Source organism: Dermacentor variabilis, chromosome 8 (genome assembly GCF_050947875.1).
Source record: "Dermacentor variabilis isolate Ectoservices chromosome 8, ASM5094787v1, whole genome shotgun sequence".
Classification (NCBI taxonomy): Eukaryota; Metazoa; Arthropoda; class Arachnida; order Ixodida; family Ixodidae; genus Dermacentor; species Dermacentor variabilis.
The window spans coordinates 43964282-44252639 of record NC_134575.1 but is presented as its reverse complement, the minus strand read 5'-3'; the positions used below and the strand labels follow the sequence as shown (position 1 = coordinate 44252639).

General features: G+C 46.7%; 7 protein-coding genes and 1 long non-coding RNA gene across 9 annotated transcripts; 3 read left to right on the top strand and 5 right to left on the bottom strand.

The window, feature by feature from the left end:
- Positions 1 to 12535: 12535 nt before the first annotated feature.
- LOC142591385 (fatty acid synthase-like) lies at positions 12536 to 21305 on the top strand. The gene is made up of 5 exons (XM_075703712.1): positions 12536 to 12889; positions 15849 to 16092; positions 16941 to 17180; positions 20358 to 20663; positions 21244 to 21305. Exons 1-5 carry the CDS (start codon positions 12854 to 12856, stop codon positions 21303 to 21305), a joined length of 888 nt encoding a protein of 295 aa, XP_075559827.1. The 5' UTR covers positions 12536 to 12853.
- Positions 21306 to 50892: 29587 nt separating this feature from the next.
- Positions 50893 to 54250, top strand: LOC142590170 (uncharacterized). Its single transcript, XR_012830052.1, has 3 exons — positions 50893 to 51310; positions 53109 to 53318; positions 54153 to 54250. It is a non-coding gene; the product is annotated as an uncharacterized LOC142590170 (long non-coding RNA).
- Positions 54251 to 70024: 15774 nt separating this feature from the next.
- LOC142591384 (fatty acid synthase-like) lies at positions 70025 to 123545 on the top strand. Its single transcript, XM_075703711.1, has 23 exons — positions 70025 to 70157; positions 77762 to 78088; positions 79798 to 79998; positions 81445 to 81567; positions 82311 to 82544; positions 85773 to 86074; positions 86531 to 86923; positions 91362 to 91551; positions 92839 to 93068; positions 95815 to 96018; positions 97181 to 97384; positions 97959 to 98175; positions 100143 to 100400; positions 101936 to 102109; positions 103095 to 104313; positions 104513 to 104667; positions 108313 to 108642; positions 109493 to 109612; positions 111408 to 111766; positions 114106 to 114459; positions 116109 to 116352; positions 119383 to 119622; positions 123358 to 123545. Exons 1-23 carry the CDS (start codon positions 70025 to 70027, stop codon positions 123543 to 123545), a joined length of 6399 nt encoding a protein of 2132 aa, XP_075559826.1.
- Positions 123546 to 132897: 9352 nt separating this feature from the next.
- On the bottom strand, positions 132898 to 165646 carry LOC142590167 (uncharacterized). The gene is made up of 8 exons (XM_075702062.1): positions 165605 to 165646; positions 160425 to 160632; positions 153075 to 153234; positions 148467 to 148561; positions 146025 to 146169; positions 143207 to 143407; positions 137541 to 137681; positions 132898 to 133515 (listed from the first exon to the last, which is right to left on the bottom strand). The coding sequence occupies exons 1-8, from the start codon at positions 165630 to 165632 to the stop codon at positions 133297 to 133299; spliced, it is 1197 nt and encodes a 398-aa protein (XP_075558177.1). The 5' UTR covers positions 165633 to 165646; the 3' UTR covers positions 132898 to 133296.
- Positions 165647 to 169827: 4181 nt separating this feature from the next.
- LOC142591383 (uncharacterized) lies at positions 169828 to 197280 on the bottom strand. The gene is made up of 5 exons (XM_075703709.1): positions 197244 to 197280; positions 195023 to 195341; positions 191579 to 191599; positions 186695 to 186825; positions 169828 to 170105 (listed from the first exon to the last, which is right to left on the bottom strand). Exons 1-5 carry the CDS (start codon positions 197278 to 197280, stop codon positions 169828 to 169830), a joined length of 786 nt encoding a protein of 261 aa, XP_075559824.1.
- A 26-nt stretch (positions 197281 to 197306) lies between these two features.
- Positions 197307 to 223003, bottom strand: LOC142590165 (uncharacterized). Of its 2 annotated transcripts, XM_075702058.1 has the most exons (3): positions 222788 to 223003; positions 211889 to 213788; positions 197307 to 198422 (listed from the first exon to the last, which is right to left on the bottom strand). In XM_075702058.1, the coding sequence occupies exons 2-3, from the start codon at positions 213781 to 213783 to the stop codon at positions 198140 to 198142; spliced, it is 2178 nt and encodes a 725-aa protein (XP_075558173.1). In that variant the 5' UTR covers positions 213784 to 213788; positions 222788 to 223003; the 3' UTR covers positions 197307 to 198139. The 2 variants fall into 2 exon arrangements, with proteins under 2 accessions (XP_075558173.1, XP_075558174.1); XM_075702059.1 differs by lacking the exon at positions 211889 to 213788.
- Positions 223004 to 232619: 9616 nt separating this feature from the next.
- LOC142590166 (uncharacterized) lies at positions 232620 to 255547 on the bottom strand. The gene is made up of 3 exons (XM_075702061.1): positions 255362 to 255547; positions 243599 to 245492; positions 232620 to 233182 (listed from the first exon to the last, which is right to left on the bottom strand). The coding sequence occupies exons 2-3, from the start codon at positions 245485 to 245487 to the stop codon at positions 232900 to 232902; spliced, it is 2172 nt and encodes a 723-aa protein (XP_075558176.1). The 5' UTR covers positions 245488 to 245492; positions 255362 to 255547; the 3' UTR covers positions 232620 to 232899.
- Positions 255548 to 260749: 5202 nt separating this feature from the next.
- LOC142591382 (uncharacterized) lies at positions 260750 to 268451 on the bottom strand. Its single transcript, XM_075703708.1, has 3 exons — positions 268207 to 268451; positions 266563 to 266691; positions 260750 to 261388 (listed from the first exon to the last, which is right to left on the bottom strand). Exons 1-3 carry the CDS (start codon positions 268449 to 268451, stop codon positions 261106 to 261108), a joined length of 657 nt encoding a protein of 218 aa, XP_075559823.1. The 3' UTR covers positions 260750 to 261105.
- Between the last annotated feature and the right edge of the window lie 19907 nt (positions 268452 to 288358).

Here is a 288358-nt window from a genome sequence, read left to right as displayed (position 1 = left end):
GATATGCTTCCCAGAAGACCAACTACTGTAGTGTGCGCCACCATCTCCTGTCAATAAATGCCATCAGTTCCACATTTGCCCCCTTAAAAATAAATTGGCAGCATCGCACCAAAGGCACAGCATTGACGACGATGGCAGGTTTTGGTGTTCCGCTTGAATTTCTCAGAAAGTATTCAAATCGTAGGCGTCTGAAGACACCGAATATACGTCTGAAGGCACCCCTCTTTCCGCCGGCTTGACTGGGCGCAAATGGCAAAGAATGCTCCGGTATCCAGTAGCCCGAGCTCATGTACCCTATGCATTGCGCCGCAGAATTGTCGGCTGCAGCTCTATCAACACCCCACGAAATAATTGCACGAATGTGCGGGCTAAAATATTTAGGTCGCGAAATGGTCGCTAAACTACTCGCCTCAGCGGAACGCTTCATGTGGGGTGCGCTCGTGCCGTGGGTTCATGCTGGGAGCAGGCGTCGCTAAATATACAGTCAGGCATTGAGGCTCTTGGGTCCCTCTTCCGTTCCGAACGCGCAGCGAAGACGAACAAAGACAGCAGCGAGAGGGCGTTCAACGAGCGCGCTTGCGTTTACGGCGAAGCGTTCGTTGAGAGCGACATTGCATAAGTTCGGCCGTGAAAAGTCGCGAATGGGATTCTCTGGGTCGTCTTCAGACTCGGTGCCTGGAGTTCCTGGAATTTATCGCCAAATGGAACTTTTTACTTACTTACTGCTATCTTTCGCTTGTTCCTGACGATCTGCGTGTCAGTTGCATCATGCGAAAGAACTTTTCCAAGTTAAAGCTGATCAAGACGTCTCTGCGCTCCACCATGAGTGTTGAAATGCTGTCAAACTTGGCGATACTGACCATAGAAAAAGAACACGTAAAAAATATATAATCTTTACTACTGTAATTAATGAGTTTGCAGAAGCGAAGTGTCGGAAAAAGAACTTCTGAAGGAGATGTGTCCTTACCGGTCATTACTTTAGTGCAAAAGGCTCGATGTCCCACCATGATTTGTGCATCGGCAATATGTATACAATGGTCTATTTATCAAGTTTGAATCGTTGTATTCGTTCTTTGTCAGTTTCGCGGTGTTCAATAAATAATATTTCTCCTAGTCCTACCTAACCGTTTCTTTATCATTTTGTTGTTGTGTGACTTCATGTCACAGGTACAGTGTTTGTGTCAGCTACACGGAATGGTATTAAAAAAATATTAATTTTGTAATAATATTTCCCGATATTCTATGACGTTATGTGTCTTCGTGATTACTAGGAACTCGGTAGCGTGAAAAATATGGCAGATAAGTTATAACCATATCCTGAATAATCCTTTCATTAGTACTTATAGAGGAAGCACTTCAATTCGAGAATCGAGGACTCAAAGTCATATTATTAACTCAAGAAAAACTGCTTAAACAAAATCGTTTTGGGTGCTGCAGCCTACAGTACTTTGGGACTGCGAGCGGCGCCCAGTATGGCAGCAGCGACAGAAATATTAAATAGTGGACCAATGACGTTGATCCCTCAATCATCTCCATTGCAAGTGCATACCAACAGTAGTGCAAGCTTTCGCTGGCACGGGCTTCATCACGGCCTTTTTTTTATGGTGACGCCAAGAATCGATGCGAAGCGTGCTCTATTCTGTGCCCAATCTTAGGGTGGTACCGCAGCTCGGATAATCACGTTTGTCCGTATAGCAGCAAATAAAAGCAAGGCTTTATTGATTAGAATAAACAGAACTCGCAGTTGTCATAGCATTGGCGCCCGCGCCGCAGGGAGGCAGGTGGCATTTTCTAATAGGGTGGGGAGGTCAGCGTCACTGACACACAATTTAATTTTCGTTTAGGGCTGCCCACAGCCAAAATACTGCGCGCTATAGTGCCTACGACGATTTTTGTGGAGTTGTTGTAGGGCAAGATATGAATGTCGGGCTTCAATTTTGCAGATGCAATATTGCCGCTAAAATGTGTAATTAAAACTTAATACAGATATTTTTGTTACCGGTGACGTGAGCCATATTTTACACGATGCCGCATTTGTAATGGCTGCCAAGCCTTACAGTCTGACAGACGATGTGCACATGCGCTTATCACAAGTTATCAGTGCAGCACCCTGTGTTATTTGGCGCAGATAAAAAACAGCGTGTATCCCTGCTACATTCGCGATCTCTGGGAAAGAAAGCGGAGGAGAGGGGGACCCGGGGGACGTGCGCGGTATCCAAAGTGGCTGTAGTGGTGCTGAAACCCGGAAATTGTCGACATCCTCGCCTTCCTCGACTACACCCGGGGGGGAGAGGGTGACAGAAGACCTATGGGCCCCGGGTGCAAGTCCACCTAGCTACGCCACTGAAGATGCCGCCGTTCCGTGGGTGGCCTTCAGGCGGCCGGTCGTGGCCACCAGATCATGCCTGGCAGGGACTTCCGCTGCCCAGATCGTTAGCCGTAGCTGGACATCCGGCTCCGAGCTGGCCAAAGCAGCCTCGCACAGCTGCGGACTAGATACATGCCAAGAGGCAGGGGGTGAGTGTTTAGGGCATGAATACAGAATATGAGCATAGTCTGCTCGTGGGTGTCTGCAGAGCGTGCATTCAGGTTAGAAGACAGCGGGGTGAATAAGGGAAAGTCGGGCAGGAGAGAGGAAAGTGTGGGCCTGTAAATGGTGCCACGTCCTCTGTTAGAGCTTAGACAGGGATTTGTGAGGGGGAGGGAGAGATAGGCGAGAGTTGCGGTAATGAAGGGTGATGTCATGGAAGGTGAGCAGGGGGTCATGCGTGTCCATCCCGGTCGGAGGGGTCCAGCTCGGTCTGTCATCTGGCGAGCGATGGAATTTGCCGTCTCGTTGCCAGGGTGCCTCGCGTGAGCCGGAACCCAGAGGAGTTGGATACGACGAGAAGGGGGAGGGCAGTGCTCAAGGATGCTGAGCGCGGCGGAGGAGATGCGACCCTTCGCAAAGTTGTGGACTGCGGCTTTGGAGTCGCTGAGTATGAAACGGGTTGGGGTAGTGGCAATGGCGAGCGCAATAGCTGCTTCCTCTGCGGCAGTGGAGGTGGGGGCAGGTATAGTGGCAACGGTCGGGGGAGAAAGTGTATGGGAAATGGTGGCAAGGGCGTAGGCGGGGTGGTAATTGTATGGCGCCGCATCGACATACACAGCGTTAGACTGTGTGCCGTACTGGCGCCAGAGGGTAGAGGCACGGGCAGTGCGGCGGGCGGCGGGAAGCTCAGGGTGCATGTTCTTGGGAAGAGGGTTAACAGTGAGCATGGAAGATGCAGAGGAGGGTAACGGTTCGGTTACACAGGCAGGGGACACAGGGGTCAAGCGGAGGGAAGAGAGAAGGGCTCTGCCAGATGGGGTGCGAGAAACGCGGTGGAGTTTTGCCGTGCGATGAGCCTCCACAAGCTCTGAAAGAGTATTGTGAACGCCCATTGCCAGCTGACGAGAAGTGGGGGTGTAGGTGGGGAGCGCAAGGGCTGACCTGTAAGCTTGGCGGGTGAGACAGTTCACCTTGTCTTCCTCGGCGCGAGAGAGAAAGAGATAGGGGAGGGAGTAGACAAAGCGGCTGAGAACGAAAGCCTGGACAAGACGATGGAGGTCGTGCTCACGCATGCCGTGGTGCCGGTTAGTGACACGTCGAATAAGTCTGACGGTCTGGTGGACGGTGGTAGTTAGGCGGGAGAAGACGGCAGTGTGTTTGCCGTTGGATTGGAGAAAAAGACCCAGAATGCGGAGGCAGGAGACAGAAGGGACGGGGAGCGGGTCAATAATGATGCTAAGGGTTGGGGAAGAGGGGGGGCGTGCCTCGAGGCGGGAGGAGCAGAAGCTCCGACTTTGACGGGGAGCAGGCCAGCCCGACTGCGCGAGCATGACCGGCAACCACGTCCGCGCCCGCCTGGTGGACGGCCTCCATTTCTCCAATATTTCCGGTGGTTACCCAGAGGGTGATATCATCGGCGTAGAAAGCATGGGACAGGTTGGGAATGGCAGCGAGAGCGTGTGCCATGGCGAAAAGAGTGATGTTGAAGAGAAGGGGGGAGAGGACAGAACCCTGGGGGGTGCCCTGATTTCCAAAAGTGAAATTTGGAGAAGTCAGAGGGCCAAATGAAATCTCAGCGCTGCGACGGGCAAGGAAAGCGGTGATATAACCGTGGATACGAGGAACCACGTTAAGGGTGGAAAGAGCATTTAGGATGGCGGAATGAAGGACGTTGTCAAATGCTTTCGTCATGTCCAGTACCAAGACCGCACGAGTGCGCTTGGCGTGAAGAGGGTGAAGAACTTCTTCGGAGAGCTGGAGCATGACGTCATGGGTAGAAAGGGAAGGGCGAAAGCCAAACATCGAATCGGGGAAAAGGTGGTTGTCTTCTAGAAAGTTCTGCAAGCGGTCGAGAACAACGTGCTCCAAGAGCTTACCGAGACATGAGGTGAGGGAAATAGGGCGGAGATTTTGGATGTCTATTGGTTTGCCAGGTTTGGGGATGAAAGTTACCTTAGCGTGGGTCCACTCGGAAGGCAGAGTGCTTTCATGCCAATGTTTGTTAAAGAGGTCAGTGATGGCCTCGAGGGATGGGGTGTCCAGATTATGGAGGGCCTTGTTAGAGATTTGGTCGGCCCCCGGTGTGGAGGTGGTGCGGAGCTTATGCAGCGCGGCACGAACCTCGCCCATGGTGATATCTGCGTCGAGCGCAGAATCAGGGTTGCCGGTGTAGGAAGGGAGAGAGGAAGGGGGCTGGTGCAGAGATGGCGATCACGAAGAGCAAGAAGAAAGTCGGAATCAGAGAGTGGAGATGAGTGAAGGAGGCACGTCACGTCCCTGCGGTGCGTGGCCTTGGAATGCGACGGGTCATAGAGGACATGTATGAGAACCCACGTATCCTTCACGCCGAGGTTACCGGCCATGCGCTCTCAGGTCTGGCCCCACTGCTGTCTGGTGAGAGAGGAGCAGTGCTCCTCCATGCATGTCCATTGCCAGGCGAGCAAGGCGGAGGCACAGCGAGCGATTGTGTTTCTGGGAAAGCCAGCGGCGATGCAGGGAGTGATACGCCTCCCAGAGGTGCAGGAGGCGACTATCAGCCGTGTAGGAGTGAGGAGGGGCGGGGACGGTGGAGGTAGCAGAGGAAACATCCTGAAGCAAGTTAGTGGTCCACTGAGAAAGGTCTGAGATTGCGGTGGAGGCTCGTTGCCGCGACTGGCGGAAGCGATCCCAGTCCACCACCTGCACCAGACGCTTGCGGGAGGATGATAGGGTGGGAAAGGAGAAAGAGATTGACAGGATATAGTGGTCGCTACCGAGAGGGACCCAGGTGTTCGTCCACGTCGCGTCCGGGATATTTTTGCAGATGGAAAGGTCCGGATTAGTGTTCCGTTGTGCGCTGGAGCCAATGCAGGTGGGTTCCGAGAAATCGTTATGGACGGTCAACTGCTCGTTCTGCAAGAAAGTCCATAGTGCCAGGCCCTTCCTGCAGTTCTTGTTGTAGCCCCAACTTAGGTGATGAGCGTTGAAATCCCCAAGAATTAGGAGCGCGTTCCGGCTCGCGCGTGAGACGGCGTTGCGGAGAAGGAGAAGGAGGAGGAGGGGAGCTGCAGGTGTGCGGGGAGGGCTGTATACATTAAGGGCAAAGAGGCTGACATCTTGCCGCCGCCGAGGAACGAGTTCCAAGAAGTGAGTGCACTCCGGAACGTCGAGCAGATGCTCGATTGCCATGTCGACGCGATGAACTATCGTGGCAACGTTCGCAGGGGAAGGGGAAGCAGGGTGGCAAGCTGTGTAGTCACGTAGTTTTACTGGGGAGAAGGTTTCTTGAAGGGCGATGATAGCGGGGAGGTCGGAGGGAGGAATGTTCTGGAGGTGGAGCTGCAGCGTGTTCCGCTTTGCGTGGAAGCCGCGGCAGTTCCACTGCCAGAAATTAAGGCGCGGGGGGTGTCTGGCCATCTTGAGGCCGGGGTGCCCCTGCTGGTGCAGGGTGTTTGGGAGATGCGGATGAGGGGAGGAGGGATGAGACATTAATGGTCAATTGGGCAAGATCGGCCTCGAAGGAACTCCGGCGGGCCTCAATTTTGGCCATGCGGTTGTTAATTTGAGCCATCCAGCTCTGCGTGTCCGTACGCAGAGCTGTAATGGCGGCCATGATGCGTCGTGCGTGTGCCTCGAGGAACGAGGCCGTGTGGCGGATGACAGCCTCTGTTTCCGGGGTGGGGGTAGGTTCGGTAGAGGAGCGCCTCTTATGTGGAGGCTGCGGGAGGGGGAGGCGGTGGCGGTGGGGTCTGGAGGCGGTGAGGCGGTGGCGGTGGGGTCTGGAGAGCGACGGGTTGTGAGGTTTGGTGACGGTAAGAGGTGGGGAGGTGGGGGCGCGCGAGCAGCGCCTGCAGCTGTTCTTTCAGGAGGGCAGTATCGTTGCTCTGGGCTGCGATTTGAGCTTTGAGCTTTTCTTTTTCGGGGTCGGGTGTGGGAGGCTGCGATCGCCAGCTCACCTGGGAAGCAGTCGATGGGGTGTCTTGCCCCGGTAACGGTGGAAATGAGACCGAGTGGTGGCGGGGGCTGCGGTCCCGGCTTGATCGGGAGCTCGATCGTTGACGGGGGCGCGATGAGCGGGTGTCCTTTGCGGATGGTGTCGACTGCGCTGAGTTGGATGGCGTTGACTTGGGACTGGATGCGAGTCGGGAGGGACTCCCCCGTTCGAAGCAGAGCTTACGCGGGCGGGACCCGTGGCATGTGTGCCGCTGCACAAGATGCACTTAGAAGTGCATTCAGGGGGGTCCCGAGCCGCGTGCACAGCTCCGCAGCGTGGGCAGCGTCCGGACCTGGGCTTGGTACATACGTCGGAGCAGTGACCATGGCTCCAGCAATTAAAACAAGCTTCAGCCTTGGGGCGGAAGGGGTGACAGACGAACAGGCCGCAGTTGAAAACCACGGTGCGAAGGAGTTCTTTCGTGGCGACGAAGGTGATCAGGATGGATCGTGTGCGACCCATCTGCCTTGCGTCGGCGATGGCGTAAGTGCTGCTGGGATTCATAGCCTGCAGATCATCGATTACCTCCTCTTGGTTTTGATTGTCCACGGCGCTGCAAATTATACCGCGGAGGGCGTTGTCAGGTGCGGCCACATAAGCGCGCAGTGGATACAGCTGGGTGGCGAGACGCAACTCAGATGTTCCCACATATTGCCGGGTGCGTTGCTCCGAGGGCGTACTGAGAGTGAAAGAGTTGTTGCATGGGTTTATGCATACGCAGTCCTCGGCATGGGCGTCACCGTACTGAACGCTGGCACTAGAACAGAGTGAGGCAAGGAGGGCCCCGTTGGTGGTTGTGCGGAGGTCGAGGCCACCTCCAGGGTGGAAAATGATCTTGTAGTCTTCCGCTGGGAGCCGAGACAGCGGGACGTGGCGGCGTAAGCGGTGAGACTTCAGCGATGGCGGGGGTGCCATGGCGGGCTTGAGGTGGGCGTTCGTGACTACAACGGCTTTCTTTGGATGGGCCGCACGGTGGGCTTGGAGCATTCTGGACCAGCGAGGGTCGTCATCAAATTCTTGTTGGGAGATGAGTGTACTGTCGACTATGCTTTTCATATCGGCGGCTTCGAGACAACGGCCGCGAGTGCCGGCGCAGCGGACGCCGGTGCGACGCTAGGTGCAGCTGCGCGCTGCGGGCGAGGTGGCGTTGCGCCGAGCGTTGGGCTTAGCTCGGTGGCCCCGTGGCTGGTCAAAGATGAGGCCCTGGTGAAACGTTGGTCGGCGGGTCCGGGCAGATGAGGTGTCAGGAAGGTCCTTACACCTCCGGGTGCTCGGTAGCAGAAACTGGAGAATATCCCGGGCGAGATGCCAAAACCAGGAGCAGAAATCGCGGAGCCCATGCGAGGCACGTCCGAAGAACGCCGGGCATGGGTTGCGTCTCGGAGGCCTGTGAGCGCCCAAAGGTCTACATGATTCTCGTATTAGTTCTGGCAGTATAGAATTTACAAAACTTTATTGCTTTCGCACTGAAGGGGAGTTTTCTCGATTTCCTTATTTTAATGTTAACCACGAAGTACACGACAATTCCGCGAAAGGTCAGGGGGCATACTTACGCCCTGCCCCTACCCCGGAACGTGCGCCCCGGGTTCCATAAGGGCCGCCGGCAGGCCCGCAGTGAAGCCATTTGGCAAGGCTACGGCTCGCGAGTTGGATTAGTTTACACAGACGCAGCGAGACACCCTCGCGGCGGCCTTATGACCGCGGTAGTAGCGGATCACAACAGTCCACTGATAGGACACACAACAATCACGGCTGGCCGCGGGGTGGAAGTGAAGGAAACCGCGATTGCCATGACCCTGCATGCGGAAGCGAATACGGCCATCAGCGATAGCAAGCAGGCAATCGTCTTATTTCGTCCGCGGTAGAATTTCTGAACAGGCATACCGTGGTCCTCACGTGGCGCCCCCTAAGCGGCAGGAAAAACGTCGTGTTGAACCCGGCTCACGCGGCTTTGCCCTGCTGCGTGGCGGCTTATAGTTTGGCTGCAGATCTCACGCCCCGAGCCTCGTACGCGGATGCGGACGGCGTGAGCGAGGAGGAGAGACAGAAGGAACCCTGCGAGACTTATCACGAAATAGCCCATATCATCGCTTGATGCGTCGCGCGCTCCCGCCACCGGCCAAGCAACTCGATGAAACGCAAGCGGTCGCGTTTAGGCGACTCCAGACAAACACATGTCCACAATCAAAGTACATTAACAAAATCACAGGGGACAAGGAAAGCGACCTATTTAGGCTCGGTTCACAAACAGGAACACTCACGTACATAATGTGGGAATGCACCTCGTTCCCGTTATCTCATCCCCCCGTCAGCAGCGAGACTGACTGGACAGCCTGGCTCAGGTCCGGGGACGTCGGCTGACAGCTTGAACTGGTGTATTGAGCGGAGAAGGCCAAGCAGGCCCAGGGCCTTACTTGAGCCCGATCCCTCAGCCACCTCCCCTTTCCCCTTCCCGCTTTCAATAAAGTTTACCACTACCACCCACACCGAGTTAGATATAAGAGGACCTGGTGGCAAGACATATATGTGTTAGTATGTACTACAAATTAGATATTTTTGCAAAACTTGTTGCTGAGCTAGTTGGTTAAGGACTTAAAAGCGTATGTGTCGTTTGTGCATGCGTCGTGTGTTTCATTGATGTCTCAATTCATCCTGGCATGCTTAGTGCCGTAACATTTCTTTTTAGATCTTTTGGCTGCTCACTGGTTGTGGCCTGACGACCTAGCCTCTCAGTGCCCGTAGGATCCCTCAGGCCTGTGTAGTGAGCCCAACGCTTTTGAGTGAGCCCTCCAAGGACTAGATGATAACCTTCCAAACTCTGTTCGACTCTCTATCTACATCCACGACATCTGTATTTGGACTTCTGATGCAACACGGCTGTAGCTTCGCCCTCAGTTTCAAAAGGTGGCCACTTGAACACCATGCTACCTTCGTAAACGAAGACTTGGAAATTTCATGTGAAAAGTGTGTATTGGACGCATTTATCCGAAAGCCAATGACAACATGCGTGATGTCAAGCAACGGACAACTGCTATCGTACAGCAGACATCTCAGGTTCTAAGGAGTCGTGTTTCAGAGACTTGTCTGACGACATGAAAAATCGGCGGACTATTATTTCTCATATGTTCAAATACTTTGCATCAAATTATGGGGGAGGGTGGCAGTGCCCATACAATCTACGTTGCAGCTGTACAGGCCGTCGTTTTTGTTAGATTCTTGGAGTACAGCCTAGCTGTCGTATGCAACACCTGCAAACTTAATCTGCATACAATTCATAGTATTCAAGCCCGAGCTCTTCTTCTATGCCTTGGCAGACCACGCATCGCGTCAACGACTGAAATTACTGCAATTGCTCAAGAGTACACAATCATGACGCACATTGCCGCTGATACAATAGAGAGTTTTAGCGTGTGCGGTATTGCGCTAAATGGAGACGGACTGGGCGTTTTGCCGGATGGGCCTAAGTGCAAGTGTGAGTGTCCTGCCCGGTGGAGCCTCCTTGTGACGCAGAGATCAACCGGACAAACACAGAACTGATGCTGCAGTAAACATGCGTGTTCTACCTTGCTACTGGTATAAACTTTTGGCAGGGGCATAATGGCGAAGGCCATAACGCCGATGACGATAATTTACCCCAGCCACAAAGTAGAACGTGCTTGTTTTTTTGCGATGCTAGCTTTGTGCATGTCTGGTTGAGCTCTGCGACGCCAAGGGGCTGCACCGTGCAGGCTCCTCTACTGCACCTCAACGCACGCCTCCTCCCCCGTTCGGTCCAGGGTGGTGACATTCTGTGAAGGGGTCAGTGCCCAGAACACCACTTCTAAACCATTTTCAATCTCACTTGAGATGGCCGCCACACACTTGAGTGGTCATGTAGCTGTTATACGCCTTGCTAGACTTGTCGTGACTATACTAAAAAATGAATGGTTGGTTCTTGTCATTTGCTCTAATCACTCATCTAATCATTCGCGAAATGCCTGCTCAATTTGTGAAAGATAAAAAGGCTGTCTGTGGGTAGCAAATACTGACCACGGCAATGGGGTGCCACGAGCACCTAGTCCACGAACACCTATTTCTCTCTCCAACTTCATTGCTACGAATGATGAAGCAGATACGCTCGATTGTGCCTTATGGCAGGTGTTTTAGACTCCAGGAAATTAGTAGATGTTTGACAATATTCTTTAGCTCCTGATCTCGCCCTACAGCACTGCAATTTTGTGGACACGTTGTCGAAGGTTTAGGATAAATTCGCTGGAGTTTTCTGGCTCACTAATAAAACTATACATATATATATATATATATATATATATATATATATATATATATATATATATATATATATCATACGAAGGGTATAACATTCAGAAAGGAAGAAAGAAGGCGAACGTTATAGCATCTGCTTTTACTGACGTTGCGGTCGGAGGACCCGCCTTCGTCATAATGTGTGTGCATATATATATATATATATATATATATATATATATATATATATATATATATAGAGAGAGAGAGAGAGAGAGCAAAAAGCTAAACCCAAATTTGTTGCGTAACAGCTGACAAAAACAGCAAAACTGACGTAACTTTTCACAACGCAGCTAATTCATCCACATGCCGCCAACTTTACTTCAACATTACCTTTATTACCCCGATATTGAGCACAATTTTGAGCTCACTGCGACATGTGCTCCTTTCGATAAGTTCAATTGCCCCGCGTATTCATCTCAGTATAGGAACTAGTTCTACTCGCGTTTTGTTTAATATTCCTGGCGTTCTTTTACGCATGAGAGCGCTTGTAGTCACAATAACAGGTCCGGTGCAAAATATGAACGCAGCGGCGATCACTGGCGATCTCTGCGGCAGTCAGAACCCATCTGACTCTATAACTCGCGACTGAACCTAATTTTCAGCACTTTTGCCCATGATCGAGTGCTTTTCACTATGTAGCGAAGAAGACTGGCGCGCCCTATTGACTCACTATCATCACCGGCCCGCCAAAGAAGAGGGGCTGTCGGTGTGTGACGCTCGACTAAGACAGTAGCGTTTCGGAGTGCTCAATAAACCGCGTTACAACTACAAATGTGGCACTACAAATAAGGACCCCATGCCATCCAGCAGTGCTTTGAATGCACTGCTGTTTCGCTTACTTTTTCCTAGCACGAATCGGTTTCCAAATTAATCGTACGTGGTAGCACCGGTTGCCCCCTTCATGCTTATCACCTTAGGATCATTGTAAATGATTAAGCAGACGAAATTTCTCGATCGTCACATGAAAAATACATAGCACTTACATCCAATTTTCCAAGGCAGAAACTCCATGGTAGCTTCGCCACCTGGCACGCTCACTCTCGTTGACAGAGTAGAACATTCCAAAATAGGGCGAAGCAAACTACACGAGAGAAACCTTTCTCTGCAGCTCCTACCTCCACACGGACTTCCTCCAAGTTAAATATCGTTTTTGTTTCGCCTATGACTGCGACTTGCCTCCACGAGGGATTACAATACACTACTTATGATGTGTGTGACCGCGAAGTAAGTACTGAACCTTTATTATGCCACTGTCCCGAATTTCAATCACGAACTCTCTCTTAAACGCATTGTAACGACCAGAGGATCGGCCATAGGCCATTCAGCTGGTACTCGAACGCTGTCCCTATACCTCGTGGGCCCACAGGCTTCGAGTGCACGGATGTTTCTTGAGGGTGACAGGCCTGTGTGACTGCCTCCAAGTTAGTAATTCCGCTGCGTGCGTGAGCTAATTCACCGCGTCTACCCTTCCCCCTCCGCTCTCTCTTTTTTTTGTTCTCCGTTCCCTTTTCCCCAGCGTAGGGTAGCCAACCCGATGCCCTTCTGGTTAAGGTCCCTGTTTTCTCTCTTTCGTCGCTCCTCCACCTCTCTGCTTGTTTTAATACAAATAATGAGTGTTTCATTTGATGTTATAAGCCAAAGTTTTTCGAATGTTAATTACACTTCGTCATGTTTCATTATTCCATCGCAACAGTTTAAACTGTAGTATTCATTAATTCGTGCAGGTGCGACCTGAGGAGGGCTGCTCGAGCCCTGGCGCTAGCCAAGCATTTGCCGTCGAGGCTGTCCCGCGCGTCTATTTGTACGAAAGCAAGGCCTACGTCATCGTTGGAGGCCTGTCCACTTTCGCTCTAGAACTGGCGGAATGGTTGATAGACAGAGGGTGTCCCAAGTTGCTGCTTAACTCTTCATTCGGAGTGAAAGAAACAGGATTCCAGCGTTTCTGCGTTCACAGATGGCTGCGCGCTAGAGCCACGGTGCTCTCCAGTGACAGCGACATATCAACGAAGGAAGGAGCGTCACAGATTTTCCATCAAGCCGCGGCCATGGGGCCCATCGGTGGCATCTATAATCTGCTTGCGGTGAGGCGGCGTCATTTTGGTGCGCCAAGGAGCCTGCACACCACGGTCAGTTAAGAGTAAACTGAAAGGCTGCATGTGATCCTCAAAAAAAAACTGTATTACCCTGAGTCTAATCATTGCGTTCAGCGTTCAGGCCCATGACCAGCTGACCGTCGCAGGGCAAGAAATCGTAGTTCATGTGCAGTACAATTTTCTGGATTGTAGTCCGTTCGTATCTCATTTCTCACGCCAAACTTGGGTTGCTCGTTATGTGCCTCCGTATACGTGTAGATATAGAAATAGATCCTCGTGGTCTATACTCGCATGTGACCACTCTGAGGTTTCCGCCAGGAATCGGGTGGGTCAAAGTAAAATACAAAATAAGACGTCAAAATTTTATAATCGGTAAGTTAGAATAAAACATAAGATAACTGGAGAGCCTGCACGACCTTTAAACAAATGAAGGTTCTACCATTACCATAAAAAAATTAAACAACTCATATCCAGTGTGGGAGGCAGAAAAGGAGGCTTAACATTTTGTATTATGTGGCGCTCTTCAGTGAACCTCTTTCAGGTCAACTTGTGCAGCTGGCTATGTGCCACTCTTCAACTGCAAAAAAGTCTTTAAAATATCTCGTTCTGGACTGATCAGGCACATACATTCAGACAACCTTGTCTGAATATATATTCACAAACGCGTGCACTTCACGGCGAAGGCGCTAGATGGCGCAGCGTATCGAAATATAAGAGTTAGAGAGGAGCTCGCCCGCAGTACACGCTTCAAACGTCACGCGTTTTGGCCATGCACATACGCTGTGTCGCTACATTGCTTCAGCGCTAATCGCATTAGTGTCGTCAGTCGTCCTGAGATGGTTTCTCCTGGAATTGTTTTTTCGCCAGCCCTCTTTCCCGTTGGGTGGTCGCCCTCGCGAATGATGTCTCCAACTTTGAAAATGGATGCCATGAATTCTTACGAAAAGTTTTACTGTGTGCTTTATTTTTGTCGAAACGAGTTCTGATTCTACATCGATGACCGCTAACGGTGCGCATTTTAGTCGTTTTGATGTCCCTCACCATTGCCTGTCGCAAAAATTCGAAAATGCTTCGCGAGTTATTTGTAAAAAATGAAAAGCCGCAGCGCCCCGCGAAGCTTTGGACTCCACGCCCACAGGACGTCAGTATTCTCCCTCACAGTCATTGCAGCAACAGTACAGCAACAAAAGTTCTGCGCTCGAAGAACAAGCTGACTCGCCTCTTCACTGCTCCTTTCAATGAATGACTGATGCGGTGCTCTTGAACTATTAAGGTGATAGTGTCGGAGAAAATCTGGCGTCGGCGTCCAGCGTCCACCGTCGTTTCGTAATTAATCACTAAGTACCACGCATACCCAACCACGCAGGCCCTACTTGTAGCGCAAAGAAATTACAAAAATTATTGAATTTCTCAAAGTTAAATACGTCAGGAAAATCGTAAAGTACGGCTCGCACAAAGCTTGCAGACATGATAGCGTCGCATTGTAGTGTGAACATAAGAGGATACCTAATTCTGTTACGCGCAAACTCAAACACAAACCCCTTTTAACGCAATAGCGTTTTCCAGCTTCCGCTTGAAGTCTGCCTTAGTAGGAGCGGCACGGCTTCCTTGGATCCTTGCACACCATCAAAAACAAAATGAACCACAAAGCTCGCCTTCGTGCATAGTGTTCGCCGCCAGCGTTTTCTGCTAAGCATGCGGTTACATAAGCTGAAGTTACCGAAAAGCGTGAGAAGCACTCAGAAATCTTTGAATGCTGTCTGGCTCCGCTATTAAAGGCGCTGCTTAAGCGTCCTCCAAAATTTTCACAACACAGCGCCGAGGTAAGAAGCAGAAGAAAGGATAGGAAGGAGGAGCAATAAATTGTCGTGTCACACCTGGAGACGTATTCTGAGACGCTCGCTTTCGGCGAGTACACTTTCAGTGAACGATTATTGGCTGGTGGAGCAAACCGCACGAGCTGATTGGCTGGCTGAGTGACGCGTCACGCAGAAGCAATAGTTTGGCCGCAAGTGTTCGTCCGAGTATACGTACCCAGCTGAGCCACTCATAGAAGAAAATAAACCAACAAGCAAACCATCCAATGCTTCCCCACTGTGGAGGCCAACCTTCAGAAACGAAGACGAATCGTACTGCTTTCCTCGTCTCCTGAAAAGGAAAATGCGCACGCGTAATTGGCAAATGTCAATTCCAACGGATGCCTCTTGAAGCATTGTAATAATTACTGCGCACGACAATGCGGCAGCTATAAGGTCACGGCTTAGCAGCACTGGATAAACTGCAACTTTTATATTTCTCCGTCATTCTCGTTGCCATGAAATCTTCCCCACGGTGCCTCGGCACTCACATCGCCTTATTCATTCGGTTTGGCCATTAAGTATGAAGCACCAGAAGTTCTGTATAGAAGTCAACTATAGAGAAGTTTCGTTTTTGCGAAAGCGACGCATTTCGGATAAACAGCGCAAACGACCACGTTGTCACTTCTCTTAATCACGAGCCTTCGCCGATTCTAACAGCACTCTTCACAAAGCGACTTCTTTCAAATTTGGCCTTGTCTTGTAACGTTCCCGGCTCCGATCTTTTACCCCAGCTGAATAGGCCAAGTTTGTTTTGCCCGCACTGAATGCGACAATACTGCCACTTCATTTCCGTGATGTCACACTTTGCGATGTATCTACGCCGTTTGAAATTCTAAATGCGACAATCTCAACCATTCTCACATTACGGAATTTCATCTCTAAAGGAAGGTTAAAGTCAATGTAACCATATTGTTGCCCCTACTCCCGCCGAGGAACTTGTAGTGACGGCGTTATCGTATGGTGGTCGTAGTTAACTTCTTGCCGCTACGCTTCGCAATTATGAAAATATGGCTGAAACGAGAACTTTCGATCTGTGGAACCCTGGTGAGCATGAAGAGGTTAAGTTTCTTTGTTTTTTCGTAATGCAGTTACCACTGGACGCACATATGATGGAACATAATGGCGATGAGCTCGACGTTTTCATCAAGTTGAAGGTTGACGGCACCGGACATTTGGACGAGCTGTCTAGGAAATGTTGCCCACACCTCGACCACTTCCTCGTCTTCTCATCTCTGTGCTCAAGTTGTGGTAGCCCTTGGGAGCCATACAGTAGCTACGCCGACTCTGTCGTCGAACGCATTTGCGAGAACCGAGCCGCGGATGGACTACCCGGTGAGCTGTCTTTTATGGCGACATTTAAGGGGTCACATATTAATACGTAATCTTAGTCTAGAAGCCACAAATGGAAGGACTTGAGACTTTTCGAGCGCATCCTTTGTAGCCGCTCGTTGCTAACATAGACTATAATGCACGTATATAGCCAGAGTGAGCGGGCCTTTCCCTTACCAGCCGACGCAGTAAGAAAGAGAGGTCTAGCTATCAATAAATCTACGATATAAACGACGTGCTTCGTTTACATTTATCAACGAAGTTTGTTTATGAGCGCGCGTTCATATGTGTTCACTGCAATACAGAAAAATACAAAGAAATGGTATTTCCAAACACCTTAAGGTTACTGCGATTCGCGCAAAGTAGCTTGTGACCGGCAGAGCTTTCTGTTGAGCCGGGGAGTTTTCGTATAAGTTTCTGGCAACTTGATGGGAAGCTTTCGTGCTCAGAACAAAGGAGTGAGAGATTTTTCGAGTAGGAATGACTATTCTGTATATTACAAAAAAAAACGAAACAAAAAAACAGCGAGAGTCGTCTTCGTTTTTTTCTTCGTACGTTTCTACGGAGTTGCGTTAATATGAGCCCAACGACATGCTACACAAACATTGTCCAAACTGCCACCCGTAAAAGGCTTTCAAATGTTTGTTTTACTAATTACTAAAAGGCTCGTATTTCTTCGTAAATCTTGCTTACCGATCATCCCTATCTTCCTCCCGATTTCCTGCAAACAAAAACTGGTTCCCACAATTAATTCTCCAAGAAATATCAGGATCGCCAATGTAGAATGTGTTCAAGTAGTTCAGATGTGTAACAGCTTCGTGGTAAAAAATATATTATGTATGTCATTCTAGGACTCGCCATACAGTGGGGCGCCCTCGAAGACAGTAGCCCCACTGACGATACGACCAGCCCCGAGGGGACGTTGGATGGCACACTACCCCCGCGAATCAGCTCCTGCTTGAATGTAATTGAACGGTTCCAGAGCCAAAGCCATCCGGTCGTCTCAAGCGTTGTCAAGACAAACCTGTCTTCGGAGTCCCACAAGACCGCTGATAAGCCGGACCTCGTCTACTCCGTCGCACGCATTTTCGGTATTGCCATAGTGTTTTTGAACTTCGTCTCATTCAACCTGGCGCGCATCTGTTCAAAATTTTCCCGCCTTTAGCACGCGACTCTTCGGGAAAAGAAAGGTTACTTGTAAATTTAGCAGTCGTAACATCAAGATAAGGGAAGATGGCATGCGCCCGTATGTAGTTTACCTCCGTGACTGTTTATGTCAGTCTCAGCGTCCTACACCTGTGTACAAATGCAGAAATCCAATTCGGTAACCGAATGCCTGAATGCATGATTTCTCGGAAATTGCTTTTCTTTTCTTGATGAGGAGGTAAAGAAATTGTAAAACTAACAAAACAATGTGTCTTCGTGCAGAAATCATGGCAGTTCCGAGCAGCAGCCACAACCAATCCGCATCGTTTCGGTACATTGAAGAGAAGGGTTCTACCGGATGTAGGCACCTGCAAGGCATTCAGACAGTCTTAGGCATACATCGCGCTTATTTCAGCCAAGGAAATGTTTATAGTGTGAACATAGCAATCTATACAGGTGTATCTATTATCCAGGAAAAGCTAGACCATGCATAGCTTGTCAAAAAAATAAACTTGCAAGTGCTGTTAAGCGACTGTTATACTATGTTATTGTGAGATCGTGTCATTAGGTGATAAGATGATGATGACATCCGTATGACTTCTCCATCTTTATCTGTGAGATGCGATATTACGGCCCAATGCTGCCGCAAAATTTTCACAACGCTGCCATTAACTTGTCGTACAGCTGTAGCTAATAGCCTCACAACACACTGGCCACGGATATGACTAATAAACACGTTCATATGCATATACGTACATCCTTCACAGATGCCGCATTAAGCCAACGCCATCCCGGCAGCACAATGCAGTGCAGAACATTTCGGGCCAAGGGCTTTAAATGAATTTCATAATGATGGATCTGCTTCAGTAACTGTCACTGCATTCACTAACTATAATGCGTCAAAATGTTTAGAAAGAACAGTGATAGTAATTCCGGCACACGGAGGCCTCGAAAAATCGCGTGAGGTCATAGTAAAATGACCGGTGCCGCATTTCCAGGGCACCGAACGGGCAGTGAGGTAATCAAAGCTAAAGCCAGAATGGTCCAGGTTTTCCAGATTTACCGGCCAACCATGGACAGTTGCCAACCCACGGACCAATCTGGGTTCCAGAGAGTGTACTAATGAGAGCTTGTTTGCGCTTAGTAATTGCGCAAGTTCTCACTTTCCTCAAGCGCAATACACTCTGTATGCTTCCCCGTACTACGCAATATTACTTCGGTGAAGTCATTTGGCAACACATGTAAAATCCTTGTTTATTTCGCAATCCAGCAAGCCTGCCGCATGCACACGCATCGGCCGCTGTTCCTACTGTTACAGGACTTTATACTTCACGCCTGTCGTCTGCACCTTCTTCCCCGCCCCCTTGCGTTCCCCTTGCAACTTGTACCAACTCTAACGACCAGAGGGATGTTTGAAGCTGCACAAAGCTATCGTGTTGAAATTTGGGGTCTTTTGGACTCCTCATCCGGGACTACCCAGTCCTGTGCGACAAGACGCGCAGGTCAACGCTGACTGCCCTGAACCAGCACTTCGGACAGTCCGGAGCAATGCGGAATGACATATCCAAAGAGACCTTCTTTCGTACCTGTCCAGCGTATGTGCTCTAAACTACTTGTAAGGTCTGGGCGATGAACGTCTACGGGCAATTGCTTCACAAAACAGCGAACCGCATGTGTGATATCCAAGATACGTGTGTTCAACAATAACAGGAAGCAATGTGATGCAGATTTTGACCTACCTAGCAGCCGTCGTTAGGAACCGACTTTCACCAGAACAGTAAATTTGCGGCCTATTGGTTGCGCTATTGTCTACGGAGGGGAGGTGCTAAAGCTGCACGGAATGAAGTGAAGAACATGAACATGGGCCTCTTTCTTGTTCATGTTGCTTCTTTCCGTACCGCTTTAGTATTGCTTTTCACACAAAATTCCACCAGCCGGTTTCGCCAAAGTAGTTCTTTTGAAAATGTCTGTAACACGCAGTATTTGAGAATTCACATGTTTCCGTTCGTGTCTGTTACATTCAGCCTTGTTTTCTTTTTTTTTTTGCAGGGCGCAAATGAATATTCCTTTTTCTGCTGTGTCATGCTCAACCCCTCTGTTGATTATAAAAGGGCATGGCTCCCAACATGACCGAAAGCCATGCTTTAATCTTAGAGTCTCTCATCACATCAAAGCGACACACAAAAAGAAACATTTATTGAGACCGGGAATACAAAATGAATCACAATAAAAGTCGTAGTTACAGCAGTTATACTAAGCCGAGCCAAAATATTGTGGAAAGTGAGATGTACCACCAATATGAAAAGATTAATCAAAACTGCCTCCAGGAATATCAGGTGTCCCTCAAGGCACCGTCCTGCCTCCCCCCCCTGTTATTTCTAATATATAATTATGGCTTGCCGCTTATTACAACTAACAATAGACTCTTTGCTCACAACTGCCTACTACACTCCCTAATACCTAGTGAATCTCATGTGATCACACTCCGGAACGTTGCATTCTAATATAGAATAGTATAACAATTGCCTAAAGTCGTTTAACGTGCGTAAAAGCTCGCTAATCTCGTTCAATCATCATCATCATAAATAATCATTCCTGCCTATTACCTTCTTGATTTTCTTATATAGCCATGCAGTGGTCCTTTTCCCTACGCACAACCAAATAATGGAATCGGCTAACAACCCTTCATTGCCATGATGAATTTTTCTTCTCGGTTCGAAACCTCCATTACTGCTTGACCTTGCTCAATGTACACTTTCAACTTTCATCCTCCTTTTAATGTCCTACCATGGGTACAATGAATGAATGAATGAATGAATGAATGAATGAATGAATGAATGAATGAATGAATGAAGGAATGAATGAGAAACAAATAATTCAGCCAATACCCACGACAATAGACTTGATGGCGGCTGCAGTTGCCAAATGGTGCACCACTGCCCAAGCCATGGGGTAGTTTTAGCCTCGGCTTTAACCTGCGATAAGTTGCCTTTTTTCCGCTTTCGTTCCCATTTTCGTATTAATGGTACATTTCAGTTAGGCGTCACAGTTAATTTCTCTTGTACTTTTCATCGCTGCATTGTTTGTTTATTCAGATATTCGTAACTAACATTTCTCCGCAGGATTTCAAGATCCGATGAATTTGGATTCTACGGCGAGCCTGGGCGAGTTGGGAATGAACTCCGCGATGGCCATTGACGTCCAGCAGCTGATTACGAAGGAATGCGGCCTCACCTTGTCTGTAAAAGAGATCCGACAGCTCACCATCGACCACTTGAGAAAGATTGGCGGCTTCAAAAGGGATAGCGCAGCTACCTTCAAACGCACTCCCATGACGAAGGCAGTGGCAGATGGAGTGCCTGCCAGCAGTTTTTCACCAACAAATCAATCAAATTCTGCCCGGCTCTTTTTTCACGTTATCCCACAACGTAATAAAATATTTAGACTTCGTTCATTCTTCCGTCTCTGAACTGATTTACTGGGACAATAACACAGCTTTCCCCGCGGACACTACTTTCTAAAATATTTTCGTGTCGCCGTCCTCGTCCGCGTTGCTTACATGAATATACTCGTTGGTGTACACGCTTCTGCTCCTGTGGGATAGGATGACCGTACCACTGGTGACTCAAATTAACATTAGGGGGCACTGCAAAACATGGCCAGGTCTGGCTACACTGTGCAGCGTCGCGGATTCACGCAAGTCCCCGTGCGCGCTGTCTTTGGTGAAGTTCCTTGCAGTGTGACATTAGTTCCCGCTGTTTTGTAGATGGCGAGCGGTTAATTGAGCCGAATACCTCAGTTTAGTCGGCGCTAGTAGTACAGTGAGTGGTGCGGTTGAAGTGGTCGCGCTGTTTTTGCATACCTCCGGCGTGGCTGCTGACCCACACGAGATTCTAGCGAGAATCACCGACGCATTCCGGAACCTACTGATCGTGGAGGCAAAGTGCCCGTGCGCTGCTGGATTGTCGGAAAAAGTCCGAGCACGGCTGTTCTGGTCCACTGTTACAGTGAGTCACGACATCGACGCTTACGGGAACGAAGAGCCAGCCCTCTGCTTCCAGAGCTTCTGAAGGAGAGCCGCCATAATGTGACTCTGCTCCTATTTCGAACCTTTTCTATTCATTTTATTACGACAGGAACTACATGGACACTCCGAGCGCATTCCTGCCGTCGGTGTCGGCGTGGCTGTGAGGTTCCGTATAAAGTCCAAGGGCGATAGCCGTCACCGCGCGCCCTACGCTCTATGTGCGAGTGAAAGCCTGCGAGGGGAGCCGACCATCGCTGCTCACTACCGCCCGCGCGAAACAGAAGAAAGCGAGGAGGAAGGGCGAAGTCTTCTGTCACGCGCGAGGCACCCAACTTTTCGGGACACCGGAAGTGGGGGAAGGCAGCGGCGTTCTACTCCTTCAGCTACAGCGCACGTGGCGGCTACGCGCGGTCGCACGGCCTTATCTTGAGATCGATCTGCGTTGGGGGCAGTCTAGGTGCGTCGTTGGCTTCTACGTTTGTGTGTGCTGTGTGTTCTCGCCGCTCACTCCGCATCGAAGCAATACAAAGCACAATGGTTACTTCGCTCGCTGCTGCTGCCGCGTTTCCTCACGCCAGCGTTTCGACAGTCAGTTTCCGCGGTGATCGAGTGAGATGTGCTTATGTTTGCTAGTGCGCGTGGCACCATGCTTGTTAATTAAGTTAGTATGCATATGCCTACAAGTTTATACGGCCTATGAAACTACTATCTTTACTCCGCACTGTCCACTATTTTGCTATCGCAATCCACGCTCTGCCTTTCGGGCGAAAGTGCGACTTTTTTATGCAGTTCGATCGTGATTCGTCAATCGCTGAGACCGACACCCAAGGTGCTGTTGACAGCCAGTTGTGGGGAATTTGGATAGAATCGAGGAAAAAATTTTGGTAGCGATCATTACATACTTATGATTACTTTGGCAGTGGCTAATAAAAAGGAGCGCACATTCAGGATGGTTGACTGGGATGCATTTAGGAAAAGAAGAGCGCAGAGAATCGATGATGAAGGAAATGAGTTGACCTTGGAACAGTGGACTAGTCAGCTTAAAAGTGACGTTGAGGCGTCCACTAAAGAGGTTCAGACCGATATTGACACGGAACACATGGATAGTCGCCTGGCACATTTGTTGGAAGCAAAGCAGTCGATGTTAGCGAGATGGAAGGGTCAGAGATTAAATAGAAGGCTTAGAAAGCGTATAGCAGTCGTTAATCAGGAAATTGAAGACCATTGTCGGGTACTGTGCAAGCAGCAATGGGATGAAGTGTGCAATTCTATTGATGGTCGCATTAAGAGGGGAGGCGCATGGAGTTTGCTCAGACATTTACTAGATGAGACAAACACTAAGTCTAATCAGAGGACTGTGTTAGGTAAGCTGGTCCATCAGGCGTGTCGGGACTCCACGGAGCAGGAGTTGCTAAAGGATTTGGCTCAGAGATACCTTCCTTTGGAGACCTGGCACGATACACCTGATGTGGTTTTGGAATATAGTGGAGACGAAAATGCAGCTATGGACGCGGTATTTACTGAAAGTGATATCAGGATGGCGCTGCAGAATCTTAATGGTCGATCGGCATCAGGGCCGGATGGCATTACGAATAAAATGCTACGGAATTTAGACGATGGGTCAATTGAGTTCCTTACGCGGCAGATCAATTGCCTATGGAAGGAAGGCTCTTTCCCGGAAGAGTGGAAACTAGCAACTACTGTTCTGATACCCAAACCGGGCAAGGCCATAGGGCTTGAAAATCTCAGACCCATTTCCCTGACGTCGTGTTTGGGAAAAGTTGCTGAGCATGCCATTTTAAATAGGCTAACGCGTTATGTTGAGGGCAATGGGGTCTTTCCGCATTCGATGATAGGATTTCGGCCCGGCCTCTCGACTCAGGATGCTATGATCAGGATTAAGCATCAGATCCTTGACCGGCGAACAAGGGATACTAAGGCACTAATTGGACTTGATGTAGAAAAAGCTTTCGATAAAATCCGACATTCTTTCATTCTACGGGTGCTATCGGACTTGAATATGGGGCAGCGGCTTTTCAATTTTGTCAAGGCTTTCCTTCAGGATAGAAAGACATGTCTCAGGTTTGGGGAGATAAAATCAGAAGTCGTTAAATTGGGTTGCTGTGGTACTCCGCAGGGATCCGTACTCTCGCCTATGTTATTCAATCTGGCGATGTCGAAGTTGGCTAATAGACTGGACACTGTCCAGGATATTGGCTATTCTATCTACGCGGATGACATTGCTATATGGAGTGTCGGTGGTAGTGATGGAGAGCTTGAGGCTAGGCTGCAGCAGGTGGTAACGCTTACGGAGGAGTACCTGGGTCTCATGGGGCTCAAGTGCTCCACTAAAAAGTCGGAGTTGTTGATCTTCAAATCTAAGAAGCTAGGTCGTAGGCCGAGGGGTTGGGTACCGGAAGTTGAGCCTTGCATTAGAATTCATACTAGGGAAGGGTCGGTGATACCCAAAGTTGAAGCAATCAGGGTCCTGGGTTTTGTACTTGAAGCGAATGGATCGAACATTAGAACCATTCAGCGTATTACCAAGAAAACGGAGGAGGCCATAAGACTTATAAGAAGGATCTCTAATAGGCATAGGGGTTTAGGAGAAGAAGGTGCGATGCGCTTAGTTCACGCATTTATTATGTGTCATTTCTCGTATGTGGCAGCTATGCTAAATTGGAATAGGGGCGAGAAAAATAAATTGGAAGCATTAATCAGAAAAGCCATCAAGGCTGCGCTTGGTCTGCCTATGACTACGTCAAACGATATGTTGTTACGACTGGGTTTGCATAACACTTTAGATGAAATTGCTGAGGCTCAACGTACCGCACAGAGGGAGCGGTTGCTAGGTACACCAGCGGGTAGGTATATATTACAGTCAATTGAAGAATCGGTGGCTGTGTCGCACGATAGGGCGCCCGTACACGAGTTGAACGTGAACCTTATGCCAAATATCATGGTTCGTCCATTTCCGCGGAATGTGCACCCCGTGCACAATGTAGGGAGGCGGGTCGCGAGAGCTAGGGCTTTGTTGCGAGAGGCAAAGGATCAGGAGGAGGAGTCTGCGTTTGTTCACGCCGCATGGATTAATGGTAAAAATGCTTATTCGGTGGTGGTAGTAGATGGCAAAGGGAGTGTTAGAAATGCTGCTTCCATTTATACCAAAGACCCGGGGGTTGCTGAACAGGTGGCTATTGCTCTAGCACTACTTGATTCTAGAAGAGTTTTGGTGTTTAGCGACTCGCGATCTGCGATTACAGCCTTCTCGAGAGGACTTGTTGCGGAACCGGCTAACAGACTGCTGCAGGGTAGGGATATCACTTCGCATACCGTTACTTGGTTCCCGGCGCACATGGGGACAGTGGAGGGAGCCCCGCGTAACCTCAACGAGGTGGCGCACAGGGAGGCACGAGGATTAGTGTGCCGTGTACTCCCTGAAGGGGCTGGATCTCCCGCTCCTGAGTACATGGACCAACTGTTAACCTACAACGAAATCACCAAGCACTATTACTTAGGGCGCAGGGCATTCCCGTTGCCACATCCGAAATTAAGTAGGCCGCAGGCGGTTACATTAAGGCTTCTGCAGACACGGACGTACCCTAACCCGGTCATCATGAATAAAATTAATCCAGACTGCGGGGTTTCAGTCTATTGTAGTAAGTGTGGGGGTTTGCTCGATTTACAACACATGCTGTGGCGCTGCTTGGCGTTGGCCGGTGATGGTTCTCGAGGTGAACAGTGGTGGCAGCGAATGCTGCACAGTGAAGTGCTGGCGGACCAACTCAGGGCTGTCCAGAGGGCCCGTGTGATGGCAGAGGGGCTCGGCCTCTCTGTACCGACGTGGGAGCGGCCCGCATCAGTCCCAGACTGATCCCTCAGGACCTAAATAAAGTTCTTCATACCATACCATACTACACCAACATAGCTCACATTGGACATCCTTGCACACTAAGCGTGCGGCAAGGAATCTAAACGCGAGCTTTGCAATTCGTCATGCAGCCTAATTTAGCTTGGATTGCGAGGGTGTGGCAAATCTTTCTTCCTAGTTTTGCGTTCCTAGAACTTCTGTTTTCTATTTTGCATTCAACATAAGCGCACAATTACTGCTGCTTCGCTTAGCCGTACTTACTGAAGTATGTTGCTCCCTATTTATGTCGTAGAAAGAAACCAGAAAAAGAAATCGAACGACCTGCTTTCCATAAAAAAGCACTTATTCACAACAGGTTTTGGATTCGACTTGTCGTTCATGACCTGATTGTAATTGATTGTTGCCAGGCTCTTTTGCCACCACCATTGGCTGTTGTGTAAACTAGTGAAAGAGAAAAATCTGTTCCAGTGACTCGCTGACTCACCTTTTGCGGGAACCTCAACTTATTTTGCATGTTCCTCAGTAGTTCTATCCTGCAGTTTAAGGGTATGTTCGCCTGTCAACTGCTTATTTCCTTCAGACACTAATATGAGAGATCATTGCTTCAATGTTTACACGTTTTCAAGTGAATGTGGCGCTTACTACCCAAAGAAATAATTCTAGACTGGTAAACGAACATTTAGATCCTGATTATTTCGTTAGTGTGATTGCAAAATAAGCGTTTTTTTCACGAACAGATCTGAATTAACGGTCGAAAACATGAGTGGAAATCACCGATGAGCTAGGAGCATAGCTACATTTGGAAAGATGAATGCTCACAGAGTTCGTGAAGAGCAACTTGTTCAACTTTTCGTCGTATACTGTATGGTCACTCAGAACTGTACATTACATGGCGTACTGATGTGTTATATGCTACCAGATATTCTTGCAAAGTGTTTGTTCTGACCTATGTTGTTTTATAATCACAGCCCATGTAAAGCCAACGCAACTCGCATACGTAAATATGATTGCCGCAATTTGAAGGGTTAGATAACACATGCAATACAAATACAAATACTTTATCTTTTTGCTTTCGTTAGAAAAAGAATGGGGCAGTCGCTAAAACCTACTTTTACAAGCACATTGACGAAACAACGGCCCGTACACTAGCAACAACGTACGGCATATCAAAGAATCAAAGTACATACAAGAAAACCGCGTGCATCTTACTAAATGTGTTTTTTTAACACTAGAAGGAACACACAAAAGGAAAAACACTGACACACAATATCTCTGCGTCTAAATCGTAGCTGCGCGTTCTCTGCTGGGTTACAATGTTATGGTGGTCAATTTCCCGACTACAACTTCTGTATCTAAGTTACGCTTTGTGCGACAAACCCTCTTCCAGATCAGCACTTGGGTACCTGCCGCCTCTCGGCTGCACAGATGCGGCATGTGCATGGGGACACAAAAAAGAAACTTCTGCAAAATATGTGCGCAGCTGTGCCCATCCGGTCATATTTTCACTTGAAGTTGCCTGTTCCTCTACCACAACTTCCCGTGAATGATGCCGCGCATATGTTGCAGGTCCTCCAGAACATTGCCCCAAGTTCTCCTATTGCAGTGTTCAAGCAAGAGTCCACCAGTAACGTATCTGTTAGCCGAACCCTTTTCTATTGAAAGATTCACGAGCGCTTTAGCCGATGTTTTTTTTTTCACATGTAAAGTGCAAATGCGATAGCTGCCACATCTTAGGGCTGAATTTTATTTCTGCATTTTATTCGTCACCTGGTCATGCTTTTATATATCTGTTGATTACCCGCCGTGATTGCTTAGTGGCTATGGTGTTGGGCAGCTGAGCACGAGGTCGCGGGATCGAATCCCGGCCACGGCGGCCGCATTTCGATGGGGGCGAAATGGGAAACAACCGTCTGCATAGATTTAGGTGCACGTTAAAGAACCCCAGGTGGTCGAAATTTCCTGAGACCTCCACAACGGCGTGCTTCATAATCAGAAAGTGGTTTTTGCACGTAAAACCTCATAATTTTAAAGATCTGTTGATTTTTGTTGAAAGAGGCTGCAGCAGTGCAAGCACTTGTAATGTCATAGAGAAGGAAGCAGTCGATAATGCGCATCATCCAGCAAATAGCCAAATTAGTGCAATGGTTGTAGTGTCGTACTGCTGAGCAGAGTTCAGAGCTTTGATTCTTAATGTAGCATTCACTTTTCAATGAAGGTGAAATGCAAAAACCAGCGTTAATTAGGCTCACGTTAAAGAAGAAGGAAGCGGTGGCCGAAACGAATTGTGAGCTATGCATTACAGTGTGTCGTATGGCCTAGGTGTTGCTTTGGGAGCAGAAACATAGTGAATTCAACAACCCGCAATGTGCACTCTAACATTCCGTTGGTGCGCAACGTTCACCGTAGCTATTGATCAATGAAATAGGGACAACTGTTACATAGCAGCACCAATCAAAATCTGCAGCCTAAAGAATGGTTAACAGAATAAATGTATTTCGATGTGAACAAAGAAAAGATGGCCAGCTTGATTAGCCACCTGCTTCACCATGCTTTATGTAAAGTTTTGTTCATAAGAAGTATGTTTGTTGCTCCTCGTGTATGTCTTGTTGGTCTCCAATGTCTTATTTTACCCAAAAGTGGTTTCGCTTATTCAATTCAGGTAATAACCAGAGTGGCAAAAATAAATGTTTTTTTTCCTCTGCATAGCGAAGGCTGGGCAACGCAACCCTTAGGGCTTTATTTTAAAAAACACTCGCATGAGATGCAATATGCCCAGATGTGTTATTTAGGCACATTTCTGCTTCACACAGCTGCATTTTTAGGGTTGTAAAGGCAGCTACTGAACTACTGGCCACATTCATTTACACATATGGATCGGTCATACAATATTAAAGTGATCGATAGTGTTAGTTATTTATTAATTAAGCTTTTGCAGTGGAAGCTGATAGAAGCGTTTTTGTATACAACGTCATCACTTTTATCACGTTACTCCTATCCCCTTGCACGACCGTTACTCTTCAAATATACCAAGGAATTATCCAAGGGAAAATGAGACATCCACCCAATCGTAGCAATTCCTACAAAGGAAACCCATATGGTTTCCTCGAAAGAAAAGCGTCGCAGTTGAAAAAAAAATTGTTGTTTATAAGTTCTGCTGCTGATCTGCTAGCCGCCTGGTTGCTCAGGTGGTATACCAGCAGCCCCGGAAAGGTGGTGGTCCCGGATTCCAGTCCTGGACCAGGACGAATTTTTCTTTAACTGCGAGGCTTTTCTTTCGAAGAACCCGTACGGGAATCCTTTGTAACAATTGCTGCGATTGGGTGGATACCCCATTTTCTATTTATTAATTAATTTGCTCGACCTTACGGGTTCTCGCCGAACTACTGTCAATATACCAAGGAATGAGGGAATAGAATGCGCATACAAAACCTTGACAAGTTGGTGCATGTCGAAAGTCTGAATTTTGTAGGTTTTAGAATGAGACATTTGGCCTCACTAGAGAATATAATCTGAGGGTTTCTTCAAAACCAGTTCAACCAAGCGGAAGCTGTAATATTGCTTTCTTTAGCTCAGATGACGAGACCAGGATGTGTACTCCACCCCTTTTCTCACAATGTAAAGTACAGAAGCCTTTTAACATACAGGAGGATGTACAGGATTCTTCCTGCACTCATGTTCTACTTCTTCCGTTGTTTATGAAGAACTGAAATATCTACAGCTTAACTAAAATTCACAGGCAGCGCTCTTGCTGACTGGAAAATTCGCATACGTATACATGTATTATTTCAGAGTAAATTGTGAATGATTCAGAAGAAAATTACCCTGTGTTAAAACATGGGGACTAACAGAAACCACTATACTATGAATGCATAACGAAAACATTGAAAAAGCTGTAACAGCGTATCTATAAGGCATAAGTGAGTTTATCTTTTCTGTGTGCTTCGTTGAAGTGCCGGTTTTCCAGAATGTTCAACTAAGCTGTAGCTCTTTGTAAATCTCAATGTATTCCAGAACATCATATTGTAATTCTACGAATGGGAGCCAGCGTTGAAGGATTGTTGGAGTGACAGAAGTGCTGTAGAACACAATAGATGCATAGGAAAGTTTTACCACTGCAAAGGAATTGTACGCTGTTTCCAGCTCAAGGGCAACTACACAGGTCTTTACCCTATTGCTTTTATTACGGCTGCTATGGCAGTTATATTTTTTTAGATCACCTGCCATGCTTCCTGCGTAGATGCCATGTGCTGATACCGACTACTTGCGTCATGCATTCCGTTTGTGACTCCGACAGTTGCAATGCGCTAAAGTGAAAATGGAAAAGTCCCCTTGTACATGGGACTTGTATGCAATTTAATAGCCGATGCACATAAAAATTAAGCAGAGCCGTAAAATACTGTGCTTTTGGCGCTTTTCATAGCTCCACTGCAGCTGTGAAACGGGAAATTCCATCACATACAATTTCTCGCTGTCTGTTTTGTTTGTACCTTTAGCATTGCACAGCCTTTGTGGAAAACTGCATTCCGGTCGCTGTTTAGAAGGCCTGAATCATGATGGTGTACTTTTGTAATCTTATGTAGGAGTTGTGTCAAACACTTTTTGTGTCGGAATTTTCAGGTGACTGGCATTTCTCATCACCTGCTCTATAAGGATCCATGCTCAGAACAGTTGCTTGCATGCACGTAAATGATTAAGCAGTAAGCCTCTCCTCTACAGTAAAAAAAAACTTCAATTTATTCATTGAAATAAATGCGTGAGACAAACTGATATCTACCTAGAATGCCAATCTTAATTGCTTGTTTGTCTCCACTAAAGCGGACTCTAGCCGACACTGGTGTATTTCACTCCACAGAAATCCACATATTCTCTTTTTCTTTCGTGGAAATGTCCTCACACGTTAATGCGAAGCGCAGTCCAGGTTCACACCTAATTAAGTATAATTACTTTCGGAGTGCGCGGAAGGCTAGAAATTGGGAGGCAGCAAAAAGGAAGGTCACGGATCATTTTGGCATCCCCCTATTGAAAGCACCTTGATTTCTGTATAGCCTGCTTTAGTTTTTAGAGGTCACCTGTCTGCGGCTTCCCTTGCGATGGCTGGTTGCATTATTGCCTACAACTACACATAACCTACATGAGAGGGCATACAATGGCTAAGTATGTCAGCAGTTACACTTGAACACTGTGAGGTAAGTAAACAAGTCCCCATCTTACGACACTGAGAGTGTTTGCTTTTCTTCTGGGCCTAAATAAGCAGGTGGCAACAACTTTCAGTAATCGCTAACCGATAAATGGCGCTTTCCCCAGCAGTGTAGGCTCTACGCTAGATGTAGTTGGTAACTAAGCAGATGCTGCTGTTAGTTTCATGTTTTCCTGCTGCATTTTCTATATTATAAATTTTGCATAAGTTGCCCTTGAATATTATTTAGTGATATCCATAGCTGGGAGTAGAATTGTGATTTGGTGCGGACTTATTACTCTGCAGTTGCTTTGTTTCTCCTGAACTTGACACAGATCTGAATTTATCTTTACAGCTAAACAAGCCTGCCGTTCCAGCCCAGTTCCTATGTTGGAAATGCTGAGGGTGCGAGCTAATGAACTCAAGCAAAAGACACCATAAGAAATCTTGCATGTGTGTGACTTGCATGGTGGAGAGAGTGCCAGGAGTGAGATTGAATGGTTGACACGAAGAGAGTCGAATTCTCCAGAATGGCACAGATATCGAAAGCACCTCGTAACTGCAAACATTCCTCATGCTTGTATGAGTCGAGCGAATACATTTGTTCGTTCGAAAGGTGCGGCCAACATTCACCCGCTTCTTGTGCTTATCTGGGGAGCAGAACTGTAACAACACCAGAAATGCGTGCCGGGTTTTCAAAGGAAAGTGCAGCATGTGTTTCATGAAAGATGTGGCAAGAAGCAATGGGGCACAGAGTTCAAGTGCGCCAGATAGGGCTCGCTCTGCACGAGGAATTTTCCTTCACACATTGTTCTCCCAATTGTTGCGCAATTTCTTCATGCAAGTGCTGCAAGGGCAAAGAAGTCCTTTTGGAGACTAAATGTCCAACAAAGCTTCAGAACTCGTTTAAGAACTATGATACCTTAGAGTCTAAGTTAGAGTATTGTCGACAACTTAACCAGCACTTGGCTGTGTGCCCTGTAAGGGAGGCCCATTTTTTGTTTAGCGTAGCGAAATTCCATTTTGTTGTGCTGTTGCACACTGCAAGACCTTTGCCATTGAGGAGTTCAAGTATGCGATAATTATCATATTGACACGTGGATTCATTGATCTTTTACGGGTGAACGCTTTTCACTGTCTAACGAATGTTATCGCTCTGCGCGGGACGCGTCCGCGTGTATCGGAAGTTTCTCGAATGTTATCGATGGCCCTCTTCTCACTGAAGCTTGTGTAATCTGATTGCATGCACTACGCCAATGGTGTAGTACTTTAGGGAAGACACGCGGGCACCGTGATTTTCTGGGACTCTGGTACCTTCGATAACTCCTGTGTAAAGGCCGACGCGCTTGACCTGCAGATCTGATTTTCCACGATTGAAGACTGTGTTCGCCGCTATTGTTGTGATTTAAGTGTAGCCTGTTTTTGGGAGCACAGGTTCGCCCAATAAATCACTAGTTTCGCCATGCACGGTTTAGCTGCTTTCTTCACCGTCCCTATCACGCGCCAATATACGAGCAACGAGTGATGTCAGAGCACCTCTTGAGGGTAAGCCACTGATCGCATTTCGATGAGGGCGAAATGCGAAAACATCCGTGTACTTAGATTTAGGTCAGTAAAGTGGAAAGTTGGGCTAGTTGGTGACTAATCATCATACCTTGCTGGTGAAGCAGCGCACTGACACGGACAGAGTGAAGACACACAAGAAAATACGACACTCGCTGCACTCGCAACTGAAGTCCTCAAGGCCATCCTAGGCCTAGGCCTAGAAAAGGCATTTGATAACATACGGCACTCCTTCATTCTACAAATCTCAGCACTAGTACTTGGTCAACGTCTCCATGACTACATCCGTGACTTCCTGAGGGGACGGCAGGCCTCGCTCCGGTTCGGGTCCCTGCAGTCGGAGCCAGTCGTACTGGGCGACAGGGATACTCCGCAGGGATCGGTGATATCCCCTACCCTCTTCCACCTGGTCATGATAGGTCTGTCCAGGCAAATGACTCGAATCGAGAACCTCCAACATGCTATTTATGCAGGTGACGTGACCATTGGGGTGGCAAAGAGGAGCGTAAAGACAAATCGCGCACACTTTACAAAATGAGATTTGGACCACTGAGGAATACCTCAAACCAACCGGCCTGCGGTACTCGCCTAGCAAGTCTGAGCTGCTGTTATATCGACCCAAGAGACGAGGGCTCAAACCGAAGGGATGGGACACAGGCGCCGACCCATGCGTCAGCCTGTACACCGCTGAAGGCAACACGATTCCGGTGGTCGGCCACATCAAGATGTTGGCCATGACAATGTGGGCGAACGGATCGAACACCATCGCAGTCGCTAAGCTCACCACGAAAGCCGAGAACGCCACACGCCTACTGAGCCGAGTGACCAACCGACATCATGGGCTCAAGGAGGACAGCCTGCTTAGACTGGCACAGGCCTTCGTAATCAGTCACTTCGTGTACATCACGGCCATGCACAATTGGTCCAAAGTGGAGAGAGATAACACGAAACGCTCCTGCGTGAGGTCGCCAAGAGAGCCATGGGTCTACCCATGCACACGAGCACGGAGGCACTGGACGCATTAGACGTGCACAGGAGGCACAGGAACGGGCACAGATGACCAGGCGGTCCGGTACACCGGCGGGCAGGTGGATCCTGCGAGAAATCGGCGTCGCACATCGGGAGATCGAGTGTAACAGCCACAGGCTAAAACCCGACCAGGGGAAAAAGATCAGGGCAGCCACTCAGCCCACGAATATCAACCCCGATCACAACATCTACAGAAGACTTGCTCGAGCCAAAGCACTCCTCCTACAGACAGCCGCCTCCGGGAAAGCATGCTGTTTTACAGACGCAGCCAAATATCCTGGCAGACGAGCCTATGTAGCAGCGGTGGTCAACAAAGATGGCACGGTCATCAACGCCTGCACGGTCTTCGCTGATAGTGCTGAGGTGGCCGAGCAGGCGGCCCTCAGCCTTGCACTCCTAGAAGACGGTAAAAGCTTGGTATACTACGACTCCAAGAGGGCAATTGTGTCTTTTGGAACAATGAGCATATCCCCGACCATCGGCAGAATAGTTGGTACTCATCACATCACCCCACACTACATCAATTGGTTCCCGGCCCACATGGAACCATTGGAGGGACCGCTCCCTAACCTCTACGAAGCGGCACACGAGGCCGCGCGAGACCTAACTCACCGTGCGAGCCCGGACTCCCACTCGGCAGGATGCGCCAGCGAGCGCGACCGCCTCGTCACTTAAACGATCTCACCCAGCATTATAAGTTAGTCAAGAGATCCATGCCGCTACCGCACAAAGCACTCAATAAAGCACAAGAAGTCACGTACAGGCGGTTTCAGACGGGCACCTAAAAATGTCCGGCATTCCTGCACAAAATCCTTCCGGACGCGGACACTCACAATGCGTGTCGCTACTGTAAGCGTATAGCTAGCCTTGCTCACATGCTCTGGGGTTGCCCCCTGGCGCCGGGGGTCAGAACCACCAAGGAAGAGTGGGTCAGACCTCTACGCAGCTCGGACCTTGAAGCACAGCTCTGAGCTGTCCATCGGGCCCATGATGCGTCGGAGGGGCATGGCCCCTCTCTCCCGACGTGGGAGCGGCCCGCTGTGCATTAATCGCGTACACCGATGGACCTCAAGAAAGTTATTGTACCATCCATCTTCGTTTATAGTTGAAACTAATCCCTAAAGGTGTCCAAAGGCTAACCGATCAAGGCGCCCTCTTCGCCTATATGTCAAAGAAGAAAAAAGCGCTTATAACGTCACTACGTTTTACAAAATGCTTTTGATGGGTCGCATGAAGCAATGTTTGAATACGTAACTCCTGCAATTCCTCTTTTTTATTTTCATTGAGCGTTAGAAGTGCTCAAGGGTAGACTAAACAATGATCATCAAGCCTCGTTGCTTTCTGCCACTCAGGCAGGCGTAACTGACGGTCGCGTGACTTCCCCGTTGGTGATGAAGGTTAAGACGGCCGCCCCACACTCAAAATTGTATCCATCTCAAAACTGATGATTGCGTTCGCGATCATCTCATGCCCCCCATTTCCCTCCACACATTTTTATCGCGAATTTAATCGGTACGTTCTAATATTATTTGTTTAATTTCCAAATCCACGCCTACGTCCCTTTCAGCTTGCACCAACTCATCCACCTTTCATGGCAGGATTTCTTAACAAATATCCCGCACAGTGTCCCTCACTGAAACCAATGCTGCGCGAAATCAATGGCTGCGCTAAAGCAGCTGCCCTGCGATCTACCCTTTCGTACTGCATTGCACCACTGTCGTTCAAGTAAAAATCAATTTCGAGCATTGCCTAAGAATAGATTGGTTCTGTTTTAGGACAATTGCACAATTGCATGTTTTGTGTGCGTGTATACAGGCCCAAAAGTCCTTTATGGGTCTTACGTAACATCGTAGGTGATAACTGACAAATCTAGTCCACTTGGTACTAATGCAGGCTCTAAATCCTTGCTCCGGGGTGCGTGTCCAGGCTGCGCAAATATTAGGCCTTGTCTGAGACAGTAGTGTTCCTAAGTGTTTGTACATAATCTCGCTGCGCGCTTATACGTAGGCATGTTCGAGTATTCTCTTAAAAGTACGAGCATCTACTTACGCATACAAATATAACATTTGCATTTTTTCCAAGTCGTAATTGTTTTTCTTATCCTAAACATTGTGTCTGGTCATTGCAATGTTTCTGCAGTTCTAAGTAAAATTGCGAACCCCAAATAGTCTCTGATGCTATCTAAGGGCCATGTAAGAAAAAAAAAGATAACAAGGCATAAACAACAAGAAAAAAGCGAAATGAAAGAAGGAACTGCACTTTAACACCTAGACTACTGTACTACCCGAAGTAAGTACAGTGGTCATGCCAACTTCAAGTGCCGAGATACAGGGGGAAAGTACTCGTATTGTACGCGGGACGTTACGGTACAAAAAAAGTCTCAGGTGGTATAACTGGGCGCCAGCTGTTCGCTCAAGCTCTAAGATGTGTTATGGCTGACCATGTATCGAAAAAGAAAGAACAGATTGCTGATCTCTTGCACTGCTTGAAAACAAATGACGTCATCGCCCTGCTGCACCAAACCTTGTCAGTTGCGAAACCCGCACTAAACCCCTTCTTCCTAAACGTCGACTCATTGGTGAACAGCGTGAAAGTTTGCTGACGTTCGCTTCATTAATGAACAACAAACATAAATTGAAAACGCCACTTTCCCGACGGCAACAAAGTGCGGTTTAAGCATGCACTGCAAGCAAGGCCTAATATATATAATGTGCCAATATTCGAAACCTTGTAATTACAAATCCAATATTGAATCCTCAAATAATATAAGAAATTTATCAAAAGCGAATATTCCTTAAACAGCTTTCCAATATATCGATTCATCAACTGTGTGCAGTCAATTGTAAAAATGGAAGAAAATGCTGCAAATATTATTTGACCATGGTTGATATAAAATACCCGAAGTTACGCGTACAGAGAAAGGCTGCGTCGTCCTAGGAGCCGGCAGCTTCGTATATACCAAAGTACGACGATTTCAAACTTAGCTCAGGTACGGCAGTCGTCCATTAGCTTGCTGGTGCATGCTATTTATCGATAATGTCATCTGCGTTTTCCTCAAAATAAGTTTGACTTTCTTGGTTAAGCGTGCTATATTGTGCAGTGCAAAGGCACGAACTTGCAAATGTTGCAAATTTTCGGATGCACACATTGCCTTATCTTATTGATAAAAATGGTCTGTCATTATTCGAGAACTATTCGAGAAGTATTGTTTAATTCATTTAATTGAATTTGTGTCTAGAACTATTTGATTCATATGGATTAACTTTGGTTATGTACAAGTTCATTTCATCTAAAACGTGAGCCCGGGAATAGCATACGCAAGAAAAATGGGTTTGCTTTGCAGCAGAGTGCAAACAAAACTACGCAGAGCTCGAAGTATATAAGATTGTCTTGGAAAAGTACTTGCATATATTCAGAACACGTATCGGAAAACTATTTTTGACTGTTGTGAAAGAGATGGCTAAGACGAACTTATTCATTGTTAAGTTGGTTCTTACTTAAAGCAATGTTTAACTGAAGCTCTAACACGACGGGCACCGGAAAGGTAGCGTTTGACCTGTCGGCTATCTAGTGTCCGTCGTCCTAACGTTCCGGATATTCCTTCATTCAAAATCCAATGATAAGTAAATTCGGGTTTCGCTAATATGAGTCATAAATAATTATCAACGTCAACTGAAGCAATGTTTTCAAAGGTTCAGGACTGGTAATCGTGCAACTATCATATAATCAGCCTTTAAGTAGCGCTTCGCCCACGACATGTACAACCCGCTGGTTAGCGGATGTGACGTAAGACCGGCGTAAGATCTAACGTAAGCAAGCCGCGGCCAGGCTGCTGGCAGCGCCTAATCTTGAAGATCATACGAGAGTTGCGCCTTCTCAGTAAGCGTCACGACTGCAACGGTGGAGGGGGGGCAGTTTCGGTATCAAGAACGTCTGCTTTTGCCAGTCTTCTATGTACCATCAACTCGTCTTTGGGATAAATGCTTTCATGGGGGAAAAATTTTTCCCCTGAAAGTCCGTCGTATACCTCTCATATTGCCATACAGGCAATATGTCTTAATAGAAATTTGTGTGCTGCTTCTCCGTGGCATAAATTTGTCCACGTATTGACTTTTGATGCGTGTTCACTGGTAAAAGTGTACATGTATACGTAGTTGCTACACACACCCTCTGGCATTCTCCATGTCATCGTGCGAGCGTTGACAGCACGGAATCTTGGCGCCTTATAATGGCAACTGCGGCGAGATGGGAAGTAGTATGCGAGAGCACACAAATCAGACGCCACTGGCAGCGTGGCCGGCTATCTCTGTATGTTCTGTCTGATGCTGCCAGAACTTTAGATATGTTGTAGCTGCATTAGTAGTCATTACTTTGCTGGATTGTCGAAAAAATGCAGCCACGATAAGTGTTAAGTAGAACACCAGTTCAACACGCCGCATATATTCAGGGCGTATTTATCGAAAGTGTTATAAGGCGCGAGATGGCCGTCGAATGGGTATGATTTGCGTACTAGATGGCTTCATTTCTTGCATTTCAAACATGATCCCCCCCCCCGGATTGTTGCTTGAAAGCTTAACCTCTGAACTGCCGGTGAATCGGTGAATAGTGAACTCGTCATGACAAAGATTGCAATACCCTCTAATATTCACACATAAATGAATTATACCCCCCCTCCTTTTACTATTTTACAATTTCGCCAAGAGCAGCAAAACCACTATATTGGTTTCTGTTACAATGCAGTTAAAAAAACAAGTGGCAAAGTAAATGTTAATTTTAACGGTCGGCACTTTTCATCAACTTTCCAATTTTTATATGGCAGTGAAGAAGTAAATTTCTGAATTTTTGGTTAATTACGTGTTTCAAGAGTGGAATAGCTCGCGCGCGTAATGTCCACGCAGCACAAAAACAAGCATCTCACGCATAACTCACATATGTCTCTGTATGCCATCACCGCTCACCAGTGAGCGGTGATGGCATTTTTATTTTTCATGTTTATTCTTTATGTTGTATTTGTGCGTTTTTATGTCGTTTTAGCTCTATTTCTTTATTCTATATAACACCTTGTATCAGACAAGATTTAAGTTGGCAGTAAGCGCTTGTCCTCGTTTTTCCCTAAATCCCCTGTCCTGCTTCGCGTTGCACAACAGTCTCATGGAAAAACCCCATACCCAAACCATCGCCCTTCTATGTTACCTCTCATTTCAGCCGTTTTGCCAACGTCAAAAATTCAAGATGTTTACTTGCCAAGTTGTATTTTGCCCATTTAGTATGCTACAATCTAGTCCATGTTTACTGATAAACAAAAGTTCCAGTTCTAGTGCGTTAGCAAATTGGCGTGCAGTTATACAAAGTAAGCATAGTACTTTTATCAGCCTGTAAACGTAACTAGACGATTTATCAACTTGCAAACGTAACTAAATGAGCAAGCGCAGTGTAATGCGAGCACAAGGAAACATCAACACATCTCACTCGATGACCGCGGAAACTCGCTGTCAAGACGCTCGAGTGAGGAAACGCGGCAGTAGCAACGAGCGAATTGACTTTCACGCTCCCTCTCGCATCAACGAGAACAAAGCAGCGAAAACACATCGCATGGAAGAATCTGTCCCCTTCGCAGAAGGCTTTCAAGATACAGCAGCCCGGGCGAGTGTGCGCGGCCGCCCACGCCGCCAGGTGTAGAACGCCCCCCCCCCCTCCTCTCTACCCTGGCCCCGCAGTCTTGCGCGCGACGGAAGAAGGCGCGCTTCCCCCACACTTACCTCCCTTTCGTGCGTGAGATTGAGCAGCGATCGCCGGCTCACCTCCACGCGCTTTCACTCGCACATGCAGCATAAGGCCATTTATCATAAGGCGACCATTTTATCACCCTTGTACTTTATACGGAAACTCACGGTGGCTGCGACGACGACGGCGGAAATGCCCTTGCAGTGTCCGTATAGTTGCTATTGCAATAGAGACATCTATACGCCAGCGTCCGCTCTCAAAATCCATAGCATCACGCGTCAGTTGGTGCCGGAACTTCAAGGGAGCGTAGCCACCTGTGTTTCGCACGTTTTAGCGTCTCCTCTAGCTTACCGCTCGTCGTTTCGCGGTAAGAGTAGCTTTTCTTGGCATCGAAGGAGGGCAATTTACCAACGTAGTTCAAATATTTTACAGCACAGCTGTATACCTCAACCGTCCAAGGAACTGTTCGTGTTGTGGTAAGCAAAAAACTCCCCATACGTGGACCGATCCCGGAGATAGTGCAATGGCGGACCGACCCGCGCCGGAGCTGAAGCAGCAGTTAAGCACTCCGTATGCGTGGCTCGATCCCGAAGATAGTGCAATGCCGGGCCGACCCGCGGCGGAGATGAAGCAGGCGTTAAGCATTCCCATACGTCGGCCGATACCGAAGATAGTGCGATGCCAGCCCGACCCCGGTGGAGGTGAAGCAGGCGTTAAACACTCCCTGTACGTGGGCCGATCCCGAAGTTAGTGCAATACCGGCCGATCCGCGGTGGAGGTGAAGCCGGCGTTAAGCCCTCCCATACGTGGGCCGATCCTGAAGATAGTGCAATGCCGGGCCGAGCCGCGGTGGAGGTGCCGTTCGCCATTAAGGGGGCCACATACACAGCTTCGCTGCTCATCCTTCTTCACAGAGTGGAAGGACACTGAGAATTTTTCTTTCTTTTTACTGTTCTTTTGGGCGCTAATATAAACTGCATGAATTATCTAGCTCTCCTACGACACCGTTCCCCGGAGGGGTGTCTGCGTAAACAGGCGTTTGGTGTGTTGCGACACCACGTACCCAAGCACACGAGGGTTGGACCCTCCCGCCAGTGGCCATACGCGGCTGAGCCGTGTCCGGGGAGAGGGGGATTCTGGGGCTGGGCCGAGGCCAGGTGTTCGTTCCCTTAAGGCTTCCGGACGGAGGCAACACACCTCTCTCGCGTCAGGTTCACGTAGGCGGCACATCCAGACTGAACCACCCGGAGGAAATCGGTAGTCGTTTCTTTTTCCTATCCCGCTCTTCAATCTTTTTTCTGTCCTATCTTCTTTCTTTTACTGTCCTATCATCCCTTCTCTTCCGTCACTTCCTAATTTTCCTAGGTGGCTTGGGTCAACCTTGTGTATGTGCCCTCCCTTGGTTATGATATATTGCCATCTAAGAGTCCTTGGGCATCGCCTGTCATGTTGGTGAAAAGGAAGGACGGTAGCCTGCGCTTCTGCGTCGACTATCGAAAACTCAACCAGCTCAAAAAGAAAGACGTTTATCCGCTGCCGCGTATCGACGATTCACTGGACAGGCTACGAAACGCACGTTACTTTTCGTCGATGGACTTGAAAAGCGGCTACTGGCAAATAGACGTTGATGAGACAGACCGTGAGAAGATCGCTTTTATGACGCCCGACGGACTTTATGAATTTCAGGTGCTCCCCTTCGGTTTGTGTTCTGCGCCAGCAACGTTTCAGCGACTAATGGACACGGTAATCTCAGGCCTCAAATGGCAAACCTGTCTGGTGTACCTCGACGACGTGATTGTTTTCTCCGTCACGTTCTAGGAACACTTACGGAGACTAAACACGTTCTTTGAAGCAATACGCTCAGCTGGTCTAACTTTGAAACCTGAAAGTGCCATTTTGGCTTTGAAGAACTTCAATTTCTCGGTCACGTTGTAAGTCATGAAGGTGTCCGACCTGACCCTGATAAAATCTCTGCCGTTGCTACTTTCCCAACGCCATCAGATAAAAAGGCCGTGCGACGTTTTCTGGGCCTTTGCGCCTACTACCGACGCTTTATTGCGCACTTTTCGCGCATCGCATGGCCATTAACGAATCTAGCCAGAGAAGATGTCCCCTTCGTATGGGGTGACGACCAGCAACGGGCATTTCACGACCTACGGCAACGGCTGCAGACGCCTCCCGTGCTCGCACACTTTGATGACGACGCTCCTACGATTCTTCATACCGACGCTAGTAATGTCGGCCTTGGCGCAGTGCTTGTACAGCGCCAGGACGGCGCCGAAAGAGTGATTGCTTACGCCAGCAGGACGCTATCAAGGATGGAGGCAAACTACTCCACTACAGAAAAAGAATGTCTCGCACTGGTGTGGGCCGTCCTGAAGTTTCGGCCATATTTGTATGATCGGTGTTTCACCGTTGTCAGTGATCATCATGCACTTTGCTGGCTGACTAATTTAAAAGATCCAGCTGGTCGGCTAGCGCGCCGAAGTCTTCGTCTCCAAGAGTTCGGCTTCACGGTTGTCTACAGATCAGGGAAACGACACACCGACGCCGACTGCCTTTCTCAGTCTCCTGTTCAGACTGCAGTGCACGACTATGATGACACGGCTTTTCTAGGCGTGCTAGATACTGTCGCCGTTTCACGCCACCAACGCGAGGATAGAGAACTGATTTCTCTTTTTGATTACTTAGAGGGAAGAACAGGCAGCGTGCCGAGGTTATTCGCCAGAGGGCTGCCTTCATTCTGCTTACGCCACGACGTTCTGTATAAAAAGAACTTTTCACTTAGTGGCAGCAGCTACCTACTCGTCATTCCCGCATCTCTTCGCTATGAAGTCCTAGATGCCTGTCACAACGAGCCGACCGCTGGTCACTCGGGCTACACTCGGACATTGGCAAGAGTTAGGCTAAAGTACTATTGGCCGAGACTTGCGTCGACCATGAAACATTACACACAGACATGCCTGGATTGCCAGCGCGGCAAGTCCAGGTGCGGGTCTGGACTCCGATTCGTCGGCGGGGGCTGTCTGAAAAGCTCCTGCGAAGGTACTTCGGCCCGTACACAGTTCTGCGCCGCATCAGCGATGTTCATTATGAAGTTGTCCCCGACAGCCATAACTGCTCCAAACGCCGGCGGCATCTGCCCTAGGTTGTGCATGTGCTTCGTATGAAGCCATACATTTCCTCATGACCTCAACTTGGCAACGTTTGTGCACAGCCTTCGGACGTTGGTGCATCGGGACGATGCCTCTTTTTTCAAAGGAGGGGGAGGGGGGGCAAATGCCACATCCTATATGGTCGCCGCGGGTATGTGCCAGGCAATGAGAACGACGCTGAAGTAGCACGCGAGTGGAAAAACAGAGACGACAACGACGTCGCGTTGACTGCTCTGTTAAAATGCTTCCATACGTCCTCTACGCCGGCGTTCCCGTGTTCTACTAGGCTGCGACAATACTAGGTTATAGCAGCAATGTATGGTTGGCGCCTGCAACCTTACGCGTTAAGCATTGCAGCGTCCCCAAGTTGGGCTCCATGGTGGGTGGCCGCCATTGCTGGCGAAAAAACCAAAGTACTATGGGAACACCAGCATTTCCCCGCATCTTCACCCTCAAAAGAGGGGACGCACCGATGAGCATGTTTCAATGCTCATCGGTGCTCATCGAAGACATGTTTCAATCCCCCAAAAGAGGCGTATCCGAAATTCCATGTTGTGCACAGTGAAAACTCTGAAAAACAGGACAGATTCATTTCTGCGTTTATAATTGTAAAATATTTGCCCGACGCCATAGGGTCAGGTTATCAAATCATGAAAATGGCTAGTGGAGGCCTTCTTCTTGAGATCCCTCAGAAACATCGGTACGAGAAGCTAGGCAGCCTTGTGACATTTGGTAACATACCAGTTTCTGTTAAACCACACCGATGAATGAATAGCTCACGTGGGGTTGTGTCAGAGGCAGACCTCCTAGAATTGTCAGAAGCTGAAATCCTCGAAAGCTGGAAAGGTAAAAATCTCACCAATGCATAACGTATTATCATTAGACGGGACAACACAGAAATCCCCACCAAACATCGCATCCTAACATGTGCATCTAGCCTTGTGCCAGAAGCCATTGAAACAGGATACATTAGGTTAAATATCGGACCACATATCCCAAACTCTAGATGGTGCTTCCAATGCCAAAGATTCGGCCGTGGCTCGCAGACCTGTCGTGGTCAAATAACCTGCACAAAGTCCAGGGCCGCGCCCCTGCTACAACTGTAGTGCCAGACCTCACTGTGTGAACTGCAGTGGTGACCACCCAGTTCACTTACGTTCCTGTCCGAACTGGAAGAAAGAAAAAGAAATAATCGCCCTAAAAGTCAAAAAAAAATATTTCTTTTAAGGAAGCCCGTAAGAGGTGCTCACCTTTCCGAAGCACACCATATACTGATGCGGCGCGTCGGGGGGCAAAGTCGCAGTGGCCACCGCCAAGTACCCAGCCCGCGTGCAGTGAACTACGACTTATGGCTCCTGACCCCGGGATGAAAGTAGTTTAGCCTACTCCACCCAACCAGCAAACAGGCCAGGCTACCCTAGGGTTGCCGGCACCGTGAAATGCCTTTGCGGCAACCTGTGCGTCGCGTAACCATACCGCAGGGCCGCCAGCAGCCCCCAAGGTGGGCGCAGTCAAAGCTGCCTACTCGACCCCTCCTGGCGCTGGCCACAGCCGGCGCAGCTCAGACACAAAGGCAGCCCCATCGACCTCTGGGCTGGTGGGCTCAGGGATCTCGTACTCCGAGGCGAGACTCTCTCGGGGAACTTTCCACTCGAAAGAGCGCGTGTCCGGCCCCTCACAAGAGGCAATGGACACTGCGCCTATCCTGATGGCGAACCAAGCGCCTAAGGAGCGGCGAGGCTCCGTCGACTGCTCCACAAAGGCCGAAACCCGCGTTACAGGGCCCCGAAAGAACTCTGTAATCTAAGGCAACACTTCTGCTTTTGTACACGCAGCACCAATTTACTATCCGTATAGATACACAAATTTTTACGATGGAACGTCAGAAGTCTTCTTAGAAACCTCGATGATGTGCAAGAACTTATCCACGAATACAATCCAAAAGTGCTGTGTGTACAGGAAACGCAGTTAAAATAGAAACATACAAAGTTTCTCCCACAGTATGTTAGGTTTAGTAAAGATCTGGATGATGCTCTCGCATCATCAGGCAGTGTTGCCATTATAATTCATAAAAGCATAGCGTGTCAACGTTTAGAGCTACGCCCCCTTACGCCCCTTGAAGTAGTGGCGGTTCGAGTTGTTCCCCTAAACTCATCACCATTTGCTCGCTTTACATACCCTCACATTACCAATTAAAGAAACATGACTTTCTTTCATTTATTGATGAATGGTCAGAATCTTATGTCTTTCTTGGCGATTTCAATGCACACATCAGCCTGTAGGGCGAGTCTCGTATAGATGCGCGAAGTCGTCTCGTTGAACAGTGTATTTTCTCCGCTGGTGCGTGTCTGCTGAATAAGAAGGAACCCGCATACTACTGCCTCGCAAACAGAACATTTTTTTCAATCGATCTTCACACAGTTTACCCGTCTATATTACCTGTACTTGAATGGTAAGTTACCAAAACCCCTTACAGGAGCGACCACTTCCCCATACTGCTGAGAACATCCAAAGAAAACGAATATCCACCACAGGCTCCTCGGTGGAAGCTTGATATAGCCGATTGGGAGAAATTAGGAACTCTTACTAGTATCTCATGGGCTGAGATGTCTTCTTTAGGAATTGATGCTGCTGTGGAGTATTTTACAGCCCTAATAATAGATGCTGCTTCTATATGCACATCTGAAGTGAGTTCTGTGGCATGCAAACGGCGTGTCCCGTGGTTGAACGAAGAGTGTAGGAACGCTCATACGAAACAGAACAAAGCGTGGATGTTGCTACGCGCTTCTCCCACTGCGGAGAATCTTATTAACTTTAAGAATCTAAAGTCGCACGGCAGGAGGATGCGCCGACAGGCAAGAGGAGAGAGTTGGTAGAAGTTTTTATTGAGTATCAACTCGTATACAGACGAGGCCAAAGTCTGGAAGAGGGTTAAAAAGGTAAGAGGGCGACAAACATATTCAATTCCTTTGGCAAACGCACAGGGCGATACCTTGCAGAACCAGGCAGACTCACTTGGGGAACATTTTGAGAGCGTTCCAAGCTCAACCCTCTATTCACAATCCTTTATCAATTATAAACAAATAGAAGAATACAAGTCATTCATACATAAAAGCCGACAGAATGAACCGTATAACCGTCCTTGTAGTATCGCCGAGGGGAGAGCTGCCTTGATCGCATGCAAGAGCTCTGCACGGGATCTGACAGAGTCATGTATAAAATGATGAAAAACTTGCACACTGGCACACAAGTTACACTACTCGCACTTTTCAACACTATTTGGGCTTTCGGATGCAAAGAAGTCATTCTGGTCCCTGTTTTGAACCCGGGCAAAGACGCTTGCTTTGTGGCAAGTTATCGCCCGATAGCTCTCACAAGTTGCCCTTGTAAGGTAATTGAAAAAAATGATTAATCGGCGACTAATCCATTTCCTAGAACCGAGCAAAATGCTTGAACTTTATCAGTGTGGCGTCACAGAATAGCGGTCCACAACCGATCATCCTGTACGTATTGAAGGTAATATTCGTGACGCATTTGTACACAAACAGTTTTTCTTATCCATATTCCTCGATAACGAGAAGGCGCACGACACAACGTGGCGCTATGGAATCTTGAGAAACGTGTCGAAAATGGGCATCCGTGGCAATATGCTAAACCTAATAGAAAGTTATTTGTCCAATCGTACATTCCTGGTAAAAATCTGCAATGTACTGTGACGTCTATTTATACAGGAAACTGGTGTACCCCAGGGAGGCGTGCTCAGCTGCACACTCTTTATCGTTAAGCTGACCACACTTCATATTTCATTACCACCGGCTATATTTTATTCCGTCTACGTGGGCGTCATTCAAATAGGTTTGAAATCCTGTAACCTCGCAGTATCCGAAAGTCAGGTACAGCATGCCTGGAATAAGGTGTCCAAGTGAGCCAACAAAAATGAATTTAAAATCAACCCTCACAAAAGTTCTTGTGTTCTGTTCACAACAAAGAGAGGCCTGGTTCCAGATTCTTGTGTAGAACTGTGTGCACAACAAATGCCTGTCAACAAAGAGCGAAAATTTGTAGATATAATACTTGACTATAGCCTCACTTTCATTCCACACCTTAAGTATTTTAAAGAAAAACGTCTAAACACAATGAAATTACTAAAACTTCTATCCCGCACTACATGGGATAGTGACAGGAAATGTTTAATGAATCTTCACATGAGCCTAATTCAGTCACGATTGGGCTATGGTGCCGTCGTATATCACTCTGCCGCCTCGAGTGCGCTGAAGATGCTAGATCCTGTCCACCATCTAGGTATCCACTTAGCCACTGGCGCTTTCAGGACAAGCCCGATTGAAAGCTTGTACGCAGAATCAAATTAGTGGTCACTCCACTTGCTGCCAACATACATCTGCCTCACATATTTTCTCAGAATACACTACAATCATGAACTTACGCGTTTTAATACCGTTACCAATGTGACCTGTGCTACACTTTTCCACAATCGACCGTCTATAAGACAGCCTTTCTCGCTGCGTGTGAAGGAGCTTAGAGATGAAATGCCTGTACCACTCCTCGAGCATGGCTTAATGCATCCGACCAAGCTGCTACCTCCTTGGGAGTGGCAGGTGGTAGAATGCGACACATCCTTTCTAGAAGTTACAAAGCACGCTCCAGAAGTCGAGATCGAAATGGACTTCCTGGAACTTCAGTACAAGCACTCGTGCACAGAGTATACACAGACACTTCAAAGTCACATGCCGTGTTGTCCTACGCAGCCGTGAGTCCATCCTTCTCGGAATCCGATGTACTGCATCCGGAAACAAGTATATTTACGGCCGAGGCCTACGCGCTATTGTCGGCTGCGAAGAATATAAGGAAATCAAGACTCCATACAGCAGGTATATATACAGACTCCCTAAGCGTCGTGAAGGCCTTGATGTCACTCTGTAGGCATAAAAATCCAGTACTTACTGAACTCTATTCCTACCTGTGTAAAGCTTATCTATCTAATCAGCACATCATTATATGCTGGGTGCCTGGCCCCATAGGGGCATCGAGGGCAACTTCGAAACCTCCGGCAACGCATGCGGGATGCAGAAACAAATAAGCTGTGGGTGATAAAGCCACAGTTAGGTTTTTGGGTCTCCGCAACAAAATCACGGCGAACAGATGTCCTATTCTGTCGTGTCAGAGTAGGACACACATTGACCACTCATAATTTTCTATTCACTGGAAATGAACCTCCAACCTGCGGTAGATGTGGGGAGACCCATACAAAAATGCTTCCTTACTTTCCTTAGAACTTTTATCAACATCCTATCAACTTTAGTAACATCCTATTGACTTTTACTTTTTAGTAACGTTTGTCAAAAGAAAGTTGGTTACTTCTTTTCTAACTTCAGTATGTAAAAAGAAAGTTACTAGAAAGTTAAGACACACTATTTTAACTTTTTAGAAACACGATTCAATAGGAAGTCAATAAAAATAATTATGTTCTTAAAGTAGATAACCCAAGTTACAAAACATGCATGAATATTATTCAATAAGGTTATAATTATTCAGTGAACATGGCTGGTGCAAGACAGTCTTGTTTCATGGGCAGGTGTAAATTTCCACAATTTTCAATCAACTTTCTAGTAACACTGGTTACTAGAAAGTTGTTAAGAATGATTTAGTGAAAAATGAACATATAACAGCATCTGAACTATAAATGAATATGCAAAGACTGGCTGCTTTAGAAAAAAATGTTTTTTTGCACAGTAACTGTTTTCCTAATTTTTAATCGACTTCCTAGTAACAGATGATAGTAGAAAGTTCATAGAAAAAAATTGCTTCTAATACCGGACGCTAAGAGGAAATATGGTCTCACCAATTCAAGATGAGGGCACGTATTCTCGAAAACACGACAGGTAGTGCCATGGGAAGCGTGTATATGAGCGGTGATCATGAATTTGTGCTCAGTAGGTGTCAAAGAAGCCCGTAGGCCATGCACCATATCACTAGACGGAGCTGCACGGACGGCGCGCTGATCGTCTCGTGTTCGCCAACTAAAGCGGGAGACACACAGTCCGATTCGGTGTCCGATCCGGCGTCCGACGCGCCGAAACTGCAGCCCGAATCGAGGTGCTTTGCCGTGCCGAAGCGCCGGCTCGGACGTCCGGCGTGCGACAAACCGGGCAGATTTTCATCGTCCGACGTGTCCGACAACTGCACCGTCGTCTCTGACGTTCCCTCCACGGAGGCGGTGCTGGCTCGCCGGTTTCTCGCAGTTATTCTTTTTCCTTGCCTGCTGCAGTTTGTTTCTGACATGAAATAGTTACCAGTTCAGTAAAATTATCTCGAACGTGTGCCTGTTATGCAAACCAGCGCCTTGTACACTAGCACTAAGCTACTGGTGAGATCGGGAGCCGCGACGCGAGGGCATTTCGCGAGCAGACATCACACACCGACCGTCTGAGCGAGGCCGCTCGCTTCGCTTGCACGTTTGCCCTTCGCAACGACTGCGTCGAGTAAACTAATTGTATTTAATTAGGGCCGACCTAAGTGTACAGTGTTAATTGTTTTGGCAAAAATAAGCACTCTTCGACGAGCTCGGGCCGGATCGCAAGCGCCGTCGGCTGCAACGTCCGCCTAGCTATGCCTACCGGCCCTATCGCTGGCTTTAGCGGAGCCGTCAGTGGACAACGCGCCGTCGTGAAGTGTTCTGTCGCTCACAGGGGCATAATTTTATCGACAGCGTTCGCGTAAAGCGAAGCAGTGTTGTGCAGAGTTGTTTCTATTGCGTTTCTCGACCTGGATATGAACTCAAGCTGGGGAGCTGGATGTGGGCGGAGCTTACGCGCCGCTCATGCCGTAGCATGCAGCGCCGCACGTCGGATCGGACACCGAATCGTACCGCGTGTGTCTGTATAGCTCGCTCAAGGTTCGGCTGAAGTCCCCGTATGTTCTTTATAAATAAGGAAGCCTACCTAGGCACTGTAAACACAACGATTGGGGCCTAAATACCTCTTCGCCTCCCACTACGGCTTCCTTTGAGTTACAAAGTCTGATCTCGAAGGCCGTGCTTTTGCAACCTGCATGCACCTGAAGCAATTGCGAATCTTGAAGGCAACATCCGCTTAGCTTTTATTATATATACGTTTCCTTAAACTTCGTATCACAAAGTACAAAGTACACACTTTTGGACCAAAGAAATCTATTAAAGGACGGTAACACTGAACTTAGCGTCACACATTACTTCCCCCCTCTCCTTTGGCTTCTGGATTGGATTGGCGCGGCTCGCTACGTGCTTGCGCGCGCTTTTCCGAGCGCAGATTGATGCGCGCCTGGTTTCTGCACTAGGTGTTTACACCATCACTTTTTCGAGCGCAGATTGGTGTGCGTCTGGTTTTTGCACTAGGCTTTTATACGATCGCTTGTCGCTGCTTTCCTTTTCTCTGGTTTGATTGAACACATCGCTCGCTGCTCGCGCTTATATATAAGAAAACGCTGCGCCGCTGGCGTACCGTGTACGTGAGCGCGCAGCAATGCCGGGAAACATTCATACAAAAGCAAAGGGTGAGAACACTGCGCTTTGTTTTTCATTACTTTGTCATGTACCTTCACACTGGGTAGCGCCGAGCGATCGCTTCTAACAAACGCAGAAATGAGTCTTTGCAGCGCGTGTGGCCATTAATTGACTACCCAACCAGTGGCGTAGCTAGGTCGTCTGGCACCCGGGGCCCTTAGCTCTTCTGTCACCCCCCCCCCCCCCGGTTGTAGTCGAGGAAGGCGAGGATATCGACAATTTTCGGGTGTTTTCAGACGTATATGACACCCCCCCCCCTACTGGCCCCGTGCACCCGGGGCCCACGGCCCCCCGGCCCCCCGGCCCCCCCTGTTGCTACGCCACTGTACCCAACACAGCCATGTGAGGTGCGACTCCAGGCGGAGAGGAGGTGGCGCTTCACTTTCTGCATGCCAATAACTTTCCATTTTTTTGCGTGTGAACGCCCGTGATCGGGTCCACAAATTTCATGCTGTCTGGTTTAGTTTCCCATTGCAGATTGAGGCTCACTCCGTTAGCATCCACTAAGTTCGGGATGCAGTTGTATGCGGCCCATTCAATCGAGGCCGCCTGATGACGGGCGACAAGGTTCCGCCGAGCCGGCAAAATCACGGCGGCATTGCAGACCTTGGACCATGGGTATTCGGCATGACCTGCGTGACCACCGGGCAGTTCCGACTATTCAAGGTCGACAGACGAGACGCGGCGACGGTAGGCCCCATTATTGCAGCCAACGTTGAACCGGGAATTTCGCTTGCCGCGAAGGAGGCGTTCATCAATATGCATAATCCTTCGGGGCCACCGAGTGGGTGTCGCGCCAGCAGCTCGTCCCGCACGACCTCATGAGCTATCGCGGGCATTCACACGCAAAAACTAGCAAGTTAATAAACTGAAGCGCCACCTCCTCTCCGCCGGCTGCAGGGTAACTGCACCGCTGCTGGAGTCGCACCTCACATGGCTGTGGTGGGAGTCAATTAATGGCCAGACGCGCTGCAAAGACTCATTTCTGCGTTTGTTAGAAGCGATCGCTCGGTGCTACCCAGTGGTAAGGTACATGACAAAGTAATGGAAAACAAGGCGCAGTTTTCTGGCGCGCTTACATACACGGTACGCCCACGGCGCAGCACTTCCTTATATATAAGTGTGAGCAGCGAGCGATGTGTTCGAAGACCAGCGCAAAAAAAAAAAAAAAGCAGGCGCACACCAAGTATGCGCGCCTGCACCAAGCCGCACCGAATCAAGCCAGAGAAAAGGAAAGCAGCGACAAGCGATCGTATAAAAGCGCAGTGCACAAACCAGACGCACACCAATCTGCGCTCGAAAAAGCGACTGTATAAAAGCCTAGTGCTAACACCAGGCGCACATCAATCTGCGCTCAGAAAAGCGCGCGTAAGCACGTAGCGAGCCGCGCCAATCCAATCCAGAAGCCAGAGAAAGGGGGGAAATAATGTGTGACACTAAGTTCAGTGTTACCTTAAAGGACTCTATCAAATGTTATTAGGAAAAAACACGCAATTTTTTCATTAAAGATACATTTTTCTAAAAAACCGCAGAGTGGCGCTACTGCAGTATCTGTTTGGTCGACACACCACGTTGGTTGTAGTGAATGCTCCGTGCTGTGAGGTGGTATTTGAGTTATATTTTAGAAGTGCCTAGACAAAACGTGCTCCTTGTCGTGTGCAGTAACCATCCCAAACCCTCCGGACTCGTGTAACGCCATTAGTTCGCCGTGTGTTTCGAGCGATCCACCAGTGTCGTCAGTGAGTGCCCTAGTACAGCGCCCGTCCGAGCTGCCTTTGTTCTGCCGAGCTGCCTGCCCGCGCTCTCGTGAAAAGTCTGGTACTGGGGCTTCGAATTGTAGTGTTTGCAAGACTGTTGAAGGTTGTGCTTTTGTGGAGCTAGAGTTCATCGGAAGTTCTACAGTGCTTGCGCCAGAGAAACGTCGGTGCCTCTGTACCTGTTAGACGAAGGAGCGTTTGCCAAGTCTTGAAAGGTAAGCAAGTTTGGCGCTTGCGCGCATTCTTGAAGCTTATGATTTACGTAATGAGCGTTGTGTAACTAGCTAGAGCAAAGCGCTTTCCTATCGTATGTTAGCCATGTTGCTGTGCACATTTAGCAAGCAATTTCACGAAAGCTTCCTCTGATGTTACAGCGTACTTGCATTCTGCTACCCGCCTTGATTGCTATGCCTGAATGGGCACACAATTATGAAAACACATTGAAAGTTAGTGTTCGTTCGGTAGTTTCCTGGCAAGAAGTTATTCGCTATATAGGCATTCCCGCAAGTACAGTACATGTGTAATGTATGCATCGATGTATCATGGGCTTCGCGCGTTGACACACGATTGCTATGTTTGACGCTTAAGCAGATAGAAGCTTGTATGAAGATTTTTGTATGTATATAGTTCGGTTTCGAGGTCCGCGTCGCGAGAACCTGTGTGTATTGTTTATGTTCTTGAGTGCCTTCGCGTATTTGTCTTCTATGTTACAGAGCGGATATAGGCCGATATTACAATAACGAGGTGCATTTTTAATCTAGACATTTCAATCAGACGCCGGCCTTTAAGAAAGACAGACCAACCAAATCTTAATAACGAGATGTCAGCTCTTGCAATCGTAGGTTACGGCAGTGCGTAATAATTTAAAGACTGCGATTTTGTAGCGATACTTACCCCTCGATTCTATATCACTCTTCTCGCCCACCGCTAACGGCCGGCAGCAGCAGTACATAGCACGGGCCGGGGCGTCGGTCAGCCCACTAACGAATAGCGACAAGGAATACCATCGCTACAAAATCGCGGTCTTTAAATCATTACGCAAATTTCGTGCGCAATGAGATGTTATAAACAGACCTTGCATGTACATGAAAAAAAGGTTTACAACAGAGATGACATATATGCATGGGCACATATATGTGTCAATAAAATACTCGAGCGTCTTTCTGCCAACAGAAAAAGAAGTTATGTCTCCTCCAGGGCATGGCTGCTTGTACTAATGAACCTCTAAGGGAAGGTTTTCTCTAATCCCTATTTTTGATATCTAAATGCTTATGTGGCATGTACAAACTGCTTGCATCAATTTCTCATTGGGATGAGCTGTCTAAAATTTAATTTTCAGTAATAATTGCAATAATTAACTCCTTTCACCTGTCTTCTAATGACTAAAGTTCTATGCTTCTACCTTGACAAACCTTTTGTGAAATTAGTTTGATGAGGCCCAATATACAGGGCTTTCTAAATTGAAGGTATTAGTACCTATTAAAGACTATGCTAATTATGAAAATGCTGCTTGTGTATGTGGTTTATTCACTCTGTCAGACAAAATCTTTACACCCAAGTGCAGTCAGTAAATTGAAAACTGCATGTCTGCAAGGGGAAGTCAGAATTGTATTTGAAGACAATTGCATCTTGTTTGATAGTTCTCGAGCACTTGTGCGTCACTAATCGAGCACGGATTGGCCCAATACTCGATGAGGCTTGAAGCTTTCAATGTCTGCTAATCACTAAAACAGCACCAGATCTCACTCTGTGTCAAGGGGTGGCACACATTTGCTTAGTTCTAGGCAGATGCATGTCTTTCTTTCGCATTGAAGTTCCCAATACTTTCTAGTCTTACGTGAAAGTACACAGCTCAGTACAATGCATGTATGGTATACGTAAGGCTGCTTTGTTCTTTAAACCGAATCAACGAGAAGCAGCGACTTCCGTTTTTGCAAACCTTACCCTACTTCCTAACCATTCCTTCATCAAACGTGTATAAAATGAATCTGTGGTTGTTGTATTCTTTCACAGGTAGACATCGGTGACGGTGTATACGTTGAAAAGGGCATGCTGAAGAGGCTGTGCCTGGATGCTAACAACTCAGGCTTTCACTTCGCGGAGGGCCTCCTTAAAGCTCCTTTCTCAATAGAAGACGTTGAAGGGAGGTCCTTCTTTGGGCGGCTGTCAAATGCCTTCCACAGAAGGATCCGTTGGATTCCAAGAAGGTCAACACCATAGTAGGTATGTGTGTCACAAAGAAGCATCTTAATATTCTTTGTGCAGTTTTCAACAAAACTCCTTTCATGGCAATTTCAGTGCTATCTTAGGGTATACTCCTTTCCTTCCTGCTAAAATAGCTATTAACCTGATTATAATAGCATATTATAATGCAAGCTTTGCCACCATAACTAGAAAATTGTCATTACTGTTGGCATATGTATTTTTGTGATAGAGGCCCTGGTCATATGAATGCACTGATAATATATTATCCTGTCTTGTGGAAAGCTAACATGTTTAGTAACAAGCTCACTTTGACAATGTCTGCCTGCACAGCAAAGGCATTTTCTAATCTTGCTGTAGAATGTCCGTAATGCCTGTTCAACTGCTTACATGTTGCTTGTATCATTTCATGGTTCTTAAGTGCAACACAAAAGTCAACTCTTCTATGTACCTGTGCCCAAGCAAAGCTGCAGCACAGTTATGACTGGCACCTTGCCTTTCCTAAGATAATTCACACATGAAACTTCCATGTACTGGTCACAATACCAATATCGAAGTTCATTAAACTGAAGTTGATTTACAGCTTTTGTTTGTAGATGACAATTGGTATGATAGAGTTTATGTGTCGTGCATCTGTTGGTGTTATGCACATCCATCACGCTCCCAGCTTTAATGCACTAATTCAGTCATTTCATGCATTTTTAGGACTTTGCACAAAACAGGTAGAGATGTTTAGAGCTCACAGGGTTGAAAGCTTGTCTCTTGTGCACTTCCTTTTTAAGCAACAGATGCATGGTGCGTTGCAATGTCACTGGAGCAAAACTAATATATTGCCTTTTTTCTTCTCTTTTCTAGACTACACAACGCAACATTTCAGCCTACTTCCAGGGCAGCTGGAGAACTCGTCCTCCTTACTAGCCTGGGGATATTAAATGGATGTGTTCAAGCACAAATGGAAACCTGTCTTCTTCTGTTGCATGCCACACCTAGCCACTTGGCAATCACTATTCGCCGCAGACAGATAGTTGACAGGATGTTACTAGCAAGTCGTTAGGATATATAAAGGTGGTTAATAAATAGTCGCTGCATAGTTTTTAGGAAGCAAACAAAAATTTTATTCAGAGATAATGAAAGCTTATTTTTGCAATATATAATTGCAAAAGTAATTACCTCTGAATAAATTTTTTATGTACTTCCTAAAAACTGTGAAGCGACTATTTATTAACCACCTTTATACATCCTAACGACTTCCTAGTAACATCCTGTCAACTATCTGTGGCGAATAGTCGACAGGATGTTACTAGCAAGTTGTTAGGATGTATAAAGGTGGTCAATAAATAGTCGCTTCACAGTTGACACTTTCTAACGACATAAGATAATAAGCAGTCGGTAAGAATTCTATCGACATTTTATATCTATACTTTCAATTCAATATCGGTGGCCAATAGTCGGTAGGAGGTTACTAGGAAGTTGTTACGGTGTCTAAAGACGGTTTATAGAATGTCGATAGGTTCTAGTAACATTTGTCTAAAGACGGTTTATAAAATGTTACTAAAAATTTTTGTAAGGGGATGCTGACCGTCCCCCACGTCCTGCTGGAGTGTCAGGAGGCCGAAGCTGAGAGAAAGAAACACTTTCCTCTTGCACACCGCCATTGTGTCCCTCTTCACCCGGCTACGTTTCTTGGTCAATAACCGCTCTTTAAGACTAAAACAGTCCTCGGTTTTTTGAATGATGTTATTCTACATGTTATAAGTCCATTACATTTGTAGCGCATCCTCTTCGAGAGGATACCACTGTGATAATTGTTTTGTATAGCACATGCCTCCAGGCCTTTGTGTTTCAAGGGCTCTAACGATACAGTAGTGCTCTAGCCAATTTTAGCACCTGACATCTTTTGTGTATAGTAGCATTTTTTCGCAATGCATTTTCAGGGTGTCTACCAAGTTGACATTTCCAAATTCCCTGAGTTTTTCAGGTTTTCCCTGAGTGCCTTTGCGAAATTCCCTGAGTGATGCAGAACTATGTTTTATGTCAAGACAGGCTGCAACCCTATCGCCCGATGCTGTCACTCTTTAGTAAGCATATGAAAATTTTTTTAAAAGAACCGACTTAATCCAATTTGAATACTAAGGAGTAGTGTTTATGTTATTCAAAAAAAGAATACAAGGGAGAGGTTAGTAAAATGCACAGCAAATAAGATTTCTTCGAAAGAAATTGCAAATCGAGTCAGACATTCTCAAATACAAATAAAAAATAGGTGCATACAGAAGCAAATATTTCCGAGTCTGAGCTATTTATACTAATTGATTGCAAGCTCAGTGGTATGAGGCCCTAATTTTGTCACAATTAAGAGTTTCTCTCAACAGCTCGTAAGTCAACTTTAACTGTCCTGACATATACTCTCAGCCCGCGCACGACGCCTCAGTGTTGTGTTTCACTGCTTTAAAGAGTTTATTTTGTTCTGTATGAGGCGCACCTGCATCTCGGCGTCAGCCAAGTGTTTTTTGAGCTCAGACTCCTTCAAAGAAGCGCCCGCATACTTCATTCCTCAATGCGTTGGTCCTTTCTGTTCTCGTGCTCCTTTTGTCGCGCGCTCGCACTACAGGCCATTTGAAGCATACTCGTGGTCAGTTTACAGAAAAAGGTGCAATTTTCCGGACCCCCTAGGGGCCGCGATAACTTCCGAAAAATCAGGCAGTCCGAAAAAAATGCATGTCTTTTACTGCTCTTAAGGGCTCAAATCGACGCAAGCACGTCTGGAAAAGCTCTGAATGCTTGTCAGTACACTTATTAGGCATACCGGTGCTCCTACTGCTACAGTAGAGCGCTGGTGCACGCGTGTAAAATTAAGGAATACATACTGTGTCCCGTGACAATTGCCCCTTCCTACGCTTGTTAAGCTTCACCGCAATACTTTTGCTAATGCTTCACCGCGTTACACGACTGTACTGAGGCGAAATTAACTTTCAGGAACCAGCATTATGGAATGCGTCGTGCTTTCTGAGCTTCGAAGCCAAAATTATTGCCGACAGCGGAGAAATGAACAAACACGGCACCGAACGGTATGAAGCTTAATAGCGAACGTCGTGGCTACGGCTGCTAGCGGATCTGCGTGCGATAGCGCCGGTTCGAGGCGGCGAGGTAATCAAAATGGCAGCGGTCGTGGCTTTGATTAATGCCTTTTGGACCTGCGGTTATGCGGAACGTCCGGAAAATTGGACGGCAAAGAGCTCTTGCATCCGAAATTTCAGACGTTCTGATACATTGACTCTATGGGGTACGTGGTGTGTGGTGGTGCCGCGAAGCCATCCAAATGATCGAGAATCCGGAAAGTCGGTCCTTGACTCTACACTGGCAACTCCTCCAGCCGACTACAGGGCGTCAAAGACGATTCGCTACGATTCCGCTCTGTTACTCGAGCCAGCATTACCGCGACTTTCGACCTTTTCAATAAAATAACAGCTAATTTTCCATGATAGAGGCACAAATTCCCTCAGTTTTCCCTGAGTTTTTCCAGACTACTAAAAATCCCTGAGAATTCCCGGTTTTCCCGGTTGGTAGACACCCTGATTTTATTCATCATAGTACACGTCATTTGGCATCGCCATAATCTTATTGCGTATGCATTTTACGCGCTTTAGAGCGACTATTTTTAAGGCCCCTTTACAGCCACGTCGCATCAATTTCACAGAATTCATATCTACACTGAGAACTCCTTACAACGGACATGGTGCTCTTTGATCATACCTGGCGCTTGCGCCAATAAACACCACACATTCATTAATAGGACACCGTTAATACATGCTTTTAACGTTGTCCAATACTTTTAATCACACTGCACAGCTTCGCTGCAGGAGCTTGCGGAGCAATCGTACGAACCGTGCGAACACGAATGCGAAGATAAACTCCGTGAATTACCTAGCTCGCTTGAGACAGCGTTAAGATATGCTTTCGACGTTGTCGAGCATTTCCACTCACAGTAACCGTTTCGCTGTAAACGCTTTCACAGTAACTGTAAAAGTAACGTGAATATTTAGCAACATATTTATTCTATATAGGTAGAAGCTGTCCAAAGCCTTATAAATGCAGCTTAATTTTGTTATTCCTCCCTAAGAAGCTCTTCCTTCCACTACCAGCATCTGCGAAAGTTAAGCGAAAATATGAAATAATAAAAATCGAAACACGCCCGCAGCAGCAACGCGGCGACAAGCTTTTCGTATACTGAAAGAGTTAACAAGTCAAAAGGCAGGAGTAATTTAAGGGTGTATGGTAGGCTAAATAAAAAAAATCGATATTTTTTATTTCATTACTAAAGAATTATGCACAGCGTGCGGAGTGAGACCATGCAGTGGTGAGCGCGCGGGATCACTCGAAGTCATTTAAGAATGATGCCAAAAACCGCGCCTTCTGGTGTTCAAGGGCTTGCTTACATATAGTTTTCCATCATTCTTTTTCTGCGTGTATGTATATATGGCTAAATTGGTTAAACATGTTCAATTTATGCCATTTTCATAAATTGCGGTTGTAAATTTGCTCAGCAGAGATGCTTTTGTCGCGCATTCCTGAGGCGTAGCCGTTTGTTTTTGTTGTGAGCAAACATAAACTTGCGTTTTTTAAAAAAAAACGCAATTCTGAAATTTTTCGAAGCTGAATGTACGTTTTCTGGAAAACTATCCGACCGAGTACACTGAAATTTGGTCAGATCATAGTAAAATCCTTTAGAAACAGTCTGAACGTAAAACATTGAGGAACTGTCTGCGTTATAATCATGAAAAAGAATTGGAAAGCCTCTCTTACCTTACGTGAAAAGTGAGCTCAATATTTCTTTTCTTGAGAGATGAATGTAGGAACTTATTTCTTGGAGGTTCGAGTCAAAGCCACTATGGTGTAGAATTATTGCGCAATATTTCACGTTCATACCTTTCTTTTGTTTCACAGAAAAGGTACATTTAATAAAAGCAAGAAATGCTGCAGTGTAAAAGTTGCACAGAGTGAAGGCCAAAAGCATTCTTATTCAACACGCAAAATTTCCCAATACAATATCGAACAGTTTTTGAGATACAAAGCGTAGACCAAGATTACCCATTTACTCTACCATACCCCCGTAAAAGAAACTTCAGATGTGAGCGACAGAAGCCCGGCAATGAGAAACTGGAGGAGAGGGGAAGGACTTTGCCATTGCCAGAGAGAGAGGGGAGAGCGGGCGCTCAGGCCACTGAGCTCCCCGCCCCCCTCCGCGCCATAGAAGGCGCCTGTGGCACAGGCCCTGCCTTTGTTTAGCATAAGGAAACCATGATTCACAGATACATAACATTCATGGAGTTGATTTTTTTTTCTTCTTACTTACATGGCGCGTGTACAAGATCCAGTAAGAAGAAATAAAAATGGAATGGAAATCGCGGATGACTTATGTTAGTCATGAACATGTACTGCTTCGCATGTGCCATTCTCCTTTTGGTTTTGGTTTCTTTTCTAGCAGGGCCGCACAGATAACACCGGCCAGGCTCGCGTCCTCAGATGAACAACGTGGCAGTCCATGCTCACGCACATGCGAGCTATCCCCGACCACGCCACCTCCCGCCGTTAGGATGCGCCGACATTCCGAGTGGTCGACGCCCGTACGGCGCCATAAAAATTTAGGCACGCTGTTGTAGTAAAATACGCAGTCGATGAGTCATCACCATGCAGACTTCTACAGTGCGACATCAACGTGGCATCTGCGAAAGCAGACGACGGGCGCGTACGTGATAACGCGAACTTTATTTTTCTTTTCGTCGTTAGCTGTGCACGTGCGTTCCGGTCGGCGTCATAGAATTATTATTTCTCAAATAATTCACTGAGTTCGCCGAAGGCAAGTAACAACAAATAATCTGCAAGTGTCGTCGTACGCTACGTCCGGTCTTTGCACAGTCAGCGTAAATTGAAATGCGAACAAGTCCAGAGTGCTTAGGGTGCGTCATTTAATATTCAGCGCATTGAGCCCACGCGACGAATTGCGCATTATACTTCAAAGGGCCCTCATTTACATTAAACACAAGTGTTTTGGGATTGTGGGAAACGTGGCGGATAAGAACGGTACGATGCTCTGGAACGCTTGAATAAGTAATTTTCTATAAAGCCTCTAAGTAACCAACCTGCATTTAAAGACTTATCACTTGTCATTCACAACATCAATATCCTTCCTACGTCAACTAAACCTAAGCAACGTCCTTCATGTAGTTCTCGCGAGGAGACTATAAAGGTAACGCGTGAAAATTGGGAGAAAAGGAAGTATTCAGTGACAGTTCTCATAGCACACAATTAACTAGCACACTTGAAACTTTTGGTGCACGGCACAATATAATTACCCCCATTTCCCGCAAATTTAAAAATTCTGTGATATTTTTGTCTCCTCAAGGAAGCGGGGCAACATTGTAAGCATTTCATATAACTTCTCTAAGCAAGGTCGACTACAGGAGTTGAGCCATTTTCACTTAACCCCTACTTACGACAAACACCTCAGAGTTTGCCTGCATATCACCCCTAACACTTCCGATTTTAGCTCAAAATGCCAACTTAGCGAGTGATCAAGTTCCATTCGGAACACCGTGAAAGGAGGCCTATAATGTTTTGGGGGCCTTCTGGTAGCACTAACAGCTTCGCTGCAAAACTAAATCCTTTGCCTGCTCCATGTTCACATTGTCAACTCTGTGGGGATCAGCCCTCCCGCCCGTTCTACCCCTGCGATGAGGTTTCGTTGAGAAAGTAAAAAGTAAAAAAAAAAATTGGCGAGTTCGGTATGGAAGCATGGCTATATTCGGAGTGCGAACTACTGGGACAAAAGCTAAGGCACAAGAAAAGACAGGACGCGGCGCTACTTGCAAATGAATGTTTATTGGAAAGGTTATAGACTTTAAAAACGTGACATGACCTACGTCATGAAACGTCATAAAAGGAGCAGGTGAAAAAAACCATGACTTTTAACCTGTGTTAGCAAGCCGAAAACTGCCACGTATTAGGTCGCGTCAAGAAAATATATTTCACTGTCATGAAGCGCTATAGAAGGATGACTGACACAGCCTGCCCCTTTTTTCTTTATCTCGCGGGCTTGTACAATTTCTCTCGTTGTTCTATCTTTGTGCTTATACTGGACTGTTCTATTTCCGAATTAGGGTGTGAATTTACCTCTTGAATTGTATTCTCTTACGTGAATGCGTGTGCGCGATCCCATTCTTGGAATTCGAATGCTCCTTTCGCCTAGTGTTAAGACAACGACCAGTTTGGCCCACGTACGTTTTCCACCACGACAAAGGCAGTGAAAACACCACGGAATATGAGCATGAAATAAAATTGTTTTCAGGATTAACGCTGCAACCACACATATTGCTTGCATCTGTAGTGCAGCTGCTCGATCTTTCACTGCGTCTGCGCACGGCTGAGCTGAGCAAGTGGCGGATAGCTTGTGTTTCACCCGAAACTCAACATTCAGCTGCTGCATTACAGTGTTATTCCGTAGGTACAGAACGCGAGTCAAGAGTATACAGAGCTATCGCTGTAAGATGAAACAGTGGGCATCACTTGCCATATGCAATTAAAGAGGCGCTTAGATGAATGCAAAATTCCGCTTGGAAGCAGTTGCTCTAAACTTTCGCTTGGAAGTCTAGAGCAACTCTTGAAGCAGGGCCAGATCTGGGCTGAGGCTAAAACAACGCAAGCTTGTCCCTCATTACTAGAAACCACAACTTTAGGTAAAAATTCTTTTTTTTCGTCCGTACGACGCATATTTACAATTACACCAGCCGTCGTTGCGCAGTGGCTACGGTGTTGGGCTGCTGAGCCCAACACCGTAGCCACTGCGGGATCGAACCCCCCCCCCCCCCCCACGGCGGCCGCATTTCGATGGGGGCGAAATGCGAAAACACCCGTGTACTTCGATTTAAACGCACGTTAAAGAACCCCAGTTGGTCGAACTTTCCGGAGTCAATCACGACGGCGTGCATCATAATCAGAAACTGGTTTTAGCACGTAAAACCCCATAAAATATGCAATTAATAACTGTCGGTCTGCAAGCATTCTATAGGCACCTTCGTCGTGCCAGTAAATTTCTATTTTAAGGTTAGTGCCTATGTGGAATTCCCTGAAAGGCAAAATGCCCATTACCTGTGTTTTGTTTTACCCTGATTTTGTTTACGACTTTATAGCCCACTGCAGAACTTGGCTTAAGGCAGCCAATTATTATCGCAAATACTTTGACGGTGACAAGGCTGTTATCTACAACTCAGCTGTAGACTAGACCGTCGTAGTGAGAGGGGCTTCAAACTGCGTACACTCTGACACACTTGAAAGTGACTTATCGCATATGTGGGCTCACTTCATTAAACAGCGTCGCAATTAAACTTGAATGCTCGTGTGCAACTTTGACCCGTAGTGTGAGGCCTGTTTTACATGTTCAACAAATGTTCACAAACATCCCTAATGGACCTGTTGTTAAAATAGTTCGCTCAAAACATCAATCTGTGATGGAAAGCCGTCTCTCATTTTCGATGTTGAAAGAACAGTCAAAGTTCCTGACCGCCGAACATACCACCCTACCAGAGGACTCTTCATCATTCAAAGAGCCTAGGTGTAAGTATTTGTGCGTAACTTAGGTGAATGTTGAGCGTTTCTTTTCTGCACACAAACTGTGGTGTCATGCGAAGCGCGAGTGACGTTATACTGACAGCGCATAGCTCGTCGCTACATAAGCGCTGTGAGCAGGGCGCTCCGTTTTTTTTTTTTTTTGGCTCAGCACTCACGTGCTAATAACGCGTTACGTTGGTCGTCACATAGGCTCTGCCACGTCGCTCACGGCTACAACACAAACTAATATACAATATAAAAAGGCTCGTTATGAACGCCGAACACTCTTTACATGTTCTCTGATTGTCACTGCATTCAAAACTTTTCCCATGGCGCCTTGGCACACCCAATTTCAGAAAAATGTTGTAGCCTATGCATCTAGCCTCCTTCCGTTTTATTGCTAAAATGCAAGTAATTTCACAATGCACGGCTTTACTGCGCTTTTTTTTTCTTTGAAAATCATAAATTATCGCCCTATGCAAAGCGGGAGCTCTCATTGTTGAACGTTTGCAAGCCTACAGAACGGACGCGCCTCTTACGGGAGCAAGAAACAACAATTAAATTGCCACGACATCAGCGTAAACTGATTCATATGTCATTAAAACGGGCTATGTATGCCTGCCTCCAACATGACCATAAAGCAAAGACATCTATAGAAGTGTTAAGAAAGTTCAAAGTCAAATCGATAACGGGCTAATGGATTCTATGCGCCCACCTAGACCTTTTTTATATCTTCAGATTCGCTTATTTATTGTGCACTAGCTATCAATGAACTTGACTTTGACTTTGTGCGTTGTTATTCCAGCCAACCGTGCTGCAGTTATTACAGCCCCCGAACGTTTTCCGTACATCCACCTCAAAGCACAGCTGCCCGCATTGCAAACAGTTAAGCTACAGTGCCATGCGTCCCACGTAAAACTGTGCAAATTTTTTTTAAATATACGTTAGTGCCACGTTGCTGGAAGTCAAGAATATTTTGAATTTCGCTTATCTATATATTTAGAAATTAATAATTATTAGGATTCGTCAAATACTCTATTCAAAAAGAAGTTTCAATGAGAAAATTTTAGACCATCCTGAAAACCTCCCACTTCAGCTTACTGCGGGTCTATACGTGTCAGTGCAGCAGCGGAGAGAGGGCAGCATTTTATTCTTACGCGATATGAGCGCAAGGACGCGCAGTTTGATCTCACCGTGAATAATTCCATAGTCGGCAAGCAAGCGTTCCTCCAGATGTTACTTAAGAGTGAATAAAGCAATACTTCCCATCATACAGATACATCATTTAGGTCTTTTCACAGGTGCATTTGTTCTAATGCTGCTTCATATATAGCCTTGTATGGAGGGTACGTATGATATGTAAGTAACCGTATCACTATTATTAAGAAACGCTTCTGATAGGACTAACTATTTCTCACAGTTTCTCTCCCACATTTCTTCGCCTTCATCGGAAACAAACGGGTGGTATGATATATAGGTAGTTTACTCCTGCATAAAACAAGAATTCGGCAGAACCGATCCTATGATGACTGCCGACGGTAAAGCGTTTAGTATTGAATCGATATAGTGACAAAACGTACAGCCACCATATAAAAAACGAGTTCTGCATGAGGCGTGTACAGCAGCGGGAGGATGGATGGATGGATGGATGGATGGATGGATGGATGGATGGATGGATGGATGGATGGATGGATGGATGGATGGATGGATGGATGGATGGACGGACGGACGGACGGACGGACGGATGGACGGACGGACGGATGGATGGATGGATGGATGGATGGATGGACGGACGGACGGACGGACGGACGGACGGGCGGACGGACGGACGGACGGACGGACGGACGGACGGATTTTATGAGCGTCCCCTTTGCAACAGAGCAGTGGGTTGCGCCACCAAGCTCTTGCTATTATACTGCCTCATGTCCTGCCTAGGTTAAACAATAAAAAAACAGTATGAACTCCCAAAACCAAATTTTATGATCCCCTATTGCGAACTTTGCTTTTACACGTCTCCTTTTTTGTCGTTTCCCTACTTTTCTTCCAACAATCGTCCAAGCGCCTCTTACTAATCCCTATTGCGGACATGTTTACTTTTCCACTGCTCTCGCTGAACCTAAAGGCTTCAAGGAGGGCAGTGGTGCCTAAATCGGCCATTGGGTAAACGTCTTCACATTCTAATAAAATATGCTCCATAGTTTCCCTAGCTTTACCGCAGCAAGCACATGCTTCTTCTTCCTTCTTATATCTCGCTTTATAGGTGCGTCTTCTAAGGCGTCCCGATCCTGCTTCGAAAAGTAATGAGCTTCCCTTTGAGTTATCATAAATTGTTTCTTTCCTGATTTCGCTTTTTCCTCCTAAGTAGTTACTCATGGCAGGTTTCTTTTCCACTTCCGCCACCCATGAGATTATTTCAGTCTCTGACTTTCCGCTTGACGTTCTTTGTTGCTGTATTGCCCACCCTACAGGCCGCATACTTGCTGGTAAGCTTCCGAGTCCTTTTCCTCTAGTGTGATTCAATGTTTTCCTGTGCAGATACATCAACATTCACCCAGCCCATTTACTTTCTTCCATATTCCTCGGTCGTTCTTCATACTCAGTTTTACTGCGAGCTTCCCTCACTTCAAGACTAGTCCAGCCCGTATCACCCTGCACAGCTTGATTTGTAGACTTCCCGTGAACGCCCAATGCGAGGCGACCCATTTATCTTTGGTTCCCATCGAGTCCTGATCGTACCCATGATTTCAAGCAAACAAACGCATTTCCAAAAGTAAGTCCCAGAACCATTACACCTTTCCACATTCTTCGGAGCACCTCGTACCTATTGTATCCCCATGGCGCTGTTTGCTTCATTATAGCTGCATTTCGCTTTCCCTTCACTGTTATTGTTTTTTCTTTGTTCCTATACATCTATTGCCTTCGTTAATCCATATACCAAGGCATTTATATTCTGTTAACCGAGGTATTTCCTGACCCTGTATCGCCACTGTCTGTTCACTGTTTTCAGTGAATACCCATAACACCTAATTTTCTAACACTAAATTCGAAACCTAAATTGTTGCCTTCCTGTCGAAAGATATTAGTTAGACCTTGCGAATCACTTTGCTTGTTAGCTAGCAACACAATGTCGGCCGCATAAAATAAACCTGGAAGCTGCTGCTCTACTGCTGTACCCACATGTTTGTATGAGAGATTAAACCCGATATTACTTCCTTCTAGCACCCTCTCCATCCTCAGGCGCGTCAGACGTTTTTGGAAACACTCAGAGAAAATGATCACATCATCCAGGTATACATGACAGCTTTGCCACTACAAGCCAGCGAGAACGGCACCTATCGATCGCTGGAAAGCGGCTGGAGCAGAACAGAGGCCGAAAGAAAGAATTCGGAATTCGCAGAGGCCATCGGCAGTTGCAAACGCAGTATATTCTCGGTCTCGCTCATGAACCTCAACCTACCAATAGCGACGTCTTAAGTCAAGGAATGACAAATACTTAGCGCGCCTCTACCTATCGAGATTAGTCGACACTTGCAGTAGTTAAATGACATTCTTGTGATGCCGTTGAGCTTCCTGTAATCGACACAGACGCGCAGTGTTCCGTCTTTCTACTCAGCTAGAACAACTGATAATGACCACCGACTGCTGGTTCTTGGATGAGGACCTCGTCGAGCATCTCCATCAGTGGTGCCTGGATGGTTGCGTGTTTTTTAGCGGAAGCGCGCTAAGGCTTCTTTCAAATAGCGCCAGCCTCATGGTTGGTAATAGTTTATTGTCTAGCAAGGTGCATTTTCGAACTTGAGAGGAAGAGGCGTAGTGAAACTGAAGTTCCATCAGAAGGTGGCGAAGTGCAACCTTCCCTTCGTCCCAAACCTTCGAGTTCACGTCGATGCGGTTGAAAGAGTGTCATCGTATAGTGTGTCCTCCTGATACGAAGCATTTGGTAACGTCGGTTGTGGGATGGTCCCTAGGCTGCGGCACTGCTGCGAAAAACGTACACACCAGGAACACACACCAGGAACACCCACCAGGAACCTGCAGAAGGCTTCGTGCGGCACATGGAACTCGCGGCAGTAAAAGCTAGACGTTGCTTTCGGCGATAGCGTTGCCGTCTTGCAGTCCTTCGCACGGGACCTCACCAAGGACAGTGTCGCAAGGGGCGGTCGCGTTACGCTATCGCGGAGATACGCAGCACAGCTCCACACCTACCGTCGTCGTCTCGCTCTGTGGTTCGTTGTGTTGAGAAGGTCGCAATGCTTTCCAGGAGATTTATAACTGCGCCGTATTCACGAACAAAGTCCATACCGAGAATAAGCTGACGAGGACAGTTGCGGAGGACGAGGCAGGTGACCACAAATTTCGACGCACGAATTTTGATTCTGGTGGTTCAGCATCCCGGTCGGATAACAGCGTGTCTGCCAGCCGCACTAATTCGTGTACCATTCCAAGTCGTTTTCACCTTAAAAAGGACCACTGCCTGTTTTTTGGCTTATACTAGAATAATACGCAGCCGCACCCGCTAAAGCTGTGACCTGAAGACCATTTCCCAACACAGGTACGTCAAGCCAGGCCCTCTCACAAAGTTCAAATATGGTGGCCCGTCTTTGTCACAGCAGTCAAGCGGGAATACGGTGTCTTCATTACGGGTACATACTGCTGTCTTCATTGAAAGTTTGCCATTTCGTGCACGCGGGAATCGGAAGTCGCCCTTGCGTCGAGCTTCAGCAACTTTGCCGAGAGAGGCGTCCGCCTTCAGTTTTTCCGACGAGGGCGTCGCCTCGAAACATGGCTGAATGGATCGCCATACCAGCAAAGATCTGCTCCTTCGCGACACGCATAAGGTGGTGCAGCTTTTTCTCATCTGACAGGGCAGGACCCACTCGCTTTAAGAGGCGTGTGATGTCTTCGCCGTACATCGGAACGGTCTCATTTGACATTTCAACACGAGAAAGGAGCCTACAGTCAACTTGTTTGCGGCTATCAGTGCTTGTGTATTAGTCGAGTAGCCGACGCGGAAATTCATGGCAGAATGTTAGGAAGCTTTACGTATTTTGGAACAACCAGTTGCGGGCGCCATTCCCTAAGCTGAAGTAGACGTTGTGGAGCTATGTGGCGTCGTCCCAGTGATTGAGATCAGCGACCTGTTCAAACTAACTTAGCCAATCTTACACATCTTCACATATTTCTCTCAAAAAGAGGTATTCAGCGTCAGCCGCTTCAGAAGGGTACAGAAGGTCTGCGTGGGGCCTTCCATGGCGGCGTGAGTTCATGTCGTAGTCGCTGCTTTGGTAGGTAGCTCCGATTCTGGCAGCAGGCCTGGTTCTCTCAGGTTTATTCGATGCACTGGGGATGTGCACAGGCACCGGCCACGCATTTCGGCTGCCGGACTTGGTCTGATGCATGGAATACATTGTTGTAGGCAGCACCTCCGCGAATTTGTCAAGTAGGCGGATGACAAAGGGTCAGCCTTGGGACCAGGCGATGGAGCGTGCGTCCACTCCTCTACTACGCCGTCTCCTAAACGCCACTTTATGACCAGCCCCTGGTGGCGATATGGACACGTTGTACACATGATTTGTAGTCAAGTGTCACTTTGAGAGATTTCGTAGCGTATACCGGGACAAGCCTAGGTCCTCACAGAACCAGTCGTAACTTTTTTTTCTTTCTCAGCACTCAAATAAATCAGTTGTCACAAATCAGTTGTTCCCGCCAAACTATTGCCACCGACAACCTCGTTCCGTCACTCACTAGCCAGTGTCATATATACAATTGTTCGCTTTGCACAAACTTGTTGGTCTACGTCATTACGCTTTGCACAACCCCTAACGACACTGGCTCCCCAGCTACGCGCGAACTGTTTTCCACACATTGAATGTCACGGTGCCCAGGACCTGCATTCATCATTTGTTGTGCAGTACAGAATGCATCCCTATCGCACGCACATGCACGCACGCACGCACACACGCCTCCGACCAAGCGGCTTACTGACTGATTTACTTTACCGATCGATCTGTAATCGCATTACTTATAAAGAAAGTAGCCCTAAAGAAACGGGTAGGCGCGCATATTGCAGGTTTCAAATCCCAAGTTGGCCTAGAACGAAGATCGTTTAGTCATGTCGAAGCAATGTTGAAAACCATGCTAAACGGTTCGATGTTACTGACTGGCTTACGTCAAGCAAGTGTTCTTGTGCCAATGACTTTATTTCCGCTGTTCTGTCTTTTTTTTTCTATAAGTTCTCCCACAAACGGTATAATAAAGAGCATCCGCTATGATAACGAAGTATTTGACCTCATAAATTACAGAAAAGGCCTAAAGCGAGTCATTGGGAAAAAACATATGTATCTCGTGGGTTGAATGTCACTACAGCTAGAGAGCGCTCGCAAAGAGCCAGCGCATGTCGATTAAACGTCAGAGGCGCGAACCTATAAAGCAGCGGTGATATTTGTAGCCACATATCTCGCGGACTGCAGCAGCCCCGAGAGCAGCGACTAACCTTCGTTGCCACAGGATACTGCGTATCACAACGCTTCCGCCTAAAAGTATTGTTTTTGTATTTCGACTGTGCAATACATTTTGGGTAGGCCTTTCTATTTTGGATAGTAGGCGAAGCATCGAGGGCGCATTTAGAAGAAGAAATGTTTTCACGAATATTTTTCTAGTAGCATCGTATTTTATCCAGGCAGTGCGTGCGATTGACCCCTTTTTCCGAAGGTTCAGTTTGCATTTAGCATTTAGAGATGCATTTAGAGATGCATATGCATTTTAGAGGTGGAGAGCCCTTGATACCATATTCAACGTGCCCATGAATACGTCTTGTGGTGCCTGAGGGAGAAAAAAAAGACCGCAGTAGGCTTCTGCTTGCCAAGTTCAGGCAGCATTGCAACTTTCGCTAACTTTCGAAAGAGTGTCCATGAGCCCTCTCATTCACCAACATCTATCTATAGCAAATTGTTGCTATGACTGGGGCTTGCAAACAACATTGTTTGCTCAAATGACACGGATAGAAGTAGCTTTCGCAGCTAGTTCTAATTACCAACTCATTTGTTTGAAACTTGCAAAGCAAATTGCTTGGTAAGTTAGCATGGCTATACGTGTTTCTATTCAGTTTTCATCACCGCATGCTTTGCTGGCAAACTAAAACAAATGCCATTTTTTTTTAAAGTGTCATGTTTTTCATACGTGTTGCAGCAAGTTCTCATGACCACATGGACTGATTAGGTTATATACTTTTTGCACTCAGTTCTCATCACCGAATGCTTTCTTGTGAGCTTGTTTAACACTGTTTCTCAAAGCGGCATGGTTACAGGTGCATTTTACAGTGACTTCTCCGTAATTATTTATTTGTTGCAAACGTAAAAGCGTGCTGCTATTAAAGCGGAATCGTTAGATGTAGAGTTTACAGTCAGTCCTGATTGCAGACTGCTTTTTTACCGACTAGGAAAAACCATCGTTTGCTAAGTGGCATCGTCAGGCGTAGTTGTCGCGCTTCGTTTTCAACACTCTCTGGATTGTTGCAATTCTAAAAAAGCGCGAATTGTTTACTGAGGTGCCGCATTTGTGCTACAATAGCCACGTGTCTACGACCATGAACAATTTAAACTGTTCGTCACGTTGCTTCAATTAAAGACTGCGTGCCTCTTCCAAAGCTAAAAATTACACTAGATCATCGAGTGGCAGTTCCTTAGGTTCATGTTGCGTCATGGATTGTGAGGTCACCCAGTGGCGGTTGAAATGTGCTTCACATTGGTGCTTCGCTTGGCCAGGTTATGATAGAAAGGTTTCCTGCAAAGTGGTGCTGAATATATAAACACCCATGGAAAACACGTAGGTAAAGCACAAACGTTAGGCGCCGCATGCAGCCTTCTTCAAGCCAGAGAAGTGTTCTTCGCTCACTGCTTCTGGTTAAAATTTGTAGAAAATAGAATGCTATATTCGCCAGAGTGGTCTAAGACTCTGTAGTGGTTAGAGCAAAAGAACAAACATAACCAGGGTCGATTTTGTCTCCGTAGACTGAAGACGGCCTCTGAAACCAAGCTGGCAATTCTTCATAGTACAATAGTCAAATGTGGTGTTCGGAAAGATTGCGCATTCTTATGAGTCTTCTTTCTTTCCGCTCAGAGGAAACCATGACGAAAGAGGACATTATCGTCACCGGCATCTCCGGACGATACCCGCAAGCAGACAGCTTTTCGGAGTTCAAGCAGAAGCTCTTCGGGGGCGTTGACCTCATCACGGATGACGAGGCTCGATGGCCACGAGGTAGGCGTAGGCGAACACTTGGGAAAGTGAAAGTAAACCTGCATTCCTCGCAGTGTTTCAATCTTGCCTGCCGTCAACAACTACGGCGAAGCTTAGTATTCTCTCGCAGACTGTGCGTGCTTCTCCATAATAGAAGAGTAAGCGAAGGATGTATTGACGGCTGTTTAATTGAACGCACAAATGTGACCAAGTGTTGTAGTTTCGGACGATTTTCTTTTCGCGTTTTCCCTTGTTTTCGCGACCGACTCACGTGCTGTCGCCGCGGCGTTGTCACCAATACCAGCAGCTCGTCCGACGAAAGCGATCAAATGTCTACAATCGAGCGAAATTAATCGCTACACAATGTGGCCCTCTAATGTCTTTTGCACTCGCTTATGTAATAGAGCTGAACATATGCATCGTACATTATACGTTGTGTCCAATAGTATACCTTGGAAAGGGACCGAAATATGCCCACAAATTGATCATAACGACTTCGAGTGACAGAATAAGCACGTCATGTGATGCATGAACATGATAAGAGGTATTGTTGTGCACTAGATGCTACTTCGCCAAGGTGCCGTTTTCGACAACGAAGGATAAGCGTAGTGTGGTTCAAGTAGAATTTTAGTAGAAGTAGTACAAGTAGTAGTAGTAGAAGTAGATGTAGTGCAAGTACGTATACGCGAATGCATTTATTCATAAAATGTGAACAGAGGATATTAAAAAGGTCAGCCACCATCTATCGACCTATAGCAGAGCGTCATCCACCATCCTGCCGAAGTTATGGAAAAACAAAACGGCGCGCTCGACAGCATAACTGCACGAATACCTGCTGCTTTCATTCTTGTTCTATTGTGACCTTACGCTGCCGTTCGCTGCAATACGCGAAGCGAGAGGTTCATGGCACCACCGAGAACCACCTAGGCTTCTTTCGTATTGGCAGTGGGTGTAACAAAATTAGCGAATCGAATAAAAGCCGCATAGTAGATGCAGATTTAGAGCCTAGATGTTAGTGGCACATAACGACTCTGGGAGATTGGCCAAGAATCGAGTAGTTCAATATAACAATAAGAAAAAGTAATTATAAAGTAATCTAAACAAATTTGGTGACAAGGTATATGGGAAATAATAGATTGTAGCTTATGATTTTAATGGAATGAAGGGATAAATGAAAACAAAAGTACAGCTAATCTAATGGATCCTGTCGAAATATAACGAAGCCGCAAATTCCTATTTCATAGTCGACATTTTTGTGACTTTGCAATAAAATCGTGAATGCCATCGCCAACGTTCCTGTCACTGTGCGCAAGGGTCGAGGCTTCAAAAGATAGTAAATTTTGAACATTTCAGTGTAATTGAAGAAGGCGGCATGGTGCTTCTAATGTTCTTTTTCGCAGTTCAGAATGTCTTTGACAGTCAATGGGAAAATGGTGTATTGTTTCATGATCTCCGCCAAAGGGGCAGTTTGCCGAATGAACCAGACTAGCTCTGTGTAGGCAAAAATTTAGAAATGGAATTCGGCAGCGCCGTTATGTGATTGCGTCTTCAAGTGCTCGCGTTTGACAGAGTTTTCTATTCCAATAATGCGACTAGTGCTCAATAAATTTAAGGAGTTTGTTAAAGAAGAGGAGGTCATTCACGCGGCCTGATTTGCCCCCGTAAACAAGGCCCAATTACGAAAGCTGGTAGCGGTAGAATTTCAATGACTGGGCCATTCAGAGACGCATTCGCCAACAAATCTGCCATTTCGTTTAGAAACAGGCACTGATGTCCTGGTACCCAAACCAATCTCATCAAAGCTAAATGCGGGGACACTAAACAGTGGAGAGCACAGGCGTTATTTTGCTCCTCGTTTCTTTGTGGCTGTGTGTTTGCTAGGACGTGCATTAGAAGCAACACCCTCCCTTACCAAGAATTTTTTAAAGTTATGAAGCGTGGGGGGGAGGGGGCTGCTCATGTCAGCATGATTTCTAAGAATGTTCAAGGGCGACGATTACTTTGGGCGCTTGCATTCGTAAACACGTAGGGCTGTTCACCCTATATTTGAGAAGGACTATTTTGAGAATTTTCGTGCGATGGCACTACACTTTTATATAACACACAGAGATTTCTTAGTCGTTTAGGCGTTGTAGCGGGAAAAAAAATAATTTCGCAATCAACATTGAACACACCTCATGGGTTGCAGTGGCACACATTTTGCTCTAAATATTTTGCACACCAAGTAGAAATGAAGGAAACTTCCGAAAAGTCAGCACGATGCTCACAGAAATTGTATTTTGTGTCGTAATAGAGAAAGAATTCAAGAGAGAAAGAAATAAAAGAAGAAAGCGTTTCGAAGGGTTAACAGAAGCATGCAGATGGGGAATTTTTAATGTTATTTGTACGCTGAAAATTTTAGATAGCTCAGCGACGCCCACCCAAAGCAGGTTCTCTTACACAAAACACGCGCGCAATAGAGAGAACGCGAAACACTCCATGCCGTGCAAAAATTAGATGCTTGCGGTGGCAAATGTCCGACAACGGTGCACACAACAAATTCTTGACCGTTGACTTGCCGACCATGTTAGTCCTACATTTTCGACTGCGCATGCGTGTGCCGCCTCACCTCCACAATTTCAGTCCGGACGCTCGCAGCGAGAACCTAATGGCGAACGCAGCAAATACCGTTGCTCATTGGTGGTGAGGATGAGGAGACAGTTATGCTGTCCGGTTATTGTGCTTGAGGCATACCTAACCTTGCGTCATCCAGCCTCTAGTGTGCTTGGTATCCGCTTTTATTAAACACATTCTAAGGAAAGAACGCATTCCACAACTTGCTACTACATTCATTTTATCGAAATATCGTGTTGGTCTTGTCTATAAGATTCCCATCAAGCTACAAATTAAAGAACTGGACAAACATAAATCCAGGCAAAGTTATTTCTAACACAGCACATTAGCTCTGCTACGCTATAAATGTTGCTCTCCTAATTCTAAAATATATCCGCGCTTAAGCCATTCAACTTCTGCGGGCATTCATTCTCTGAAAGCCAAGGTAGAATTATAATGGCTTTTCAAAATAGTAGTAAACAGCAGAATTACCTTAAAAAATTATGGGGTTTAATGTGCCAAAACCACTTTCTCATTATGAGGCACGCCGTAGTGGAGGACTCCGGAAATTTCGACCACCTGGGGTTCTTTAACATGCATCTAAATCTAAGTACACGGGTGTTTTCGCCCCCATGGAAATGCGGCCGCCGTGGCCGGGGTTCGATCCCGCGACCTCGTGCTCAGCAGCCCAACACCATAGCCACTGAGCAACCACGTCAGGTAGAATCACCTTCTACCACGTTGTATATTGTTCTATAATTTCTACACAGCCAAATTTATGTTTAACCTTCTCTCTTTGGGCAGTGAAGCTGTCGGCAATTTTTGCGAATAACAGTAAAATTAATTACGTAGACAAACACCGAGTAAGCCGACTCAAATCCCCGATGAATGTAAACGATATGGACGTGGTGCATATCACGTGGTGCACCTGGTGCGGACATTTGAAACTAGTGATAAGAATAAAATGACAAATTACCATCCAATATCTTTGACATCTATCACTTGATGGCTGTTTGAACGCATTTTGTCATCTCAAATTACCGAATATACGGTCGACAACAAAATTCTATTTTCAAACCAACAAGGCTTTCAAATGGGACGCTCTTGTGAGAGACAGTTTTTCAAGTTAACTACCGAAATTCAATTAACAAGCTTAAGACAGCTGACATAAGGAAGTATAATATGGATAGAATTGGACATGCCCTCAGGAACGGATGAAGCCTAAAGGCAGTGAAGAAGAAACTAGGAACAGGCAAGAATAAGATGTATGTGTTAAAAGACAAAGCCGGCAATATCATTGCTAATATGGATGAGATAGTTCAAGTGGCTGATGAGTTCTATAGAGATTTATACAGTACCAGTGGCACCCACGACCATAATGGAAGAGAGAATACTCTAGAGGAATTTGAAATCCCCCAAATAACACCGGAAGAAGTGAAGAAAACCTTGGGAGCTATACAAAGGGGGAACGCAGCTTGGGAGGATCAGGTAACAGCAGATTTTTTGAAGGATGGTGGGCAGATTGTTCTAGAAGAACTGGCCACTCTGTATATGCAACGCCTGATGACTTCGAGCGTACAGGAATTTTGGAAGAACGCTAACATAATCCTATTCCATAAGAAAGGGGACGCCAGACTTGAAAAATTATACACCGCTCAGCTTACTGTCCGTAGCCTACAATGTATTTACTAAGGTAATAGCAAATGGAATCAGGAACACCTTAGACTTCTGTCAACAAAAGGACCAGGCAGGATACAGTAAAGGCTACTCAACAATAAACCATATTCATACTATCAATCAGGTGATAGAGAAATGTGCGGAATATAACGAACCCTTATATATAGCTTTCATTGATTACGAGAAAGCGCTTGATTCAGTCGAAACCTCAGCAGTAATGCAGGCACTACGGAATTAGGTTATAGACGAGCCATATGTAAAGATACTGAAAGATATCTGTAGAGGCTCCACAGCCACCGTAGTCCTCCCTAAAGACAGCAACAAAATCCCAATAAAGAAAGGCGTCAGACAGGGAGATACGATCTCTCCAATGCTATTCCCAGTCTGTTTACAGGAGGTATTCAGAGACCTGGATTGGGAAGAACTGGGGATAAGAGTTAATGAATAATACCTTAGTAACTTGCGATTCGCTGATGATATTGCCTTGCTTAGCAACTCAGGGGACCAACTGCAATGCATGCTCACTGACCTGGAGAGGCAAAGCAGAAGGGTACGCCTAAAAATTAATCTGCAGAAAACTAAAGTAACGTTTAACAGTTTCGGAAGAGAACAGCAGGATACAATAGGTAACGAGGCACTGGAAGTGGTAAGGGAATACATCTACTTAGGGCAGGTAGTGACCACGGATCCGGATCACGAGACTGAAATAATCAGAAGAATAAGAATATGCTGGGGTGCCTTTGGCAGGCATTCTCAAATCATGAACAGCAGGTTGCCGCTATCCCTCAAGAGAAAAATATGTAATAGCTGTGTCTTACCAGTACTCGCGCATGGGGCAGAAACCTGGAGGCTTACGGAAAGGGTTCTACTTAAATTGAGGACGACGCAACGAGCTATGGAAAGAAGAATGATGGGTGTAACGTTAAGGGATAAGAAAAGAGCAGGTTGGGTGAGGGAACAAACGCGAGTTAATGAAATCTTAGTTGAAATCAAGAAAATGAAATGGACATGGGCAGGACATGTAATGAGGAGGGAAGATAACCGATGGTCATTAAGGGTTAGGGACTGGATTCCAAGGGAAGGGAAGCGTAGCAGGGGGCGGCTGAAAGTTAGGGGTTCAGTTCAGTTTATTTTCCTTAAAGACCCCCGATTGCAGGGGTATTACATAAGGGGTGGGTACAAGATTCGAATTAACACTAGTTCAAGTAAAGTTCAAGTTCAAGCACGCATATATATACACATACCATAGTATACATAATCAAGTATATTCCCAAATGTATTTACACATATCAAAGCCTATATATGTAGACCAACATACACGTATGTAAATACAAACCACACATATAAGGAAAAATCATGTAGGGGTGCGAATGAGATTAAGTTTGCAGGGACAACATGGCCACAATTAGTACATGACCGGGGTAGTTGGAGAAGTATGGGAGAGGCCTTTGCCCTACAATGGGCGTAGCCATGATGATGATGATGATGATGATGACCGAAATTCACACCATCCTGCATGAACACAAACTGATGCAGCGTTCATTGACTTCGAAAAAGCCTTCAACAGGGTCGGCCATAAACATTCCATATATAAAATGAGCCTTCTTCAAATAGAAAATAAAATAATTGATTGGGTTAAATACTAGTTACGTAATAGTCGCCAAGCGGTATTGGTTGAAAGCGTTGTGCCGACTTCGAGCCTGTCACGTCAGCTGTACCCCAGGGCTCAGTATTGGGGACAACGTTGTTCTTAGTCTTTATAAACGATGTTCCCACTGGTACAAATTCAAAAATTTGTCTGTTTGCTGAAGACTGCTTTATTTATCGTAATGATACGGACCATAGCAACTGCGAAGAATTAGATAATGACTTGTGGAAATTAAATGAGGGGTGCCATGAGTGGCAGATGAACATTTTCATTAAGAAAATAAAAGTGTAGAGGTTCACTACTTCTAATAATATTGCGTCGCACACTTATACAATAAATAATGAGGTAATTGAGCCAGTTGAGTCATTTAAATATTTAGGTGTTCATTTAACTTCTAATCTGACTTCGAACACACATATTGACTGGCTATTGGGAAAATGAAATCAGACTCTTGTCTTCTTCCAACGCACGCTTAGCCGAACTAATGAGGACACAAAACTTCTGCCTAAAACTCAAGAGTTGGATCCAAACTTGAACACCGTTCCGTCATTTGGAACCCTCATCAAAGCATACCTTATCAAGAGATTTGAATCATTACAAAACAAAGCTGCGAGGTTCATCGTGTCGGATTAGTTTTCCCATTCAAGTGTATCTGAAATCAAAGACAGCCTCGACCTTGCAACACTAGACAGAAGTAAGAAGGCGCCCCTTTTAATATTCTTCCACAAGATATATCACAACCCTACACCTTACGCTACCTCAATAATAACGACGCAGCTGCAACGTTTCCACGCTTGGACTGCTCTTTTAGAAAGATCTTGATGAGGGCTAGTTAGTTCATACTTAGAACTGAGGTGAAACAGCGCGAAAAAGACGAGGAAACAAGGAAACGCTTGTATGTGGTATTTGTTTCCTTGTGTCCTCGTCTTTTTTGCGTTGTTTCACCTCAGCTCTTTTAGAGCTCGTCAACCACTAGCGCACAACTGCCTACTTCGCTTTTAATTTCTGCATTTGGCAATCCAGGAGTGGAACCGGTTGCCGAGATGCGTAGCTGAAGAAGAAAGTGCTGATAAATTTCCAGGAGCAATAAATTAATTCTTATCGCTTACCAAAAGCCACTGACATAAACACAAAAATGTTCGGTAATTTTCACACCTGCAAATGGCATGTCGTCTTCTAGCTTTATAACGGTGTTCTTCATTTCTTTTGTTATGAGGTACCAAATAAATCATCCCACGCTTCAGTTTCTGCATGCCCAAATTGCTTTATTGCTCTCTGTAAACAATTTTTTCCTCTTTTTACGTATTGCCACCTTTGCGCACAGATTGCGTGTATACTTCTTTATGTGAGACTGTTTATGCAAGTGTTATTAGCACGGCTATTTTCTTTCTTGTAGCAACAGAACTGCTTGTTGGCCTATTTGGTGCTTGCTAAAAGACGTGTTTTTTTCCGCAATTTAACACACAAAAAAGGAAGGCAAATCAAGACTACACAGGGCGTCTTTATGTGTCTTCCTTTTGTGTGTGTTAAATTGCGGCAAAAAGCATGTCTTTTAAACGTACCTTTCTTTGTTTTTTGCATGTCACCTTTTGTGTTCAACGCACTAAATATGTCTCCCCTCGCCTAGGTAATGCCCGTAGAGCCTTTAGGATAATTAAAAAAATTAAAAAGTTTCCTTTCGTAATGCGCGCAACTTGCCCCCTTGCAGGTTTCCTCGGAGTGCCCGAGAGAATGGGAACCATCAAAGACTTGTCGCGCTTCGACGCAAGCTTCTTCGGAGTGCCGCCTAAGCAAGTGCAGCTCATGGACCCTCAGCTGCGTCTTCTTTTAGAAACTTCGTACGAAGCCATCGTAGATGCCGGCTACGACCCGGCGACGTTGCGAGGACGGAAGATTGGCGTCTTCGTAGGCTGCGGACTGTCCGAGACGTTGACTGCATTTGGCGGTGACTCGGCCACGATCGACGGTTACATAGTGACCGGAGCAGCGCTGCATATGTTCTCGAATCGGGTCTCCTACTGCCTCGACTTTTGCGGTATGGGACTGCCGTAGAAAGCACAGATCAACTTAGTTTCCTTGTGTCGCGCGTATTGGTTTGATTTATTAGTCATATACGTGGGGCCCTAATGTACTGTATATTATATTAGCCGTGTATTCGCCATATTATTCGCTGTAATATATTTGTCATAGTCAGAGCAATATCTTATGCAGAGATTGATTGATTGATTGATTGATTGATTGATTGATTGATTGATTGATTGAGTGAGTGAGTGAGTGAGTGAGTGAGTGAGTGAGTGAGTGAGTGAGTGAGTGAGTGAGTGAGTGAGTGAGTGAGTGAGTGAGTGAGTGAGTGAGTGAGTGAGTGAGTGACCGAAAAACTGAGTGTCTAACTTGCTGAATAGAAGCGGCAAAACCGAAATTTTTGGACAAGAAACACGACGCCGACTTCTTAAATAAATAAAGACAACAGCCAGGAGTGAAATTAAACTTTTAGAAAAAGATGCTTCAAAACATTATGTGTAAAAGTGAACAAGCAAGAGCATCGACTAATAAATGATTCCACAGCCGTAAAAGAATAGTAGGCGAACAGTCTAAATAGTACCGTCACCTTCTTGGTCAAATTCTGTCCCACGGCAGCAAGTCACCCCCCTTGAAAGCCGATCATTTCCGATCGTGGATATGCGGTGACACACCGAAGATACAAAGCTCAACGTTGCTACCTATTGCCTCACTCTCCATGTAGCTGCTACGAAAACAATAACGATTCCGAAATTCCTGCACCAACAGACAAATCTCACGGTGAAGGCGCTTCATGCAACAAACAATAGCAGAGGGAGGGGGCCGCGTTCTACTTCGGTCGCCCGGGCAGCCGCGCGCTTCCGCCCTGGCCGCGCTATCTTGAAAGCCAACTGCGACGGAGACAGTCCGCCTCGCGCTGTCTCTTCGCGGCTTACTTCGTGTTGGGAGGCGAGATGCAGCACGAAGGTCAATTCGCTCGTTGCTGCTGCCGCGGTTCCTCGCTCCAGTGTTTAGATAGCGAGCTCCCACGGTCACCGAGTGAAATGTGTTGATGCTTGCTGCTGCACGCGTGGCAACATGCTTGTTAATTTAGTTAGTATGCTCAGGGCTACAAGTTTATGCAGCTGATAAACTTCGTATAGCTGTCCACTGATTTGCTATTGCAATCGGCGCTGCGCCTTTCGGGCAAAACTGCGACTTTTTCCTTGTGAAGACGCATATTCGCTGTCTTGATATCACCCAAATAAACCACTGTCCCTATTATTTCCCCGCCACCACCACCGACATATTTGCCAGCACTCTAGTGCCGTCGTCGTCGCAGCCATCGTGTCGACACACTTTATTCCATATAGCTGGGCAACCTTGCGCAGGACTCCGAAGTTGTGCGCAACGTCTGGTCATTGAGAGAAGGCAGGGAAGTAATTAACTGCCGTTGCGTTGAATAACAGGACTGGAACAACTGATGTTTCAGCCGGGAGGCCAACATTATGGCAATACCACTTGTCTTCGCCATGTGACAAAGGCAAGTCTATTTTTTCGAAGCAATGGCTAAAGTCTGAAGTGACATCGCTTGTTTCATTAAACGTTGAATGCTTCTAGCCTCCATTATCTGGTGAGCATCTGTCTCGTACAGACTCCTGCGGCATTAAATGAGTTTGCACCTGAAGAAATCACTGAAGACTGGTGATTTTTTGATAAAACCTCTCCTCTCTTTTTCTAAACCAGGACCAAGCTTCACGATCGACTCGGCATCCTCCTCGACCATGACAGCATTGAGCGCAGCGCTGCAGTCGCTTCGCTGTGGTGAATGCGAGGCGGCCATCGTTGGGGGCTCCAACGTCACGCTCAATCCGCTATCCACGCTGAGCGAGTTTCGATTTGGCATGCTGTCACGAGATGGAAAAAGCAAGACATTCAACGCCACCGGTGAGCTTTCGCCTTTTTTGTATTAATTGGGCTTACTCCACGGGTCTCGTTCTTTGTCATTCGGGGCCTCGATAGCCTCTGTTCTAAATCTTGCCGTAGACATCAGAACATAGAGCAAGACGGACAGCGGACCTGTTATGTCTTACTCCAGTTCTGACAAAGGCAGGAAAAACGGCAGCTTCCCGAAGGCAAAGTCGATGTCGAGAACGATGGTGGCTACTGTGATGTCCATATCTTACGAAGCCCTCAAAGACAGCTTCGTGAAGAGAGCATCGAATTAAACAAAGATGCAGATTACTGCGCTAACAAAACAAGATGGCATGTGAGCAGCCTGTCACGAAGCTCGGTAAAAAGTTTTTTTCCGCACACAAGAAACTGTACTCGAGCTTTCTCTTGCACGTAATGAAGCCACCTTGAGCTTTCTCGGGTTCTGACGAACAAAGTGTTGAAATATCCTGGTAATAACTTCCTCTAGCTGTGTTCTTCCTTTCCTTCTTTCTTTCTTTCTTTAATCGACGCGCGGCGGCGTAAAGTCGCAGCAGCTGTCTTCATTTGGTAATTAAGAAGCTGTAGCTGGTCATTCTTTGGACTTCTTGGGACGATGGCGGAAATGCACCTGGAGTGTCCATATAATATGGCAATAAAACCAACGAGAAACGTCGGCCGTACTTCCTTAAAAACATTACCGGTTCCGTTTAACGTACCTCTAAACGAAGTAGGAGGGACACGTCCGACGTACCTCTAGCCACAGCCTTACAGTTTAAGTGCACATGCTTTAGGGCATATAGCAAGATTTCTCGCATGAATTACTTACTTTCTTATGCTCATGTCGCCAAGACACATGTCTGAATAGAAGAAGCTTGGGCACTGTATAGCGGGATCGGTCACGCTAGGCTGGATTACCAATCACCACGGGTCTTAGAATGGTATCTTGCACTGTGTTTTCGAATGTGTACTTTTTCTTTCTACAGCTTGGCCACCGTTAGCCGAGACACACGGTGTATGTCTAGAACATACTATCCGTCAGCCTTCTCATCTGACGTCTAATCTTGGGCAAAAGGGTCTTACTTATATTACTTATTACTTAATATTTCTGATTGGCGGATAGGATTGTCCGCGCATCGCATAGGATACTAATTGGCGGATGAGCTCTAAGGGCGAGCTGTAGAATTATAATTTTTCGGTTTCTGCTCAAGACCCGCGCCAAAGTCAAACGTCGCGGACGGGCTTCGAAGCACTTTACTTCACCTAATCGTGTGCGGAATACAGCACGTGGTTCAGTCGTTTATTGTGATGCGTGGGCGCACACTCTACTGGTGCGTACTTGCCATTTACCTTGTGGTGACTAATATTTTTTTTTCCTTTCGCGCGTCTGAGCTGCACGCACAAACACAAGCCGTTCTCTTCTAAACAGATCTTTAAATCACCATGCATCTTTTTGTGCAGCGGACGGTTACGTCAGAAGCGAAACCATAGGGGCCATGTTTCTTCAGCCGGCTTCCGAAGCACTGAGGTTCTATGCCAAGTTGATTAACGTCAGGGGCAACGCCGACGGCTACAAGGTTGAAGGTGAGGCGAAATTTTTTTGTTTGGTTCTTTGTTGAACCATCATTTTCCTTTAGCCTGCCATTCCGGCACTTCAATTAAGGCTAGAAATAAAATCACGTATGCTGCCTCTAGCTACGTTTCTTCATAGTCTCTACGTCTGATATCTTCAATGACTCCGAAATATTTTCTTCCGTATGGTTGTGATCAAGTAACATCGGCCACTTCAGTTGCTCCCTTCATATATATATATATATATATATATGTAACAACTAACGGACAGGCAAAATTTCAGGCGATTTACAGCATGCAGTTTGATAACTTTGACTCTTCGTGCCCGACTACACATTATTCTGCCACCGAATGGAACCGTAAGAGCTCTGTTTTGCTTTGATACGTCAAAACCGAAACTAGCAAAACCTAGTTGATCCAGTAACCGTCGACGACGCTTATATCACGGTGCCGAAACTCATAGCTAAATTCACGTCCTAATGCTATGTAGCATACGAACATATGTAACATTATCAAGAGGTTGTGTGTGATATGAGGCCGCACCTCTGACCATCTTACTCAGTAAACGGAACTCCCCGAACAGGAGCATATTCAATCGGTCCCTTAAGGTTCCGTTTAAGAAGATTCTACACTATATACCGAATGAAGCGGTGTAGTCTGTGCATCACAATTGACGCTATTCCGAAGATACTTTAACGATGCTCACGGGGGGCGATGGGAATATGTAGCATCTAATCGCTGTGTGCGTGTCGCAGGAATCACCGTTCCGTCGAGCAGGAGGCAGGAGGAGCTTCTTCGCGAAGTGTACGCCGGCGCCGGCGTCGACCCACTGACGGTCACCTACGTCGAAGCCCACGGCACCGGAACGAAGGTGGGAGACCCTCAGGAGATGGCGGCGCTCAGCAGATTCTTCTGTGTTCCGGAGCGGAAGAGGCCCCTGAAAATTGGCGCAGTCAAGAGCAACGCGGGCCACGCCGAAGCCGCCTCCTGTAAGACAGCATTTCTTTATAAAATATTCAGTACGTGCTCTTCACGTTACACACCCGCGACGACACCTCGCTTTGAGCAGTGGAAACGAATCTACAAGGTCATCAAGGGGAGTACGGTAGCGCGATTAAAAGACGGGGCAAAAGAAGACACATAGCGGCACACACAGCCCGTCCCGTCTGCTAATCGCGCTGCCGTACTCCCCTTGAAGATGCATTACCAACAAGCCCACATTGCAACCCTCGAAGGTCATGCCTTAGTCGTACTAGGAGCATACACACGCGTGCAGATTACAAACCGTCGATACCTTTGGGGACCTTGTGGTGAAGTTGTAAGAGTAAATGCTATTTTTTTATTGTCATTAGCATTTTGAGGTGTGGGGAGATTTACCCACTGCCCTTTTTTGTTTGTAGCCAACCAGTTTGAGGCCAGCTTAGGTCACTGGGCATCTGCCACTGGGTGTGGCCTCTGCTAATGTGAAAAATATTTCTTTGGACGTTGATGCTGCGTGCCGAGAAATCGATCGCACGGCCTATATACTTAGACAATCTTGCCTGAATATACCAAGCACACGCGCAAAGCGTGGACTTCGAGGCGGCACCGCTAGATGGCACAGCATGTCCCGAAAGAAGCGCGAGAGAGGAGCCCGGCTACAGTGCACGCCTTTTACATGACGCGTTTCAGCGATGAGAATGCGGTGTGCCGGTACCTTGCTTCTGTGGTAATCTCATTATTGTTAGCACTCATTCTGGGATGGCTGCTGTCGGAATATTGACGTATAGGTGGCTTTCACAAACATAGATGTGTCCCTACTTGAGCATTCCAAATGTTTCGTGGTCTTATGTTTTCGCCACGATGCTCGCTAGAGTAATGTAGAATGGCTAAGGTATCCGCATCTGTTCTATGAGAATTGCACACAGAGAATGCGTAACAGTATTCTATTTAGGCATTCATATGGAAAGGTACGATTACACATTAGAGACACATTTGCAGTACTGCGATATTGACGCTGCATGAAGCTGATCATCCCATTACCACAGACCACACATTAAGGGAACGTTATTCTGGCGAGACTTGAGGTTAATCAGTTGCCATACATACGTCTCAACCACTATAGCACGCAACCAAGATAGCTCTCGTCCCAAACAGTGCAAGTCTCAGCACGTGAGCAACTGTGATCTAGCAAGTGCCTCAGCATTGAGCCAGCGTTTCGTCAAGTAGCAGCGGGAGGCACAGTCCTGAAGATAACAAGTCCGCTTGTGGAATTGTAGGCACGAAAACTTCCATTGTTCGCCAGTTTGCTTTGTCTCCCTCGTCACGTTACCTACTCTTCGTCAGGGTAACGGGCAATGCGAATGACAGGGACAAATAAAGAATCACGCAGGGAGAGTGCTGGCCCAATTTTCCATTCTTTTGACAACCTTTCTCGTTGCAATCTCTTGATATTTATATAATGATAGTGGCCACAAATTTTGGTTATGTCTGATTTCATTTATTTGCAACGTCTTCCCGAACGACGACTAATTCTTCCTGAACTGCAGAACTTTCTTTCTGAGAAACCCGTTTAGGTTTCCTTTGGAATTTGGTGCTACATTCGCGTGAATGTCCATTTTTCCTTTTATGCAGCGTGTTTATTTTAAAAATTTTATCGGCTGCCTTAAGCACTAGAGGCATGTGAAAATTCAGTTACCTCGACGTATTTCAATTCCTGTGTATGTACAGGTCTTTCAGTTACGTGTGCACAAGTAGAGCTGTAATGATTTGCATGCCATTCCGATGTATTTTTTCAATCTGCTCTCCTTCTATTGATGTCAGGCTGTGGTAGCTGTAACCGTACATTACACTTGAAGTGATGACTGCTTCAACAATTTCCCTGGTTTCCCGTTGTTTCTTGCCCAATTTCATTGCTGTAATACTTCAAATTAGGTGACGGGTACGCTTGCATTCTTTCGTTATTTTAGAGATCCATATCGTTTCTGTTCCGTCTTGATCGACGAATGCTCTAATATACCCGATGGGTGGGGGGCGGGGGGGGGGGCGCCGCGCAGTCGCCAGGTTCCCTAGTTGCAGGACGAAGCTTCCCATGATATTCATGTGAAAAAGCCCGCCAAGTGCTGTATAAGTGCTATGAACGAAAGGAACGTATAAACAAGAAATGCTGTTGTTAACTGCAAAGAACACCGTTCCGAGAAAGCACGTCCAAAGCTCCTTCATCATCTGTCAGAATTAGTCATCTTCACATTATCCATTTACACGCTCAAGTGATATGTGCACCTAAGGTAAGCTTTTAGGAGTTTTTCTTGCTTGGGATGAAAATCAGCAGATCCTGACATGTCCATCAGCGATAGATAAGTATACATATGCTGCTTAAACTTCGCAGGAATAGCGTAAATGCTTGAGAGGACTACATAATTGGGTGCTAAGTTGGAAAAGGTGCTAATTAATTGCTGATTTATGAAGTTCCGTTGGTATGGTGGGCAGGGACAATAGCGGCCGCTGTACGACCTTGTCAAATATTCCCGCGGTCTGTATGGAAACGTCTTCCGCGCATCAGGGATATTTGTCAATAGCGCCGCATGAGCTAAACATTTCATTTGGAAGTTTTGGCCGGCTTCAAGTTTTTACGGCTCGCCTTTCAGCCCACGCTATTCTTCAAAACTTCGCCTTAATGTGCTTTTCAACCGCGATGATGAAAACTGCGGCTGATTCGTAGTTGCACTGACCTGGTAATACTTGCACCTTTGACCTCCTTCAATTTCGCAATTACGAGTTGTGGCCTGTAGTTAAAGGTATTTTCATCATCACTAAACTTATGGGTATGCTCTATCATGCAAGTAATGATCATCCACTCAAGTAACTCGAGTAAAATGTTGCAATTCCTTTATCTGGCGCATGGAATCTTTGAAAAATTGCTGCAGCCTGACAAAACATTAGTTATATACGAACCCCTGTCCCAACCCGACCACCGCCACACAAACCCTCAGAAGAACGAAAAAAAATTATTTTATATGAACACGAAGTGCACCTCTGCCTGTAATTCACAAATTGGTTTTGAAAGCCATTCATGGTGCAATTTCGGTTTTTCTTGCTTATACCCTTGCGTCACATTAGTGTGTCATAACTATTTTATCTCATCTCTCTTTCAACTATATTTTAACTCTCTTCACGTCCCGAGAAAACGCTACCTAGCCGGTTCATGCTAACTGTCTTTTTTTATTTGTTGTTCGCAGCAATCTCCACGATTTCCAAGGTGATCATCCTCATGGAGAGCGGCATGATCCCGGCAAACTTGCACTTCAAGGATCCTAACCCAAGCATTTCGTGTCTTCACGACGGAAGCACCGAGGTGATCTCCAAGCTGACGCCCTTCGAGGGCGGCCCAGTTGGCATCAATGCGTTCGGATTTGGTGGGACCAACGTTCACGCCATTCTGGAGTCAAACCCGGGACCACACGTGGACACCATGCCCCGGGAAAAGCCTGAGCTTCCCAGGCTCGTTCTCATGGCTGGAAGGAGTGAAGAGTCACTGAGAGTGGGTTTTACTCGTACTCTGGTTTTGTGGTCTGGCCGGAAAACCTCTTTTCTTTTCCTGCGCATTAGAAACTAATATCTACGCTCCGCGACACCGGCATTATGGAAGTATAACCAACTGCCAAAAATCGGAACGTTTCTTCCATATATCACGTCGTTTCCCTGTTCCTTGTTAGCCATTGTGAGAAGGTTGAAAAAGAGAAATTTCGATGGCAAAGTGACGGCGCACGGCAGTTTTCATAAATTCTGTTGTAACTGACGAGTCATTGCAATGCCTTCTTGATCACAGTTTTGCTGTGACGTTACATCCACGGGTGGATGTGGCACGGACCCCAATGCATGCGCGACTACAAAGAATAAGCATGAGAACATCACCATAGCATACCCTCCGTTCACATTACAGAAGACTTGTGTAGGGGCGTCGTGCCTAACATTTCTTACTCTATTTGTATGACAGAAAACTCTGGACAGGCTCGAGGCCGAGGGACCCTACCCTGATTCCGCGTACGCCCTCTTGAACCGAGTAGGGCAGCCCGGCGTAAAGCAGTTCCCGTTCCGTGGCTACGCCTTGATTCCCGTGGACGGCTCACAGAAGGCCGTCACCAAGGTCGTCGAGGAGGTCCTCCCAGCAAAGAGACCACTGTGGTTTGTATTCACCGGCATGGGCTGCCAGTGGAATGGCATGGCAAGACAAATGATGCAGTTCGACGTGTTCGCCCGCTCCATCCACACATCGCACGACCTGCTGGCGAGGAACTTCGGCCTCGACCTCGTCGACCTCGTGACCAACGTCGAACCGCGAGGCCCGGAGACCGTCGCGAACGTCCTTGTGTCCATCGTAGCAATTCAGGTGAGTTTGAGAGCTTTCGACGTATTGCGTGCACTTCGACGTAATCAACATGTGACGCATCAAGAACACCTATAAATTTGCGTTCAAAAGGCCATACTGGGTGAGAAGTAATGTGGAATGCAACATCATTCTACGTGACGGCATTTTCAGCGGAAAAGCGCACCCTGGTACCGTGGGTAGGTGTATAGTCATCGTCGCTGTTTAATACTGACCTGCGTTAAATAAAATCCGTGGTATTATACCTACGCGACAGCAAACATCATAATTATGCTCTACGGTGCACTCTGTACGTGAAAAAACTGAAAGTTCCTTGAATGCATTCCCAAATTCTGGTTTGAATAAGGGATGTGGTAATTTTTATCCAAAATCTGCGATGACTCGTGATTGCCTGAGGATCTTCTGTGTGAGACTTAGTCGTCGCCAAAGGAATGACGCTCAATGTACGTTCACTCGAGCACTGTGCTCATGCGAACGTGGAGGTTGCAAAAAAACTTAAGAAATCGCAGATTTCTTTTTTTTTTAATTATTGCAACACTGCGTTATCTTCAGTTCCTATTTTGCTTTCTTGTGTCTGGTATGTTTTTTTATACCTCTATAACTCAGTATGTTTAGCACCTGTCTCTTTTGCACTATGCACGAAGACAATGTTATAGTGGTCCGTTCCCAGGTTTATTTTTTATTTTTCTCCGCTGATATTCAGTGTTTTAATGCGAAACATTCCTTGCCTCATTTTTTTTACTTTGCAGTAGGTGTTTAGGGTCCTTTCTCGCCTAGCTTTTAAGAAATAACGTGCTTCAGATGTAGAATCACACCTCTGCCGTCGATGACAGGATCCGGGTGCTCTAACCATTAAGCCACGATCGCATGCATACATTAGGAGAGTCGACATTCGGGCAAGTTTGTACTGGCTGAGCGTCTTGAAGGGACAGCGCAAGATGACAAAAAACAGAGAGCACTGCCTCAGCGCGGTTTTTTGTCTTTCCTGCTTTCTGTATTTTTCTTCTTGTGCTGCCCCGTCAGGACATGCATGCTTTTCTCGTTCCAAAGCCAGTCAGGTCTTTGAAGATGATTATTCAAATGAACCACTGTCATGGCTCGCACAATATAATTACTCTGCACGTGCAACCCGTGCAACTTTGTCTCCTTTCCTTGTGACAGCTCGCGCTTTGAATCGAAGTGTTAGGCAACGCTATCTCCTGGACCCGCCCACCTTATCCAGTACATTTCTGGTAGCAGCTTAAGCTACGTAGAAACTGCGATGTTGTACAAACTTTAGGATCGCCCAAGGCAGTCAAGTTTTAACATTTCTTCATCTAAGTACAAACGCCTCCATAGTTTGAACACACATGACATGAAACGGTCATAAATACGTTCGAGTGTTTAACCCGTATACGCTGACGACGCCACCATCGGTGTTTCTGTCGCTTGCGCTCGTCTCACGATGGTAATAATGATGACCATTATGATCACATTGAGCCATGTTCCGCAAGGACTCCTTACCGCGACTTTTTGGAAAGCTTCGTCGTGGCTACCTCGCTGTAACCTTGATACATTGTTGCAGAAATCCGGATGAAAACTTGTTAAAGAAAATTCACGAACGCTTCCTGTGATCGCCTTGAAAAGTCCCAGTGATTGCGCAAGCCGGAAACAGTTGTCGAGCTATTGCTATTTAATTTTTAGCAAACAAGACAAGTAAGTCTGTAAGACCACTGCGAGGTTTCCGTTATAAAGGGCAAGGTTTTAGCAGGTGCGTAGCGGATGTCCTGCTGAAATATTTCCAACTTTCATCGTTAGTGCTATGAGGAAGCTGCTGGAGAACTCGCGAAAGAACGTCCTAGCTGAAGGTTGGAGACGACGGAGTAGTTCCCACAGCACACTAGATGCAATCTCGCTTAGACTAGGAAAGATTTCGCGGTTATTACACACAGTGGAAACCGTCTTCAGCAGAGTACGCATCTGAAAGGAAGGAAACGGGCATCGTCCATGCTGACTCTTTACAGTGCATTAATACGCCAAGAAATGTGTATTCCGCGTCGATCTTACACGGAATTTCCCATACGTCAGAATAGCGACTTTAAAGACTTTTGGCTAGAGGACTTCGCATATGTCTAGGAGTGCCAACAGCGACTTCTAGCTGTCTTGTAATAGCTGAGGCTCGCCAATACCTCTTTCCCGCCGTGGGAACTACAAACATTATTTCCCTCTTCAAACACAGCATAAAAGCCACCCATTGACTCTAGACATAATGAAACGAGATAGAAGTTATGCTCATAAAGAAATTCGAGAAAATCATCATATATTGCCATGAAATGAATTTTGGAATTCAGACGTGGAATATCCTGCATTGCTGCTTACACTTCAAAAAATGTAATTGTCAGTAGACGGAACATTCAGAAAAAGAGGCATGTTCATTCAAGCTGCTCTACAGCTAGCACTTGACCAGATATATATGCGGTATTCAGGATACAGACACGTCTATAGAGATGGGTCCAGTAGAGCAATCTCTTCAACTTGAGCATTCATTATACCTCACCTCAATAAACGAGAATCCTTTAAGTTATCTCGTGCGACTTAGTCCACAACGGCTGAACTATTCGCAATCCTCTGCGCGACAAAATTTATAACGTCAGTAAGAGATGCGCAAAAATAGGTCATTTTCAGCGATTCACAAGCGGCTCTAACATACTCTGCGGCACAAAAGGAAAAAACAACCAGTGAAAGCATAATATACGAAACACTTAAAGACGTCGCAAAGCAAGCCAAGCGAAGCATGAAATAGCATTCCAGTGGATACCAGGGCATTGTAACATTCCTGGCAACACAGCAGCCGATGAAGCAGCACGACAAGCACGCCTCAAAGATGATGTGATTGCGCTTCCAGTATCCAAGAATGCATTACACTGCATTATAAGTACAACGTCTTTCAAAATTTGTAGAAATACATGGTATGACCAGAATTCTAAGAGCTGGGATTTGTATCATATTGACCCGCTTATAGAAATCAAATATTTATTTTCATTAGACAGATGTATGGAAATCCTTATTCATCGATCAAAGTTAGATACCGCCTACACAAAACATTCCTTACATAGAATCGGCCATGCGAAAACCCCCGAATGTAATTGTGGATCTGTAGATGAAGGTGTACATCACCTCATTCTAGATTCCCCACATCATGACACACCAATACGCCGACTTAAATCAACCCTAATTGCATTAAACCGCAGACTTTGCAGATTAAGGAAACTTTTGGGTCCTTGGCCAACAACGGCCTTGCGGAAGAGCGCTTGAAAAGCATTAAAACATTTATCGAAGAGAGCGGCGCAGTTGCCGTTTTTAACGGTTTTACTGCTCCTTTCATTTCAATGTCGCTGTATATATGTAAGTGTTTGTCAATTATGTTGACTCTTCTGTTATGACTTTATGTGATGATGCATTGGCACGATATACAGGTTGTTTCAGCGAACACTTTCAAAATTTTTTAACGGTTGCTTGTGGCAGGTAGCTCATTTCTAGTTGATGAGCTGGTCCACTTGAAGCGGCGGACACAACTTGCACAAAAATTGAAATGTAAGATCGACTAATTAACAATAATTGACTAAATAACCTTTTAGCTCATTGTCTCATGACCCATATTGCAATTTACAAATTCTAGCCGTGAAGTTCGTAAGGCGGATTCACTTGGAACGAATTCTCAGTACGACACCAGTTACGAGATAGAAATTCCCGAAATTTAGGGAGAAATGCATTTGCATTCCCGTTACTTGTGTTCTTTAGTGCATGAAACGACGTTTTGTTGACAAATTAACTGATACGCCAGTGCATTGCTCCGCAAAGTTCGGGAATTTATATATCGAAATTGGTGTCACTTTGAAAATTCGTTCGAAGTGGATCTGCCTTGCGAACTCCATGGCTATAATTTGTAAATTGCAATATGAACCATCACATATTTGTTTAAAAATTCGTGAATTTTTATTAATTATTCGATTTTGCATGTCAATTTTTTGTACAAGTATAGACCGCCGCTTCGAGTAGACAAGCTCATGAACTAAAATTGTCATATCTGCCACAGGCAACATTTAAATATTTTTGAAAGTGTTCGCTGAAACACCCCGTATGTACCACCCGCTGACTAAGGACTGTTTTATTAGGCGGCATCATCATTTGTATTTTCGACTCTCCTACAGAACTCTGGGGTCATTTAACTTGTATATTGTATGTACCATTTACTTCTTAAGTCGTAGTGTTACTGTGAAAACGTTGCTTGACAATGTCTGGTGCTTGCATGAAAAGGGTATTTGATGTGTAATCTCGAACCCCGTATGTTGTAGGCTAGACCCATTCCAGAGCTATGTAGTAGCCGGCGCCTTCAGATGGCGTCAACATCTCCATATAGGACATCAATATTTAAAACGGGTGGTTCACGATGTGACCACAGGTGGCGCTCGTCGACGTGATTTACGCTCTCGGACTTCGACCCGACGGGATCGTGGGTCACTCGCTGGGAGAGATCGCGAGTGGGTACGCCGACGGGGGCCTCACCGCTGAGCAGGCGATGCTGTGCGCCTACTGGCGTGGCCGATGCACCGACGTAGGGAATCTCCCAAGAGGAGCCATGGCCGCTGTCGGTAAGCATTGGGGTCCGTATTCACAAAGTGGCCTGCAGCCTAGAGGAACTTGTAAAAACCGGCAATGCTGCAGTGTGGATTCTAAAAATGATGATCGTGGCCGTGGTGTTCACACAAGGGAGCTGGTTCGGCGCGCGCTTGATCGACAACGAACGCTTGACCCCAGTTTGATCATGTGTTTCAGACGAAGGCGATTAGCACCCGTACGTTGGCTTTCGAAGGAGTAGAGGTAAAACACGAAAGGAAAAGGACAGAGAAGGGTGATAAATCACACTGTCAAATGGACAAAATAAGATTTATCCGGGAAATAGCGCGGTGTGTAAGCTCGTTTCCAGAGACTGGACTGGATAAAAGCTATAAATATCCTATGCGCTAACTTTCCACGTAAGTACGCAAAAGACACACAAAATTTCACTAAGAAGCAACATGAAAAAGGTGATCGAATTGTTCCAAGTCTCAGCAGTGCCGACAGCGACGCCGCGAGTGCTCCATGGTAAAGTATATCATTGCAGGCCACCTAACGGCCAGCTCTACGTCGTGGACATCCCTTATATTATTGATAAATACGAACGAGAACAGGAAGCTTAATTTGCAGATTGTCAATGCAAGAAATTTTTATTAGCTTTGTTCCACTGAAGGGGAAAGGCTCGAGCCCACCGATTTGTGCGAGCCATTACACATCCAGGCATTCATATTTTTAACCAAAGGCACCGATAACCGGAAAATTCCAAATGTGCGAGGAATCAAAATTGTGCGCAGGCAATAAAACGAGATAAGTTCTAATACTCTGGACAGACTTATTTACGATGTCCTGAGCGGTAAAAATTTTTCATACATCGCTCTTCAATACACCACTCATTTGGAATTAAGGGTTCTTCAAAAACTCGGTTAAGCAACTGAGCGATTTCGCATAATCGTTTTACTAATTCGTGACACTTGGTCTTTCGTACATTCTAATAGACGCAGTTTACAGAGCTTCGATGCGTGGTTATGATGTGCAGTAACAGATGGTATTTTGTTACTTCAGTTTTCTCCAAAATTTCCCACTTTCATTACATTTCATGCTCTTCATCTGATATAGTTCGTCGTGCCTGCCTACCATTCTTGGGTTTAAAGAAACTTCATTCAGCCCGGTTCAAGAGTTGCTTCCAAAAAAGATAGTTTGTGCATTTTGCGTCCATTTGGAACGGAAAATTAGTGTTAGTCCCGCCATCTAAGGCATCTTCTTATCGGCAGCCATCACCTATAGCCGATGACGGTGAATTCCACGTGAGTCTCTCTACGCAGGGTTGACATGGGAAGAAGCGAAAAGGCGTGGCCGCAACGGTGTGGAAGCTGCGTGCCACAACGCCGAGGATTCCGTGACCGTGTCCGGACCGGAGGACGCCATTTTCGACCTGGTGAAGGAGCTGCAACAAGAGAAATTGTTCGCTCGCGTTGTGAACACCATGAATGTGGCCTTCCACAGCACTCAGATGCGGCGCGTAGGACCTGCGCTGCTGAAAGAATACAACCAGGTGAGCGATGAACGAGCAGTGCCCAAGGCAGCTGCCGTTAGAATACACAGTAAACGGAGTTCTAATACGGACAAAGCATGTGTCGTGCTCTTGACCAATGGCCGCTGCCGTGGAGTTTCCTGCAAAATAAAGACACGCTACAACAGAGAACTTTTGCGCAAGTGTGTAAGCGTGCTGCGAATGCGACCTGCTTACCAGCAAGGGAATGGTGAATATTAGGTAAAGTTGCGTAAACTTTGTTATTCTCGCTTCAAACGGATTTACGATTTCGCGATGTGAGGGTTACCAACAAGATGTAGCGTCATACATTGAACAATTTACAACACTTTTTTAATGTGCGTATGACCTAATGAATGCCTTATACTTGGTACCCAAAGTCGTACAATATATTTATCATATTCCACGCCTCCTTGGCCCAGTATGGCCTGCGTATTGTGAAATACATAAAGAAACTTAATAAATAAATTCTTATTGCTTTTCCTTCCTAAATTGCCATGAAATCATGCATTTCTACATCGCATAATTTCTATTTCCCCAAAACAAATCTGACAACTTTCTTTTGTAACATCTCTATCTTTTGTACATCCGGTTTACTTTGCGCATCCCAAATCCCAGAAGCATATTCTATTTTAGATCTGACATGGCTATTGTATACCAGTAAACTGACCTTTGTTGTTTTCCATAAGATGAAACCACATTAAGTATGAACATTTCGATAACTAACCTTGATATCAAGTGTTTTCTCCAAGTGGTCGATACCTGATATGTAATCACTACACTCCCAATTCCTAGCATTGGTCACATTACGCTGAGTGCACTTCACGCCACGGTTATATGACCAAGAGAAAGATAACAAATGATGATCCGAAACAACCGCCTCAACAGCAACAACCCCATTGGAAACGGCGTCAATGACAAAAAAAAAATGAGTTCGAAAAGTGCACACTCTAGTGTATTCCCATTTAATTTGTCCAACGTTCAAAGCTAGCCTAATAGTAAGCAGAATTACAGGTGCATTTGACCGATTAGCCGTACACCAAATGTATCCAGTCAATCGAGGGCAAGCTAAAATTTTCTATTATTACAATATTTCTTTTGTACTGTTCAACCTAATGATCACACAGTCTAGGAAGAAATGGCCTTTCAGTATCTGGTACACCGTAAGTAGACCAGAGTACATACGATAAATCTTTCATTGAAGTATTTAGAAATAATCATAATATTCTATTTGTTGCACCACGTCACGTTTGTTTCTAAAAATCACGTGAGCCAAGATCGTGCCGATAGATGCAGGGACCAGGTTGAACAATTTCATGATCACCGATGTTTCAGTTCAGCCAGGTTTCGGTTAAAGCCACTAAGCGATGGTTGTAGCCCACTAAAATCATTTGAAATTTACCTATTTCATTTATAGTTCTCCTAGATTTGAGAGAAAGGATTCACATGTGAGTATCAGATATTTGTCAACGTCAAATACACATCACATTTGTGCGATAGCTTCCAATAAACGTGAAATACGCAATTTTCAAGAAAGCAACCTTACTCTCATAATACCCATGTCTGGTAGCTGGAGAAGCTCAAACCCAGGGTGGCCTCAAAAATTTCTTTGTACAAGCCAAATGGCTGCCGCAGCGAAGGTGCTTTTAATTGTCAAGACGAGCCAGTCATCCTGTCTTTCCGGAGACCAAAATGGCGTTTTGTCGACACATGTTTTATTGGCGACTGCAATAACCTTTTCTTCACGGCAGGATTATAGATCTGATAATTGACATTTCTGTTAGACCTCCTGTCAGGAAAATAAGAACCATTCGACACATTTGTGTCCTGAAATAAGGCAAGAATTCATGTTGTTACCACAAAGATATTTCTGTTCTAGTTTTCGAATAAGGGATGTGTTTAAGCCTGACAATGTAGTCTCGGATCGCAAAGAGTTTTATGCCATGCTTAGCAGAGCTAACTCCTTGCTCATGTATACCCATCAGAGGGTAGTAACGCTAAATCTTAGATTTCTTAAACATAGTCCTTTTTGTTTCGAAACACCAGTATGCCTTCTGATGTGCAGCTTTGGTGAACTGATTCAGCATTTCAAATTCGTTATGTCCGTAATTGATTCATCTAACCTGCAGCGGGAGGATCGCGCATCCTGCCGCTGGGCACGGCAATGCCTTTGTTCCGACGCCGATTGTTTCGAAAGATGTACGTAAGTCGTAAACGACGCGATCAAATAACACTGCTGATCTCGCAAGTGCGTTTCTAACGCACTATCAGTTCTCAGGTTATCTGTCATAAACGCAGCGTTTTCAGCTCGATTCTATTGTTATCAAGCTGAAAGCTCGAATTTATATCAGATTGGAGGTCCAGATTGCGGCACAACTTCCATTCGGATTTTGAATAAAGAAATTTAACATATGTGAAAGTGAGCGATCGGAACAAATGTAAAGCAGGAAGGTTAACCAGAATATGTTTGGTTCTCGCGTTTCCTCCGCGGTACGGGAGTGTGATGGACTATTTCATTGCTGTGTCATACATTCTCAAATGCTTGCACAAATTTGCTTCTCTTGAGCACGTAATGTTTTGCCCAGTAACTCCAGTTGATGTGCAGCGCCCGCCATGCGCATTTCGTGTTCCCGTCTGTTTGGTCTGGCGCAGTGCATTGCAACAACGTTTCATCATGCCAGCAATCAACGCCACCAGCATTCATCAATAGGATCAACCAGCCTTTCTTTTTCTCGTGTGATCGAAACAGGTGGTGCTGGAGCCAAAGCCCCGAGGAAAGAACTGGGTGAGCTCCTCCCTTCCCGAGAGCCGCTGGAAGGAGCCCCTCGCTCAGCACTGCTCGGCCGAGTACTTCGTCAACAACCTCGTCTCACCCGTGCTCTTCTGCGAGGCCCTCCGACACGTGCCTAAAGACGCCATAGTGGTGGAGATCGCACCTCACTGTCTTCTGCTGGTAAGAACGAGTATCAGCAGATTTTCTTGAATAGAGCTTCAATTACACTCACAGGCGCCATAGCCGCTTGTGAAAAGTTTACGCTGCGTAACGCATGAGAAGAATCCCAGACAACTCCGTAGCCTTGTCCCTTAGCCTGCAGCGTTATTTTGTGTGTGTACTAGCGCACAGACACGAAATCCTTCATTCCTTCTTTCTTCTTTGTGTGTGTGTGTGTGGGGGGGGGGGGGAAGAGGCAGTGCAATGAGTAAATTTGTTCGAAATGCACAATTTTCATGAAAACACCCCCCGAAACTGTTGACGCCAGCTGCTCTGCAGCATATTATTCCCGGAGATAGTTTTGATGGGTTTATCTCTGTTTACAAGTCATCGCTCGGCGAAAGGGGCTCTTGCTGTGTAGAATCATGACCAACACTGCTGTCATTCGATACACAGAGACACTTGCATCGTATCAGATTACGGGAATGGTGTTTACAAACTCGATACAACATTACTCTGGAATGCGCGTTGCCGCAACCAATGCGGTTTCAATTCACGACCGGCTACGAGGCCGGTATGACGAATGTACCACCATTTGAACCATTCTCTCTGTTGCCACGTCGCTTTCCTGGTGCAATTTCCCTGGCAATAAAATCAGTTTACCACCAGCGTCCATGCTGTCCTGTTGTAATTTCGAAACATCTGGTTTCCTTTTTTCTCATTAAACGCTGGAAACTCCTGCAATGTCATTGAGTCATCCCCACATGATGCGAAGGAAGCTGTTTTCGAACTGCGATCCATGGCCTGCAGGCTCGCGAAACGACGCAGGATAAACTGCGCAGAATTATTTGGCTTCAGTAGCCAATCGTAAGCCTGATAGGCAAGCCTACGTGTTCGCACTGCTAGCGTTTCCTTCCTGCCTTCCCCTTTCTTTCTTCTGTTCCTCGCCTGCCTTAACCGCCCTTTCACGATGTACGGTAGCAAACCGGATGCGCGTCGGGTTGATCTCTCCTGCGCTCCTCTCCCTGTTCGCTTCTCAAACATTTCTGTACGAATTTCAAAGCAAAACTGAATACCGACGGCCTCCAGGAACTCCGCGAATGTCGTTAAAGCAGCCAACTGTCTGCAGTCGATTCTACGCCGTGCACTGGGCCCTGGCGCCTCCTGCGTTGGCCTGATGAAGAGAGACACGGACAACCACTCCTTCTTCTTGGGTTCCCTGGGCAAGCTCCATACTCTGGGAGTGCAGATGGACCCATCGGCACTCTATCCACCCGTCCCGTGGCCAGTGCCACGCGGCACTCCGAATATTGGCCACCTGGTGAGTTGGGACCACACGCAGCAGTGGGCCGTCGCATCGTGGAAAGACGTTCCTACCCTCGTAGAGGTGAGTCAGCATTTACGCCACAATGTTTTCCTCGGCGCACAACAGCACGAATAATTTATCAATGTTCCGAATAGCTAGATTGAGCAGGACGCCATATTCAATGACTTTCTGTGCCATGAATAGGGCGACCAAACGAACTGATGCGAACAAGCTGGTGTACGTCTGAAAAAAAAAGAACACAAGTAAGGTAGGCGGATTTTGCACTGGTACCCCAAGTACTTCCTCCAAATATGGTTTTATAGGTGTACTGCTTATTATAATCACACACAGAACTTCCACGTTACCTTTTCGGTTTTAACACTTTGCCGAAGTGTGTGAATGTTCTGGCCATTTGTACTGACTGAAATGTGTCGTTAGCAATAAATCGCGACTGAAATCTCCTATTTGCTGCTGTTGTGCGTATCTTGTGCTTTAGAAGAGGGTTACAAGTCTGAACAAATGATCCAATACGTCGAGTAACTTTAGCTCGCAGTGAAATGCACCGTGAATTAAACTTCACACTTCAAGCTCTTCAAACTTTGAACGTGCAGTACGGCGATTACTACGTGGTAACGAGTCGCTCTGTCATGCACAGGGAAAGGACGATATTGTGAATATTGACATCAGCGGAAACGAGTACGAAGCCTACCTGGCTGGGCATCGGCTCCATGGCGAGGCGACGTTCCCTGTGGGTGGTCACCTGGTGCTCGCGTGGAAGTCTCTGAGTAGGCGTCGCGGCAAGGTTATCGAAGAGGTGCCCGTCATCTTCGAGAACGTCAAACTGCACAAGAACATTGTCCTGCCTGAAACGAGTATGTAGTCAGATAGAGAGAAAGTTGTGCGTACTATTAGATACGGCGAACATAGAAATCTTGCGGCCAGCTTTCGCAAAATCGCGTACGTATCCGGCCCGCCTATGCTATCCTGTGGTTGCAGAGAGAGAACGGCAGACATTGCCCTGCGATAAAACTGAAACCTCTGCCTACTCAATGCTGGCTTTACTGCTTCATTTAACGCACCACCACTTTAGTGAACGTGTCACAACGGTCGACGGGATGCCCGACATGTGGCGTTTACATACTGAAGCAGCATATATTTCTTTCCCTGTTCTCAAGATGTCTGCAGGCAATGGTTAATGTGTGTGTTATTAGGGAGTGGCTACATTCATTTTAGGAAAACAAGGCGACTTTAAGTAGATGTACGTAGTAGCTGGAGTAGGTGTAAAGTTATAAGAGTGAATCATCCTCTCCAAGCTCTCAGTCTTAATATGGCAGACGATAGTGAACTAATAGCAGAGGATACGAAAGCTAAGGTTTTGCTTTGTTAGAACTTTCTGGCTGAACCTCCGTTCTAATGTGTCGCCTTGACTAATTTCGAAGCGCTTGCGGGCAACTTCCTAGATTGGTTGGCTTGTTCTAAACAAACAGAACCTAACTCTTTATCAATGAGCTGCTACCAAGTAGCGAAAAAACTGTGCCATGATCAATGACGTCGCACTGAGCTAGTGCCTGAACTCGCGGCTGGTGTCGCCCCCTGTGCTTTGTTCTTGCCTCTTTTCTGCCTCCCCAATCCTCCTCTCTCTGTCACACTGGCGCTTTTGGTACTGCCAGAAGCATCGTACTGTATTCCGGCCCAGCCTAACATGGCTACGGATCAGTTAGTTCATTGACCGAGAGCAGGCCTAACGTGCCTGAAAGGGCGATGAGGACGACGACTGTACAATCTGGCGCGGGCTGTTCGCTCTCGGCAGTGTTACGTGTATAGTCGCTTGTGAATATGCCTGCATATAATCGTTCTCGTGCCCGTTTGCACGTAACACCATTCCAGTTAAGCGTCCCATTTAAAGGTCTACTGGCTCAAATATATTAAAAGTCACAAACAATTTACCACACGAGCCTAGGCCGTAAGACAATGACCTCACAAACTGTGAATGTTCGGAAGCACTTTACAAGATATGTTAATTTCATACCGAAGTCTGTCGCGAAATGGTAGAACTGGCGTCACTGATATTGCTGTGATGTCGCAATGAGCGCTGCGAAATTTGCTGACGTTGTGTAATAATAATGCTTAAATATCAAGACGTTGGACACCAAAAAAATAGATCACCAATAGGGCAGCACGCTTTCCTTCCGACTACATTCGTGTGTGACGCTGAACTTTGTAGTATTCTTTATGCCTTGCAGAATATCCTCCGGAACAGTGGAGAAGGAAATGAAAGATGAAAAGCACGATCGATCGCAAGAACGGCACGAGTCAGTGCATAATGTCCTATCCCCCGAACGTGCGGCCAAACCGTAACTATGTCGTAAAAAATATAGTAAAAACTCAACCGGCGCAGTGGCTAAGGCGTTACACAAAGTTACACGTTCGATTGCCGGTTTCTGCATTACGATGGGGGCGGGATGCATGCGCATCTCACGTTTGACTTGTTTCACTTACACGTTAAAAACCTTACGCGGTCAAAATTAACCCACACCCATCCACTAGAGCATCCCTCATAACTCGCTGCCCAGCTTCGCGACGTTAAACCCTAGTGTACTGTTTTTTTTTTAATAGTAAACTATACTTAGGCCTCACTGAAGCTTCAAAACGTTCCCACTGTAATTTGGAAGATCCGGACTCCCACATAACACAACGATGTGACGAGTCGGTGATCTCACGCGAGCCTTCCTTTGACCAGCAGTTATGCCCAGGTTCAAAGGTCATTCTAGTGTGTGCGCGGAAGATACACTGCTCTTCGTTGAAAGCATTAACGAGAATGTCTCGCGCATGTGACCAGGTACCCTGCGCCTTGTCGTGACCATCATGTACTCCTCCGGCGAGTTCGAGGTGTGCGAAGAAGGCGGCGCAGTGGCGGCAAGCGGTTCCGTTCGCGTTGCCGAAGGTGGATCCTCGGCGATCGACACGGACCTGCCGATGACCTGTGCCGAGAGCACAGCCTACGAGCTAGACGCTGAGGACATATACAAGGAGCTCGCCGTGCGCGGTTACGACTACCAAGGCGCCTTCCGAGGCATCACGCAGGCAGGCATACAAGGTGAGACATTCATTTCTGGTTTGTGCGAAGCACAGCGTTGTTTGCTCCCACCCTGGTCTATGGAGCAAAAAGAAGCGAGCTCGCGCCCATGTGGAAATAACGGAGAAACAAGAACGTGATGCCAGCAATTTCGATAAGATCGCAACAGCTACGCAAATGCTGCTTGCACACAGGCGGCTTATGCGCCTTGGCGCATACCAGTTTCGCGAATGAGAAGAATACATAATTGACGAGAGTCTGCTAATTGGGTTTTGGTAATTTGAGCGACTAGGGTGCGCGTTTTTATTATACACCCGACGACAGTCCCATTCGAAACCAAACTCATTTTCTTACACTTCTAAAACGTTCTCTGCGGTACATATAATCAAGTTTAGCGCTCAGTACGGTAATTTCGCATTGGGAGGTGCCAATCTCTAGTCGTAGAGGAACCCCTTTATGACGTAGCTCATTATGAAAAAATGGCGGATGCCAGTCTTATTTCTCCCAGCCTACATCATGGGTGGAGCTGTAATCAGTTCCGCACGGATTCTAGACTGGCCTGCTTTGTGGAATGAGTTACGTCACCTGCGGGGCTCGTCTTCTTATTGGGACTTCCGCCTATGAATGCCAAATTAGCGTACTCAGAATGAAATTCTATGATTAATATCTCGAAACGCATGCTCTCTTTAAAAATCAAGCAAAACGAAGTGGGCTTCGACTACGATTGTCTAAAAAATTTTATATCAACACATACTGTAGCCGCGAAATAAAAGAAGTTCACATGTTTCTGTCGTACTCTTCTTCGCGATATTTGTGACCGCCAAAGCGGATAAACCACCTATGGCATGAAGTATTGTGTAGCTGGCTTGGCGCTTTTATTAACATATTTCAATGTTTAACTTTGAAGGTGCTGTATGTTCGTGACATTGTTATATGCGCTACGACTACCCCATTATGTTTAGTTCCTACAAGTATTTGCACTACAAAGTGCCTCAATTTTTTTATGGCTCCTGATGTGAATAAAGTCGCGTTTTTATATCAACACGATTCTGTGTTGTGTTTACCAAAAGCCCCAGTATGGAGCGCGTCTACTATGCGTTCACGAAGTACATCCAACTTTGTGCCCGGGAAAGTAGTTCTGAACCGTCGCCCAACGAAATGTGTTGGATAAGTGTTCGTATTCTTGGTTTTCGAATAAGTTATATCATAGTTAAAATTGCCGCAGATCTGGGGCTGTCGTTACCAGTGCTTCCCTCCTCTGTTTTCACCTATCTGGCCCTGTTTTCGCCAACAGAGACAGCTATGCTACACGCTGTGTTCTCAGGAGTACTCCGTGCAACGCACGCGGAAGACGAGAGTCACAAATGCAGTATACAAATGTGTACATCTTCGTGCGTTCGTCTTGCTCTGCAAGAGACTCTGCAAGAGACTGCAAGGCTGTCATCACGGAAGACTGCTCAATATTCTCGAAAGAATAGGAATAAGTTTCGACATGTTTTAAGGCTTCTTGTACTCTGTGGTAAATAACACTAGCTTCGTTATTTGTTTCTGGCCAGAGCCGCGCGGAAAGCTCCAATGGAAGGAGAACTGGGTGACCTTCGTCGACAGCATGATCCAGTACATCATGTTCAAAAGCCCTGCTCGAGTACACCGCATGCCTGCCAGCATTGAATTTTGTCGCTTCGACCCCTACGTTCACGCTGAAGTGATCAAGAAGGCCGGTGACACAGGTGAGCATTACTTTCAGAAATACCGCATATAAGCAGGACGGTGGCAAAACGTAACAGTGTGCTTAACTGAAAGAAAATAGTGATTATCGATGACATGCTTACTGTCACATATATAAGCAGAAGGAGACAAAGTGAAGTTTTAGGAAAAGGCCCGAGCTATAGTTGTGCACTAAGCTACTATTCTGAACACGAAAAGCCGACGAAAAAGAATGACAAAAGATGATCGCGAAAATTGGAACCAGGGACATTTATATGCAATAAACGTGTACCTCGTTTGTTTTCTCAAAATGTCGAGCAAAATCAAAAGGTGTTTCCATCAGTGAAAAGCGTGCCAGTTGTAAGCGCTACGGAGGTGATTCGCAAATGCGTTTGCGGAACGACTGATCAGCTATGCGCTTGCGTACTTGCCGTTTCACGCCGAAATGGGCTGCATATTCGAAGGCGCCATATTGCTGCAGAATAAAAATCAGGATTTCTTCGGACACTATGCTCTAGGCGCTTTTAATTCAAGAGTGCAACGAACATGCATAACGTCTACACACAAAAGGTGCTGCGATCAAACAGGTGCAATAATGATGTTGCCTTTTTTTTTCGTTCGACACTTTCCAGCCTAAAGGTGCTTATAGCTTAACTTTTAGCAATTTAAGTAACCTACAAAACAGGTTAAGATAAGCATAGATGATTCTGCTACACATCCTAACAACGCGCGAAATCAGCGCAAATGTAAATATGTATTGTCGAAGTGAATATTCATCAGCATACTTAAGTAAACAAATACGATTCTGTCGTATAGTTAGGCAGTAGCGGCTTTTCATGTCCACGAAATTGAAATTAAATATGACTGAACGTACGGTTTTATCCAAAGCCGAGTTCAGCAACTAACCACTGTCTCTCGATATCCCTCACATAGGCGACGCCAAAATTATAAACAATTTTTCAAGTGCACATTTTTGAGCTATCCTCCTCACTTTCCCCTTTTTCACAGGTGTGGAAGTCATCTGCAATAAGATCACAGACGCTTGCCGCGCTGGAGGTGTCGTCATACGAGGTATAAAGACCAACACCATCGACTGCGGGGCCGAACAACAGACGCCGCTCGTCGAAGAGTATCGCTTCGTGCCCTACCTGGACGACAAAGAAAGCAAGGATAAAAGAGGGTCTATCACACGTGAATACGTTGAAGTCTGCAGCAACGTTGTGAGGCGGGCTCTTAAAAACTTTTCCGAGAGCAACTCCTCTCTTCGTGACGCTATGAGCGCCATCCGTAACGTTCCCGAGCACGTTGTCAGCCAGTATCTTAACGAGTCTGATAAGAATCATGCCCTCCTGCGTTTTCTTGACACTATCCGTGAGCAAGTAGATTGCAATGACAGTTCCGTTGCAGCGTATATCAAGTCAGCTCTGCCTACACACAAGGAAGACTTGGAAACCGATGTACTCAACACCGCACTTTTTGAGGAAGATCCTCTCAGATTCCTTCTTGACACGGTGGTCGAAAATACCAACCCGAAGAAGCTCCGAGTACTGGAATTTGCTGCTCAAGGGAGCGACTGCCTGTTGGCCTCCTGGGTGGCAACGTACCTTTCCAAGTTCAATTTGTTGCCCACTATCGAATACACAATAGCACATTCGTCTCCAGAGAGACTGTCGGGAAAAATCCCTCAAGGTTGCTCAGTAGTGTCACTGGGCTCGGCAGCATCCAGGAAGAAGCTTCCTGAAGTGGACTTGATTGTGGCCCGAAGCGCCACATGGTCATCTGGAGAAACCAAGAACCTCGCCGATGAAGTGTCTTCCATTTGCAGGGAAAACGGTTTCGTTCTGCTTGCCCAACGCACAGCACTGACACCTGCGGAATTGCTGCTCGGTGAAATCGGGGGCGTCGAGCTAGAAGTAACCCCTGCCGACGAGGTGGAAGCACAGTTTTTGAAGCGTGGGCTACGCCTGGTGGCTTTCAAGTCCAACAACGTGTCTGCCCTCTATCTGTTCAGGAAGCGTTCTGTGCCCGTTGAACAGACGAAGCAGGAAATATTCCAGGTTAACAGCAAACGTAGTGACTTGGTCGATTTGGTAAAGAAGAAGGTCCTTGACTACGAGTGGAAGCCCCAAGGAGAGAACATGTGGCTGCTCGCGGAGGAGACTGGAGCAAGCGGCATTGTTGGTTTGACGAACTGCCTCCGACACGAGTCCGGTGGGAGTCATATAAGGTGAGAAATGATCTCACGGATCGAATATGTTGTATTTTTTTTAGTCTTCGAGGTCGTATTCTTTATAATGACCGAACGTACATCGTTTATCATAAAGTGAGCCTAATATGACTTTCGTGCCTCAGTCTTTGACGGTTCTAGCTATATATTACGGCGCTAATGAGTTCACCACTCGTCTATGTGATTTCATTAAACGCAGATGTGTGTTCGATGCTGGTTCCACCGAGACGAACGCGGTGGCTGACTTCAACCCGGGAAATCCAAAATACCAGAGCGTGGTAGAAAATGACCTCGTCATGAACGTTTACCGAAATGGCCAGTGGGGCTCCTACCGGCATGTCGTCGCAAAATCATGTGAGTTCTTGCCTCTCCCATGCTTTTTAGCTTCACAGGATCCCATGTGAAGATTCATGGCGGTTTTTCATTCTCGTTTTCTTCAATTTTTCTATCAGAATTTTTAAATTCAGTCATTTTCTTCCAATTACCTCTCATTTTGATCAACCATTCCGGAGAAGTGTAGAAGACAAAAGCCATCTATTTAAGTGCTCCTGGGGTATGTTCAACCAAAGAAGCACAAAAAGTTTTACCAAAATCTTTATCACATACAAGCTCGCAATAGATAGGTACAACGAAATGATTTATTCAGCAGTAAACACCTCATATTCACTGAAAAGCAAAAAACACAGCAGGGAAGCCTGTGAAATGTTCGAAAATGCAAAACATCTTCAAGTTATAAAGACAACAAATAAATGAAAATAAAATAAGAACCAACAAAATACGTATGCCCATTCACTGGTTAAGAAATATTGCGAAAATGACAACAGCTTTCATGGGTACTACACATGCTGATATCAAAGTCAGCAATGATTCTGCCGTTGAGCAGCATAGACTAGTAATGTTTGAGCGTCTATGATCGAAAATTTGTAAGTGGTGTACGAGTGTCGGAAATATAACAGCCGGCTTTAAGGGCAGTATGGTGTGTTAAGAGCTGCAGCCAGCGTTCAAGTGCATGAAGAGCAAGTACGGTTACATCACGCAGCAACGAGACGTTGTGTCCGAACCCACGATCGTAATGAAAAGCGAAAGCTCGGTATAGTAGGAGACACTCAAATTACCAGGGAAATGTACCCAATATAAGCCTGTATAAGGGGTGGGAACTGAATCATCGGAACAAACGCCGCCGTATTTTGCCAGTGCACGCTGAAATTACGGGTGCTATGGACCATTCGAGGTGGCCATAGATATTTCACGTCCAGAAAGCGCTACTGAGAACCCTGCGTTACTGCGTGAGCTTATGTGGCGGCACCCTGTGGTCTGCAGGAAGCATGGGTAGCGCGCTCTCGCTTCTAAAATTAAATAAAATGATACACTACAGTTGCCTACATACGCTGCTACCTCAGGTTTACCGTGTTACAGCCAAACACAGACAACGTCCATCGCTGACGAGGAAGTCCAAGTGTCAGCAAAAATGCTGTTTTAGTCGCAACTCAGTTTGATCTATTAGTTCACCCAAGATACGTTTTTAACGGGGGAGAGAACAGACGCTAAGCTAATCGAGACACACCACTAGCACTGACTACATTTTTACTCGCGAATATGCATAAGCCTTGGCTGCAGCTCTTCCCGAAGGCGCCTGCTGTGATCGTCGATTCAGAAATCTTGCAACTTCAGTGATTTCTTCAGAAGCTTCGTCACTTTGCAACATAATATTTCGTACTACTATTCCTGCCATACCAGGTTCAGCAACAGTGCGTCAAATTAGTTGCCAATCTAAGACATTCTAAGCTAACCTAACATCGCCGCCCCCTTTCCACTAGACACTAAACCCAAAAACACTGGCTTAGTGGTCATTATGCTTTCTCAACTTGTTTGGTTTGGTCTGTCTGCTATTTCTGTATTAAATATTTTGTGTTGCGCTTGCTCTTATAGTTCATTAAAAGTGTATGCCCACTATGAAGATTGCACAAAATCTGAGAGGGAATGGGAAAAGGCATTTCACCGTTTCTAAAAAGCAATTGAAACATTTGAAAAGGTCATTCTATCCTCTTAACTTGTTTAGATTGATATGTCTGCTATTTCTTTATTAAATATTTTGTGTTGCTCTTGCTTTGACTTTTCTGTAAAAATTGCACTTACCCGCTATGGAGATTGCACAAAAGCTGAAAAGGAATAAGAAATGTTTCTTTTTCTTTTCTGTGCCTCTGCCGCTGCCCAAGTCCGTTTTGATAATATCTATAGAGCAATGGAAATACTTGAAAAGATATCAAAAATGGCAAATTACAATAAACAATGCAGCAAGGAATGTGCCTTTAAATTGTATTTTAGGGCAGTTCCTAAACCAATGGAAATTCTTGAGCCACAGAGTAAACAGCCCTATAGCGAAGTGTTAAATAGTACGCTTCCAAAGATGGACAGAGCTAAAGAAAATATCTCCTGAGGGAGGTGGAACGCTGTTTCTAAGATGAATTTTGCTTTAAACTTAAAGAAATTTGCAGTGAGTGCGCTTTTGCTTGCGTTTTTGTTCCATGAACGCCGACATTAGTGGAGACTGCGAGGAAGAACACAGAGTTTGCAGTCCTGAACTTTGGGAAACGGGGTGAACTCTCCAGTCTCGATTGGTACGAATCCCCGGTGCCTTACGCTTCTCTGCCCATCACCAAGACTGCAACTGCACCAATATTGTGCGATGTCCACTTCGCTGCGGTCAACAGTCGAGACGTCACATTCGCCAGTGTCCCGCCAGAAGCCTTTGTAGGTGAGTCCATTTAGAATTAGCATATATGGTTCCACGGAGAACCAATATGCGCTTTCGTTTTGCACACCCGCTCTTCAATTCATCGAGTGCCGTCACATAGCTCAAGAGGTAACCATGGAACGCAGAGAATTGTGAACTAAGGAATAGATGATCAAAGTGACCTTCCATTGGGCCAGAAAAAGCGTGTCGACCACGCAGATGTATTTGGTGCCAGGACTACATCAGTTATGTGAAAGTGACGTGAGGCTTTCCCTCAGCTACAATGCCTTATTTTGATGAAAAGGTTGTGTACTTCCCCGCCGCTTGATCTGCTTTCTGTCAACAGCTTTTTTTCTGTGGTCAACAAGCACAGTTGCCGTCAGAAGCTGTGCCTTGCGAAGAAAAACAACGGCAACTTTCCCTAGCTAGCACTTACCGTTGAATGTGGCCATGTAAGGAAACAACGCCGCGTGCAAATTACAAGAAAAGTAGGGTGGCACATAACGAACTTGCACCTTACATATCCTTATGACGCGCAAGAAATGTGCAACACTAATGAAGACCGGGCGGGCACGAGCTGCAGCTGTGAGAATGGTTTCGTTTATTCCCACGCCTTCCTCGTTTGTTATATTTTCTTTTGCCACTGTATTTTCGTGGTAACAAATTTTAAAGAATCAATTGACTCGCCCATCACCCTGTTGGTCTTAGAGGGACAGTCTTATCACCTCAACTGACTAGCTGGCCTGCCTCCTAGCGAACATCGTCGAAAAAATGCCTTAACCTTGTGTGTTCCGACCCACAGTTGTGGCCCAGTGGCTATCACGTTTCGAGACTGGCCGCGACACCGAAGGTTTGACTCCCGGCCACTGCGGCCGAATTTCAGTGGGGGCGAACCCAAAGAATGCTCGTGTGCTTCATATAGATGCACATGAAAGATCCCCGGAATGCCTGCCACTAAGGGTCTCTCGTATTGCCCTGTGCATTTCTAGGCGCTAAATTCAAAAATTTGAAAATATTGTTTTTCGAAGGAAAGTACCGGTGTCATTCATGCAAATGTATTTCTTCTTAACAAACTACGAAATCCCGCATAGCGAGGGTGTAAGGTACTCAGCACGTACGTTTCCCGTTTAACCTGCACATATAAATTTGTTTTCTTCATTTTAACGCGTAAGTGCTTGGAATCTTGGCAACATTTCGCAATAAAGCCCCATGGCCGCAGTCACCGGCAGGAACCAGCCAACATCATGCTAATTCTGCTGGTACAGGTGACTTGGCAAATGCGGAGTCCATTCTCGGACAAGAGTTTTCTGGAACGGACCAAGCAGGACGTCGCGTCATGGGCCTCGTGCCAAGCCAGGCGTTGGCTACCGCGGTTGCGGCAGACCCCGACCTTCTGTGGGAAGTTCCTGATGCGTGGACTCTGACGGAAGCGTCAACCGTTCCTTTGTCTTACTCATCCGCTTACTATGCCCTGTTGGTGCGGGGAAACATGCGGCCGGGCGAATCTGTGCTCGTCCAATACGGCAGTGGATGCGTTGGGCAGGCTGCAATCGCCATCGCTCTATCCATGGGGTGCACCGTCTTCGCAACTGTCGGTAAGCCCACGCAGCATGGCAGGACTCTGTAAACTATACCAATCACTCGCCGTGGTTGCTCAGTGGCTATGGTGTTGGGCTGCTGCTCACTAGGTCGCGGGATCGAATCCCGGCCGCGGTGGCCGCATTTCGATGGAGGCGAAATGTGAAAACACCCATGTACATCAATTTAGGTGGACATTAGATAATCCCAGGTGGACGATATTTCCGCAGTCGAAATTTCCGGCGTGTCTCCTAATCAGAAAGTGGTTTTGGCACGTAGAACCCCATAATTTAAGAACACTATAGCAATGGCTACAATTTTGCAAAGAAAAAGCTCGATATTCCGTAGCACTGATTTGAAAGAGAAGCACAAGCCAATAAGTCATCCATTTGCACAGTTTTTGCAATTTTGACCGAACGAGTCCGATAAAAGTACCAACCTGTTGTCATTATGCGACATGAGTTTATGGAAGCTGACTATACAATACAATAATAATGTAAAACAAGAGCAGTTGTATGTCAGTTCATACTGTATTAACGCAATCCCGTTACTATGAGTAAAAAAGAAAAAAAAAGCAGGTACGCATCCTTTATCCTTTACAACAATTCCAAAGTGGCAGCCTCCCGCAGAAAACCTCTCGCACGGTGACGTCTAGGGGACTGTAGCTTACTGCAATCAGCAACAAAATATCAAAAGTGCTATTTTTCATTTTCATATTGCTCAGCGCTTCCCATCTGCTGGTGTACCACGTAGTGAAAACAAAGTTCTGTTTCGTCCTGCTTAGGCAAAGTGTGCTGCTTATATAAGCTGGAAGAGCTTTCATGTTCGTGGCTTGAACTGGTTTTACCATCTTCTCGTCGCGAACAGGTTCAACAAAAGAGCGGCACTTCATCAAAAACCGCTTCCCGCAGCTTCAAGACAGGCACATCATAAACTACAACAGCCTTTGCTTAGAAGAACACATCCTTGAACTGACGAAAGATAAAGGTGAGTGGCAGAACGTCGTGGCTGATGGAAATCACGCTTCTGAACACACATAATACACGCATCGGACATTTCAAAAGCGTTCAATGGCAATATATGTCATCCTCCTATTCTGCTGAATTTTGCTAAGAGATGACTTATCGCGTTATAGGACCATTTCTTAAACATATCTTGTCTTGGTGAATGTACCTGCTAGAATTCCAAAAACGTTCATAGATGTCGACCATATAAGAGATAATGAAATTAGTTGTGATCAGTGCTTCCATAGGCACCACCCCGGCGCCGAAATTGTTATGTCGCGTCAAGCTTTTCTAAAAATTCGTCCTAATCACCCGGAATGATGAAGTTCAAATCTCGGTAATTCCGTCAAAAACGATTTCAAAAGTGAATCTGGACGTTATTTTGATCAGTGCATTGAAGTAGTGCAGCGACGCACCATATTCCCACCAGCAAAACGCTTCCTGCACGGGGCCTGTATGCAGCCGGGCCCGTGCGTCGCCCTCATCTCAGAACATGATGCGCCATCTAACGGGACGGCTGCGAAATCTGTGCGTGGCGCATGCATGAATATATATATATATATATATATATAGCTAGCTTAGACTGAACGTATATGACACGGATTCAATTACGCCCTGCCCCAGAGAAATTTTAAAGGATATCTTAGTCATCGAACCGCAGATACGCATAGCGCAACCAAGTGACAAACGTTGGCGCCATTATGTTCGTTGATCGGTGGTGCATACCACGGGACAAAATTGAGTGAGTGAGTGAGTGAGTGAGTGAGTGAACATTTACTGGGTCCAGCAAAACGCGATGAAACGCGCACCAGGCACACACGTGTGAGGCCCAAGTTGGCCTGACGATTGGTTTCCAACCACGTTTCAGCACCCAAGCAAACTGATGGTCTACGATAATATAGATAGATAGATAGATAGATAGATAGATAGATAGATAGATAGATAGATAGATAGATAGATAGATAGATAGATAGATAGATAGATAGATAGATAGATAGATAGGTAGATAGATAGATAGATAGATAGATAGATAGATAGATAGATAGATAGATAGATAGATAGATAGATAGATAGATAGATAGATAGATAGATAGATAGATAGATAGATAGATAGATAGATAGATAGATAGATAAATAAATAGATAGATAGATACATGCTGTTAACTGCGCAAATTATCCTGAGAATGCTAATCCCAGTGAAAAGCTACAATCTCTAAGGGCATTGACGGTCATCATATCAATGTGAACAAAAACCGAAAGCAGGGTTACAAAGAAATCGTGACCTCCGTTATGCTTCAAGCTTTCCACCTGCCCTCTTTTGCGTAGGAACAGGAAACCAAATTCACCGTTATTCTGCCGCGCATTAGTCGTTTGTGCGAAGAACTATTACGGCGCCTTGTCATTCAGTAGCCATGTCCACTGCCACAGTGCTCTGTCTTAAGATACTTCTTCAATTTCTGCATATTTTCTTCGCTACTGTTCTTGTCCTTGTACTAATGTGGCGCAGTATTCTGTCTCGCTTTATTCTCTCTCACTGCATTTCGCCCCTTTCCTCTGTACGCGATTTCTCAGTTTCATTTTGCTCGTATTGAGCGTCGATTCATTTGCTGCTCCCTGTATGTTATTCAGCTTTAATTTCAACTTTAGGTTTTCGTTAACGTTCCGTGAACATCTTAGCTGTCATCCAGAAGTCCTATTGTTTGTTTGTTTTATTTCCAACTGTCCTTTATATTCACTATTTTCAGCACCTTCATATTTTTGTTTCGTTCGTTCTTTAGGTGTGGATCTAGTGTTCGACACTCTTCACGGTGCAAGCAATAAAGCCATCGCTCACTGTCTGACGTCGAACGGCCGACACCTCGTTACTGATGCCGTTGGCACAACCTCGCATCGTCCACGCGAAGAACTCTCCCCGAAGCGCAATATGGTCACCGTCAGCGCCGTTCCTTCAGATTTCCTGTCCTTGAACGACACCAGCGCAGCTGATGACAAGCGGCGAGTCGCCGAACTACTGCGTGGAGGAATCGCATCGGGCGCCGTGAGGCCCCTGCCTGCCACAGTGTTTCCGCGATCTCAGGTTATGGATGCATTCACACTGGCAGCCTCCGAAGCCAACGCCGGTAAAGTTGTACTTCAGGTAATTGGATTTCAAGTCCTCCTCCTGCATATCACAGTCTCCTCGCGGTTCAACATGGACGCGTGGCGAAACAGGACGCCCGCGGTATCACCTGCTAAACGCGTAGCTATCTCCGGTACTTTCTACACTTAGAAGAATCTAATAATTTCATTTTCCTTCATAGGGAAGAAAAATCGGCAGAACCCACGCGACTACGAATGTTGACGTTACTGCGCCCACCAGCGGAAAACTTTCAACCAGATTTTTTTTATTCTTTGGACAGCGCCACATACCCAGTTGCGCACCCCCAGTGTCCCAAATTCACACTAAGCAGGCTTAGTGAAGTGTGGCGCAAATGTCTTTCTCGATATCCACTGATCCATGTTGGGGTGAACAGGTTAATGGAAGAGCGTTTTTTAGTTTTTCACGACAAATAAAAGTGAATCAAAATCGCAACGGAAACCCTTCGCAGAAGATGCACTGAAAGCCTGACTTCAGCGACAAAAGCAGAAGTGGAACCAATGTACTTTGTCTCTAATGTAAAATGTGTGGACGTTGCCCAAGTTGATTTCTATGAAAATATGTAAGCTGATTTTTTTTTTTGTGTGTACACTGCGGGAATATTCGGGATAGACTCCATACGTTAGGCCAACATCTCTAGAAGATGGACTATTATTCTTATTATCATGATATGATTATGCCTGTGATGAATGTCATAACACTAACGTGCGACTGTGACTGCGGACCTCCCTCTTAATGTGTTGCTGTGCACCGTGCAAGAGGTACCACTGAACACTTCGCCTAATGTTAGTGCCACCTAGCTCCGGCACCCATCTGGTCACAAGTGTCACTGACGAGTGAGACCTCAACGTCGAAGTTATCGGCTGCAACGGGAGCTGCTCGTATGTGTTTCAGTGACATTGTCGTGCTTCTTCTTCGTCTCCTTTTTCTTTTGCTTTCGGACATCCCTCCAGTATTTTTTTTCCACACGCGCTGAACACAAATAGTCAGAAACGCATGCTGGATTACGCCTAGTTGCATCTTGCCGTAGCAGGCTGGCAAACTGAATAATAATAGACCAGAAGACGCGCTTGAAAACAATTGGTCAGAAATTATTGGAGGATGGTTGTCAATGTTATGAGGCAGCTTTAGCTCGGGCCCAACTCTGATGCCACCACTTCGTGCATTTGTACAACGCAGAAATTCTTTTATGAAACAGGCCCTGGATCAATTAGAACGAAATTTGTTGCGTTTGAGAAAGTTTGATACGAGTAAATGTACCAGAAAATATTTTGAACTGTGGCCTAAAATGATTTACGATCATTCTCGGCAATCCCTAAGTTTTAAAATATAGAAGCACCAAATTTGCAGATTTATATCGGCCGGTCAAAAAAATATAGATGTGGCAGTTCTGTAACCTACGTGTTAAGTCAGCTAAAGTGGCCAAGTTTGGTATATACATATACAACTTCCGCAAGTCTGTATGAATGCTCGCAAAGGTTTTCCGAAAATCCTACTCACCTGTTAGTGGTGTGTTTCAGAGCCATGCATAATATATCAATTTTGTCCGTTTAAAATGTATTAATAGGCGCAGTTTACAGATCGGGTGGTGTCGTTTTTTTTTTTTTCATTGCCGAGCGACAGAGTTGCAAACGAACGTTTTGTTTAATTGTATTTATTTAATTTTCCAAAATTCTTTCTTTGAAGAAAGGGAGGCTTAAACAAAAGAATCACGCTAGGTGCAGCCATTGTACACCTTTGTTTAAATTAAACGAACCTCATCACATTCGTTTCAGTTGTTGTCGAGAAAAATAAATTTCTTCCTTCCCATGCATTCATACAGGAGCCTCCGAGCTGAAGCTTCCTCCTAAGCGATAGCTCCCCTGTAGACATGCTGAGACATTGCTGCTGCGGACTTTTATTAGTTAGCTGCATAAATGTTGCCATGCGCGGTATGTAGGGTGCGGGCAGTGTGGAGGTGGCGTGCCTGCAAGAGCGGCCGACGTTACGAACTAGATTCAAGCTATTACGAAGGTTCACAGGTAGTGCACTGGTGTCAGGACCGGGCAGCCTAGTCACAACCTTTGTTCGCACTCTCTGCGCGATTGGCCCAGCTTTGATTACATTGTCTCCAGCATCGGCACAGCTTACATGACCATGCCGGTGATAATGCGGTCCAAGAAAAAGGGGGGAAACCGCCAAAGAAATCAATGCTTTCAAAATTTGGCCTCCGACCTTTCGGCAACAAACTTTGTGCATCACCCTGAACAGTCTGGTAGTCCTTCCTGACTCTCCTACCTCTGTCTCTCTCTCTCTCTTGCTATCTTTCTCAAAATCAGATGTGTGGCTAATTCGTGCAGGTGCGACCAGACAAATGCCAGGAAGCCAAGGAAGGCCGTCAACCCTTCACTGTAGAAGCCATCGCCCGCACATATTTCTACAGGCACAAGGCTTACGTCATCGTCGGAGATTTGAACACCTTCGCTCTGGAGTTTGTGGACTGGATGGTCAGTCGAGGCTGCCGCCATATTCTTCTCACCGCAAGTCACGGAACGTTTACGGGGTACCAACGTCTCTGCCTGCATCGGTGGCAGACAGCCGGCGCCTCGGTAGTCGTCAGCGAAGCCGCCGTGTCGACAACGCGCGGTGCTTTGCAGATTATCAAGGAAGCCGAAGCAATGGGTCCCATCGGCGGCATCTTCAACGTTTCTGTGGTGAGCCAGAATCATTTTTGGCAGCCTACGCCATCCGGTGCAGATGGCAATTTTTGCCGCAGTATCTTCGTTCTGCTCTTAAATCCTTCTGCACTGCAAAAGCCGGAAGGCTGCGTTACGTAGAAACGCGGGTATAAGTGTGTTCAAAGAAGTAAAGAATCAGCTCTTTCGCTTCGAAATTGTTACAACGGTAGTCCTGGGCACAGCGAGCAGGTGTTGCCTGAAGATCTATGGATGATATAATCCGCGCGGTCATCGTTTTCACGATGCGTACTTTCCGCGCTGTAGGACGTAAAGATGACCCATTGTAATATCGTCCGAACATACAATGCCCGGCTAGTAAGCCACTCGTCTGTCCCAGAAAGGCCGAGCGGCCGCTTACCCACCGCCGCAGCTGAGCAGCTTAATACGTCCTCAACGCCGAGCACCAGGCCACGGATTCGGTTCTGAGCCTGACGCCCACATTTTGGTGTAGCGGCATTCAGAAATGTTCGCGCATTTGTTGATATTTGCATTTACAGGAAAGAACACCCGGTAGCCAAAATTAACGCGGACCCCGGTACTACGACGTATCTCATAGCAGGCCTGTTTTTTCAGTATTTATGTTTGTGTCTATTTTTATACAAAATGTTCTACGAACGCCTGCTTTGGCGAGAATGGAGTGGACATTGGGTTGGATTCAATGGCAACAGAGCTTTTGTCCCTGCCAGAGTCATCCATGATCACCAGGAGCGAGGGGTGCCTGTGATTTACTTGAACCAAAATTGGTAATTAAGAAACCCAGATACGTTCCCAATTGCTATCCCTGCGTAAAATTCCTCACAAACGAACGAAACACAGCGCACAACGTAGGAAGACGTGGCGCACAGCGCAACGTAAGAGAGTCTGTAGCAAGAAGTAGCGGGTCAAATCGAGGCGACGACCACCGACTCAGAGCTTTTCGAAGAAAGCGAGCGTGTAATATCCGTTCTGTTATCAAGTCATCTCCAGCATTAAAAAATACAATCGGTTGGGGAAGACAATAGTGTCGTGGAATTGATTTTTTCTTATATCTGCGTCAAGCGAAGAACATGTATGGGACGCTACGAAGAATCAACCATCGCTACACAGAATTACATCAGATATGATGCAGCTCAATTTGAAAGTTTACTCGGCAAATGAGAGGCAAAGCATGTGAAACAATCGTTCGAAACGTGCCTTTCCAGAGTGAGTTTCAGAAATATTTCAGTTGATCTTAAGAAATGTTTACACTAGGAGGTCCCATGGGTTAAGAACCGCAAGAACCGCATTCAATCGCTCAATTCTTGGGCATATTTAAATGGTTCAAAAAAGACGCCAAATGATGAAAGCTCGGCCATGACGGAATCGTTCCTAATATCACTATAGTGCCCTTACATGAAGGGAGGCCTTCTGATTTCAATACTAATCACTTGATTTAGGCGCTTTCATTGTCGCTACTCCTGCTGCATTATACACACTCATCATAGAAAATTGTCGCGATAATTCATTCATATCTCAGGAGGCCGACGGCTATCTTTCCAATGTGTCAAAGCCTTCTTTGTTCATAACGTCGCCTCTGAAATGGTTGTTTTGTGCCATGCATTGGAGGATTGGAGGAGTAATCACGAAAAACTTCGTTTTCCGTACAGTGCCATGAAGACAGCTGGGTAGCCGATCACGCGAATGAGGTGTACCAAACCGACTACAAGGCCAAAGCCGAGGGCATGCGGCATCTGGACGAGCATTCTCGAAAATTATGCCCCCAACTCGACCACTTTGTCATCTTCTCTTCAGTTTGTTCTGGTCGCGGGACATCGGGGAGGACGCTATCCGGTTACGTCGACTCCACGTTGGAGCGGTTGTGTGAACGCCGTGTGGCGGACGGGCTTCCCGGTAAGTCGACCCCGTCTTATGATGTTTAAAGAAACCCAATTTAGTGGTTGAAGTATGCAAGAAAATTCGTTCCATGTGTCAAGTGTTTGACGCCGCTTAGAGAAAAAAATGACATCAATGTGATAAATAAGTATGTCTAGTTTCATGGTGCGACAAATGCTAGGAATTAACTTCCACAGAACGACTGAATACACGCGATTCTTGCTTGAAAAAATGGCTGTGTGACGTGTTTTGTTTATGCGCCCAGCCTTACTCAGTGCGGTTTTTCAACCGACGTTCGCGATTCTAATTTGAAGACCGGAGGTGCTGCAAGTCGAATGAGCAACTACATTTCGTAATTAGCTTTTAGGATACCATTTGAAGCGAAAGACGGCAAATAAATTCATATTTGTATTGCGCCTGACCGACAAAAATCACTCGTTTCGTACGGTATCCAAAAGAGATTGACTTCTAATATTCTAGATGTGAAGCAGCATACAGGTGCTACATCCTCTTTTACAGCCCGGAAGTGTAAGTTCGCGCGTTCTGTGGCTCCGGATTTACTATTTAACTCAGTGTATTCTTGAAGACAAGCAGTGGTTATAACACCGATTGTGATTGAAGCCGGGTTGTGCCACAAAACAGTGCTTTGAACCTTTTTAGATTTCTATGTCGGGATGTTCAACTACGATATCTATCGCGCATGTCTGTTAGATATCAATATACCTTGATTACATGTGTCTTGTTTGCCTCACACAAGGTTTAGCAGCCTTCTTATCAGCGTTCTTATAGCTGAGGCCAGCGAACAATCTGTTAATGCTGGACTTGTCAATGAAGCTCTACAAAATTGAGCCAGGCCAAAAACACAACACGATATTCATCTCTTACAGACTTTTCTCCTTAAAATGACTGTTCTAATATGTAACGCATTGCGCTCTCATCAGCAGTTCAATATTTCTGGAACATCTCACCATACTTCTTGCTACTCTGGCTGTTCAAGGGATTCATAAATGAATGACCCATCCACAAGAAAATAAATTCTTGGGCCTGTTGCACATGCGTCAATAGTAAGACAGCAACGCCTCTGTATTTTCTTTTTGATCTAGAGCAGAGAGTCTCTCCACGTCTGTCGTTTACGTCCCAACGCAAAATGAAAGCATGACTCAACGTTTCTCGTGCGAGACGTCACCTACCTCAGCAGAACTGTTTGGGATCCTTCGGTCGGCAAAATATATATCGGATGACAAATCACGTAACAGTTTGCATAATGTATTTTCACTGAAAAACAGCATTGAAGCCATTGAGTGACTATTGCTTTTATGCTGATTCCTGCTAGCTGTCTCAAGCAAACTGACTATGGTTTCATTTCCCAGCCATTGAGTTCATTTTCAGCGGATTCATAGTAACAGTGCTACAACTGTCAAATGGGTAGCTTACCGACTGGCACCTGATGCTCACTTCTTGACTGTGATTAGTCTGATGATTCAATGAATCTCGTTGAATTTAACGCCAAAAACTCTCTACAGGCCCTCGAGATGTGACGCTCTTAAAGAGACTGTCGCAAGAAATGGTTCAATTAGAAAACTAAGATATCATTGCTATATTCATTAGGCCCAACTCTACACTTTTCTGTCAACGTCAAAGTGGACCGTATCTTAAATGTCCTCCTGCGCCTTTTGGGACTGAACGTGCCTTACATACCTCACTTTTTGAGCTGCGTGGATACCAAGAGCTGCGTGGAGACCTGCGTGGATTCCACCCTTCTGTGACATGCCAGACGCTTCTGTGCACCAATTTCTCCTAGACTGTCCAAAATATCAACAGTGAATTGGTTTTCAGGCTAAGTGAAGTTACTTGGACCCGCGTAACTTTTGCACTACAACGTCCCTTCTCATTTCCCGCTAAACATACTGACGCGCCTACAAGATTTCTTTATACACCACTATCTATTTAATTCGGCTTCTTTTGTAGATTCTTAACTTTGTGTTTATTAGGTGCTTGATGTCGGGACTACCTGAATATGGCATTTGTGTGTTACGGCGGGTATTGTAGCAGATTTATTACATAGTGGAACCTAAATGTTTTTACCCAACGCTGATGCATATGAATCACTTCTCTTGCCTAGTTTTTATTTTGTCTGTGTACATTTGCTTTGTTTTTGTAGACTTAGTACGTTTGTCATTGCGGTATGCGTGTGCGTATTTATCAATGTAAGGGCAGCCAAAATTTCGCAACTGAGGATGAATAGGATACCCAGTATTAATCTAGTCTCTCTTACCACCTGTGTGCAGTCATTAAACAACAAAACCTGAAACCATTTTTCTCTGTTTGCTAGACGCCAGGCCACCTTTCCAAGTTGCTGTTTGAATGCACGATCGCGTGGCTTCGGCAAGGAATGTAGGTTAAGGGTATGGCCTAACGACTCAAATAGCCTTTTCTGTCTTAGTGAAAAAGACAAGCTTACCAACTTTACCTAAACATTAGGCTCGAATATTTTGTGGCAGAAAATTTTCATGGTTCCGTACATGCGGTCTCTTATTGTGAAATCGATGTCTAGCTCAATGTAAGCAATTTTTCTTACGCATAGCTAGTCTTTATAAATTTCTAGCAGCTGATACGCGGCAAGTGTTTCTGCTGCATTCGGACTTTGGTACAAAGTAAGTGCCCATCAGCCCCAAGTGAGACGTCTCGTCGCGCTTATTAAGCTTCGCCTTGAATACGAGATGCACCGTGGTGCGCGGCATTCTCTGTATAATTTGCCCAATTTGTTTGTCTTTTGTTGTTGTTTCTTCAAAAAAATATCAGGGAAGGAAATGCGGACATTTTGAGAATTTGCAAATATTCGCCAAACCACGTCGTGCTAATATTCTGGAATAGTAATAGATGCGTAAAGGCGCATTTTCTCATTCAGCCATAATATAGAAACGAAGTCATCACCACTTGAGTGTCGCTGCTAAAGCACAAGAGCCACTCGGGCAGCGTATGATGTGACGCGTGAAAAGGCAAGGCTTATTTTCCCTCTCTTGCTGTCTACTCAATTATCCTTTTTAGGAGTGGCCATCCAGTGGGGCGCCATCGATGAGGCTGGCCTCGCCCGCGAAGCCCAGACCCAGCAAGTGGAATCCGAGGCAACACAGCCCCAGCATATAAGGTCTGCCTTGGAGGTCGTCGAGAAGTTCCTCAACCAAAACCACCCCGTAGTCTCCAGCTTGGTCAAGGCTGAAGTTACTTCAAGTTCAGAGAAGAAACCAGAAAAGAACCCCCTGGTTGACTCGGTGGCGCGAATTCTCGGTGAGAGGCTTCAACCTCTATGCTTTCTTCGACTGCAATATACAAAAAAAAAGATGGTATCGCTGCATATGGCGTGTTTGCGCTCATTACGAAGATCATGGCCAGTCATCGCTAAATGCCTCCGTTAGCGAACTTCGAAGTTGAAAGGGGCCCCCAGCGTAACCCAGTTCATAAATATGAAGGACAGTCATTCAGCCTAAAATAATCACACAAAGATATTAAAGAAGCCGATAACAGTGTCACAAAGAAAGATTTGCTGTTGAAGAAGAAGTTGTCTTCATGCAGGTAATGCACTCGAGACCAATATCTCTGTAGTGGTTGTTCGACCACCTGAACGAACCAGGAGGCTTGTGCATGGCAGCGCGGCGTTAAAATAATGCATAACTCGATGCTCATTGAATGTAACAAATTGTGTTTGGGGCGGAAGTAATCACATGAACCTTGCGCGTTTCCACAGAATTCATTGTCATAACTCCATTTTCCTTTAGTTTTTTTTTTTTGCACTCGATACAATCATTCACTGTATTGGGTAACCGTTTGTGAAATCAAGAAGGACGTATCATGACGTAGAATTCAAGAGCGAAAACCATGCGAGGGGCCGGGAAGGTAATCAGATGCACGTTTGATGTGTTACCCTGGACGAGGGCAAAGGGTCGGTGTGTAGAGAGGGAAGGAAGAGTATTAGCCACAGTTGCGCGCCCACGCAAGGGTTCACACATAGTCTATAAGCAGTAGCGCGAACTAGTTGACTTGAGGAACTCCAATGACATGCCTTTTTGTTGCTGACCAAACGACGCACACTACCATAGGCAAAGCGCCTTCAGTTCTGAAGATGGTCTCGAAGGGTGAATTCTAAGTTATTCATAAACACCGGGGACAAGTTAACAAGCAAGCGTGTGTAGTGTAGCGTAATCTTCGGAGCAGAAAAGTTCGCGCACGACATGTGAGCGTACCTATAAATGGCGAGTGCCACCAACGACTAGCGGTGAACACTTTACACGGCACATTGCAGCGTTGCTCCCCGAGCCATTCAAGAAATATGGCGTCCCCTGCACCATCATTTTCTACAGAACGACATGCACCCTATTCTTGCTATGACATGATTTCAATGACTGTCCACTGGATTCAGTTGAAGGAAAACCTCAGGGAATGAAACATTGAATGAAACATTTTCACAGAGAATCTTAATGCTAAGTAAAAAATGACTTTTCCGCGAAAGAGATTTGTTCAACTTCTTTAATTGCATCTCGTCGAATGGATTTCACTTGTTGCTGTTCATTAATAGGCTGGTTGCATATGGCGCTTTTCGAAGGAGCTTCAAGCAGCCAGGCTTCTGGCTACCATAAACATAATCTCAAACTTCCCCCGCAGAATTCCGGTACACTACCTTGACCCGCGCATAGCTAACAGTACTAATTGTTGAATGCTCCCGATAACATTAAGATTTACATATAGGTCAGTGTGTTATACTCACAGGGCGCTAAACGAACAAGCTATTATACTTTTTCTGAAAACATATATACACTAGATAGGGGCTTGTCGGTCACGTTGATGCGGACAAGCTAGTGCCAAAATCGAACAACACGAGATGTCATCTAACAATAGGGTACGACAGAAAAATACCGTAAATATGAACAGAGTGTCACACGGATGACGAGATGAGAAAAGGCACGAGAGAGAGAGAGAGATAGAGAGAGAAAACATTTATTTGGACCCTCGAGGTCATTGCTCTTGAGGTCGAGTGGGTGGTGTCCTCATTCCAGGGCTCCACTGGCAATGTATTCTCGACGTACTTGCTGGACGAGAGCATCTTGTCCCGCCAGGGTATCGCTGGTCAGCTGTACCTCCCATCGCTCAAATGACGTGCTAGGCGTCTTTAAGTGTTGAGGTTTGGCCCCGCAAACCCCACGAGATGTGAAACAGTGTAGGGCGTGTGTCGCCGCACCAGGGGCAGATGCCGCGATATGTATGTGGGAACATTTTACTGTATTTGTGTAAGTTTGGAAATGTGTTGGTCTGAATAAGTCTGAGAGCTACTGCCTCTTCAGTGCTGAGCTTTCTGTGAGGGGGAAGATAAATGCTGGGGTTGAGTCGCTGGATCTCGAGTCGGTCGCAGTAGTTAGATGGCAGGGGCACGAAGGTAAAGGGTGGGGATTGATGAAATGATTGGTCTTGCCCCGCTCGGCTGATTAGCGCTCGAGCTAGGGCGTTCGCCCTTTCGTTCCCCTCCAGACCCGCGTGGCCCGGCGTCTACGCTATTTGATGGGATTCTTGCAGCCTCGGGCAAGAAAAGCACGAAAATTGCCGTATGAATCAATACCATTTCCTTTTTGTTTCCGTCTAGCACCGTAATAATATTTCGGCTTTCTAATATATATTCCAATATATATAGAGAAAACTTCGCAAATTCAAAACAACATACGACAGCTGCCGTGCAATACCGTAGCGCAATAAATAACTAACGAAGAAATTCGTCTGCGCCGCATATGAGAAGAGGATTCTCTGGTACTTTTCTATTGGGGTATATACATTTCGATATCTCGCTGCGCTCTTTAATTGTAATATCACTCATGATTCGCTTTGTCACTACGAGCTACAGATACTCGGAAAAGCATAGGACAAGTCAAAACGATGCACCAGAACCCAGCGCTGCACCCACAGATAAATGTTTATGCAGAAGACAAACTACCCAAAAAATATTGCAAGAGATTATCAGCCGCCCCGAACATCATTTAACATTTAAAACTAGTGGTTGGTGAAGAAGAAGGAAAGGTTGAGGAAGCTCTATATTATGGCCAACTCTAATTTCCCGTTTCGAATAAACGTGAAACGCGGAATGCTTTCATTGGACAGCTGATGAACGTATATTAATGTTTTTCAACGCAATAATAGAAAAAGCTGAGATCCACCAATCTGAGAAGTTTGATCGAGTACCTGGCAGTTTTTACAAAATTCCATGTTATTTGTAAGATAAAACAAGTGAAGCATAGAGTACACATTTGAAACAAGAAAAACAGGTATCACAATATTGTAGATATATGAGTGGCACTCCTTACGCAAACTTTTCGCAATGTCTATAAAGACTTTTCAGAACTACTCTCAAATTAACATTATAGTTCACTGGAGTCCCCATACATCATTTTTTCTGGTTTAGGTGTCTATCTCATTAGGTGTAGCTTAAACAACTGTGATATAGTTTCTTCCCCAAGTTACGTAGTTGTGTCACTGATGCTACATCGTTCCAATTTTTTTTCCTGGAAAATTACTTTTGCAAACAACCGAAAACATTCATGGTCAAATCATAAATTGGCTCTGTACCAATGGTAGGTTTTACCTCTCGTTATATGCAACAAACATTATCACATTTGCTACAGTAGATTGTGAGTGTAAGGATTACTCATTTCCCTTGTGTTCATACAGGAGCTCCTGTAGTAAAGCTTCTTCCTAAACCAGACACACTCTTCCGTGTGCAAGGATGCCAAATAGTGATATTCCTGTTTTTTATTGCTATAGAAGATTGCCTCACACACTGCAGCAGTCGTGTTTTTATAAATATTTCTCATATATAGCTCTGCACTGGACAAGAACTTCAATTTGGCAAAGAGGACCGTCGTTCATGCACTCGAGTTCCCCGAATGCACTGTTACTGTAAAGGCGCACTTCAGTTTCATTCGTCGCGATTTTTAACCACATTGTTCGCACATTGAATTTCTTCATCCCACGACATTCCCGCAGGCTTTCAAGATTCGACGAAGCTGAACCATAACACCAACCTCGGCGAGTTGGGCTTAGACTCTGTGATGGGCGTCCAGGCACTAACAGTCATCGAGAAATACACCGGCCTGGCCCTGTCCGTGCAAGGAATACGCACGCTGACCCTCAATGGATTGCGAGAGATGAGCAAAGAACCACGTGCAAATTAATGTTCACGTGAATCCGACTTTTTATTTTTTCATCCTTTCTTTGGAGAGTGAGATGAGTTGACTCAGCATTCTTTTCTGCGCAACCGCGGTGGAATTCATAAAATGTTAAAATAAAATGTGTGAAAACAGTTGCTGCAATCCTTTTCTCGGCTTAGCTTTACAGCAGTTGCCGTCAAGCGTACAGGTAATTTACTGTTCGTTTAAATGTCGCAGTTATCATTTTGTTTTGCCTCACATCATAATTGCGTTTTCTTGCCACGAAAGTTCACCAGGAAAGAACACTTTCTCGCTCTCTCCACAAAACAGGACGTCATCCAGTGGGCTCGATGACTCACCTAATCGTGTCATCGCGTCATCTTACAGTTATCGTCGTTGGCGCGGTCACCTCGCCGTTGCCTAACACAACGACGTGTGCGGCGGTTTTATATAGGGCCGCGTTTTCCTGCACCACGTGTCACATGCACTCGCCCACAAACTACAGCGTGGCACGGGAGCGCGTGGCTTCGCTCCAGTGAGCGATGGAAGCGAAGGAGCGAAATGGAAGCGCAATGAGAGCGCACTTAAGCAAATCTGAGCAGTGCGGCACTTATATGACCAGAACCTTGGTGATAGATATTTCAAAGGCTCAGCCTCCGTGGTTAACGTTACCAGGTATTCAAAGGCCACTACAGAGAAAAGTAATTGAACCTGTACTAGTAAACCGCATGTCAGCAATACCAAAATAGTAACTTTTATACCGTGAGGGAAGGCGTAATAGGCCAGCGACGGCCCAAAATTGAGACGCCGTCTTGAAGTTTCCGCACCACTCGCAGTGACGTCATACATTTTGATGACGTTTGTTCGCGCATAGGTTTTCCTTTATTGGTGAAGATGGACACAATTATTATAAACGAGCCAAACGCCAAGAGTTCAAATTTGCAAGTTTCAGTAGCCTTTAGTGAGCCAGGCCGGCCTCAATGTGAAAAAGCAGTTTGACGTCTATGTCGTCACGCTGGCGTACTGCGGCTGAGGTTCTCGAACCAAATTTAGGAAATTGAAATTTGGGCTTCATCCGTCCTTTTAATAATCGACGTATTACCGCAAAATTAAGAAAAATTGAGTTGTGAAATCTCATTGTTTTCTGTACAAACTGATTTATTGCTTCTTTAGTGTCCTTTTAAGCAGCTCACGGCAACTTTTACGGGGAGTTATTACGGAATACATTCGTTCAGAAAGGCATAACAATGCCACTTTCGCAGAGCTACTCAGAGGTATGTGTGAGGGCCACCACATACAAACTGCCAGGTAAGTCAGGAAATAATGCACAGAACGGATGCAGGTTCACGGAGTACTGAATAAGGGATACCCTCCATTTACCACTGTTCCTCACACTCGACGATTACAGTATAGCAAAACAACTTGATCATAGTAGATTGGGTTTTGGGTTATCCCTGTATCGGTGAGCTGCTGGAGCTAAAGCGGGTGCTTCAGCTAATGTATGCGAATGATGCCTAGCGTTTTACCGAATAAGATCTTTTCAGAAACCATCTCCCGATGACTTTCGAAATTACTTCGATTACCATTGAAACACTATAGCAACACACCGTATTTCCACTGCCGAAACTCGTCATATATGAGACATGTACTTGAGCACTCTGCGGGCCAGTTTTCTTGGCTCGGGCCCGGTCTGAGCCTGAAAGTGTCATGAGCTGGCCGACCGAGATAGGCCCTGTGGTCTGAAACCTGGCCCATACCCGTCCCGGGCTCGAAATATTTGGTTTGGACCCTGTTCCGCCTGTTAGCTCAGGAGTCCAAGTGAACCATGGTCCAGTCCGAAGGCAAAGGTTACTATGCTTTTGCGCACAACACTAGGCATTTCATTTGGTTGTTTATTAACGAATCACCATTGCACAATGCTAATGTTTCAGCGCATAAATATTGTGGGAAAGTACCGATAATGACGTTGTCGTTTTTGTACAGCTAAGCCAGTAGACGATTCGATATTGTACCAGGCATAAATGTCGCGTTAACTCCTGATTATCCGCAAGTAAAAATAAACATGTACTTGAGAAGTGCTCTTCCATTTTTCTATTCAATTTGCTTTTTTCCGCGGCTTCAAGATGGTCAGATATTGCTCCCGACAATAATAATTTCTCAAATATTTTTGTGGGTGTCAGTTTCCCAGAACATGCTTCTATTATTCGCTAGCTTAAAAACTGCGTATACATTTCATTCATATGTCCCTTCACAGGGGACTGGCAATCACATGCTCTTTAATGTTTGCAAATTTCTCAACAATGGCCGGAAACGCATTCCGCCTGCGATGCAGAAACTTCGGTTCTGGAAGGTTCGGCAGTTGCCATGTGTTCTTCAGTGTGTGTTCGTTTCGTATCTTAACGCGGGTCCGTATGGTTTGGGTCTTGTGGATCTTTTGTTTAGGTTTACGTTTTTTAGCGAACCTGATATGCTTATGCGATTTTCCCATGCATGTGCGCATCATGGGTAGAGTCAACTTCTTCCACCGAGGCATTCGTAACACAAGATTTGACGATCAGTAAGTGCTTCCGCTTTGATCAGACTTTGTTGACGACGACGTAGATTCCAGCCATTTGTGAGGTAATTAATTTTACATCTACGCCACCCCTCTAAGGTCTGAATTGTACGCGAAGCCAGGGCCACAAGTGATTTACATTGCGTTGAAACGAGAACATTTCTGCATCCTTTCTCGATAACTTATAGAAGTGCATAACTACGCTCTGATGAGGTCATTCTTTAACCTTTCAATGGTTTCCATGTCATTGTGGTTTACACGGAGATCAGCTCGGCTGACGAGAAGGCAAAGATGACCCACAAAGAAATATATAACGCAAGTGTCCATTCTAGTTTCTCAGCCAGACGCTAATGCTTCGCATACGCGATTGCACACAAATACTGGCCCATCTCAGCCAGACACTAGTGCTCTGTATATGCTATATTGTACATAAATCCTGGCACGTATTCGACGCAGCTGTCTCCATGGTGTGCACTCATACATCTCCACTCCACTGACTTTACCGCCACCATCAAAAGAAGTAACACAAGCCTGCTGCACTGGTTGCAACGAGATGTGGCATTAACTCTATGCTCCGTGCACTTTATCAGCGGTGTGCGCCGTGTGGAGATCGAGCAGAGGGATGTATGTGAGACTGCAGAACACTTGCACACCTGCGCGCAATGTGCTGTGCAAGAACCCCCCAATATCTGCCAGAACATATTTTCTAGTACACTCGTGAACATTCAACTGAGAAGGTACTGTTATGAACATGGTCGGACCCTTGCCCTCGGCATGATATTCTAAGCACTCGTCACATTCTTGCAAAAGGCTATTCTGGATTTAAGTCATTCAAGGGTCTTCCCTATTTAAGTTCAGCCAGCACAATTTTTGTTCACATCAATGACACTTACCTCTCTACTTTTATTCCATATTCACTTCTCCTACACAAAGTAACAGATCAGTAATTTAGTTCAGGCCGACTTGTCAGCTTTTCTAAGGTAATAAATGTCTCTTTTTCTGAATTATTTTTGTGGATTATTGGATACTTGCCTCTAATGTACCCTGCCTTCCATTTTATCTTTAGTTCATAAACAACCAGCAAAAGAAGTGCAGCTGCCGACCGAAGAATATACGGGAGCTCTGAAGCATGCTAGAACCAGCGCCAATGTGCCGTAGACTGATCACAGTTCCTTCGATTGTATGACGACTCTTGCACCAGCGAGGATAGATGGACACGTCAGTGCCTAAACCGTGTCGCACGCACGCGTGTAACACACGAAATTATTCACCTCCCACTGCCCGTTACGCCACCTGGTAACACGTAGCGGAAACCACAGCAAAGTTATATCAATGTCCACCTAAATAGGTTGAAGAGCTTTGAACGAAAAGCGTGCCAAAACCTATCGCCAGAGATATCATACAGCGCTGCACGATTGAAGCGCGACCAGATGATGGGAGGACAAACTCAAACTAGACAATCAATATGACAAAAATATTTAATTAACACACTATCATACGAGTAACTGTTACGTTTGAAATAGTTTCGCTGTAGTGAAACAATAAATGTTAACTTTCTTTTTCTATTTCACCATTTATGAGTTCGTTCTTACTGACCCCTACCAACCCGTGTTTCTGGATCAGGACTTGGCAAGACTGCGCAAACCAGCTATTACGTCGCGCGGAACGGCGCTGCTCACTTGAACGCGACGGTTTCATCCGAGCTTTTCTTTTTTATTATTTCCTTGCGTTTTTGTTGAAAGTGCGGCGTGCGCTTCTCTTGAAATTTTGCCTCGCCTAGCGCACAGCATTCATTTGCGAAAGATGCGAGTGGAGGCCTTTTGTTATCGTGCAAGTTCACGCTGCGGCATCCGACGCGCTGTGTCTCGTCGCGACGACAACTTCGGAACGCTACCCGAAGAAACTTCGTGCTATGTTTGGTCCCTCTCCGTAACAAAGGCTCTGGGTGTGCGACGAGCATCAAAATAAGTAAGTCGAATGTTTTCTAAATGAAAATGTGGCACAATCTTGTCTGATAACTATTGGATATGAAGACATGGTGTTGCGCGGAATTGCGAATGATTCTTTGAAAAGGCTTCGCGTATGTTGCTATACATTATGACTGCGGGCTGACCATAGTACTATCCATACACTGAAACATGTTTTGTTTGGCTAACTACATTGGTTGCATTATTCTAGACGAATAAAAGCGAAGTTGCTTTTGAAACCATTCTATTCGTTCACCTTCTTTAAGGAACCTACGGGAGCAATTGTCGTCACTAACAGCCTAATTATGTTCACGTTAACACATTCGCCACTCCTATAGTTCAATGACACGCTGCCGCTTCAGATGAGGTGAGTCCCAACTCTTCTCAGCTTCAAAACAAAAATAACTGTTAGCGTAGCTGTTGAAATGCCGGACGCTAAGAAATTCAAACATTTTCGTGAAGCAGCGTAACATCTTGGCGTCACTGTTATTTCCGGTTGTGACTTCACTTTCTATTTTTTTATTTTATTTTATTTTAATTCTTTGCTTGCTGTTAGTTGTCCCCCAGATACGTAAATGGCCTCGGTTGCAACGAGCCACTATTTTCTTGAAATTCGGACTTCTATGGAAGCTTCGCTACCAGTTTACATATACCTTGGGTATACCGCCAGCTACCTTGCAAAACGCTTCGCATAACAGTTATTCCCGTATAGTAGGTTGGAACTGCATAACTATTTCCTGGACAATATTCTCCGCCCACATTTCCACCTAGCATTTTCCTTTTCTAAAGTATCTTGTGTGATGTCCTGTGCAGTTCAATGCGCATCCTAGTTCTAGAGACGACGTCAGGCGAGGGCAGTTCAAGTGTTATAAATTAATTCGAATTTGTAATTTTATTGTAGTTCGCATTTTGATACCGTGTGTGTGTGTGTGTGTGTGTGTGCGTGTGTGTGTGTGTGTGTGTGTGTGTGTGTGTGTGTGTGTGTGTGTGTGTGTGTGTGTGTGTGTGTGTGTGTGTGTGTGTGTGTGTGTGTGTGTGTGTGTGTGTGTGTGTGTGTGTGTGTGTGTGTGTGTGTGTGTGTGTGTGTGTGTGTGTGTGTGTGTGTGTGTGTGTGTGTGTGTGTGTGTGTGCGCGCGTGTGCGTGCGTGCGTGCGTGCGCGCGCGCGCGTTGGTGAGACCATGCAGGTGTTGGGGAGCATCTGCGTAGGGCTTTATTTCCAGCGAGAGCCTGCTTACCACTCTATCTATCAATTAGTGACAGGTGGGACTATTTGAATTAAAAGCAAACTCTGCGGTTTTACATGCTAAATCTATGATCCGATTATTAAGCACGCGAGAGCAGGGGACTGCGGATGAATGTTGACCATAATGCAAAAAAGGGGTAAGGCGTGCCGACACGCCCACAAGAGACGATAAGTGGACAACACGAACGCCGACCAAGGCCGATCCAAATAGGTCGCAAAGCTTCGGGCGAAAAGCGGTTCAGTACAAATTCTCACCGACATCAGCAAGGGGGCTTATGGGAGCAGCGATTGAAGCGCGACTAGGTTTGGAGGGAACAAACATTGGGAAAGAAAAAAGCGTTTTTTAATTCAAGCGAGACATGGTTAGATTCAGTCAACGAAAATAAAATTCCTGGTCAATTTTATATATTCTTGAAGAGTTCAGATAATACAAGTTTATTTAATTTTATTTTTATTAATAAATGCATTTCTTTTCAGCGCCCATCGTTGCAGGGGGCGTTGACGCCACTATCACTCGCAATGCACGTCTTGAAATGAGCAAGAAGGCGCGCTCGTAAAGTTGAGCTGTTGAAATACGCCCCCCTCACGCGTTGTGCTTTTTTGCTTGTCGAAATTTGTGTGAACTTGGTGACGTGGGTAGCTTCATCGCGTCTTAATCTGTTCAGTCAAAAGTAGTGAGTTACGACCGCCAGAGAATTGTGTATTGTTTTCGTGCGACTGCGCCGGCCGACGGGCGTGGCGTCCGACGATAGGATCAGCACTCCACACCTAAAGCTTTCGTCGGCCTGCAAAGAAAGTATGTTCTGTGCATGGGTGCGATTTGGACAACCGCACGGCTGGCCTTTTCCTGCATCGTTTTCCGCGATGAAAGCTCGAAACGCCGATCAAGTCGAATGGCGGGGCATTTGAATATATAGCTCCAAAAGCAGGCCAACAAAACAAATTTCGCGCCTTCAAAAACAAAATGACGTCACTTCTGCTTTTAACGGATATGGCATCACATTATTTTTTCTTCAGCCGGAAGTGTTCCCACCACATACAGATGGCGCTAAGCCCCATGAACCCCCGATGGACCGCCATGTTTTGAACGTATGGGTTCCTATGGAAGCTTCGCTACCAGGTGTATTTACCTTGCGCCGACTATAAACTTTGGCCACCTGTTTTTCTTTCTTTTAGCGCGCACCCAATGCAAGGTACATTGGAAGTTTTGCATTTCACTGTCATCAATACGCAACAACCGCGGCCGCGATTTGATACCGCGACTTCGTGCTTAGCTGCGGAACGCCAAAGAGACTAGGACAACTAAGCCTTGCCGTTCTTCATCTGCAGAAAGCTTTCGACAGGTTTGGTGCCACGAATAGAACTCATGAACTGACTTTTATTTTTCATTCTTGCAAAGAAGGCATCAGAATCGGTGCCTTTGCATGACTTAGACACCTAATTAACAAGGTAACTAGCGTAAAAAAGCCCTGCGCTCGTTTGAACCCTGTGAAAATCCGCGTAATGGACGGCTCTCTCAATACACTACGCTGTTCTGTAGCTACGTAATGCCGAGCCGACCATGATTCAGCGGTGATAAGCAGATCACAACCTCATGGATAGAGAAGATGAAGCACATCTGATCCTCATTCGTGACACAGTAGGTTTCTCTTGTCCTCACGCTCTGCAGGAAATTGATAAATGCATGCACTCACCACCGTTATTGTCACCGCAAGAAAATTTACAGTGTGTCGGAACAGACAGTGGAACAGGCAGACACTGAAGATCAGTTTGGACAGAGCATTGACCGCGGCACAGCTTCGAACTTCGGCCGGTGTCCAGGACTCGAGTCGAGCAGCATCCCGGAGTTCGGCCGGAAAACGAGATAAGCTGCTTGTTTTGGGCAAACCATACTTGTGTTATCTCAAGGAACTGTATGCAATGCAGCGAGCACGCATGGTGCTATTGCTATAGGTCGCGCTACAGGTAAAGGTGAAAGTGGTGGCGTGCTTCTACAAGGAGAGGGAAACGCGCGCAGGTACGTTGTGCTCGTTTGAAAATGGCTGATCGTTTACCACGCTCTTCCCTCACTTTTCTTCTTCTTGCGAAGACCACACGACAAAAATAACCACCAGTTTGTGACGGTTGCGTTGGCCTGGCATCCACTACTCTGTGCTTCGTTATGCCGCTGCTTGTGGGAGTTGCCAAGGCCGCAAGCGCTCTTGAGCGCTGCCTGCCGGCCAGCTACAACCTATCGATATCCCTGCAGAATCATTCTTTCGCGCGGGCGCTTCGACTTCTCTGCCCTTTTCCCTTACTTCGCCTCGGGAAATAAATGAGTTGCGGTCGCTACAAATTACGCCACCCGATTCGATACAAGCAGAGAATTGCGGACATCCTGTTTTACAAATGTCGCTGATTGTCAGCTCTACGACGTCATTCTCTATCATGGCACGCCAAAGCAGCGCCTTACCGAACGCGGCAGATACTTCCTGTCAAGGGTGATAGATAGTATACTCCGTGCCGGCTCCGCTCAACATCCGCACTGCAGTCAGTGTACAGGGGCATGTGGTTCCGTCAAGCCGTCGTTTTCGACAGCTTTTACTGCTTACTGCTTGTCCCCAGTGTCTGGTACCTGGCATATGATTCAATAGACATTACTATTAATATTATTATCATCATTATTAAGCGCAAATGTAACCGGCCAGCTCTTGAAATCGGAGGTATTTGTCTGAGGCATCCAAGCAAGCGAACGAGGAAGGCGCCTGGAGGTGAAGAACATCGCGAGCCCGGGATAGTACGAACGAGAACGCTCAGATCGCGACAAAGTACCTTAGAAGAATCTGTAGGTAGCCTTGAACTTAGTGGAGATGGAGAAACGAGGCCAAGCATCGCGGAGAAGGAAGGCAGGCGGATGAGCGCTGGGTTCACCTCCTGTGGGAGTTGCAACCAATTTTCTTTGCGATGCGTACGTGCTGGGTTCGTCTCGTGGTAACGTCGTCCTTGGACGCCGTACTCTGCGTGCGCGGGTGAAATCGTGCCACAGTGCGCCGACGATGGCGACTCAATGTCGCGTGCGCATGGGAAGGAAGCGCGCCGTATTCCGCCGCGCGCATTTCACTATGGCATCGGGGAGGGGACAGAGCGCAGGAATTGTACATCGGCCGCGCGCGAGAGCGCGCGATTTATCTTGAAAGCGACCTGCTTCGAGGGGGCAGAGTTTAGGTGGGTCGATAGGGCGTGCGCTGCGTTCTCGCCGTTGAATTTGCATTGAAGCGATAGGGAGGTCACTTCGCTCGCTGCTGCTGCCGCGATTCCTCATGGCAGCGTTTTGACAGCGAGTGTCCGCAGTTCTCGATTGCGGACCCTGGCTGTTTGCCTGTGCGCACTGACACCACGATAGGTGTTTGAACAGTAAGCAAATGTTTACAACGGGGCGTTCTACTCCGGCGGCTGCTGCGTGTGGCGTGGACGCGCGAGCGCTTTATTGAATACGATCTGTGATGCGGACAGTGTACGCGTCTAGGCACGCCGAGGGCAACCATGCGCAACCATGCGCTTGCGCGTCACCCACGTTGACAAAGTTAAACGCTATTCTAAGTTTTTGTTATTATTGTTGTTGTGCTGTTTATTCGGCTATCGAGCGAGTTGTTTCAATTGCAACAACTTATACAATGGTCAAAAACACTGAACAAAAAGCCGCATAGTGCCTACCAAAATTTGGCTGATATTACGGTAAATCACCAAGACACTCCCTCTGTACTATTACTAATTTTTTTTTTTTGGTCGACGGAAGACGCGCACATCTATCGTATATATATTTGTCAGGAATTCAACGAACCACGCCAGGCAAGTACGTGTTAACTTATCGTTTGTAGTTCTCTTTTTTTTTTCATATGCTGAAACAGGACATTTACAAACCATTTTCGTGCACTTTTTTTTTTCAATTCGAAATTCAAGTTCCGCCTGCGTAAAGCCAAAGCAACCACTCCTGCAAGGGCGGCATCGTCGTTGCACCAGAGGCCCCAAGGCTACGGCTTCACCTTCAAGCAGAAGTAGAGGTCGCTCGAGTCCCAGTATTCATCGGTCAGAAACTTGGAAACGGCGCGCACCATTCTGACCCGCTCGTACGGCGGGCTCTTCCAGTTGGGCAAGTCGCACGGCTCCTCGTCCCATGCCAACTCGCTGATGCCGAAATCGATCAATTGGGTTAGGGGATCGTAGGTGTGATTCACGAACACTTGGCAAATCTGAAACGCAAGGAGAGGGCGCCACACAATAAAAATAAACACAAAGGACACGGTCATGTCGCAGTGTGAGAATAGGTTTGGGCGCTTCTGTTGAGTTCTTTCACGTCTGTGAGCGTTGGTTTGTCTCGTCGCTGCCGCCTTGAACTTGAGACCGTGCGAATGTTTTTAACTGGCACGACAGCGAGCTCGAACAACAACTGCGACGACAGAAGCCGTAGTTGAACACTGTGAAATTAATGTGACAACCCGTGGGGGCATGGGAGTATCTGAGACGAGAGTTTTTTAAAAGCTATAGTTACGAAAGTTTGTTCCCTACGGGCTTCGTTTCGTCCGTAAGCTCTTTCGCACAGTTGTCCTGCCGCCTGTCTGCGTGTCATCACTTCGACGTGTCACACAAAGTTGCCAAAGAAAGACATTGATTTCGTACCACGGAAGATTCGGTCTCATGCCTTAGGAATGAGGGTGTTAGACATTGGACAAACCAGCTTCCTTAAGCTTGCAAAAAAGTATTGCTCTGAAGCAAACCATTGCACATTGTCTTTGCTTTTTTTTCTTTCACCAAAGAGAAGAGTAATGAGCTAGTAAATGAGGCGTATTTGTTTGTCCGTTCGTGCACACATGGTGCACATCTGCCCATCCGAAGACATCGCGGTAACCACAGCTCAGAGTCGGTGGGGTATACCGGGTCTGTACAGAGCAATTCGCACGAGCTGAAGAAACAGGAGGCACCGACACCAGGTGCCCCAAGCACCAAGATGGAGGGCAGAACCGGTGTGGTGAGGAGAAGTTGGTGAGGAGCGCTTTTGCTCTTAATTTGTAATACCGCCTCACAAGGGGAACTTGATAACACTCATTGAAGACGCAGAGACTGCGCATTCGCGCCGCCTGACGGTACGCAAGAGAACGAAGCCTGCTATAAACAAAGTACAGGAATCGGAATGGTCGTTGCTTCTTTTTTCCTTTTTCTTCTTTTTTTTTTGTATGCCTATGCTGCTCTGCTACAATGTGATTGTTATGCACATCGGTTCACTGAGAACCGCGAACTGGGGCCCTATCACGTAACGCTATTCCAATGTGCTTTTATTCCAATCTCCTGACGTCAAATTCACGTAACCGCCAGCGCAAGCATCGGGCGGTGACCCGCAGCGTTGTCTGAACAGCCCAATCAAACGCCCTCCTTGCTTGTAGGAGGTCAGTTTTGTTTTCTGTCAAAACAAATAGCACTGGCTACATTCAGCGCTTTTTCTTGTCTACTTGGCTGACATGAGGGGAGGAGCACGTTCAAGTGGAAAGTGAATCGATGGGGCCGGGCCAGGGCTGTGAAAATCGATAACCGGACGTGGAGGGTGGTGCCGGCGTCTGCGATTGGTTCGCTTCCCTTGCTAGATTGCGATGGCTGGTCGAAAATCGCGGCGGCGTGCATAGAAAATTTATGGATGCCGCCAAAATGGGTCCTCAGCAATTACAATGAAGAGTTGACAGAACGATGTCGTATACGTACAGAAAGGGCTAAAGTGCGTTATACTGCCAAGCAAAAATCTTTATTATACGCAAATAAATTCATGGTCTCCGGGAGACGCTAGTCGCGAGTGCCTGAGCGATCGGCATGCAGCCATCTTCTTTCCCTTTCGGAAAGTGAAAGTATCCGGCTATTCAGAGAAGTATTCAGTTTTGTTGAGCATATTAATCCATCTATACGTCATTTAACGCGGTGAGTTTTCGCGGTCTTGTGACGTCGCGTGACGGACAGGTGAAGTGGGCGCAGCCCAAGAACTTTTCACCAATAGCATAGTGGTAATGGCGAAAAGGCGTCGCATCAGAAGTGATCCTTTGGTTTTTGTCCAGCCTGTTCATGCATAATCAGAGCGTACACGTCATATCAGATGGTGAGATATCGCTCTACCGCTCTTTTTATGACATTGCATGAAGAAAGCCGAAGTGGTTGTGGCTGAAACTGTTTTAAGCAATTGCGGAGGGCTGATTGCAGAATTGGAATAGAAAACTTTGGGATAGATTTACGTTATAACGCCCTTGATGGGCAAACACATCTTACGATTACTCCTAAGCACCTTTAAGAAGTATCTACGTTACGAAACCTCGAGTGTTCTAATCAAAGCATCAAAAAACACTAAAGACCCGCCGTGGTTTCTCAGTCACTATGGTGTTGGGCTGCTGAGCACGAGGTCGCAAGATCGAATCCCGGCCACATTTCGATGGGCCGCATTTAGATGGGGACGAAATGCGAAAACACCCGTGTACTGCAGGTGCACGTTAAAGAACCCCACGTGGAGGAAATTTCCGGAGCCCTCCACTACAGCGTGCCTCATAATCAGAAAGTGGTTTTGGCACGCAAAACCCATGATTGTTTTTAATAACATTAAAGTTAGCCCACCTACCCTATTTTGAGGCGAACGGGGAATGGTCTCTTCTAAAAGTAAGCAGTGATCCTGTTCACTCGAACTTCTGACAAGCACAACGAGAATTAACCGTTTTAGGCCGCTTTCGCATACAAGTTTCGACTACTGACGTCATCTCAATCTCCTTCTAAGGCGTCGTCCCTTCTGGGTCACCATTGCAGACCAAACGACGAGATTAAGAGTCACGTGACTGCTTCAGACCTCTGCTGGGATGTACTGCAAGAATCAGCAATCGGTATCGTCATTTATTTTTACCTCCCACATATGCTTGTGCTACAACATGCGAATGGCTTGCCCAGAAAAGGGAGTAGCATTGTCATCATTATCATTCCCATTAGCCTATATTTCTGTCCCCAGCAGAACGAAGGCTTCGATCTTCTCTCAATCATCTCCATTTATATCCCTCTCTAGGGTCAGGAGCTTCTGTCCCATTCCTACAAATTTTCTACTGATTATCACCTCACCGTGTCCTTTACCACCCTCGACTTCATTTTCCATTCATTGGCACAGATTCTGATAAAAAAAAAACCACCTCTTACTTTGCTACACCGATTACATGACCTGTCGAACTTCCTGGACTTAATCTCAACAAGGATATGAGTCATGCTACTAAGCTCTGTATCCACGCCGGTCTCTCTTAATGTCTTAAAAAGACCCTAAAGTGAAAAAGTATTTTATCTACACACTAAACGACCCTTCCGAAATACAAGAAAAGCCATTCTGGCTGCGAAGGCAGACGTCGTGAACTTCTACGGCGCCTGCTCGAGGTGTAACTTGCACTTCAGTTTTCATCCTTAAAGCTCGACCGCATCATTTTCCAAGAGCTAGACATTGAACTTAACAAGTTTCCAGGACATTTACCAAGCCACAAGGAGCCTAAACGAGCAGATACTTCAAACTTCTTCACGTCGCGCTGAAGTAACGTCACCTGGAATTTGGCGCGAAAATCGAGAAATGAAACTTTGCCCTTCCTGGTTTTCTTCTTATAATCGACTTGCCTTCTGCGAAATAAAAAAAAATGAAGTTTCAAAAGTAAACTTACAAGGCTGACTGCAACTGTTGTAGTGTTTGTTTTTTGTGTCTCTTTGGCGATACGCCCACTACATTTCGTAGCATAGCTCGGTGCGTGTTCCTTGATTTATTCTCAAGCTTTTTCGTTATTCTCTAAGCTTCCGCATTGTGGGTCAGTGCTAGCGCGCACTGTAAAAGCGCGCGTATCGTTGCATCGTCAATTGAGCAGTCGTTGCTTCTGACTACACTAAAAAAGGCCTACTGGAAGATATCACAATATTGCGTCGCGTCGGCGATTCGACGGGCGAAGCGCTCATGACATCAACTGAGTTTTCGGATATTGTACATTGATTCCCTTTTGTGTTTTCCTTTGCCTGGTTGATTGCCTGCTTGCTTGCTTGTCTATTTATTCTTCGTTCGTTTCTTTAAATGTTTGCTTCTTCGCGTGTTACGTTGTTCGTGTTTCTTTCTTTGCTTGCTTGCTTTTCTTGTTTGTTTGTTTGCTTGGTTTTTTTGTTCGTTTGTTTGACTGCCTTCTTTGAAGTGCCGTGCTACGCGTACATCCGTTGTTCGAGTTGCCCCGAGCGGAATGCATACCTTGTAGCGCAACGTCTCGGCTGTATCAAAGGCCATCGACGTCTCCACGTTTTGAGACTTGTTAAACGCGAGCCACGTCAGGGCATTCTCTTGGTACTGCAAGTTTGCTCTGTATGCCTCGTATCCTTTTCCAGAGCACATCTGCAAAACCAAAACGTTAAAAAGTTTTTCAAGTAACTGGTAAATCTAATTTTAATTCTGTTCCCCTGCCTAGAATCGTGCATGTCTTGGTTACAGCTAACCCGTGAAATAAGAATAACATAAACATTCGCTCTTCCTTTTTAAATTTTTTGAATGATTTACGAAGCCAAGAAAAGCACAGAGTTAAAACATTTCTAGTCTAAATGTATACATAACAATATATAGGCTTCGGTTTTTGACCTACAGTGTGGTAAATGTTTCTGATCTACAGTTTGCTAACTGTTTTCTTTTTCCTATGAGTAAAGTACCTTACGAGAAAAAGGAATGATCCTCGAAGTTGACACGGTGTGAGCTTGGAGGTGTTTGAAATTTACTGTAATTTTCAAAAGCGAGCTGCGAAGACTTCAGAAGTAAAGAAGTACGTTGTACTTCTATCTTTCCACCTGCCCTGTTCGTAGCACGTTTCTGCGAGTTTATTAGTTTACTATTCAGTAACATGAAAGCTTACCCTCTAGTAGAACCTTCATCCTCGCTGCTGCAAACCTACTCGCAGCTAGGTTAAGCCTCGAGAAGTTATCAAAGGGGTAACAATTGGACGGCTTTTGCCATCAATACGGTTAGCACAAAACACGTCAAATTTACGACTTTATAATTGTTAACCTGTATACTGAGCAGCTGTAATTGCGCACAAAGCATGCTAGCGCTGCATGCGCGCAGTCGGCGTCAAAAGTTTACGTACCACGAGAAAGGGACGAAACGTTCACATTACGAGCAGTTTGTGACCTCAGCCACAAAAACTGTGGATCGTTAAGTAGTTCCCCCATGTCACTCCAATATATTAGGGGTGTGCGAGTGAGGGAACAAACGTTCAACAATCTGAGTCAGTACAGGGAGAGTGCTTTTTTTCTCGCACAAGACGGGCGGCCGCCCTCTATCCAGGTAGTCATTAGCATTTGCTGCGTCCCTGGCCTGGTTCACCAGCTTGCGCTGGTCCTGGTAGTCTCGGGCCGCGGGCATGGGGATCCCGCAGTTATTCGCGGTCCTCTTCCATGCGCTTCTCTTTGGTTCTTCCTACTCTGTCTTCATTTCCTTGGTTGTCGGCGTGCGTGCGTGAATAGCAGTTTCTTTGAGACCGAATACAATGCAAATGGAACAATGCCGGGATCCTCCTGTCCATCAAAAGTTCAGCGCACGCCCTGCGCCCTTCGAAATGTCAATCTTTCCATAGATAGCAGCGAGAACACAGTGCGCGCATAGGATTGACGGCATTATGCAAAAGGCCAATGATACTCAACAAAAAGACGACTAAAGACTTGGTATCGAGTTTAACTGCGAGTCGTACCCGTAGTCGAGCAATACGTGATCATTTTTTAGCTTTCCGGAATTTCAAAAGAAAACTCAAGTGGCCTTCCACTCTGTGAAGAAGGATGACCAGCGAAACTGCGTTGTCTAGGTCTCTTAAGTCTGACTGCACCTCCGCCGCGGGTCGGCTCGGCATTGCACTATCTTCGGGATCGGCCCACGTATGGGGAGTTTTGTGTCTACACACGGACACGATCCTGCGGGAACTAGCCGTTAATGGCTTCGCTGTAATAGCCTGTTGCCCAGATAACTTAATTCTACTCCTTGAGCCGAATTATCCATGGCGGCGCACATTACTAGTACGAGAAAACGAAACACGTATTTAACTAATTTAAAGAAATACTAATTGACTTCTTTACTAAAAACTTTACGGCAGACATTGAAGTTTGAGGATTGTAGCCGGTGATCTTGTAAGGTGCATCCACTTGTAATTAACTTCCAGAATGACACCACTTTGGAGATGTGCGCCATCATACTCGCCGTAGAAACGTACTGTTGCTCCGATTACTTATTTAATAAAACGCACTTTTGTGCGTTGAAGCACAATAGTAACTGGAGCGCCGATAGATTTCATCGGACTTTTTGGCAAATATCTCGAAACTGGTGTCATCCAGGAAATGCATTTCAAGTGCAAGCTTGCACTTGAAAGCAAGCTCCCAAGCTATATGTAAATTCCAATACGTGGCGTAAATTAATTATTTATTGTGATAACTACTGATTTTCTCTTGATTAGTTGACTATGTGCTTCCATTTCTCTTTCTAGAAATTCCTGCCTCTTCGAATAATCCAACTCGGGGATAAGAAATATCCTATATGTCACAGGATATTTTATTATATGTCACAGGATATTATTATGTCACAGGAAACTTAAACTGATCTCCCCGTATACATACCTGTGGCATACCCCAGGTATGCACACGGTGGATCAGGTCCACCAAAGCAGTATGATAAGGATATGTCAGAACGCAGCAGTAATCAAGCAAAGCACTCTGAGGCTGCAAATAATACATGTGGTGCGTGGAAATTGGAAAAGCGAATTTTTGTCTGCTTTGACGTTAAAAAAAATGCAGTTCTGTGCTTTCAATCAAAACTCTTATCAGGGTTGAATATTAAACAGAGGTCGATGGGCCAACTAGATATTGGGGTGAGGAATTTCAAGGTTACATATGTTCGGCTTCTTTTGAAGTCAGAGAAGAGATCAGCAAAATTAGTTGTGAAGAAAGACTAAAAAAGATGGAAGGAAAACTGACAAATAAAGGATACAAATACTTGTTTCTCAACAGCGTGGACGCGGATTTGAGAGACCGGTCCAGAAAGCTGACAATCAAGTACAGGATAATTCAAAATCTAATAGACAGCCAGGAGCCGTAAAAAGAAAGCGAGAGTAACAGAGACGTTAAATTTTACACAAAGGGTGGAAACGAGAGAGCGTGTAGGTTGAAAAAAAACAGCAAGAAAGACATCAGGCGCGAAAATGTGTATGATAACCCAAAGCGAGGTTTTTGCTATCTGAGGCCCGATCTGGCTACCTGAGGAGAAGCATGTGGGTGCGATATGGTGCCACAGGATCAGGCGTGTGTGTGCTGCAACAGAAAAAAAGCCCGAACTCGACTCGTCACGTTGTATTATTCCCCGAGCGAGACCCGTAGGAATGTCCACCTTCCAGAAGCGTTGTGATTAAGAAAAAACTGAAAAGATAAAGTTGTCAGCTGTCGAGATAAGAGATGTTAAGATCATTGGTGAAAAAAAATTCGCCGACGATTACAATACTCCCTAACGCGTAATTTTAGCGCAGCTCTATAGGTGTTTTCATTTCGCGATATATTGGATGGCGCAGACAAGGGGCCCTACAACGTAAAACTATTCCAATGTGCTTTTATTCCAATCTCTCGACGTCAAATTTGCGTAACCGCCGAAGCAAGCATCGGGCAGTAACCTGAATAGTTGTCTGAACAGACCGACAAAACGCTTTCCTCGTTCATAGGAGGTCACTTTTGTTTGCTTGAAAAATGAATAACATTGCCTACACTGAGCGGCTTATCTTATTTAATTGGCTGACAAGAGGCGAAGAGCACGCTCAAGTGGAGAGGGATTCGATGGGGCCGAGCCACTGCACTGAACATGTATCACCGGATGAAGGGGATGGTGCCGGCGTCTGCGATTGGTCCGGTTTCCCTTAGTTAGCTTGCGGTGGCTGGTCGAAAAGCGCGGCGGCATGCAACGGAAGCTTAAGAATGACGCTAAAACGGATCCTCAGCAAAGAATAGCTGGCAGAACGGGGTCGTAAACGTGCCGAAAGCGCTCGAAAACGTTACACGGCCACGCTTAAAGTTTTATTGCACGCTAATAAACCCATGCTGTCCGGCAGGTTCGATTAGCCAGTGCCTGAGCGATTGGCGGCTGCCATCTTTTATTCCTTTCGGAACGGGGCAGCCTGTGGCTATTCAGAAGAAAATTCCATTTTGTTGGGCATATTAATGCATCTTTAACGCGTACACGTCACTTTGATGCGATGAGTAATTGCGGTTTTGTGGCGTCGCGTGACAGGCAGGTGAAGTGGGTGACGCCCGAAAACTTTTGGCCAATACCCGAGGGCTAATGGCGAAAAGGTGTCGAATCAGAAATAACCGTTATTCTTTTGTTCGACCAAATCAAGCATAATCAGTGTGTGCGCGTCATATCAACTGGGGAGCTATCGCGGTTTTTTTGACGTCGCGTGACAGACAGGTGAAGTGAGGGTGGTCCAAAAAGTTTTTGACCAATCGCGGAGGGCTGATTGCATAATTGGAATAGAAAGGTTCGGAATACCTTTACGTTATAGCGCCTAAGCTGTCTTATGCGGCTCGTCGCAAACGGAGCGAAGTGTAGCGCGACTGCCTCGCTAATCGTGACGAGTGGCGTGATTCACAACAGCCGCCGCAAAAAGGCATCCGTTCATGCAGCTCTTTGTTTCCATACAGCCCCCGCGCCCTACTCTGGCTCCATCTCGTTGCAATCGTCGCCGCAAAGTCGGTCCTGCGTGGCTTTTCTTCTCACGCTTTCGCCATACCCTCCTCCTCCGCTCTCCGCCTCATGGTTCCGCCGCACCATCCTTCTGCGCTTCCGGCTCGCCTGTGTTCATTCTCCCGCTGCATTACGCGTTCGCTCTCATCCTTCGCTGTGCTCGTTCGCTCAGTTACAAGGTAGGATGCGTACGCTCGCCCCAGGAACGGCCGCCTAAAAGCCGCGCTCTAAAAAATAACAGGGAAGAGATTATCAGAACAGGAGTCATTTGCGAGCGTAGACATATGTACAATGATGATAGAGGCTTTAAATACGAAAGATCGAGAGCAGATGGGGAAAAGGCTGGATGGCGACAGTGCATAGTAAATCCTGCTTCGATCAAGCAGGCTGGGCGACTGCTTCTAGCCGCTCCGTTTCAAAGAGAATGCCAATCCGCGACAATGGTTGTAGGTTGCGGGGTGCGTTCGTTGCCCGAGTCCCACAGCGAGTGTCACGTTGAGGTGTGCCGTTTCGTCTTGCCGGATCATCACAGCTCCGTAACTACAGACTTCCGCAGTCCTTGGGTACCGAGTGATGGTGGGAGTAGCTTGCCTTCGTGGACTAAGCGACCGGAGAAAAACGCGCTGGGTGAGCAGCTCCTATCATGTGGTCTCCACCACACTGTCCCCATTCCGTCGTCGTCGCTGGTCATGACGCACGTCGTCGTTGCGGCGTCGTCATATCCGTCGTGGTCATTCCATCGCCCCGACACCTCCTGGTCGTGCCGTCGCAGTCGTAATGCGCTGCCGTGCCGTCTGCTAAAACATGTCCGCAATAGCTTGTGCCGCCATCGTCGAACACCGTGGCCGACGCCGGCACCGTACCTCACAGGTATTGCTAGCGTGTCTACTTTGTCCGAGCTATCGCTGCAATATTCCAGTTGTGCTTGCCGACTAGCTCAAAGGCAAGCCTTGATGAGCGTCCACTTTATTTGTGCAGTCCGCGTAAGTTATATTCCGTTATCTTGACAAATATTCTGTTTCTGCAAACGAACAAATATTTTTTTATTCCTTTCTTGCGCAAATGACTTAAGCAACGCTGATTTACGGCGTGCATGAGAGGTGCAGGAATACGCGAAAGCCGCGAATGACGTTCCGCGTGTACTGCACTTTTCAACTCACCGCTTTTGGGTTTGTGAAGTGATCAAACCAAGAGCCGTACACGTTAACGGCCGGTTGGTAGATGGCGTAGCGGCCGGCTTTTGGGTTTCGGATGTCCGGATATTGCATCTGTGCCTTTGTCCCCGCCATCGTGACCACCAAGGAAATCGGTCTATTCACGCCGTAGTTAATCAAGGTTAGGGCGACCGCCATGGCGTCAGGCTGCGCGGAGAAAAAAGAAAATTGCGAGAAGAAGAAAGGCTAGATTAACGAGTACTGGCTTGCGTCTTTCAGGTTGTAAGAGAACATCCAACACGCGCTTCCAGTGCTCGTTAGAGAAATGGCATTTTGTCCAGTGTAATGCGTAGATAACGCCGTAATAGAGCTCCTGCCATCGTCGACGTTATCTTTGGGTCAGTAACAGTTAAGTCGCAGAAAGTCGCGACTCAAGGCAGCGATACATAAAGGTAAAAACATGGGACGACGTTGTCCTAAAGAATATTATGCAGGCCGGAGACACAGTACCTTTCTGGAAAGTATTAACTAAACGCTCAGCCGCAGTGGTTGCTTAGTCGCTATGGTGTAGGGCTGCTAAGCACGAAGTCGCGGGATAGTATCTCTGCCACGGCGGCCGCGTTTCGATCGGCGAGAAATGCGGAAACACCCGTGTACTTTGATTTAGGTGCACGTTAAAGAACCCCTGGTGGCCGACATTTCCGGAGTCCCCCACTACGGCGTGCGTCATTATCAGAAAGTGGTTTTGGCACGTAATGCCCCATAATTTAATTTACCTAAATGCGCTACAACTACAAGACATGCGTAGAAGCGTCTATATTGTCACTCTCAACAATGCCCAACTTATCAAAATGTCATCCGGCGCAGAAGTCACAACTGTAACGCTATGCTGGGTTCACGTTTTAACGCTGACACAAGAGGTCGATGGCCATGCTAGAAGATATGTATTCGATGGAAGAATGTGGAGCAACGCTGCTATAAAGAGGTTTCAAATAAACCTCCTTGGCGTAGAAAGAAGTATACGGCGCCACAGACAATAGTTTAATTAACGGCTTGACTGCAATTCACCCGTTTCGTTTCTGCGTCTCTGGTTTGATGAAAATCGGAGCGGGCGCGGCCGTGCTGTGACACCACCACGAATGATAGAACGTGTCCAACGCGCGGTAGTGAGTTGTGCTTAATGTCTGGAATGTTTTCTGACGCTTGTGAGAAACATATTGTGTGCCACACGCCAAATTACGCAACAAGGAAAAGAAAAACAGGAAAATGATGAAATGTAGAAAAAGGATTATGCTTACACCGAATACACGGCCCGCACAATCCGCATTTCGCTGCACCGCAGTTTCGTAAACGTGCGACAGGAGTTGAGAGTTTTCAGCGAGAGCTCAAATGGCAGCAGCACCGGGTGTATGACAGACACGAACGCGCTATAGGAAATGCTTTCAATCGCAGCGTTATTCAAACAGTCCTTAGTTATTTTTTTTTTTCTCTCACGAGCGCGGAACACTATAGAATGATGTGTTTTGTACCCAACTTCGTAAAAGCAGCCGTCAATTCGCCTACGTGTCTTTTTGATCATGCTGCTTCCGGGTCTGTTTAATGAGTGTCACCGCCTGGAACCTGCATACAGAAGCTTCATATTCTTTTCTAAGCACAACATTCCGCTGCGCAGTGTATGCTGGCGCAAAAATGTTTCCTGTTCCGTCCCAATGCCAATCGGTGAGCGAGGTAGCAACAATTTGCCTTGCACCTTTAGCTCATCAGATGCTGTTCTAACAAGATGTGCCGAGGAGACAAGACGTGACACAGCGCAGGGAACCACCTCTGCTCGGCAAGAACAGCGCCCATGGCAGAAACCAGGCGTCCCGTAATGCTGGCGCGATTAGGAACGCCGCCAGCGGCGTTACCCTCATCGCACATCGACTTTACGCGGGACGAGTCCGACGGGAAATCGTCAGCGTTTGCTAGCGCACAATGAAAAAAAGAATTAATAGATTTAGACTCGTGTTTAAGGTGTGCACTCTAAACTACGTCCTTAAATAGGAATAAGGGTGTAACTCTGTCTATAAGTCACAGCATTACACCTTTGTTGATTAAGAGTGTAAATCTGCTTTCCATCACTCGCCCCCCACGTCGAAAAGGGTGTATTGGTGCGAACTATAGACACGATTACACACCTGTATCGACTTTTAAGGGTGTAAGTCATGTTATAGCGTGTTCCGCTGAGACAAGTGTACGCACCTAGTTTCTTCGCAAGAAGGAAAATGGAGCGAGCGAACAGCACTCGTGCCAAGTAGTTACTCTGTCCTGAGTCGTTACAACGCAAACCTATTCCAAAACAGATTTTTTTTTATTTGAAATCCACCTCTATACCCCTAGGTGACTGGCCGAGATTTCTGAGGCCGCGCCCATTCTCGCCTGTCTCTCGAGCGACATCAGGAAACAAAAAAAAAAAAACGACACGTCAAAACGACGTTTACGCACACATTATGCTCAGTTAAGCGGAAACGAACTCGGCAATATTGTGGAATAAGCGGCGGCAAGCACCGTTCCGTTCGGAATAGAAAATGGCTGCCTTCTTGTCGGTGTTATAGCGGCAACGGCTCAGCAGCTTGGGCGTCGGTGAAAGGAGCCTGGGGACGAGTTTGACATGCGAGACGGCCTGTTTACGATAACACATTGTCTAGTGCTCCCAGTGCTACCCGGAGCCGCGGAATGCGCTAAAACATGGTTATTTTTCATTCCTTAAAAGGTGTATACAAAAAAACAAACAATGCAAAAGCTGATTACCGCAAAATGTCCGCGCAAGGTGCGTACCGCTTACCATAGTGTTTCCGTAGTTCGCCTGATACCAGAAATCAACCGGCCGGTAGAAGATGTTCGGGGGTAGCAGCACTTGTTTTTTCACCTCAGGTCCCGGAAAGTAATCGTGCGCCGTCACAACGATTAAGTCGGGCATCAGCGTATTCCTGCGGAGAGAACGCGATCAAGAGCTGAGCGGGTGAAAAATGCAAGCCACGCTGTTTTCTTCATTTGACCGAATGACGAAGCAATTAGAGCGGATTGGGAAATCCAACCACTACGAACCGACCGTGGTCACACAAAAATCTGGAGCAGTGCTTAAGGGCTTGCACGTTATACATAGGTAACTGCAATGCAAGCTTTGCTTAAAAACGCTCAGGCTTCTGAAGCAATAGCCACTCCCGGGGCCTTCGCTGAGGCATCACGCGCATTAGTTGCTAGGCTTTAACGGAGTTGCCACGGAGTCAAAGCTTTAGCACACGGCGATGCTCCCATATTGAAAATCCCGTTATCGGACGCTTGATGACTGGATGCAGGCCATGCTATGCAGGCCTCTACACATACCGACAGGAAAACATAGACCAAAATGCCCGAATTTAAACGTTTAATTTCATGAACGTATGCCAACACGTCTCCGTTCCGGAATCAGACACGGTACAAACAAAAAAAAATTCTTCTGGCCCTGAAGGTCTTCCGGCGCACGCGCACTCCAGCGTCAATCGAACCCAGTTTGAGGCCATTGGTGAAACATTTCCTGCGATTGTCTGGACCCTCGCAACGCCAGTGTCTCTCTTGGGGGTGCTTGGTTTTCGCGCATCTTTCGCTCTTTTCCACAACAGCGTCGTCGTCTCTGTGCGACGGCTTTCCGTCAGAGGTGCAGCGAGGTCGAGGTCGCGGGACATTCCCGCGCTGCCGCTGTAGCAACGAGGCAGTTGTAATGTTACACGACCTGTTTTTCTCGCCGCGCGAAATCCATAAATAGTACTCGTTCTTTTTTAATGCGAAAGCACCGTGTGCTCCATTACGCGAATGCCCGGCGTCTTCGTCGCCGGCGTGACCGAGCGGTGGAGCCGAAAGCGGTCGACGGCGCAAAGAGTAGAAAGGAAAACACGCCAGAAGTGCTCGGATTGGCATCAATTTTCTCGGCGAGGTTTCTGTAAACTAACTAAATTAATGTCTTTCAAAAAAAAAAATTGAAAGCGTGCTCGCCTCGCGCCCCGATTGCGGAAATCGCCTCGCGGTTCTGGCTGACTAAAGGCGTGGCCTAGTGCGTGCGTCATTGGACACGTGACGGCGCAGCCCAATGGGTAGGAGGTGGCGCCAGGTCATGAATGTATACAATGAGCGCGCTGCCTCCCAGGTGTTGCTTGCTCTTCGGATTTCATCGGTCGGGATTCGCTATGACCAGCAAACCTCGGTAACCGACCCTGCCAAAGCGACTATAATGCTTTCGCATTCCCATACGTAAGCATTCTTATGTGTTTGTGCCGATTTCTTTTCTTTGTTGCTTATTTGGCTTCACGTGCAGACGCACAAAATATGACATACTAAAAAAATTAGAAGAAAAGATAGCTAGCTTAAAGGAAGAAATAATACGACAGTAATTAATTAACTATTATTACTGTAATTTTAGGAAGAACCAGAAAGAATAAATGCTACGTCCTTGGGGAAACTTGGGCGCATGGTAAAGGCTTGCCTCCCCATCCCCTTTCCGCCGGTTGTTCTCAATAAACCACGATTGTTCTCTCATGGCATCTGTCAAAGGATCGCTGATACCTGGTCCATTTTCCGTGATATTATGGCAATAATTACAGAGTATAGAGCTAAACCCAGGCCACAACACAAGACGCAGAAATTCGTTACCGTAATATTTTCTAGGGCTGGTCGGTTTACACTTACAGCAATCGCATAGTTTTATACGGAAGGTTACCCCAATGAAGCGAATGCGTATGTCAGCAGTGAGGGCCGCCTCCTAGCTGGACAAAGACGCCACGTTTCTATTTCCTTTATCCCCTCTGTCAATGAACAAATTAGAAATCCTTCCTGCTGCCCAGCGCTATATTGCACTCTGAAACTTCCGGTGAATAACAGGAATTTGCGACGGAGCTCTTGAAGGCAGTATAACTGCATTGCCCCGAGCCGCTGGGGAGAACGAGGTTTTCCTCTATCGTGAATCGAGAATAACTCCCTGAAAAGGGAGTCAAACAGGAGATAATTAGCTGCTGCCTTCTAAAGGAGGCTGCAGCATGCTGCTACTTTTGGCGTTTTTTTTTTCTGCCAGAAACGCACGATATACACGCGATTCTTAAGACTAATTATCCAGGCAAACTGGCCGGATGCGTTTCCTTTAATGAAGTGGCGGCGTAGAAACGGCTGTGGTCGAGACGTCGTCTCTGTCTTTCTCTCCCTTTCTGTCTTCTCAATGTGCAGAAAGAACGCTTAGCAGGCAGCGCTGGAAACTTACCTGCACATGTCTATGAAATAATCCACGTTCTTCTTGCTGTCGAGCTCGACCTTGTACACAATCTTTGCTGTCGGCCAGAACATATCCCGGATTTTCTGGAAACGAGTGACAAAAGAAAAGGTGGATACGATCACGCACATGCTTAAACTGTCATTCTTGTTACGGTTACTTTAAAGACTCCTACGCGATTGTAGAGACATTCTTAAACCACCGAACCGAGAGCCCGAAAAAAAAATGTTGGCAGGCGATTCAAACTCCAGTTGAAGTAGACGAAGGGCGGTCTTCTTGCGCGTGTTGGGAGCCAGAATGGGCCGCACCCATTGCGCGCACGGCAATCTGTCGCGTGACGCCTCACGTCAGGAGTGTATATGCTGAGCTTCGAACTGCGTCAATTCTTTTTGCTGCATCAGGGTCGGCCTTCGTTTTTAGACTGCACTGTTTCCGGGATCGGCTCGCAATAGAGGCTGGAAACATATCCGATGAGGAGGAGGAGAAATGAATTTTACCGAATGCGAGCGGACGGAAGATTTGGTCGTGCCCAAGTGGGCGGCTTCCTCACTCCACAGGACGCCATTGGCCCTCGCAGCCCGTCCGGCCCTGTTTAGCAGACGCGATTGGACCTCGGGGCTTGAGCTGGCCAGCTGGTCCACCCACACGCCCCGCGCTTGGTTGGGAAATCGGGTGCGCATGGTGTTTTTCTCGCCTTCCCGTATCACATAGTAGAAGGTGTTGGGCACTTCATAGTCTTTGCATTTGGAGTCGTAGTTGGTTGTGCATATAATGTAAAATAATGTACCGTGTGAAAAAGTCTTTGTCTGCAATTGTCCAAGCGTGACTCCGTCTTGTTTGGATACATCAGAGTGTAGGGGAGGGTAGATTCTCCTTCCTACTCTGTACTGTGCTAAAATGCCCGTGTATTTCTTTGAAACACTTTATCCTCTATTCTATCTCCTGGAGCGCGGATCTGACACGTAAAAGCAGGGGCTAACTCGGCTAGAACGCCCTTGGCTCCAACATAGTCGTAAGAAGAATTGCTCAAAGAATGTACCCTATTTCTGTATTCTCCTATACTCTGATTCGGTCGGGAAAAGCTACGAAGGCTTATCGTCCCCGCTCGCATTCGCAACCAAAAAAGTTTACCGCACCCCTATGCAAGAAAGAAATATGCGTCACGGGATTCCATGTAAGGTTAATTCTTTAGTTATGTGTCGTAAAGTAAGATATTGCTAATTGTCACACGCAAGACGTCGCAGATCGGAGGTTATCTACACCCAATGAGGTGGGAGCCACATGTTTCTGTGACCAGCTACCGCATAGCAGCGCTTTCGTGCTAGCGACGAAAACAGTAGCAGCGCGCCCTGCATGGAATCACAGTGGTGCGCGGATAATGCCCGATTTGAAGTAACCCAACGACCACAAGTTCTGGTGGTAATATATGAGGTAGTTATTTTTTAAAAGAAGAACAAATCGTCGCCGATTGTAAGAACAACTGTGCCTCCGAACGGGCCCAGTGAGACTTCTATAATATACCATGTAGATGTAAAGAATGTCTCTTCTCCTTGAGTCGGGTGTGCCTGTACTCAAGGTATGCGGACCACCGAGCACCGGATTTCCACGAAAGTATTCACTCCGTTTCAATTATACCGTTCAGTGACCACGCAAAGACAGCCAGCTGCAAATTTCAGAGCCGACAAATTTGTCAAAGAAGGAAAGAATAAAAATTTTAAAAAACTTAAATTATGGGGTTTTACGTGCCAAAACCACTTTCTGATTATGAGGCACGCCGTAGTGGAGGCCTCCGGAAATTTCGACTACCTGGGGTTCTTAAACGTGCACCTAAATCTAAGTACACGGGTGTTTTCGCATTTCGCCCCCATCGAAATGCGGCCGCCATGGCCGGGATTCGAACCCGCGACCTCGTGCTCAAGGAAGGAAAGAATGTCGTCTTCGTCTGCACGAAATGCATTCTACTGAAGGTATCTCATTAAACAGCTCTTCGTAGCGAGGTTAGCCAAGGAACGTTATTAAAGCCAAGTCGCTTTTTCACTCCAGAGAAGGTGTTTTATGACCAAGATCGGGCAGCACAACCTGAAAAAAAAATGTGAGGACTGTCCTCATGTAAGTGAGAGAAGAAGTTTCAATATCGAATGCGGTCCGTAGGGTCAAAGTTGCGGCCGCCGGCATATGTGACAATTTGAAGGGTGAAGAAGGCGGTTAACGTAAGACGAGTGATAGATTTCAGGAACTTGTGTACGAAGGTACCGGTAGCACTGGGTACCACGTGTCACCATGCAACACCTTGTCTGAACCACACTAGGCACCATCGAGTCAATTTGAACTCTTGGCGACACCACGATCGCACATATAACCGCCTGGAAGGTCTGCCTAATACAAGTTTTAAAGCTCACTTTCATGGGTCCTGGTGAATGCCAACCTACCCATATAGTACACTGGTTACCCCGTTGCCTCTTACGTTCAACTTTGGTGGGCATTAATTCATGTTCAGTCGAACCGCCAGTCTGCGTGACATGACCGACATAACAATGCTTTAGTTCAATTTGCTTTGCTTCGAAGCAAGGACCGGGTTTGATCTTACGTAGAGACATATGACTTGTTCGTTTGACAGTCAACGGAATTTGCTATGGACTATACGCATGGATTCTATGCCAGCACCACAGCTCTAACAAATCAAGATTCTCTTCTATTTCCGCAAGCTCCTCAACTTCGCTCATAGTATTTATGCACCGTGGAAGATGCGGAACTTCAGGAACGTGAAGTGGAAAGTGCAGTTGTTGAAAACAACAAAGATTTCTACTGGGAAAATTAATAAACTGCGAGATGGTCGCCATGCAAGGTATGGCGAAGACCTTGTAAGAAAGAATTATTTTTGTTATTGTTTGTTTGTTTTTTGCGAAGGCATCCATTTCATCTACATGCAGGAATCAAATGCATGTTGTGTCGACAACGAGATACAAGTGGCACGTTTTTGAGTAGGTCCACTAAGAAGGGTAGCTCAATTTCTTAGCATCACGTTTGGTGTTAAAGGAAAAAGCAGAGGTCGTGTTAAATAAAGCAATTATCAGAAGCATAACACCAACTAATTTCAGCCTACGGCACTTCTACATTACAACTCAGCTCATAGCATTTACCGATGAAAAAAAATTTAGCTAGGTCCGAGCACACCGCGTATGATTTGCGTTATGGATGGCTTCGTATGTGCAAGCTGATCCCCGACTCGCGTTTGATAATCAACTAACGTGTTCCGTGAGATGCCGACAGTATCCTTCCGAGACCTGAATACAGTTAAAAGACATAATTGCTTTTCTATGCGCTTGCTATTATCTACAGGTTAGTGAAATAACACGCCATCTTTATGTTCAAATGCTACGGCGCTATGCTGAAATCAGCATAGTATACAGGATGATGTTGAAATCAGCATCATCTTGTATAAGTAGAAAACCCAGCCCTCTAAACGTAACCCTCTAAACCTAAACCATGTCACATGCAGTTTATGAAAATGGGTCTCAAGAGAATACGTTATTTTAATGCCTTAGCAATTACATGGACACTCAAGGTGAATTTCCGGCATCATTGTCGCCGTCGCCGCGACACCCCATAAGAAGTCCGCTGCGCGATGAGATTGCGGTCGCGCGTCGTAAGCTGCAGCGCAAGGGAACGCATGCGAGGATGTGCCGAGAAAGATGGTGGTTTGGCGCGGCGGCGTCTTCTCGCGCGCGTAAGTGGGGGGAGCGCGGAGATGTGCGCGCGCCAGGAGAGGGGGGGGGGGGGGGGGGAGTGCGGGCGTCTCTACTTCTACTCCGGCCGTGGCTGCACATTACGCAGCTGTGGGCGTCCGCGCGCGTCTAATCTTGGCGGTATTCTGCCGTGGGATTGGAAGGCTAGCGGATCCAAGATAGCTCACGACTTGAATTCTAGGGGTTTGCCTGCCAAAAACAACGATTTGATTATGAGGCACGCCGTAGCGGGCGAGGGGAGGGGGGGGGGGGGCGTTCCGGTTTAATTTTGACCCCCAGGGGATCCTTAACGTTCCCCCAATGCACGGCACTCTGGCGGTTTTGCATTTCACCCCCATCGAAGTGCGGCCCTGCCGCGGCCGGGATTGAATGCCGCGACCTCTTGCTTAGCAGCGCAACACCGCAGCCGCTAAGCCACCGCAGCGGGTGACTTCGTGCACGCTGTTTTATCACTCGCCAAGTTAGCAATCGAGAGGCAGCACGAAGGGCAATTCGCTTGCCGCCGATAAGCCACTCTTCATCCCGCCAGCGTCCCGACAGCGAACATCCGCGGTCGTCGCGTGAGATGTGTATCACGTTTGCCTGTGCGCGCGCGACACCATGCTTGCAATTTAGTTAGCAAGCGAATGTTATTAGCGGCTCATATAGCAGATAAAGCTGCTAACCTTACTTCGCATAGCTATTTCTTAATTTGAGATCGCAATCAACTCTTCGCCTTTCGGGTGAAACTACGATGTTTCTTTTTTTTTCAAATAGCACTCGGAAGATGTTAAAACACCGTGAAGCAAGGAGCGAGCAAGTCGACAGAATATGTCTCATTTTGTGCGCCTTGACCTAATCGATGCGTGCTCACCTTCACGTAGACGAACGGTGCGTTCACGTCCACAGAGCCCAGAGTTGGACTCCGCCACAATTCCTTCAAAATGCCGATGCCGTAGTAATGTAACGGCACCTTTCCCAGCAACTGAAAGAACTTCTGATTGGCGATGTCCGGGAAGACCTCGTCATAATCCCTGTATTAAGCAACAAGAAAATTGGTCTGAATTTGCGGGAGGGACGCAGAGCTACGTTGCCATGTCTGTTTTATTACGTATTTATTTCACAATACTGCAGGCCAGATTGGTCCAAGCAAAATTTCATTATAATACTCAATATATAAATAAAGCGCGAGTGCCAGGCATACAGCCTTGATAAAAAAAATTAAGAAATATGAGCATTCACACTCACACAGGGTTATATCGCTGTACCAATAAAAATAAAAATTGAAGCGACATATGTAATAACATTTCATTTTGAGTTGAACATGTGTAACATATGTTCAACGTATGTAACGAGATACGTTCAAATGCCTTCAGAACATCAGTGTCTTCAAAAACAGCTTTAGGAAGGGCGTTCCAGTCGTAAATCGTCCGTGGGAAAAAGGCCTGTTCAAATGCATCTTCGAGTACTCAAGGTTTGGTCATATGAGGGTATGGGCATGCCTAGTGTAGCTTTTATTATATTATGCCAATACACCATGCGTGCATATTGTCTGCGCATATGTAGCGTTGGAATATTGGAATTATAACGCACCAGCTTAGTAGGGGTTATTTCTGTTGCATTTCCCATAAGTAAATCTGACAGCTTTCTATTGGAACATCACTAGCTTTCGTATATTCCCGTTGGTTTGAGCACCCCAAAACACGGAAGCGCATGCTATTTCAGGCCAAACATATGTATTATGTTGCAATAATCTGAGCTTAGTACGTTTGCTAACTTCCTCCTTTAAAAAAAAAACAAGGTCCTCATAAGAGATGCACCAATATACAGAAAAAATTCTCACCAGAAAAGTGACCGTAACGTCTAAATACTCGTATTCAGTTAGGTGTACTACTTCTTGATTGTAAAGTGTATAAGCATAACTAATGGGTTGCACGTTGCGTGGGATTCTTAGTAAGACTTTTTTTTTCACGTTAACATCCATGTCGAATGTTCGACATCGCTGCTCAATCTTGAACAACTTCTTCCCGAATGTGGCCATTTCCAAAAAAGTTTTATAAGCATGGAGAAAGACACAAATTCAATTAGGTCATTTACATACAGTAAAAATAGCAAATTCCCCAGTACACTGCTCTGTGGCACACCAGAAGAGAGAGAGAGGATATCGGACGCCTGATCATCCACCACACCAAAATGACTTCAATTTCGCAAGTGCGCTTCCACTGACTTCCCTATGTAGCCAGGAAGTCCCATGGATTCTTGTTTATGCAAGGGTTTGCGATGCGATACTTCGTCACATGCTTTGGCAAAGTCGATACAAACGCTTCTGTTCGCCTTGAGCGATCTAACACCAGTAAACAAATCACGCAGAGTGGTACCTAGCTGATTGGTCGATTTTCTCGGGGTGAAAACACGTAGAAATGTGCACAGAACGTTTCTGTTAGACAAAGACCTAACAGAAGCAGCTAGGATGTGCTCCGTAAGTTTCGAACAAGCTGAAGCAATCGACACAGGCCTATAATTCGTTAATATTAGCTTATCACTTTTCTTGTGTATTGGCACAGCGCATGCCGCTTTCCAATCTGCGGGAAGTTGACTATTGTTTAATGAGAACCGAAACATATTTGACATATAGTCTGCGACATGTGCTGCAAAGCGTTTCAAGAATGCATTCGGAATTCCACCCGTGCCCGGTCGGTTAACTTACGCAGCATGGGCAGAATCCCGTCAGTTGTTCTCAGTGCTACTATACCCGAGTTTGAAAATTCCTGCGCGGCATTGGTGTCCTTAGAAGAAAGAACACTATGCAAAAACATACTAAATGCGCGCGCTGTATCTGCTGCACGTGTTACAAGCTGATAGTTAAATTTAACTTTTCCAGTACTTTCCTTTGTGTGCCCAAGATAACGCTAGAATTTTGACGCATCCCTTTTTTTAGGAATTCAGGAAGTGTATATTTTAAATAACGACACTTAACCTACTGCAGGATGGTTACCAAATTATTTTTCTGTTCAATTCCATGAAAGCGTTCCCGCACATGTTCTTCTTTGTCATTTGTTTGAAGTTACCTCTGAGATATTATTTCACAGCTAACCCACCAGTCATGTATGCGGTGCAATGGCTCCCTAACCAAGCATCAAGGAACTGGGGGCGCTATAACGTAAAGCTATTCCAAACTTTTCCATTCCAATCCTGCAATCAGCCCTTCACAATAGGCCAAAGAATTTTTTTGGCGGCCTCCTACTTCGCCTGTCTGTCACGCGACATCACGAAAACCGCGATACCTCCCCATCTGACATGGCATGTGCACACTAATTGTGCATGATCAGCCGGAAAAAAAAGAAAAGTTATTTGTGATTCACCGCTTTTCTTTGTCATTAGCCCTCTGCTATTGGTCAAAGTGTTCGGGCTGCGCCCACTTCGCCTGTCTGTCATGCGACGTCACAAGACGGCGAAAACTTATCGCATCAAAATGACGTCTAGGCGTTAAAGATGCATTAATAGGTCGAACAAAACTGAATTTTTCTCTGAATAGCCGGAGACTGCCCCGTTCCAAAAGAAATAGAAGATGGCTGCCCGTCGATCGCTCAGGCACTTGCTACTCGCACTTGCCGGAAAGCGTGGATTTATCTGCGTATAAAAAAAAAACTTTTTGCGTGGCAATATAACGAGCCTTTCTGTCACGTATACGACATCGCTCTGGCAGCTCTCCCCTTTGTTGAGGATCAGTTTTAGCGGCATTTTGAACCTTTCGTTGCACGCCCCGTGATTTTCGACCAGCCACCGCAAGATAACTAAGGGGAAGCGGGCCAATCGCAGACGCCGGCAGACCCTCCTCGTCCGGCTATCTGTTCTCACAGCGCTGGATGAGCCCCATCAAAGCCATGTCCACTTGAGCGTACTTGTCGCCTCTTGTCAGCCAATTGGATAAGAAAAACCACCCAACGTAGGCGAAGTTATTCGTTTTTAAAGCGAGCAAAAGTGACCTCCTATAAACCCGGAGAGCGTTTGATCCGGCTGTTCAGACAACGCTGTGTGTCAGCGCCCGATGCTTGCGTAGGCGGTTGCGTAAATTTGACGTCAGGACATTGGAATAGTTTTACGTTATATAGCCTTAGCCCAAGAGCAATTTAATTTGACTACGTTACTGTCACGGTTCGCGTGGGGCATCGTAGCAAAACACTGCAATTCGTTTCGTGCACTGGAGGCAACGCTGCGCAGTCTAAAGGGACTCTGCTCACTATTAGCCTCCGCAACCAAAAAGTAGTGCGTCCCGTGCAAAAGATACTAGGTATGCGCCGTGTGGTTAAAAGTAAAATTAAGTCTCGTCCTTCGGCGTCGCAAAACATGACGCATTTATTACATGAAATGCATAGGAGATCTAAACCTGTTCGCCTCACCGTGCGAGAACAGTAACACGTTTCTGCGTGCAGCAGCCCCAGCGCGTCATTTGCGCCGCGGCGAAGACAATTGGACGTCGCCTACTAAAAGCAAAAATCTGCCCCAGTATTGCGCGATTTGACGTAAACTTTCGTCCACAAGCAGTAACAGGATTATATGATGCAGCTATCTTGCAGGAAACGTTACGGGACGAGAAAGAGCGCGCTTCAAAGCGCGCGTAGTGATACATTATACGGCCTCACAACTTTGCGCAGCTTCCGAAGAGTTACCTGCTGCGTATAAAACTGGGTATAACGGCAGTGAGTTCGTACAGCATCGCTCGAAATGTCTCGCATTTCTGCGAAGTAAAATGCGCTTGATATTATCCAGCAATATAGTATCAAAGCTCACCATCCCACATAGATTTAACACTGTTACACCCATAAGACGAGATGCTGCCGCTTACGTCGCTCTACTACTGGCTGCTTTCGTACAGAAAGGATTCTCAAATGCTGCAAAATAGCGCTCTCTTCTATACACCACGGCGGTTTAAGCGCGAACTAAGTATGCATTGCTCACGCTATGTTATTTGCATGCACTACGCTGCCTATATTGCCTCGAACTTGTCTTGGCTATGGCCTTCACCTACCTGCATTGCCTTCAATTGCCCTGCATTACCTTCCTGTCTGTGACCATGTGCTTAACCGCTACTATAAGCTGTTGCAAAAATTCGGCCTTTCTTTTTTTTTTACTGATGGAATTGCATGCGGTGTAAGTTAATTTGCGAATGGAAAAAAGGGGTACTAGAGGAGGCACCATAGAACAAGACCCAGATACCCGGTGGCTATATTCAAATGTCGTCATATGCGTTTACATACGAACATACAGGTTTCATTATAGGAACTCATATGATCTATAGCATGGTCACGGGCAATGGCTATCTAAGAGGCAGTGTTTCTATTGGGCGTTGAAACCGTACACAGGGCCTTTTTTTTCCTTCGCGTAGTAATTTTCAATGAAGAACGAGTCCCTCGCAATCAGTGTCCTTCGTAACAATTGCTGCGATTGGGTGGATGTCTCATTTGTCCCTTAATTAACTGGCGTCCTTCGGAATAGCGGTGTTTTCTTTTTTTCATCCTTAAGATAGCTATATCGATGTCTCACGGGACACACAAACTTTCAAAATATTACGCGGAAAGCAGTGACCAATCCCGGAGAAGAATACCGGAGGGGGAACGCCCACACGTGGATTCGTGGTGCAGGATTGGCTCGCAGCCTGTGCCTGAGAGCCTAACACGAAGTCCTTCTGAGGGTATCCCGAGACGATACCTGAAACTCGCACGGGTGTTGTGTTCCGGAGAGGTATGCCAGATATTCAGGTAGGTTCAGTGGCATATGACTTGTGCAAGACATTTGAATACTAGTATAAACACATCATTAGGCCTAAAGCCCAGGGTAGCTACTTTAAACGTGACGTCGGTGATACATAGAGCAGTAGTGCATGTGGGCGGAGTAAAGTGATATATTTAGGAAGCTACAGAATTGGTTCCAGACAAGGGAATACAGCAATACACTTTGAGGAATATATATATTTGTACTGTAGTTGAGTACTATATAGTAAAGAGATTTCTATGGCTGAGAGTATACATTCACGGACAGCTTTTCTAAATATTAGGCGAGCTTACGGCAACGTAGACAAGTAATTGCTATTGGAATACACTTAAGTAGGATAGCAAAAACAACAACTGGGTGGGGCTGCTGATGAAGATATGCCGGGACAAGCGAGTACAAAATGACCGGATAGGCCATAAATTGAAGAACACTAGTGAAAATTTAACAATAACCGGAGAAAGAATTCCCTCTGTCTTCAGTGTTGCTCACGCGCTATGTTAAACAGAAAGACGACTGGAAAGCTATGGATTAGGTTTTCACCGATCCTACAACCACAATTAAGAAGGGGTGCAACAGAGGGACCCTGGAGTGATGTATGTGGAGAGAATACAAGAGAGTTACAGGGCCTTGCAAGTGCGGGCGGTCACGAAACAAATATCTAGGCCCTAATTTTATCACGGAGAAGTGCGGTACCTGCATAATGTTGACGACCTTGTGCGGCAGTCGGTGGGCGCTTGCTTTCCACCACCGTTGTGAGGGATAGATACGGGCAGCATTTACAGTAGACAGTTGCCTGCTCCACTACGTGATTATGCTCCTTGCACCCATGGCTCCAAAGTTCCCTAACTGAAATTCGAAACGCTCTCCTGCAGCAGCACACTGCTGTTCGAGCAGTGCGTCTTCGTGGGCAGTTCCGGCCACAATGTGCACACAAGATTTCGACATTCAATACTGTGCTCCACGCAACGCAAGCTTCAATTTTCAAATAGGCCGCCTCGAGGCCCTGCTGGCCACTCTTTTGTATTCCACACTAATTATAGCAGTCATGTGCAGCAGCTTTGATCCGTAAGTCACACAGTCGCACTTTAAGTAAAGTGTATACAGCGCACGCATGGCTAGTTATCCGTCTTCAATTCTCAAGGTATGTAGAACGGCGTCGTAACGATCGCCAAAATCGTGCATGCGACGGCAGTTAGGTTGAAGCCAAGGACGTTACGCTGGTTAAAGGTGGCTGCTACGATTAAGCCGATCCGATCGTGTGCGGCCGAGTATGGTAGCGCGATGATGATTTGTTTTTTGTCAACATCTCGGGCGCATTTTCTTTTTCCAGATGCAAGCCATAGATAGCTTTGCTGCAAAAGAAACGCGCGACTGAACTGTGCCAATTTCCGTACCTCAAAAGCGTCGACACGGACTCGAGCAAGAGGTCAAGAAAGTTGGCAACGAAGCACAGGGCATCTGGAAGCCTAACTATAGACAACCAGGAGTCGTCAAAAAGAAATCGAAAGAACTAGACACGGTGAAGTGGATTCAGAGGAGAAAAACGTGAAAGACCACAAAGGCTTACAAAAATGGCAAGTAAGAAATCGAATCAAGAATTTGGCGCTCTTTGGCCAGAATTGGCCTTTGTGCCATTAAGCCCAATCACCATCGAATCAGGAAACCGGTAGAATTAGAATAAGACAAAGGACAGTGTATTGCTATATGAGGCTAAAGCTAGTTGTCGGACAACAAAAGCATACTGGAGTTAAATATCTGCAACATGATTTGCGTATGTGCCTGCTGCAGCATGAGTCAGTCCGCTAACGACTGAGCGCATCGCGATGGAATGACAAGATATTCACCTAGCAAGACCAGCGGAGAACGTCTACCTTCCAGAAGCGCTGGACTTCAATTCGGATTGAAGCATTAACTTGCCTGCCGTCGAGCCATGTTGGAGACGTTTAGAGTAACAGTGAAAAAAAAAGAGAGAAAACGGAGTGGGAGGAGGGGGGGGAGAGAAAAGGCTGATAGAAGCAGAGCCGTCAGAAGCATAGGCGGCTGTACAATATCGAGGTAGATGTCTCAATGAAAAAAAGAAAATGTTATGAAGAGGGGGACAAAATGATAGACGGACATAGATGTAGTAAAATATGAGTAGCTCAAGCAGAGTAACTGTATTTGCCACCGCCCCATTTCCAAGGAGATTCTAATCATCATCATGATCATCATCATCATCATTATGAGGGATTGAAGATTATAGCTGCACTATCCCTCATGATCATTAACTATCCTGCACAATTATCCGGAGACGAGTTCCCGTGAGAAGAATATGTACCGGCGCGGAATCAGCTCTAGTAAAAAAAAAAAGATGGGGAAATTGTAATAGGGTAATTGCACACTCGCTATGCCAACGGGCGGAAACATACTATAGCAAACGTAACATACGAAAATGCGCCAAAATGTTGCTTACATTACGCAGGTGACGAAGCCAAATTTCGTCTTGTGGTATTTTGAGGGTATGTCGAACAGCCACTTGTCATTCCAGGCAATATTTTCCTGTTCATCTGCCAAAGCGCCGTAACACTCTATACCAATCAGTACCACGTCGCACAAGTCATCCGGCATTTCAAAGTCGGCACTTAGCTGTTCTGGCACAGTGTAGCACACGAATAATTTAGCTGCAAAAACAAAAAAGCAAACAAAAAAGAACGAAAGGAACGCGCTAAAATTGATACACCAGTATTTTACAACAGTAAAAACAGCAAACGAACAATCCCTTGAACAACTGCTTAAAGGATCACACAGCTGCCTTGAAAGGGCAGCAGCCTTTTCAACTTATCTTCGCGTTGTATACGTAAAGTGCAAACCACATGCAAGTTGCCGCTATAACGAATGGTGTCGTCAAGGCACAAAAAGAAGACTGCGTGTGATATCGCCAAAAATTTCCTCCGTTCATAGAGCAGCCCTGAAACACTTTCCGAACGAAACATAGAATGGTTGTTAAAGTACGTCGGCCAACGAATCTCATGCCGCAAAAAAAAAGAAAGTTTCGAATTTTTCAAATACAGGTGAAGTTATCGCACCGATACCTGGTTCTCCATATCTGTTCATCCCCACTAGCACGATGGTACCTACACAGGGGATAAGCCAAAAAGGCAAAGCCCTGGCCAAAGTTGAGTGTCGCGCCCGATGTCGAAGAACATGAAAATGGACATGGAGCCAGGTTAAGCAGAGCTTCAAACACGATCACGGATGCTTCTTTTCAAAGGCAGTTGCGCCGGATAGAACGCTGCAATTTGAAGAGCGGCGTTAAGCGTGTAATGGAGAAACGCATTCCTCGTCATTATCCTCTGCTTGTACGCACACTTGCACTCACAGTGTGTTCGTAAAAGATATACGGATCCCACGCACTGTATGGATCGGTATAAACGAAGCTTTCTATGGTGTTTGCTTTCGTTGACGGTAATTGGCGGTGACGTTGACGGCGAATGTGTCATACTTATTCAGCGTTTAGCCGAACACCAGAGTGCTGAGTTGGTGTTAAACGTTACCTTGCGTGTAACACTGCGGTTTGTCTGCGTAGCACACAGAGCGCACAGGGAGACGTGTTTGCTTGAGGTACTGTTGGGCGCCATCGATCAGAGTCACTGAGGGTTCAGCATTATCATTGCCTCACATGGCAAATCGCACCGTGGCAGAAGCTTTAAACTTTATTTTAATTATGGGGCTGCACGTGCCAAAACCACGATCGGATTATGAGGCACGCCATACTGGCAAACTCCGAGTTTAACTTTGACACCCTGGTGTTCTTTAACGTGTACCTAAATCTAAGTGCCCTAGAGTACTTGTATTTCGCGCCAGTCGAAATCCGGCCGCCACGGTGGGGATCGAACCCGCGACTTGGAGCAATGCCATGGCCAAGAAGCTACCGCGGCGGGCACAGAACTGCTGACTTGACGCGCAACCACTTCCGTAGTGTCGCGTAGAGCCAAAAGTGTTTTAATGCGGCTTTGACTCTGCATGGCCTCCGTCGGTTGTCCGCTTCGCAAATTTGCAGTGGTTTTCATTTTTCAGAAAGTGCGGAAGCGTACAGTACCGCAACCGCTGTTTCCTTGCCTTCTCGCGTCATCTTTTACCTCTTTCGCGCTCTCCCTCTGTAGGGGAACTACGAGAGTGGCCAGACCGTTATTCACTCGTTTCGCGACTCCGTCGGTTCTCCCCATTCTCTGCCTCCTCTCCCATCTCCTCAGTAGAGCTTTATCTACGTCCCCTCTGGACTTGCACGGTAGTAGAAAGGTAAGCCCTGTGGTTTTCACAATGCTTTTCAATGGAAGTCACGGATACCTACAGCTGTCGAGAAGTTAAGCCGACACCCAAGGAGCTCCAGAAGGCGTTGTACACATGCGCAAGTTTCTTGCGCTGACTTTCCTCTTTGCCACGATCCTGCCGCATACACGCGCTCTGAACGGCGCGGCGTGCAAGACAACAGCAGCAGCAGCAGCAGCGCAAAAGTCGAAAGATGAGGCAAAGAGAGCTTCGCTTCAGAAAGAGCCTACACGAATGAATTATGGCGATTGCTACACTGGAGCCGAATTACACCTTAAAGCATGCAACTAATGTTGCAACTACCAAAGCATGCAACTAACTAAAGCCTGCAACAGGACTAATGTTGAGCATCTCCCAAGGAAGACGCATTCCTGACCTTTGTCCAAGCTGGTAAACAAGTTTTCAGATACAGCGAAAAGGAAACTTCTCCCTGAGCAATGACAATCTGCTTTCTTTTTTTCACGGTGCGACGGCGCATGCGCCCTGCCCTAGCGGATTAGTCGCGAAACGTTTTGAAAGGGTCGCGCGCGCGGCGGTGTAACATGATCTCGCGGAAGTCCCCCGAAAAAGGCAAAAAAAAAAGAACGCTAGGATGCAGCTGCTGCAAACATTTCTGTCGTGTGCGGCGTTGAAACTCCGCTGGCAGTTCGACGTCGCTGAGGAAGACGTACGTAGCGTAGTCAACTCCACATTAAAACAAAAAGCGGCTAGGACTTCGTCCGGATCACAGACCAGTCGGGACTCCACCGCGAGCCACGTAGTTACCGCGTTTCACTGATGGCTCGCAAATGTTTAAAAAAAAGGAAATCCCTGCGTTACGCATGGGCGACGCTTAAATCTGTACGTCACGTTGCTGACGAAGTCGTCTTGCAGCGTCGGCCTTCATTTGCTTGCGGTGGTAGCGACAAGACGCTCACGCCAACGAATGGCCGACAGTTCAGCAGAGTGTGTCGCTGAGACAATTTTATCATACCAGGCAGCCGACATGCATGCGTTGCCGCACTGTAACGCGCTTTCTTGTCGACGGCGCCGATAAAATGAGCGTACCAATCATCGTTAAACCGAACCCCGCGCGACCAGCCGTCGATGCGGCAACGTGGTATGTATGTATGTATGTATGTATGTATGTATGTATGTATGTATGTATGTATGTATGTATGTATGTATGTATGTATGTATGTATGTATGTATGTATGTATGTATGTACGCATGTATGTATGTATGTATGTATGTATGTACGCATGTATGTATGTATGTATGTATGTATGTATGTATGTACGCATGTATGTATGTATGTATGTATGTATGTACGCATGTATGTATGTATGTATGTATGTATGTATGTACGCATGTATGTACGCATGTATGTACGCATGTATGTATGTGTGTATGTATGTGTGTATGTATGTGTGTACGCATGTATGTACGCATGTATGTATGCATGCATGTATGTATGTGTGTACGCATGTACGCATGTATGTATGCATGCATGCATGTATGTATGTATGTATGTATGCATGCATGCATGTGTGTATGTATGCGTGCATGTATGTATGTATGTATGTATGTATGTATGTATGTATGTATGTATGTATGTATGTATGTATGTATGTATGTATGTATGTATGTATGTATGTATGTATTCACGTACGTATGTATGCACGTATGTATGTATGCACGTATGTAGGCATGTATGTAAGGACAACTTGGTTGCCGTATCGCTTCACGAAATATTTGGGCTTTGGAGCGATGTAATCTGTGCAACGCGTACTGCTCGAGATCATCGCGTTCGTGGTACACAGCGCTTGTAGATATAGTTAATCGCGCTCAAAATGAGTCAAAACATGCCTCCAGCTTTGCAATGAGCAGGCTGCAACTCTCTCAAGCCGTGCACATTAGGTGTGAACCAATGTTGATCCTGTTCAGCGAAGGCTAAGACCTGGCGCCGTCGAGTTCGTGCGCCCGCTACCGGCCGACCTTAACTGTAAAGTACGCAGTTATGACTAAAGGAAACTGCTTTCATAGTTCAGTTCTGCCATTAGCGATCTGAAATCAACTACTCTTCATTTCGCACGGCGCATACGCACGGCAAGCGGCGACACAGCTCTGTGCCAACATCTGTACGTCGCCGTTCCCGTAAGCTGCCGGTCGCATTCGCTACGTAGACGGGTGGGCCTCTACGTGTCGTCATGCTGACGCATTTCTAAATTCAAGAGATGCACTGTTTGCCTATGCATCAAACAGGAAACAAGAGACGGTGTTTTCGGTATGCCGCAGCGGACACAACTGCCTCCCTCAGTTACCAACAGTGTGGGCGATGGCCTTCGCGTTTTCGCGAGAGAACAACACGGCCTATAAATGAGCGATTATGCGAGCACCTTTTCTCTCTAATAGTGATCTATCTTACGCGCAAACTGTAAATGACATCAAGTTGAAAGAAAGGCCAAAATTGGTAATAAATTAACAGCCCATAATATATGCATCTAGACTACAGGTTCCGTTGTTAAAGCGGCCCGGCCGCTCATGTTGACTCGTCTCGGCGTGGAACAACGAGGCTCATATGCGCACGTATGTGTGTCTTTGCTACTTTGCAGCCTTATTTCATATCAGCGATGCACCTTTTCCCCGAATGTGTAACGCTAACAACGACTTGCGGCTGTAGATGTCGACGTAAACAAAGTGCATCAGTTTGGTAAATCCGACGCGGCAGCCCGCGCTCGATGACTTCTTGAATGTGCGAAATGTGTAAAAAACGTTTGAAAAAGAACACAAAAAACGAGAGTGTCCGCACACGAAACTCAGCGTGCCTCTATCGGCCGCATTGTTTGCACAACAGCGCACTCAGGGCTTGCTCAATCATGCAGCAGTCGGTGAGTGCTACATGGCTTCCAGGAAACGACATGCTGCCCCGGAAAAGTCAATAAGAATTATTCGCCATGCACGGAACTCACAACGGACGCGCACTGAACATGGGCTCTGGTACAGAAATCAAACGGCGAAAAAGCCCCGGCACCCTTCAAAAACGTTTCCATCACAGTGCGGCAGAGGGCAGCACAGGAAAATGAAAGTAAAAGGGTTATTGTCCCCAAGAATCGCACTTGCACCCCTAGATACACAGATCTATCAAGCGTAATGTTCAAGGTGTCCCAATGAAGAAAAATCCCGATAGTCGCGTTCTGGCTTGCGCACGTGTTTCTATTCACGGCGTGAGAAAAAGAGCCCGGATCATAGGCAACTATCGTTGTCTTGAATGTTGGAACACAGTGGTGGCAGGGCGCGTTACAACGAAGAGCACTAGAGATTTTTGTTCTAAGTCACACTCACGTTGACGGCTTCGTCCCGGGTTCGGCATTTTGGTCCGTTCTGTGGTAGCTGCACAGAAGAAGCGCGCACTGTATACATGAATATTCCAGACTTATTAGAAAAAGAAGAAACGCAAAGGAATATCTCGACACCACGACCACCGTCATCAGAAGGGCAGTGCAGGATTAAGGTGTAGCTCTCTTCCATTCACTCCTACAGCACTAAAACAGAATCAAACAAGCGGCGCCTCAAAAGTACAGAAATGACTTCGACAAGTAACGACTCTCCACACACCAACGAACTCCACAACACGCAACGCCACTACCATAAGGCGCCGAGCCTGAACACACAGTCTCCGCGAAGCACGATCGACCATATGGCAGAAAAATATGACTCCCCGAAATGCACACACACACACACACTGTGGTGAATACACGCACATTTAATCTTGTCCAGGTAATGCATGCATTCACTCCAATGTATCAGTAAGACACCGCTGACTTACCTAACACAGGTCAACGCGGCTTCGTTTACGAGGTTTACCACGTCTCTTCGATTCATCGTACTAAAGGAAACGGACCGATACTAAATAAGTAAATAAATTGCTAAATAAATACTAAATAAATTGCTAGGGGATGAGGCTGCAACATTTATGGCGTCACGTCTTATTTAGTATAATAATAATAATTAGTATAATAATAAATTATTATTATTATACTAAATAACACGTGACGCCATAAATGTTGCAGCCTCATCCCCTAGCAACCCAGGAAGGGCAATCGATCCATTAGTCAATCAATCCATCCATCTACTCATCTAGTCACACGTAGCTTGTATCGGTTGAATCAAGCCCGTGTCTGGCAAAATTCCCAACCTCTGCTCCCTAGATAATCATCTGCCGTCCTTTATTTAGTTTAGCGTCTCTTGTAGCGCACATGCTAGACAATGTCCAGCCACAGGCTCACTCTGTGTGACATCGCATGGGAGCAAGTGTCGACGGGTACAAGCGCACCAGACAGGCGATACGCCGGTGCGCTCGAAGTGCAATGTGCGGTCACCGATGTCACTCACGCACTTTCTGCTACGGTCTACTGTCGTACCGCAAGTCAATGCGCCTGAGACGACTGTGTGCGGGGTCAGTTCTAGTTGCCTTGCGACAGTGGCAGACGACGAGGCACAAGGGCGAAGAGCGCGTGCGAAACCTACTACGTGTGTTTCCCAGCCACTCGCCAGAGTTCTCTGCCTGAGTCTAGTGGCGACCCGCTCCCACGGTCACAGAAGTTGCGACTGAGCAGGTCTATGTGCCTTACGCAAGCCGTGCAACTCAACTTCCGGCATGTATGCGAAGCTGTATAACGTCATGAACCTCTGTTTCCTCTCTGATCCAAACCACCGCATTTGCAGTACCACAATGTCACGCCTACAAATTCATAAATGAAATTCTACTTAGTCAAATTTTATTGCCCACCTTTCCCCGCGATCCATGCCGAACTTAGCTCATCGTGGCTGCTGGCATGTCGCCGAGTAGCTCATACATAGTACAAAGCCATTGCGCATCTTATGCTGGAGAACAGCCCGAAGCTCTAATTATTACGCCGTGATCGCTCTTGTACTTCTTAGCACGCGTACGAAGAATAAAAAAGCAGCGCGACTAAACGCGCATCACTCTTTTCGAAAGTAATTTGACCGCTTTCTTACAGGCTTGGAAAATTACAGCACGCAGAACTCATCCCAAGATGACTGTCCACGGTAATGCGGCTGGCATTTGAATGATGCAGCGACACATCGTTTTTCTGAAACAAATTTGTCTCATGTATGTGATGCTCATTCTGCGGCTTCCGTTGCTTCGGCATTATGCGGCATGCTGCTGTATCATCGCACTTTGCTATTGCACGCGCTTTCCATCGTCGCCCATGAGCATGACGGCGTGATGACCACTGCATGACGCCGACGTAGTGACAACGATATAATGCTGAAGCAATTACGCTGATGTGCCAAAGGCATGGCGATAATGAAGTGATGATTCTTAAATGCTGACGACGGTAAACGACGACAGTGCGGCGGCAACGACACGATGATAATGGCATTACGACGAGTGCATAACGACGGTGCTGGAATGAGGAAACTCACGACCACGACGGCAAGGCGATGATGTTATGACAACGAATACTTGATAGCGAATGTTTGACGACGACGCACTGATTAAAATGGCACGATGATGATTCCGATAGATGATACAATGATTACGATAGAATGACAAAGAAGGAAATGCGTTGACGAATTGAAGAAGGCAATATGACGACAACGGCATGATGAGTTGGATGACGAAGTTAGATTTACAATGGAGCGACCGTATATCGCCATCACGACGACGGTAGGACGAAGAATGAATGACGGTGACATAATCACGGCGATGGAATTACAAGATACGAGGACAATAGGATCGTGACGAGTGTAGGAGGACATTGGCCTGACAACTACATCACGAAGTCTGTATGAGGACGATGACGTGACGACGACGGCATGGCGAAAGTCAGATAACGAAGCTGAAGTGACAACAATGGCACAACCACGATGGCATGGCGATGTTGGTGTGACAACAGATGCATGACGGCGGCTGTCTGACGACTAAGAAATAACGACCATGGAATGATAACGGCTGCATAACCACGACTGAATGACGACCTAGTGATTACGGTAGAATGACAGAGGAAGATTGACATCGATGCAGCAACAAAGGCGGTATGATGAAGACAGCATGACAATAGAGGGACGTTACGAAATGAAGACGATGGTAGATCAATAGTGTGACGACGACGGCAAAATGACAAATCTGTGACGGCGGCTCTGTGATGATGAGGGTATGACGAGAGTCAGATGATGACGACGTTAGAATGACAACAATCGAACGACTGCGACGGCGTCACGTCGACGGTATGACAACGAATTCATGACCACTGCAGGAAGACGATGGCATCACAGCGTTATGAGGACGTACGATGACGTTAGGCGTATAAGAATGGCGTAGCAACGACTGTATCATGAAACCTTTACGACGGTGATGGTGTGACCACGACGGCATGACGGGAGTCGGATGACAAAGCTGCAATGCTGACGATGGAACGACCACAACGGCATTACGACAACGAGCACATGCCCAGAGGCTGAAGCTGGTAGACGAATTGGTCACTTGGTCGGCGTAGGAGGATAGACAGATGTGCTCAAAACGGTCGAAGTATGTAAAAATGGTAATCGCACTTAAAAACTATGTAGCTCGTATTGTGAAACAGAAAGCTGGATAAGAAATTGTTCAGGGTGGTCGACAATTTTCTCATTCCCACTTTTGCTCTGAATGTGTTCGAGCAATGGAACAATTAGTAGGAAGTAATTAGGTAATTAGGCGAAATAGAAGAACGGTCTGCCTTTCTCCAAGCGGCGGCAAACAACACTAAATAGCGCTTGCACACTTAAATTTAGGCACGAGTCACGTGGGACTGCTAGTACATTCACACACGTGATTTTTATAATCGCGAAGAAAAAGAGAGGTAAATGAGAAGAAAATCCTGATGGTCGTCGAATTCGTCCACTTAAGGTGATCCGCATTCCGGGGGCATGCGGACTTACTTGCTATCACGATATTTCTGCTTCCTATTTTATTTCTCTCTTTTTCTTTGCGATTATACAATTCATCTGTGTGCATACATTATACTCCCAGGAAAAAAAATGAAGGACCCTTAAGCTTCGACTTTAAGAGTGCAGCGCGATAGCATTCAAAGATCCCCGACTGCTTCTCCTGCTTCCGGGGAATTGCAGCTTATACGTAGCCGCAGTGTTTACCGGGAACCGCTGGTGGCAAAATCGATGCACGCAGGCGAGCTTTCTCGTGAAAATGCGGGCTCTTGCGTGGGCCTATTTTTTGTGATTGTTCGGCACTTTCGATATTTCAGTCAGAGAACACAAACGGCATGAGCTGTCGGCGCTGTCGGTTTCATCGCATTTGTTTGTGGGCTGCCATTCTCACAGTTCCGAGGAATAAATTTGTAAAGAACGTAACGTTTCAGCAATTTTACAGATAGAACAACAACTTTAGTGCCGTATAAAATGTCCGTGGTTCGAGATGATTTTCTCAGCCGCGGACGCCAGCACCTACGCTTACACCAGATTTTCTGCGACATGGGGCCTTAAAGCTATCGCGTAAAAAAAAAAACAGAAAAACAAAGAAGGGAGCCACCAGGTTAAGCCCGTTAACCAGCGGCAGCACAAGACGCACTCGGTTCTGGGTTCTCGGTGGTCGCAGAGGGCTGGTCTTCGGAGCGGACGGCTGTGACCGTGGCACCGCCAGACTTTTGCTGTCCCGTGATGATGTTGCCCTGTTCATCTGTCTTCGGAGATGGCGCCACTGTGACCACAGTGGCGCTTGTGTTCTTCTTGCGGAAGTGGGTACCGCTCGGCCCAGATGGCGCTGACGGACCGGGGGAACCGTCTCCTCCAGAAGCGGGGGTTGCGTCATCGGCCCTCTCGGCTGCGCGCGTTGGACAACAGGGAGGATAAAGATGTGAGGTTGTGGCGTGGCACAGACGGCAGAGTTGTTACCCGTAAAAGTTTTTCGCAGTGAAACTGTAAGGGCGCGACTGCAGCAGCGCTCGAAAACGTCACTTGCGCGTTTATCTCAATGTCCTGAAAGAAGTGGGTCACTGACCCACTTTCAGAGGCATGCAGAGTATTTGGAGGGGGGGAGGGGGGAGGCACCCTAGGGCCGATGTGAAGTATTTAAGTGTGCGGATTACTCATGGGGCATGTGAAAATTGCTAACGCCTCATTCTTTGGCCTCTTTAGGAGCGTTACGTGCATTATGCGCCCCATTCATGGAAAAACCAAAGGGGACAGAATTTTTATACTTATTTATGTTACTATTTGTTTTATATTATAGTTTTTTTTATATTTTATGAATTGTGGTACATCTCTATCGAATGGGGACCGGGGGTGGGGGTGCGTGGTCTATGTGATGGGTGACGTACCCCGAAAATGGTAAAGTGCCTAGTGTAGTCATGTGTTCTCGTTTTAAATAGTGAATATTCGTTTTTCCCCTATTTTCACGCACTGTAATATGGGATGCTCATAGTAAGCTGTAAAGCGCACGACTTGCCTTGTTAATTAACGGTCTTCTCGGTCAGCTAAACGGGCCAGGATGTTTATTTCGTCGATAGAGGTAGCATGTTGGTGGCGTACTATGTAGAGTTAAATGTATAGCTTAATTACAGCTTTTGAAGAAAATACTTAAGCAAGCTCTCGCGAGGTTGCGTACATTTCGTATATTGCAAACAACGGGGGGAAATTTGCCGGACGTTTTGGAAGAACTGGACCTGCCATAAAGTTCACATCCGGATAAAATACGGTGCACTTTAAGGCGTTATGTACGGGAAAAGCTTCAAAAGCATCTGTTCATGGCGGGTTTTGCCAAAAATTTGTCAGGGAGGTGCTCGAGAAATGCGCTTTGTGGCCTTTATCTATTAGGAATCTAGACATTACGCCGCTTTAATATTCGGCGAAAATGTATGACATGGTGGCGGCAATATATTACAGAAGTTTAACGTTTCTGGCTTAATTATGAGCGTTGTAGATAACACTGAATACTTCTTTTTCGCCTTCATGCGTAATACTAGGCGCCTCCTAGGTTACCTCGGTGTCGTGAAGGAATTGGGAGCGACACCGACTTAATTTGTGCGAATGAGGGGCGCGTTATGTCTATTATGGATGCAAAGCTTAACGTTCGTGAATTGACATTCCTTACGAATTTAATCAAACGTTGCATGCATATTTACCTAATGTGTTGTGATAACGGTATGTGACACTGCGTTTAATGCTGCCCTAAGTAGGCCACTAGTGATAACCGGAAACAACTTCGCAGTCCGTTTTCACAAAGCCAATTGCCAGTTTTTGATGCAACTGTTCGAATGTAACGGAACGGCTTCACCTTAAATTGAGTTGTGGCACTAACAAGACTGCTCGAGTCTCGAGTTCATTTTCTAATGCGTTAGCCTTCTTTTGATACTTCAAGCACTTTCCTGGGGCTACCTAGTTATGCGTCTATGTTTGTATTTTTGTATACAACCGTTTTCCGACCCACCTGGGTCAACTGGGTAGTCTGTGATCGAATACATCACTCTAAAAACTAGGAAGGGTTTCGCAGGAGTGAAGCGGCCGGTTCACTCTTCAAAGCGTCGTTTTACTCTCGCAAAATGTCGAGGAGAGTGAAATGCATTGTTCACTCTGTCACCAAGGAGGGAGTGAAATGTGTTTTTCACTCTCCCCTTCAGAGAGAGAGAGTAGAACTACTCTTGCGGCAATAGAGAACAAAACGTAGCGTAATCTTCTGCTTCAACTGTAGGTGGCTGGCCCCGAACATGGCAATGTATCATTCATGCACGCTGAGCAAAGAACACATCGTTTTGCTTCTTAGATGATGATGCTGTGTGGTGTTTTGTGGCGCAAGGGCCAGGTTTGGCCAAACAGCGCCATGACAAGTGGTAATGTTAACGATGTATTATGGAAGATGTGACTTGGCTGTAAAGTGGCCTAAAAATAGTCGCTGTAAAGTGCGTAAAATCTACGTGCTATAAGATTATGGCGATGAGTAATGACGAATACTATGAACATTAAAATCCATCGTAAAAGAATAATGCATTGTTTAAAATATGCGAGATGTTAAATTGCTTACAGCACTACCGCCTCGCCAGAGCCCTTGAACCACAAGGGCCTAGAGGCATGTGCTATTCAAAATAATTATCGCAGCGGCATCCTCTGAAGAGAGGAAGCGCTACGAACGTGTTGGGCTAATAATATGCAACACAACATCTTTCAAAAAACCTAGGACGGCGTTGGTGTCAAAGAGTGGTTCTGGGCCAAGTAACATAACAGGATGAAGGGGGATGTGGTGCCGGTATGCTAAGAGAAAATGTTTTTTTCTTTCGGAATCGGCTTCCCGACACTCCAGTAGGACGTGGAGGACGGTCAGCCTCTCCCCGCATCTACCACAGGTTGGAGGCTCGTTTCCCGTGTGTAAGAAGTTATGTGTGCCAAAAGTGTGTCCTATTCTTAGACGGCAGAATAGGACATCTGTCCGGCGGGATTTTGTTACAGGAGGCCAGAAACCTAATTGTGGCTTTATTACATGCAGTTGCTTCTAAGAGAACAGGCCGCCGCAGTTCAAAGGAACGCGTAGCGAGCGCTCTACTTTTTCACTCGGATTTGCTCCACCGCGTGCGCGCGCTCAAGATCGCGTAACAACACAGCACCGGAGAAAGGTGATCCGTACAGCGAGCTGCACCGCCGCCGCGAAGGCCAGCCAACGGAGATCGTATGTTAGCCATCTCGCGTTGCTACGAATACACGACAGTCGTTCGTCATGCCTTGGATATAGCAGCAAATCCTCCACGGTAAGTGAATTCTAACTTAGGTGCACATTCTCCGTATATGTCATGCTATCGCCAGGAAGTCGTCGCTGCGCTTAGCCGACGCGATTGACAAAGGACTAGGCATACGCGCTGTGTCTCTACATGTCAATCGAAAAAGCCAGTCGTCGCGATAACTGCATGTGATTTTATCACGTTGCCGTTGTCAGTAAGAGCTTTAAAGATCGCAAACGCTGCCAGAACTATGGTATGTTCAATAAGACGCCAGGCGAGAGGACGCTTAAAATGGTTCGTTCACCAGCCCGTGATTCCGAGCCTATGCGGAGCGTGATTAGCGTGCGTTTTGTGTGTTTGAATTTATTCAGTTTAGCAGTCTACTGTGTACGGAACGCTGTTCAACTAAGGAATCGCATAACAGAAGGCGTCATTTTGCTGGCAGCATGCTTTTTTTATAAATAAACCGCGCGCTTGACGGTGTCTCGCGCAGGGGGAATCTGCGACCACTGAAGTTACGTGCAGCACCAGTGCTAGTTAGAAACTTTGCCGCAGGCATTCAGCTGCATGCTGCAAGAGGTCAGTTGGGCGCGTTATCTTGAACTTACTGAAAACGCATGGGGAATCCATGTTTTATGCTGAAAAGAGTATGAACCCCATATAAGCGATCTTGCGCGCGGCAGCTACAAGCGACGCGATGGAGATGGCTGTCGCGTTCGCTCGTCGCCTACAAGTCGTACTCCGTGCGAGCGACGATATTGAGCGACGCCTCCCCGGTGTTGCCGGCATGAGGGCTGCAATCACGCGTGACGCGTGCTTTAGTAATTTACGTTGATGTATTTTACTAAAAAAGTAGCGTAAAATATTTCCGGAGGTCTTGCCGTTGGTTCTTATCCTTGCACGTATAAAAATTGAATCATTTGCTCGTTCCGCGCTACAATCGGTAGTATTTGAGCGATGGACATCTAGTTCCGGCTTCGTGCTATTAGCTAGTCGCTCATAGCACTTTCGGGCGACGAGCGATGATTTCTAGATTTCCAGAACCGAGCCATCTGTTCAAGCGACGGCCAGTTTTGTCGCTCGTCGCCGTCGCGCACTAAATCGCTCTCACAGTGTTTATCCCTAAGACTGGACTGTTTTTGCTCATGTATTGAAATGGTGTGATTATAGGTAGGTCTGGTTTTGTCTCCTGTTGCGGTTTTCGTGCATGGTGCGAAACTGAAAGGATGCTTATGTCTACGAACTCGGTGAATTGTCGAGCAGCTAGTTATGCATCGGCATCGAATATAACGGCTGCTGTGTGGAATTACAATTGCAAGGGCGCTTTGCATACGCTTATTGTTTTGGACATGCCTGTGCATTTGCTAATATGAGTTGGCGTGTCAGAGTTATGTCATATGAATAGCTAAATCAGCCTTCCTTTGGGGGTTACAAGCGTAATGTGTGCATTTTGCTATTGCATGGCAGATCAAAATGTGTTTATCGCTTGAATATTTTTAGTAGAGAAATAAAATATCAAAATAAAATGTTGCTTTAATTCCGTGTTACCAGTCTGTCGTACACAGAACAATAGGTTGGTGTAATAAACCAACTGCGGTTTAACTGCAACATTTACATGCCTTCAAGAATCTAAAATGCTAGATTTCAAAGTGCAGCAGTAGTCGGGTCTGTCAAAAATGAACTCCATTGTGCACCTCATACATGAAAATAAGTTCATGCCTTTTAGTAAGCTTAGATGCAGGCCGCAGTGAACTTTCTTGTTAGTATTGAAATGTGGGTAAGCTTGCCATAACAAGCCTCGTTGCCCTTTTTTATAGGCACATCCATATATCCATTGAACTGAAGGACAATATTTTCATCCCTACTGAGCATCATGTTTGCAGCTATAATCCTCAAATTATGGCTTCAGCAGTGGCACAACCAGGGATGGTGCGGGGGGCACACTGGGCACGTGCTTAGGATGTGTCACAAATGGTGTTTGCGATACACCAGGCTCATGACAGACCTATGATGTCTGAAAATGACCAATATTCTATTCATTAGCAGGAGTATTCTAACATTCGTGCCGAACGAGGATGAACTGTCCGTTATTTCTTTTTTGTGTAAATCTAAAATTGAAGTTAATTTAGCAGTTGACTGTTGCAGTCATTTGGATATTTTGCATGCATTTCACTAAAAAGACTAAGAGCTAAGACTTTCTTTTATTGCCATGGCCTTGACTGTCTTGATGTTGTTTTGCACCTGCCCTTGTGTTGACTTTTGCAAATGATATTTTTCAGGCACCCGCTTTACATAACTCAAGAAGGCAGCTGCAAGGACACGAGGATGTGAAAGAGCCAGTGCAGCGCGACTTCACGTAGTGCAGAGGAGCCAATGCCAAAAAATCAAAATACATTGCCATGCAATTTGGACAAGAAAACTAGTATGTGGGTATATTGGGTGTGCCATTTGACCAAATGTAACCAAAATCAAGATACAGTATGTTACACCAAGATGAAAATTCTCACGTGCTCCAGGCAGTCATCTTAACATGGTATATTTATGTAATGTCTCCGTTTGGAAAGTCAAATCAAGTATGTTCTCTGGAGACAAACACATAGCAGCAAGTGTCATTGAATAGTTAGAAATGTGTTTTAAAAAAGCTGATTAGTTCTGAGAAGTGACTGCTTTTTGTCTTGCCTCTCAACAGATACATCCATGTGATAAAAAAATAGTGGTACAGTGAAATTGCATATTTGCTTAGTGACATGATACATACTTGCAATGAGCACGGTGCCTGTGTTTACTATAAAAAGCAACAGCCCATGCTTGGTTAGGTTAGGTCCACTACAACATGCAGGCATGTGTGATTGGCGCTTTTTTTATTTCTGTGTCGTAAGGTTTATTGACGTGCATATAAGTGCAATGGCACGCAGTATGGCTAGTACAAAAAAAGGGGGGGGGGCAGATATATGTAGCTCACTGTACACGACACAAGGCAAAGGAAATCCGTGTTCAGCAACCATGTTAAATGCCATGTACGTAAATTTTACAACGCTACTCATTCGAAGCGCGCACAGGTGCATACTGAAGAAAAGTTTTCCAGGGTACATAATTTAGTGCGTAATTTACACTAATTTTGCTCTAACCACAAGACATAATAATTTGAATATACTGCACGGAAAAACCTAGAGCGAATTAAATTGTGTGTCAGCTTCGTGTGTATACATATAGTCTTTCCTATGCATTAGGTTTTTCGCGTAATGCATTACCAGTTGACAGCCTATCTTATGTGTACTCTGTTTACATTACAGTTGTTTATTAGTTTACTCATTTGTTTTGCAACTTATGAAATGCCGGTGTATATATATTTTCAACATTTGACATAACCCTGTATGTTTTGTAGGGACAACCCAGGACGTGCATTTCTCAGCACCCAGTCAACTGCCAGAAGTGACTTGAACACAGGCCACCAGTAAGTGGACATCAGTTGCAATTTCACATTATGCAGTTGGCTGCTGCCTTGTACTGAGGCTTTTTTTTTAATCAGATGGTGGTGTCGTTCTAATGTACATTTTGACCACAAAGGTGCGATCATGTCTCACAGAGGCATATATGGTTGCTATTCTCTGCGAGGGACGTGTTCTCGTGTTCGTGAAGCATTTGTGTTTGGCAGTATTGTCGCCCAATGAGTCAGATATAAACACTGTAACTCGCCACTGCTGGGAAGTAGTTGCGAGAAACACAATATATTATGCCGCTGTAAAGTTATTTCATTAATTTGAGGGAAAATTTTGCAGCAGGAAAAAAGATTGCTCTTCCAGGTAACCATGTCTTTTTCTCACAAGTTATTTAACCAAACCGTGGATGCGTGAAATTCATGACTTATGAATAGATTTTAATTCATCCTTTAGTAATGCTTCTAAAAGAGACTAGAAATAGCATGTGACTACCTCTCCAATCAGCAGATCATACACTTACAGTCATAAGTGGTAGTTCCATGCAGTCTCGCACTCTATATAACCTTTCCTTTCAGCAGCATTGGAACTGGCGGCTGTGTTTTCAGAAGGAGGAGTGCACTTGGCACTGTATATGTATGTGTGAATTCGGTTTTCTTTGTATGTGTCGGCTCACTGACACAAACAGTGCAAAAATCAGTTGTACCATGAGGCTGATGACGCCTTCTGCTGCTAGAAATGCGGCACTTCATATTTTATAGTACTGCATGACATTTAAATCAAAGCTAGCACATAAGATGATTAAGAAAACTAACCGCTGTTATAGCTGTTTTCCTCAAAGAAAGCTTGTCCTTTATGGACTGTGTTAATCTGACCTCTCCACCGATGTTTCAGTAGTATTATCCCTTAGTGAGTGAGAGATTGGGGGCAATTAATCGTGTTAGTCTTTAAGTGGTGTCCTAATTATGTGTATTTGTTCCAACAAAGTTGTCTAGATTACTTTATTGTGTAGTGTAAAGCTTATGAAACCATCAGCAACTAGTGAGTTGCTAACATGCATATGCATTTGTCACTATACAGGTGGCACTCGGCTGTACCACTGCAGTGCTGCGGAAATTGCCAGCACCAGCGGCTTTGCAACAGCTGTTTCACAGCATGTCGGTATGTGCCAATCTATAGTTTTGTTGGGATGAGTTAGTATTATAGACCACTGCTACTCTGTATTGTGACAGATCCATATAATAAGTGATGTAATTGGCACAGCGAAAACATGTGAATGTTTTACTATGCTACATAAAAAGGCTCTCCTTTTCGTCACTGGAGCAGGGGAGAAGAGCATGCAGGCACTCCTGAATGTACATATATTTCAAAATATGAGAGAGACATATATATACATTATATATATATATATATATATACATTATATATATATATATATATATATATATATATATATATATATATACATTATATATATATATATATATATATATATATATATATATATATATATATATATATATACACACATACAATTAAACTAAAATCAGGGACATTCGATCTTTCATTTTGAATTGACTTGTACAGCGCAAAAATACAACACAGACCACAGAGAAGCCCGCATGTTAACAGGTATGATACACACAATAATTCAACAGATTTGAAACTTCAGGTGTGCTATTTTTAGCAAGGGGGAAGGGAAAGGGGATAAAACCAGAAAAAAGAGTGGAGTGGAAAATAAAGGAATCGTGCCAAAAAGCATGAGAAACATTGTGCAGCCAGGATCGCCAGCAGGACATCTAAAAAGCACTGATAAAATTACATACAGGGCAACCTTACGTATTGTTTGTTTCAATCAACTCAGATCACATGCAGCCATTACTGCACTCAAGTTGTTTCCTTATGTCATGAGGGAATGATGCGGGCCCAAAAAACTGTTTAGAGCTGAAGGATTATGTTCCATGCTTGCCTCATTACCTGCTTTTTATCATATTATTATCAGCTGCTTATGTTAGGGACAAAAAGTAAGAGTACGAGCTTTTTCCTAATTCGCCATTCCACACAGCATGTCTTTGTGACTATATGTACATGCCGATGATCCATAGATGAAAAATATTCAGTACAGTAGAATCTCATTACAAGATACACTTGGTTGTAAGAGACATCTGAAAATGGTTTGGTTGGCTTGCCACATTAACAACACTGTACACAAGAGTCACCTTTGTTACTAACGACTTTTTAAGTATTGACTACTTCGAAGGGACACAACCCAGACACATTCACTTCATGCACCTTGTGTGCTCCGAAGGGCGTAAAGATCACGCAATCCTCACACAGGTCAAGTGCGCATGTCTCTTTAGCATGAACTAGAAAAGGAGGGCAACGAGGACAGTGCAGGGCAGAAAGTGTCGACAGTTGAAGCTGACGAGCGTCTAAGAGCCCCTCAAAGGCACTGCGAGCAACAAGGCTTGCAAAGTGAAGTGTTTAACTTCCAGAAGTTAGGGAGGAAGCTAACACAATCTATAGTCACTAAAAAGCTGTGAATGTCTTCTTTAAAGGACCCCTAAACCACCGAGGTTGAAATTTAGTTGCGGTGTTGCAGTTGTACATGTTAAGGCAACGAACACGTAGCCACGAGAATTTTTCAAAACGGTGCAGTAATAGTGGAGCTACGTGTTTGATTATCGAAAAGTAGTCCCCGCTCATTTTACTCTTTCATCTGGTACACGCCATCTGGACAGTATCGTCTTTTCCTCGCCTAGTACACCTCCAAATGTTACGGGACAGGCCATCACCAACAAGCTCTGTTGCTGCCGCGCAGGCCCATCGTCCTGCGAGGGGTGGCGCTAATGACCTCGCCAATACAATGGAACTGTATGGTGACTCTAGTTGAAGAGCCTGATAGGGAGACCCTTCTGTTGGCGTTTCTGTTCTTTGCCCCCATTGGCTACCCACAGTGGCATCGCGAGCAACACGACGAGGAAGAAGGAGTGTGTATTTGCTTGCAGGCCTTGCCGGCAGTCGTACACTTTCGTTCGACCAATCGACAGCACCGGAAACTGGTGACATCATCAGAGACAGCCTGATGATGTCAGGACAAACTGAGGGTGCAGGATAGGTCGAGAGAGGCGCGCGGGGTCGTTTTCTTCATATTGTGGTGCTCCCACAATGCTATGCACTGTGGCGTTAGGCATCGTCAATTGTGACGGCATTCTGATCATGATGCGCGTGTTTGCTTTAAATGTTCAAAAAATGTCAAGGAGTGGTTTAGGGGCCCTTTAAGCCACCCTGAGCAATTATTCCTTCAGATATATCTAAACATACTTGAGTGATGATGCATAATAAAGTGATCTAGTCTGGCTCCTCAGTGTTTTAAAATTTTTGGTTTCGAGAAACATGTTTCCCATGCCTCTTGAGTATCTCTTCTAATGAGGCTTAACTGTAATGTACACACACAATTGTGTAACTCCTCCTGCAAGTATTATTCATTAAGCCTGGTCACTGATGTGCAAACCTTGTGGTTAAGTTTTGATGTCCGTATTTTTAGAGCTGTTTATTAATTCAGGCTGTTCTTATTGGTTCTTCGATGCAGGAGACAATGCCTACGAAATTATTGGCCCTGATGACGAGAGCCCTCAAGGGGCAAACGACATCTCTGTTGCAGAAGTCAGCCCGATACCACCTGAAGTTACCATTACAGGTGGCACGGCAGCAATAGATACAGAGACGGCCATGTCTACTGCAGCTGCAACAGTGTACGAGGCAAGCAGCAGTGTGTCAGCATCAGCAGCAGTGTCAGAAGGAACCGCACCAGGCTTGGTAGAGCAACATGTGTGCTATCACTGTGACTTTTTTAGTAGTGCATACAACTCATTTGCTCAACATACAAAAGCTTTTCACCACGACTGTGAGCCAGTGTTCTTATGCAGCAAGTGCAAGACTAAGTTAGTTGTTATAACACAGTACAAGCATCACTTTAAAATATGCAAACATACTACAGTTGTTGCCTCCCCAGCCAGCCCACATAGCGACAACGTGGACACATGGTGGGACACACCTCTTCCCCATTAGAAGATAGTAGAGACTGTCAGTGTTGCTAGATTAACTCGTCTTTGTAGGCAACTAGAAGGACAACACAGGTGTCATAAGATTGTTGTTTATGTTGTTGTTGTTGAAGAGGTAAAAAAGAAGTTTGATACAGCTGAAGTGCCAACTGATATTGAGCAAATCAAAAACAACCACCTGAGAAAGCAACACTCGAAATTTGGGTATCTATGTGCCGCCAACTCTGGTAAAGATGGCATAGGACAGAAGTGTGATGAAAATCACACAGACACTGCTGTTCCATCACTGGTCACAATGAGCACTGACTTGTAGGGCAAGAGAGTCAACTGAAACGAACATTATGGCATAGTGTCATGCTCCCATGTGACCACTTTCCATGTTATTTTGCATGATACAGCTCAACCTCCAGAAACGAGACTGCAACTTGTCTGTAAGAAGCTTTCACAAAAAATTATTCACAACACTATTAACACAGCAGTATCTTCTTTTTTTGTGGGTTCGAGGTTCCCGGGTGTCCATTAATGCAAAAATTGTGGAAAAAAAGAACATGTGTCGTACTTACACCTTTTTAACAAGTACGAGGGGGACAGAACTTTTCTAGTCATGCATCTTCATCATACTATCAAGTTTTTAAATGCCTTTTATAATTATTGTTACCAGTTATATCTGAGTGCATTGTATGCATTTAGCAGGTGTAAAATCAGGTCAGTTGGATCAGATGCCTTATCTGCAAGAGAGCCCTATATTCAAGAAATTTGAATTAAAATAGGTACGTTATAGATGCAGTCTTTCAGCACTTTATTGCGTGTGGTTTAAGCATTGCTCAATACTTTTGTGGATGGCAGTTTCAACCGGCACAGCACTGCGCTTTGTCACGGTCACGTGTCTTCAAAGTGGTGTTTACCATTTGTGTTGATCTGTTTGTGTATTCATAGAGCAAGTTTTTAATTTATTTTTTCCGCATTCTTGTGCTTGCATTAAGCTTGTATAAGGCAGTTACAAAATGGGCGCCACTATAACGAACTTTTCTGTTGAGCTTACACTTGCAAATAATAGTGTTCAGATGGCCGCACTTCCATGTAGGTGCACCGATAGCTTTGGGTATGTTCTCATGTTTGTATAAATCTTATATAAGCTAGTTACAAATTGTATGTCACTAAGCATTGTGATATTCTTTAAAGAACTGCTTGGTTGGTTGTACACTTGTGAATTAGTATTGAGGCGGTGGTATTTCCATGTAGGCGCACTGCTAGCTTTCTGTGTGCTCACGTGTTTGTATTAAGCTTTTACAAGGGAGTTACAGCATGTACGTCACTAAACGCTGTGATATTTTTAAAGAACTGCTTTGTTGGTTTTACACCTGTGAGTAATAGTACTCGGGTGGCACTAGTCGTGTGTAGGTACACAGGGACCATTTGTATACATTATGCTCATGTAAAGCAGTTACAAAGTGTATGTCACTAATCACTGTGATATTTGTTGAAGAATTGCTGTGATGGTTTTATACATGTGAATAATAGTGGTCAGGACACAGTACTTGCGATGTATAGTTGAATTTATACAGTGCCAAGACATGGGCTGTATACGTACCAAAAGAAATGTATGTCATTATATTGTGATTATTACTGTTTGGATTTTATTAAACTCTAATAACATTTTTTCTTGTATCTATTGAGGTATGGCAATTTGTCATACAACCAAACTGAGGACCTGAACTTGTGCATACAAATAAACAGCTAATTTAAGAGTATACTGCTCATATTCTGCGAAACCAGTTTAACAAATCTTGTACTACACTGCTGGAAAAATGACAGAGCTGACAGGGATGTACAGAAAGAGTTCTGCACTGGCTGAAGGACTGCCCCACACTGGAGTTGGTAATGTTGCGTTTATTGGAGTAGAACAGTAAGTGCACTTCTATTAAAAATGGGACAGTCAATGCAGAAACATAAGGCAGACGAGCAGATGTGGCACATTTTTTTCAGGGCCCTCCATGCCTACTACTGCATTTCTAATCTTCCTGTGCTCTTCGTATAAGCCCCTGTTCAGCCAAGGTTTTTACTCCATGACAGTTGTTCTACTGGGTTCGTAGCAATATTGAAGAAAAAAATGCAATGGTTTTCAAGAACTTTCGAGACCCTGACACAGTAACTTCAAGGACCTCGTGCGATTTTTTTAGTAGTTTGGATCGGCAATAACTTGTTCAACAACATCGTTAACTTTAATGCAAACAAAAGAAAACAAAACAAATCGCATTTCACTGATTTCAAACATTTGAAAGACTGCTAATTTGCCTTTCACACTAAACGCACACAAGGAAGCATTTCAAAAACGCTCAAAGTTTTTCTGCAATAGCACAATTAACTACTTGGGCCTGCAACATTTGCAGTTTTTGAATACTGTCTGGTTTGACAGTGTATGTGATGTCATCTGTTGCATCAGCTTTTCACCACCAAATAAGCAAGTCGTTTGTAATTTCCTTTTATTTTGTCTATAGCTCTCGATTTACTCATCACGGCTTTTCTTTGAATGCCTCAACTGTTGAGCTTCCTGCTTCTGCTCCTCCAAGTACATTTGTCGCCGGTTCCGTGTGCCTAAAACTGGTATCTGCAGCTCCTTTGTAATTTCAACTTTAAGGATTTCGCTTTCTTTCTATTGCCTCCACAGACAATTCTCTGTGACATGCGAAGAGTGTCACAGAAGGGAAAAAAAAACGCTTGGCAATGTCTGCTAAGTCTAGCCAAGTGTACAAATTTAAGGACTTTCCAGTACTTCTAAAAATTCCAGCGTTTTCAATGCCTTGAAAATGGCATTTTAGAAAAAGGGTTTTCACGGATCGCTAAAAACCCGGGATTCTAGCACCTAAATAATTTTACAAGCTTATTTTGGCGTGGAGTTTGGAAATTCACGCTTTTTAGCTAACGCTGCACTATCTCTGTACATGGAAGCCACGAGAGCGCAACCATTTTGGAGTAAAGCAAAACACTGAAAGCTTTTAATACCACTCTTTGTCTATGGAGCTTCGTATTGCCTAGTTAAGTTTACGAATGTGCGTGGTTTTGGTGGGCGTTTCTTCGACATTTTCTGTGAGATGTAGATGGCTAACCCCCATATTCAGAAATGTATCTTAATACAAAGCTCATGCTTGACTTTATATAAACGACGCCTGGTGCGAACGTCCCCTAGACGCTCACTGCCTTCTTTTTGGTGCGTTCACGGCTTGCGTCATTTAGATCAAGTCAAGCATGGGCTTCAAGTTATGATGCATTTCTGAATATGAGGGTAAGCGTGCGCAATTCCGGGAAACGCATTGTGCCATTGACACTGAGAGGAAACGGGGAAAACAAAGTTAACGCCCTATGCTAACTTTCGCGTACCTGTGGTGTGCGTGTATTGGGGAAGAAGGAACAGCGCAAACACCAGGACGAAAAAAAAGCATCAACCACACCAGTGCTTCGTGGTGTGGTCCATGTTTTTGCGTCGTCCTTGCGTTGTGCTGTTTCTTCTAAAATGCTCAACCAACTAGCCGACAAGTCCATCCTGTGCATATATATAGAACACACGTATGAATGTAGATGGTCTTCGAAGCTTTTAGAACGAGCACTGCCACAGGATACGAGGAGTGCACGCGTAACAAGTGGACACATTAGTCATTTAAACATGCGTGCCAATGCATGTGACGCGGCTATCGGCATAAGCAGTCTCCAAATGCTGGAATGCATGCTCTTCAAAACGCTAACGATCCGCTGCTAATGCAGGACAACAGCTCACAGCGGACTGAACCGAACTCTAAACTAATGCACTTGAAAAGAACGCCTACACGGCAGCGTGAGGCACGTCGAAATGCCTGGTACTGGCGTCGCAGTTAACCACATACGAATGGAACTGGCGGAAAAAATAAACAGACATGCTCACCAGTATATGCGCGACTTAAATTCACATACGTGGATGGTTGGCACGATACTTTGTATCCGCGTATTTTCGGGGAACATATAATGCATGGACTGGAAAAGCACTCGATCGTGAGCTGAACGGCACATTTGTTATTTTCCTGGGGTGACGACAAGTCGTGAATAGTTCTCACGTCGTCGTCTACGTTGTATTCCTTCGTTAGTCGTAGCAAGGAATGGAAATGATGCAAACGCAAACGTATTCCAGTACACAACAGCACAGCACACGGCAGAGAAACTCCACCCACCACAGCCGATTCCTCAAATACATTTGTTATATATATAACCTCTAAAACAACACGACTGAGCGTGGTGGCTCTGTGGTGTAATGGTTAGGATGTGTGCTTTGAGTTGTATAGATGCGAGTGTACGCGGGTTCGAATCCACGTGATGTATAGAGCAATGTGGTTCTCCATAACTATGTGATTCCCTCGGCTATTGTGTTCTAATTAGACTATGTGTCTCCTGATTGTGAAATGTGCGAAGATAATTGCGGATTAAATGTTAATTAGCTTTTTTTTCTCCGCAGTGGCGTTCGCGACGCATACGCATAGGCCGATTCCGAGCAGTCACGCCTCATGGTAGGCAGCAAATAGCCAGGAAAAATTACTTTAAAATCCTGCATAACTTTGCTCACGCCTATTCTGTAGGCCGCTTGGAATTGGGCTACTGACTCTGAGGAGCCGCCTAGGGAACGGTATATCAGCGACCCTAATTTGATCTGATTTCCTGCCTGCATGCGTGGCCAGGACTTCGCTAAGAGGGTATTGGGAAGAGTACTAGCACTCTGTTTGGGGGAGTGGAAGTACTCGGTCTGGTGGAGTGCCATTACCCCCGCGGTGAGAGTATTAGCACTCTGCGGAAGAGTACTAGCACTCCCTGTGGGAAGAGTATTATCACTCTGCGGAAGAGTACTATCAATTCCTGGCGGTGGAGTAACAAAACTCTGTCAACAGGAGTTGACCTACTCTCTCTCAAAGAGGGTCGATCTACTCTCGAAAAGAGAGTGAAATATGGGACAAGCCGCTACTCCCTCAAAGAGAGTGCCCGGCACTCCCTTTGTTTTTAGAGTGATGGGGCATCTGGCTGCTTTCCTGAGGTAACAGGATTCGAATCCAGCGACCGGACCAGCACGCGTCACTGAACATGTGGCAACCTTGAATAAGAATTTCGAACTTGCTTTCGCCGTTGTGCATCCCTCTTTCTATGTCATAATCATCCTTCATCGCACCTTTACGTTCCCGTTCCCCCTCCCCCTGTGCAGAGTAGCAGGCTAGAGCGCGTTCAGGCCGACCTCTCTGCCTTCTTTCAAATAAATTCTCTCTCTCTTTCACGCCGACATGGGTCGCTGTAGATGCGGGACTGGGTAAGCATCGCTGCTCGAAGAAACTGTTTGAAGTCGACTTGGAGCACTGAGTGTGTGTCGCTCGGTCTGTGCTGGTCTCCAGTCAACCTCCTTGATGCCTACTTGGATAAGTAGACATGTGAAACTGCGAATGTGCCACTGGGAATGTGCCATTGGGAAGGTGCCAGTGGGAATGTGCTCTCTATAATGACGAGAAATATCCCTTAAATTCATCCGATGTGGAGCGGAATCGAGCCCAGGTCACAAGCATAGCTCAACAGCAACCCGACACAATAGCAGGATGCGCCACAATTGATTTAATGCTATATTGATTCAATGGTAAACATAATAATGTGGGCAGTCATCGTCAGACGACTGTAGCCCGAAGGGCTAACCATTCGAGCATGTACCACTCTGTGAGCCAGATAGGCGTTGAAAGGTTAGCTTCAAACATACATATGATACATGGGTACAAACGTAGAAGCATATATACGCCCCAGAAAGTGCGTGAGGCACCCTAACAATGCCAACGCATTAAAACCACTCGACCCAACGTACGGTTAGTCGTGTCGCGAACCGCGTCCAGCAAGTTCTTAGCAATTTCTGTTCGCCTCGACCATAGCTAACAAATGTTACGTACAGGTCAATTTTCGCGGGCACTTTCTTAGCGACATTTACGAAAGTCAACGAATGCGCAACGAATGCGTGTGCGCACGCGTCTTGCACACATTTCCTGCATACATTCCACTTTTCTAGCTCTTCTTGGTAGCTTTAACCCCCTCGGCAATATCTGACTACGCTCCTTGCCTATCGCTCTATGTGTCAATTTTTTCGAGACGTCCGTAACGACATTCGTGAGAAATCGTTGGCAACACTGTTCTGCTTCCGCTGATGGGCTACACACTCACCTGATCCGACGTCGCGCGAGAAAATCAAGATGGAGGCGGAAACCAGCACGAGCAGAACGAACAGGCAGAACATGGCTATGAGCCAGCTGCCTCCGCTGTCACTCCCAGATTGCGCACCAGCGGTCGTGTCCCTGCGCATGACCGCGCATCGAATTGACTCCTGCAGCTGATTTACTATACGGATGGCGCACCCGTGGTCAAATACATAACGGATCATGTTTTCTTCAAAAAAAATTATTTCATGGTTACTGAGAGTGGCAGCATGAAACAGACTGTATGACGCACTAGGATGATTCCCCGGCAAGTCCGAACTCCGAACTAAAGTTTCGTGTTACCATATAGACTCGTGTAAGGGCCGCACCCCCAACTTTGCAGCCCGAAATGCGGAGTAAAAAAGTTTGCAACGTAGAAACAATGGCGTTCGATATCCTCATGTCGCACGCGCGCATCGGCGAATTTTCGTAATAGGCGTACTTCTGGGTGCCCCTACTGGATGGCGAGAGTCGGGTTGTGCGCAAGATCTGGGGTGTGGTCAAATCGCCGGCTCCGGCACCATTTTGACCAAAAGGTGCGGTCCCGCGCAAGGGCCGCACCTCATCAAAATTGTGTAAAAAAGGTGCGGCGCTTACACGAGTCTATACCGTACATGCAAGCGCACCCAGGAAATTCGGGGTTTTCTTCACAGATTAATTGGTCCGCACAACTTTGATCATTCGTGTACGTGAGCGTGCCTTCACTTCTGTGTGGAATGTTGGCACAAAAACAAGGAAAGCCTATAAGATGGGCGCCAAACACATAATGATGAAAAGGAACTATGGCAGGCAGGACGGGATTGCTGGGGCTGGCGTGTGTCTGGGCCGAAGGCGATGGCCTTACGGCGTCTCTCTTGCGAAAGAGTTCACCTTGGTTTCCCTTTTGAGCCTGTGCCCTGTATCGTGTATCGTGGTGCATATGTGTACATTGGTCCCTAACAAGCATTTGGCAAAGTACCTAGCAGTTATCTACCGGCAATACTGTATTACACCTGTGAAACCTCACAAAATGAAAAGAAAAACTTAGCCAAATATGATTGTTTGCCGATAAGCCTTAATCGTTGCGCATTTATTCGCGTGCTAAGTGATCTGCGCACATTTCCTTCAGGGTGCATGGTTCTGCCACATTGGTCGTTTCTTGCCAACGCACGTTTTCTTCCTCGCCACGTGCGAGCACGGCCGCCCGCGCGTTACGACCGCGACCGTTCCATCTCCTTCAAGAGCACGTAGCGCTAAGAAATGCTTAGCCACATTAGAACCTACCGCTACATGGTCCCGTGCCGAGCCGACTTTGGTGGCCGGTTAGTTTTATCATGCTTCGCTCCATTCCAGTTTACGTTCCTTCCTCCAGGGAGCCGAAATTATTATACTCCACCCGAAAATCCAAAATCATTAATGGCGCTCAGAGACGCAATCGCACACTGCTGTCTTTTGCAGTAACTGAAGTCTTTTGCAGTAACCCCATTTTGTTACTCTGAAAGACCCTTTGCTGAAAGGAGTTGCGCCGATGGCACACGGCACCGCACTAACTTTCTTAGGTGGTTTCTCAGATGAAAGCGCCGCAAGAAAAAAAGCGCTAGTTGTTAAAGCAGCAAGAGAGAAGACATCTTTAAAAAACTGCGTATTTGGATTGCATTTAGCTACTGTAGGAACCAAAAACATTTTTTTTGTTGATGATGGCTTATAATGCGCATATTAGTTTATTTGTTTCGCGTTTTTGCGCTCTTAGCAGCAATTTAAGTTAGTCTAGCAACTATGTACCACCAGTGTTTCGCTATGCTACAGTGTATTAGAATAGATTTAGTCTGGTGCTGGCCACGTTTCTGTGGTCCTTTTTCACGTCTTTTTGTTTCTTCCTTCGTGCGTGCAGGCGTAGCGCATTTTATTCGATGTGTTATTCTCGCAATTGTGATCGCGTTACAGAACTGCGCACTTGCATCGTGGTTCGGCGAATACGCGAGCGATGAAGCAAGAGTTGACGTACCTCTGACGCTTGTCGCTCTCGGATCTCTTGACTATGAGATAAACGCAGGCAAGGCGAAAGTGGGAAAACATCAAATGTCCACTCATCATGAGCATGCTTCATGTTGGCTGCTTCGGCAGTGTCCACTCGAGCCGCCTACCGCGGAAGGTGGGCCTACATGCGCAACGAACGGTGGTTTCACGATGCCAACACACCAAAGACGCATTAGGAAATGACACTGCCGGAGTTCATAATGGCGGTACTAGGCACTAGCGACGTGATGCGAGCGTTTGAGAGCATAGCAAGAGCAAATCTTCACTGTTCGACAGATCGCATTACCGCTAAAAATTAACGTATTCTCGCGAGGCAGTACTTACGGGGCGTCGCAGTTTTGTGGCAGGTTCCCTTCTCTTAAAGAGTTCTTTGTGCACGCTGTTTTTCGAGAGTAACTCCTTTTCCGCTCGAAAAGCAAATGCGCGATCTCCTTTCCCGAAAAGTAACTTTGCCTTAAGGGAGATACTCCTTTATCGTGTGTCACTGCGCTTGAACGCCTTTCCGGTAGATGTCCACTTACCTGAAGGACTTTAGAGTGCCCGTGTGTCAGGGCTATAAGATGCATCAGAAAGACTGGCCGACGTTTCTACAGGAGGACCTATCTCCATCAAAGGCGCAGTGTAGTATATTATACAGAGGGTGGGTAGGAGGAGGGGGTGTTCAATAATTTACGCACCTCAGCTAGAAAGAAATAGATTTTTGGGCAAGACGATCATGGTTCTTTCTTGTTATCATCGCTTGAAAACTTCACATACTTCATACATATTTTTTCGCATGTGCAGTGACTGTAACCTTCCCGAAAAAAAAAGTATTTTTGACCACCAACCAAATCATCCCCGCTTCATCGACGACTTCGTCAATTGAAAGCAGACCTCTGTGCATGGAGGGTTTATTGGAAAAGTTGGAACAGAAAATTAACAGAAGGAGTTAGGTGAGGTCAACGTGCGCGGATACCCTCTTGTGATCGATGACACATGGATCACTTAATTGAACTGGCGTGAGGTGGCCCGCTCTCGTTAAGCAAGAAGCTTCTGTCGGTTTTTCTTTTCACAAGTTTTTGTTTATCACCGAAGTTGTGGAAACGGCCAATTTACCAGCTATTCTGTATTGCCTAATCTGCCTGTCTTCCAAAATGAAACTTGCTGGCACGTTTTCTGAATACCAAAAGATACCCCTCGTACCAGTTTCTTTTTTCTTAGCTTGTTGGTGCTCGCTTGCTACAGAGTACAAGCCGTCATAAGTTCACCGGAGGAAATATATAATACCTTTTTTTTCATGCATCATTCCTGTCCTATTTGATATCATCATCTGTGCAATACAGCAATCTCTAAGTGTGCATATTGTTTCGAGTATTCCGCGTATTTTTTTTTTTGTTAAGTCCATTCATTGCGTTCGCAACATCATCTTTGAGCAATTGGGCGCATAAAAAAATTGTCACAGATATTAAACTTCAAGAGTACTTACTTATCCTGAACTGTGAGATAAAAAAAAATGCAACAGAGTTTCAGGTGAGTCATGAACGGGCTGTTCCCTATACACAGGAATCAGATCGTTGTAAGCGCGGCAGTTTTAAAGGGCCAAAAATCTCGCTTAGAATTTGCACCGAAAGGAAATGACTACAACTTTGGTGATAAGTTATTACAGCCTGATTTCTTCGGATGGATGTTTCCGCGTACCGTAAGTCTGAAAGGACCTGGGAAGTACGAATATTCGAAACTTTCCAACAATGAATGGAATGGTGTGCTATTCGATTCGGTCATCTTCGAATTGAATAGTCACTATTCGCAAATGCGGATATTTTCAAATACTTTTCGAATAACTCAAAATGTCAACCGCATCCAACTGAACATGAAATCGGAGCAAAATAACGGTAACTTTTCACCACCGCGGACATAGCATGGACATACAACATGAACAGTCGCGTAGTAGAGCAGGATATGTCGATCACTTAGTCATTTTTTACAGGCTACATATAGAGCGATCATTCGCACTCAGTGAACAGTTCTGTGCACGTGAAGAAACTGCTTGTCTGATCTTAATGCTCCTTTTCTGCTCTTAATAAACAACGCTTCACAAATGTGATAACAGCTGTTGCGTATTCGGAAACTATTTGATATTCGATTCGATTCGCTTCTGGCGTAAGTTGATTCGTTTAAATTCGGTATCAAAAATCGCTATTCGCACGCCCCTGCGAAGAATCCAAAATTTTATGTAGTACACAGTGGCAAAATTTATTAAGCGCAAAGTTCCTTCTGCCAGCAAAAGTAATTGCAAAACGCCGATCAATAAGTTATCCCAACATGCCAGAGACACAACGAACCTCACCGATAACGGAAGAATACTTACTTCCGCTGGGCTCCACTGAAACATAGCAAATTATAACCATGTGAGGCGAACAGACACCGTAAAGACATGTGGAATGCGCGGGGGAAATTGACTGCCTTTTCTCAACTAAACCGCAGATTTAGTGACCGAGCTCGGCGACTGATCGGTCAGCCTTGCGAAATTTTCGATCATTCCTTGAATAGAGTTCTATCTTTTCGTCGTCGTTATTCGGCTGGCGCTGCATAAGGAAATCAGCCCGACCTTGCTGCAATGCCCCGACTAATATGGCGCCTATAGGTCTCGGCACGATAACCACTCAAGGGCGAGTGCTACCCGACCGCTTGTTCTACTCCCCCCGTCGGCAGAGAACGAGAGTACGCCATACCACTCGTTCTTGTTATCTTTAATCTCATCTGATGCCACCATATCTAGCCGAGCTAGAGGAATGAACTATACATTTACATTCAGCGTAGCTTTTTTTTTTTTTTTGTAACGTGCGAGGCGACTTACGTTGGGAAACTTCCGAGACCTCTGAAAAAGGAAGAGAAAGAAATAGAGAAAAACAGTAATGTGGACACTTGGATGAGTTTGTGACTAATCACCATACCGTGTGCGTGAAGCGGTGCACGATGACACAAGGACGAGTGTTGTGTTTACTTTTGTCTCTCCGTTTTGTCCTGGTCACTGGGCGCTGCTTCATGCACACGCTATGATGAAGAAGAAATTAACTTATTAACGCTCAAAAAAGATATACAACGTTCTAAATCTAATAGAGCGATAAGGTTGAGGCAGCACAAGTATGGTTAGGTCGTCCATGTTCAGCAACTGGTAGGAAGTTACGTCCGCTACTATGGTGTGATAACTATTCTTCAAGTCCGGAGCAAGTAATTATGACTAACAATGAGAGCAACCCCAGGACGACACTACGCTGATGTGGAGTAACTAGGGACGATACTTTAATGGGTGATCACTTTCGGGGACCACCCGCCCTGGTGGTCCTAATCAGTACGGCATTGCGCTGCTAAACCCGAGGGCGTTGTATCGGATTGTATCGGATCCCGGCCGCGGCAGCCGAAATTCAATGACGGTGAAATGTAAAAAGGAAAAAAAAACCGGCTGTGTGTCACGAATTCGGTGCCCGTTACAGAACCCCAGGTGACCAAAAAAATCAATCCGGAGTGCCTCACTAAGGCATGACTTAGAATCGTATCACGATTTTGGGACTGAAAGACCGCCAATTTATTTATTTTTTAATTTTCTGGCATAGTTTCGTTATCGCCAGCCTTCGTGTGACCAAGCGGGACGTGTCAGCTTCTGCTCGCGACAGCGCACCTGGCCATACGCCGAGAGCGCTGTCTTGGCACCACAGCGTCAGGAACGCTGTCGCCCGTCGACGCTGAAGCTGAAGTGGTTCTTTGAAGTAGTGCTATGCCGAATACGCCCATTGGGCACACGCACCTCACACACAATTATTCACTCACGAAAGAAGACTCCCCAACATATGAGAAACGCGAAGAACCACTAAAAGTTATGCATACATCACTGACATATGTACACACATTGAAATACACAGACGAAACCTTTTGCACAACTTACATCAACTACGCATACCTTTACACGATGCTTTAATTTTAGGTGATGATCCCCTAGCCTCATTATCTGACGGGCGTAAATTTCTAGACGACACTGAATTTTTTACATCAAGTACAGATTATTAACGCATGCTTTTCCTTCCTAAACTGAATTTTAATGCACGTCGTGTTTGGCGCAGCATAGCCTTAGCCGCTTTTGCGCCAATAAATCACATTTAACTAACTAACTAGCTGAAGCGTGCGGTGATAACCGCGCGAAATCTCGCGAACGTGAAACAATCTCGGAAAGGGTCGTCCCACAGTTACCGCCCCGGGTTGCGTTCAACGAAAAATGTAAATATACGTGCGTCATCGGCCCATTCGGTAAGCTCGGGTACCCGGGGGAAATATTACGCCAGCTCGCTGCCTGTAAATAGATACTAAAGAGAAAGCCGCAGATTGTTTGGAATGGCACAGTACCCTTTCAAAATTATATTCGTTAATATTAGACTGATTATTAGGTGAGTAAGCGAATGTCAACGTTCAGTGGTCTTCTTTCTTCTTTTTCAATTCGTGCCTAAGCTTTAGCATGGGTACGTCATTTGACGTTACAACTTTTAAAACAGTTCCTTTTTTCGCACTTATCCATCGCTTGCTCTCTGAAGGTTCGTGAAGCTTGCGAAGTTCAATATCCTACCTCATTTAGAATGCAATGTAGTCCATTTTTAGCGATAAACAATTGATTTGGCCTTAACGGACGCCTTCGAAATCTATGGCGTCGCGGTGATTTCTTGCGGTAACCTTAAAAGGACACTAAAGAGAAGAAATTAAACAATTTCAAGTGATAAGGTATCCTTTCAAAAAGCCATCTTAAGAAGTTTCGTCGCGTGACTAAATATCAGAGGAGAAAATGAAGATAAAGGTTCTATTTTCTTTTTTTTTTAATCCCGCGCAGAAACCTCAGCGTCGGTGCGTCATTGTGACGTCACGGTCGTTGTAAGCGGAGTGACCGTCCACCAGACTTGTGAAGTTCAGTCACTCGCACATTTGCAATACATTGTGGCGGATACTTACCAACAAAAAAAAAACTGGGCACGAGCAGTCCAAATGCATGGCATCGCGGCTTGCTGGTGTGGGAACTTCAAGACGATATTGCCACCAGTATACCTTTGTTGTGCTTTTTGTCGGCTTAATTGCCAAGCATCTCACGGTAAGCGTTGACCTTGTTAGTATTGTGCATGAAAACGTAGTTCACTAAGTCGGTGTCATGTTCCGTATGCACATTTACGTATATGCCTGCCACGTGTTTACCAACGCCGCATATGCAAAGTAGATGCTCTGCCATTCAACCGACAAAGTTGCGAAAACCAGTCGTAACTTTCTTGACTTATTCCTGAGTATTCTTTTTTTCTGGCGCGCAAACAAGGGACCGTGAAACATTTCATTTCGTCGCGCAAGCCTCTTATCCTAAATCTTCTCGGACTACTTGAGACTGCGAAACAATATTACTGCTAACAATCTGAAAATCATGCAATTTCGCTGACACCGCTGTTAATGCGCCGCTTATAGCAGCACCTGTGCGACGCCGTTACTGACCTTACACGGCGTATTCAAGCCGTCTGGCGTTTAAGGGTGCCGATAAATCTCTTAGCGCGCCCGCGTAGAATTAAAACTAACACCTTCCGAAAAGGTTAAGCGGAACGCTAAACAATGGCTATTTCTGTCAGTGTTTTCGGGCGAAACTGCTAGTTTCCGCGGTATTTCTGGCCTGCAAAGCCTCTTCGCATCGGAAGCGTGGCTTTTAGGGTGTTGTAGACAGGTAATTCACAAATGCGGGTGAAATCATTTTTTTTTTCTCTGTCTCTTTAGCGTCCCTTTACACATGGTGGTGGGGAAGGTATGAAAGGCACAGTTCGCAATAAAGCTGGATAAATAGTTTTCGCTATCCTTTACGTTTCGTCCGCATACTTCAGTGCTGGCATTCTGCATGCATATTGCATGCATGCAGAATGCATACTGTGCTTTAATATATATATATATATACACGGTACTCTCTTCTTTTTAAACGTACCGGTAAGCTAATGATCGTTAGAGTGCCGGTCACGCGCGCTCCTGTCCATGTTGCACTCGTCTGTCCATTATCACTGTGGCAGACCCGGGCGACTACTGGATCTCGGTAAACGTGCTTATAGTTCACTGCTGGAAACGACTGACAGACAATCGCGAACCCTGGTTCCCCTTGCCACGCCACCAGTGTATAACGGTCTGCACCGGGCGGCCGTCTCGCTGAGGTTCGCCCACCGGGCTGTAACTGCGGAGAGACCACACCACTCCGAGGACCACACCAGCAAAGACGGGAGGACGACGTCCGTCGGCGGCTTACCGGCCATGTTGACGAGAGCTGGGAGCGCAGGCGGGACCGTCCACTCTTGCAAGCGGAAGATACCCCCCGAGTCGTCGCAGAGCTCTCAACGAGCAAATAAGGGTTCCCGAGAAGGGGACACTGGATGCGTCCGCGTACGCCCACGGGGGGGGCAGGCAGTGTGCCGATTCGTGGTGAGGGCCCGAGCGATCACCCCGTGTGTGCCACAGAAGGCAAGCACGCCCACTGGACAGCCCGAAAGGAAGACGCGGCCAAGCAACGTCGAAGACAGAGAAGCTATAGACTGAATCAGAGAGAGCGAGAGACGGGTGCACGAGACCTCATTATGCGCGAAGCGCGACAGATCATGGTGATGATGATATATCATTCGAAATTGGCGCAAACCCACTGTGAGGTGAAGACGGAAAACTACGTGGCGTTACCAGGACAACTAAGGGAACCTAGAAACGAAAAAAGGTGTGTTTTAAATATCGCGTTTAATCGCTCGTACAAACAGGCGGGTGCATAGTAGAGCCGCAACTTCAAATTTTGTTTTATGCGGACCATATTGTGTTACTAGCTGGCAAGCAAAACATATGCAACGTCTCCCTAATATCTGTGGACAGGAAGGCGAGAATTTAGACCTGAAATTTACCGTTAAAATTCGGGCGTTGTCGTATTCTATGAGCATTCAACAGTGTCAATACAGGGCAGTAAATACCTCGCTTAGAAGAATATAAATACCTTTATGTGTGGACAAACGAAGGCAATAGATAAATGGAAACACATAAAAGAACAACAGCAAAGGGGAACAGAAATGCAACCATAATGAAACACAGAGTGCTATGGGAATACTATAGGTACAAGGTGCTCCAGGGTATGCGCAAAAGTGTAATGGTTCCACGACTTACATTTGGAAATGTGGTTGTTTCCTTGAAGTCAGGGGTACAAGCAGCACTCGATGGTAACCAGAGGTCAGTGGGACGCCTCGCATTGGGTGCTCACGGGAAGACTACAAGTGAAGCTGTGCAGGGTGATATGGGCTGGACATGTCTTGAAGGGAGCTCAGAGCAAAACTAATTATGAAGAACGACTGAGGTACCAGCGACTGCGCCGCATTTCGATGGGAGCGAAATGCGATAACACCCGTGTACTTCGATTTAGGTGCTCGGTAAAGAAACCCTCGTTGTCAAAATTTCCGTAGTCCCCTTTACGTCGAGCCTGATTAGAAAGTGGCTTTGGCATGTAAAACATCATAATTTAATTTTCTTATTTAACGATTCAGGAATATGGAGGAAAGTAAATGGGCTCGGTGAGTATTCAGATCTTTGTACAGAAGGAACACTGATTCACTGTGGGGGAAGAGAACTAGCAAGGTTGCCAGCAAGTATGCAACCGGTACTTTTCGGAACGAGATCAGGATGCCTTCGAAGAGCACTTATAAAGCGAGATACAACAAGGAAGAAGCATGTGCTTGCAGCGCTAAAGCTAGGGAAACGATGCAGCATATTTTATCCAAATGTGAAATTATCTGCCCAGCAGTCGATTTAGGGAGCTCCGGCCTCCTTGAGCCCCTCGAGTTGAGCGAGAGCAGAGAGAAAGTAAACGTGTCCGCAATACAAATTATTAAGAGGGGATCGGGAGACTGGTGGAAATAGGCAAACGACGAACAACGGAGCCGTACAAAAACGATGTTCCCATCAAGGGTTCAGAAAGTTTGGTGGCGGGGATTCTTCTTGGGCTTTCTTTTTCTTTCCTTTTCTTTCTCTAACATACGTAGGACGTTAGGCAACATAATAATCACAGCCTGGTGGCGAAACCCACCACCTCATTCCAAAGCGGACGCTTCCATCCGAGCGCGAAAGGCGTCCCGCTGTAGTACACGTCCCATACATACCTTGTTACGATGATGGCAATAGTTTTTGTGGCTTTTTGATTGAACTCTATCGCCTTACTGCCGAAAGACCTCGAGGGATGAGTTCATGGGCATTTAGCAACTTAATTCGCACGAATTCTTCATACGAAAAACAAGATCAAAGTTACATTCCGCGCAGTGAACAAGAAACAATTTATGAGACATTTTACATGAAATAACGCATTTTTGTAAAAGGACGGGTTGCAGCAAGAGGGTTTCTCGCATTGCAGTAATGTGGCAATCTGGGCATACCTGAAAGACGCATTCATCGCTAACCCAGCACAGGAATCTACAATCCTCTGCCAACGAGGACGGTTGAGAATTTACTGTTGGAGGAAGTGCCGAATGGTAAAACAACTACCATTGTGTCACATCATCTTTTAATGCGTTTACTGGTTGTGCCCATTGGCTTTGACAATTGTTGAACAAAACAAAATATACCATTGTTACACTTGCTTTACAATAACCAGAAAATTGATTTTCTTGCTTGCGATTTAATGATCAAGACGAACAGATGGCCTCTGCTACAGCCACATCTTCTGCGACTGCAATGCACTTACAACTTAGGCTTCTGCACCACACCAAATATTACAGAATTGCTGTTACTCACTGTGAAGATACGTGCGATGGCAAAATAATTTATTCCGCATCGTGCATGCTCTAATTTGTCTAATCCACCAAATGAGGCATGACAAGTTTCAAATCACTGGTTCCTTAACCTCCAGCTTTTTTTCCTAAGCCAAAGTTGAACCCTCACATTCTCGTATGTGGCAACTTCCTTTAAAGCACATCTTGGTGTACCTACACCCTGCATGTCGTACTACTTGCGCAGAAGAATGCGGCGTGAACATTTCTGCAACGAAATGTCTGTTTATTGGAAGCAAAAAAGTACGCGATAACTTCAGCCCTTCGGGAGCTGAGTACCATCCAAGTTCCCATGGTAACCAAAAGTATAAATCTGGTGAAGATAATGGCATATTTACTAGGCCTCACATTCAACGCAGTTTTCGCCGGAACTACCGCAAAGGATAACAATTAAAACAAAAATGAACGTGGAATTCTTCCTAAGTATACACGGGGCTTACACCCATCCCACGTTCTGAGTATAATGTATCGAACAACGCACACCGTCCTCCACAGAAAGAACATGTGCCACGGTTGTCGATCTTTCACACCGTGGCTCAGGTGGCAAACAAAAGTGCCAGCAGGTCCGGCGGAAACGTTCAGTCAAACGCTACGTCGTCCAGCTGCAGGTAGCGCCTCACGTGACACCAGCACTCGCTGTTGAGGTCGTCCAGCTGGGCGCGTCCGTCCTCGCGCGGCCGACACGTGACCCGCTGTTTGACGACACCGGCCAGTCGCATGAACTCGTGCAGACCTTCGATGCTGCGAAACCGTTGTCGCACCATGCGAGCTGCCTCGTCCTCGTCTATGGACAGCACTTCCACAAGCTCGGCCATCAGCGCCGGATGACGCGACACCCGGTCCAGAGCAGCGGCGCTGAGCCTGCATTCGGGAGAGAACTTCATTGAATTTAGCCGCATGGGCAGTGTCGGCTTCCTGGTAATATGAATTTTTTTTTACAACAATATAATGGTTTTTCTGAAAAGCTAACAGAGCTGGTTCAAGACGGGAAATGAACCACTTTAGGAAATGCGGTTTCAGCCACCTTCTCTGTTCAACTATTTCATTCTTCCTTCGGTCGACAGGCACTATGTGTGCGGAGACCACTTTATGTTACCATAAACGCACACATTCAAGAAAGGGATTTTGCTTATGCAGCTCTTACCCGCTAAACAGTCTCGGCACGGTATGTTTGAAACAAAAATGTCTGTAGAGCGCGCCTGTCTATGTTGGTAACATGCCCAACTTCTCTACCAATCGCCGAATATGACAGCAAGATATCGGCGCTGTTAACATAACGGCGGAGTCGCTTTCAGTGAGCATGGAAGACGCTCACACAGAGTAAGCATAATGCGATCAGACACTTGCTTTCATTGTTTTCCGTGCTACAAAAAACTATTTTGCCACGTTCTTCGGCTGGCGCGTTCTCCTTTATATCTTACGAGTACCTTATTAACCACGTCAAAATTCATATATACAATCAATACAGTAGCGGCTTTGATGTTGCACAGCTAAGCATGACGTCGCGGTATCAAATCCCGGCCTCGGTAGCCGCCTTTCAATCCGGGCGAAATGCAAGGAAACGCCAATATCCCATGCATTGGGAACCTTAAAGATCTCCTGGTGGTCCAGGGAGAGAGAACACATTTATTTCAGCCATCGAGGTCGTTGCTCTTGAGCTAGAGTGGTGTCCTTATTTCAGGACTCCACTGGCCATGGCTGCTCGAAATTAATCCGGGTCCCACACTATGGCGTGGCTCGTAATCAAATCGTGATTTTGGCCAGTAAACCCCCCTAATTCTTAGAATCAAAATTATTGGGGGCCGAGACGTTAAACTACCCACGCTTCACCTCTGACATTGTGCCAATTTACATTGAATGTGAATTCGGTATCACGTACCATGTGGGACATTGGGAAATATTGAGAATAACAGCAGCGTAATGCTTTCAGGCACTTGTTAAAATTTTGTTTCCTAAATACTGTTTTTATCTACACACATTTAACACTGCACTTGAATTGACTATACTGTTCGCCCTTCCTTATATTAAATCTGCTCTCGGTACGAGTTATTGTTCACCCAGGCAGGCGTTCGAGCTGAATTCCTCACAGTTCGTATAAAAAAGAAAAGAAAAAAAAACTTCCTGAGCGTTTCCATATGCGTAATATAATGCCCGCCTGTAATAAACAAACTTCGAACTTACTATAATGCATGAACATGGGGTGAAAATGACGGTTCAGTGATTATTTTCATAAATCGTAATTGTTCAAAGGACGTTACATTACACATAACATGCCCCACAGTTTCAAAAGTTTCAAAAACAGCGAGACGAAAACTTCTTTCGGGACATTCGGAAACAGTGGATAAGAAACGGCTGTATAATCCTTGCAAAACTGTACTTTTCAGTTTCAATTCACGGTGTATTCAGTGAATTTTGAGTTTAAAAATTAATTCATGATGAATTTCACATAAGTACTCTCGGTAGAGATTTAATTGACTAACGTTGGGAAAGCGTTGACTGACTCCAGTTAAGACAACGTCGATTGGGCCACACCGAATAAACGTTTGGTTGACCAGTTATCGAACCCAAAATGTGAAAAATCCATCCAAAATTATTCGATTCGCTAATCTCTGATTCAAAGGCATAAATTATTATGAGGCATTATATTATTACGGATGTAGAATTGATTTATTTGCAGTGAAAAGGGTAGAAAAGAAATGGGTCGGTCCGAAACAGCCGATCGTCCCAAAAACCTCGCGCTGCTTCTTCCTTCCCTTCCACGTTCCTCCGGTGCGGCGTTACAATATTAACAGGGTTGTGTGCTAAGGAAAGGAAACCACACAAGCATGCTGTTAAGATTTCTTAAGTGCGTAGAATATAGACGGTCCCACTGGCACTATACACTTTAGGTCGAAACACCATGGAGGTCGGTTGAAAGGTGTAGATAGCGCGATCAGCGTTTGTATTTGAATACGCCAAGCGTATCTTTTCTGTGATGTTCTTTTTTACAATGTATTCGTATGTAAAAAACATATTGTGACCCGAGGCTACAAAGTGACCCCTGGCCGGCTCATAATGCGAATGTCAAAAAAGAAACGCTGCTGAAATTTTTTTGGGAGGCTATTGCAACGTTAGGAAACTTACCCTAATTATTGTCGAAGCTAGTATACATCACGGTTACTCCCTTAATAGAGGAAGCCTTCCTGTTCTTTTTAGTGAGGCTGGCTTACAAGTACATTTTGACTGCTTCACGACGTGTAAAAATGACATCCAAAAAGAAAGTTTCAATGAAAACATGGTGACCAATGAGTTTTACTGCATTAGCAATTATAAGGCAGCCCAGATGAATTTTGCCGTCGCCGTCGCCATGATGTTCCGCATAAAGTGAAAGCACGCGAATGGAGCCGACGATGTCGGCTAATTAAGCCCGAGACACATGGTGCGATTTTTGGTGCGATCCGTGGTACGACCATTCGCATCGGCGGCCGCACTCAACAGAATCCCCCGCATGCAGCGCCGAGTCGCACGCCGCGCATGCGACCAACTTGCCGAGTATCGACGTGCGACCGCCGCGTCGGTCGGACGAGCGCAGCCAATGACAGCGCCGGTAGCGTGAACGTCATGGCCACGTGGTAGACTCGGCGGGGCGGGGCAGGAGAGCGAGCGCCATGCCGCCACGTTCACGCCTGTGTTTTCCTTTTCTTCTCCCTGGTCGAAATGCTGGCCTCTTTCGCCGCTGAAGGCGGCACATAAATGGGCTACAATTTGTTTCTGACACGAAATAACTTATAGAATAAAGTGACCTCGGAAGTGTGCATGTTAGAAAACGTTGCGCGAAATAGGAAACCGTTGGCGCGAGCTCGACTCGGAAGCGGTCAGCGCGGACGCGCATCAATCGACTATACGAAGCCGCTCGCCTGGCTGGCGTGTTGGCTCATCGCTTCCAACGGCGTTGATAGTGCTGGTGAATCTAGGCGCTTTATTACGACTTGCGGCCGCACAACAAGGACTGTCGGCACCGGATAGCCGGTTGGCGAGCTAGGCCTGTACCGTCTCCCAGCGATCGAAAGCCCGCCTGGCTTGCTCGTTCGCTTCCGCCGGCGTCGGCGAAATCAATTGTATTGCAATTTCTCGATAAAATCAAATGTACTGCAACTTTCTGCGCGCCGCTGATAGGTTTAGCACTTTTGCTACCACGGTCGCGCGACTGAAATGTCTAACAGCGAGCGACTACCCCAAAATAGTCGCTCTTCGGGAAAAGCGACCATTTCCGACTGGTCCCTTTGCGACCAACTTCGTCGCGCGACTGCTGTCAGTCGCCGGTGTGAACAAACCTCACGACGGATCGCAGGCAAAATCGCACCATGTCTCTCGCGCGCCGCATTCAGTCGCGCGAAAAACGTGGGTGGGTGGGTGGGAGGGAGGGAGGGAGGGGTACTGCGCTGCGCTGCGCTCGGGCAGCAACTGCGTATTTCGCGACCGAGCGCAAGGGGAACTGACGATCGCGGCTCAATCTCGCGCGCGATAGGCGCAATCGTTCTCCTGCAACGGCTCGCCTAGTTAAACTACGGACTTCAACATTTCCGTACGTCGACCGTATAACTGCGCCGCCACTCTCTGCAAATATACCGAACCGAAGAATCGCTACCACCTTTAGTTCTCGCAAGGCAACCGGGAAACATTGCAAGCCTTTCGTATACCGCCCCTTTAAGAGGTAAAAACATGCCTTGAGAAATTTTCGGTTAGTTCCAAATTGAAACACACACAAACAACAAATTTTCCTCCCGCATCGTTTGTTATTCGCCCCAAATTTATGCGAAGTAGAAACTTCGTGGTTTACCTAGCTCTGAAGGGACACCATGAAAACCCGTTCAGATTTTTGAGCACATCTAGCCGCATCTTGCAGTTTCATTGTAACCCGCCGCGGTGGCTTTTAAGCAGGTGTCTCGCTGCTAAGCACGATGTCGCGGGATCGAATCATGAGCACATTTAGATGGGGACGAAATGCAGAAAGCCCCATATATATATATATAAAGCAAGCGTCACTTGTTGCCCATTCTACCGCGCACAACAAAGAAACCTGAGTAAACGCGTACCTAGTTAAAACGATATTATGGAAAATACGAAGTCACACAGACACGCACACAGTATATTAGCAACTAGTGGCTATCGGAATCCCACGACACCACCTTTTGGATGTACAGCTACCACAGAAATTTGATTGCAGTTCCACTTTTAGCACTAAAAATGACCCACTTCTTGAAGGCTAGCACAACCATCGTCTGCGGAAGGGCATTCCACGCACCACTGACCCACCTTGCGATGTCTCCGAGCACCGCTTCCTGAAGACGACGCGTTCGATGGCAGTGTGGCTGGCTACATTGTGTGGAGCTTTTTTTTTTCTCGTAAGAATCGCTTTCATTTTTTTTATTTTGAGTAGAATTACCGTTGTAACGCGCATGCCAATTTCAAAGCACCTTTTATTCTTAAAAAAGTGCGCGTGAGAATTGTCCGAGTACGCTGGGTGGAACATATGTACTCCCAGCAAAGAATGCTTTATATGCTGAATTCATCAAGACCAAAGTTCGAGAAGTTTTCCGCCGTTTTAAAAAAAATTCGAATCTTCTACATAAGGACATAAAACAGGCGTGGCGCGAACATTGTTTCAATGCATTTAGTTCTTCGAGTTCATCTTCGGATGTTACGTGGAAAAACCTGCAATCTCTGTTAAATTACTATGTTCCTGCTGAACAGATACATAGTGTGAAAATAAATGGTATTGAGGTAAAGCACAAAGCACTTGCAGATGCTTTTAACAAACATTTTGTTAACATTGGGGCCGATTGCGCACCGATCAATGATCTTGAATTCAGTTCTCGTAATTCCAGTTCTATATCTTTTTATCCAGTACATGAGGGGGAAATAACTATTACAATTCTCAGCCTAAAAACACCCCGCAGGGGCGTCTGCGTCAGCAGGCGTTTGGTGTGCGGCGACACCACGTACCCGAGCACACGAGGATTGGACCCTCCCGCGTGTAGCCGTGTCCGGGGAAAGGGGGATCCTGGAGGTTGAACCGATGCCGGGTGTTCGGACCTTTAAGCCCCCCCCCCCCCCCGGCGGAGGCAACACACCTCTTTGGCCTCTGCTTCACGTAGACGGCACCCCCGGACTGACCCACCCGGGGGAAATCGGCAGTCGCCTGTTCCTGTCTCTCCCTCCTGAAACATTCGTCTTTCCCTTCCACTTTTAGTACTTTCCTGTCTCCTTCTCTCTTCTATTTACTTCCTTCTTCTTGGTGGCAAGGGTTAACCCTGTGTGGCTACCCAACCTTGGGTACACCATATTTGGTTATAGTGGCGGCGTACGACTGGCGTCGTCCAGACTTGTATGCAAGCTCTGCCGCGTCCCCTCGTTGGGCTCCGTGGTGGGCGGTCGGCGCTGTTGCCGAATTTTTATATATTTTCATGGAAACTGCTTTCCCCAAACTTCCTGATCGCCCTCAGAAACGAGGGCGCACCGAAGATGTCACTATCAAAGTAAAAGAAAACATATCATTCAAAGAGGCACGCAGGCGGGTTGCATACCTTCCTAAGGCCAGCTTTGCCGAAGTGGCGCGTCAGGGGGCTGCGTCACAACGGCCTCCGGCGGCTGTCTGACCCACAAGCCGTGAGTCGGCAGTTACGCCATCTGCCCCCGCGGCGGTTGCAGCTAACGCTGCTCCGTCAACCCAGCAGACGGGGCCACCGACCCCGAAGGTGGGCGCAGCCGAGGCTGACCCAACCTCCCCAGCCCCTTCCAGCGCTGGCCACAGCCGGCGCAGCCAAATCCCTCAGGGAGCCCCATCGACCTCCGGGCTGGTGGGCGCAGGGGTCTTGCCCTCCAAGGCGGGACCCTCCCTGACAACATCTCGCTCGCAAGAGCACGTGTCCGGCGCCTCACTAGAGGCAATGGACACTACACCTACCCTCAAGGCGCACCAAGCGCCTAAGGAGCGGCGAGGCTCCCTCGAACGCTTCAGAAAAAGCAAAACCCCGGTTACAGGGCCTCGAAAGAGCTCTGTAATCTAAGGCACCACTTCCGTTTCCGTAAACACAGCACCAATTTACTTTAAAAATGGATACACAAATAATTCAGTAGAACGTCCGAGGTCTTCTTAGAAACCTTGATGATTTGCAAGAACTCATCCACAAACATAATCCAAAAGTGCTGTGTTTACAGGAAACACACTTAAAATCCAAACACACAAACTTTCTCCGTATGTATGTTACGTTTCGCAAAGATCGCGATGATGCCGTCGCATCATCGGGTGGTGTTGCAATTCTCTCTCATAAAAGTATAGCATGTCAACCTTTACAGCTACGAACGCCCCTTGAAGCAGTGGCGGTGCGAGTTGTTCTGCTAAACAAACTCATCACTATTTGCTCGCTTTATATACCCCCACATTACAAATTAACTAAACATGAATTTCAATCCTTTATAGATGAATTGCCAGAACCTTATCTGGTTCTTGGCGACTTCAATGCACACAACTACCTGTGGGGCGACCCTCGTATAGATGCGCGAGGACGTCTTGTTGAACAGTTCGTTTTCTCCTCTGGTGCTTGCCTTCTGAATAAGAAGGAAGCGACATACTATTCTCTTGCAAACAGAACATTTTCTTCAATAGATCTCAGTTTAGGCTCCCCGTCACTACTGTCTGAACTTGAATGGGAAGTTAACGACAATCCTTACGGGAGCGACCACTTCCCTATACTACTACGAACATATAATAATAATATTTGGGGTTTTACGAGCCAAAACCACTTTCTGATTATGAGGCACGCCGTAGTGGAGGACTCCGGAAATTCTGACCACCTGGGGTTCTTTAACGTGCACCTAAATCTAAGCACACGGGTGTTTTCGCATTTCGCCCCCATCGAAATGCGGCCGCCGTAGCCGGGATTCGATCCCGCGACTAAGAACATATAAAGAAAACGAATGTCTACCACAGGCTCCTAGGTGGAAAATCGATACAGCCAACTGCGAGAAATTCCGAACCTTAACTAGCATATCATGGGATGACATGTCCTCGTTACAAATTGATGCTGCTGTGGATTACCTTACAGCTTTCATTATAGATGCCGCATCTAAATGCATACGTGAAGTGGCTCGGCATTCAAACGGCATGTCCCGTGGTGGAACGATGAATGTAGAGTCGCACGTAGGAATCAAAACAAAGCGTGGGGGTTGCTACGCGCTTCGCCCACTGAAGAGAATCTTGTTAACTTTAAGAAAGTTAAGTCTCAAGGCAGGAGAACCCGCCGACAGGCCAGAAGAGAGACTTGGCAAAAGTTTTTATCAAACATCAACTCGTTTACAGATGAGGCGAAAGTCTCGAACCGCGTAAATAGAATTAGAGGGAGACAAACATATTCACTCCCTCTGGTAAACACACAGGGTGATACGCTGCCACATCAGGCAGACTCACTTGGGGAGCACTTTGAGAGTGTGTCAAGTTCAAAACATTATTCGAAATCCTTTCTGAAATATAAGCAAATAGAAGAATGTAAGCCACTCAAAAGAAAATGTCTACGGAATGAATCCTACAACCGCCCTTTCAGTATTGCCGAGTTGAGAGCTGCCTTGAGCTCATGCAAGAGCTCTGCACCCGGATCTGACCGAATCATGTATGAAATGCTCAAAAACTTACACAATGACATGCAAGTTACACTATTCACACTTTTCAACACCATCTGGGATGCAGGGTAGCTTCCAACCGCATGGAAGGGAGCCATGGTGGTCCCTGTTTTGAAACAAGGCAAAGACCCTTCCTCAGTGGCAAGTTACCGCCCGATAGCCCTCACAAGTTGGCTTTGTAAGGGATTTGAAAAAATGATTAATCGGCGACTCATCCATTTCCTTGAAATGAGCAAAATGCTTGATCCTTATCAGTGCGGCTTCCGAGAAGGGCGGTCCACAACCGATCATCTCGTACGTGTTGAACCAAATATTCGGGACGCATTAATACAAAAACAGTTCTTCCTATCGATATGTCTCGATATGGAAAAGGCGTATGACACAACGTGGCGTTACGGAATGTTAAAAGACCTGTCAGAAATGGGCATCCACGGTAAAATGCTTAACATAATAGAAAGCTATCTGTCCAATCGTACCTTCCGGGTAAAAGTCGGCAATGCACTCTCACGTCCTTTTACGCAAGAAACGGGTGTAGCCCAAGGAGGCGTGCTCAGCTGCACGCTCTTTATCGTGAAGATGAACACGCTTCGTGCTTCATTACCACCGGCCATCTTTTACTCTGTCTACGTGGACGACATTCAAATAGCTTTCAAATCTTGTAACCTCGCAGTCTGAGAGAGACAGGTACAGCATAGCCTGAACAAAGTGTCAATGTGGGCAGACAGGAATGGATTTAAGATCAATCCTAACAAAAGCTCTTGTGTTCTTTTTACAAGAAAGAGAGGACTTATCCCAGATCCTTGCATAGAACTGCGTGGACAACAGATACCTGTAAACAAAGAACACAAATTTTTAGGTGTCATACTTGACTACAGACTTACTTTCGTCCCCTACATTAAACATCTTAAAGAAAAATGTCTAAAAACAATGAACATAATGAAACTTCTATCCCAGACTACGTGGGGTAGTGACAGGAAGTGCCTAATGAATCTCTATAAGAGCCTCATCCGGTCACGATTAGATTATGGTGCCGTGGTATATAACTCTGCCGCCCCGAGCGCGCTAAAGATGCTAGACCCTGTTCACCATCTAGGTATCCGCTTAGCCACGGGCGCTTTCAGAACAAGCCCGATTGAAAGCTTATATGCCGAATCGAATGAATGGTCTCTCCACCTACAGAGATCATACATTAGCTTTACATATTTCCTTAAAGTACGCTCCAATCCTGAACATCCACGTTTTCATACCGTTACCGATATGACGTACGCTACACTTTTCAGCAATCGCCCCTCCATAAGACAGCCTTTCTCGCTGCGTGTGAGGGAGCTTAGCGATGAAATGCATGTCCCACTCCTCGAGCATCGCTTAATGCACCTAACCAAGCTCTTACCTCCTTGGGAGTGGCAGGTGATACAATGTGACATATCCTTTATAAAAGTTACAAAGCACGCTCCTGAGGCTGAAATCAGAATGCATTTCCTAGAACTGCAGTACAAACACTCCTGCGCAGAGTTCTACACAGACGCTTCGAAGTCAAATGCCGGGGTATCCAATGCAGCCGTCGGCCCATCCTTCTCGGAATCCGATGTACTGCATCCGGAAACAAGCATCTTTACGGCCGAGGCGTACGCATTGCTCTCTGCTGTGAAGCATATAAGAAGATCAAAACTTCCAAAAGCAGCGATCTATACAGACTCTCTAAGCGTCGTGAAGGCCCTAATGTCACTCTACAAACATAAAAATCCCGTATTCAATGAACTGTATTCGGTATTGTGTAAAGCGTACTCATCTAACCAGAATATCATAATATGCTGGGTCCCTGGCCATAGGGGAATCGAAGGTAACGTTCTGGCGGACGAGATGGCCACGTCAATCATATCGCAAGCTGTTAACCCTACCGCTGATGTGCCTGTCACAGATCTGAGGCCTTTCTTACGAAATAAACTGCGACATCACTGGCAGTGCACGTGGGACGCGCAAACAAATAACAAACTGCACGTTATAAAGCCCCAGTTAGGTTTTTGGCCCTCCCCAACAAAATCTCGGCGAACAGATGTCGTATTCTGTCGCCTCAGAATAGGACACACATTTGGCACCCATAGTTATCTGCTTACTGAAAGTGAACCTCCAACCTGTGGTAGGTGCGGTGAGAGGCTTATCGTCCTCCACGTGCTCCTCGAGTGTCGGGAAGCCGAAACGGAGAGAAAGAAACATTTTCCGCTTGCTTACCATTATAACATCCCTCTACACCCGGCTACGTTTCTCGGTAAGGAACCGCTTTTTGACAACAGGGCAGTCCTCAACTTTTTAAACGATGTAGTCCTACATGTAATAAGACCATTAAACTCGTAGCGCATCCTCTTTCCAGAGGATGCCGCTGTGATAGTTGTTTTATATAGCACATGCCTCCAGGCCCCTGTGTCGCAAGGGCTCTAACGAGGCCATGGTGCTCTAGTTAATTTTAGAAACTCATGCAATTTTTAATATCGTATCATTATTTTGAAATGCACCTCAATGATCATAGTACGCGTCATTTGTCATCGCCACAATTTTATTACACGTGCATTTTACGCACTTTACAGCGACCATATTTTAGGCCCCTTTACAGCCACGTCACATCAACTCCATAGAACCCATCACTCCACTGCGAAATCATTAACACTTGCATGGCGCTCTTTGGCCATACCTGGCCCTTGCACCATCAAAAAAAAAAGCCTAAAAACAGTAGTGCCAGGGACACTGCCGGCCTTCAAATTAAACCTATAAAATACGTTTCTGATCTTATATCTCAGTGCGTTAGTTATATCTTTAACCTCTGTTTAAACCAAAGTACCTTTCCTCATTGGATGCAGATAGCACGCCTTATTGCACTTTTTAAGAAAGGTGATAAGAACGATTTGGGAAATTACCGACCATTATCAAAGCTTCCTGTGTTTTCAAAGGTTTTCGAAAAAGTAATATTAAGGCGGCCAACTGAATTTGACCAAAAATATAAGCTGCTAACCGACGGTCAGTACGGTTTCCGTAAGGGCATGGGCACTGAACTCGCTTTGCTAGCACAAAAGGAACACCCACTACAGCATTTGGAGGAAAGCAAACTTGTTCTAGGCATCGTCATTGATATACCAAAGGCATTTGATTGCCAATAATCACAATCTTCTCATTCAAAAACTTGAACGCTATGGCTTTCGTGGCAATGTCGCATCTCTTATACGTTACCTATAATACCGCCGACAAATAGTTGTCATAAATGGCTATCACTCAGACCCACCACCCATCTCTTCAGGCGTCCCACAGGGTAGCATTCCAGGGCCTTTTTTATTTAATACGTCTGTGAATGACATTGTTAAAATTAATGAAAGTGTGAAATTTATCATGTACGCTGACGACACCAGCACTTTGATAGGTGGTAAAGATAGTGATCACCTTGTCGACGACGCTAATTTTACGTTAGCAAAATTAGATGAATGGACACGTAGAAATAGCCTCCGGATTAACGAGAATAAAACAAAAGCTGTAATATTTCGAACTAAAAACAAACATATATCAATCAGCAAATACTTATTTCATTAAATGCAACACCTATTGAGATTACTTCCAGTATTAAAACATTAGGTGTCACTTTTCATGAGCATATGTCATGGGATGCTCATGTGGATAGCCTGGCAATTAAACTTGCAGAAGTAATAGGTTTAACATACAGAATTCGCCATATACTTACAGCGAGAATTATAATGTTAATCTATGATTCATTGTTTTCCAGCAGAATAAACTACTGCCATCTAATACGGTCTGACAAAACGCAGGGAAACTTAAAGGGACACTAAAGGCAAATACTAAGTAAAGATAAAGTGATAGATTAGTGCTCGAGAATCTTTAAGGCATCAATGTTGTCGCGAACAGAGCCTTAAAAATCGAGAAATCGACGTAAATGCAGGACATCATTAGAGACTCCCCGGGGACATTCAAGCACTTGCCCGATGGCGAAAGCACTCCTCAGTTAAATTCTGTCACTAGTACTCGACCACTCGTTGCAAAAAAACATCCTTGTGTTATAAGATCACATAAAATGCTACTTGTCCAGTTCCATTTCGTGTTTAGAAAAAAGAATTAATTTAAATTACCGTTGACATCGACGCGGGCGGTCGAAAGGTTTCGTTTTCATCCGACTCTGCGCCGCCCACACTTTCGCGTTTCAGTACTTTCCTGATCGCGTAGTGCCGCAGTGGTTTTGCTGCCCCGCAAAACTTGCACAAATTGCAAGCATCAGACAATTCGATTTCCATGTCATGTCGCGGGATGCCCGAACGGTCTACGCCACTTCACCAAAGAGCAGCTGCAACGGCGAATCCGCCGCTCTGTCTTGGCTCGGTGCCGCCGTCTGTCGGGTGCTGTCTTACTCACCAACAGCAGCAAAGGGCGGTGATGGCGTATGCAACGTCACCGCTCCCCGGGTTGGGTGGCGGGAGATTTGAATTTCGGAAAAGCTATTCGAACCCATCAGGTACAATTTTCCCGTAAACTAAGCCTTTTCTTGGCACGAAACAAGCGTTGCGATGTTTCTGGAAAGGTATTTCAACAGTCCACGTCGACTTAGTATTTGCCTTTAGTGTCCCTTTAAACAGGCTTCATAGGTTGCAGAAAAAGTTTCTTAGAACTGTTGAGGGCTTGCCCTATTACGCTCACACACAGCATCTTTTTGACAAGTGCAACGTAATCCCAGTTGCCAAATTGTTCGACTACATTTTAGGCGAAGCATTTAAAAACAAAAAAGTAACTATCTTCTTTTTACAACGTTTAGCCAACCTACAGGAAAACACGTCTGCCCGCCTGACACGTAAGCCTATGCCCTGGAAAGTGAGAACTTATAAAACAGCGTATCGTCTACACACACTACAGAACAAATTACCCAGGTTACTTAATAGATTAAATAATGAACGCGTTAAACATGAAGATATAACATTAAAAAAACTTACAGTACTTGAACAAATTCTAGGCCGTTAACTTTCCTAACTTTTCGCTTCTGCAAACCACATTTTTCTCTACCCCGTTATTCCCAACAGTGTAGATGGTGAGGGACTGGTTCTTCCTTCCCTTCTTTCCATCCACAATACGTGCTCTATCTGTTTTGCTTCTCTTTACCATCTTTGTATATCTCTTACTGTTATGTCTTGCGGATAAGTGAAACTGCATTTATGTTGCTTCTTTTGTGACTCCTCCGTCGTTGTTTGTTTTTATTACATGAGTGGACTTGTAATTTGTATTTCCATCTTGTCTTATTTCATCACAATTTGCGTACGTTACATTGTACGCTCGGGAAGTGTAATTTCAAACGTGACCATGTATTATATGCCTTTTTTTTTCGTTATAGAACTGCTACGTGTACGTGTGGGGGGCCTGAGGCTCTGTCAAGCTGCCATTCATGACAGCTTTTACTGCAGGTCTGCTGTGTCGTGTGTTCTTACGGGACACAAGACATTATTATTATTATTAATCACTCGCACTGTAAAACGTAAATTGAAAAGAAAGACAAAATAATGAACAAATGCAGAATAATGCGCTACCAGTTTCCATTATTTAGCCCTCTTTGATAAAGCTACGTCTGTGTAGAGCTTAAGAATTCTCACAGGCGTGACCAGTCTAAAAATAATGAAGGGCGGCGTCCTTACCTGTCACATCGTGCGTGGTTGAGCAACTGCGCAGCTCGGGCGACGAGGCCAGAGTTTCGTCGCGATGTGTCGCGCACGGCGAACCAGTCTGCCGCCAAGTGAAATTCTCTCCAATGTTTCATGGTGATGCTGCAGAGCGTGTAGTTATTCAAGATATCTGCGCGTAGACGGCGAAGGAAGGCGCGTAATGCGCATGGATCAAACGACATCAAGATGAGCTTTCGGATAGTCTGGCTTCGCATTACCGCGTCACCAACCAGTTCGACATTCTGGTGTCTCCCAAATGGAACATCAATGCTGAGCTGGGCAATGCTCTTGTTGAGCAGAAGCGATCTCGAAAGTGCTGGCCACCAATCGATTAATTCACGCTCACCAATTAGCATGGTGACGTGCAATTTTCGGAGTGTCGTCGTCATTGCTATGTATTCACACAGAGCAGAAAAAATTTTACGGTCCAGCATCAAAAGTGTCAGGCTTAACTCTTTCAAGCGCGAAAACGTGGACAGCTGTTGAAAAAGCGGCAACGTTGTTGTTGTACCCCAGCCCGTTACGTCTATCTGAAGTTCGCAAAAATATTTGCCATAAGGAACAAAGAACTCGTCGGCAACGCAGGGCCCTTTGGAACCTTTGAAGAAAACCTTTTCTTCAGCGCCGCTTTGTTGAAGGGCTTTGACGACTCCAGACAAAAGACGGCTTTCTCTTTCTCCAACTTCGATGGTAGCCATCTTCAGGCTTGTGTGTCCTGACAAAACACGGAAAAAAGGTGCCCAGTGCTCAGTACTCCAGATGCTAAAATTCAAAGTCAGATAATGTAACGTGCTGTTACGCGCAATGGCATCTTGAAGGGCAGTGGTGTTGGGCGGCATTGTGAGATATACCAGGCCCTCCATAGAAGTGTCATGCATGTAGTAGCGCGGTGACACATGAAATCTTCGCAAAACTCTGTTTTCAGCCAGCACTTTCGATGCCAACTCAACGCTTTCCAAATCCAACGTAACCTTGACAGCTTGCAAGCTCGACACTGACTGGTTCTTCAGCATACCTTTGAGAATCCACCTCCAGCAATCGTCCGAACAGCAATCGCAACTAGAGACCACCTTCAAATTTTCTAGCGGCACATCGCCGGTCAGAAATTCAACAAACAAAGCCGGGTCAGCGCGTATTACGGCAACGCTTAACGACAAATCACGCAGTGTCGAGTTCGTCCTCAGTGCTGTCAAGAACTGCTGCGCTAGCGTGCTTTCTATGTGTTCTACGAAGGACCAGTCGAGTACAGTCAACGTAGTTGTGCTTCGAAGAATAGCAGAAAGGCTGCGTGGACAGAATGAGTAACGCGAGGCATCAAGTTCCTCCAGGCATTTCAAGGAAGAAATGACGTTGGAAAGCTTTTCTATTTTTTCGGATACGGATCGGACGGCCAAGCTAAAATGAACACTGACCGCTTTCAATGAAGAATTTCCGTGAAGTGTATTGCAAAGCACCGGGAAGCACAGACGAGCGGCTTCACTAAATTCGATCATGTGCCCAATTTGAATTCGTGCCACGCAGTGATGAATACTAAGAAGCCAGTACAGGACAGTGGCTGCTTGACGTAGTCGTCCTTCCCTAGGTCCGGGAAGGCAATTATTGTTGATTTGCAGCAGGCCGAGTTGCCTGCCGGTTTCTGGTAGTTCGCGTAGCTCCAGATGTAGCTGGCACAGGAACTCATTCCATACGGTAAGATTAGAAACAATCTGACACGCTCTGTCTTCAGCAGCCGTGCAAGGCATGCGATAGTCTATGAGCTTTCCTGAAAAAAAGCCTCTGGCGCCTTCCAGGTTAGCCAGCAAGTTACTGACGTCCGCAGCTCCAACAGGTCTCGAGGCGTCTATCACAGGATTCGTGGGGTTCGCCATTTTGCCTGCACGAATAAAATAACCTTTTTAGGGGATTAACCTGCTGCAAAGCATTGTACAGTATAGCGGCTTCTCATTGTGTTTGCGAGCTAAGCATTGTTGCTTGTGTTTCGTTAGTTTGGAGGCCATGGTGCTGCCTACCAGTGGCTATTCTACAGCATCAGGTAGAAGCAACGCTCACTTTCTTTGCTCGAGCCATGTTTGCAGTCCCAGAGCAGGAGCAGAGTAGAGCAACGCATGCGTCTGGCCGGAGCCGGGCCCGCTTTATGAAGCCCGAGTTCTGCCCGGGCCCGGGAAACCAAGATCGGGCCAGGCCTGGGCGTATATGACCTAGCCCAGCCTGAGTCCGACCCGGGCCCATGCTACCGAGCATAGGTGTTCACTGTTCAGCTTAGCCAGGTGAGCCTCACCTTCTCGGCGCGTATCAGCTACAGTGCCTAAGCAATAAAAGACCGAAATCTTTGTTTCTCCCATGGGAAGAGAGAGAGGGAGGAAAGGGCAAAGGAAAGACAGGGAGATTCACCAGAGATTATCTCCGGTTGGCTAACCTGTACCGGGGCAAAGGGGTGTGATACGTGAGAGAGAGAAAATAATTTTAAAAAGCCATACACACACACACACGTGCACATGATACAGAACTGTTTCTGTGGGCACTGTCAGCCAGTCTGCGAAGGCGTTTATAGTGTTACGCAGTGTCACTGTCCAATCCTACGTCACACAGTGTGCGGTCACAATTTGTCACAAAGTCCCGTGTCTTTTAAGTAACCCAGCAGGGCCTTCATAGCGGATCGCGCAGATGTCCGCGTAGGCCAATTTCCAAGGATCTTCTTTTCCGTTAGTGGGCGCTTGTCCAGTTGGTCTAGGCTGGCTGAGAGGGCTGCGCTTTGCGGGTTGAAAGGAGGGCACTCACAAAGAAGGTGTGCGATTGTTTCGTTGCACCCACAGAAGTCACAAAGTGGGCTGTTGGCCGTTCCGATAAGAAAGCAGTACGCATTTGCAAACATTACTCCATGCCATAGACGGACTAGAAGGGTACAGTTACGTCGCGGAAGGTCGGGCAGATTACGGAGCTGTAAATTAGGGTCCAGGATATGAAGGTGTGCACTTTTGAATTCATATGAATACCATTGAGCTAATGTTAATTCACGCGTAAATGCGGAAATTATTTTCGCTGCGTTGGCTCTCGACAGAGGAACGGCAACGCAGTTGACGCCGTCATGGGCAGTACGGGCAGCTGCGTCCGCTCGATAATTGACATGCCACAGTGACTAGGCGACCACTGATATATCGTTTCCTTCGTCAACTATACGATGGTGGACTACTCTGATCTGTGGGACGAGCTGCTCATGTCAGCCGTGGCGCATTGTGCTGAGTGATCCAGCTGGCCCATTGCCTGAGCTGTTATATTTCTGCTGGTGTGCATGCATTTACCTTGATCGTACAATTTGGTCCTATGCAGTAATTTAGAATGCGAATATATATATATATATATATATATATATATATATATATATATATATATTGTGCTGTAAAATAGGGAGCTGTGGGGCTGTGGCTAGGAGAGAGACAACGACAACGACAAAGAACAACCTTGTTTCGGTGCTCAGTCGGCTACACTACCTCAAGCTGCTCCAACGTTCTAGTCGCGAACGCTTACTGCTCAAAGTGCTTCGCGACATTTGGTGGAGGTGCTGGACTTATTGCCAACCTGGAACTCCGAAGCCGGACGATCCCTGTCACATCTCCCATGCCTCAGGAGACTAGTCCTACCGCGCCACCCATGGCACCGCCTCCAGCCGTCTGTCCTGGTGCGCCACGCCAACGGGATCCTCCCATATTCAATGGCACTGACGATCATGACGTAGAGGACTGGCTGTCATCATACAACCGAGTGAGTGCCCACAACAGATGGTCTGAAGCTGACAAGCTTGGCTAAGTCCCATTCTACCTTTCCTTTTCTACTTCTACTCCTTGCAGTTCAGAAATTTTCGACAGAATCAAGCAATTTGTACGAGAAGAAGTGGCGCGCCAACTCTCTCTTCTGCCAGTCGCTCCAGCCTCAGAGCCGCGCTTGTCTCCAGATCTACGTCCCATGATACAAGAACAAGTCGCTAACGCAGTAGCACTTGCTCATCAACCGCCTCCTACGCCTGTGCCACTTACGTACGCTGCCGTTGTCGCTAATCCAAGGCCTCCTTCTGCAGGTAATCAATCCAGACTTACCAGCGCATTTCCTTCACCTCCGCAAGCAGCTGCAACATGTTCTCCTGCCCCCTCCCCCCCCCCCCCCCCAAGCAGCTACTGGCCGCCACAGCAGCCCGTGCGCCCACCTCGCCAATATTTCCAACAGTCTCCGCCCGCTGTTCTCAATCCATGGCGCACCCATGACAATCGGCCTATCTGTTATTCGTGCGGCCTACCTGGGCACGTAGCACGGCTTTGCCGCCGGCGTGGATGGCATCCTTCGGATTCTCCGAGGGCACAAAGTAACGGTTTCGACTCTCCGTCCCGTTCTGCTACTGCCGCTCAGCCCTTCGAAGCCTCGTCTCCTCTTTCCCGACCCGTCAATACCCGTCGGTCTCCGTCTCCCCGTCGGCGTTCTCTGTCGCCGCTTATCCGTCGTCCTGAAGCTATCCGAGAGGAAAACTAAGGACCGCAGTTCCGGAGGCAGGAACTGCGATCTCAGCGAACTCCTCAAGACCTCATTTATTTCCTGCGAACGTCCTTGAAGTTTATGCAGAAGACATTGCCGTTCATGCGCTTGTAGACACGGGAGCAGCAATATCAGTGATTTCGGACAAACTTCGTCTTACCCTTAGAAAAGTCGCGACGACTTATTCAGCCATTTCATTACGTACAGCAAGCGCTGCGCCGATTGAACCCTTAGGGAAGTGTACCGTGCGTGTTGTTATAAGCGGCGCTTTATACCATGTTGAGTTCGTTGTTCTGCCTCGCTGCTCCCATGCCATGATTTTAGGATGGGACTTTCTCTCCTCTCATCATGCCGTTATAGATTGTGCCCGTGCTGAACTCGCGCTGTCGCTATTCGGCACCAACGTTTTTGAAGATACTGATGACACTTCCGGTCGTGTGTTCGTCACCGCCGACACCGAGATTCCTCCATACTCTGCCGCACTTGTACCAGTTTTCTGCGTTGGGTTTTCCGACTCCACAGTTCTTTTCACGCCGTCTAAGCTTGTTGCTCGCCGCCATCCTTTCTTGCTTCCTTTTGCCCTTCTCGCCATTCGACAAGGCTCGAGCGCGCTTTATGTATCGAACCTGTTTCCTTGCCCTGCTAGGCTGCTCCACAATGAGTGTCTTGGTTATGCCGACGAAATCGAACCAAGCTTCCTTTACGATGTGCCTGACGACCCGATTTCTCCTCCGGTTGACGCTCTGGCCCTTCAAGTTTCTCCTCCCACGCAGCCGTGTGACCCAACATTTTACCAGAGTATTGATCCCAACCTCACTCCAGCGCAGCACGCCCAGATCGTCCATCTTCTAGACCACTTTCGCACGTCATTCGACCTACAACAATCTCGCTTATGCCGTACTTCCACTGTTGTCCATCACATCGACACCGGCAACCATGCGCCTTTACGCCACAGGCCGTATCGTGTATCCGCCACGGAGTGTAGCGTGATCGCTGAGCAAGTTGCATACATGCTCCAACGCGGTGTCATACAACCTTCGCACAGTCCCTGGGCTTCTCCTGTAGTGCTGGTAAAAAAGAAAGATGGCACAATTCGCTTTTGCGTGGACTACCGGCGACTTAAGATCACACGCAAGGACGTTTATCCGCTACCCCGTATTGGACGACGCGCTAGACTGCCTCCAAGGCGCTGAATTGTACTTATCCTTAGACTTACGATCCGGGTACTGGCAAGTGCCAGTGGCTGAGTCAGACCGTCCGAAAACGGCCTTCATCACACCTGACGGTTCATTTGAATTCAACGTGATGCCATTTGGCCTGTGTAATGCGCCTGCCACATTTGAAAGAATGATGGACAACGTCTTACGCGGCCTCAAATGGCAGACATGCCTGTGTTATCTGGACGACATCGTTATCTTTTCACCGGACTTTCCTTCCCACTTACTTCGACTTGAACGCGTCCTAAAGTGCATCGCCGATGCTGGCCTCCAGCTTAACTTGAAGAAGTGTCACTTCGCTGCCCGGCAGCTGGTCATCCTCGGCCATGTCGTGTCGAAAGAAGGTGTACTCCCTGATCCGGCGAAACTACAAGCTGTTGCCCAGTTTCCCCGACCAACGACTTTGAAAGAACTGCGCAGCTTCATTGGATTAGCGTCATACTTTCGCCGTTTCATCCGCAATTTTGCCACTATAATAGCACCTTTAACGCAGCTTCTTCATGGTGGCCACAACCTTTCAACCTGGTCACCGGATTGCGATGCCGCCTTAACAAAGCTGCGTCGTCTCTTGACGTCACCACCAATCCTGCGCCATTTCGACCCCAGTGCTCCAACTGAAATACACACCGATGCCAGTGGCGTTGGCCTTGGGGCCGTTCTCGCTCAGAGAAAGGCTGGCTTCGATGAGTACGTCGTTGCCTTCGCCAGTCGTGCACTCACTAAACCTGAATCGAACTATTCTGTCACAGAAAAGGAATGCCTCGCTATAATTTGGGCCATAACCAAATTCCGTCCGTATTTTTATGGCCGCCGGTTTGACGTCATAACTGATCACCATTCGCTGTGCTGGCTGTCGTCCTTAAAAGAACCGTCCGGTCGTCTTGCTCGATGGGCCCTTCGACTGCAGGAGTACGACATTCGCGTGCTGTATCGTTCTGGCCGAAAACATTCGGATGCGGATGCCTTGTCTCGTTCGCCACTAACAGACGAGGCTAGCTTCCCGAAGGCCTCATTGTCAGAGTCTTCCCTTGCTGCCACGGACATTCTTCTGGAGCAGAAGAAAGACCCATGGATTGTGTCCATGCTGCGTTTTTTCCCCAGCCCATCGACACCCACTAACAATCGCGCATTACGTCGCCAAGAACATCACTTCTCCATTCGCGACGGGCTCCTGTACTGTCGCAACTACCTTCCGGACGGCCGCAAATGGTTGCTTGTCATGCCGCGACACCTGCGTTCGGATATTTATGCACCGTTCCACGACGATCCCCAGTGCGCGCATGCAGGGGTACTGAAGACATACGCGCGTCTGCGTCTTCGTTACTACTGGCGGGGGATGTATCGATTCATCCATCATTATATCCGCTCCTGTCTGGTTTGCCAACGCCGTAAAGATCCCCCTCGTCGTTCAACCGCCCCATTGCAGCCTTTGCCTTGCCCAGCACGTGCTTTTGATCGAGTAGGCATCGATATTTATGGACCTCTACCAACCACATCAGATGGCAATCGCTGGGTAATCGTGGCCATCGACCATCTTACGCGCTATGCGGAAACTTCCCCTTTGTCCAGCGCTTCTGCACGTGACGTCGCCTGGTTTCTCCTGCGCAACATCATCCTTCGCCACGGAGCTCCCAGGGAATTACTCAGTGACAGAGGCCGCGTCTTCCTCTCCGACGTCATCGAGGCTCTCCTCAAAGAATGCCGCATCATTCATCGCACCACTACTGCGTATCATCCGCAGACTAATGGCATGACCGAGCGCTTTAATCGCACTCTTGGTGACATGCTGGCCATGTACGTTGCATCCGACCAAACCAAATGGGACCATGTTCTACCTTTTCTGACCTACGCTTACAACACCGCCACGCAGACTACCACGGTATTTTCGCCCTTCTTTCTCCTGTACGGACGCGAACCTTTTTCCACAATGGATACTATCCTTCCGTACCGTCCTGACTCCACGGAAACAACTACCCTATCCGAAGCTGCTGCACACGCAGAAGAGTGTCGCAAGCTTTCCCGTATATTTACGTCAGAAGACCAGCAACGCCAGAAGCATCATCGAGAAAGTTCCAATGCTCCTATCCTATGTTCCTGGCTCGCTAGTGTGGCTTTGGGTTCCAGCCTCTACCACTGGAATGTCACCGAAACTCGCGTCGAAGTACCAAGGCCCATACCGCGTGATCAAACAAACGTCTCCAGTCAACTATATTGTGGAACCCCTCGAGCTACCTTTGGATCATCGCCGTCGTGGACGCGAAATTGTGTATGCCCAGCGTCTCAAGCCCTACTATGATCCGCCTGTGCTGTCCGACCCGTAGGTCGCCGGGACGGCTTCCTTTTCCGCGAGGGAGATAACTGTACTGTAATATAGGGAGCAGCGGGGCTGTGGCTAGGAGAGAGACAACGACGACGAGAAAGAACAATCTTGTTTCGGTGCTCAGTCGACTACACTACCTCTCGCTGCTCCAACGTTCTAGTCGCGAACGCTTACTGCTCAAAGTGCTTCGCGACAATATATATATAAACTTGTGCTTGTTTTCAAGCAGAAGTTACTCGCTTGAGAGCGTCGGGCTATCCTGACGGATTACTCGTCTCAGCAGCCGAGGCAATCCGCAGAAAAAGAAAACCTAACAGCCAAGCGAAGGTCACCGAAGAGCAGTCAACAGAAAACGACCGTAAGGTCGCGGTGATTCCCTAGAAGCATCAAATCGCTCATCGTCTTTTAAAAAATGGGTGAGCGGGTTGGCGTCCGTGTTGTGTTTTCTGCTCCACACAAGCTTTGTTCGTTATCAAGGAAAATCATCCTATCAAGAAAGGAAAGGCCCGAAGTCGGGCACCGCAACCGTTACGTGGATTGTGTGTAGGGGGCTGTGTACCGAATCCCCTTGAAATGCCGCGCGTGCTACGTAGGTCAGACAGGCAGGTGTCTGGACGATCGTCTGCGTGAACATGCGATTATGAATGGAAAAGAATGCTTCTTAGTCCTGCATTGTAGCGCATGCGGTTGCACCGCTCTGTTTGAAAAAAAACAGAAGTAATCTTCACACACAGGGATGATCGAACTCGCATCATCATTGAATCGGCTAGCGTGGCAAGTGAAGAATGCATCTGCGTGAGCAAGCCATCCCTGGCCTTATCACGAAGACAGCATTCTTAAACAAGGGCAGTGCGAACAGTGAGCGGTAATGGCATCTCCATAATGTTATCTTTGTTTTTCTTGGTTTGTTCATCTGCATTGTTTCATTCTTACATATATATTTTTATGTGGCTTTCCTTCTGTTTCTTTATACATAACACCTTGCACCAGGCAATAAAGCTTGTCGGCAGTAAAAGCTAGTCCTCGGTTTTCTTAAGACTCTCTATCCCTGCTTCGCGCTGTACCACACAAACTAATATGGAAAACCAACTAGCCCAAACTATCACACTTCTTCGCTGAAACAAAACGTGTTCTTCCGTGGAGCTACTTTGTCACGCTTGCAAAGCCTCATTGGCCACGGATGATAGGCACCAAATCTCTTCGAATTATTAGAAGTCTCTTTTAAACAACTTGCACAAAAGTTGTGTTACACTGCTTCGTTCTGCCAAGCAACCGCTTGGCACTTTGTTTACCACTGCCGAGACACGGGCAAGACCTTGGGCCGCTCCGGCCGCGATGACTCGGGTGACCGTATCCGGCAAGCTGAACCCAAGCAGAGCCGCGCAGCGTGAAGTGCTCAGCGACTCACGCAAGCCCGAACACCAGCTGCCACCACGCAGTACGCTTCGTACAGCGAAACGAGTAGCTCTAAAGGATACGGAGAACTTACAAAAATATGTAAGCCGGCTTACCGGCAAGACTCATTCTCGGCCAAAAAACATCAGTCTACTGACTACAATATTTTCCAGTGAGACCCTCCAGGAAGGAAGCGCGAGCACAAAACCACGCCCGGCCAGGAAATCACAAAGTCGCAGAGCACGCAGTCCTGCGCGGCCGTTACAGTCTTTGACGCAGCAGTACCGCCGTCCCCACGCTTTCCTTCCCGGGCAGTTTTCGATGTCTTGCAAATCTGCCATCGTAAAACAGCGGTATGAGAACGTTTACCTGCAGGACGGTGGCGCACGTAAGTTTCGAATCAGACGCGGTCGTAACTACAACACGTGCGCCAGCTGGATTCGACGCCGTCGACTGAAGTTGGATCAGTGCCCGCGTTGCCCTTTCGACGCTACAGGTGGCGCGGCCGTCGCCGGGAAACTCCTCTGTCAGGAGCGTATAGACCAAGCGACCACGGCGGGTCTATACTTCTTACCCTCTTTTTTTTTTCGTGTGAGAGCCTGCGATGGGGGGGTCCACAAAGTTGTTGAAGCCATCGCTCGGCGCTACTCAGAGTAAAGGTAAATCATGAAGTAAAGGAAAAGTAAAGCGTAGTTCCCTGTCGCTTGGCCTGTATGTTTTCCGGCATTCCTGCGTGCTTACATACACGGTGAGGCCACCGCAAAAAGCACGTGTGCGCAAGCCGACGCCTTTTAGCTCGAGCAGCAAGCGACTTCTCGAAAGGCCAGTGCGAAAAGCAGGCGCACGCCTATCTGCGCTCTGAAATGCGAGCGCAAGAACATAGCGAGCCGCCTAAATCCAATACAGAAGTCACAGGTGGAGGGGGGCGCGGTGCCGCCAATTTCTGACACTAAATTCAGTCTTACCTCATTCCTTCATTGTCATCACCTGGTACTTCAAATGCCTTCTATACTATAATCATTCCCCTCTTCCTCTAAACGATGCAGTATTCATTTTCATCGTTTACTTTTAGCCTTCCCCGGTATACAGGCGCCATAATATTATCCACTAGTTCGGGACCACCGCTCTAACTATACTCGTACAGTGCTACGGTACCTGTCACACGCCTTCAAAACTGTCTTCCACAAATGACGCATACGACCGCTATTGCGCGCCGGAACAAAAATGCAGAAACAGTTTTACAGCAGGGTTCCTAAATGATTAACGAATAAACCGTGCGCAACCCCCATCGCGTGTCGCAGAATCAATCGCCTAATTTGAAACAGGCGGATCGTTACGTGAACTACGAGAGCGCTGAGACGACAGGATTTCGAGGAATATCGCTATATGAGAGGGTGCGAGAAAACGTTTATTACTCACATGAAGGCCAGCAGTCTGCAAAGAATGAAACGCTTGCGCCTCCGTGAAACACACCAAGGTCACGCTCGCCGCCAGCGGAACGCGCTCTCTCATCCGGGACACTGTGGCAGAACGGCGGCGGTCTGGCGCCGATGTCCCGGGGACGCAGACACGGAGACGCCGGCGAACCTGGGAGGTGAAACAGAACACTGCGAAGCCAGCGCTACCGAAAATATGAAACGGCGCGTCGAACCAGCTCCCTGTGCCTAACCGCCTTTGGATAGCGCCGCGCCATGTTTGTTCTATCGGGCGCAGTCGTGTACTGATGTTGGTGCTTGCTGGACAGCTTTCTTCGGCGTGTCTTCGGTTAGGCTTGTGTGTGCGGGTTGTGTAGGCGTATTTGTGCATGTTGTCTGTTTGTAGTGTTTGCGTGTTTGTGTTGTACTCGTGGGTGTGCGAGTTTGTGTACGTGTGCGTGCGTCTGTTGTGCGTCCGGGCGTGTGTGTGTGTGTGTGCGCGCGCGCGCGCGCGCGCGAGAGGGAGAGAGAGAGTTCATGTGCGTTTATGGTCTACGTCTGTGCTTGAGCCTGCATGTACTTATGTGCGCATGACTGTGCGTGTCTGTGGCGTATACGTGTGTTCGTTTATGTTTGTAGTGTGCCCGTGTTTTTGTGTATCTGCGTTTGTTTGTGTGTGCCTGCGTGTATGTGTGAGAGCGTGTTTGTAGTTTGTGTGTGCGTATATGTTTTCGCGTAAGCGCAGGTGTGTATGCGCGCATGTGTATGGGCGTCTGTCTGCTCGTACTTGTGAGAATGCGTGCGTTTGTGTATCTGTACGTCCGTATTTGCGTGTCAACGTGTTCGTGAGCGCGCGCATGTGTCTGTGCGTACGTATGTATTCCAAATGTCTGTAGTGCTTTAGATTCTTCTCAAAATTCGTGCAGTGTTTGCCAAAAAAACAATTTTTTTAGGTTTCCATATATTTATAGGCACCCGGTCCTGGAAAAAAATACCTTCGTTTAATAAATGAATAATCTTTTGTCTCCAGTCTTTATTGAGAATACATTACGAAACCGAACACTTGCTCTTACAAAATTCTGACGCGCGCGTCACTTCCACAAGGCAAATCTGGGCGATTTCGAGAAAATCACGACTGTTCTCGTATGCGCTCCAAGGCAGTGCAGCGGAGGTAAGAACCAATATGGCACCGGCGGAGAACCGTGTCCCCATCCTGAAAACTGGGTTCGGTATCGAGGCACCCTAGCTTTTCCTAGTGTTCGGATATGTGACCCCAAAGGGAGCAGAGGTGCGCACACCTTTTCCTTTAGATGCTCGCGCCGCTGCCCGGCGAGAACAGTCACGTGGTGTTAAATGACGTCAGTTGTTCCGACGCGCTGCAGAGTAGACAACTTCAGGGACGCGACGCCGGCTTGTCGGCACCTTCAATGTCATGAACTTCGCAATCCCTTGCTTCCGTATCGCACGTGACATGACATAAATAACATGCACGCATGACATTTTTTTAATGCCCGATTTAATGCATCCGGGCATACAGGGTTATGGGATGAGATAGGGGTGATTAAATGAATGAAAAAATATTTGGGGATCGAATAAAGTCCAGGAGGGATCGAAGATGTTGTCCCTGCGTCCCAAGCAGCGTAATAGCTAGGACATATATGGCATGGCATACGTATGTGTAACTCAGGTATGATGAGGAACAAAGCATGAAAGCATTCTTTTCAAATTTAACCTAACGACATTTAGTGTGCGCATCACAGCTGACAACCAAATACAATCATATAGCGCTGATACAGCTTCTGAAACGTTTTCGCGCGATCATCTTGTCACGTAGTCTAAGCATAATAGTTACATTTAAATATGCATAATGAAGCCTCAGACGCAGCACGGTACGCAATCGCGGTGTTTTAGGTAGAATCAACTTAGCATAACGGGACTAACTGTATTCTCACCATGCCAACTATCTGTCAGCTGTGCGCACGTTTCCCAATCAGCGTCGTGCAGACACCTAGGGAGAGCACCACGACTTCGTAAACGCCCGCAAAGCTGGTCGGAGACTGCAGCGACAGGTTTAAATGTCTGTTGTGTAAACCTTCGCAGCTAAAAACAGACGGCGCGCTGCAAAAGCGCAGGCAAATTCATGTTCAGGAATTAATATGCAGAACTGATACTTCTTTTTCCAGATTTCCTGTCTCTTCTTGGAGACACCTTGTAGCACAATTTTCCCAGTATGTTTCATTATATTTTCTCATTGCAAGCCGCATTTTGTAGCCGAAGGTGAGCGGAGGTACAGCCACGCCCGACGCCATGTTGTCTTCAAGAATGCATTTCCCTTTCCTATTTCAACACCGCCATCAACGCAATCTTCCGCTGCGCTTTTGCAGCGGACCGTAGTTCACGACACCGCCGCTGCTGCGCTCATTTCAGTTTTACACTGGAGTTTACAGGTATTTTGTTTACAGTATTGTTTACAGGTATTGCAAGCATAGAGCTACTATACTGACTCTAGAGGACAAGCTACCGATAGGGCCCATGCATTGAAATCGGGAACCGCACGAGCGCCGCCATGTTGCTACGCGCCGAGGTTGCCAGCTCCTGAGACGCTTGCTAGACTTGGTGACAGTAGTCAGTTTTAATCCGGCAACAGTAGCAGCGTAGCAGCTCGGCGTCTCGCTTGTAGTGCTTGTAGTGTCATGATGTGTGCGTGCAGCCGTGTGTTTCGGCTTTATAAGTTGGTTCTTTATTCTATGTTGCGGGACGGTGTGGGTGTGGTCCATGTTGGCCGTACAGGTGGCAGTTATGCAACCGAGGGATGATCCTGTTGAAGTTTCCGGCGGTACGCGGTTTTCAGCGGTCACGCCTGTTGCAGGAGTGTCACTCGACGAGGTTACGAGCTCGAAGCTGTGGTCAGATTCCTCGTTGGCGTTCCGTAATTCTCTTCGCACGGGCGCGGTATGTTGCAAAAGCCGCTTTCGCGATCTATCGTCGCGACGCTAGATCGGGTTTTTTTTATTATAAGTACTGATCCAGCTGTAGGGCACATGTAACCGACAAACGGAAGTCTCAGGAGAGCACCTGAGATTATAATAAAGTAGGCGGCGGAGGAACCCCAGGGCAGCCAAGGGACAGTGGGGGGATCAAAGCTCGAAGCAGAACGGTACGTAGGTTGGGGCCGCCGAGGCAGGTGTGTGCCAGGCAGTGTTCGAACGGACAGCTCCCCTGGCACGCGCAGCAGTGCCTCGCAAGGTCGAGATACTTTAAAGGCACCTGCGCCCATGATCTTTCTTTTGCCTCGGTGCAGTGAGCACGATTAACAAGAATAATATGGAGGGAATCAGGTGCAGTCGCGAATGCGTCATGACAAATGTAGCTCGCGTCGCCTGGCGTGTGTAGTAATATCAGAGTTGGTTGTATGAACTTTATGCATAATACGCTTTGTTACGGTACCTTAACGGAATGGTTCTAGAGGACGGTGTTGGTACATTTTTTCGTACCGCCCTAATCCTATACCCCGCACTACAAACACACACACATATCCCCTTTTTTATGTATGCATAAAATTCCTTGCCATGACGGATCATAGCCTCCTTTATTTTTGAAAAATAGAGGAGGCTATGGACCGATTGACCAGTTCAAGTTGTCAACTTGTCAGTAACCGTCATAGGAATCACTGTAATAAACACAATTCCACGATCGGATTGTTTACTTTCATTTTTTTGTTGTAACACTGAGGACTACATAGAACTTTATTTTGTATATGTGAGAGAAGTATGTGGATATCACGAGCTTAAGCCAATGTGCGATACACAGACAAAGCAGCTGCTACAACATGAACTGCATTGAGGGCCACACAACCCGTACGTAATTAAAGGTGCAAAATATAGGGGGAAGCTTCAAAATACGCTCTGTAGCACTGCAAAGTATAACATATATTGTATGTGTACAATAAATGTTCAAAAAAACAATGCATCAATGTCCCATTTGCCTTCAAGTTTATTATCAAGTTCAAGTTTACTGAAGTTTATTATGAGCATATGTACAACAGGAATCTACTGACACACCCGCAGTCAAGGTGGCTGTTTGAGGTGTGCTGGCTGCCTCAGTGTAAGAAAAGAAATTGGGTGAATGTCGACACCAGTGCCACTGCTTCTTGCCTCTGACCTGCACGTACCTCCGTGGCACCTTTGTGCACAAGTGTGCTGGCTTGGCGAGGCACAGGAGTCATCCGAGAGAAAGAGTATCGTTTACATGGAGAAGTGGCTCTTCACGTTGCCTGTCGCTTTCCCTCAAATGTTTCCTTGGCGACTAGGGTGACACACCCGCAGGCAAGGTGGCTGTTCGAGGTGTGCTGGCTGCCTAAACGAAAGAAAAAGCAAGAAATTTGATGAATGTCGATACCAGTGCTATTGCTTCTTGCCTCTTACCTGCATTTGCCTCCACGGCCTCTTGGCTTGAGGAGTCTGTATGAGGGAGATGCTGTTGCTAGGCGTAGGCATTGTCTAAGCAAAAAGAAAAGGCCATTCAAATGGGGAATTATGGAAATAAATGCAGTTATGTCTGCTTCTTGCACTCTTCTTGCCTAAAAGTTTTCAAACATAGTGTCCAGTATGCACCAGCACTTTGACTGCTTCTGCTTTTCACCTGCAGGTGTTGCTGCGAGATCCTTAGTATGGCTGCGTGCAGCATTGTAACACTTGGTGGAGGCATTTGAAGTGGTAGCCAAAAATATAAAGAATCATCCTTGTCTGCACGAATGCTTTCAATTTCTAAATGCAGTGGTAACTATCATTATTAGTGCAAGGCCCCCCATATCTATGCGGCAAGTGCCATAGCTCGAAACTGAATTTTTCCTTTAGTGTTTCACAAGGCATCTGATATGTCCACATTAGATGTGATGTGTTTGTTTTTATTTACCCCAGTCTGGAGAGAGCATCATTAAATTGTTTTTTTATTTTGGCGTGTCTTATTTTTTTGGTTTATTTCTGAATTTATCAAGCAGCAGTCTCACGATGCTAAAGTGACTTATGTAATGGCAATCAGCTTTTGTTTTGCAGAAAACGCATTTCCTGACCCATTGTTTGACATCCCCTCACTCGCATAATTTTGCAGAGTATTCTACCTATATTGACTTGCTTGACCTCCACTAAAGAGTCTTGCATTTTCAAATACGACTCTTTCCTTAAAATCATTCGACACTTCTCATAATTTCTGTACCTTGGGCTTCTGATACTCTGCATTCACCATTTTTGCTTGTTTCTGACTAGAAATGTCTTCTTCAATTTAGAGCTTAAATTTTACCTTTGGAACACAAGGAAGGGCTTCCCATTGCATATCTGCATAAAAGGGAAACATGTTTCATTAAACATTTGCAAAATCCAATTGAAGATTGATGAATGCAGCTTGCAGTGTGATTTGACTGAATGAGTCATAAAAGTAACTAATCTCACTTGGTAAAAAAAGCACATATTAGTGTGACGTACAAGATACGTTACACTAACGTGGTGGGTTCTCTTGCTTATACAGCAAAATAATCGGTGCGCGAGAAAAAAATTATTTTTGCATACCCCTTGTACACACTGATTTAAGGAAAATGAGCTGGAGCTGTCCACATGATGTACTTATTTTACCTGCGAGTATGGTCAACAAAAATGTGTCCCAGCCGCTTAGTGGTATTCGGGATTATGTCAGTATTGCATATGTGCCTGTTGTCTAAAATAATTGAATTTTGAAAATGCTCGCAGGGATCTGATGTGCATATCTGCAGTTTATGGATACATGTAAAATACTCAGCATCAAGTGCAAGTGAACGGTCCCACAGGCCCGGCTCAATCATGCAAATAGATTCGCTGCACAAATTTGTGACCAGAAAAGATATTCAACATGAAATGGCATGCAAGGAAGTGTTGAAATTATTGCACAGTTAATAAAACGCCTACGCTATTAATATGTGGGTTGATGCACTCGTTATGCTAAACGGAGGTGAGGCGTGCAGACAGGACACAAAAGTAGAGTATTTACAAGCAAACAACACGACCGCCGGCCACTTCTCTACTCTTGTGTCCTGTCTGCACGCCTCACCTCTGTTTTGCATAATGAATCCTTACCAACTAGCTCAGCTTTCTGTCGTTCTAAGTCTCGATGCACTCGATTTCGTCCGCATTAGGCACTCGCCTCTTGATTACTTCGTGGCACAGAAATACTCGGCATCAGGTTGTTTTTCTGCTGTGGCCTTTGTAGAAGCATGATTGTTCAAAGTGCAACAATTAAACAGATTCTTTGAGTTGCTTGTGGCTTCGCCAGTACAATTCCGGTGCGCTGGTCCGCCTGTCCAGCCATTTCCTACTGAAGGGAAACCTGCAAATAAAAACACCGCTCCGCATGCAGAAAAATGCTCTACTGCGACGCTTCTCAAACGATTGTGATGCACCACAAGAGTTGCCTACTCGCGTGATATTCTCAACAAGGAGATACATTCGTTTACTTACATGTGAAGGTATATGCCAGAGCACTTCGGGGCTTCGGTGGCACATAAGGCACGAGTTTGCCGTAGCGTCCGATGTCCACGCGCGATCGCATGTCAAACCTAAACTGTACGAAACTACTGCGCATCCAAAAAACTGATTCGAAACCGAAATTCGCGTCATCCTTTATTGCATGAATGCGTACATCGTGATTTACATAAGTCACGGACTTAGCGATCGCTTTCTGTAAACTTAATATTAACGCACCACCTTCATAAAGCCATCAGGTATGCGTTTTTAGATGACAAAGCATAAGGTGAGCTGTACTTCTTTTCAGCTCTTTCAATAGTAATTGCGCTGGCCACATTGACCAGTAGCAACAGGGCGGCGCCCTAGAGGTTCCCACTTTTCCGGCCCCGCTTTTCCTCTAGAGTTGTTCTACTAACTCTATGATTGCAAGGTCGATCCAAATAGGTCGCGAAGCTTCGGGCGAAGAGCGGTTCAGAAGCAAATTGTCACCATCAGCAAGGATTCTTATGGGAGCAGCGATTGAAGCGCGATATTTGAGGAGTCAACATTGAGAAATTAAAAAAAACTTTTTTCTCACTATAACACGTCAGTTCCATTCGCTCAACCAAAATAAAATGCCTAATCGATTTTATATAGGCCTCGGGAGATATGAAAAGACAACTCTGTTTTACTTTATCATTACCAATACGTTTTTTTGGCACCCACCTTAACAGGGGCCGATGACGCCGCCATCACTTGCAATCCAATGCAGCTCTTGAAGTGTGCAGAAAGGTGCCTTCGTCAAGTTGACCGGTTACGATACGCCCCCATCATATGTTGCGTTGTTTTTCTTGTTGACGTTTATTTGAATTTGATGGCGCGTGTAGTTTCATCGTTTCTTAACCTGTTCAGTCAAATCTAGTGTTCAACGCCCCCATCATATGTTGCGTTGTTTTGCTTGTTGACGTTCATTTGAATTTGATGGCGCGGGTAGTTTCATCGTTTCTTAACCTGTTCAGTCAAATCTAGTGTTCAACGACCGTGAGATAATTTAATACTTTAGCCGTTTTCGTGCGGCTGCGCTGGCCTAGGCGCTCGGCGTCCGAACATGGGAGCAGCAGTCTACACCCGAAGCTTTCGTCGGCCTCCAAAAAAAAGTATGTCCTGCGCAGGGGTGGGATTTCTACACCCGTACGGCTGGCAGTTTGCTGCATCCCTTTCCGCGCTGAAAGCGGGAAACTCCTATGAAGTCGAATGGCACACGTGAGGCGTGATATTAATTACATGCACGCCATCACATTGAATGCATCATATAGGTAACAGGAATTACAGACGTCATTCATATGGTCACATGACGTGAGCGACATGTCATGGCGTTTACGATCACAAGCGCACACCCAGGGCTCAAACTAACGATGCAGGATATATGAACGAGGTGCTTAAATAACATGAGAAAAGAAAGGCATGTCATGTTCCTGTTGCTCACCAAAGTAATTGGATGTCTTTTTATGTTAACAAATTCACATCAGATAGTCATGCATGACGTCATACCACATCGTGAATGCTTCGTTATTGTCAGGTTATGCATGCATCTCATACATATCTTGATATGCTTGTAAAAAAAAGACCACGTCATCACGACGGCGCACGAAACTAGATAATGACACTCATGACAGTAATATGGCGTCATCCCATGCAGTCATGCATAACAGAAATAAATCGAGCTAGAGGCGACTTAGTGAAGTACTACTAGGGAACCACAACGGCATAGTGCGTGTGTGTGTGTATATATATATATATATATATATATATATATATATATATATATAATGGTGCCTAGACTAGGGCAAAGATTTCCTCACAGTGATATAGTACGGAGGCGCAATCGTATAGACGTTCCAGTTCGGCTCCTGCGCGCACGACTGCAACGAAATGCCGTAAGTATGCGCAATTCTGCTCCCGTTTGGGAGCGTGCACAAGTGAAAGTTTGCGCATTCCAGTCCTATTGGTGCCCCTGTACACGCACGCAAAGGGAGCAGCGTGACTTCGCAGTAGTCGCACTATGCGGCCGTGCCACTAGATGGCGCAGCGTGACCGCAAAACGCGAGACACCGGCTGCCGCGAGGCGCGTTTCTCGGCGTTCCCACGCACTGGCGCAACATGCATTCCGGAGATCACGCGCTTCTTTCGCGGCGGCGCCACTAGATGGCGTCACGTGTTTTAAAGGAAGCGTGAAAGGAACCTGTAGTCTAAGTCTCGTACATACCTCGCTTCTACGTTGGCAATACGTTGTATCGCTATACACATAAAAGTCTAACGCATTACTGTCGAGTCATCCTTCAATGGCTTCTGCCTCAACTTTGGCAATTTTATTCTCATGAATTATTTGTAGAATAAACTTGATCTAAGTTACATTCTGTGCAGCAAAGAAAACAAGCAATTTAAGATATTTTACATGAAATGAAGCATCTTTAGAAAAGGACTGACACATATGGCTTGCAGCAAGTGGCTGTCTCAAATTTCAGTAAGGTGGAAATCCGGGCATACTTCGAAGACGCATTCGTCAGTAGAACAGCATGGGAAGCCGCAATCCTGGGGCAACGAGGACGGTTGTGGAATTACTGTTGGAAGAAGTGTCGAATGTAAAACAGCTACCGTACTGTCACGTCATTTTTACTGCGTTTACTGGCTCCCATGCGCTTCGCAGTTCATGAAAAAAATACCGTAGTTACACTTGTTTTAATCTAACCAGAAAATTGATTTTCTTGCTTGACCCGCCGTTGCTAGTTGCTATGGTGTTAGGCTGCAGAGCACAAAATCGCGGGATCGAATCCCTGCCACGGCGGCCGAATTTCGATGGGGGTGAAGTGCGCGACCACCAGTGTACGTAGATTTAGGTGCACGTTAAAGAACCCCATAATTTTTTTTTCTTGTTGGCGGTTTAATGATCAAGACGAACAGATGGCCTCTGCTACAGCACATCTTCTGCGACTGCGATGCAATTACAACTTAGGTTTCTGCACCACAACTCCAAATATTACAGAAGTGCTGTTACTCGATTTGAAGATACGTCCCATGGCAAAATAATTTATTCCTGATTAATCTATCCAATGAGGAATGACGTTTCAAATCACTGCATCCTTAACCTCCACCTTACCTCTTGAGTCGAAGTTAACACCCACATTTTCGCATTGTGGCTCCTTCCTTTAAAGCACATCTGGGTGCAATCCTACACGCTGCATGTCGTACTACTTGCGTAGAAGAAAGCGGCGCGAACATTTCTGGAACGAAATTTCTCTTTATTGGAAGCAAAAAAAGTACACGATAACATCAGGCCTTCGGGAGGTGATGCAAGTTCCCACGGTAACCAAAAGTATAACTCGGCTCACAATAAAGGAATATTTGCTAAGCCTCACATTAAACGAAGTTTTCGCCGGAACTACCGCAAAGGATAACAACTAAAACAAAAATGAACGTGGAATTCTTGCCAAGAATACACGGGGCTTGCACCCATCCCACATTCTGAGTATAATGAATCGAACAACGCACACCGTCCTCCACAGAAAGAACATACGCCAACTTTGGCGATCTTTCACACCGTGGCTCAAGTGGCAACCAAAAGTGCCTGCAGATCCGGTGGCAACGTTCAGTCAGACGCTACGTCGTCCAGCTGCAGGTAGCGCCTCACGTGACACCAGCACTCGCTGTTGAGGTCATCCAGCTGCGTGCGTCCGTCCTCGCGCGGCTGACACGTGACCCGCTGCTTGACGACACCGGCCAGTCGCATGAATTCGTGCAGACCTTCGATGCTGCGAAACCCTCGCCGCACCATGAGAGCTGCCTCGTCCTCGCCTATGGACAGCACTTCCGAAAGTTCGGCCACCAGCGCCGGATGACGGGACACTCGGTCCAGACCAGCGGCGCAGAGCCTGCAGTCGGGAGAAAAGCGGGATTTAATATTGAGCCCCACGGGCAGTATTGGCTTCCCCGTAACACTAACAATTCAGATGACAATGTAATGGTGTTTCTGAAAAGCCAACGGAGCTGGTTTAACACGCGAAACAAACCATTTTAGCAGATAGCCTTATAGCCACCTTCTCCGCTCAATTATTTTTCCTCCTTCAGTTGACACAAGGCAGAAAAGCGACGAAGGCACTATATGTGCGTACGTCTCTTTTATGTTACCATAAACTCATTCAAGAAAGGGATTCCGCTTCTACAGCTTTTACAGACTACGCACTCTTGGCCCAGAACATTACAAACAAAACTGTCTGTAGGCCGCCCCTCTTTATGTCGGTCACATGTCCAACTTCTCTGCCAATCGCTGAATATGACAGCAAGATATCGGCGCTGTTAACGTGACAACAGAGTCGCTTCCAGTGAGGTTGGAGGAAGCTCACACAGACTAAGCGAAATCACAATGGAAACGTCCTTTTATTGTTTTCCGAGCTACAAAAAAAAAATTTGCAACATTCTTCGGTTCGCGCATACTGCTCCTAGCTCTTACGAGTACCTTCTTAACCACGTCAAAATTCATACAATCAATACAATAGCGGCTGTGGTGTTGCACAGCTAAGCACGAGGTCATGGTATCACATCCCGGCGTCGGTGGCCGCCTTTCGTTCGGGGCGAAATGCAAGAAAACGCCCGCATCCCATGCATTGGGGACATTAAAGATCTCCTGGTGGTCAAGAGAGAGCAAAAAAAAAAAAAACATTTATTTCAACCATCGAGGTCGTTGTTCTTGAGGTCGAGTGGATGGCGTCATCATTTCAGGACTCCACTGGCCACGGCTGCTCGAAGTTTATCCGGGGCCCCACACTATGGCGTTGCTCGTAATCAAATTGTGACTTTGTCCTCTAAAACCCCAGAATTCAAGTTTAGTTAAAAATTCATTCATTGTTGCACGAAAGAACGTCAGGCGCCGTGCTCAGTTTTGTTCCGTGTGGTTCTTCAATGACCGGTCCTCTTCGCCATGTCCATCATGACGATTGGCCTGGCATCTGCTTTTTTGGAACCTTTCGACCGCAACAAACTTCTTTTAAGCATACACGGGCCCAGTTTTCCGGGCAACCAGTGATTATGTACGTTATCAGGAACAAGAGGTAGTAGTATCTGGAAAGATTTGCAGAGAAGTAACGTGCCGTGTTGAGAAGTAGGAAGCATTCTTAGGTGCGCCTACGCCCTTACACACGTTCTAACAGCGCTTGATTGGGCGTATGGGAGCGTGACAGCTTTTTAGTCGAGAGGGCACGGGTGTTCGTATTCGGTAGTCAGCCTCTGAAAGCCCTACATTCGTATAAGGCGACAAAACATGATGGAGCGGGGGCGCCGATATGACGGACATCAGAATACTAATAAGAATGCGCTAGATTATTTTGCTAGGTGATCAAGATTTCGAAAGTCAGGGGCGGAGAGTATATTGAGAAATACAAAGAGGAAGATCCGAGTTTCCGCGTTCTATAGACCGCTACCCTGCAACGCGGACAGAAATTATGAGCGACAGAGGGTCAGAAGAAGACGGCCACGTGAAATTTGAAGCGAGGACGCCGGCGATCAACGCAGTTGCATAACAGCCCCTTGATTTTAGACCTGCATCGTGCATAAATTGTAGCATATGACAGGCATTTCAGCATATCTGCAGCTGCAATGAGGTCAGAAAACAGCGATCCCCGATAATGGTCTGGCGTTCATGTTTGCCACACAAGATTCACAGTTCCACTTAGTATGTTAGATCCTATAACTAAACTACGCCATTTGAAAGGTTACCTGCATACAACGCAATCAACCACTTGTTCAAGAAATCTTTAGCTAAGGTTGTCTTAGCTAAACACAGTTTCAACTGTCCATCGCCTATTACCTGCCTCCTAGAGACAGAAAAAGTAAGGATAATGAAAAGGAAGGCAATCAGACGACCGTCCGGTTTGCTACCTTACACTAGTAGAAGGGAAAGAGGTACAGAAAATGGAAAGAGGGAGAGAGTGAACAGTGCGTGTGCACACTGCAGCAAAGCGCTGTGAACCCAAAGTCCAAGCAAGTGCCCCGCAGATACATTAGGCTGCCGTAATTCTGCCGTCTCAAGTTTGTCTCGGTGCTTCTTAACAGCTAGTGATGCGTGCTGGTCTCCTGGCATGACCCAGGTGCCAGTGGTTGTTAGCAGCACGTCGCAGTACGTGGCAAACATCGTGACACCCGTGTGCCTAGATTTAGGTTCACGTTAAAGAGTCCCAGGTGGTCGAAATTTCCGGAGTCCTCCACTACGGCGTGCCTCATAATCAGAAAGTGGTTTTGGCACGTAAAACCCGATAATTTATTTATTTAATGAGGCCAGAGACGTTAAACCGTTCCAACGTTTCACCTCCGACATTGTGCCCGTTTCCATTGAATGTGAAATTGGTATCAGGTAGCGCGTTGGACATTGGGAAATATTGAAGATAACAGCAGTGTAACGCTTTCACGCAGTTGTTAAAATTTTGTTTCCAAAATGCTGTAGTTTATCTAAGCGTGTACAACATTGCATATGAATTGGCTGTAGTGCTGACCCTTTCTTATAGGAAATCTGTTCTCGGTACGAATTATTGTTTACCCAGGAAGGCGTTCGAGCTGAATGCCTCACCGTTCGTAAAAAGAAATAAAACTTGGAATCTTCCTAAGCGTTTGCTTATGCGTAATATACTGCATGGCTGTAATAAACAAACACACTTCGAATTTATCCCGGATAATGTATGAACGCTAGAAGAAAATAACAGTTCAGTAATTATTTGCAAGAATGGTAATTATTCAAATATCATTACGTTTAACAAAACATGCCCCGACAGTTTCAACAAATATGAACTAACGCTACCAGTTGCACTTTTTGTTTAGGTGTTCATTTATTGCACGAGCCATGAAAATTAATTAGCTGAGCTAGGGCACGCTTGGCGCACAAGCATGTAGTCCCTCGTGTATTCGAGACAACAAAAATAATTGTTTTCCATGCATTACACTAAAAAGAACGGTTATGTAACAAACTAGGTAAGCGATGAACGAAGGCGCGATGTAACGACTAGGTTTGTCTTCTTGAGCGCTCAAATGCATCGTGTTAACACTAATGTACATTGGAAAGTGAAAGTCAATAGCTGAGAAAAGAGAAACGGGCTGACGTGTAAATACGCAACCCAATAAACAAAAATTTTCGCTAACAGTTAATTTTCAACGAGACAGGTTTTCTCGTAGTCACATGGCTGATTTTAATCCACACAGAATGGGTAAGTGTTGCTTAAAGACGTATTCAGTTTTCTCACTCACATGTCTGCCAACTGTACACACGTTGGAAGCCGTTTAACTTCCATCAACGAGAACGGATTATTGTTTCGCTCATTCAAGCCAACTTATACTCCGGGCACTAAAATTGGAGGACGCTTAAGCTTCGCCTTCAAGAGCGGAACGCGACAGCGTTCCCGTCGACCCGCCAAGGGGTGGAAGACAATGGGCTACGGCGCAGCGACTACGCGCCCCGCATCGGACGCGGTGAGCGTCGAGCAACGCAGCGTTTGGCGCGACAACGAAATGTGCGCCTGAGCAAGCGACGCACGCCTGAGCCTTAGAAACAGCTCGTTTCTAAGGCAACACCGCGTTCACTAGAGGCGCTTTTGTACCGCTTTGAAGCATCGAACTATTGAGTCCACTTCCGGCCACCGCAGTGAACGGACGCGGAATGTCTTGCTCCCCAGGGGCGGTTACAGCGGCCCTTGGCCGCGGTTCCCGGTCAACGGAAAAGCCTTCTCCGGACTACCAGATGATTCTACCACAACTTCCTTCAGGTGCTAGTGTTTTGAACACTATTTTTATCCACGGCGAAGTTAAAGCACGGCCTTACCGTGTTGACCACTTCAGAGACGCGCTTTCAAGACTGATGCTGCTGCCGGAAGTGGTGGCCCTCGGGGCTTATCAGATGAATCATGTGTGGGCCGTAACTTTTTCGAACGAGGCGGCAAAAAAGAAGATACTTGACGCTGAAGCATTTCTTGTTAAAGAACAACGATGCGTGGTCATTGACCCGTGCAATCAGGGTGTCAGGCTCAAGCTCTTCTGGCTGCTGCACGGTGTTCCCGATGAAGACGTCCGAACAGCGTTGGCACCGTTCGGGAGAGTGACCGAAGTGACGAGGGAGAAGTGGAAAGTACAAGGCTGCAACGACAAAGGAACCACGACACGGTCTGTGGTCCTTAAACTCAAGCCCGGAATGACAGCGGACGACCTACCACATCAGCTTCGGGTCGCGGAAGACCTGGCTCTCGTCATTGTCCCGGGCAGAGCACCCCTCTGCCTCCGGTGCCGTGGCACCGGACACATTAGACGAGAATGCCGGGTTCCACGCTGTGGGCTGTGTCGTCGCTTCGGCCACGACGAGACCCAGTGCGTGAGAACGTACTGGGTCTCGTTGCTGGTCCAGGCAGGAGCGAAGACACATCGGAGCTCCTTATGGATCAAGAGGATGCCGAGGAGGCCGCTAAGGAAGCAGCTCAAGGGGCGGATGCTCAGTCTACATCTCTGGAAATGAAGACCGAAAAGGTGAACTCGGAGGGGACTGATAAGGGCAACGTGCCCGATTCTGCGCCTCCACCTGCCAAGGTTCAAGTCAAGGAAAGTGGTGTTGAGGCGACGAGTGCGTCTTCTACTATCCAAGCAACCCCAACCACCGCGGTTGACGAGACAGTCAGCATCTCCGAGAGCATGGACATGACTTCCAACGCTAAGGGTGCCGGAAAGCGGTTGCGCGACGATGTTGAGGACCGCAGCCGAGACACCGACGGCGCGGGTACCGAAAGACCGGCACAGAAAACCCAGACAGGCCGAAGGTCGACGTTGAAGGTCAAACTCAACGTGCCGTCAGACAGACGGCTGCTACACGGGCCACCTCCGCCTTAGCGGAGGTAGTGTCCCGGAAAGAACTTCCAAAACCCGATCTTTGATCGGGAACGGGCCTGCGACTACGTGGGTTGGCAGTCGTCGGCTCGAAAGGGAGGGCCATGTTCAACGAGCATCACTGCATACCAGAGTCCGTATGTTTCCTTAGAAAAATTGTGTAGGGGCGTACCCTAAATCTAACTAAAACAATGGCAGACGCTATTAACCTCACCAGTCCGCTTCGTTTGGCGACATTAAACGTCAGAGGGTTGTCGCAGAGGCGAAGACAGTGTCAGATAAGTCGCATGTTACTAGAAAAAGACATTGATTTGATGGCTGTCCAAGAAACAAAAATTGAATCTGAAGAAAAAACGGCTCGATTGGTTGAAATTTTCAGAAATAAGTACAATGTATGCGTTTGCCACGCGAGTGGTACTTCTGGGGGCTGCCTTTTGTTTATTAGAAATAGCATTGGGATAATAGAGCAACAAGTTACTTCATGTGAAGGGGGGCGTTTGCTTATTTGCGATTTTTCTTTTTCTGGATTGCTGTGGCGGGCGGTTTGTGTATACGCCCCTAATAATGCTAGAGAACGTGAACAATTTTTCGTTTATCTGAGGTCTTTCTTGCGGGGTGAAAGACACGTTCTAATGTTTGGCGACTTCAATTGTATATGCCGGCCGATAGATCGATCGAAAAAGCAACTTAGCCAAGATAAAAGTGCCGCACTTCTGCATGAAATTTTGTGTGATGTTGATCTAGAGGATGTTGGGAGTGTTCTTGGTTCTTACAGTCATGTGCAATATACGCATTTTCAAGGAGATAGCCACTCAAGGTTAGACCGCATCTATGTTCCTGTTCATTTAGTTCCGCTACTTTCTGAATATGGTGTAGAATGTATCAGTTTCACTGATCATTGTTTGGTAACGGTTACGATAGGTATGAAAAAGAAAGAACAGGAATTTAATTGGCACCTATGGAAACTTAACGACAACCTTATGCAAGATGAAGTATTTCTTAAAAGAATAAAAGAGAAATTAGACGCTATTCTCCTTGAGGATGCAAAAAATGTTGTAGAAGCTTGGGAGATGTTCAAAACCGAAGCGAAAACAATTGCTTTAGAGAGAGCATGCGTGTTGCGGCAGAAACAAAAGCAAGAAGAAGAGCAACTACAATGCACGTTAGCATACCTGTTGAACATGGAAAGCGGCGGGGCTGGTATATTTGCACATGATATTAAAGAACTTAAAGTGAAACTTGAAGTGATTGATGAAGAGAGATATCGTGGCGCGGTTTTAAGAGCACGCGCTGAACGTGTATGGCTGGGTGAAACGCCCACCAAGCGAGCTTTAAGTGAAGAGAAGAGGTACGCTATGACCAAGGAAGTAAAAGAAATCGTTTATCAAGGGCAGCTTACAAATGACGGGGAAATGATAGAACGTGCTTTCGTTGACTACTATAGCACGCTGCTAAGCAAGAGGACAAGCGAGATCTCTGCGTTTAAGAGTGAATATTTACCTCTTATGCCGAAAATTGATGGTGAACTTAAGGATGCCCTTGAGAGGCCGATTTCTGTAGCAGAAATTGAAAAGGCTATAGATGACCTTAGTGTAAGGAAATCGCCTGGACCGGACGGACTTGGGGCAGCAATATATAAAATTTTCAAGGTTGAAATGGCTGAGGCTCTGCACCGCGTCATAACCAAGTGTTACGAACAAAAATGGACGCCTCCTTCTTTCCGACAGACACACGTAGTACTGATACCTAAATCAACAGACCACATTAAACTTCAATCCGTAGAGGCCTACCGGCCAATAAGCTTAGCAAATATTGATTATAAAGTATTTATGAAGGTGCTCGCCCATCGCCTTCAAAGTGTAGTCAAATCCCTAGTAGGTACACATCAGACATGCGGTATAAAAGGCAGGACTATATTCACAAATATACATATAGCGCGAAGCATACTTGAATGTTGCGATACGATGGGAGATCATGTAGCTATGCTACAACTAGATTTGGCCAAAGCTTTTGACAGGGTGTCCCACGAAATCCTGCTTATGCTTCTTGATTATGTTAATGTCGGATCAGTCATTTTGGACGGGGTAAAAATGATGTATGATGGTTGTACCACAAACTTAATTATTAACAACAAACTGAGCAGGCGGATTGCAGTAATGTCTAGCATAAAGCAAGGCTGTCCGACCTCGGCCTTGCTCTTTGCACTTTATTTAGAACCTTTCTGTTTAAAGTTACTACATAGCCATAATATTCGCGGGTACACATTCCTTGGTAGAGAAATAAATGCTTTAGCTTATGCCGACGACATAGCAGTGTTCTGTCGCGATAAACAGAGCATTGCAGAAGCTGTGAGAGAAGCCCAAGCTTCTTGCAATGCTTCCGGTAGTGCCATAAGTTGGTCAAAATGTTTAGGGCTTTGGCACGGGAATTGGTCAGATGCACCAGAAGTCTTTTGCAAAATGCAGTGGAGTGTATTACCCGGCACTTATCTTGGGGTTCCGCTCAGTGCCTACCGTGAGCCAATCGAATACTGGACGAGCGAGAGAGACAGAATGAAAGAGCAAACTAACAAATGGGGAGGCCACAACTTTTCGATGTTTGCTAGGGCCAAAGTATGTAATATCTTTTTAGTAGCTAAAGTGTTCTACGTCCTGCAGGTGCTATGCATGAGCCGATCTTCAATTCAAAAAATACACAGAGTGTTTGCAGAGTTTATTTGGGGTTCGGTGTGGGAACGCACGAGCAGAAGTAATTTGTTTCACACATTGCGCAATAGGGGACTTGGTTTAACGCATTTGTTTTTTAAGCAACTTGTATCGAGATTTGTTTTCTTCCGCGACCAAAGCGATGGGTTTCTGCGGACGGTAATCTAAGTGAGATTGCGCGATGCTTTGCCCGATTTTGTTGTATCGTCGCACGCAATCAAACCGATGGCACTAAAGGGCTATCTGCGTGAAGTTTCCATGGCGATACGTCTTCTAAACGCTCGTTTTTCGAAAGACTACTTGTTTGCAGTCTCACGAAAACAATTGTATAAGGATCTTGTTGAAGTGTTTGTACCTACACCAGTGTATCGTTCTATGTATTACTTAGGGCCTGAACGAGATGTTTTCAAGCGAGTCAATAATATGCCTGTACGAGCTAACACAAAATCATTCTTTTTCAAACTGCATACCGGCACACTGCCTGTTAAGCCATGGCTAAGAAGCAAGGGCTTGTTTGTCCCATGGTCAGACAACTGTCTTATATGTAACAAGGAAGAAACTGTCGAACATATTTTTCTTGACTGCCACGATGCCCGCTTTCTTTGGGACATCCTGCAAAGAACATTAAAAAAGGAGTTTCCTATCACTGCGTTCGGAATAAGGTTTTTGCCATGTGCTGAACCTGACGGTGTGCCGGTGGACATGTTGATGCTATTGTGTATGCAAGGTGTGTGGCAAACTCGTATGGCTGTACGCAATGCTGATGTTGATGCAAGGTCAGCAATGTATTATTTTACTGAGAGCGTTAATTATACAAGCGAAGTGTTGAAACTGCTGAGTGTTCCGCCAAATTGGCTTTCAGTGTTGGACAGTTTGGCTTCGATGAAGCCATTTTATCATGACACGTCAGTCTTAGTAACGACTAGACGTTTTAACATTCGGTTTTATTTGACAATATTTGTATGTACTTGCCAAGCCGGTAATAAAGAAAAAAACTTGTGGCTCAGTGGTAACGTCTCCGTCTCACACTCCGGAGACCCTGGTTCGATTCCCACCCAGCCCGTCTTGGAAGTTGCTTTTTATTTATGAAGTGCCTGCCGTGATTTATCGCTCACGGCCAACGCCGCGGACGCCGACACCGACGACACCGGCTTTTCTGCGACACGAGCTCCTTAACGCTATCGCGTTAAAACGCGTTTGAGATATCAAGTCGAGTCGTGCTTTCTAGATTCTGCAAGCGATCGAATATTCACAGAACAAACGCGCGTGCATATCACGGTAGTGTGAATGGCAACGCACGAGCGGGTGACCTTGGCAGGGGACGTTAACTTTTGAGGGTTCAAATAACAATATATCCTTGAATATTCACGACACGTTGACCCTTTCTTTAGCGCAATAGCGTTTAGAGGCTCGTTTCGTAGAAAATCCAGTGTCGGCATTGTCGGCTTCGGTTGGCCGTGAATTCAACTTTCCGATAAAGGCAATTAACCGACGATAACCTGAAAATAAAATTGCGGGCTAGGAATTTGACCCCAGGAACTATAGGTTACGAGACCAGCACGTTAACCCATTCGGCCACCGTAGGTCGATGGTGCGAACGCTCTTAAACGCGTTTATATATGAAAAGGAGAGTTCGAACGCGGGACAAGCGCTTGCCTTCGACGCTGCGTCCACTTCCACTTCGATGGATGGATGGATGAAAAAGGTTTATTCAACGGATTGAGCGTTTGCAGGCCAAACATGGCCCTTTACATAGGTGGAGTCCTTAGTCTGGGACCCGACTGGACGAAGCTGCTACCCGCGCCCGTTGGACTAGAGCCCTTTGGGACTCCAGCGCCGAGCAATTGAGTAGGGCTGCCTCCCATACACCCCACTTCGATAGGGTCCCGCCAACAGTAGCCTCCCATGATTTCCGATGCGAACTTAGGACGCTTACGCTATCGCGTTCCACTCCTAACGGAATTTTAACGTCTTCAATTGTTGCGCTAGCTGTGATATATCCACCCCCGTTCATATTCATGTCTACTCACGCTCACTACTTCACCTTTGTACTCACGTCTACTCACCAGACTCACCTCAACTCGCAAGCACTCACTCACATTCACACTCACCAACACTCACTAGCTCACGTTCACGCTCGCCTCCACTCACACACATTCACACTCAACTACACTCACTCACAAGCACTTTCCACGTTCACACTCACTTCCACTCGCACTCACAGGCATTCCTGAAGTTGACAGTCGCCTCCACTCACACCCACAGCACTCAGTCACGTTCACACTCACCTCCACTCACACTCACTAGCACTTACTCGCACTCACCTCCACTCACCTCCGCTCACACTCACAAGCACTCACTCGCACTGACGCCTTTGAAATGAGTGCGAGTTAGTGTGAGTAAGTGCACTCATGAGTGATTGTGCCGACCTATGCCTATAGGCAGAGGCACACAGCTTCTTGCAGTCATGGCAGTAGCGGCATAAGTCTTTTGCTTGATCTGCTGTTGTGCCTGCGATAAGTGACCAACTCGCCCAAGAACTCGTTATACTGAAGTATACAGCTTCACTGTAGAACTTAACTTGAATACAGAGACAAAATAATGAAGACAAATGAAAAGCGCCCCTCTGTTCCATTATATAGCCCTCGTTGACAAGTTACATCTGTGCAGCACTAAAAAACGCTGGAAGACCTAACTAGCCTGAACATAATGAAGAAAGGGCACCGTCCTTACCTGTCACACCGTGCGTGATTCAGGAACTTCGCTGCTCGGGCTACGAAGCCAGAGTTTCGCCGCGATGCGCCCCACACGGCGAACCAGTCCGCCTCATAATTAGGCGTCAAACCATGGTAATTGGCGACCTTGCACAGCGTGTAGTTGTTCAAGATATCTGCGCGTAGACCACGAAGGAAGGCGTACAATGCGACATCATGAAAATGCATCAAGGTGAGCTTTCTGATGGTCTGGCTTCGCATTACCGCGTCACCGAGCAGTTCGATGTTCTGGCTGCACTCCACATAAACACCAATGCCAAGATCATCAATGCTCTTATTGACTAGAAGCGATCTCGAAAGCGCTGGGCACCACTCGATTAATTCAGGCGCAAAGATTCCCATGGCTAAGTCTAGGTACAGCATTCGGAGGGTCGACGTCATTGCTATATATTCGGAAATGACATAAAAAATTACGCTGTCCCAGGTGCGAAGGGTCAGCCTTAATTCTTTCAAGCGGGTAAACGTGGACAACTGCTGCAAGAGAGGCAACATTCTGTTTTTTGCCCGGTCCGATACCTCTAGGCTAAGTTTGCAAAAATGCTTGCAATCAGGAGCAGTCAACTCGTCAGCGATGCTGAGAACTTTGAAGAGAATCTTCTCTTCAACACCGCTTTCTTGAAGAGCTCTGACGACGTCAGGCAAAAGACGGTATTCTTTTTCTTCAACTTCGATGGTCACCATCTTGAGGCTAGTGTGTTTTGACAAAACATGGAAGAAAGGCCCCCAGTGCTCAGCACACAAGATGCTGAAATTCAAGGTCAGATAATGTAAGGTGTTGTTACGCGCAATGGCGTCTTGTAAGGCAGTAGTATTGGGCGGCATATTAAAGCATAATTTGCCCTCGGCAGCTACGTTCACCCCGGCAGTGCATGTTGACAGCCGAAACCTTCTCAAAACTCTGTTTTCAGCCAGCACTTTCGATGCCATCTCAATGCTCTCGAAATCCAAAGTGATATTCTCGACTTCCAAGCTCGAGACTGACCGGTTCTTCACCATACCTTTCAAAGTCCATATTAACGACTTGTCAGGTGAGCCCCAGCGGTCAGAGACCACTCTCAAATTTTGTAGCCGGGTGTCACCGGTCAGAAATTCAAAAAATAAAGCCGGATCAACGCTTATTACGGCTAAACTTAACGACAAATCACGCAGTGTCGAATTCGTTCTCAGTACTCTCAATAACAGCCGCGCTACCGTGCTTTCTATGCGTTCAACGGAGGAGCATTTGAGTACTGTCAACGGTGTTGTGCTTCGAAGAATTGCAGCGATGCTGGGCGAACACAATGAGGAATAAGGACACGGGAGCTCGATTTCCTCTAGGCATTTCAGAGACAAAATGATCTTGTATAGCTTTTCTATTTCCTCGGATTTCAATTTCACGAGAAAGCAAGCTTCAAGAACGACGGACTTCAGTGAAGAATTTCTGTCGAGGGTGTTGCAAAGCACCGGGAAGCACAAGTCGGCCATTTCTTCGGAAGTGACCATGTTCCCAATCTGTATTCGTGCGACGCAGCGATGGGTACTAAGAAGCCAGTACAGGACCGAGGCTGCTTGACATAGTCGGGCTTTCATAGGCACGGAACAAGGAGGGCTGTAGAAAACATCCATCAGACCCAGTTGCCTTCCGGTTTCTGGCAGCTCGCGCAGCTCCAGCTGAAGCGGGCACAGGAACTCGTTCCATACGCTAAGGTTGGCAACAATCTGACAGGTTCTGTCTTCAGAAGCAGTGCACGGCATGCAGTAATCGATTAGCTTCCCGGAGAAAAAGCCCCTGGCCCCTTCCAAGTCAGCGAGCAAGTTCCTGATATCCGCAACTCCAACAAAACTTGAAGCACTCCTGGGGTTCGCCATTTTGTCTGCGCAAAAAAAAAAAAGAAGGACGCTTTTTTAGGGAATTATCATGGTGCGAAGCATTATACAGGTTGTTCGACCAAACTTTAGCCAGAGATTAAAAATATGAGAGTGCCACGTAGCCAAGTGACGTTGTTTGCCGTGGCTTGGAGATAGTTTATTTTTGGTCATCCCGCCTAATTACATTAGTCTTAATTCATCAACTTCTCAAATATTATAGTTAGATAAAAAGTGTCAATGAGTCAATTTTACAGCAACATGAGAAACTCCCGATGCAGCTTTCTGTTTTTCTATACGTGCTGCATAAAAGTATTTTTCCCAGCGCGAAAGAAGCCCGCGCATACACGCAAAGTGCCTCGCAACTGCCAGTCGCGCAGCAATCCTGCGCGTTTACAAGTTAAGCGCTCTTACTTGTCCTCCGTTAGTTTAGGGTGGTGCTACCTGCCTCTTGCTGTTCAGGCGCATAATGCAGAAGCAACTCTCACTCTACTTAGTCGAGGCTTGTTTGCAGTCCGAGTGCATAGCAGCTGTGGAGCGTCGGGCAGGCGCCCGGTGGCCAATCACTGCACTTATGAGCGCGTACCGCCGCCCCTGTAGCCCATGAAGGGGAAGGAGCTTCGCACATTAGTTGCCGGTGATGTGGCTTTCCTGAACAGAGGCCTGCTACTTATTGTACGGTGACATGACTCACCTTAAATGCGGCGCTACTACACAGACAATGCAGATTAACTATTATCAAACTTCTAGGTAAGCTTATGGCTTCACACTCCTCAGAAAACGAAGAAATAGATTTATTGTAAATTTCATTACTCAACTACTGCGTATATTATCCTGACGTTATTAGGTCTAGTTTAAGACTGCACCATATCTTAGCGGGATTAGTAAGCAGAAAGTTGCTGAGAGCTTCCTAAATAAAAATTATAAATTCTTGGGTTCTACGTGCCAAAAACACGATCTGATTGCGAGACACGTCGAAATAGGGGACTTCGGATTTATTTTCACCACCTGCGATTCTTTAACGCGCACCCAAATTCACGCTACATGGACGTCTTCTTATTTTCATGCTTTGGTCTACCCCCTTTTTGCCATTAGAACTCCGCTATTGGTCAAAAGCTTTCAAGCTGCCCACACTTCACCTGTCTGTCACTTGAGATCACAAAACCGCGACAACTCCCCTTGTCAAGGCGACGTATCGGCATTCAAGATGCATTAATGTGCTGAACGAAACAGAATTTCTTTTTTTTTTTCGGAACACCCGCAGACTGCCCCATTCTAAAGAGAACAGAAGACGTCTTCTTACGGATCGATCGTTTTGGCACTGGCTGTCTAATGAGCCGCTAGGGAGAACGGATTTATTTGAATGTAATATAAATTTTTACGTGGCAGTGTAACGTTGCCGAGACCTTTCGGCACATACACATCACTCTGCCAGCTTTTCTTCCCCGAGCACTCAATTCAGCGACATTTTTAAGCTTCCGTTGGACGCCACCGCGATTTTAAACCAGCCATCGCGAGCTAAGCAAGCTGAACCTGGCCAATCCAGGACGCCGGCACCACACACATTATCCAATGGTGTACTTTCACTGCCTCTCTCGGCCCCTGCAAATCGCTCTCCATTCCTGCGTGCTCCTGGATTCTTACCAGCCCATTCGATAAGAAAAGCCAGTCAAAGTAAGCAGTGCTGTTCGCGTTGAAATCAAACACGGTTGACCTCCCATAAACGAGCAGAGCGTTCGATTGAGCGGTTCAAAAACGCTGCGGGTCACAAATCGAGGCTTACGTCCGCGGTTACGTAAATTTGACGTCAGAATATTCGAATAAAAAACAGACAGGTATAGTTTTACGTTATAGGGACCCAGCGTTCGAAACGAATCCTATTTGACGCTTACACTGTCATTGGGTATGTGGCACTGGGTATGTGGCACTCGGCCTGTGCCGGTCTTCAATGACCTCTTAGACAACTTGGTCTACTGAGTGTGTGCCAGTACGTATGTACCGCGGATCTTCAATGCAGGTCTTTGACGCCAACTTGAGTAACTGAAGAACAGTCATTACATACGAGCCGTTGTTCAATGGCAAAAAAAAAATCGAACCAGCGCCACGCGCGGACCCCGCGGTGGTGCCACCAGATGGAGCAGCGTGTGCTGCGGGGAGCGTAAGAAAGGAGTGCGCTTGCCAGACACTTCGACGTGGCAAATTCGGTATGTCGTTACATGGCTTCAATTCTAATCGCTTTGCTGTCGCAATTCATCGTGAGATAGGTCCTGCCGGAATTTTCCTTAAAACCTGAAATTCATAAGCACGGGAAACTTACCGCATAGTCAATAGCACAGTTCTTTTTTACGGCGGAGCTCTGCAAGGCTAGTGCACACCGTCTCCTGATGTGCGTGTGCAAAAGCTTTCATAACGTGAAACGCGTTTACTGAGGTACGCAACTGTAGGGGATATAACTCCATATGCCAACGACGATATGATCTCTCCTACTTCCCGTTGCGGGAGGTTGTGCGTCAAAAGGACGCCGATTACTCGGCAATCTTCTGGAAAATCGGGGACGGGAGGGCCTTCTAACCGGAAGAGGTGCGTGTCATCCAGAGTCAGTTCGTCAGTGCCGAACGACGCTTGGCCGCTGCGCCCGGTGCTGTGCGACTCTTCTACTCCAACAAGGACGTCGATGCTTTCAACATCGATGTTGCCCTACAGGGTGTGGGAGACGTACACGAGGCTACAGCAGTTCATGTGTACCTCGGATGCCGGTCGGACGAAGAGCATGTTCACGCACAGGCCATGGTGGCCGCTATGACGCATGTCGAACTAGGCAATTTGCCCCATACGATACTGCTTGCTCGGGGCAAGCCCCACATGATTGCGTTCAACGTCGACGCGAAGGACGCACTCGTGAACGGTGCCGTCGGTGTGCAGGGAAGTCAACGAGTGCAGGGAAGGCAACGCGCGCGATGCTGTGAAATTTGCTGTGCCACATACTGGCCGTCTCGCTCGTATCAAAGCCAAGCCCCTCCCACATGCTGCTCGCAGACGGGGGATCAAGATCATCACCGATTGGATGCCCATCGAGTTGCGTACCTTCACCTTCACCCTGCAAAGAAAGACTGGACTGAGTTGCCGACGAAGGCAGTTTCCGATGGGTCAAGCTAGTGCGGTCAAAATCCACAAATCTCATAACACCTTCTCTGACGCGGTGTACGAGTACGACGGGAGCCATCCAGACAAGCTAGTGTACGCGGCATAGAGTCGTTGCACCGAAGTTAACCGTCTCTACCTTAGCGACGCCAAGGGTGACCATACGTCCTACCATGTCAAATAAAACTTGGATCGCGAGCTACAGGACGAGTTTAGGCGCTCAGGCACACACCATCTTCCTTCGAACACGCTTGCGGCCGTGAACGGGAGGTCGCTGCGTCTTCCCGCCACGGATCTCATCCACGATGCCGTGGTCAGAGACATGTCTCTCGTGTGCCAGTCCGAGACCTGGACGGACGTCCTGTTTCAGGTGGACGGCTACACTGGCGTCGTGTGCGACAGGCGCGTCGATTCCCGAGCGGGCGGCGTCGGGATCTACGCAAAGGACAGCACGTCCATCGCGCCCTGTGCCTCACCGACGACAGGCGAGAACCTCGCCGTGGAATGTGCCGACGCGTACGCCGTAGAGAGTGGGGACGGAATCGCTGTCGCCACCGTATACGTTCATCCCGGAACGTATACATACATAACCAAGAAAGTGGATGGGGAAACGGGGCAGCGGTAGCTCAATTGGTAGAGCATCGCACGTCAAACGCGAAGGTTGTGGGAGCGTTCCCCACCTGCGGCAAGTTGTTTTTTCATCCACTTTGAGTTACATTAATTTATAGTTTCTTTATTTCACTTATTAAGCACAAGTAATTACACCTAAGTTGTCCTTGGTGTCAGAGTTTGTTGGCTTCTTATGATATTGGCTCCGGCACATTTGCGCGACCCTTCTCGGTTTATAATTTAGTTACACGACAAACCAACATAGAATGGATGTCTCTTCATGCCGATCGAGAGTTAACTTCGTTAGTTACCTGTTACGAGCTTGGTCAAGCACAACGTCCTTAATTATTAGCGATACCGTAAGGGCACATTCACACCGGCGACTTGAGGAGGTCGCGCGACCATTTGCGACTCGCAATCAAAAAGCGACCGAAGGCGACTGATGTTCACACCGGCAAGCCCGGCTGAGCGCGACCCGCAAGTCGCAATCCCGGAGATTATCGTTCTCAGCGAGAACTCTCGGAATCTACGCGGAATTTGAACGCGACGCCGGAGGATGCCGGATGTAGACACACGAAAGATCACTTCCGGTGCGCCGCTGATTGGTTTATCAGTTTTGCGACCACGGTCGCGCGACTGAAAAATCGCGCAGAAAGCGACTGGCCCAAAATGGTCGCTTTTCAAGAAAGGCGACCGTTTGCGACCATTTGCGACTGGTCGCTTTGCGACCAACTTGGTCGCGCGACCACTGTCAGTCGCCGGTGTGAATGAGCCCTAAGTGTTTTGTTACGTTTATTGTGCTGATCGTAAAACACTTGCCATCTTTTTAACGTGCAGTACATTTCTTCGGTAACACAGAAGTCAGTGTTACAGAACACAGAAGCCCGGCCACGGCGGCCGCATTTCGATGGGGGCGAAATGCGAAAACACCCGTGTGCTTAGATTTAGGCGCACGTTAAAGAACACCAGGTGGTCAAAATTTCCGGAGTCCTCCACTACGGCGTGCCTCATAATCAGAAAGTGGTTTTGGCACGTAAAACCCCAAATATTATTATTATTATTAGAAGTCAGTGTCACAAGTTGGAGCCACAGTGCCCCTCCTCTTCTGTCTTCCGCATTGGATTGGCGCAGCTCGCTATGTGCTTGCGCTTGCATTTCCGAGCACAGATTGGTGTGCGCCTGCTTTCCACACTGCGCTTTCAACAAGTCGCTCTCTGCTTGCGCTAAAAGGCGTCGGCTAGAGCAGACGCGCATCTTGCTGCGCGCTTACTGTGCATGTAATCACGCAGCAATGCCGTAAAACCTACACGCAAAGAGACAGGAAACTACGCTTTGTTTTTCCTTTACTTTTTGATGTACCTGCACATTGGGTAGCGCCGGGCAATGGCTTCGAACAAAAGCAGAAAAGAGTCCTTGCAGCGCCCATATCCGTTAATTGACTGCCGCCACAGCCATGTCAGGTGCGACTCCAGCAGCGGTGCCGTTGCGGTGAAGAGGAGGCGCTTCACTTTTCATCAATTAAGTTCTATTAAAAAAATTAAATAGTAGGGTTTTACGTGCCAAAACCCCGATCTGAGTATGAGGCACGCCGTAGTGGCGTCTCCTGAAATTTCGGCCACCTGGGATGTTTTAACGTGCCCCTGAATCTAAGTACACGGATGTTTTCGCATTTCGCCCCCCATCGAAATGCGGCCGCCGTGGCCGGGATTCGATCCCACTACCTCGTGCTTACCAGCCCTCCTGACACTGTCGAGGCGGCGCGTCAGAGTAGCGATCGTCAGCGCCTCTAGCGGCACTGACACTGACGGACCACGCCACACAGGCTGGCCACGCGCATCTGCCAGCTTGATGGCATGTTCAGGCTTGTTTTGAAACGAACAAATGGCACAAGTTTTACTGTGTGGTTTCAAACCAATCGCAAGATCAGACGGATACGCCCTGCCATTCGTCGTAAAGGGGAAAATCTCTACGCTGCTCGGCACGTTCACAGCGTAAAGAAATCACCGGTGTGACTGTGCTGGCGAAGTGTCACTCACAGCAAGGCAAACACAACTACAGAGTATCTCTGGACGTGAGTACACTCAACTATCCTATTATGCTTTGATGAAGCAGCTCAATTGAGTGTGAAGGCATGGCTGAGCTTATTAAGCGTTAGGCGTAAGTGTTCTTGGCCAACCATTTGAGTTAACGCGTCGACAAATTTTAGATTGTGTCGCACAGCGCGAAGCAGGGACAAAGGGATGCAAAAAAAACCAGCACAAGCGCTTACTGCCAAGTGAAATTTTATTGCCTGGTGCAAGGTGTTATATAAGGCCAGGGATGGCTTGCTCATGCACAGGCATTCTTCGCGTGCCATGATGCCGATTCAACGATGAAGCGCGTTCGATCATCCCTGTGTGTGAGATTACTTGTGTTTTTGCAAGAAGATCGGCGCAACCGCATGCGTTACACTGCAGGTCTTAGAAGCGTTCTTTTCTATTCTTAACGTTATTCGCATCTTCACGCAGACGATCGTTCAGACACCTGCCTGTCTCACCTACGTAGTACGTGCCGCATTTCAAGCGGATTCGGTACACAGCCCCCTGCACACAATCCACGTAACAGTTGCGGCGCCCGACTTCACACTGGGCTTTTTCTGTTTTGATAGGGGTGCTTTTCCTTGATACGGAACAAAGCTTCTATGGCGCAGAAAACACAACACGTACACCAACCCGCTCATCGATTTTTTTAAGACGATGAGCGATTTGATTCTTGCAGGGAATCACCGCGACATTACGGTCCTTTTCTGTGGACTGCTCTTCGGTGACCATTGCTTCGCTGTTAGGTTTTCTTGTTCTGTGGATTGCCTCAGCTACTGAGACGAGTAATCCGTCATGATAGCCCGAAGCTTTCAGGCGTGTAACTTTTGTGCTTGAAAACTGATATTTAGTCTTTCGTGGCAGGACCGGTCTAAAGCGTTTGAGACGCAGGCCTGAACAATAGCCCTCTTTACTAGTTTGCTGTGTGCTGATGAGAAGGGCAGGAGTGGTTTGTGCGCACGGGTTCATATGTCCAGCAAACATTATCATTAGAGAACACGAGCTTGAGGTAGAGGAAACGCAGGGAATCATCTTGTGGCATTTCATGCGTAAATACCAGGGGGGATAGACATTCTTCAAATATACCGACCAGTTGTGATGAAGCTGCAAAAGACTCCGAGACATCACACTGTAAAACTATTAGAAAATCGTCCACGTACCTGAAGGTTCCCATAGCTTCGGCGCCTTCTAATAGTTGCTGCAGGGCTCTGTCTGATTTTGCTAAAATGAGGTCGCTCAAGAAAGGCGCAATACAAGACCCGATGGACACTCCTTTGTTCTGAAGATATATTTCGTCATTGTATTTCACGTAGGTGGATTCAAGGTAAAACTGTACCAGATGGAGGAAATTGGCCGAGCTTAACCCTGCTCGGTTCCGAAAGTCAACAGCACCTAAATCTTCAATGCATTCGCTGATGCATTCCAACATCTTATTGTGAGGGAGCAAGTAATAGAGGTCCCTAGTGTCAATGGAGCGCACAGAACACTCCTGCCCCTCTCATCGGCACACAGTAAATTAGTAAAGAGGGCTATTGTTCAGGCATCCTCCTCAAACGCTTTAGAGCGGTCCTGCCACCACAGACTACATAGCAGTTTTCAAGCACGTTACACGCCTGAAAGCGTCCGGCTATCCTGACGGATTACTCGTCTCAGTAGCTGAGGCAATCCACAGAACAAGAAAACCTAACAGCGAAGCAATGGTCACCGAAGAGCAGTCCACAGAAAAGGACCGTAGGATATTCCCTACAAGCATCAAATCGCCCATCGTGTTAAAAAATCGGTGAGCGGGCTGGTGTATGTGTTGTGTTTTCTGCCCCACAGAAGTTTTGTTCGTTATGAAGGAAAAGCACGGCTGTCAAGCACGGCTTTAACCTTGTACACAGGGTTCCTTTACTCTCAATTCGACACGCTAACACATATTCCCTCGTTTCCGCGTCCTCCCGCCTCACACCCTTTCCCCTTTAGAACCCCACCTATATATACTGTGGCGAGGAAAGCATACGTCGCCTTGAAGAAGACAAGTCCACTTGTCGAAACGTTGGCGCCTGCATTCATCTTGTTCACGTTTTGCTCATCGTCTGCATAAGCAAGCCAGCCCTGGCCTTATCACGAAGGGAGTTAGCACTCTCAGACGAGGGCAGCGCGAACAGTGAGCGGTGATGGCATCTTAAAATGTTTTCTTGGTTTTCTTCTTCCTGGTATTTTTCATCTGTATTGTTTGTTTTTTACATATATACTTTTATGTCGATTTTTCTTTTTTTTATATACAACACCTTGCACCAGGCAATAAAATTTCAGTTGGCAGTAAGCGCTGGTCCCCGTTTTTCTTGCGTCCCTTTGTCCCTGCTTCCGTGCTGCGCCACACAATCTAAAATGGAAAACCAACTAGCCCAAACCATCACTCATCTATATGCATGTAGACAAAACGTGTTCTTTCGTGGTGCTATTTTGACACGCATGCAAAGCCTCATGGGCCACGGATGATAGGCACCCATATCTCTTCGAATTACTGAAAGGCTCTTTTAAACAACTTGCCCAAAAAAATTGTATTACACCGCCACCTTCTGCCAAGCAACCGCAGTACTTTGTTTACAACTGCCGAGGCACCGGCACGACCTTGGGCCGCTCCGGCCGCCCAGACACGGGTGACCTTATCCGGCAACTTGAACCCAAGCACAGACGCACAGTGTGAAATGCTCAGCGACTCAACGCAAGCCAGAACACCTGCAGCCACCACACAGTACGCTTCGTACGGCAAAATAAATATCTCTGATGGAGAATTTACAAAAATTTGTAAGTCGGCTTCCCGGTAAGACTCTTTCTCGACCAAGCACATATGTCTACTGAATACAATACTTTCTAGTGCGATCCTCTAGGAAGGAAGCGCGAGCACAAAACCATGACCGGCCAGGAAATCTGTAGAGTCGGAGGGCAGGCAGTCCTGCGCGGCCCCACGCTTTGACGCAGCAGTACCGCCGTCCCCACGCTTTCTTTCCTGGGCAGTTTTCGATGTCTTGCAAATTTGTCATTAAACTCATTAATGTCATCAAATTTGTCATTTTTTAAAGACAGCGGTATGACAACGTTTACCTGCAGGACGATAGCGCACGTGGTTCAGAAGTTTAGCATCACACGCGGTCACAACCACAACACGTGCGCCAGCTGGATTCTACGCCGTCTACTCAAGTTGGATCAGTGCCATTTTTTTTTTCTGCGTCTGAGAGCCCGCGATGGGGTCCACAAAGTTGTTAGAAACCATCGCTCGGCGCTACTGAGGGTGACGGTAAATCATGAAGTAAAGGAAAAATAAAGCGTAGTTTCCTGTCGCTTGGCGTGTATGTTTTCCGGCATTCCTGCGTGCGTACATGCACGGTAAGGCAACGGCAAAAAACACGTCTGCGCAAGTCGACGCCTTTTAGCGCGAGCAGCAAGCGACTTGTCGAAATCCGAGTGCGAAAAGCAGGCGCACGCCAATCTATGCTCGGAAATGCGAGTACAAGGACATAGCGAGACGCCCTAATCCAATGCAGAAGTCACAGGAGGGGGGGGGGGGGTGGCGCCGCCAATTTCTGACACTAAGTTCAGTGTTACCCTATTCCTTCATTGTCATTACCTGGCACTTTAAATGCCTTCTAGAATCATCCCCTCTTCCTCTACACAATGTAATATTCATTTTCATGGTTTACTTTTCTCCTTCCCCGGTATGCGGGCGCCATAATATTGCCCACTAGTTCGGGACCACCGCTCTCACTATCGTCGTACAGTGTTACGGTACCTGTCACACGCCTTGAAAAGTGTGTTCGACAAATGACGTGTACGACCGCTATTGCGCGCCAGAACAAAAAAAGCAGACACCGTTTCACAGCATAGTTCCCAAATTATTAACGAATAAACCGCCTGCAACCGCCATTGCATGTGACAGAATGAATCTCGTAATGCAAAACAGGCGGATCGTTACGTGAACTATGACAGCGCTGAGACGACAGGATTTTGAGGAATATTGCCATTTAATAATGCGAGATGGGTGCGAGAAAACGTTTATTACTCACCCTAGAGGCCAGTAGTCTGCAAAGAATAAGACGCTTGCACCTCCGTGAAACACGCCCGTTGTGCGATGTGCGCGTACGACAAGCCGCTCGAAAACGATTCCCCACTGAACGAAGAGCACTTTCACTCGCCAAGGTAACGCTCGCCGCCAGCGCAACGCGCTCTCTCATCCGGGACACTGTGGCAGAACGGCGGCAGTCCGGCGCCAAAGTCCCGGGGACGCAGACACGAAGACGCCGGCGAAGCTGTGAGGTGAAACCGGAAACTGCGAAGCCAGCGCTGCCGAAAATATGAAACGTATGCGGGTCTGCGCGCATCGAACCTGCTCCCTGTGCCTAACCGCCTTTCGATAGCGCCGGCGCCATGTTTGTTCTCTCGGGCGCAGTCGTGTACTGATGTTGTTGCTTGCCGGACAGCTTTCTTCGGCGTGTATTCCGTTAGCCTTGTGCGTACGGGTTGTGTAGGCGTATTGATGCATGCTGTTTGTTTGTATGTGTTTGCGTGTTTGTGTTGTACGCGTGGGTGTGCGAGTTTGTGTACGTGCGCGTGCGTCTGTTGTGCGTCCGGACGTGTGTGTGTGTGTGTGTGTGTGTGTGTGCGCGAGTTCATGTGCGTTTATGGTCTGCGTCGGTGCTAGTGCCTGCATGTGCTTGTGTGCGCATGTCTGTGCGTGTCTATGGTGTATACGTGTCTTTGTTTATGTTTTTATGTCTGCGCGTGTTTTTGTGTGTCTGCGTTTGCATGTGTGTGCCTCCGTGTATGTGCGCGCACATGTCTGAGTGGGTATTCGTAGGTTTTCGTGTAAGCGCAGGGGTCTTTGTGCGTGCATGTCCCGTATTTCTGCGAATGCGTGCGTTTGTGCATGTATACGTCCGTATTTGCGTGTCGACGTGTTCGTGAGTGCGTGCATGTGTCTGTGCGTACGTATGTATTCCATAGTGACTGTAGTGCTTTAGATCCTTCTCAAAATTGGTGCAGCGTTTGCCAAAAAAACAAAATTTTGGGATTTCCATGTATATATAGGCGCCCGATCCTGGAAAAAAATACCCTCGTTTAATAAATGAATGATCTTTTGTCGCCAGTCTTTATTGAGAATACATTACGAAACCGAATACTCGCTCTTACAAAATTCTGACGCGCGCGTCACTTCCGCAGGGCAAATCTGGGCGATTTCGAGAAAATCATGACGGCTCTCGTATGCGCTCCATGGCAGTGCAGCGGAGGTAAGAACCAATATGGCGTCAGCGGAGAACCGTGTCCCCAGCCTGAACACAGGGCTCGATATCGAGGCACCCTAGCTTTTCCTAGTGTTCTTGTATGCGATTCCAAAGGAAGCAGAGTTGCGCACACCTTTTCCGTTAGACGGTCGCGCCGCTGCCCGGCGAGAACTGTCTCGTGGTGTAAAATGACGTCAGGTGGTCCGCCGCGCTGCAGAGTAGACAACTTGAGAGACGCGACGCCGGCTTGTTGGCACCTTCAATGCAATAGACATCGCAATCCCCTTACTTCCGTAGCGCACGTGACATGACATAAATAACATGCACGCATGACATTTATTTTTTAATGCCAGAGTTAATGCCTCCGGGCATACAGGGTTATGGGATGAGATAGGGGTGATTAAATGAATGAAAAAATATTTGGGGATCGAATAAAGTCCAGGAGGGATCGAAGATGTTGTCCCTGCGTTCCAAGCAGCGTAATGGCTAGGACATACGTGACATGGCATACGTATAAGTATGTGTAACTCAGGTGTGATGAGGAACAAAGCATGAAAGCATTGTTTGCAAATTTAACCTAACCACATTTAGTGTGCCCGTCATAGCTGAAAACGAAATACAATCATATAGCGCTGATACAGCTTCTGAAGCGTCTTCGCGCGATCATCTCTTAGTGACGTAGTCAAAGTATAATAGTTACATTTAAATATACATAATGAAGCGTCAGACGCAGCACGGTACGCAATCGCGGTATTTTAGGTAGAATCAACTTAACAGAACGGGACTAACTGTATTCTCACCATGCCAACAGATTATCTGTCAGCTATGCGTACGTTTCCCAATCAGCGCCGTGCAGACACCTAGGGAGAGCACCACGACTTCGTAAAAGCCCGCAAAGCTGGTCGGAGACTGCAGCGACAGGTTTAAATGTCTGTTGTGTAAACCTTCGCAGCTACAAACAGAAGGCGCGGTGCAAAAGCGCAGGAAAATTCATGTTCAGGAATTAATATGCAGAACTGATACTTCTTTTTCCAGATTTCCTGTCTCTTCTTGGAGACACCTTGTAGCACAATTTTCCCAGTATGTTTCATTATATTTTCTCCTTGCAAGCCGCATTTTGTAGCCGAAGGTGAGCGGAGGTACAGCCACGCACGACGCCATGTTGTCTTCAAGAATGCATTTCCGTTTCCTGTTTCAACACCGCCATCAGCGCAATCTTCCTCTGCGTTTTTGCAGCAGACCGTAGTTCACGCCGCCGCCGCTGCTGCGCTCATTTCAGTTCTACACTGGAGTTTACAGGTATTTTGCTTACAGTATTGTTTACAGGTATTGCAAGGTCGATCCCAATAGGTCGCCAAGCTTCGGGCGAAAAGCGGTTCAGAAGCAAATTGCCACCGACATCAGCAAGGATTCTTATGGTAGCAGCGACTGAAGCGCGATATTTAAGGAGTCAACATTGAGAAATAAAAAAATAACTTATTTTTCTCATTAAAACACGACACAGTTCCATTCGCTCAACCAAAATGAAATGTCTAATCGATTTTATATAGGCGTGGGGAGATATGGAAAGACAACTCTGTTTTACTTTATCATTACCAATACCTTTTTTTAGGCGCCCACCATGACAGGGGCCGATGACGCCGCCATCACTTGCAATCCAATGCAGCTCTTGAAGTGTGCAGAAAGGCGCGATCGTCAAGTTCACCAATTACGATACGCCTCATCACATTGACGTTTCTTTGAATTTGATGACGCGGGTAGTTTCATCGTTTCTTAACCTGTTCAGTCAAATCTAGTGAGTAACGACGGTGAGATATTTTCATACTTTAGCCGTTTTCGTGTGGCTCCTCTGGCCTACTCGCTTGGTGTCCGAAGATGGGACCAGCACTCTACGCCCACAGCTTTCGTTGGCCTCCAAAAAAAGGATGTCCTGCGCAGGGGTGCGATTTCGCCACCCGTACGGCTGGCAGTTTGCTGCATCCCTTTCCGCGCTGAAAGCGGGAAACTCCTATGAAGTCGAATGGCACACGTGAGGCATGATATTAATTACATGCACGCCATCACATTGAATGCATGATATAGGTAACAGGAATTACAGACGTCATTCATATGGTCACGTGACGTGAGCGACATGTCATGGCGTTCACAATCACAAGCGCACACCTAGGGCCCAAACTGACAATGCAGGATATATGAACGAGGTGCTTAAATAACATGAGAAAAGAAAGGCATGTCATGTTCCTGTTGCTCACCAAAGTAATTGGATGTCTTTTTATGTTAACAAATTCACATCAAATAGTCATGCATGACGTCATACCACATCGTGAATGCTTCGTTATTGTCAGGTTATGCATGCATCTCATACATATCTTGATATGCTTGTAGAAAAAAGACCACGTCATCACGATGGCGTACGAAACCAGATAATGACACTCATGACAGTAATTTGGCGTCATCCCATGCAGTGATGCATAACAGAAATAAATCGAGCTAGAGGCGATTTAGTGAAGTACTACTAGGGAACCACAACGGCATAGTGCGTATATATATATATATATATATATATATATATATATATATATATATATATATATATATATATATACATATATATATATATATATACATATATATATATATATACATATATATATATATATATATATATATATATATATATATATATATATATATATATATATATATATATATATAGTGCCTAGACTAGGGCAAAAATTTTCTAACAGTGATATTGTACGGCGGCACAATCGTATAGACGTTCCAGTTCGGCTCCTGCGCGCGCGACTGCAACGAAATGCCGTAAGTATGCGCAATTCTGCTCCCGTTTGGTAGCGTGCACAAGTGAAAGTTTGTGCATTCCAGTCCTATTGGTGCCCCTGTACACGCACGCAAAGGGAGCAGCGTGACTTCGCAGTAGTCGCACTATGCGGCCGTGCCACTAGATGGCGCAGCGTGACCGCAAAACGCGAGACACCGGCTGCCGCGAGGGGCGTTTCTCGGCGTTCCCACGCACTGGCGCAACATGCATTCCGGAGATCACGCGCTTCTTTCGCGGCGGCGCCACTAGATGGCGTCACGTGTTTTAAAGGAAGCGTGAAAGGAACCTGTAGTCTGTCTCGTACATACCTCGTTTCTACGTTGGCAATACGTTGTATCGCTATACAGATAAAAGTCTAACGCATTACTGTCGAGTCATCCTCCAATGGCTTCTGCCTCAACTTTGGCAATTTTATTCTCATGAATTATTTGTAGAATAAACTTGATCTAAGTTACATTCTGTGCAGCAAAGACAACAAGCAATTTAAGATATTTTACATGAAATGAAGCATCTTTAGAAAAGGACTGACACATATGGCTTGCAGCAAGTGGCTGTCCCAAATTTCAGTAAGGTGGAAATCTGGGCATACTTCGAAGACACATTCGTCAGTAGAACAGCATGGGAAGCCGCAATCCTGGGGCAACGAGGACGGTTGTGGAATTACTGTTGGAAGAAGTGTCGAATGTAAAACAGCTACCGTACTGTCACGTCATTTTTACTGCGTTTACTGGTTCCCATGCGCTTCGCAGTTCATGAAAAAAATACCGTAGTTACACTTGCTTTAATATAACCAGAAAATTGATTTTCTTGCTTGACCCGCCGTGGCTGTTCAGTTGCTATGGTGTTAGGCTGCTGAGCACAAGATCGCGGGATCGAATCCCTGCCATGGCGGCCGAATTTCGATGGGGGTGAAGTGCGCGACCACCAGTGTACGTAGATTTAGGTGCACGTTAAAGAACCCCATAATTTTTTTTTCTTGTTGGCGGTTTAATGATCAAGACGAACAGATGGCCTCTGCTACAGCACATCTTCTGCGACTGCGATGCAATTACAACTTAGGTTTCTGCACCACAACTCCAAATATTACAGAAGTGCTGTTACTCGATTTGAAGATACGTCCTATGGCAAAATAATTTATTCCTGATTAATCTATCCAATGAGGAATGACGTTTCAAATCACTGCATCCTTAACCTCCACCTTACCTCTTGAGTTGAAGTTAACACCCACATTTTCGCATTGTGGCTCCTTCCTTTAATGCACATCTGGGTGCAATCCTACACGCTGCATGTCGTACTACTTGCGTAGAAGAGGTGCGAACATTTCTGGAACGAAATTTCTCTTTATTGGAAGCAAAAAAAAAGTACGCGATAACATCAGGCCTTCGGGAGGTGATACAAGTTCCCACGGTAACCAAAAGTATAACTCTGCTCACAATAAAGGAATATTTGCTAAGCCTCACATTAAACGAAGTTTTCGCCGGAACTACCGCAAAGGGTAACAACTAAAACAAAAATGAACGTGGAATTCTTGCCAAGAATACACGGGGCTTACACCCATCCCACATTCTGAGTATAATGAATCGAACAACGCACACCGTCCTCCACAGAAAGAACATACGCCAACTTTGGCGATCTTTCACACCGTGGCTCAAGTGGCAACCAAAAGTGCCTGCAGATCCGGCGGCAACGTTCAGTCAGGCGCTACGTCGTCCAGCTGCAGGTAGCGCCTCACGTGACACCAGCACTCGCTGTTGAGGTCATCCAGCTGCGTGCGTCCGTCCTCGCGCGGCTGACACGTGACCCGCTGCTTGACGACACCGGCCAGTCGCATGAATTCGTGCAGACCTTCGATGCTGCGAAACCCTCGCCGCACCATGAGAGCTGCCTCGTCCTCGCCTATGGACAGCACTTCCGAAAGTTCGGCCACCAGAGCCGGATGACGGGACACTCGGTCCAGACCAGCGGCGCAGAGCCTGTGTCCGGAGAAAAGCGGGATTTAATATTGAGCCCCACGGGCAGTATTGCCTTCCCCGTAACACTAACAATTCAGATGACAATGGTGTTTCTGAAAAGCCAACAGAGCTGGTTTAACAACACGCGAAACAAACCATTTTAGCAGATAGCCTCATAGCCACCTTCTCCGCTCAATTATTTTTCCTCCTTCAGTTGACACAAAGCAAAAAAGCGACGAAGGCACTATATGTGCGTACGTCTCTTTTATGTTACTGTAAACTCATTCAAGAAAGGGATTCCGCTTCTACAGCTCCTACCGACTACGCCCTCTTGGCCCAGAATATTACAAACAAAACTGTCTGTAGGCCGCCCCTCTTTATGTCGGTCACATGTCCAACTTCTCTGCCAATCGCTGAATATGACAGCAAGATATCGGCGCTGTTAACGTGACAACAGAGTCGCTTCCAGTGAGGTTGGAGGAAGCTCACACAGACTAAGCGAAATCACAATGAAAACGTCCTTTTATTGTTTTCCGAGCTACAAAAAAAAAATTTTTGCAACGTTCTTTGGTTCGCGCGTACTGCTCCTAGCTCTTACGAGTACCTTCTTAACCACGTCAAAATTCATACAATCAATACAATAGCGGCTATGGTGTTGCACTGCTAAGCACGAGGTCATGGTATCACATCCCGGCGTCGGTGGCCGCCTTTCGTTCGGGGCGAAATGCAAGAAAACGCCCGCATCCCATGCATTGGGGACATTAAAGATCTCCTGGTGGTCAAGAGAGAGAGAGAGAGCAAAAAAAAAACACATTTATTTCAACCATCGAGGTCGTTGTTCTTGAGGCCGAGTGGATGGTGTCGTCATTTCAGGACTCCACTGGCCATGGCTGATCGAAGTTTATCCGGGGCCCCACACTATGGCGTGGCTCGTAATCAAATCGTGACTTTGTCCTCTAAAACCCCAGAATTCAGTTTAGTTAAAAATTCATTCTTTGTTGCACGAAAGAGGAGGAGGAGGAGAAACTTTATTATTGCAGAAACCGTTGCGCGGTTTATTCCTGGGTGGTTCCCTCCGACAGGGCTCCACTGGCGATCGCGGCTCGCCGGGCCTGGTCGAGGGTCGCCAGTTGGCTTCCCAGGTCCAGTTCGGAGAGTCTCGCCTCCCAAGACCATGTAGTGAGTGTGTGTGTTGTGACTCGTGGTTGCTACACCAGGGACATGTTCGGGACGTATAACTATCTGGGTAGATTGCGTGTAGACGAGACAAGTGTGGGTATGTGTTAGTCAAGCGCCGTGCTCAGTTTTGTTCGGGACGTATAACTGTCTGGGTAGATTGCGTGTAGACGAGACAAGTGTGGGTATGTGTTAGTCAGGCGCCGTGCTCAGTTTTGTTCCGTGTGGTTCTTCAATGACCGGTCCTCTTCGCCATGTCCATCATGACGATTGGCCTGGCATCTGCTTTTTGGAACCTTTCGACCGCAACAAACTTCTTTTAAGCATACACGGGCCCAGTTCTCCGGGCAACCAGTGATTATGTACGTTATCAGGAACAAGGGGTAGTGGTATCAGGAAATATTTGCAGAAAAGTAACGTGCCGTGTTGGGGAGTAGGAAGCATTCGTAGGTGCGGCTACGCCCTTACACACGTTCTAACAGCGCTTGATTGGGCGTATGTGAGCGTGACTGCTTTTTAGTCGAGAGAGGGCACGGGTGTTCGTATTCGGTAGTCAGCCTCTGAGAGCCCTACATTCGCATAAGGCGACAAAACATGATGGAGCGGAGGCGCCGATGATATGACCGACATTAGTGTACTAATAAGAATGCGCTAGATTACTTTGGTAGGTGATCAAGATTGCGAAAGTCAGGAGCGGAGAGTATATGGAGAAATACAAAGAGGAAGGTCCGAGTTTCCGCGTTCTATGGGCTACTACCCTGCAACGCGGACGGAAATTATGAGCGACAGAGGGTCAGAAGAAGACGGTCACGTGAAATTTGAAGCGAGCACGCCGGCGGTCAACGCAGCTGCATAAGAGCCTTGATTTTAGACCTGCATCGTGCAAAATTGTAGCATATGACACGGATATTTCAGCATATCTCCAGCTCCAATAAGGACAGAAAATACCAATCCCCGACAATGGTCTCGTGTTCATGTTTGCCGAACAAGATTGACAGTTCCACTGTGTATTTTAGGTCCTATAACTAAACTACGCCATTTGAAAGGTTACCTACATATAACGAACTCAAGCACTTGTTCAAGAAATCTTTAGCTAAGGTTGTCTTTCACCCACACAGTTTGAACTGCGCATCGCCTATTACCTGCTTCCTAGAGACAGAAACACTAAGAATAATGAAAAGGAAGGCAATCAGACGAGCGTCCGCTTTGCTACCCTACACTAGTGGAAGGGAAAGGGGTACAGAAAATGGAAAGAGGGAGAGAGTGAGCAGTGTGTGTGCACACTGCAGTAAAGAGCCGTGAAACCAAAGTGCAAGCAAGTGCCCCGCAGATACATTGGACTGCCCTCATTCTGTCGTCTGAAGTCTGTCTCGGTGCTTCCCAACAGCTGGTGATGCGCGCTGGTCTACTGGCATGACCCAGGGGCCAGTGGTTGTTAGCAGCACGTCGCAGTACGTGACATTATATGGTTAGCGTAAACGGCGGCCTTTTTCCCTTCAGTACGAATCGAAGGCTGCGGGTGAGTCATGGTGAGCACTGAATTGAGAGCATCCAGCATTTGCGCTGTACTTCGCGCTTACGGAATATGCAGCTTAGTCAAGAACACCATTTCACTAAATGTAAACATGGTTGCTGGTTCAGCTCATCTAGGTCATTCAAGAGCGTTGCATAACCCATTATCATACAGAAAAGATACAAGGTTCCCTGGTTATTTGCTACGATCATCATTAATGGGGGCACAGACGTTAAACTGTCCCCACGCTTCACCTGACATTGTGCCCAATTCCATTGAATGTGAATATGGTATCACGTACCACGTGGGCCATAGGGAACTATTCGAGTTAACCGCAGTGTAAAGCTTTCACGCACTTGTTAAAAAATCTTTTTTCCTCAATGCTGTGGTTTATCTACGCGCACCCAAAATTGAATATGAATTAGCTGTAGTGTTCGCCCTTTCTTATAGCAAATCTGTTCTCGGTACGAATTATTGTTCACCCAGGAAGGCGTTCGAGCCGAATGCCTCACCGTTCGTAAAAGAAATAAAACTTGAAACCTTCCTGAGCGTTTCCCTATGCGTAATATACGGCATGGCTGTAATAAACAAACACACTTCGAACTTATCCCGGATAATGCATGAACGCTAGAAGAGAAGAACGGTTCAGTAATTATTTCCAAAAGTGGTAAGTATTCAACTAAGTTACACAAAACAGAAAACATGCCCCACAGTTTCAACAAATATGAACTCACGCTAGCAGTTGCACTTTTTGTTTAGGTGTTCATTTATTGCACGAGACATAATTAATTAGTTGAGCTAGTGCACGCTTGGCGCACAAGCGGCTAGTCACTCGTGTATTCGAGGCAATAAGAATATTTGTTTTCCATGCATTTCGCCAAAAAAAAAAAAGGTTATGTTACAAACTACGTAAGCGATGAACGAAGGCGAGCCGTAACAATTGGGTTTGTCTTCTTGAGCACTCAATGCATCGTGTTGACACTAATGTAAATTGGAAAGTGAAAGTCAACAGCCGAGAAGAGAGAAACGGGCGTGACGTAAATACGCACCCCAATAAAAAAATTTTTCTCTAACAGGTAATTTCCAACGAGAGAGATTTTCTCGTTGTGACATGGCTGATCTGAATCCACACAGAATGATTAAGTGTTGCTTAAAGACCAATTCAGTCTTCTCACTCACACGTATGCCAACTGTACATCCATTGGAAGCCGTTCCACTTGCATCAACAAGGACGGATCATTGTTTCCCTCATTCATATCAACTGATGCTACGGGCACTAAAACGCGTTTGAAATATCAAGTCGAGTAGCGCTTTCCAGAATCTGCAAGCGACCGCATAGTCACAGATCAAACGCATCTGCATATCACGGTAATGTGAATGGCAACGCACGAGTGGTTACCTTGACATGGGACCGTAACTTTTGATGGTTCAAATAACGATATATCCTTGAATATTCAAGACAGGTTGTTCCTTTTTTAGACGCAATAGTGTTTAGAGGCTCGTTTCACAGAACAACCGTTGTCGGCTTCGGTTGGCAGTGAACTAAAATTTCCGATAAAGGCAATAAATAGACGATAACCTGAAAATAAGATTGCGGGCCGGGAATTCGACCCCAGGAACTATGGGTTGCGAGACCAGCACGTTAACCCATTCAGTCACTGTCGGTCGATGGCGCGCACGGTCTTAAACGGGGTTTTATATGAAGAGGAGAGGAGGAACGCGGGGCATGCGCGTGCCTTCGGTGCTGCGTCCACTTCCACTTCGATAGGCTCCCGCCATTAGCCTCCCATGATTTCCGATGCCAACGTAGGACGCTTACGCTATCGCGTTCCACTCTTAAACGGAAATTTGACGTCTTCAATTGTTGTGCTAGCTGTGATATACTCATCGACGTTCATAGCTATGTCTACTCACGCTCACTAACTCAGCTTTGCACTCACGTCTACTAACACTCACGAGCGCTCTATCACATTCATAACATCCTCACTCATATTCAGACTCACTTCAACTCACAAGCACTCACACGCATTCACACTCACACGCATTCACACTCACCTGCACTCACTCACAGGTACTCCCCACGTTCACAGTCGCCTCCATTCACTGGCACTCACTCGCACTCACCCCTTTGAAATGAGTGCAGTGGGCGTGAGTGAGTTCACTCATGAGTGAGTGTGCCGACCTATGCCTATGTGTAGAGGTACACAGCTTCTTGCAGGCTTAACAGCAGCGCCGAAAGTGATCTTTTTTCGTGTTTTCTTTCTTTTTTGGGATGCTGTTATGCCTGAAATAAGCGACTAACTCGCCCAAGAACTTGGTTTACTGAAGTATACAGCATCACTGTAAAACATAACTTGAATACAAAGACAAAATAATGAAGAGAAATGAAATGCGCTGCACGTATCCATTATTTAGCCCTCGTTGACAAGTTACATCTGTGCAGAACTAAAAAATGCTGGAAGACCTAACTGGCCTGAACATAATGAAGGAAGGACACCGTTCTTACCTGTCACACCGTGCGTGATTCAGGAACTGCGCTGCTCGGGCTACGAAGCCAGAGTTTCGCCGCGATGCGTCCCACACGGCGAACGAGTCCGTCGCCAAACTAAATTCTCTGGAGTGGCCCATGATGACACTGCACAGCGTATAGTTCTTCGATATGTCTGTGCGTAGACCGCGAAGGAAGGCGTGTAATGCGAGTGGATGAAATGACATTAAGGTGAGCTTCCGGATAGTCGGGCTTCGCATTACCGCGTCACCGAGGAGGTCGATGTTCTGGCTGCTCTCCACATGAACACCAATGCTGAGCGCAACAATGCTCCTGTTGAGCAGTAGCGATCTCGAAAGTGCTAAGCACCACTCGGTTAATGCAGGCGGAAAGATTCGCATGGTCAAGTCTACGTACAGCATTCGGAGGGTCGACGTCGTTGCTACATATTCAGAAATGGCATAAAAAATTACGCTGTCGCAGGTGCGAAAGGTCAAGCTTAATGCTTTCAAACGGGTAAACGTGGACAACTGCTCCGAAAGTGGCAACAGTCTGCCTGCTGTCCTGTCCGATACCTCTACGTTAAGTTCGCTAAAATGCTTGCAATCAGAAACAGTCAACTCGTGGGCGACGTAGGGAGCGTTAAAGGAAACCTTCTTTTCAGAGCCGCTTTCTCGAAGGAATTTTACGACGTCAGACAAAAGACGGTATTCTTCTCTGACTCCAACATTGATGGTCACCATCTTGAGGCTTGCGTGGTTTGACAAACCACGGAAAAAAGGTGCCCAGTGCTCAGCACTCCAGATGCTGACACTCAAGGTCAGGTAATGCAACGTGCTGTTACGCGCAATGGCATCTTGAAGGGCAGTGGTGTTGGGCGGCATTCTGAGTCTCATTAGGAACCCTGTATAAGCTTCCTGCACGTAGTTGTGCGATGGCACATGAAAGCTTCGCAAAACTCTGTTTTCAGCCAGCACTTTCAATACCAGCTCAACGCTCTCCAAAACCCAAGTCATATTCTTGACTTCCAAGGTCGAGACTGACCGGTTCTTCACCATAGCTTTCAATATCCATCTTAAGGAATCGTCAGGTAAGCGACAGCAGATATAAACCACTCTCAAATGTTGTAGCCGGGCGTCACCGGTCAGAAATTCAAAGAACAAAGCCGTATCAGCTCTTATTACCGCTTCGCTTAACGACAAATCACGCAGTGTCGAGTTCGTTCTCAGTACTCTCAAGAACCGCCTCGCTAGCGTGCTTTCTATTTCTTGTACGGAGGACCAGTCGAGTACAGTCAACGTTGTCGTGCTTCGAAGAATAGCAGTAACGCTACGGGCACACAATGAGGGATAACAACACGGGAGCTCAACTGCCTCTAGGCATTTCAGAGACAAAATGATCTTGAAAAACTTTTCGATTTCGTCGGATTTCAAAACCCAGAGAAAGCATGAGTCAAGAACGACGGACTTCAATGAATAATTTCCGTCGAGAGTGTTGCAAAGCACCGGCAAGCACAATTCAGCCGTTTCTTTAGAAGCGAACATGTGCCCAATGTGAATTCGAGCGACGCAGTGATGAGTACTAAGAAGCCAGTACAGGACCGTGGTGGCTTGACGCAGTTGACATTTCATATGCACGGAATGGCTTCCATTGACAACGTACATCAGACCCAGTTGCCTGCCGGTTTCTGGTAGCTCGCGCAGCTCCAGATAAAGCGGGCACAGGAACTCGTTCCATACGCTAAGGTTGGCAACAATCTCACACGTTCTGTCTTCAGAAGCCGTGCACGGCATGCTGTAGTCGATGAGCTTTCCGGAGAAAAAGCCCCTGGCGCCTTCCAAGTCAACCAGGGAGTTCCTGACATCCGCAGCTCCAACAAGACTTGAAGCACTCCTGGGGTTGGCCATTTTGTCTGCGCAAAAAAGGACACTTCTTTAGGGAATTATCATGGTGCGAAGCATTATGCAGGGTGTCCGACCTAGCGTTAGCCAGAATGTAAAAATATGCGAATGACACGTAGCTGGACAAAACGAAGGTAACGTTGTCTGCCGTAGCTTGTAAATACCCATTTTTCCTCATCCCGCCTAATTACATGAGTCTTAATTCATCAACATCTCAAATATTATAGTTAGATGAAAAGTGTCAATGAGAAAATTTTCGAGCAACATGAAAAACTCCCGATGCAGCTTTCTGTTGCTGTATACGTGCTACGTAAAAGTTTTTTCTGAGCGCCAAAAAAAGCCGGGAACACACGCAGAGTGCCACGCGATCGCCAGTCGCGCGGCAATTTTGCGCGTTTGCAAGCTAAGCGCTCTTACTTGTCCTCCGTTGGTTTAGGGTCGCGTGATACCGCTCTCTGGCTGTTCTGGCGCAAGATGCAGAAGCAACGCTCACATTACTTAGTCGAGGTATGTTTGCAGTCCGAGAGCAGTGCGTAGCAGCTGTGGAGCGTCGGGCAGGCGCCCGGTGGCCATTCACCGCACTTAATGAGCGCGCACCTCCGCCGCTGTAGCGCATGAAGGGGAAGGAGCTTCGCACATTAGTTGCCGGTGATGTGGCCTTCCTGCCCAGAGGACCCAGGGCCTGCGACCTGTTGTACGGTCCCGTGACTCACCGTAAATGCAGCCTTACTACACAGATAATACACATTGGCTTATTTTCAAACTTCTAGGTACGCTTATGACCTCAAGCTCCTCAGAAAACCAAGAAATAGAGTTATTGGAAATTTCATTACTCAACTACTGCATATATTCTCCTGACATTATCAGGTCAAGTTTAACACTGCACCATAATATTGCGGGATTAGTTAGTAGAAAGGAGCGCAGTTGCCTACACATTTTGACGTGGGAAATTCGGTGTGTCGTTACATGGCTTCAATTCTCATCGCTTTGCTGTCGCAAGTTATCGTGAGATAGGTTCTGCAGGAGGTTTCCTTAAAACCTGAATTTATTAAGCAATGTAATCTTACCGCATAGCCAATAGCAGAGTTTCTTTTTCTTTTTTTTTTTACAGCGGAGCGCTGCAAAGCTAGTGTACACCGTTTCGTAATGTGCGTGTGCAAAAACTTCATCATGTGGGCCGCGTTTACGGGGGTATAAGCCCCGGTACGCGGCCCCGGTAAGGGTACAATCTTGTAGGGGGTACGACTCTATAAGCCAACGAAGTTATCATCTCTCAAACTTCCCGTTCCGGCTTGTTGGTCGTCAAAAGGACGCCGATTACTCAGCAATCTTCTGGAAAATCGGAGACGGGAGGGCCTTCCAACCGGAAGCTGTGCGCGTCATCGAGAGTCCGTTAATCAGCGTCGATTTAACTTTGGTCGTTGCGCCCGGTGCCGTGCGACTCTTCTATTTCAATAAGGACCTCGATGCGTTCAAGACCGATGTTGCCCTACAGGGTGTGGGAGACATACACGAGGCCAGAGCAGTTAATGTGTACCTCGGATACAGGTTGGACGACGAGCGTGTTCACGCAAAGGCCAAGGTGGCCGCTATGACGCATGTCCAAATGGGCAATTGACCCCATACGATACTGCTCGCTAGAGGCACGCTCCACATGGTCGCGTTCAACATCGACGCGAAGGACGGACTCGTGAACGGTGCTGTCGGTGTACCTCGAGAGATTGAGCACAGGGAAGGCAAGGCGTTCCATGCACTGAAATTTGATGTGTCACGTACTGGTCGTCGGGCTCAAATGAAACTCAATTGAGCACCTCGCACATGCTGCTCGGAGACGGGTGATCAAAATCATGGCCGATTGGTTGCCCATCGAGTCGCGTACCTTCACTCTCACCCTGGATAGAAAAACTGGACTGAGTTGACGGCGAAGGTAGTTTCCGGTGGTTCACACCAATGCGGTACAAGTGTGAGGGGGCCACTCACCCTGACGTTGTGTACGAGTACGACCGTAGACATCCACAAATGCTAGTGTACGTGGCATTCAGTCATTGCCCCGAAGTTAGCCGTCTCTACCTTGCCCACGCCAAGGGTAATCACACGTTCTATCATGCCAAAGAAAACTGGGATCGCAACCTACAGGACGAGTTTAGGCGCTTGGGCACACACCGTCTTCCTTCGAACACGCTCGCAGCCTCGAACGTGAGGTCGCTGCGTCTTCACGCCACGGATATCGTCGACGATGCCGTGCTCAGAGACATGTCTCTTGTGCGCCAGTCCTGTTAGATACGGGACCTTTTCCTGAGCCTCCTCCGAGTTCACCAGACCACATCGAATCGCGTCACCGCTAATTAAGGAGCGCAGAAATACATCCACCACGTTCCCGAGGCGCGGCACGTGCAAACAAGTTGGCGTCCCCCACCTCGTGCGCCGCATGTGGAGCTGTTGTCCCACTGCTTGACTCTTCCCGAAAGTGTAGCGGGAGCCTGGCACTGTTCCAGGTAACGTGGGTCCCGAGGAAAGCTGCTTTGCAGCTCTGAAAGTTCGCTCGAAGACAACCCGTCTCCCCCCATCCGCCTGTTGTGACGGCGCTTGCAAGGCGCGAGGCAACGACGGCCGTAATGCCCCGTGAAGCCCTGGGAGCAATCCCCCCGTCCGTCATTGTGACGGTAGTTGCAGACCGGAACGGCAATACCGCAGACAAATAATCCCTCGGACAATTGGAGCCCAAAGAGTGACCCTCTGAGCCGAGTGTGACGTACACTCGCACGGGCGCCTACCATTGGCCGAAAATGACGACACCTGAGCGGGCTCGCCGACTGCCCGGAAATGACGCCACCTGAGCGGGCTCGCCGATTGGCCGAACGTGACGTGACTCCCACACACCGAAGGGGTTAAAAGCCAGAGACCGGGAGCAGCAAGAGAGCATTCCTTCATTCATCTCTTTCGAGCTTCTTGCCACGGGCCGCAGCTTCCGAGTTGCTGCCGGCCCGTAATGACTTTATGACTGTTAATTTCTTTGTACTCTCACTGTAAATAATGTAAATAAACGTCCAATTTTCATCTCAAAGTCCTCAACCTCGGCCAACTCCCGCACCCAACGGCAAGGTCCAAAATCTGGGGGACAGCAATTGGGATCGTCCTCCAGATCCTACAGTCCGAGACCTGGAAGGATGTCCTGTTTTGGATGGCTACACTGGCGTCATGTGTGACAGGCGCGTCGATTCCCGAGTGAGCGGCGTTGCAATCTACGCAAGGAACGACAGCGCGGCCGCTGTGCCTTATATATGCCTTACCGACGACGGGCGAAAACCTGGCCGTGGAATGTGCCGACGCGTGCGCCGTACAGATTAGGGAAGGAATTATTGTCGCCACCGTATACGTTCAAGTCGGAACGTCAAGGAGAGACCTTGAAGACTTTATGACCGACACATTTGGATGGATCCTCCCGGTGGACCCCAATCCCATCGTCACAGTGGGTGATTTTAACGCCGATGTGTCTCGTCCCGACGGAAACTGGTTCTTCGCGTTTCTCTCGGGAAGATTCGGCCTTCCAACGTTACACCAAGGCGAACTTCTCCACGACGCGTCATCGGTCGTGCATAGACTTAACGTTCGCGAAGAACATCTCTGGTATCGTCACATCGTCCATGGCCGTCTATCATAGCGGCCACAAAACAATAATTGGTGTCAAAGGTGACGAGATAGGCGTAAATACAAATAAACATAACAAAGTGCATACTTGTGCTATATTGTTTTCTTGTTTGATTTTATTTTTCTTTATAGCTACATACAGCTCCGCTGGTCACCCCCCTTCACCGAGGGGAATGGCTCTGAATCTTTTTTGTCATACTCTGGAGCGAACTTTCAGTTGTGGATAGCTTATCAAACCAATTAGCAATTATTATTTACCATACTAAGTTATAGCTAAAAAAAACTGTTCATCACATTTCTTTTAAGTGTACTGCTCTCCACTGCGCGAAATACAGACGAACGAGCTCTATCTCTTCCTTGATTTGAAATTGTGTGCTTGGTTGTTACAGGGCAACTGTAACCGCAAATGAGTACATAAATATAGCTACAGTCGAATCTTCTGCTGCCGGGAGGGCTTTTTTTCTTTTCATTTTTATTTAAAGTGAGACTGCATCTACGCGTCGAGAACCCGACCAGCGACCGACCAACCCACAGCGAGCGACTCAGGCGACAACATGAGATGGTAGGCAAAGAAATATTCGCCTTGAAATGCTTTAAAATTTCACCGGTGCTGGGCGGTATCCAATGAGTGCCCTATATACTCAGACATGCACTCGTATACGCCGAGACCCGTTGCGTGGAACTCCCGCGGGCGCATGTAGATGGCACAACGTGTCCCGTGCGAAGCGCTAGAGCCCCACTGTACACCCGTCTCACACAAGAGCTTTGCGGCATTGGCACCCAATAGGCAAATGGCGGCCGTTCTAAGGTGCCCGCAGCGCCTTGACGAACAGCGCCGCCGACCACGACAGCAGCAATAGCGATGAATGGCATGCTACACAAACGGCAGCGCGAATGCGAGCACCACGTTCCCAGTGATGTTGCACGGCGGTTTCCAATGCCTAACTGGAAAGCGCGTTTTCGCAGGCCTGTTCGCGGAGAAAGCGAGCGCTTGAGGTAAAAAAAGAAAGCCGAGACGTTAGCCAATCAAAAGTCCGGTTGCCTACCCTACGCTTGGGCAAGGGAAAAGGGAAATAGAGGGGGAGAAAGCGAGACACGGATGCGGTGAACGTGAGCACATGCACACGCACTACGAAATCGAAGGCACTCGCAAAAGCTGTCGTTCTCAAAAAGCAGAAAAGTAGTTTCACTGTCTTCCGACTGCGGTCCCTAGTGTATTGTCTGTTCCTTCAGGGGATGATCATTTATTTGGCTTCCTCAAAGCGTTCAACATAGATTGTCTTTGTGTTTCAAATTGAGGACATTCTTGAGAAAGGTCGCCGATTGTACGAGGCAGGCCTTAATCATGGCATCAGGTTGTATATAAAATCGAAAACGAGTGCAAATTGCAGTGCAGATGCGCCCAGCAAATAAACTTTACGGCGGAAGGTTGCGCCACCCTAGCAGTACACGTTACTTTGCTGGTCATTCAACGCACGTTGTCGAGCATTGTATGCATGTTCGTTTCCGGAGCAGCAAATTATCACGGACCAAGGAAGACGCACGGCTGCGTTTAATTAATTAATTTTTTTTTGCGCTGATTTACCTATCTCGCATCCGTCCGTACGTTCCCCGATTTCTGTACGTTTTCTTCTTCTTGCTTTCTGTTTTCGCAATGCTTCGCTGATTTCCATGCGTTAGAAGCTAGCCCGAACTTCAATCTTTGTGTATTTCACGCGACGCGACGCGAACCATCGTTGGCAGCCGCTGCACTCGTACGACCGGCGTTGACGACGAGTGTGAACACGCACTGCTGCGTTCGAGTTCGCCGTCGGTGCAGAGCGCACTGAACCGTGCACCACGGAATCTCGCCAGCCTTCTTGTGGAACACAGCATCAGAAATGGCGGGACTTGCGAGAGCTAACCATGACATTCGCTCATCTCTATATTTAGATGCAATTCGCATGTGTGGCGTTTGTTTATCTATCACTTATTCTAGGCAAGTAAATCGAAAGTTTATTTGCGTAGTGTTGCGTTTCGCCTGCGACACGTGGTTTTGCCGGCGCGACTGCGGCGGGGCGGCAGACATTTTGGCCCGATCGTCGTCGCCGCAACACTCATCGCCAGGTGTTTCCAGGCGCGACTGCGGCGATGCGACCGCCTAGGGATCATCCTCGCATTCCAGTCATTGTGCCCGAAACAGGCGATGCCAAAGCAGGGATCTCATTCCAGTCATTGTGCCCGAAACAGGCGATGCCAAAGCAGGGACCATCCTCTCTTTACAGTCATTGTGTCCGACCGGCAGCGCCACGACAGGGTGCTACGAGATCGTGCTCGACATGGTGCTACGGCATCGCTACGACAGTGTGCGTCACCATTAGCCCATTGTACACTCACGTGCTCGTCTTTTGAGGGGTTCCTTCTTGCCCTCAACTGCGAGAGTATAAAAACAGCTGCCCCCGGACGCCAAAAGGAGGGCTCCGATTTCTTCTGTTGAGTGAAGTGCTCTCCCGTCTCTCTACTTCGGTCAAACCTGACCGCCAACTCTTTGCGATGTTAAAATAAACAAGTTGTTTCGTTGTTACCAGTCGACTCTTGCTTTGCCGGGACCTTCGGATGCTTCCAGTTGTACCCCAGGCCGCCAGGCCAACGCTACCCTTGGGGCTTGCGACCCAGGTACAACCACGGGCGTCAGCGCCGAGTTCCCAACCGATCGTACCAGCGGTCCGATCAAAACATCTGGTTGCCAGCGGTGAGATCGCCTCCGACTTCAAACAACTGTCTGCCAGCGGTGAGATCGCGACAACGGAGGCCAGCAGCGAAGAGATGCAGTTGACTGTATGCTGAGCAGCTCAACGACGATCCGGGAGCAGTGCAACGAGCCCTGTGTGACGACTGGTTGCCTGCAGCGGAACGACTGCGCGGAATTCCTGCCTGCGAGGTTTGGTGAGTGCGGGACTTTCTTCTTCTGAGCTTTGCCAGGCTTTTGTTAGTGTTAGAAACAGAGCTGGTAATTGTGGTTGTCGTTGCTGCCGGGTTAGTTGCGGCAAGACAATAGTAAGCAGTAGAGAAAGCAGCATTCAGAGCAGCCATGGATTTGAAGTCGTTGCGCAAACCGAAATTGTTGGAGCTTGCAAGAGAGTTGGGTCTGGATGTCTCGGACAAACTCAGAAAACCGGAACTGATAAAGGCTATTCTTGAGTTAGAGGCTGAGGATGACGAGCTGTCGGAATGCCTTGAGACCATTGAAGAGAGAGAGACTGCAAAAAGACAGGAGCGCGAACTTAAAGAACAGAAAGAAAAAGAAGAGCGTGAACGTAAAGAACAGAAAGAAAAAGAAGAGCGTGAACGTGAACAGAAAGAGCGAGAGCAGCAAGAGCGTGACCGTCAACACGCTTTGGAAATGAAGCGTCTTGAGGTAGAGATGGAACGCGCTCGTAATGGAAGTCAGGCACACGGTGCAGGAGAACGCGTATTGTTCAAAATGACTGACCTGATGCGGCCGTTTAAGCTTGGAGAGGACATTGGTTTGTTCCTGGTTAACTTTGAGCGAACGTGCGAGAAGCAGGGGTTCTCTCGGGAAACGTGGCCACAGCGCTTGCTCACTTTGTTACCCGGCGAGGCGGCCGACGTAGTCGCTCGCTTGGATAGAGAGGAAGCAGAGGATTTCGACAAAGTAAAATCGAGTCTGCTAAAAAAGTACCGGCTGTCTGCGGAGGCGTTCCGTCGGAAGTTTCGGGAAAATGAGAAAGGCAGAAGTGAGTCATATACAGAGTTTGCGTATAGGCTTATGTCGAACATGCAGGAGTGGCTCAAAGAAGAGAAAGCGTTTGGTGACCACGATAAAGTTCTGCAGTGCTTCGGGCTAGAACAGTTTTATAGTCGGTTACCGGAGAACGTGCGATACTGGGTCTTGGATAGGCCAGACGTTTGTACGGTGGCTAAAGCCGCTGAGCTAGCCGAGGAGTTTGTGACGCGTCGGGCTCGCGGAGCTAAGGACGGTCAAAAGGGTGAATTTGGCTCGAAGTTTGAGAGGCCGAAGTTCACACCCATGAGAGCAAAGGGGGACACGCGTAGTGCGGATGCGAGCGAAAGCAGTCCGACCAAACGTAAAGAGACGGCGGCAGCCAAACGCAGAAAGCGGTTCGAGATGAGGCGAGCGCGCGTTTGTTATACGTGCCAGAAGCCGGGTCACTTTTCGGCGCAGTGTCCGGAAACAACACCAAAAGTTGTTTTTTTTTCAATAGGCAGCACTGACGAGAACATGAAGCTTCTCGAGCCTTACATGCGAGACCTCCTCGTGAACGGGAAAGAGTGCCGAGTGCTTCGCGATTCCGCAGCTACGATGGATGTAGTTCACCCATCTTACGTAGAACCCCATATGTTCACGGGCGAGTGCGCGTGGATCAAGCAAGCCGTGGAAGCTCATAGCGTGTGTCTGCCAGTAGCAAAGGTGCTTATTGAAGGACCTTTCGGAGCGCTTGAGACGGAGGCGGCAGTGTCATCTATGCTGCCACCCCAGTACCCGTACCTATTTTCAAACAGGTCCGATCACCTCCTGCGCGAGAAGGGGCTTTTGTTTGGTGAAGCTAGTGTTCAGGCCTTAACCAGATCGAAGGTTCGGGAGCTCGCTGCAAAGGCGGTAGTTGCGGGGCCGACGTTATCAAACAACGAAAAAGGGTCAGAGGCGCAGCAAGCTGATATTCCGAGCACGCCCGAACTGAATAAACTTGAGTCTGTAACGTTAAAGGCGCCAGATACTGGAGAGGAAATGCCCGACACGGGAAAGTTAGAAGAGCTATCTACTGATTTGCTCATCGCGCCTACGTCAGACGGACTTGATAGGTTGCTAAAAGTCAGCCGGTCGGCTTTGATAGCCGAGTAAAAAAAGGATGGCAGCCTGGAAAACGTGCGCTGCAATGTCAAAGAAGGTATCGCCAGGAAAACTGCGCGTTTTGTGGAAAGAGGTGGAGTCCTGTACCGGAAGTATCTAGACCGCAGAGGAGTGGAGTTCGATCAGCTGGTCGTGCCTCAATGCTATCGTCAGGATCTGTTGCGCTTGTCACACGGGGGTTCGTGGTCCGGACACCTAGGAGTTAAGAAAACTAAGGACCGTCTCTTGCAAGAGTACTATTGGCCAGGGTGTTTTCGGGACGCAGACCATTTCGTGAGGACATGTGACACTTGTCAGCGGGTGGGCAAACCAGGGGACAAATCGAGGGCGCCGTTGAAATTGGTACCTATCATTACGGAGCCTTTTAGACGGCTCGTTATTGATACTGTGGGACCTCTGCCGGTAACAGCCACGGGGTACAGACACATTTTGACTGTGATCTGCCCAGCGACAAAGTTCCCTGAAGCAGTGCCGCTTAAAGAACTCAGCTCAGTTGAGATAGTTAATGCACTACTGTCCATATTTGCGCGAGTTGGTTTCCCTGCGGAAATCCAATCAGATCAGGGCACAGTGTTTACTAGCGCTTTGACGACAACTTTTCTCGAAAGGTGTGGGGTAAAGCTGTTACACAGCTCAGTGTACCACCCACAGTCGAATTCCGTTGAGAAGCTCCACTCCGTCATGAAGCGCGTGTTGAGAGCGTTGTGTTTTGAACATCGAACTGACTGGGAGCTGTGTCTGCCTGGGGTGATGTTTGCTTTAAGGACCGCGCCGCATGCGGCTACGGGGTTTTCGCCAGCTGAACTGGTGTACGGTCGCTCGCTTCGATCTCCGCTTCGCATGCTTCGAGAATCATGGGAAGGTAGGGGCGACGACCCAGTCGTGGTGGAGTACGTGCTTAAGCTCCTCGAACGCTTAAGAAGGGCACAGGAGTTGTCAGGTGAAGCAATGACTAAGGCCCAGCAGAGGGCCAAGGTTTATTATGATCGGACAGCCAGGGCCCGTTGTTTTGAGGTTGGCGATGAGGTCATGATATTGCGCACATCGCTAAACAACAAACTAGACGTGCAGTGGGAGGGCCCAGCACGAATTGTTCAGAAACTGTCGGACGTTAACTACGTGGTAAGTCTGCCAGGAAAGCGGAAAGCACAGCAAGTTTACCACTGTAATCTGCTCAAACCTTATAGACAAAGGGAAGCAGTGGTGTGCATGATGGTAAACGTTCCTGAAGAGCTTCCGGTCGAGCTTCCAGGACTAGGCTCAGTGACGAACAGGGAAGACACCGGTCAAGTCATTAGTGACCTTATCAGTAAAGCACCGCTGTCGCCCGAGCAGAAAACCGAACTACACCAGCTATTACAAGAGTTTCAAGGTCTGTTCTCTGAGAGGCCTGGTAGGACTTCTGTACTTACTCATGATATAGAACTTACCTCCACAGAGCCAGTACGATCCAAGGCGTATCGGGTGTCACCCCGCCAGAGCGATATTATGGAGGCTGAGGTAAAGAAAATGCTACAGCTCGGTGTTATTGAGGCAGGTGAGAGTGATTATACCTCCCCTTTGATTTTAGTTGAGGTACCGGGCAAGGAACCTCGTCCTTGCGTCGACTACCGCAGGCTTAATTCCATCACTAAGGATCAAATTTATCCGATCCCTAACATCGAGGAGCGCCTTGAGAAAGTTAGTAGCGCTCAGTTTATTTCCACCCTAGATCTTGTCAGGGGTTATTGGCAGGTTCCACTTACAGAAGAGGCTAGTAGGTATGCGGCGTTCATTTCACCAATGGGAACATTCCGTCCTAAAGTGTTGAGTTTTGGTTTGAAGAACGCGCCATACTGTTTTTCAAGTCTCATGGATAAAGTGTTGCGGGGACAGCAAGAATTCGCTTTACCGTATCTAGACGACGTAGCGATATTCTCCGCATCCTGGTCTGAGCATATGGCACACTTGCGGGCAGTGCTAACCCGCCTGCGCGAAGCGGGCTTGACAGTCAAGGCTCCTAAGTGCCAGTTAGCACAGGCCGAGGTTGTCTACCTCGGTCACGTGATTGGTCAGGGTCGTCGCCGCCCCTCTGAAATAAAAGTGGCCGCTGTGCGAGACTTTCCGCAACCGCGCACCAAGACCGATATTCGGTCGTTCTTGGGTGTCGCCGGCTACTATCAGAGGTACATCCCTAGGTACTCTGATATCGCGGCTCCCCTGACGGATGCTCTAAGAAAGACAGAGCCTCAAACAGTCGTCTGGGACGAGACAAAGGAAAGAGCTTTTAGCGCCCTAAAGAGTGCCCTAACAAACCAGCCTGTGCTACGATCGCCAGACTATACAAAAGGGTTCATTGTTCAGTGCGATGCTAGTGAGCGAGGCATGGGCGTTGTAATGTGCCAACGGGAAAAGGGAGAAGTAGAACACCCCGTCCTGTATGCTAGTCGTAAGCTGACCAGTCGTGAGCAGGCGTATAGCGCCACCGAGAAAGAGTGTGCGTGTCTCGTGTGGGCCGTTCAGAAATTGTCATGCTATCTAGCCGGCTCGAGGTTTATCATTGAGACGGATCACTGCCCTCTCCAATGGCTGCAGACCATCTCTCCCAAAAATGGCCGCCTCCTGCGCTGGAGCCTCGCTTTACAACAATATTCCTTTGAGGTGCGTTACAAAAAGGGGAGTCTCAACGGTAACGCCGATGGCTTAAGTCGAAGCCCCTAACGTAGGAATCAGCCTCAAAATTGTTTGTTACTGATGTTTTTCTTCCTGAGGCAGGATTTTTTTTAACATATTGCTTTTGTTTAGTGTTTCAAAGTGATGATATGCTTTCTAGTGCAATTTTTCAATTTGTGGACGCGTTCTGAGTGATGCTAGACTACTGTAAGGAACTAGGCAGTGGTATAAAAAGGGGAAAGAGCCTGGCAGGGCTTAGTGAGGGTTGTGCCGTGCTTGCTGACTGAGCGGTTGAGTTTCAGCGTAGTTCTAACGCTTGCCGGGAACGAGAACAAAAATGTGAACTCTCCCGAAGTCACTTTGCAGTGTCCCGTGCGAACCTGAACGAGAGAACGAGGCCTTCTCTGTGCGCTGCGCTCAAGAAACGTCGAGGGACGCCCGACTTCGGTTATGAGCATCATCGAGCGACATCCCTCCGGACAGCGGATGCAGTCCCCTGTCCATCGGGATCTCCTTCCCCCGGCGGGGCGGTCTGTTGCGTTTCGCCTGCGACACGTGGTTTTGCCGGCGCGACTGCGGCGGGGCGGCAGACATTTTGGCCCGATCGTCGTCGCCGCAACACTCATCGCCAGGTGTTTCCAGGCGCGACTGCGGCGATGCGACCGCCTAGGGATCATCCTCGCATTCCAGTCATTGTGCCCGAAACAGGCGATGCCAAAGCAGGGATCTCATTCCAGTCATTGTGCCCGAAACAGGCGATGCCAAAGCAGGGACCATCCTCTCTTTACAGTCATTGTGTCCGACCGGCAGCGCCACGACAGGGTGCTACGAGATCGTGCTCGACATGGTGCTACGGCATCGCTACGACAGTGTGCGTCACCATTAGCCCATTGTACACTCACGTGCTCGTCTTTTGAGGGGTTCCTTCTTGCCCTCAACTGCGAGAGTATAAAAACAGCTGCCCCCGGACGCCAAAAGGAGGGCTCCGATTTCTTCTGTTGAGTGAAGTGCTCTCCCGTCTCTCTACTTCGGTCAAACCTGACCGCCAACTCTTTGCGATGTTAAAATAAACAAGTTGTTTCGTTGTTACCAGTCGACTCTTGCTTTGCCGGGACCTTCGGATGCTTCCAGTTGTACCCCAGGCCGCCAGGCCAACGCTACCCTTGGGGCTTGCGACCCAGGTACAACCACGGGCGTCAGCGCCGAGTTCCCAACCGATCGTACCAGCGGTCCGATCAGTAGAGATACAGGAAACATGATGTTAAAAAAAAGACGTGTTTAGAGCAGCTTGACTGGTTCACATGCCCGCAGCAAATTCATAAGCACTATCTTCGGAGTCGTACCGGCACCATACTATATTTCTATCTACATAACGTATGCACCTAAGGAAATGAGGGCAAACAGGTGATAAAAGAGTCGAGAAGCTCAGTGTCCTTCCACTCTGTGAGGAAGGATGGCCGCCGAAGCTGGACTGTGCGATAATCGAATCCCGGCAGGCGATCGTGCGTTGGTCGATGTCCCGCAGTGCAGTAATGGTCGTGAGCTCACTCGAGAGCCACAAGCAGTCACAAACAACACAACCCACACAAGATGGGTTTGGTTAAAATTAATTATGAAGAACGACTGCGGTATATGGAAGAAAGTAAATGGACTGGAAGATTCTTCAGGTATTTGACCAAGAGAAACATTTGAATCACAGTGGAGGAAAAGAAGGAGGAATCTTAACAGCAAGTCTGCCACCTGTATGTTGAGTAACATGGTCACAAAGAACGTCAATTGGAAAGTCAGAGAGGCTGAGATAAAAGAAACCTGCTATGAGCAACTACTCAAGATGATAAAACAAAATGAGGAAAGAAATAATTTATAACTCAAAGGGAAGCTCATTACCTTACGAAGTGAGATAAGGTTGCCTTAGAACACGCACTTATAAAGCGAGATATATGAATTAAGAAGAGGCATGTGCTTGCTGCGGTAAAGCTAGGCAAGCGATAAGCATGTTTTATTCGAATGTGAAGATATCTGCCCAGCGGTCAATTTAGGCACCACTAGCCTCCTTGAAACCATTGGGTTAAGCGAGAGCAGGGGAAAAGTAAACATGTCCACAGTAGAGATTAGCAAGAGGCGATTGGAAGATTGGTGGAAGTAGGGAAGCTACAAAAAACGGAGACGTGCAAAAACAAAGTTCGCCATAGGGGGTCAGAAAATTTGCTTGTGGGAATTCATCGTGGAGTTTTGTTTTATTATTTTTTTGACCAAGTTTTGACATTAGGCAATATAATAGCAAGAGCTTGGTGGCGCAACCCACCACTCCGTTCCAAAGGGGACGCTCATAACATCCATCCATCCATTTTCCGGCCTCTCCGTGTGCCGACGCACCGTAGTGCGGGCGCGCGCCGCCTGTACCAGCTAGGCAGGGTTGACAGGTTTGGCGACCTTTAACGACTTTTCAAATTGGCTACTTTTAGAAGCTCCTGGCGACCCAAAATCGTGGTTGGCGACTTAGCTACTTTCTGGCTTCTTTTCGCGGTAGCAACTGGTATAACTAGCGTTCAAATCATACTCCCTCTCACGGCTCCCTCGAACAAACAGCCCCAAACGGTAGACCCTGAAGGCCATGCTATTATTTTTTGCCAACTCGGGAAGCTAATCCGGGAGCTGACAGCATCGCATCACAGGTGCCAGTTTCATTACAGTGCCAGTACGTTTCTTGTAGACACTTGCAACTACATACCAGGGAGAGTACAACGTGTACGAGGTTAAACTGCAGCTCGCAGGGGAACGCTTGACGAAAAGTCGCAGCGGTGCAAGAATGGCGTGCAGTGACGTTATTGGACTGAGACCGGCGACAGCGATTCGGCTATGAGAGCATGAAAGTGCGCGGCAGTAATTATCAGAGAACGTCGGCTGATCACAATTGAAATATTATGATACACTAATATGTCATAACGTTAGTTTTATTTCGTTATTTTCGTTTGCCATCGGTGCAGCAGAGAATTGCAGGTCCTTATCGCCTTTTTCTTTAATTTCCCGTAGAAAATTCACAATTCTCGCTTTGTCGCACCGGGCTACATTTTCCGCTCCCAATTAAAGCTTTTCGCGCAGAAAGCGTCCTCTTCTGGCCACTTTTCGAAATTTTCTGGCAACGTTTTCTCACGAAGAGCTGGCAACCCTGTAGCTCGGGGAAGGCGAGACCTCGCACGGAGCAAGGGAGAACCTATATGCTAAACTCTCCGGAAAGAACAAATAACATTTAATTATGTGGGTTCCAATACAGTACAAGGTTAACAACTCGACAGAATGTGAAGCTAATTGCCAAACAAACTAGGTCACCGGTAGTTGCTAACGGCGCACCGCAACGGAGATAAACAAAGAACCCAGTCTAGAGGGGCCACCTATCCTTCGGCCAGCGCCTGTGATCGCGCACCCAACAGCTGAGAAAATTGAAAGAGAAAGAAACGGAACGCACGATCCGAAGGCGTTGGCCCAGGATATCGAGACGACGTAAGAGAGCGCGCGCATGCCGAGACCGGGAACCCAGCGGACCGTACTAACCATCGGCCGGCGGCAGAGAGGAACGCGCACGCAACCCAAGACGCCTGGATGTGGTCTCCACGGGAAAGCACGCAAGGAAGGCCCGAATTCCGTCAGAAAGTCGGCCGACGAGGGAAACTCGTTGACCTCACCGTGGGTGCTTTATGACCCGCTGACATCCCGTCCAGGAGCGGCGCCGAGACAAATGGAGCTCTCGGAAACGCAACGCAAAGGGACGGCATTGCGCAACTATTGCGGGCACTCGAAACACCACACTGCTCACACACTGTTGCCATGATGACATATTGGCGACGGAATATTTGCGCGATCGTTCCGGACTTATATATTATTTACACCAGAAACCAGCATAGAATGGCTGAGTCTTCTTGCAAATCGAGAGTTAAACTGTTCCAAGCATGGCCAAACACAACGCGCTTAGTTAATAAATAGTGATACCATAAGTGTTCATTAAGTTTAATACGCTGATCACAACACATTGGCCATTGTTTTTAGTGCTCTGTGCATTCCTTCATTGTTATGCTCTGGTACCTAAACGCCTTCTAGAATCATTGCTTCTTCCTCTACACAATGCAACATTATATTCATTTTCATAGTTTACTCTTCTCCTTCCCCTGTATACAAGCGACATAATGCTGTCCACTAATTCCGAACCACCGCTCTAACTATCGTCGTAAAGTGTTAACAGTACCTGTCACACGCCTTGCAAAGTATTTTCCACAAACGACGTCTACGACCACTGTCGCGCCCAAGTGAAAATACTAAAACTCCGTCTCGCAGCAGAGTTCCTAAATGATTAACGAATATATCGCGTACAACCGCGTTCGTGTCTCGCAAGATGAGTCTCGTAACGTAAAACAGGCGGCTCGTTTTGTGAACTACAAGAGCGCTAATAGACGACAGGATTTTGTGGAATATTGCTCTATTAGCAAAGGCAGCGAAAAAAGGTTTACTACTCACCGACAAGGCCGGCCGTCTCCAAACTACGAAGCTCTGGCGCCTCCGTCAAGCTCCCGTTTCCTTTCTCGCTCACACCGCTTCTCCACGACCTGCGCTTACGAAAAACCGCTCGAACCCACTGAACGAACAGCACGTTTACGCGCCGATGTCATACTCGCCGCCAGCGGAACGCGCTCCCTCATCCGGGACACTGGGGAAGAACGGCGACAGTCCGGCGCCAATGTCCCAGGGACGCAGACACGGAGACGCCAGCGAAGCTGCGAGGTGAAGCAGAGTTCAGCGAAGCTAGCGGTACCGAAACTATAAACGTCTGCGTGGTCTGCGCGCGCGTCTAACCTCCTCCCTGTGCCATTGGTGAACTCCGCGTGCGTCTAATTGTCGTACAAAAATCCCTCACGTGACCTGAGCCTAGGTGCCTAGGGACAGGATCGTTTAGGGACTTTTGAGAAGGCATGATGGTTGCGCCGAGCGACGTCGTGGCGTGTTCGTTCTCGGCGTGATCATTCACCGGCTCGCGCGGACCGCGCGTTGTTCAACGTTGCTTATGTGATTGTGCTTGCGTTGCTTGTGTGTTGGTTGTAGGTACTTAGCGGGAAAGCCGCGAGTAGTGGTGATGCGACAGTGCGGCTTTCGCCATCTGTGCTTTCGCCTCGGTGAGCTCTGGCAGTACAGAATCTGCGTTGTGTGACCCGTGCTTCCCTGACAATTGAAATGTCGAAGTGGCCTAGCGCCTCGGCAGCGAAGTTCTGCGAACCGCGATGCCGTGGCGTGCGTTGAATCTCCGGCCCACGCCTACCGCTGGTCGTGTGTCTCCGCAGTGGGTTGAGTATTTGTTGGCTAAAAGTCGCGCAGTAGTAGTGGTGTGGCATGTCGGCTTTAAGTCTCGGTGAACTCTGGTGGTGTGAGATCCGTATTTCTGAAGAATTCATTGGTGCTGACGATTGAAATATTCAAGTGGCGTAGCGCCTCGGCAATGCAATTTGCGAACCGGCGCTGTGCAGCAGCGTCGTCGTGTTCGCCCCTTTTCGGCAGCGTCATCACATCGCACATGCATCTTTACTAGACGGGACTCGTAGGCGGAGGTATTGCACGTGTTTTTCAACACGACTTACGTAAGTAATATAATGCTTAAGGTGGTGTTTGCTCACAACTGTTCACGCGTCCTTGAAATAGGGCAGCGCATGTTTTCAATCGTGTTCAGCGCTAGTGCACTATCCGTGACTTCATGTGATTTACTTTTATCGTGGGCTTTACGACAATTATCGCGTAGTGCTGTGAACATAACGGAGCTTTAGTGATGTCACATGATCTGCCAGAATTCCACGAAATGCAGAGTAGATGTTTACTATTATTCGTACTAAGGGCGCGATAAGCACAGTGAGGTGGAGCTTAATACTGTCCCCTATGATGTTCAGCTGCATTTGTGCCCGTTTTTCGCGCTCTTAGTTTTAGCAACGGGACGCAGGGTTCGGTGCAATGTTGGGACGAATGAATGTGTATATACGTCTGCAATAACTTCACCGCAACACATTTGTTACCCTGAACACACTGCCCCGCCCGCCTTACTATAATCTCAGGTGCTCTTGAACTCTCTATTTGCCGGTATTTTTTATTTTCACGTGCTGAATGGTCCTACCGCAATACATATATATAGTGAGGTGAAGCTGATTAATGTTGCCAAATGCTTTGACAGTGTCAGATCTAACAGTTATAGAATGACATGGCCAATACAACAGCTCACACCTTCACTTTAAGAATTCTATTAGGACTGTCAAACTAATCTTACAGCACAGAATAGCAACGTAAACACCTCAAGAGTTGATTAGCAAGTAATACTGGAAAGTTCAAGTCTAGTGACCAAGGGTGTGGTGAAGTGCTTTAAACATTCAACCAACACACCTTAAGTGCTTAAAAATTTCTAGCATATTGATGCAGGCTGATCAGACTTACTTTGACATTGGTTGTTTTACAATGAAAATAATAGTACTGCATAAGAGGACGCAAGCGACTCGTGTGCTGCTTGGTTATGCAAACCACATGGGTGCCAGAAATACCCAAACATGGTGCTTGTTTACACACGCTGCTTGCGTCCACTAATCTAACGCTCTCTAATGTCAGCAGTATAAAGAGAGGCTGTAAAAATATGGCTTTGAATTTCACAACTCCAATTTTGTTTCTTCTGTACTTGTACAACCTATGGTTTCGTGACAGCATCTACCTAGCTCATTGCCACATTTTGCGACAAAAGTAGTGATGAGTCAGTCAGTTGCTTGTCCTAATATTACTCCAATAATTCTTTAAAAAATTCATTTTTTAAGCACGAAGCATGTCATGCCCAACTAGAAAATTAACCATGCGATAATCTACTAGAAGTGGCTAAAAAAATCAGCAGTCTTCTGAAGTCAGCTTGATTTGCAGCTGCTAAAATTGGCTATTATTGAATTAGGGCAAGGAAGAAACGGCTTGAATAAACATATGTGTCTCATCAGAAAGTTGCGGTGGTGTGCTGCAGGCTAAAAGCCGTTTTGGCATTGGTCTACCTCTGTCCCAAAACCAGGCACCACAGCCAAGGCGACTTCACTTGGCTTTGACAGCTTCAAATTCGCTTTCACAAGCACGTAATACTCAGTCGAGGTGAGCTCAATGCACATCACCCGCACTGGGGATGCAAAGACATACGGCCAAGAGGATGCCACCTTGACGAAGCAGACACCACAGACCTCGAATTAACAAATGACGCCAACTATCCCAACTGGTATACCCTCCATTCAAACCAGAAGGGCAGTACACTTACCTAGCATGGGCAACTAGGGCCTTCATCTAAGAGTGTCAATGCGATTCTGCCCCAAGAGGCAGCGACCATTATGTGATATAATACTTGATGTAGGGGTGAAAATGTGCCACATTCACAAAATCGGGGTTTCAGGCTGGGGCCATTTCCGTGATGCACTTGAGTGTGCAGAATGTGAAGGTGTTGAAGAATCGCTAGCAACACGCATGCTTTACACACTGCAAAGAGCGACATGCTAACTAGAGCTTACTGGGCGCGTCATTTAAACATATAGGCCTCAGTAAGCTGTAACACATTCTTGGCTATAACAGGATGCACCAAATACTGTAATACTATTGAAAACATGCTGCTCGATTTTCACTGCACATCTGAGAAATTTGAGGAACAAGCTGCAGATGTTATCCCCGACCACCTTGCAGTGACTGACCGTCACCTGAGTTGTACGCACCTTAATGACCACTTGCCAAGGAAGGAATGGAAAGCCTCTATTTACGATGGCAAAACCTGTTGTTGCTCTCGAGCATGTCAACACTTAAAGTGCACATGGCAAAGATGGAGTCATTTTTCAGATGTTGAGGAATCTTGCCGAAACAAGGAAGCAAGCACTATTGCTTGTAATCAATGAAATCTGGAATATTGGAATTCCCCACAGAGTGGAAACACTTGGTCATGATGCCACTACCGAAACCAGACAAGAAACCTGACACCGTAGACAACCTTTGATCAGTCTCACTCACATTGACAGTGTGCATATTGACTGAAGGAATGTGCCTCGCGAGGCTGAACCAGCATCTGGGAAGACAAGACGATTTCCACCTGTGCCAGATTGGTTTCTGACCTAAGGTTGACATGTGCCACAATAGCCTCTTTCTGCATCAAACCATCGCCAATGCCAGCTGCTTTGGAGGAAAGATGTATGGGTTCTTAGTCACAGTCCAACCAAGAAGGATGTTGAGCACAGTCTGCAGTGAGGAGGTACTGGTGGCCTTTCGTGAAGCCTGTCCAGGCATTAGTGTTGCGAAAGCCTCTTATGCAACCATATGTTTGAATATGAAGTTATAGTAAACAGCCAAAGACTTTTACCAACTGCACAGGTGGAAATGCAGGTAAAACCCGGACCAGCCCACTTGGTTGCAGGAGTGATTCGCTGATGAGGTAAGAAGGTGACTTAACAGTTGGTGATAAGGTACACCGAATACAGGTGTGCGCGGTATGTATACATACTGTTAGGCTGAAACAGATTAATTTTCTCCAAAGCAATATCAAAAGCTCAATTTTGTTTAGGATGCCACTCATGTGCTTTAGGTAAGTGTGGACATCATCATCATCAGTCTGGTTACACCCACTGCAGCGCAAAGGCCTCTCCCATACTTCTCCAACTACCCCGGTCATGTGCTAATTGTGGCCATGTTGTCCCTGCAAATTTCTTAACCTCATCCG

Bases quoted from the DNA above. Each gene is read 5' to 3' on its own strand.
- LOC142591384 (XM_075703711.1), top strand. From the start codon at position 70,025: ATGACGAAAGAGGACATTATCGTCACCGGCATCTCCGGACGATACCCG. The intron at 104,314-104,512 runs GTGAGAAATGAT...CATTAAACGCAG, and splicing joins TCCGGTGGGAGTCATATAAG to ATGTGTGTTCGATGCTGGTT. The intron at 109,613-111,407 runs GTGAGTGGCAGA...TTCGTTCTTTAG, and splicing joins TGAACTGACGAAAGATAAAG to GTGTGGATCTAGTGTTCGAC.
- LOC142590167 (XM_075702062.1), bottom strand. From the start codon at position 165,632: ATGCCGAACCCGGGACGAAGCCGTCAAC. The intron at 148,562-153,074 runs GTGAGCACGCAT...ACTCGTTTCCAG, and splicing joins CACCGTTCGTCTACGTGAAG to AAAATCCGGGATATGTTCTG. The intron at 143,408-146,024 runs GTAAGCGGTACG...TTCTCCGCGCAG, and splicing joins CGAACTACGGAAACACTATG to CCTGACGCCATGGCGGTCGC.
- LOC142591382 (XM_075703708.1), bottom strand. From the start codon at position 268,451: ATGGCCAACCCCAGGAGTGCTTCAAGTCTTGTTGGAGCTGCGGATGTC. The intron at 266,692-268,206 runs GTACGTTGTCAA...TACGCTGTGCAG, and splicing joins GGCAGGCAACTGGGTCTGAT to TGTCATCATGGGCCACTCCA. The intron at 261,389-266,562 runs GTAAGAACGGTG...CTCCGGACACAG, and splicing joins AATCACGCACGGTGTGACAG to GCTCTGCGCCGCTGGTCTGG.
- LOC142590165 (XM_075702058.1), bottom strand. From the start codon at position 213,783: ATGGCGAACCCCACGAATCCTGTGATAGACGCCTCGAGACCTGTTGGA. The intron at 198,423-211,888 runs GTAAGGACGCCG...TCCCGAATGCAG, and splicing joins AACCACGCACGATGTGACAG to GCTCAGCGCCGCTGCTCTGG.
- LOC142591383 (XM_075703709.1), bottom strand. From the start codon at position 197,280: ATGGTAGTTGTTTTACCATTCGGCACTTCCTCCAACA. The intron at 186,826-191,578 runs GTAAGTCGCCTC...GGTCATGCGCAG, and splicing joins GGTCTCGGAAGTTTCCCAAC to GGACACGACCGCTGGTGCGC. The intron at 170,106-186,694 runs GTGAGTGTGTAG...CAACGCGCGCAG, and splicing joins CTCGCGCGACGTCGGATCAG to CCGAGAGGGCCGATGACGCA.
- LOC142591385 (XM_075703712.1), top strand. From the start codon at position 12,854: ATGGGGCCCATCGGTGGCATCTATAATCTGCTTGCG. The intron at 12,890-15,848 runs GTGAGGCGGCGT...TTCGTAATGCAG, and splicing joins GCATCTATAATCTGCTTGCG to TTACCACTGGACGCACATAT. The intron at 20,664-21,243 runs GTAATAAAATAT...CCACTGTTACAG, and splicing joins TTTTCACGTTATCCCACAAC to TGAGTCACGACATCGACGCT.
- LOC142590166 (XM_075702061.1), bottom strand. From the start codon at position 245,487: ATGGCGAACCCCAGGAGTGCTTCAAGTTTTGTTGGAGTTGCGGATATC. The intron at 233,183-243,598 runs GTAAGGACGGTG...TCCCGACTGCAG, and splicing joins AATCACGCACGGTGTGACAG to GCTCTGCGCCGCTGGTCTGG.